The 269,473-nt window shown below is 38.4% G+C and overlaps 3 protein-coding genes, 4 long non-coding RNA genes and 1 other non-coding gene across 16 annotated transcripts; 2 read left to right on the forward strand and 6 right to left on the reverse strand.

Moving 5' to 3' along the window:
* Window positions 1-359: 359 nt before the first annotated feature.
* TOMM7 (translocase of outer mitochondrial membrane 7) lies at window positions 360-8,838 on the reverse strand. Its single transcript, XM_038557082.1, has 3 exons — window positions 8,653-8,838; window positions 4,785-4,833; window positions 360-581 (listed from the first exon to the last, which is right to left on the reverse strand). Exons 1-3 carry the CDS (start codon window positions 8,753-8,755, stop codon window positions 566-568), a joined length of 168 nt encoding a protein of 55 aa, XP_038413010.1. The 5' UTR covers window positions 8,756-8,838; the 3' UTR covers window positions 360-565.
* A 2,917-nt stretch (window positions 8,839-11,755) lies between these two features.
* On the reverse strand, window positions 11,756-35,700 carry LOC111098797. Its single transcript, XR_005369202.1, has 3 exons — window positions 35,201-35,700; window positions 27,859-28,090; window positions 11,756-11,813 (listed from the first exon to the last, which is right to left on the reverse strand). It is a non-coding gene; the product is annotated as an uncharacterized LOC111098797 (long non-coding RNA).
* On the forward strand, window positions 32,978-36,428 carry LOC100688793. Its single transcript, XR_005369201.1, has 3 exons — window positions 32,978-33,114; window positions 35,225-35,258; window positions 35,841-36,428. It is a non-coding gene; the product is annotated as an uncharacterized LOC100688793 (long non-coding RNA).
* Window positions 35,317-35,388, forward strand: LOC119867751. Its single transcript, XR_005369838.1, has one exon. It is a non-coding gene; the product is annotated as a small nucleolar RNA SNORD93 (small nucleolar RNA).
* A 9,479-nt stretch (window positions 36,429-45,907) lies between the features above and the next one.
* LOC111098798 lies at window positions 45,908-51,050 on the reverse strand. 3 transcript variants are annotated; one of them, XR_005369536.1, is made up of 3 exons: window positions 50,897-51,050; window positions 48,449-48,705; window positions 45,908-48,232 (listed from the first exon to the last, which is right to left on the reverse strand). It is a non-coding gene; the product is annotated as an uncharacterized LOC111098798 (long non-coding RNA). The 3 variants fall into 3 exon arrangements; XR_005369535.1 differs by having other exon boundaries at window positions 45,908-47,896; window positions 48,019-48,705; XR_005369534.1 differs by having other exon boundaries at window positions 45,908-46,909; window positions 47,737-48,705.
* Window positions 51,051-71,006: 19,956 nt separating this feature from the next.
* On the reverse strand, window positions 71,007-196,322 carry FAM126A (family with sequence similarity 126 member A). 6 transcript variants are annotated; one of them, XR_005369537.1, is made up of 14 exons: window positions 196,101-196,320; window positions 147,300-147,378; window positions 140,497-140,598; window positions 134,966-135,145; window positions 134,004-134,084; window positions 133,301-133,416; window positions 132,827-132,922; window positions 121,881-121,997; window positions 118,463-118,550; window positions 117,595-117,754; window positions 101,590-102,117; window positions 100,582-100,721; window positions 97,207-97,290; window positions 71,080-71,137 (listed from the first exon to the last, which is right to left on the reverse strand). XR_005369537.1 is itself a non-coding variant. In XM_038557083.1 (12 exons), exons 2-12 carry the CDS (start codon window positions 147,348-147,350, stop codon window positions 100,582-100,584), a joined length of 1,659 nt encoding a protein of 552 aa, XP_038413011.1. In that variant the 5' UTR covers window positions 147,351-147,378; window positions 196,101-196,321; the 3' UTR covers window positions 97,301-100,581. The 6 variants fall into 6 exon arrangements, 3 of the variants coding, with proteins under 3 accessions (XP_038413011.1, XP_038413012.1, XP_038413013.1); XR_005369538.1 differs by lacking the exon at window positions 196,101-196,320 and adding an exon at window positions 149,877-149,896; XR_005369539.1 differs by lacking the exon at window positions 100,582-100,721 and having other exon boundaries at window positions 71,007-71,137.
* A 27,734-nt stretch (window positions 196,323-224,056) lies between these two features.
* Window positions 224,057-243,013, reverse strand: LOC111098683. 2 transcript variants are annotated; one of them, XR_005369203.1, is made up of 5 exons: window positions 242,961-243,013; window positions 240,972-241,085; window positions 234,873-234,980; window positions 224,339-224,382; window positions 224,057-224,097 (listed from the first exon to the last, which is right to left on the reverse strand). It is a non-coding gene; the product is annotated as an uncharacterized LOC111098683 (long non-coding RNA). The 2 variants fall into 2 exon arrangements; XR_005369204.1 differs by lacking the exons at window positions 224,057-224,097; window positions 224,339-224,382 and adding an exon at window positions 225,278-226,146.
* On the reverse strand, window positions 229,564-229,792 carry LOC119863900 (COP9 signalosome complex subunit 9). The gene has a single exon (XM_038556387.1). The coding sequence runs from the start codon at window positions 229,760-229,762 to the stop codon at window positions 229,589-229,591; it is 174 nt and encodes a 57-aa protein (XP_038412315.1). The 5' UTR covers window positions 229,763-229,792; the 3' UTR covers window positions 229,564-229,588.
* Window positions 243,014-269,473: the final 26,460 nt, after the last annotated feature.

Raw genomic sequence — 269,473 nt, forward strand, 5'->3', positions numbered from 1 at the left:
GACAAATAAATCAGACCCACAACTCCCCAAAGCCATTCCCATCTCTACCAACAGAGCCAGAGAATCCATTTCTTTCAGTTAACAACTTTACTCCAGGGACATGCAGGAAGTAAGGGCCAGCTCACCAAACTGAGAACCGTCTATATTCTTACTACCTTAGAAAATCCCAGAGGTTATTAATTCAATGCAAAAGGAAAATGGAATCTACATGTTAAGTGAATGGCCAGGAATTAACTTGAAAGTTCTATTTTTTAGGGTAGCATCTAGGCATATATATAAATTCACTGTTTTGAAAAAGACAAAAGGCTAAATTTTTACCTAATAGTCCATTATGTTTCATTCAAAAAGGACTCAAGACATAACATTGTTAAAAACATTTATTTTGATACAGTCTATGATAAATAAGTCAGTAGAAGTTCCACTCTTGCCACAGATTCATCTGAGAAGAGCCCTGTGCCATTCAACCTGGTGAATGTCTGAACGGTGTCCCATCTCTTATCCCAGCCAGAGCGCACACCTTCCATGTTGTTCCTGTCCATTGATTGCTTCCAAATCCAGGTGACCTTTATCCCCAAAGTAAGCTAAAATGTTTGTGAAGAGGAGAAATAAATTAAACCCCAAAGTAAAAGCTTAAACGGTTTAAGAATTAGAAGATTATATACATTTACATTTGTGTTTACTCATCTATCAAATTCAGAGATACTAGGCAAGGATTGATCTCATTGAGCAAATAAAGAAAGATATATACTTAAATACAGGTTTGTTACTTTTGAGTGTGATTACCTATTATAAACACAAAGGAAAATGTAAGTTGAGGTCTGTCAAAAGATAAATGATTAATGATTTTCATTAACATGAAGGACTGATGAATCCACAATATAAAACTCCATCATTATTAAATACCACATCAGTAAAGCTGAAAATAACATTTACTGAATGCTTCTATGGGTCAGTACTGTATAGGAAGTTCCCAACTCTTCTAACCTTTATTTTAACTACAGGGAAACCATGGCTTTGAGATGGTTACCTATCTTAAGTGGCAGAGTGGGATGTAACCCAGGTGCTTTTTTTTTTTTTTAAGTAGGGTCCACACCCAGCATGGAGCCCAATAAGGGGCTTGAACTCATGACCCTGAGATCAGGGTCCTGAGATTAGATCAAGAGTGGGATGCTTAACCGACTGAGGCACCCAGGCACCCCTGACCCAGGTGCTCTTAACCATTACAACAAACATCCCAGGAGCAATTACTAGCCTTAATTTCAGCCTCAAATAAATCTTACTTCAAACATTCTGGCCAAATTCCTAAACCATATCCTAACTAACACGACTCTGGAGGAAGACTAGAGGTGTTTTATTTCTAAGTCTTGCTGATTAAAAATGTGGTTGCTAGTAATATGACATGTAAAATAAAACTGCATTACAAAATAACTTGAATATTCTATGAAGTTTTTTTTTTAAGTATTTCCCTTTGCCTAGGAAAAAGCCAAACACTCATCTATTTCTAATTCTCAAAAGTATATTAAAATCTTCCATTAAACCTCAAATATTTGTGCATATGGTTGATATAAAAATGAACTTTTCATCTATGAAAGTCTCCTTCTCAGTGGTAATGAGCATTCAAAATAAAGAAAACAGATCTTCCTTGGCCTTACATAGACAATGGGAACAATGATTCTCTTAGTTAACCTCAGTGTTCATGTATTTTGTCTAAATAATGTTTTACTAATTACTCCTCCATGTTTGTTAAAGTATTGCATTTTGTGTATGGAGTCATTTCAACCAACATTTGCTGACCACATAGAAGGTGCCATCTGGGTGAAAGAGGACAGACACTAAGACCAATGTGGTTCTAACTCCTAGGAACCCAACAATTTAGCAAGGGAAGCAGACAAGTAAATCATGAGCTAATATTTAGATAAGTATTATACAAATAAATTTATGCACAAACAACAAACTTGACATTAATGAATAATAAATTCTATATTAATAAAACATTTATATTAATAGTAATCCTAGCAGATATGTCCTAGCAGTTTTGTCCCTTTCAGGGTCCAGTACAGGTAAGCCAGGAAGGCCTCTCTAGTCAGTTTCCACAACACAAGCAGCATGGTATATGAAATTCTAAAACTGAACAACCCTTTCCAGGCACTCTATCAATTCTCCCCTAAATCTCAAATACCACTGGAAGAAAACTAGAAGATGCCCCTAATGACGGAAAAGAATGAAAAAGCACACCAGAGAGGACAGAGCACTACTAATAAGGTGTATGGTGAAGAAATGAAAACGCAGGGGGTGGCTTCTCCATCCAGAATGCAACTTTGAAGGGTCAACTCTTCGTGGGATAACTGAAGCCAAAAAAAGGTACAATAAAAAGTCACATTCTAGTCCTACCTCTGGATCCTCAGCCACCTGGGGCACAAAAATGCTATTTCCCATCTTGCAGATCCTATCTAAAAGTCCTACCAAAAGATGCAATGTGATATTAATTCCTGTCCAAAAAAACACCAAGAGGTCAGAGGCAATTAATTAAGTTAATCCAACTCTTTCTTGTTGGCAGCTACTTTAGGTGCTTACAGGACAAAATGTAATGTAAATCAACAACAAGCATAAGTAAGGCAGAGAATGATGCACACAAACAAGTATTCAGAGAGTTTTCAGCTAGAAGGGGGAAAAGATTTAAGGAAGTGATGACATTTGAGATTGGGCTTTTCTAGACATAGGTTTTCACCAACCTATGGAAACAAGAGAAAGAGCATTCCAGGTTAAGGGAGCACAAGCATTGGGATAAAGGCATGAAAATACGTGGTTTATTCTGCGGCAGCATGCAGTATATGGTAGCTGGAACAAGTTCTCACAGAAGAAAGAAGTGAGGTAAAGAAGATGACACAGAAAAGATTAAAAATTAGCAGTTAATTGTTCACTTGCCAAATACTCATAACACTTTATATACAATATTTTTATTCAATCCTCATGAATACTTTATGAAGTGAATATTATACCCAACTTACAAAAAAGGAAACTTCACTCCAGAAAGGCTAATGGCCTCTTGGGAAAAGGTATTAGATGATAATTTCCAGTACCTGGAAAATGTTCACATTACTTGACCAGGTAGTCCCTTCTCTGATGTTTCCTAAGGTAAGAAATCCCTATGAAAAGAACTGCTCTCAGGTCATCTGGCTAGTAAATAGCAGATACATTACCTCAAGTCCCCATTTTACAGTTCAAAAGGGAGAGGCTAAGAAAAAGAAACATAGTGGAGATCTCTGAAAGCAGTTTTAAGAAGCCACACCACAAATGGTTAAAGGGAGAGGAAAGTGAAGAAAAGCAGCAGCAAATTACTAAAGAATGTTATCAGGGAAAAAGAGAGTAACTACAGAAATGAACAAATTGAGGGGCTCCTGGCTGGCTCAGTCATTACAGCATGTGATTCTTAATCTCAGGGTTTTAAGTTCAAGCCCCACATTGGGTGTAGATATTACTTAAAAACAAAATCTTAGAAATGGACAAGTCGAGGGCACATACACTAGAAACTTATAAGAAAAACCCCTTCCTCTGATAAAGGAGAGGTCAGTTAGACAGAGCGGGTGAAGGAAAATTCCTATCAGATGCCACCACGATAAGAAAAGAGGTAAGATTATCTGGGAAAGCCCACAGGACCCAGTGGAAAGAGTGTAGACTTTGGAGACAGATATACTTCACCACCTATCAATTAGGTGACCTGCTCTGAAGTACTGAAGTGACAACTAGAGATACTGTATATAAAGCACCTAAAACAGTTAACTATGAAAAGTACCTGTTATAAGTATTACTATTACTTTCTGCCCATTCTAGAAAAAAAAAGTGGCTTAGAGTAGGAATCTGAAGAAACAGAAAACCTAGAAGAGCCAATGCAAAGTCTATTAGGGCAATCCAAAAGAAAGATCTGTAAGACAGAGGGTCAAGATGAAATCACATAGCACCTGTACAGGTCCTGGTCACCAACGTGACATAAATATCAGTCTTTCCTACAAAGCAAACCTGCCTGTTTCTGATTATATATATGTATGTACATATAGACACATACACATACAGCTTTCACAAGTATACATATATACATACACTTGTGAGTACATGAATATGTATGGTGTGTGTGTAAAATTTTCACAAGTGCTTATCCAACACTGTCAAGACTGTTTCTGAGAAAGAAATCTGACAATGCATTTTCAGAGTCATAAATGTTTATATACTTTGACTTACTATACCCATGAGAATTTATAAGGAAATAAATCAAAACCTATAAAATCTATCTAAATATCCATTGTACTGTTATGTAAACTGAAAAACTGAAAAACCTAAGTGATCAACAAAAGTTAAAAACATGGGATACCAACTGTAGTTTTAGGTGAAGAAAACAAAATCCTACATATTCTTGTTAGAATGATCTAAAAGACTGTACTTACCTGAATGAGAAAACAGAACTATGGATAATTAAAGAGTTCATTCACCTCTCAAAATGGTAGGATGATTAGTTTTTTCTTGTAAATATGTTTCATTACAGTTACAATGTGGTAGAGTAAGTACAAAGTAGGAAGGAGATAGAAAGCAATTAACCTAATAACAAAAGCTAAACTGTTCTGCAAACTGCTGCAGTTTCCCAACAGCCCAAAACTATACTGACTAGTACAGCCCCATTACAATGCCTACAACTATGATTCTTGCTTCCCAGTGATCTAATAATTGAACTAATTTACTAAGTACTAATAAATGAATATTTGCCCTGAAATATTTCTTTGTAAGAGCAGTACCTCAAAACAGTCGGTTCGGGCATTCCAGGGTCTGCACCTCTCTTGAATCCTGGGGTAGAGGGGGAAGGAGAGAGAAACAGAATAAATTATAACTTAAAAACCCTAGCAGACATAACATTTATAATCGTTTCTCTTCAACCTACAGTAGCTAGAATGATCTACTAAATCTAAATTTACCTGTGTGCTACAGAACAGTCTTGTTTTGTTTTGTTTTTAAGATTTTATTTATTTATTCATGAGCAGCACACAGAGAAAGCCATAGACACAGGCAGAGGGAGAAGCAGGCTCTGCAGGGAGCCCGACGTGGGACTCGATCCCAGGACCCCAGGATCACACCCTGGGCCGAAGGCAGATACTCAGCCGCTGAGCCACCCAGACATCCCTAGTCTTGAATTTTAACTAGAGTATGAGATTATGTCCAGGACTAATCAGTAGGGAGGACGAATAACCTTATTCTTATATAATTGTGTATATATTAGCACCATAGCCCAGAGCATACACTTTCATTCTTAGTCATTACCCAGAAAAAAGATGACACAGCTACCAAACTATACTGGATATAAAAACTACAAAGAGCAAAAAAGACTTTTTTAAAACTACACTTTTAATAAACAATTGAGGATACCTTATTTTATACCCCACAAACCCCTTTTTATAAAGCAACAAACGTTGGAAGAAAAAAAGAGTGGGAAAAAAAACCAAATTATTGTTTAAAAACCTAATTAAGCCAACACATTTATTACAAGTATGATCATATAAACCTTTTGCCATTTAAAATATATTTACTAATTAACTGGATAACATATGCTAATTTGCTGACTGATCAAAATTAGAGTGCATCAAGAACTGTGGGGGTATGAATTTTTACCCCATTTTCAAGACAACAAATTAGCCTGCCAGTTTCACAGATGCTGGTAGAAGACACAAAATCCTGAGTCAGAAACAAGGGAGAGTTTATTACTCCCAGCAGTAACTATAGTTAAAATGTCATCATTTTTCGATAAAACTTGAGTTTAAGGAACCAGTCTGTTGTAATGGGCAGTGACCACTGTCTCCCCATTGCTCTAAAGGAGATACTATTTTCCTTTTTTTTTTTTTTGAGATACTATTTTCCAAGGCTGTTCACTCCACAAACATCCTTAAGAATATGGAACAAAGGGTGGTAAGAACCTCTGCCTCTTTTCTACAAGATTTGTAGAAATTCAAGACACCATGAAAAATTATCTTCCAGCAGGTGATTCACTAAAATCTTTGTGTTGGTCAGTTTCCAACAGATTCTTTATCATGTCACTGTCTGTTCTACTTTACAGCACTTTATGCGCGTGTACTCCCTGAAGCCCTAAAAGTTATATATAAATCTAAATTACACAAGAAATTCAATCTGCAGTTTTTAAGTTTTTGTGAGAGTGTAGATGGAGAAGAAAAAGAAACTACCTGGGAACTAGGTTAGAAATTAAATTAAATTTCTAGGATGTGAGAAGAAAAAGACAATGATTAACAAGGAAAAAGTACTGAAAAGACAGTTCTAACATTATGGTCAACTGGAGTGGAAGCTAGGTTGAAAATCACGGTAATGGCAGTCCTAAGAACGAGAATACAGCCAGTGTGCACAAAAAGAAAAATAAACTCTAGGGTAGGAAAACCAAACAAACAAACAAACAAACATTCTCTTCAGACCAAAACCCTTGATACACAGAATGTAGCAATCAGCTAGTTTTCTGGCGTAGAAAAGCAATCACAAAAAAAGGGAGAAAGATGGAAAGGTATAGGTCAAGACTTATAGAGCAGCAAAGAAACCAGGGGAACCAAGAAGGCAAGAGCAGGCTATAAAAGGAGCCACACACACAAACAAAGGAAGAGGAGGAGGAACAAAGAAAGGGAAGAATCAGAGTGCCCATATCTTTCTTAGCTAAAAGGAGAGCTGGTCCTAGTGCTTGACAATGAAGCTGGCCCTTCTACCATCAAGTAAACACTTGAGGGGTGGGGGAGGAGATGGGGGAACACAGCCTGCAAGAAGAGCAGGCTATCATAATTACCTGGTCCAATCCTGGACACTTATACAAAGTCGCTAAGATCTTGGAGGTTAATGCTTTAAAAGGGGGAGAGGGGTTGAAATGGATGGGAAAAAAAGGATCTTTTTTAAGTCCTCATAGAAGTCCCCAGATAATCCGATGGTTTGCGAATTTCATGGGGAAACTGAGCCACAGCCACCTGGAAAACATCCGGCATAATCAAAGGCTCCATCAAGATTAAGAGCGACTGTGCTTTACCTGGAACAACGCAGGACACCTAAGACAAATAGGAAGGACTCTTTTAAAGAGTGTGAAATTGAGTCTTAACAAAATTTCAAACTTTGTGCCAACTGACAGCTGGGGCTTTTTCCTTACCACTACTGTTGTACACCTGAAACTAACATAACATTGTGTCTCCTACACTTTGATGGTTCAAGAAATTAAAAATTGCCCATGGCTAGAAATAGGATAAAATCCCAATGTGCAGCCCTATAGGTGAAAATATTTGCCTGGGCCGTCCATTTCTGTTAGGAAGACCGTTAGGTTTGAGGTAGGTGTTAAGGAGAGTAACTACCATGACTTCAAGTGCCTTAACCTCAGATGCGAGGCCTTTTGGCCAAGCGTCTGCGATTTCATATCGTTGGAGCCTTCGCTGTATCCCTGGGGGTTGCAGCTTTCTAGAAGTTTGCTGTGGCCGAACCAAGAAAGAAGGCATATGCAGATTTCTACAGAAATTATGATTCCATGAAAGATTCTGAGGAGATGAAGAAGGCCGATATCTTTCAGAGTGCAAAGTGAATTTGGAATATAAAGAATGTCTTTGGATTGCGTTTCATTGAAGCTTGTCACTGACTGTCCGGGGTCCCTGAGCTAAGAAACACGAACACTGGGTTATGGAATAGTTTCTCTTAATAAACAACTAAAAAATAAAAAAATAAATAAAAAACTTTTCAAAAAAATTTTAAAAAAAAGAAAATATTTGCCTGGCACTTAACAAATCTTTGCGGTACAGCATAGTGGTTAAGAGTATGGTCGGGGTGCCCTGGGTGGCTCATCCCTGGCTTTGGCGCCACCTTCGACCCAGGGCGTGACCCTGGAGACCCGGGATCGGGATCGAGTCCCACGTCGGGCTCCCCGCAGTCTGCTTCTCCCTCTGCCTGTGTCTCTGCCTCTCTCTTTGTGTCTCTCATGAATAAATAAATAAAATCTTAAAGAAAAAAAAAAAAAGGGGTATGGGCCCTGGTGCCCCGTTACTTGAGTTCATAGCTCCCCAGTGAACAGCTCTGTGGCCTTCAGCAAGCAACGAAATTTCTCTGACTCGATTTTCTCACCTATAAAATGGGATCTATGACAAAAATCATCCAAACTGTTCGCCGTACAGCTTCTCAGCTGGCAGAGAGAAATCCAACTCAGACCGTCGCACTCAGGCTCCAAGGCAGCAGCACACCCCCGAGGTCTACAGGCCTCTTTCCACTTAGGACCGACCACCTGAAGAGGGGAGGACAAACGGCCCGACGCCCACCCCCCACCCCCAGTAACCGAGGGAATGAGCCGCTTTCAAACACATCGAGGTCGTCTACGTCTCCCACCTATCCTCACAGGTAGAGATCACCTCCGTTTTACACGTGGAAAAACGGAATGGGAAGGATTACGTGACTTGTCAAAGACCGTTAAGAAACAGTAAAGAACAGAACAGGGGCTCGAACTCCGGTTAGAGCGACCCCCCTGACTAGACAAGCATCCAAGGCCGTGCGCCGCGTGGTCCGGCCTCCCTCTCCCGCCCTGGAAGCCAAAACATGAAGGCGAGGCCTCCACACGCCCTTTCCTCCCGGCTTCTCCCAGGTTCTCCTACTGACCCAGGTAAATCACGAGAGGAATAAAGCCCCAGCGGATGGCAAACTGGCCGCCCTTAAAGAGCTGCTGCAGCCTTTGCTTGGCCTCTTTGCTCAGCTTCACCATGGCGACGGCAAGGGCGGCGCAGCGACAACTCTCTACCCCAGCGGCAGCGTAGGGAACGCCGAACAAGGAAAGAGATGCGCACGCGCCAAACACGGCATTTACGGCAGGAGTCGTGAGCGTCGCCGGCAAAGGTCGTAATTCACTGCCCGACCTGACCCGCCTCAGGCGCCACCTGCGGACGGCGCATGCGTGGCTCATCCCAACCCACCCTCCGTCCCGCGTCTGCTGAAAGTCTGAATTTTACTTTCCTTACGTTTTAGGAATTCGCCTGTTTTGGCTGATTGTGGGATACTGGAGGCAGTGCTCTTGAGCCTCCTTCAGCCTGGAATGCCCTTTCTCTTCCCACAGTATTACCTATTTTTTTTAAGGTGCACCTCCAGGTGTTCCTCGCTTGATGCAGGAGGAACATTAAATTCAAAAGGAGTGTGGGTTTTGTTGGTTTGTTTTGTTTTGTTTTGTTTTGTTTCCGGCCTCTTAGTCTGACTTGCTGTGTAATCTTGGACAAGCTACTTAACCTCTCTCAGTATCGGTTTCTTCAAGTGAAGGCTGAGCTGCAAGGGAGGTTATGATCCATGTTTTCTTGGACTCCTCCAGTGTTTGGTTGTTTTTCTTATTTAACATCATATATTACTTGCCAAACTTTTTTAAAGATTTCATTTATTTATTCATGAGAGACACACACAGAGAGGGGCAGGCTCTGTGCGGGGGGCCTGATGAGGATGTACCCCTAGGAAGTCTGTTACTGAGGGATAGGACCTGGCCATTGGGTTGCCGTTGAAGTTTCCCAAGTGATTCTCATGTGTAGCCAGAGTTCTCAGCTTGTGATTCAGTAACTGCCTGACCACTGTTGTTATTTGAGCTTTTGACCCTATCCTAGGACTTCTTGATCTCTAAGGGTGTAGGAGATTTCTAAGGCCTTGTCCCTGAAGGCTTTCCTGGATTATCCCCAAGATCCATTATGACATTTCAGTGCCCAGTGGCACTGAAAATTTCACGTGGCTTTATGGCTATTCCTGTACTTGGCTCATCTTCATGATAATAACCTGTGAATTCTACGCCTGTCACTGTGTTAAGTGTTTCAAACACAACAGTTCATTTTAATCCTTGAAAGAATTTAAGATTGCATTGCATTAAACTTGCTTCACTAATTACTGTAAAGAGAAATATATGTAATATATATATATATATATATATATATTATATATATATTAGTCCCCATCTTACAGATAAGGAAACTGTCATCTTTTTATCCAAATGCCTGATACATAGTAAGGATACATTTCTTTCAGTTAGGCTAAACAAAACCAAAGTCATTTGCCTTCATCAAACATTCATTGAGCCTTACTGTATGCTAGGAACTAGAGATAGAAGATTTTTGTTTAAAGGCATTGCCCTTAAAAGAAAAAAAGAAAGCAGAAAGAAAGAAAGAAAGAAAGAAAGAAAGAAAGAAAGAAAGAAAGGAAAGAAAGAAAGGAAAGAAAGAAAGAAAGAAAGAAAGAAAGAAAGAAAGAAAGAAAGAAAGAAAGAAAGAAAGAAAGAAAGAAAGAAAGAAGAAAGAAAGAAAGAAAAAGAAAGAAAAAGAAAGGCAGGCATTGCCCTTAAGAATTTAATGTTTGGGTGGAAAAGACCGGAGTAAATAGATGATTGCAATGCAAAGTGAATGTGCTAAGTTTTATAATAAAATGATACACAACATATGATGGGAAGGCAGATGAATTTTAGGAAGGGAGAGCTAGCATTGTGAACTGAGAGGATCAGAAAAAACTTCATAGAGAGGATGGAACCTAGCTGACCTTGATGAGTTTACAGGTCCAGAAATTTCAATTTTATCTATTGAAGTAAAGACTGACTCCTTATCTGCAGCTTTGGCCTCTCTAGTTTTCCCTCCAAATTCAATATCCTATTTCAGTACTAAATCATTAAAAGGATGTATTTAAAAACACACACAAGAGATTTCTCTCCTATGATAATAATCGTCATATATTTGTTACTATGTGCATAGAGAGAAAAATAGAGAAATATACTTCAAACTCTTTGTAGTAGTAATTATCGTTTCAGGGGACAGGGGAAGGAATTATTGGAAATCTTCAGTTTCCATGTATATATCTCTGTATGTGTTGTTTTTCATAATGTGTGCATACAACTCTTATCAAAAGAAAAAACGATAGAGGTGGATTTTAAAACAAAATAAAACCCTCCAAGGACCCCCCGATTGCCTTTAGGATAAAAGATTAAAGATCCATTGCACAACCTACATAGTCTTTGAAAGCCTCATATTATTTCTCATCTCCGCTGTTACCCCTGCCAGACATGTTTTCCCACACCCTCTTCTTTTGTAAGAGCCAGTTAAGTATCTCCTCCAAGATGTAATCTCCTTTGACTTGCTCCTGCTCCTGTCTAGGGCAAGTTGAGCACTCTGTTTTCTCTGTGCTGCCACTTTTGAGTTGATTTATTATTTAAATGCCTATCTCCCCAAGTAGATTACAGGCAGAAACTCTATCTCGTTAATCTTATATCCCCAATGACTGTATTTATAAACACTCGTAGAATTGGTGTATGAATTTCATCAGGAACTAACAGCCTTAATCATGCTGCTTAATCAACCACAGAGCTTGGGATGCCTGGGTGGCTCAGCGTTTGAGTGTCTACCTTTGGCTCAGGGTGTGATCCCAGAGTCCCAGGATTGAGTCCCACATCAGGCTTCCTGTATGCAGCCTGCTTCTCCCTCTGCCTGTGTCTCTGCCTCTCTCTCTCTCTCTCTCTCGAATAAATAAATAAATAAATAAATAAATAAATAAATAAATAAATAATAAAAACCAAACCACAGAGCGTGTACCTAAATGCTTATTTGTAAATTTACAATTAAGGATATCTTTAGCAAAAGAACTGGCATTCTCCTTCCTAGTGAGCATGAATACTTAGACAATCAATTAGAAATGATAAATTGGGCACCTGGGTGGCTCAGTTGGTTAAGCATCTGAATCTTGATCTCAGCTCAGGTTTCAATCTCAGGGTCATGAGTTCAAGCCCCACGTTGGGCTCCATGCTGGGTGTGTGCCTGCATTAAAAAAAAAAAAAAGATAATTAATACTTACTAGGAACTTACTATATGCATACACTGCGCTAAATGCACACATGCTTTAACTCATTGAATCCTCACAGCTTTGTGAAGCAGGGTCTGTATTTTCATTCTCATTTTATAAACGAGGAAATTGAGGCAGAGGGAAGTAAATCTTCCCAAGTTTAGGAGTGCCTGGGTGGCTTGGTTGGTTAAGCATCTGCCTTCAGCTGAGGTCATGGCCCCAGAGTCCTGGGATTGAGACCCACCTAGGGCTCCTTGATCAGTGGGGAGCCTGCTTCTCCCTCTCCCTGCTGGTCCCCCTGTTTGTGCTCACTGTCTCTCTCTGTTAAATAAATAAAATCTTTTAAAACTTTCCCCAATTTCAGATAGCCAGTAAGCAGAAGTAGAGTCTAAACCCAGATGCTCTTAATCTGGAGGTCGAATGTTAGCCACAACACTAGATTGCTTTATAGAAGAGGCATAAACACAATACTAGAAGAAAAGCCACTGCATATTTGCAAAGAATATTTTCCTCAAGCTGTGACAGATGAAAGAAGTCTTTCCATTGTACTGGAGGAACACATATGATTAGACCAAAACCTAAAGGGATGATGAATAACCTAAAGGGGTGCTGACTAGCTGAACCAGATCAGATCCTCTAAGTAAGATTTGAACTCAAGACAGAAAGAAATAACAATTTGACTGAAGCTGGTAAAACAGAGAGAATAGATGACATGGGGAGTGGAAGGCATGGGTAGGCAGAAACTGTAAAGAATATTGGATTATAATGATATCACAGCCCTCAGAGTAAGAATAACATGATTTCTGGGGAGAGGGAAAAAGATAATGCCACCTAGAGTTTGTCGTATGCTCAACAACCTTCTATTCCCAGCTTTGTTTCAAAGCCTGGCTATGTCATGGTTCCTGTTCTGTGATGTAGAGGAAAGTGGAACGAATCAATCACATTATAACCCTTGTGGCCTCAGCTAATTATAAAATAACAGAAGAGAGGTGAAGGCATAAAGGTCAGAAAATAAGAGGGGGAAACTGTCAGGTTTTCACCAGCACTATCCAAAGAAAAGATGCTGCTGACTCTTTTCTTTGGGGCAAAACAAACAAAAAAAACCTCTAGAAAGTATTAGATGGTTGAGCTTTTTTTTTGGTTCCAAGGAAGGAGAAACATATGGAAATACGGGTCGTCAAAAAATATCTGACAGCACAGCCAGGGTTCCTGGAAAAACTGGACCATTCCTTTGACTATCCATTTCCACATTGGTAAAATGGTAAGAGTAACTACCACTATGGACTGAACCATATCCCTCCAAAATTCAGATGTTGAAGCCTCAACCCTAGTGAAGGGGTTTGGAGATAAGGCCTCTAAGGAGGTAATTAAAGTTAAATGAGGTCGTAAGTATGGGGTCCTTGTCTGATAGGGCTGATGTCCTTCTAAGAGAAAAGATCCAAGAGCTCTCTCTCCACATGCAAGCATCAAGGAAAGGCCCTGTGAGGACACAGGGAGAAGGAGGCTTTTGGTAAGTCAGGAAGAGAAGCCCTGCCTGCTGATGATACCTTGATCTGGGATGTTGAGCCTCCAGAACTGTGAGAAAATAAATTTTTGTTGTTTAAACCACCCAGTCTGTGGTGTTGTTATGGCAGCCTGAGTGGACTACAACACTACCTAACAGGTTGTGTGTGAGAAAAATTAAATTGGATAGTATCAATGTATTAATGAGGGGATCCCTGGGTGGCTCAGCGGTTTGGCACCTGCCTTTGGCCCAGGGCGCGATCCTGGAGTCCCGGGATCAGGTCACACGTCAGGGTCCTGGCATGGAGCCTGCTTCTCCCTCCTCCTTTGTCTCTGCCTCTCTCTCTCTCTCTCTCTCTCTCTCTCTCTCTATGTCTATCATAAATAAATAAATAAATCTTTTAAAAAAATGTATTAATGAGGTACCATGTATTGGGTACCTCCCTGTGCCAGGCACTTCAGAGGCCTCTTTTCTAGTCTCCCAAAACACATGCTCTTTGTACCACCTCACATTGCCGGGTACATGGTTGGCTTGCTGAATTTCAAATCTGAATATCCTAGTCTTATTCACATCACAGTTATAAGCCGTAATTGTTTTCTATGCATTTTTCCATGTATTTTTCTGGCATATTGAGTACAGACAAATGTGGATAATTGTGTGTGGAGAAACAAGAAAATAAGGTACAGCTTTCCACTTAAAGATTTTATGATCTAGTCAGACAAATAAATTAACAAGTTACTTGTCCACATGGCTAATCTTTGGAAAAATAATGACATTAAGTCAGGACTACACATACAGACCCAGGCACAACAGCTCTGCACTTGAATCGTGGCTCTGTCACTGGGCTGTGTGATCACCGTCGTGTCTCTTATCTCCTCTGCAAAAGAGGGTGACAATAGCACCCACCTTAATCAGTTAAGGTAAAGATAATGTGAGAGACAATAGGGCTGCAACATAGAGTCTAGTGAACATTTAATTAAAAACTAAGTTGTTACTGTTTATTTGCTGTTTGCTTCCTCATTCTTACTGGCTTCAGATTCAAAAATTGATCTTTTCCAGAAGTTTTTTCTCTAGTTCTAAGGATACCTATGAGGAGCCTCCTGAGAACTGGCTGCCCCTACTACACAGGCAGCCATAAAATGGGCAAGGGCCAGACTGATGCAACAGGCAATAGAATATAAGCTCCTGGAGGAAGATCTTTTACACTCATCTCCATTAAATCTTCATACAGTGTTTTGCAACGGGGGGAAGCTAACAAACATCTGTTGCTATGAAGTAAAGAATGTAGGTTAGAAGTTACACAGCTCTGAGATCCAACCTGCCAGGATTTTTTTTTTAAGATTTATTTATTTATTTATTATTTATTATTTATTTATTTATTTATTTATTTATTTATTTATTTATGATAGACACAGAGAGAGAGAGAGGCAGAGACACAGGAGGAGGGAGAAGCAGGCTCCATGCCGGGAGCCCGACGTGGAACTCGATCCTGGGACTCCAGGATCGCGCCCTGGGCCAAAGACAGGCGCTAAACCGCTGAGCCACCCAGGGATCCCCCAATCTGCCAGGATTTGAACCCAGGGATCCCCCAACCTGCCAGGATTTGAACCCAGCTCTGTCATTTACTCAAAATGAGAACCCCAAGAAGTAGTTGATAACATATCAGAAAAGCTAATTAATTCACCATGGTTACCAGGGAACTAGGGCCTGTTTTCCACATCACAGCCAAATACATGAGCCAAAAAGAAAAACAATTTTTTATCATGTATCTTGTTTTCCAGAAATGTTGTATTTAAAAATATATCAATATTTGGGGCATCTGGGTGGCTCAGTTGATTAAGTGACCAACTCTTGATTTCAGTTCAGGTCATGATCTCAGGGTTGTGAGATGGAGCCCCACAGCCCAGCCGGCTTCCCGCTCAGCAGGGAGTCTACTTGAGATTCTCTCTCTCCCTCTCCCTCTGCCCACCCCGCCGCATGCACATGCATAGGCACACGCACACTCTCTCCCTAAAATAAATAAATAAATCTTTTAAAAATCCAGAATTAAAAAAATTTTTTAAGCATCAACTGGTCCATCAACCTAGTGTAACACTCTGCCAGGAAAAGGGAATTTCAGAAAACTCACATACTTAGCCACTGTCCACAAGGAGTTGGTAATCCTATTTGGGGACAGAGTACACATACCCTAGAGAAGGCGAGAGAGTATGGGTTAAGAGCAAAATGTATAGAACAGACAAGACATTGTTATAGGAATTTGGAAGACAGAGAAATCCCAGAGGGCTGGACTGTGGGGGCACGATGTGATTCAGAAGTGAGCCTGAGCTGATTTCTGATGGCTGGGGAGCAGGAAGAGAAGAATAAAGAAATACCAGAAAAGTGTATGATTATGAGGAGAGAAAATGAAACACAGTAGGTAAAACAGAAAGCTCCAGGCAGGAAATAATGAGACCAAGTTATAAAAAGAACCTAAATGTCAAGTTAAAAAATTTGGATGTTAGCCAGAGAGTAACTGAAAAGCCACTAAGTATTTTAGAGGGGGAAAAATTATAAGGTAAAACCAATTTATTTTTAGGGTTTATTTTTTTTTAATTTCCTCTATTCTGTTGCAAAGGAAATAAAATCACATAGTCTAAATTTAAAAGGTACAAATTTCAAGGTACAAAAGGTCTTCCTCTCACTTCTGTCTGCCCATTTTAATCCCTGGAGGCAAATCAATGTTACCAATTTTGTACACATCCTTCCAGAGAAATCTGTTATATGGAGGCAAAGACACAGAGCTCCTCCCCTCACCTTTTTTGTAGATGGGATGCATATACACTTATTTACCTTGTGTTTTTCATTTAAAAATGTAACTTAGAGATTATTTTGTATGAATACACAAAAAGATTTCTCATTTCCTTTTTAAAAATAGATGAATTCATACCAAAGAACACAGAATTCAAATACTCTCCACCTCTTTGACATCTTGCTACCCAGTTTCTCCTGGAGGCAACTCAATGTATCTCATTTCACATATATCCTTTAAGACATATTCTAAGTATTTGGAAACAGATAAATACATATACATCCTTCCCCTCTTTTACATCTTGGAAACAAAGAACTACATCTACATCTTCCCATCCTCTTTTAAAATAAATAGGATACATACTATACATTCACTATCTCAGACATTTAAAACTGTTTCTTAGAAACCCAAATTAAGTATTTATATGAATGAATAGAATTGCCCCAATGTCAATTTACAGTTATGTTATAAAGCTGTCATTTATGGTTATGTATAATGCTATCATTGGGGAAGCTGGGTGAAGAGGGTTTCTGGCACACAGGAATTCTCTGTTCAATTTTTGAAACTTTTTGTAGTCTTAAAATATGTCAGAATAATAAGTATTAAGAATATTCGTGAGATACATTCATTAGACTACTCCTTTCTGTCTGTGGACGCCGCCAAGTAAGCATCAGCTCCCCTCCCACCACCATCATGCCTAAATCAGAGTCTCCCAAAGAGCTTGAACAGCTGCAGAAGATCTTCATCGGAGGTTTGAGCTTTCAAACAACCAATGAGAGTCTAAGTGCCATTATGAGCACTGAGGAATGCTCTGTGGTAATGAGAAATCCAACCAAGCACTCCAGAGCCTTTGGGTTTGTCACGTATGCCACCATGGAGGAAGTGAATGCAGCCATGAATGCAAGGCCACACAATGTGGAAGAAAGAGTTGTGGAACCAAAGAGGGGTGTTTTAAGAAAAGATTCTCAAAGACCTGGTGCCCACTTAACTGTGACAGAGATTTTTGTTGGTGGCATGAAAGAAGACACTGAAGGACATCATCTAAGAAATTATTTTGAACAGTATGGGAAAATGGAAGTGATTGAGATCATGACTGACCCAGACAGAGGCAAAAAGAGAGGTTTTGCTTTTGTAACATTTGATGACCAAGACTGTAGACAAGAACGTCATTCAAAAATACCTGAATGGCTCATTCAGTTGAGTGTCTGACTTGGTTTTGGCTCAGGTCAGGATTTCAGGGTCATGAGGTTAAGCCCCCTGTGGGCCTCTGCCATGAGCATAGAGCCTGCTTAAGATTCTCTCTCCCTTTCCTTCTGCCTCTCCCCCTCCCCACTCATGTGCATGCTCTCTCCCTTTCAAAACAAAAACAAAAAACACCATACTGTGAATGGTCACAACTGTGAAGTAAGGAAAACCCTATCTGAGCAAGGGATGTCTAGTACTTCACCCATCCAAAAAGGTCGAGTGGCTGTGGAAATTTTGGTGGTGGCTGTGGAGGTGGTTTTGGTGGGAAGGCCAACTTTGGTGGTGGAGGACACTATAGTGGGCAAGGTAGCTTTGGTGGCAGTCAAGGTGGTGGTGGATACAGTGGCAGTGGGGGAAGATTATCACGGATTTGGTAATGATGGAAGCAACTTTGGAGCTGCTGGAAGCTATACTGATTTTAGCAATTACAACAATCAAACTTCAAATTTTGGACCCATGAAAGGAGGGAATTCTGGAGGCAGAAGCTCTGCCCCTATGGTGGTAAAAGCTAATACTTTGCCAAACCACGAAACCAAGGCAGCTACAGCAGTTCCAGCAGCAGCAGCAGCAGCAGTAGCAATGGCAGTGGCAGGTGGTTCTCATTACTGCCAGGGAAGCAAAACTTAGCAAGAGAGGAGGGCCTGAGAAGTGACAGGGAAGCTACATGTTACAACAGATTTGTGACCTTAGCCAAGCACAGTGGTGGCAGAGCCTCGATGCCACACAGAAGACTTATTTCAGATAATAGTCATGTATATGGGCAAAAAACTTGAGGACTGGATTTGTGACTAATTGTATAACGGGTTATTTTAGTTTCTGCTCTGTGGAAAGTGGAAAGCATTCCAACAAAGGGTTTTAAGGTAGATTTTTTTTTTTTTTGCAAGCATGCTATTGATTGCTAAATGCAATAGTCTGATCATGCTGATAAATAAATAAATCTTTTTTTTAAAAAAAGAACATTTCTTAGTGATCATTCCATGTCAGTACAGAAATACCTTCCCTTTTTATAAATGCATAATAGTACTTTTAATAATTTATTTTACTTGCCCCAGGGAGGCAAAATATCCAGATTTCCTTAAAATTACTAAAAATTAATAGCATCCGAGTGTATACAGTCTTTGACTCCACAGTTAAAAGTGATCGATGTATCAAACTATGTAACCATGATAAAGATTCCATAGGAAATGCCCAGCCAGACGAGCACCCAGCTCTCATCCTAGTCCTGATGCTTACTAGTTATTTGACCTTGAGCAGGTCCCTTAATCCTCCAATCCTGGCTCTCTTATCTGGACGTTGGGATTACCTGCCCTAGTTACCTCCCAATTATCTTGAGGGTGAGATGAGATGATAGATGGAACCTTACTTAAGTTGAATCCACCATGCAAACAAAAGGTTTAGTAAATATGACTATTACTGATAGCCTATATCATAATCCTCTGTCTATAATCAGAAGTAGGAGCTCTCTCATGGCAAATTCAATCTCAGTTTCAGTGTTAAAAAGAGCTGCATCCTATAACCCACGTTATTTTTCTTTTTCTTCTTTTTTTTAAATACTCATCTCAAGCCCAGAGGAGAACTGCAGCAAGCCAACAATGGTGGGAAAGGGTATAATGGAGAAAAACCAGCGCTCAAAAGCCATTCAGAACAAAAGAAGCAATCTGGTTGCCTAGCAATACCAAACGGTACACTGGAGTTACTGTCTTAGTGAGGACACTTGCTAAGAACTGTGCAGGGTCTGCAATTTTACCCTACTTACAAGTTTGCATGTTAGTCTCCCATGGATGCTGGCAAAAGTTATGAGACCCTTGGGTCAGAGACCAAAGTTCTATTTATTATACATGGAAAAAAAAAATAGCCAGAGTTTTGTATTGGTTTTCAGGGGTTCCCTATGCCTCCATAATGATGACACAACAGATCCATCCAGGTTGCCTGCACATGTAGAGCATTGTGTTATGGGAGAGGAACACTGAGCTGGAGAATTCACTGTTGTTTGTTTATTTAAGATTTTATTTATTTATTTATTTTATTATATTTATTTATTTATTTATTTTTAATGATAGTTACAGAGAGAGAGAGAGGGAGGCAGAGACACAGGCAGAGGGAGAAGCAGGCTCCATGCACCGGGAGCCCGACATGGGATTCGATCCCGGGTCTCCGGGATCATGCCCTGGGCCAAAGGCAGGCGCCAAACCGCTGTGCCACCCAGGGATCCCTTTATTTATTCATAAGAGAGAGACACACACACACACACACACAGACTGAGGCAGAGACACAGGCAGAGGGAGAAGCAGGCTCCATGCAGGGAGCCCAACTCCCAGGATCAGGCCCTGGGCTGAAGGGAGGCACTAAGCCGCTGAGCCACCCGGGCTGCCCAATTCACTGTTTTTATAGGAGCAGAAGTAAGCCCGGTTTTTGCCTAGGAGGAGGCATTACCGCCTCCCTCAAGGCTGCTTGCCATAAACATAGCCCTGAGTAATGGCTTGGGTAAAGTACCATCAGTCTCTTGCATTCTTGGCATATTCAGAACATGCAGGGTTGCACATTGCCTATGGTAGACTGTCTCTCCCAACATCACTTTGAATGTAGGAGGGGAACTTTAGTCAAGGTTGATTCAAAAATGAGGCTAAACTAGGTCAAAAGGAAGGATATTCCAGAAGTCCAAAAGTAAAAAGCTGGAAAGAGCAGGTGAGTCAAGAGCTGACTTTGGAGCCAAAGAGACTGAAGACAGAGGTGTGGGATTTATCTATGGGAGAAGCAAAAGAAAAGATAAAGCTGTGAGGGAGATAATATGGAGAGATTATGTGACCAGAAAAGCAGTCAGATAAAATGTCCAATCAAGAGATGAGGATAAGATGGCAGAGGCAGGCAGGTGGTGCAGAAAAGTCAGGCAGGAGGAGAACCAGGGCTGTGCGAAATTAGAGTCAGAGCACACTCACACTCAGAGGTCCAGGGAAACCTTCCGGACTCCAGCCCCAGGTCAGGTGAGGAACCCCTCCTGCATACTCCCTTAGCACCCTCCACCCCTCAGCTGCCACTCTTACTGGACTGTAGCTCCTCCTGGAACAGGATGTGGGTGTGCTTCTCCTCATAAGCAGCTTCTGCAGTGGCACCTCTCCACTCAGTGTATGCACTTTGAAATAATGAGTTAGTGGGACGCCTGGGTGGCTCAGCGGTTAAGCATCTGCCTTTGGCTCAGGGTATGATCCCAGAGTCCCAGGATCAAGTCCACATCACATTTCCTGCATGGAGCCTGCTTCTGCCTATGTCTCTCCCTCTGTTTCTCTCCCTCTCCCTCTGTGTCTCTCATGAATAAATAAATAAAATCTTTTTTTAAAAAATGAGTTAGTTGGAAGGTAGTCAATTTCTGGAAGCATTAACATAATGCTTCCATAGTGTCAGATTCTGCAGAACAATCAATGTAACATGAGGACTAAGAACAAAGCCATTGCTTTTGGAAATGGGTGAGTCACAGGTCATGATTCTGGAAGGCAGATTTGTCAAATTAAGGGTGTGCAAACCACATCTCCAGTGTTGGGGGGCAGGAAAAGCCAAGGCAATATGCTGTTATTCCCCATGTCCCACTCCCCCACCCCTTTGCCTTGTAATGTGACTATAGATAGTGAGGTGGAGGTATTCACACTGCCTCAAAGAGAAGCAGGATTGCTATGGCTGAAGTGAAAAGACATGGAAACTATTTCATCCCTAAAATATATTTCCATAAGTGGCCTTATAAATTAAATTTTCAGGGGTGGGTAGTGGGGGGGTGGGGTGCAAGGTACAGAGCTAACACCAAAGCAATGGAGTCTGGGAGCGAGAAAAGGAGGAAGAGGCCCCTGCTTCCAGGACACTTGGGGGGAGGCGGGCATAGGAGTAGGAAAGGAAGTGAGATATGGGGGCCTGGAACCCTGATGTGGAGAGAAGAGGGCCTGCTCTAAGGCCCCAGGTTCGAGGAGTCAGATCAGGAGATCACCATGTTCCCATTTTATCACCTCTGGGCCTTTGCATTTACACTCCCTCTGCCTGCTTTCCCATGGCTCAGTCCCTCCCCACCTTCAGATCTCCTCACGAATATCAGCCTCTCATAGTGGACCATCCTATCTAAAGTAGGACCTCCTTTCCCCCCCCCCCCCCCCCCGTTTCTCTCTGTTCCAGTTCCCTGATTTTACTTACTTGCCTAACGCATATAGTACACATCAGGGGATACAGAGTTCCTACGATTTTCTTTTCCTAACAAAAATGATAAAAGAAACAAAAATGTTAAAACTTCTACAATATCACTTACACATTTTGCTCTCTTCTGAGGAATTTTGCAAGCTTAATACAAGGTAATGTTTCTGCTGGAAGACAGAACTTCCCCTTTCAGAACCCCCAAATGAAGAAAGAAAAGTTGAAATTAGATGTCACTGCACAGTAACTTTGGTTTTAAAAGACAAAGTTGGGGGATGCCTGGGTGGCTCAGTGGTTGACCACCTTTGGCTCAGGGCATGATCCTGGGATCCTGGGATCGAGTCCCACATCAGGCTCCCCTTAGGGAGCCTGTTTCTCCCTCTGCCTATGTCTCTGCCTCTCTCTGTGTGTCTCTCATGAATAAATAAACCTTAAAAAAAATCTTAAAAAATAAAAAAGACAGGATTGGGTCACCTCAACCTTTTGGAAACAGTGGCCAGGTCACATCCACAGATCTTCTCCACAGAGGACCCTCTGTTTGCCTCTTCTAAGACAGGGGTCTGATGGAGAGCAGGGATTCTCCATCATTCAGACTTTTGAAACCAAAGTAACCTCAGCAGAGGGCAAAGAATCGGTGTGGTTAACATCTAACATCTTATTGAATAACCATGACTCTAATTTCTAATGGAAATATTTCACAGTAGCAAGTATGCATATCTCTCAGAAAACAAAATAACCATTTTTTTAGCTGCAGAAAATGTTATGTATCTTTCTCCCAGAGAGAATCCCTCTCTTACTGCCTTTTAAAAAGAACCAATTAATGAATAATATAAAACTCTGGCAAGGAGAAGGGGTGCTCTCTCTATCTCTGGCCACATGAACCTAAACACCATGCTGACATCTAAAGATCAGCCTATGCCCTTGGGAGCACATGGATGGAAAAGTCAATTTAATCATTCTTTTCTTTGCTGTGGGGTGAGAACCTTCTGTCCACAGGGGCTTACAGGACCCCTGCGGTTTTCCCAGCAGAAGAAAATCCTCTTACATCTCAGTAGTTGCTGAACCATTCCAAACTTTCACATGGGAACGCGTCCCTGGTGCCCTGGGACACCCCTGAACAGAACCAGAAAATACCCAAACAGATGGAGCCCTAACTCTACACTTGGGTGGGATCAGACAGTGGTCAACCCTCCCCCCCCCCGCACCCCCGCTACATGTGGGGCTGACTTCTATACCTTGTGGGCTAATCATGAACTCCTACTTCCTTTTTAAAAATATTTATTTATTTGGTGGGGGGAGGGGGAGGCAGAGGAAAGAGAGTCTTAAGCAGACACCACACACTGAATGTAGAGCTTGCACGTGGAGCCCCCAGTAGGGCTCAATCTCACAACTCTGAAGTCATGACCTGAGCTGAAACCAAGAATCTGACTCTGAACAGCCTGTGCCACCCACATGCCCCTACGAACTCCTACTTTAAAGATGACATCCAAGTCATCTGGAGCAAAGTCCTGCAGAGGGATGTGTCATGCCCTGAGGAGGCAGAGACAGGAAAGCCAGCAGACAGCAGATAAAGAAGTGATTAAAGGATTCATCACGATTCAAATTTGGTTCAAATTCAAAGTGAATGCTTTGGGTTCTGAGCCTATTATCAAAAAGGAAGCTCATTTCCATAAGCAGCAACTCTTGCCACTAATGGGGTGACCTGGGGCATATTTGGAACAAGAGCCTCCAGCTAGTCAAGCAACAGCTAGGATGTTCAGAGGGCACAGTGGTCAGTGCCACAGAGCCCTGAGGAGAGCTTGCTCTGCCAGGACCGAGTCTCTGTTTAGCCAGACGCAGAAGTCCACAAACCATTAGGAGAACCGGAGGAGGAAAGAAGGCATGGGTGGGAAAATGACTGCTGATAATCAGTGAGAGCTGCGCATTGTCACCTGCCTTCCATCCCTGACACACATGCAGAGATGCACACAGAGGACACTCTAAGCACCCTGCCCCCACTCTCCTCCCAGTAGGAGAGAACAGTGCTCACTCCCTGTGAGGAAATGTTAGCAGTTAGTTGGACAGTTAGGTAATCAGGGCCAGGGTCCACAGGAAAAAAAATACGGAGTCAGAACAGCTCAGATAAAAGAACATTAACATCCTGTTTTGCAGCTTAGACAGGTCCGCGCTAGAATTATGTTTTGCAGCCTTTGCAGAAATGAATTCTGCAAAACATCCTAAAATAAGACAGTTAACCACAAGGCATTTGTGTCTATCACTGACAAGGGGCAGTTAAGACATAAGACCCCAGATGTCAGCAAAAAAGACCATCAGCACGTAGACATTAACCTACTAGGCAGACAGATACGTGATCAAAGCCCTGATTGGCATGACTCAGCCACCCTGGTTGCTTAAGATAGTTCCTCAAAGGAGCTCATAAAAACCCCTAAACTGAGAAATTCCACCAGCAACCCTCTCGGGTCCCCTCTCTCTTTGGGAGCTCAATAAACTTTGCTTTGCTGCCCACCACTCTCTGTCTGGTCTACCTCTTCATTCTTTGAAGCAGTGTGACCAAGGATGGTGGGCACCAAAGGCAGAAAATTCCTGCAACAGAAAGAGTAGGACTCCTGAGTATCAAGGTGTGAGACTTCCTCTGACCCCTGGCTGCCCAGTCAACCAGGAAACCCCAGGGAAGAGTAGTTTGGAAATTAAAAAAAAAAAAAAACTCATTAACCTCTTAAACCTAGTTCTCACCTTCCTAGACCATAGGAGAGTCCTAAACAGGGCTAAATAATCTTGAGGGTGACATCGATCTTACCAGAGGGAGTATGAAAGGGTGGTAATATTTTTTTGAAGTATTTGCTGTTATTTAACTGACTGCTTTTCCTACTAGAATGTAAAGTCCAAGAAGACCGAAGCTTTCTCTGTCTTTTTTATTGTTTTATCTCCAGATCCTTATGCAATGGAGAGGCACTTAATTACCATTTGTTGGATGAATGAATAAATGAATGTGTCAGGAAACAAAAAGAGAAAAACACAATATACTCCAAAAATTTTAAAGTCCATGTTCTTCATTGATGAAGAATGGTACGTATATGGGTCTGGGCATGGAGATGGGGATAGAGACACAGAAAGGACTAGAGAAGGATCTAACTGTCCACATTCCCAAGGCTTGGGAGACCCTGAAGTAAATAATCTGGAAAGGGACTTAAAGTTTTAGTAGAGAAAGGCAGTCAAGAGACAGGTAGGTAGCTACACAAGTAAATGCTACAAAGAAAGCAATGGGGCAGGTGTGAGGGTGGTCAGGGTGGCCAGGGCAGGTGACCAGGAAATCATCCAGGGAAGGTTCCTAAGGCCTAAGAGCAAGTGTGTGACATGAGTGATGGGGCCCCAGGTTTCAGCTGCAAACCCCAGAGAAGAGCCAGGACTGGAAGAGTCACATCTCAGGGTCACTGTCCGCGGACAGCCTCCACTGCAACAAAGATAAGCCGGGGGACAGATTGTTAGGGTCAGCCTGTCTCCCCTCTGGTGCACTGAGCACCTCCCAGGGACCCCCCCCCCCCACCAGATGCCATGGAGAAGGGAAGGGGAGCCGAAACCTGAAAGGCTGAGCCCTTTACAAAAATAGACTGAAGGTTTACCTCAAAGCCCTGTTTAAATTATTGAATCTGAATAAATGTACTTGACTCTCTAAACATGAAGCCCCTCAGGCACCTCATGCCCCATCTAGCAGAACACAGATACATTTGTGATGCCACTGCCCCCACCAAAAGGGCTACATTTGGTGAGGCGAGAAGAAAGGACACAGGGCGGTCACAAGAGAAGGTGGACAGATCCTGTCACTTGCCTTTGAGGTGGAGCAGTTAGGGTTGCATAGATGGTTAGTCACATCAAGGGTTAGGAATGAGACACCCATATTGCGTGTCTCTCTGGAGAGAACAAAAGGATCATTCATTGTTTCACTATAATTTTTTTTAAAGCTTAAAGCATGATTTAGGAGAAGCCATTTGTAGTATTGCTGCATTCAATTACCCAGCACAAATTTGGAGGAGCCAGGCAGCTATTTCTGGACTTCCAAATGTGGGTCATAAATACATGTTCATCAAAATGGACAATGCAATCAAGCAGCTTCACATATTTATCAACATTTCTATGAAAGGCATTTATTAGCCTGCACGAGGTTCAGGCAGCCCGGGTTTTATATAGACATTTATATACAGTCACCATCCCTACCCTCTTGAAATGTAAGCTTGGCAGTGTTGATTTGAAAAATCACATAAATATACAACTAAACAAAACTCATCTGCAATCATTCTCTGTCCCACATGCTCATGTTCTGTGGCTGTTCCTCACCGACCACTCGGGAGTTCTGTGCATGCTGTCCTCACTACCTAAAACTCCATTCAGATTAAAGCAGAAACATGGAACATGGTGTTGAGGCTATACATGTTCTTTTAGGACTGAAAATTGGGGAAATTGCTTTTCTTGTGCAAAAGGAAGAGGCTCAGACTGTTGAATACCTACATGATTTCCATTTTTCTGTCACTTCGTTTCTACAAAAGCACCCCACTTTTGCTCAGGGTGGTAATATACCCAACTTTCTTTTCTATTTTTTTTTATTTTTTTTTTATTTTTAAAGATTTTTATTTATTCACTCAAAGAGATGCAGAGAGAGAGAGAGAGAGAGAGAGAGGGAGAGGCAGAGACACAAGCAGAGGGAGAAGCAGGCTCCATGCAGGGAGCCCGATGTGGGACTCGATCCAGGGTCTCCAGGATCATGCCCTGGGCTGCAGACGACGCTAAACCACTGCGCCACCCGGGCTGCCCTTCTTTTTTCTTTTTAATGCATTTCCTATTATCATTTGCAGCTGGAGGAGGGCATGCGACACATTTCCAGCCAATGAGATATAAGTGGAAGTCACCAAACAAGGCTTCTGGGAGTGCTTTTTATTTTTTTAAATTTATTTTATAAATTTTCTTTATTTTCATTTATTTTATTTATTTATTCATGAGAGACAGAGAGAGAGAGAGGGGGGCAGAGAGATAGACAGAGGGAGAACTGGGCTCCTTGCAGGGAGCCTGGCGTGGGACTGGATCCCGGACCCTGGGATCACACCCTGAACTGAAGACAGCCGCTCAACCTCTGAGCCACCCAGGCATCCCTGGGAAAGTGCTTTTTAAAAGAGCTACTTCTAAAAAAAAAATAAATAAATAAAAAATAAAAGAGCTACTTCTGTTGGCATTTGCCTTTACCCTCAGGCCCTTCCAGTCATCTTGCCTGGAATATGAATGAAATGCTAGATGTGCAGGAGCCATCTTGTAACCACAAGGAGTCATTCAGAGGGCTGGAGCTATATCCTAAGGATGGCTAAACAGAAAGATCGAAAGAAACTGGGTCCCTTTGCAATGGTTCTGAATTGTTATGTGAGGAAAATAAGATTGCCATTCAGTTGAGCCCTGGTATATTTATTTAGTATATATAGCCATGTACAATCCCTGATTGATTCTCAGAGTTATGCAGGTGAGGCTCTCTATAAGTTAGGGGGTCATTGTGACTAGAGCTCACTTTTTGATAGTATTTTCCTTTTTTGAGCACTGGCAGTTGTCTGAGGAATTTGGAGCTATGTTAGCATGGGAGGGTGGCGTTTTGCCCCCCCTCCCATCTTGATTCCATGGGGCGCTTTGCCCCAGTCCAATCTTGAGCATTTAACAACCATTTAGTGAGGGTCTGAGATGTGCCACACATGGTGCCGGGCATTGGTAAGAACAAGTCTCTGCATTTACAGAGTAGTGAGATTGAGCCCTGCATGGGACTCTGCGCTGACCATGGAGCCTGCTTAAGATTCTCTCTCTCCCTCTCCTTTGCCCCCCTTTTCCCACTCACTCTCTCCTTCAAGCAAACAAACAAATAAATCTGTACATCTAGATGAAGTCATTGCCTAGATAGGAGTAGATCAGGAGAGTTGAGATCTGAGGACTGAGCCCTGGAGAATTCTCCAGAGTAAAGGTGGACAAATTAAAAGGATCCAGTCACAGAGCCTGCGAAGAAGCAGCTATGAGGCTGGGGAAAACAAACAAACAAAAACAAAGTGTGGTGACCTGGAAGCCGAATGAGAAGTATTTCAAGAAGAGGGTGCTCACTCTTGCAACTGACAAAGCAACTAAGGTCAAGACTAAAAGCACTGTGGCCCTTGGAAAAAGTTGTATCCATAGAGTGATGGATTGGTGTATTAGTTATCTAGTGCTGCATAAGAAAGTAGCACAAACATTAGCAGTGTAAAGCAATACGCATGTATTATCTCACAGCATCAGTGGGCAGAATTTGGGTGTAGCTTACTGGATGCCTCTGGCTCCTGGTCTCCCATAGGGTTGCCATCAAGATGTTGGATAGAGCTGGAGTCTTCCTGAGGTATGATGTGGGAGGCTTCACTTTCAAACTTGCTCATGTGGCTGTTGGCAGGCCTCAGATCCTTGTTGGCTAATAGCTTAAGATGTCTATTCCTTGCCAAGTGGGTCTCTCCATAAAGCAGCTCACAACATGGCAGCCTGCTTCCCCTAGAGCAAGGAATCTAAGAGAGAAAAGGCAAGAAACAGCAGCCCACGATGGCAGCTTCAGTGTCTTATAATCTCTGAAGGGACATCCCACCAGTTTTTAAAAAGACTTTATTTTCCAGAGCAACTGTACATTCACAGGAAAATTGAGCAGAAAGCAGAGAGACTTCCCATATCCTCAGGACACTACCAATATTCCTCACCGGTGTGGAACATTTGTTCCAGTGATGAACCAACACTGATGCATCATCATTCACCTCAGTCCATAGTTTACATTAGGGTTCACTCTGTGTTGCAGATTTTATGGACTCTGACAAATATGTAATAAAATGTATCTGCCCTTATACCACACAGAATAGTTTCACTGCCCTAAGAATCCCTGGTCCTCCACCTATTCATCCTCTCTCACCCAAACCTCTGGCAACCATTGATCTTTCCACTGCTTCCATAATTTTGCCTTTTCCAAAAGGGATTATACACTAAGTAGGCTTTTCAGATTGGCTTCTTTCACTTAATAGCATGCATTTCAGTTTCTTCCATGTCTTATCATGGCTTGATAGCTAATTTTTTTTAGTGCAGAATAATATTCCTCTGTCTAGCTGTACCACAATTTATTTAGCCATTCACCTATTGAAAGGCATCTGTTACTTCCAGGCTTTGGCATTATGAACAAAGTTATGATAAACATCAGTGTGCAGGGGGTTTTTGTGGCTATAGCTTTCAACTCCTTTGAGTAAATACCGAGGATCATGATTGCATTATGTGGTTCTTACCATGTTTTGTTTATATTTATGTTAGTTGTATAAGGAACTGCCAAACTGTCTTCCAAAATGGCTGTGCTGTTTTGCATTCCCACCAGTAGTAAATGAGAATTCCTCACGTTCTACATTCTCAACAATATTCAGTATTGTCCCTGTCTGGAATTTAGCTATCCAGTGGATATATAATGACATCTCATTGTTTTAATTTGCAATTCCCTAATGACATATGATGTGGAGCATCTTCCCCCATGCCAACCCCTAACTTATGCTGTACTCTATTCATTGGAAGAAATTCACTAGGTCCAGCCCACACCGAAGGGGAGAGGACTCTACAAGGCACGGAGAGCAGGTCATTGGGGACCATCTCACAGGCTGACCAGCATTAAGTAGATCGAGCAACGAATGGAGGAGTGGAATTAAAGACAAATATAGACAACACTTTTGAGAAGTTTTGCTATAAAGAGAAACAAAGAACTGAGGGGTTAGTTGTAGGAGTATGTAGAGTTAAAGAATGTTTTTGTTTTCTTTGTTTTACAACAAACCAGATCATTCTTATCAATAAAGGTAATACAAAAATAATAATAAAAAGATAAAAAAATAAAGGTAATACATTGGATATATTGATATGTAACCAAATGAAATTCTATGTTATACCCTTATTCGTATACTTCCTAGAAATATTGTGAACAATGCTCAAGTTTGTAAATAACAAACCTGAAAGAGGATTTTTTTTTTAAATAGTCTGTTTTGTACCCACGTGGGGATCAGAAACAAGCACATCCACATCCCAGTGCTTCCAGAACACTTCCAAGTACACCTTCAGATTGCCAAAATCAGCCACACAAGTTTATTTAGGCAGATGAAACCAACAGACTTCAGTGTGGGCAGGCATTCTCTCTTGGCTTGAAAACAAGCCTCCAGCTGCTTGGAAAAGGCAGGCTGCTGGGCAGAGAGACCTGCGTGTGGCAAATGGCCCAATGACCAATTAAACTGTTACCCGGCTGGAGTGATCATGTAAATCATAAATAATATCTGCCGTTCCTTTATTTTCTCACTCTCCACTACAACAAAACAAAGAAATGTGCCCTCAACACAGAGACAAAAGTAAATGAACGGGCCAATTAATTTGTGAAAGCAAATGCCCTAGATCTGTGTCTGATGTCAGTTCATTGAAAACAAGTGAGTCTCAGGATCTCCTGGGTATAGGGATCAGGTAACTGTAGGGCTTGAGGAAGGTGAAAAATGTACTTTCTTCCCCTTCCACATCCAGAACCAACACAGATATAAAACACAGAATGGAAATTGAAGTGTTCGCTTTATTGCAGATAAGATTGTGTCTTCGGAGTTTAGTCTGTTCTACTCCCATCCCAATCCAGACCTTGAGTCACAATTGCCTTACACAGATCCTGGGCAGTGAGGGAAGAAAAAGAACACAAACTCTCAGTTTATAGCCTTCAATGGATTTGCTTTTCTTTGAGGAAGATAAACCACTAGATGTTACCCACTATGATGTACTTAGGTGCCAAAAATTTTGAGTAAAATGCAGGATCATGCTATCATACGGTTAACAAGAAATGCTACATTTCATTTTGTTAGGACTATCAGAAAAGCACAGAGGTAAAGGTAATGACACTTACAATGTACCCAGTGGACTGTATACTGAACCAAGAAAACCCTCAGTGGCTTCCAAGTGGTCACTTCTTACCCCCTGTTCCCCCTCCCTGATGAGAAGAATCAGCCTTTTCTATTGAGAGGAGGTGGCAGGTGGAAAATGAAAGCCAACATGCCTTCCCTGGTTTGCATGCTCTCAAAATTAACGTTACCATTGGATTTTATCGAATTTCCTTTTCTGAAAGGGAATGAAGCAGTGGGGCAGAGGCTTGAGGCATTATCCAGATAAAGGATGGGTGGGTGATAAGGTTTCCCTCTAGCAGCAGCAAAACTAGCCAGAGAAATGCCCCACACCTCCGGAGGCCCAGGATGCCTTCTCTATCAAGTATGTGTAAAAAGCAGGCCAAATACATGCCAAGGAAGGAAATCCAGCAGGTTTTATCAAGTCCTTATAGGGCACCAAGCCCCCAGGCCATGTACTGGGAATGCAGGGATAAATAAATTCACAGTCAAGGTGACCCAGGAAAGTTACAGCCTGGGGTAAGATCCCATCACTGCCACCGTGAATACTCAATTACTTTTGGGGATAAATGGTATCTTTTCCTGGAGTCATTTCCCCCTTAGCCAAACACATTCCAGGCAGTATGCTTGTTGTGCCCAAGATTGCGAATCCGAGAAACCACCAAGGAGCCGACACCGATGCAAGAGCACGAGGGTTTATTAGCAAGCTCGAGCTTGGGTCCAAATACACCCGACACGGCGGAGCAGGGACTTGGACCCCGAAGTGGGTTACAGCTGGGGTTTTTATAGGCTGGTCTAGGGGATTCTCAGAAGGGGCGGAGGAATTTCTCAAGTTCTGTTTACATTCTGATATGGGGCTTTCAAGGGCATTGAGCTCTGTTCTCATTCTAATATGGGACTTTCTACCACGGGGGTGGGCTCTGCTGTCTTTCTGATATGGGATTCTCTGCCGAGGACATTGAGGACATTCTGCAGTTTTCCCCGTAAAGTTCAGCTCTTACTCACAGGGGCCTAAGATCGCTGTACTTGTGCTAATGCTAAACCTGAGGTGGAATGGCCTTGATTTTTCTCGGCCTCCACAATGCTATGTCCTAGGGACCCGGTAGAGAAGAAAACAAAATCCTAATGGAGCTCGTATTTCAACTTCACGACAACTCTGCTTTTGGAGAACACCCTAAGGCTGGCTTTACTCCACCAGAGAAAATTCTGGCTCATCTATACAGTCCCTTCTACTCTAGGATTCCTTAAATCTCTTGGCCTCTGATTTTTACCTCTCCTATGTATGATGCGCCGCCCCCTTCCTGCTGGCATTGCTGGACTCACTCTCTGTACCCCTCCTCCAAGGAGCCTTCCCAGACCCCTTAGCAGGCTTGGCTCAGTGGTTCCTGCTGTGCCCCTGGCTCAGTGTGTGGGCTTTTGTCAGCAGGTAAAAGTCTGTTTATGTTCCTTCAGGGCAGGCGCAGTTTCTCACTCCACTTTACACCCCTGGCTCCACTCATTGCCTGGCACAGTCAGCACTCAGAAAACACTTGTCACACTAAGCAGTCCCTCCAGGGCCACCTGGCTGTCTCAGTCAGTTAAACCTCTGCCTTAGGCTCAGGTCTTAAATCTCAGGGTCCTCAGATTGATCCCCCAGCGCAGCGAGGAGTCTGCTTCTCCCTTTGCTCCTCCCCTTCCCCCATGCTTTCTCTCTCCCTCCCCCTTTCAGATAAGTAAATAAAAAATTTTTAAAAAATAAAACAGAGGGGGGCAGCCCCGGGGGCGCAGCGGTTTGGTGCCACCTGCAGCCGGGGTGTGATCCTGGAGTCCCTGGATCGAGTCCCACGTCGGGCTCCCTGCGTGGAGCCTGCTTCTCCCTCTGCCTGTGTCTCTGCCTCTGTGTGTGTGTGTGTCTCATGAATAAATAAATAAATAAAATCTTAAATAAAAATATAAAGTAGGGACGCCTGGGCGGCTCAGTGGTTGAGCATCTGCCTTCGCCTCAGGGCATGATCCCAGAGTCCCGGGATCAAGTCCCAGGATCGAGTCCCACATCAGGCTCTCCTCGCAGGGCGCCTGCTTCTCCCTCTGCCTGTGTCTCTGCCTCTCTCTGTGTCTCTCATGAGTAAATAAATAAAATCTTAAAAAATAATAAAATGAAGTAGTCAGTCCCTCCAACCAAGCTAATCTCAAGTGTCCCAGTTTCGAGGCCCCAGTTTCCAGGAAGCCCCGCATCTCAACATCCCAAAGCCGACTAAGGCTGCAGGTGTCACCCGGGGCTGGGGGCTTCAGGGCGGGGCGGCGGTGCTCGGGCGCCTGCGGACCGCGCAGCGGGAAGGCGGGGCCGCGGGGGGCGGGGCGGGGGCGGCGCCGCGGGGCGGGGGCGGGGGCGGGGGCGGGGTGGGGACAGACCCCCGCGGTGTGGGGCGCCCGGAGCCTCAGCTAAGCCGCCGCCAGGGAGGGCACCGGACGCCGCTCGCAGAGGCGTCGGGCGGCGCGGGGCCGCGGGCTGCCGCCAGGGGGCGAGCGAGAGCCCCCGGGGCGGGTCCCGGCCGGGAGGGGCGCTCGGGGACCTCGCGGGAGGTCGCCCCCGGCCGCCGGGCCGCCCGGGCCTCTTTTAACCTTGGTCCCTCCCGCGCGCTCGCTCTTCCGCCCCGGCGCGCGACCCGGTAAGTGTCTCCCGAGCGGCTCGACGCCGGGACGGGCCACGTGGCCGGGGTCTCGGGGGGCACCCACCGGGGGAGCCCCGGCGCGCGCCCCAGCCTCAGCTCGGGGCCCCCGAGCCCCGCAGAGGAGCCCCGCAGAGGAGCCGGGGAGCCCCGGACCCCGGGAAGCAGCCGCCCCGCCCCGCCCCTGCAGGTGGCCCCGACGCCCGAGGCCCGCGGGCCCCAGGGAGCTTCAACCTCCTACTTCAACGAAAAGGGGGAGCGGAGGGGGGCGCGGAGCCGGGCTCCCACCTGCCGAGGCGACCCCGACCCGGCGGGTGTGGACAGAGCGAGGTGGTGGGTCGCAGCGCTGGAAGGTTCGGTGCGGAGCCGGCAGCAGGCGGGGCGTTCCCCGGGCACCTGGCGGGCACCCCGCGGGCACCGCCGCCCACACCAACGCCTTTTAAAGATTTATTTGTTTATTTATTCATGATAGAGATATATATAGAGAGAGAGAGGCAGAGACCCAGGCAGAGGGAGGAGCAGGCTCCATGCAGGGAGCCCGACGCGGGACTGGATCCCGGGTCCCCAGGATCACGCCCTGGGCTGAAGGCGGCGCTAAAGGGCTGAGCCACCCAGGGATCCCCTACTTGGGCTTTTTTAAAAGTTCCGGGGTGAGTCTCGGCGGGAGCCGCAGGCTGCTGGGAGCCCTCGGGAGGGAGCCTGCAGCACCCACCCCCATCCCCCACCTTTTCCGGAGGTGCCTTGTGCAGCTCAGGACCCTCGCTTCCAGCATTTTCAGGGCGTGAGGCTCGTCTTGGTTTGTGTCCTGGGGAAAGAAATCTGAACCATTGGGGTTCTGATCTGTGTCCGCGGAGACGCTGGCACACCTTGCCGCAGAAAGGGTTATTCTCCGAATTTAGTAAAACTTGCAAAGATCTACACTGAGAGTGGAATGAAGGACTCGTCGTCGGTATCTCCTAGGCATCACGTGGTGATCTCCTCTTGAGATGTGAGGCTGGGGGGCTTTATAGGTTTGGCCTACCGTTATTGGAGACCTTTTCACTTGCTAGAAAATACCTAATTTTACTGATTAGGACACTGAGTGGGACATCCATTTTATCATGCTTTTAAAGAGGAAAAAAGGGCAGCCCCGATGGCCCAGCGGTTTGGCGCCGCCTTCACCCCGGGGTGTGATCCTGGAGACCCAGGATCCTGCTTCTCCCTCTGCCTCTCTCTCTCTCTCTCTCTCTCTCCCATAAATAAACAAACAAACAAATAAATAAAATCTTAAAAAAAAAAAAAAAAAGGAAAAAAAAGTAGCGTTGCAAGCTGTGCTGTAGGCACCCCTTTAGCAGCCGTGTGTTTGAGCCCAAAGCCCAGGGCCAATTTTCCCTGCTTGGAGTCCCTCAATCTGGTGACTCCCACTATGACACCGGGAAGCACGACGGTCAGGCTGTTTTACAACTGCTTTATGTGTGGGGGATCCCTCTGGGGCCCAACTGTTTCAACATTTCCCTCTGAGACCGAAACATGGGCGGAGAGAGCCAGACAGCATGACAAGGAAGCCGCAGCTTGAGCCAGAGTCTATTTAAGGATTGTGGAAACTGAACAGGAGCGGGGACTGTTCTCAACTTGCTAGCTCTGCTCTGGGTAAACAAGTTCCAGGCTTCCTTTGGTTTTTAAATCTGTTTAGAGTTTGTGACAGTGTTTCCTAGGTACAAACTGTTGCCAATAGTAGTCACTTTTTTTCTAAAATTGCTACTATTCCAAAAAAAAAAAAAAATGCTACTATTCCATGCTAACGTAACAAAGAGATCAAGTTGGAAAGATCCTGGCTGGGGACATTATATTCTATGGAATCCCAGAGGATAGGAGCTTAATTCACTGCTCATTTTACTCCCGGCTGAAAGTTACCAAGGAGATTTCCCGAGTGAGGACGTTTTGGAGAAGTAGCCTTTTTACAGGAACTCTATTCACAGGGAGCTTTTTATTCATCGGGGGTAGCTACTAGATAATTACAATAAAAGACACTACAAAAAAAAAAAAAAAAAAGACACTCTACAAAACAAACAAAAACCCAAACCATAAAAAGCGACATAATTCTTACCGTTGTTCTTCTCACCTTCCTCAGGCTCAGTCCAGTTCAAGATGCTGATGAAGTTCAGGTATGGACCAAATGGAGGGAATTTTGCCTTGAATTATTAAAGAGCTGAATGGAATTCTTGGCCGAGGATGAGAAATCTAATCTGATTGGATATGCTTCTCTGATGGCGTTGAAGGATTTACCTGAGGCCAATGTGATAGGAATTGATTACTTGGTCACGTCCCTCCTCCCTTTAGGAAGTATGTTTTAAATAGGAAGGAGGAAAGCCTCTAGAAAACAGGTAATACTTAATTATGCCAAGAAAAGGTTATTTTTTTAAATGGATTTTTAAGTAATTGACACTTAATCTTTCGAAGGATCTTTTCCAATGGTGGCCATTTTGCATTGGAGTCTTCCAGAAGGCTGAGGTGAACTGTTAGCTTTGGTAAGATAGGATTTGGTTAAACATTCACCTTTATGTCAGAATGTTGCTAAATCTGAGCTGTGAGCCCTGAGTTGACAATACATAGTATGTTAGGGAATTCTGTTTACTTAACTTGCATCGCTTTTATAAACATGGTCTAGAAACTTGTTTATTTTCTTAACAGCACATCTTATTCGGTACTTGCTGATCTAACCCCCTGCTGTGTTACTTCTTTTACAGGGCTGGTGCTTGAAAGACAATTGGGGTGCTTGAAAGAAGCTTTTCAAGTAGAAAAAGTGTATTTGAACATGTAATTGATACATAGAAGCTTTTGCTTTCCTTGTCCCTCTTGTGGTAGTAGCAGGGGTGAATTTTGTGATGACAATTATCTCTAAAAACCTATCCCTACCTGCTCCCATAGATAATTTTGTAGAATATAGTTTATTATTTAATGTAGTCTTTCTACCAACCAACCAGCCCCAGCCTGAAGCTTGGCATAGGAACCAGACAAGCTATTCTACAACTGAAATCTTATTCTTTTGATTTGTCCTGAAGATATGTTTCAAAGTATCCTTTTAAAAATTTGGTTTTATATGCTTACAGATTTTTCCATAATAGATCATTTTAATGATTAAATGTGATCCTTTTGACAGGGGACAGATCAATGGATTCTCAAAGATTAGCAAGGGGTTGGTTACAAAGGGGCATGAGGGAGCTTTGAGGAAATGTTCCATATCTTGTCTATGGTAGTGATGGCATTTGTCAAATTTGGGGGTGAGTTTTGCCACATGTAAATTACACTTCAATAAATTGTGACTTTTAAAACTTTCCTGGTATTTTAATAACCTTTCCAATGAAATCTCTGGCAAGACAGTTTTGGATCAGCACTTGAATGATTTCCTGAGATGTTAAAATGGCAAAAACATCAAAATCATTTTGGGGATATAAGTCACCTAAATGACTTGTGCATGTAATAAATACCTGAGAAACAGGATCAAAGGTTTATGTTAGCTACCCATCAAGGTTATAAAATTTCTCTTTATGAATCTTTCAGGCACTAACATATTCCTTGTTGTCTCTTTTTAGTTTTAAAGGGTTTTTTTTTTTTTAAAGATTTTATTTATTCATGAGAGACACAGAAGCAGAGACATAGGCAGAGGGAGAAGCAGGCTCCCCCCAGGGAGGGAGTGTGGGACGTGATGCCGGGGACCCCCGGATCACGCCTTCAGCTGAAGGCCAACACTCAACCACTGAGCCACACAACTGTCCCTTCCTTGTTTTAACAGCTGCATCTTAAAAGTCAGCAGTCAGGCACTTCGCCGAATCTCTGGACAGTCCCTTCTAGTGGCCACAGGGTGGCAGAGTAAGGAGTGTGAAATTTCTATTATGTTTCTATGCCCTGTAGCCTTGATTGGCACTACTTTGGGTTTCTTCTAGCTTTGTTTCCACACTGTCAGTGTCCCATTCTAAGAAAATTGAGAATCGCCTTGACTGACACTGACTAGCCCGGGAATGTGGGAAATGAAGTGAGGCTTTAGCTGCTGAGTAATTGGGCTTGGGTTGGATCTCAAAGTGTGATGCATAAGCCACATGGTTTACTCCTGAAGAGTCTAAACTCTCCCTTTTCCTCAAGGGATATTCAAGGATGCTTTTGAAAGGAAGGATGGGCCAAGTATTGGTTGTGAGTCATTGTTCTTCACTGTAGGTAATAAGTAGTTGTAACCACAGAGCCTGTGGAGACCTGCCCCCTCCCCCCCACCATGTGTACTAAGGGCTGTGATGCCATCTCGCCTGCAGGCCAAGCAGTACCCTTTAGATGCCTGTGTGCTTCCAGGTTTGATACATTCTCTGCTGTCTCCCATCCCCTTCCCTCTATGATAGCAATACAGTTGCCCAACACCTTGGTTAAATAAGTCTAGCATACAGCAAGGAAGATGAGATTAGGAGTTGGAGCCCGTCCCACAGTTCTGCAGAGTCAGCTTGCCCTCCTTGGCACAGCACATGCCTGCATGCTGAGCAGAGCTAAGGCGAGAGTGGGACTATGCCAATAGGACTATTCAACTACCAGCCATTTTGTGCTCAAGTACCCTGAGAAGTGAAGAAACTTTGGAGTTGAGTGAAAAGTTCTCAAAGGGTCTATTAATTCCAAGGAGGAAGTTGGGCTTGAAGAGAATCTTTAATCCTATAAAAGAAAAAGTAATAGGGATATAACTTTATGCTAATGCTAATGTAACTGAACATAATTCCAGTCACTATCTTCCCCAGATGTGACATGCCCAGTATCATGGGAATGCTGTTGCTTATGTTGGTTCAGGTAGATTGAGTCATATAATTGGATTTCAAGAATGGACATATCCCGTTTTTGACGTAGGCACTCTACAGTATTCTTAAGCTCTGACTACAAGTAGTTTCTTGTTCTTAAAAGCAAGCAAATCTCTGTAGTTCAAGTGAATATTCCAAACTAAGTATTTTTGAGGTTTCTAAAACCTTAAATATTTTCATAATCTGGCAAATAGTCACTGTTTCTCTTGTGTGTGAAATCCTGTGATAGATGATTCCTGCCTTTATGGTGTTTGCACAATGTGACTTCTACATATCACTATGTAAGATGAAGCCAGTTAGAATATGCCCCAGTCAACTTCTGTTATAAGGAATAACTTCGTATCTGAGTCAATATCTGAAAGATCCAATTGTTAGGACGAACTCTGAAGAGGCTGTTATATCTATTTTTACACAACACACATCACTACCACATTCCTGGAATGATTTAGGGCTTCTAAACAAACAGTAAACAATACAATAATTAGAAGAGGGGAATAAAAGCCCAGCAAGAAGAGAGCAGGATTATAAAACCAAGCCATTAGACCTCATGCATTAGGCTCCTGCCAATTTGGCTCTGAGCCTCCTAGGAGCTGGAGAAAAGAGCCAATTGGCAAATTTGTCATTAGGCACTTGAATATAAACTTAAAATGGAGGAGGAAGTGGGGCCATTTGCATTCTAAGCTCCTTGGAACCAAAATGAAAAGATGTTTTTCTTCCCTTCAAGATCTCAAGTACCTTGAAGGGAAAAGTAGAACAGAAAAGGTGTCTGCATAACTAGACAAGGATTTAGAGATCAAGGAGACTAATGAATTTGACTCAGAATAATGAGGTCTGTCACTGGTGACCCCAGCTCATTGTCAAACCGAAGGGATAACACCTCTTGAGGAAAAAAAAAGCCATGTTGAGATTGTGTAAACAGACAGCTAGATATGTGTTGGAAAGGCTTATTTTTATTTTGTACTCATAAAGTTTGCCTTTCCAAAATCTACTGCATATTCATGAGCAAGAGTCCTGATTCCAATCTTACAAAATTCTGATTTAGCGCAGACTATGGAACCGTGACTAGGGGGCCCCCTCGTGGAGCTTATCTGCACTGCAAGGGGCTAATTCCTTGTACTCTTCCTCCGTTGCCATTTGCATTTCCAGAAGGACTGCTCCACATCAATCTATTTCAGAGATAAAGAGATAAAATCCAGTCAAATCAGTTTGATATATGTTACAATGATCTGTTTCTAAGAGCAGAGCAGAACAGTGCAGTTGATGGATCAGAGCCTAATACCATTGATTTTCCAGCTGGACAAATGCCCTGGCATGTTACCTCCATGCAGAATGGAGCACACGGTATCATTTATAGACCTTCTGTGATAGAGAAATATGTGGAACTTTGGGACTCATCATAGGGTCCAAACTGCACTCTTAAATGCAGTAGGCACTGACCACATGTCACTTAAGCACTTGAAACCTGGCTATGCCAAACTGACATGCTCTCAGGCATAAAAAACCATCAGCTTTGGAAGAATTCATATAAACAAAGAATGCAAAAAAAAATCTCAATTTTATATTGACTATAAGTTAGATTATAATATTTTGTATACTGGGTTAAATAAGAAAATTATGGAAATGCTATTTGCATCATATTTCTGTCAGGTAGTCCTAGTCTAAAGAATCAAAATATTCATGGGGACATGCAGTTAGTGTTTCCAGAGTCCCATGGAGAAAAAGGTGTTGCCATCCTACTATAGGACCTGGAAGAAAGGCAGTAGTAAAATTAGCACTCCCAATACAGAATTTACAGGTAAGCAGCTCTTCTTTCCAGGCAGGGAGCAGGAGTATGGAGTCCATGCCACCTAGAAGACTTGACGTAATTCTACCCTCAAGCTGCTAGCACTTCTAGGCATCATAAATAAAAGGCTTAAGGATGTGTTTATTAAATACTCTTTTGTCCTAAGACTATGTGCAAGTACTTGTGTGTTCATTAGAATAATAAAGGGCCCAAGGACTTGGTGTACTACATCTTGTCAAAATATAGCCTCCTTAGTGAAGAATCCATATGAAGAACAGTGCTGATTCCCTGACCTCTTTAGTCTCGGGTGTGTGTGTGTGTGTGTGTGTGTGTGTGTCCATGGCAATGTGTCTTTCATGTTTGATGAAAAGGGAAAGATTGAGGGAAGTGACACCATAACTATTACCAGAACTTACATAAAATACAATTTTTTAAAGAATATCTTATGTTAGGCAAAATGTTCCACAAAATTCTCCCTTTCCCTCATTTCACTTAGGTCTAAAAAGCTGGTCTGTGTAAAATCCCCTTTGGTAGTTTCCTTACTATTACTAATAATGACTTTTTATCATTTTGTCTTTTTAAAAAATTATTTATTTAAATTCAGTTTAGTTAACATATAGTGTATTATTAGTTACTGGGGTGAATTTAGTGATTCATCAGTTGCATACAACACCCACTGCTCATTACATCATGTGTCCTCCTTAATGCCCATCACCCGGTTACCCCATCCCTCCACCACCTCCCCTCCAGCAACCCTCAGTTTGTTTCCTAGGGTTCACCATTTCTTAGGTTTGCCTCCCTCTCTGTTTTTACCTTATTTTTCCTTCCCTTCCCCTAATTTCATGTTTTGTTTCTTAAATTCCACATATGATTGAAATAATATATTTGTCTTTCTCTGACTTATACCTAGCATAATACCCTCTAGTTCCATCCACATTGTTGCAAATGGCAAGATTTCATTCTTTTTGATCACTGAGTAATATTCCATTATAAATATATACCACATTGTCTTTTTTTTAAAAGATTTGTTTATTTATTCATGAAAGACACAGAAGGAGGCAGAGACATAGGCAGAGGGAGAAGCAGGCTCCTAGCAAGGAGCCCGATGTGGGACTCAATCCCTGAGCCCCAGGATCACACCCCGAGCCAAAGGCAAACGCTCAACCACTGAGCCACCCAGGAGTCCCAATATACCACATTGTCTTTATCCATTCATCAGTCGATGGACATTTGGACTCTCACCATAGTTTGGCTATTGTTGATAATGCTGCTACAAACATTGGGTGCACATGCCCCTTCAAATCAGCATTTTTGTATCCTTTGTGTAAATATGTAGTAGTGCATTTGCTGGGTCATAGGGCAGTTCTATTTTCAACTTCTTGAGGACCTTCCATACTGTTTTCCAGAGTGGCTGCACCAGTTTGCATTCCCACCAATAGTACAAGAGGGTTTCCCTTTCCCTGAATCCTCACCAACACCTGTTGTTTCCTGAGTTGTTAATTTTAGCCGTTCTGACTGGTGTGAGGTGGTACCTCATTGTGGTTTTGGTTTATATTTCCCTGATGCCAAGTGATGTGGAGCATTTTTTCATGTGTCTGCTGGCTGTTTGTAGGTGTTCCTTGGAGAAATGTCTGTTCATGTCTTCTGCCCATTTCTTGATTGGATTTTTTGGGTTTTTGGATGTTGAGTTTGATAAGTTCTTTATAGATTTTGGATATTAGCCCTTTATCTAATAAGACATTTGCAAATCTATTCTGTAGGTTCCTTTTTAGTTTTGTTCCCTTTGCTGTACAAAAACTTTTTATCCTGATGAAGTACCAATAGTTCATTTTTGCCTTTGTTTCCCTTGCCTCTGGAGATGTGTCTCACAAGAAGTTGCTACGGCCAAGGTCACAGAAGTTACTGCCTGTGTTCTCCTCTAGGATTTTGATGGATTCCTGTCTCCTGAAAGACATTTAGGTCTTTCATCCATTTTTTAGTTTATTTTTGTGTGTGGTATAAGGAAATGGTCCAGTTTCATTCTTTCGCATGTTGCCGTTCAATTTTCCCAACACCATTTGTTAAAGAGACTTTTTTTCTCTCTTGGATATTGTTTCCTGATTTGTCAAAGATCAGCTGACCATAGAGTTGAGGTTCGTCATTTTGTCTTTTAACAGAAAGTAGTGGGTTCTTCCCTTAGTTTTCACATTTCTCTTAAGCAGTGATTCTTTAGAGGGGTTGGGGTAGGAGACAATTTTGTCCTCCTTGGGGACCTTTGTATTGTCTGAACATCCTTTGATTCTCACAATTGGGTGCTGAGGGATATTACTGGCATCTTGTGAGCAGAGGCCAGAGATGCTGCAAAATATCCTATAATGCACAGGACAGCCCCCACAAAAAAAGAATTATCTAAACTAAAATGCTAATAGTGCAGAGGTTGAGAAAATATCTTAGAAAATGACATGCCCAACAATGCCAACCTAAGGTGCTACTGATTATGCTCAGGCCAATCCCAAAATGTGACTTTCCCATGAACAGAAAGGTTCTCTGGACTTTGAGGCCTGCAGGAGTTTGTTCACTAGCTTCATTGTTTTCACTTCTTTGTGAACTTATTTATCACAGCACTTACGAAATAGTAATTATTTTAAGCAAGGAACTATATGTATATGGATTTTCTTCTAAGCCTCTCAAAATATAGTTTTAGCATTGATTTTAAGTGGCCAGAAACTCAAAATTTGCTCATCACAAACTTGTGGTTTTCTTTCTTTTCTTAAGATTTATTTATTTTACAGAGACAGTGTATGTGTATACACAAGTTGGAGGGGGTGGGTGAGGAGAGAGTCTTAAGCTGATTCCATGTGCTGAGCTCTGAGCTGGACATGGGGCTCGATCACACAACCCATGAGATCATGGCCTAAGGCAAAACCAAGAGTCAGACATCCAACCACCTTCGCTACCCAAGTGCCCCCCAAATTGTGGTTTTCTTAACCAGAGGTGGTTGAACTGGAAGTCTTAGCTTGATCACCAAGGCAGAACTTGCCCCAAATCTGCTGAGGGATTGTCGGGTCCCTAGCCAGGCCATAAGAGTCCAAAAACCACCCCAAAATTGTTATAATGATCTATTTCTGTGATAAATAGCTTCAGGCTTCTCAAGGAGCCCTTAGCACATCACAAGAACATTCTCAATCCACCTGTAAGACAAAAACTCATATCCAAGGAATCGAGACCAAACATCACTGACCATGCTCCACCCTCTCTAATTTTAACATTGACCAAAAGATTCTAATTTTATAATTCAAGGAACAATTAAAACCTGAGAACATTGAATTACTCTGTTGGCAAAGTAAAACAATCCCCTTTAAGTCTGAATCTGGGTTCAGCTAATGGGCACCCCATGAGCGAGAGCCCTCTCAAACTACCCATCACTGCAAAGATGCATTGAGTGCAGTTGCTATGAGACGTAGCAGCAGGACAAAGCAGGTGCCCAGTAGCAATGTGGAATTATCACTGCACACAATGTGAGATGGGGCCAGTGTTACTGGAGCTCTGAGCAGTCAGGAGTGCTGCCTACCTCTCAGATTAAAGTGCCCTTCTTTGCTATCTTCTGAGCATAGCCATTTGTAATCTTATACTTTCTCGCATTAAAAAATATATATGGCATGTGCCCCATGGTTACAAACAGTATGGAGATGGAGACCAGCACTCCAAACTGCTGAGGCCATGGGGCTAGTATGACGAGGACAAAGTGGATGAGGTCCATGAGGTAGTTCACGGGGCCCTGCACACCGTTCATAGCCCCTCGCTCTGCTTCTGGAATGTTCTCCTGAAGAAGCTGGGTCACAGTGAGGTCAAAGGACCAGAGACCTACAGGCCAGCAGTGTTGGGGGAGAATATAAACAGATATCAGAGACCTCAGTGAGAATCTCAGCTCCGGAACTGAATGGCATTGTCACGTTGGGTAAATGAAGCTTTCCGTGGCTCAGTTTCCTCATCTGGGAAATGGGAAGATTTAGAGCACTATCTCACTGGAGGATTAGATGAGACAGTGTTGTGAGGTGTATAGCCTGACCATCTCTGCGTGGTAGTTACCGTCATAATTTGTAGTATTATAAGTATTTCTTGAATTACCATCACTACCTAGCAATATAGCTTCACTCGGGGGGGGGGGGTACTTATGCCTCCACTCCAGGGAGCAACATCTTGAGCTTCTAATCTAGTTCCAATTCCAGACTCCCTCTCTTTGCTCCTGGTTTGGCACAGCAGGAATTAGCCTCTCTTTTCCTTGTATCCCTTTCAACCACATAAAGAAGCCCTATTTGGTTACTTCAGAAGCAGCCTCAGGACCTGCTATAGAGGCATCAAAGAGGGCAGAAGCCAGCCATGGTGACGACAGTGCTGTCCTTGAGCGGCTGCACCGGGGCCTCTCGTGCCTGCCTCCACAGGCGCTGCTCCCAGCTTCTGTCTGCCCAGTTGGTTTTCTGGTCAGCTGGCCTTCTAGATTCTCCCTGAGATCCAGCGTTGGCTCTGCAGAGGCCTCCTGGTTGCCTGTCCTGATCCCTGGACTTAGCTCTGAACTTCAGAATTATGTGGATTGATAGGCTTGTGTCCTCTGGGATCTGCCTTTGCAAAGCACCGGCCAGGCCTTCCACCTCCTGTGCTGCCCCTGCCACCCTGCTGTAACCTCCACCTGGGGGCCCTGACTAGTCCCCCATCCTCTGAGCTGTGTTGACCAGCATGGTCTCTCAGTCCCTAGGGATGTGGCCTGCCAAAGGCCTTGCCCTGTGCTAGACTCTGACTTGGAACTTGCCTGTCAAACCCTCAACAAGCAGAGCTTAGGAAGCATCTGTAAAATGCCCCCTTGACACAATGGAAGTGCCCAGAAGTGAGGGCCAGTTATTCACTGACAGAATTATTTCTACATTGAGGGCATAAAGAGTTACAGTTCTTAGATTTTTTTAAAGATTTATTTATCTTAGAAAGAGCGAGACCATGAGCAGGAGGGGCAGAGGGAGAGTGATAGAGAATCTCCCGCAAACCCCGTACTGGGCTCTAGCACTCAGTGTGGGGCTGCACCTCACGACCCTGAGATCATGACCTGAACCAAAACCAAGAGTCGGATCCTCACCGTGCACCACCCGGTGCCCTCACGGTTCTTAGATCTTAAAAAGCAAAGTGAGGGATCCCTGGGTGGCGCAGCAGTTTAGCGCCTGCCTTTGGCCCGGGGCACAATCCTGGAGACCCGGGATCAAATCCCATGTCGGGCTCCCGGTGCCTGGAGCCTGCTTCTCCCTCTGCCTGTGTCTCTGCCTCTCTCTCTCTCTCTCTCTCTCTCTCTCTCTGTGTGACTATCATAAATAAATAAAAATTAAAAAAAAAAGAATGTTTAGTGTAAAAAAAAAAAAAAAAGCAAAGTGACTTTTGGGCAATGTGCCAAATCTTCTTGTAGCCAGAGTTCTATAACTTAGTTTCCGTCAGAATGGAAACAAATTATTTACTCAACAAATGCCTAGGATGAGCCTGGCCTGGGGATACCTGGTGAAACGCCAAGGCTGGCCACAGGCCCCTCATCCTGGTGAGAGAACCAGTCACCAGATCCGACCATGCTGACCGTGCCAAGCAACACATAAGACATCCTTTTGGGCACTGGTGCTTTTAATGTGTGCAGTTTCAATGGCACAGTCCCTGGGCCATTTGGAATTCTGCCAGGAATAAAGATAAAGGGCACCTGTTGGCAGTGAGTGTGCAGGAGCCACGCAGCATCCATTTTGCTTGGCACTGTGGTTCTATGTCACCGCCCAGCCCACACCCCGCCCTTACACAACAATGTTCGTGAAAGCACCAGAAGTACAGCCAACATAGGATAATGGAGATGAGGGTTAATATTCGTTCTTAACAAGTAGCTCCTATGCTTGTGACTTCCCTGACAGGACCTCTCGTTCTGTCCCCATCTTACAGAAAAGGAAATGGTGACCCAGGGAACTTAGGTGAAGCCAATATCATCAGGCAGCCTGGCTCCAGGTCCCGAGCTGTCTCCTTCACGAGTGTCAAGAGTGTTCTGTGTCTCTGGAATCCTCATCCAGGATCAGCAAAAAGAACTATTGCAGGGGATCCCTGGGTGGCGCAGCGGTTTGGCGCCTGCCTTTGGCCCAGGGCGCGATCCTGGAGACCCGGGATCGAATCCCACGTCGGGCTCCCGGTGCATGGAGCCTGCTTCTCCCTCTGCCTGTGTCTCTGCCTCTCTCTCTCTGTGACTACCATAAATAAATAAAAATTGAAAAAAAATTAAAAAAAAAAAAAAAAGAACTATTGCAGTAGAGAAAAGCTGGAAGCCTGTCATGCTAAATGCTTCTCTGGATTATAGACACTGCCGATGACACTCCACATTCTCCAAAGGCGATCATTTCCTTTGTGTCAAGAAGAGTCAAGGGGACCCCCCACCACCACCTTTTGAACTAAATAGTTTATTATCATCATGTGAACTGCATATATCTTACATGGTCAATCTGCTCTCAGTTGTTCATGCAACTAAAGGCCGGAAGTACACACCAAATACCTTAATAAAAAATAATCTACCTCTCAGGTACCTCACTTAAAATATTTCAGAAGTTGATGAAAGAACAGGTTTCTAAGTCAGTCATTTAGAATTGGGAACACAGTTTCTCTCTCACACACACACACTTCATCAGAGGAATGAGGTTGCCAGGCCAGCCCATGGTTCCATAACCTCTTGAATCTGATCTACAGAATCCTCATTTCCTCTCTCCCAATGTTCCAAAGCTTTTGTGGGCCAAGGCGTTCTGGGTCTCATGGCAGAAATAAGGAAAACATCCCTCCACTCCTGTTATCTCCCCCCACTGTGGCTCTAGTGGTGAGAAGGTAAAGCTCTGAGCTCCTGGAGCTTGGGGACTTTGCTGAAGCCCAGGACCTAGTGCAGCAGGGGAGGTACACAGAAGAGGCCTGCAGGAAGACTTGTTGAATGAATGAAGAAGATAGATTTGGTTGTTAAGCCACACCTTCCACTACCCACTACCACACTTTCCACCCTCTCCATTTCTGACCTTGGCTTGGGGAATCCACGGGTGATGAGCTGTGACCTCAGGGAGGGGCTTTGAAGGTGGTGACTTTGGATTTCGGGAAGGGGGTAAGGCTTGGCTGGAAAACTTGATCTCAGGGATTCCATGTCTAAGTGAGGCCCAGGTTCTGCCCAGGTTGGGAATCTGCAGGTCTAATCACAGGGGTCAATAAGCTGTTAAGTGATTTTTATTGCCATCACCATTGATCCCAATATGTCACTGTTGCATTCACAAAGCAACTGATCAAACTTGAAAAAAACAACAATAAAACCCCCTTACTAAATCAGGTGAGTTCTGGGGTGCCTGGGTGGCTCAGTCAGTTAGCATCTGCCTTCAGCTCAGGTCATAATACCAGGGTCCTGGGATGGAGCCCTGCCTCATGCTCCCTGCTCAGTGAGGGGAGTGGGGAGCCTGCTTCTCCCTGTCCTCCCCACTCTTGCTCTCTGTCACTTTCTGTTAAATAAATAAATAAATTCTTTAAAAAATAAATCAAGTAAGTTCTCATTGGCATATATGAATGACACATGGTTAGTGGCAAAGTTCCAAGTCCAAGTTCTTGGGGCCGACAAGCTTGTAGACCTTCAAAGTTAGGCACCTTGTCCTGAGAAAAGATTTCCCTCCCCTCCCCTAAGCATCCAAGGAAGGTTTTGGCGCTACTGAGCTGTCCTCTTTCCTGTCTTTCCATCCCAGTTCCACAGAGAAAGAATCCAGGTCAAACTACTCCTTTAACATAGATGCCATCTATAGCATTGACATGCCTGATACCTAGGAAATAACTATTCTCACTTCTCCAAATTTCCATGTCTTCACATTTTAGCCTTTGTACAACTGTCTAGCCTAGAACACTCTTTCTTCATGTCACCTGCTCAATTTGTTCTTCGGGGATCTCTTAATTGAGTCTCAAGTTAGGAAGACCAACTCTAACTCCCAAGACCAGGCTTGGTGTCCCTCCTCTGTATTCTCAATTTTCTCCCCCTACCTCCACAACATAGGTCCTCTTGCTTTGTATTGTTGACTGTTGTTGACTGTTCACTCAATGACCTTCCATCCCAATTGTATGCTCCATGGGGCTAAGAGTGTGTGATTAAACCACTCTTGTATCCCCAGTGTGTAGGGCAGTTCTTTTCATGTAACATGTTCTAGGTGAATGAACGACAGAGAGTTAACAATGGTACAATGGTGAGACCATCAAATGCTTCTAAGGTTATCTAACACTATTATAGTCTGCAGAATCCCATGTCTCACCTGACCCACTACTCACCTATCTTGCCAGGACCACACCTGAGAATAACAAGATGATGAAGATGTAAGACTCAGGATGCCTGGGGTCCTGCTTGCCTTCACACAGAACTGTGTTATTGGTCCAGTGGATGGAAAAGCAATCTGGGAGGATAGGCTGGTTCACGTTTCTTTCAAAGACATAAACATGGACCTGGTCCTCTTTTAGCAACTCATGGTTTGAAGAAGAGGTTTTGCTTAATGAAAGGGAGAAAACAGCCAGATCAAATGGACTTCCAGGAGCAAAGACAGAAAACACACAGAGCGTCAGACAACCTACACGGAGACAGCTGGATATGATTCCTGTGGCGACCAAGCCAGAATGTTCCCTGAGCCTGGTGAAGAGCATTGTGCCCATCAGGCAGAGAGAGCTGATAGGGCCCTGAGGATGCTAAGCAGGGAGCCTCCGATACCTTGGGTAGAGGTGTAGCTAGTGGTCATGTAGAGGAAGGCCAAACCCAAGCCCACCAGGAAGACAGTCTGCCTGTATGTAGGACACTTCCCACCCCTCATGGCACATGCGCAGCAGCCTTCAGGGGTTTCGGAGGCAGCAAGGAAGCACAGGTTGTGGCCTGTTGTCCTTCAAGGTTAGACTGGCTATCCTTTAACCCTCCCGAAGTTTTGAGCTTGTTGATGAATCCATCGGTGGTTTCCCCAGAGTCCATTTCACCTGAAATAAAATCCAATAAGCACTATGTCAGTGCCCTGCTCCAATGCCCTCAGCCCAGCCCTGCCCTTATGTGCTTCCTTGGTGGGCAACTTCCCTATGGGTGACAATGGCTTCCTAGCCCAAGCGCCGTGTCTTTCTGAGAGTCTCTCTCCAGCTCCACGAACAGAGGGCAGGCTGTACTGGATGTGCCTGGACATCACACCTCTGGGAACAGCACTTGGGAGAGAAATGTCCCAGTTTGCTTGGCTGTTGGTGGGACAGTTCTGAGGTAAATCCTACACAGTGTCTCACAGGGCCCTAGCAAGACTGAGCCCCAGTCGCAGTAACCTGCGTGCCAATATGCTCTATTTTGGCTCTTCACCCTTCCTGGCCTCATTTCCCACCCCCCTCCATTCTTTCTAGGATCACCTTCCAAGGAGATTACTTTTCATCCCAAATCCTCTCAAGAATTGCTTTGGAGAGAACCGGAATTAAGACACACAGTGAGGTCGGGAAGGCGGCCACTGACAGGAGAGAAAATACAGCAGAGCACGAAAGACAAATTTTCATGGCTTGAAACATGGTAATGAAGTCTTAAAAATAGTGATGGATGTTTCCTTTGTTTAGGTTTCTGAAGAAACAGATACTTGTGAAAAGAAAATGATAATAGCTTTTGGCCTTCCAGGATGGAACAGGCAATGGTTGTAAGCAGATTTAAAAAACAAAGAACCCTTTGTGGGAGCCGTTTAGCATAGATGAAGGCAAGCTCTGGGGGAAAAAAATGACAGGAGTCAGGAGGGCTGTGAAGGAAGGAGAGGGGGTCAGGCTATCAGAACTATGAGGAGGGGAAAGCTCTTGGTTGTAGAAAATAATTTATTGCCAGCACAGCTTAAAAAAAAGCTAATAACAATAACAACACCAATGAAAAACCAGCTAACACAGACTTGTTTCACCACCTGCAGGGAAAAATGGGGTTTTGCAGAGGCGATCTTTCCACCACAGCAAGCCCGCAATCGGTCCTGCCGCTGTTACTCTTACTGTACAGACAGTGAGACACAGTGTCTGAGTAAAATGGCTCGGCCTGGTTACATGGCTAAAAGGGACAGAGGGGAAGATACAGCACAATTTATTTATCTGTCTCTAACTACTTACTAACTACTTACCTACCTGCCCATCCATCATTTAATGCGTCTATCTCACTCTATAAAATACATATATTTTATTCATGCAATGAGATCTGGTGTGCTTCACTTGCAAAGCAACTTGAGAGAAAAGATAATTAATTATAAGAAGTCCAGAAAAAGAAACTGATCTCAGAAGCAAGGCCTCAGCTCTGTTATGCCAGGCAAATGGGCAGGCCCCCCTTCCTCCCATCTTCACCTTAATGCTAAGGAATCTCTGATTTAAAGACCACTACAGAGGGGCACCTGGTGGCTTAGTCAGTTGAGCATCTGACTGTTGATCTCAGCTCAAGTCTTGATCTTGGGTTCATGAATTCAAGCCTCAAATTGGGCTCCATGCTGGATGGGAACCTACTTTAAAAAAAAAAAAACGGGGTGCCTGGGTGGCTCACTTAGTTATGCGCCTGCCTTCAGCTCAACTCATGATCCCAGGGTCCTGGGATCGAGACATGCCTTGGGCTCCCTGCTCAGCAGAGAGTCTGCTTCTCTCTCTCTCCCTCTGCCTGCCTCTCCCCCACTTGTGCTCTCTCTCTGTCAAATAAATAAATAAAATCTTTTAAAACAAACAAACAAAACCCACTGCTGATAGCAGAGACGGTCAATTCATCACATTGTCTTGACCAAAGAGCAGCCCACACTCTCTGAGATGGTTGTCTTTCTAACTTAGCGTCTTTAAGAAGGAGGATTATGAGTGAGAAAGGAAGAAGAAATTTGCCCCCAGAATCATGAAATAGGTTGTACAGGTTAATTACTGCACAGTTCCATGAGAGCGCTACTCACATGGCAGTCTCTCTAAATAAAGACCCTGGAATGAGGCAGTGTACAACCTGTGTAACTGCACGTGACAACCCCACCAGTGAGATCAACCATATGACCAATGGCATAGTTGGAACCTTCTTATTTTTTCACTGTTTCTAGGCACGTTTGCAGACAGAATGTGGAGATTATAATCAGACACGAGCTCTGGAAAGAAGAAATGAAATACATAAAGGAGGACAAAAGAACAATAGCTGTCTCTGAGTTTACCTTACCTTGAATGTTCTTAGCCTCCTATTGCCTTCCTTGGAAGTGCCCCCTGTTTGTTGCTGGGGTTTTACAGCCAATTGGGGAACTAGCTGATAAACTCTGGACAGAAATAGAAACTCCACAAGAAGTGAAACCAAGTTCCATCCAAGAATGAAACCACAACCGATCACATGAGATGCCCATGTCATCACCTGGCCCACGGACAGGGGAGCAAATATATTGATGATCTGGACGGCTGGGTTCATCCCTGTAAGCGAGAAGGGAACATTGCAACTCAGTGGCTAAGTCCTTCCTCCCAGTGAATTTAACATGGTGCATTTGCTAGGTTTGCTAGCCGTGCACTGGGTAAACTGTGGTGAAAACAGAAATTATCCCTTTCAGTCTAACTATGGATTCTTCATTGGATTTCAACCTAAAAAAAAAAGACTTCAAGGTCAGCTCTGTCGAACTTGAACAATTAACAGATGAGTAAACTGAAAACAAGGTTGCTTGGAGCTAATTACTCTAACTCCTGTCTCCTGCCTTCTCTTTTCTGTCACATCCCACTATCTTAACAACAACGATATTAACTAGTCATGATGTTATTATGACTGACATTATGACTGTCAACAAGGGGGAGGAGGACATAGGACAAAAATAGTTGAAAACTTCCTAATTCTAGGCGCCGAGTTCTAAGCCTTCTGCCTACAACCAGCTCATGTCCTCCTCACAACAACTCTAAGAGAACCACCGGGGCTCCATTTTACAAATTAAGAAGTAGAGGCACGAAGAGGTGAACATATTTGCTCAGGGTCACAGAGAAGGTAAGTAAGTGGTGGAGCCAAGGTTCAGGTCCGGGTGGTCTGACTCCAAAGCTTACTCTCTTAGCTATTTCACCATTGCTGAGGAACATGTTTGCAGGATCACTTTTAAAAATCATAGTGAGGGACACTTGGGTGGCTCTGTGGTTGAATGTCTACCTTTGGCTCAGGTTGTGATCCCGGAGTTCCGGGATCAGGTCCTACATCGGGCTCCCTGCAGGGAGCCAGATTCTCCCTCTGCCTGTGTCTCTGCCTCTCTCTGTGTGTCTCTCTCATGAATAAATAAATAAAATCTTAAAAAAATAAATCATAGTGAGCCTCAAAACAGATTCTGTGCTTACTTTTAGATTTCTTTAAGGGTAATTAAGAGAGGCTAGGAAGATTTTCTTTTACCCAGAAACAGAGGACACTCTCAACACCATGTCACCCGGCTTTTATCCACATAGCTGTTTTATTTTGGGTGGTGTTATTTAAGCCACAGTACATCCAAATAAGTGTAGTTTAGAAGAAGACATGATTATAAGGGGCTTCTACTCTTTGTAAGGAGTGTATTTTAATAGACTTCTCCGTGATAGCTTCCTTTATCTTGGCTACCAACTCACCAACATTTTCTAGCAGAGAATACCAATTCCGCAAATATAGGGTTGGACAAGATCTCCAGTTTTTAAGTTGGCAATTTGAATATATCACGATGTGAAGGATCCAAGTTAGAAACGGAAGAAAAAAAACAAAGAAGATGCCAGATCCTTCCGTTTAGCTCCATTGTTGAAAAAAATTCTTCCTCTCGCTATCAGTGATAAGTGATAATCAAGTCACATTTGCGGATGCATTTTTTGTTGGGGGAAGCAGCACCTTATCACTGGCCAGAAGTAAGACATCTTTTAATTCACTTATGTTGCAGGACTAAAATTGCCATGGAACTTCCATAACATATTTTGAGGGGCTTCTCTCCTCAAGGTACAGTTTATATATCTTTTTGATAATAACAATGTCATCCATTTCTGCCTGAGTGCAGATGTAGTGTTAAGTGCTTTACAAATCCCATTTCTCACAGAATTCTTCTCCACACTGAGTGGGCCTCAGTCTGGGGTGTGGGTATGAGGCCTATTTTCTCCCATTCTACAGATGAGGAAAGTAGAGTCTGGAGAAGTTAAGTCAATTGCAGCCAGTAAGACAGTAAGAATTTGAATTCAGCTGGATTCAAATCCAGGGCTGTTGGGCTCTGGATGTCTTTCTCTGAAAGGCCACTTTACTGCCCATCTCAGAGCCCTGACTCAGCACTTCTGTTCCCTGAGCCAGACCTGCTTCTCAACTGAACAGAGGACCAGGATGCCCCCGTGTGACCCAGGTCACCAGCCAGCTGGCCTCTGTCATCCCTGGTGAGGCTCACAATCCAGTCCTTCTGAGGGGTGATGACCCGGGCTGCACTGGCCAGCCTCGCCAAGACCTCCAGGGGTGTCACAGCCACGTAGCAGGCCCCTACGGGGGGTGAGGGTGGGAGGCCAAGTTTGGAATCCCCAAAACAGACCTTCTCAGTGCCTTGTGGCACATACCACACTTACTAATCTGACAGGTCAAGGAACATCCACAAAGCACGCAGAGACCTTTGACAGAAAGACGTTTGATGCAGGTTCAAAGCCAAACGCGACTGTGTTGAGTCTTCCCATTTCCTTCTTCCCAGCCCATCAGTTTTGGACCTGAGGCGAATTTGTGCCTTGTAGACACGACCCCTGCTGTTCTGGCTGCCACCGTGTCTGTGGGATTGGGGCTCTGATTCACAAACTAGGGGCGAGGAGACCCTGCCTCAAGGTTAACCAGATCCCAAACGGTGAGATGACTCCCTGAGGGGCGCGAGGCTTGTCTCTGGCATTCTCCGGTAGGGCCCAGGAGGGAGGGACATGCGGCACACGCTGGCCAGCCACCCGGCTCCCTCCTGCAGGACACAGCCTCGGCGCGGGCCATGGCAGGCATTCTGAGTGGAGAGCCAGGCATGAGCAACTGCGAATGGCCACGATATTCACTCTTGGTCTTAAGAGACAGGTCACGGCTACGTTATCATTTAATGCCGAGTAATCAATCACATTTGACCAAATCCCTGGGCCCGCTAGAGTTCTCCTTTTCATCAGCAATCAAGGGCTTGAGTAGGAGGCAAAGAGGAGGCTCACATGCTCTCTAAAGGCAAAGCCTCTGCAACCAAAAGAAAACAAACCACCAAACCTGAGCTTTACAAGTAAGTGAAAACATACTTTGAGAGAAGAATTCTATGAAAAGCAAGATACTTGGTAAGTCAGAGAATTTAAAGTGTTTCCACTGACACATCACACTCTTCTGGACGTGACCTGTGACTGAAGTTATCAGTATAGTCAAAGGACCAACTTTAAATAAGTTAGCTTTTCCAATGGCACAGCTTCAGAGAATGTCTTTCCAAGCCACCTAAGCAGGAATAAAATGTTGACTAGTAATCAAAATAAGAAAAATTTGAAATCCTACATTCTTACTTGGTAAAAGAGGGTTAAAAAGATATTAAAGCCAAAAGTGGGCCACCTGGGTGACTCAGCAGTTGAGCATTGTTATCCCGGGGTCCTGGGATTGAGTTCCAGGTTGGGTTCCCCGCAGAAAGCCTGCTTCTCCCTCTGCCTGTGTCTCTGCCTCTCTCTTTATGTCTCTCATGAATAAATAAATAAAATATTTTTTTAATGCACAAAAGCTAAAAATAGATCTACATTTGAATGACTAAGTCTCCAGGTATTAGTTCCTAATTTAGAGAGATTACTTGGTACCAAAGATATCTTTTACGCATAGAAACTGTCTTTAATAAAAAATAGCACAAGTATATTATACATAGGTAATATTAGAGTATTAAAAAGAAAGCATGTTTTCAGGAGTTTAATATTAAAAATCTATGATGGGCAAGTATCCAAAAACTACAATAAAACATTTTGCACATAATACCAGAAAATGGTACAAAGCAGTATAACCCTTTCCTAGTTTTTAAAAGTTATGCTCTCTATTAAGTTCATATCATATTTTATTTCACTAAATAGACAACAAAAAAAGCTACTGAGATCATAACTTACCTCATAATTATGCATCATGGTTAAGAGTATTACCTTTGTTTCTTGGTTTCCTGTCAATCCAATCACCAATTAAGACCCCAAATATTAATATAGAGCCAGCCACCATTAAGCCAAACATTGCTGTTAGGAGAATATTGTATCCATATAATTCTATCAGGAACACAGAAATGGCAAAGTGCCACATTCCATCTCTCTGCAAGGCGATGAAGCAAAGCATGTTTTAACTATTGACCTAAAAGATGGAACAAACTTAAAATACAGAAAGATATATTTCTCCCAAAGGATGTAATATGCAGGATGTAAAATCAGAATGTCAAAATTTTACTTTTATGCAGTACAGCTGTAACATTTTAAAAATGCAATGTAGTTATACTTTAAAAAGCTGGACAGAATATATTTTAAAACCTAAAAACCTCAAGAGCCAAGAATCCCATGAGAAATATCAAATAAATACTTCTAAGGACGTGAAAGCCCTAAGAGGTAAGCCCAGGTCCCCCTGAGACATCTGCTGATTCAGAGGAATTAGCTGTAAAACAGAACTGCAGTTTGGGTGGTATTAGAAAGTCAGATGATAGAAGTCCATGCTTACCAAAGATGAGACAAAGACAAAATAGTTCCTGCTTTAAGCTGAGATCCCATATAACTCTACCCTAAGGGTAAGACAGGGTAAATCACAGTACTCCGACCCTTGCCTGGACTTGAAGTCTAGCCTTACATCATCTGCACTGTCCAGGAAATCACAAGCCTTGAATTTGGATTAAACTGGTCTCAAATGGTGAGTGCCTACCACGTATCTGGTAAAAGCCAATTAAATTCCTCTCTAAAAAAAGATACTATCATCTTAGGCTTCAAAATACTCCTACAATAATTTTTAAATACAATGCCTAGCACATGATCAAATATAAACAGTTATACAAAGAAATGAAATATCACAAGCATGATCTACATAAATAACAGACAATAGAAACATCTACTGAGACTTCGAACATTTAAATGAACAGACATAGGCCATAAAAAACAATGATTATTTTTTTAAAGAAATTAATGCCGAGTCTGACAATCTGAGCAGGAGATTGGAAACCATAAAAAAAATGATATAGCCAGTTTGAAAAAGAACTACATAGAAATTCCAGGACAAAAAATATAAAAATAGAAATTAAAATTAAAAATCCAATTGGTATGTTCTATAGCAGATTATAACTAAAGAAAAATCAGTTAACTAGATATATGGAAAGAAAAATCCACACTAGAACACAGAAAGACAAATGAAGGGAAAATGGTAAGAACAGAAGATGAAAAAGAAGAAAAAAACATAATGAGCCAAATAGAAAACACAAAATAACATGATATGTTTAGACTAAATATGTAACTTGTTATCATTAAATATAAATGAATTTAAATGTTCCAGTTAAAGAATAAAGATGAACAAACTGGATTTTAAAATACAACTAGAGAGGCCCATGGGTGGCACAGTCAATTGAGTATCTGACTCTTGTTTTCAGCTCAGGTCATGATCTCAGGGTCATGGGATGAGCCCGGCATTGAGCTCTGTGCTCAGTGCAAAGTCTACTTAGGACACTCTCTCTTTCCTCCCTAAAATAAATAAAAATAAATCTTTAAAAATAAAATAAAATACAACTAGATGCTACTTACAAGAGACATATTAAAACAATAAAAAATCAAAAAAATAAAAAATAAAAAAAATAAAACAATAAAAAATCAGATTGAAAGATGGGTAATGATATACCATGCCAACAGTAAGCAAAAAGAATTTTGTCATTAAATTAGTATCAGACCAAGTAGAGTTTAAAGGGAAAAAAGAAAGTGTTGCTTACAATAAAAAGGATTACTTGATAATGACAAAGATTTAATCCATTAGGAAGATATAAAAATTCCAGTTTTGTATGTACTTAATAACAAGGACTCAAAATATAGGACTCAAAAATGTGTAAAAATTAAAAGAAGAAAAATATAAGCATTGTGGGAGATTTTAACTCACAACCTCTTGGTTACTGATAGAACAAGAAAATATATATAGTGTGTGTGTGTGTGTGTGTATTCTATTCGAAGCTTATATAAAAAACACTGTACTCAGTAATATCAGAATATACATACTTTATAAGCACATGAAACATTTGTAGGAAATGGCCAGATAATGGATTGCATTGCAAATCTTAATTTTAAATGTTGAACCACACAGAGGATAATCTCTGATCTCAAGGCAATTAAGCTAAAAGACAATAAGAAAAAAAAAAAACAGAGATTCCTCATCTGTTTGTAAATTTTAAAATATATTTAAAAATAATCCATTGGTCAAGCCAGCAATCACAAAGGACATTATAAAATGTTTTTAACAAAGCATATCAAAGTTTGTCAGATGCAGCTGAAATACTGTTAAAACAGAAATTATAGTCTTAAATACAGATATTAGGAAAGAAAGGCTGAATTTAATGAGCTAAGTATCTATATTAAGATGTTAAAGAAAGAACAGCAAATAAAAACCAAAGAAAATAGGAGGAAAAAAAAAGGAAAAAAAAAAGAAAATAGAAGAAAAGTAATAATAAAGAGCAGAAATTAATGATCTAGAAAAATGAAGGTACAATAAAAAGGCTTAAGCCAAAATTTGGCTCCTTGGCAAAACTAATTTAAAGATACCTTGTGGTTTATTATACAGTGAAATACTATATGGCAATGAAACGCACCAACCCAGGGCTAATTGTTTTTTTTTTTTTTTTTTTTTAAGATTTTTATTTACTTATTCATGAGAGACAGGGAGAGAGAGGGAGAGAGAGGCACAGAGCAGAGAGAGAAGCAGGCTCCATGCAGGGAGCCCAACACGGGACTCGATCCCGGGACTCCAGGATCACACCCTGGGCTGAAGGCAGGCGCTAAACCACTGAGCCACCCAGGGATCCTCCCAGGGCTAATTGTAACAACATGGATATTACAAAATAATGTTGAACAAAAGAGGACATAATAGAGCATATACGGTAGGACTACATTTACAGAATGCTCCAACCAAATTTGAACTAAACAAAACTACACAGAAGAGCAAGGAAAAGTGAGGCTCATGGTGACTTCTTATTGGTGAGGAAGGAGTGAGATTGAGAAGGGCTCCAGGAAGGACTTCTTAGGTGCTGGCTACACCCTTTTGACTTGAGTGGTGACTTCATGTACTCACTTTATAATTCCTCATACAAACATGTTTTACGTACTTTTCTATGTGCCACAGTTGGTAATTCAAAACACTTTTTAACAAAAATATACAGGCATCTTGTATCAGATATTTTGAGACATCCTAATTGCCTATTACGGCTCTCTTAACCATTCAAAATTCATTAATCTCAATTTGGTCTTACCCACATTGAAAGGCACAGCTTACATAAATCAAAAATCTTGGACTTTGAGGTAGATCAAAGTTGCTCCTAAAACACACATCTCCAAATGATAAACATCATTAAGTAGCTAGCTAGCTATTGATTGATTGATTGATTGATTGATTGAAAATCTGGCCATTAACTCAGAGAAGTTAAAGTTTGGTGTGAATTCATTTTGTGAGTATAGCCCAGTGCTAACCAAAAATACAGGCAACAGAAAAGGTGGTTTTACTAAACACCTTCGGGGATTCTCAGGGCTCCTGTTATGCTTTTCAAAACAATCTTCATTCCCCTGAGTGACCACTAGGGAAATATTTGCCCATCTCCCTCTTCTCAAGTCTAGAGATGGAGGCAGAGAAGGAAGCAAGACTTGACACTACAATTCAGGCTTTAAAACAAGCAGCCCAGAGGGTAAGGGAGGAACATGGAAATGACAGCAGCTCCAGCTGGGGAGGCAGAGCGGTGGTTTTGAATAGAAGTCACTCCTGAGCAACATCTGAGGGCCAAGTGGGAGTTGAGCTCATAAGGAGGTTTGAGAGTGGAGATAGCTTTCCAAGTTGGGCAAAAGCCAGGAGAAAAGAGAAAGCATAACTGCAAACAAGAAAATGCAAAAAAAAAAAAAAATGCAGAGGTTGGGGTGCAAAGCACAAAAGCTAGATTAGGAAGTAGGGAGAATGAAGCAGTCCAAAAGACGTTCCCTCTTTCTTAAAAGGAACAGGGAGGAGAGGCGAATCATCAACTGTGCCTGTCTGTGGATTCTCAGCTGCAGGCGGCCTCATCTCTGGCCTGTTAAACACACCCACTATGCTCTCAGGGCTGGGGCCTGGAACCCTCTCCGCTCCCCTTCTGCCCATCTTGGCCGTCATTCCTCACTCTGGCCTCTCTGACACTCTCACCAAAATGGCACCTGATCCCATCTGTGCTAGCCACTGACAGCTCCGGTCTTTGTGGTCTCTTCCTGCAACTTCCAGTGCATCTTCTTTGTTTTAGAGAACTCTGTTGAGCTCCCACCAACCCTCTACCTCCCTGCATTGCTGAATTTACTACAGATGCTACCACCAGTTCAGATCTACCTTTGCAACTGTCACCCAGAATATCAGGGATTCCACGTCTATTCCTGCCTGCATACCTGCCCTCTTTTAGGTTCTCATGCATTCAAAATCTATTTATTTATTGGTCATTCATTCATGAGAGACACACAGAGAGAGGCAGAGACAAAAGCAGAGGGAGAAGCAGGCTCCATGCAGGGAGCCTGATGTGGGACTCGATCCTGGGACTCCAGGATCACACCCTGGACCAAAGGCAGGCACTCAACCGCTGAGCCACCCAGGCATCCTGCATTCAAAATTTAATGAGCATCTACTATCTTTCAGGTATTTTACCAGGCACTGAGGACAACATGGTAAAAAAGTTCGAGTTCTTACTCTTCTGTTCTTTAGGGATAACAGACAAGAGACAATGAATTATAACTCACTATGATGAGCTTCATGTTAGCTGGGGCTGGGTGCCATAGAGTTACCCCACAAACCAGTCAAGGAGGAACCATGGTAGGTCACTTAAGAGGCCTCCTGGAGCTGAAAGGGCAGCATAAGGCACTGAAGAAGGATGTTAAAGCTGAACACACCATCTCCTGACCCAGGAGCACTACCCAGTCACCCACTCCAAAGCTGGAGACTAGTACTCTGGTCCTTCACAGCTCAGAGCCCACTAGTCCTGTGGTCAGCGCCCAAGGCTCCAGGATTTTGCTGTCCATATCACACCCCAGCACAGTGACAGGAACTGTACTGAAGAGCAAGGTCTTTGGCTGGCAGCACAGCCTATTCAGCCGGTCCCACTGGCCCCCAGCTGGTAGCAAGAACTTAGTAGGAGCTGACCTCTCACATCAGAAATTCTCTGGAATGTTCGCAGATCTTCCATCTGGCCCAGCCAGGAGACAGAGTCTGTGCAGTGGTTTATTACTCATGCTGGGCTCATCTCACTTCAGAACCACAAGTGGGTCCTCTGGCTGCCCCACCCTCATACAACATTTCTCCTATGCATTTCTTTCCCATTCTCCTTTTTCCTGCAATCCTTCCCACCCTCCCTCTGAGCTGGTGATCTTGCTTCCTGTGTCACTAAAGATACAAAAGCAGTGGAAGAGGACTTCCTTGAGTTCCCATCACCACACCTGCCCCCACTTGTGCTCTACCTTCCTTCCTGTTTCTATGAGTGCCTGTCTGCTCCCAGAAAAGTCAATTCCTCACCATACCTCTCTATTCTCCTCTCTGGGACATCAACCCTTCTTTAAAAAATAATATATCCTTGTCATATTAAGATTAAATTAAAAGGAAATGCTTCATATAAAAAGACTGGGGCAAATCAATTAAAATATTTATCCTGACAGTTAAATCTAAGTTTGGAGGTAGAACAGTCACATGGCTTCTATCAGAGACAGAACAGCTCCAAGGGGTGATTGCAGGGAGATGGCAAGCCACAGGTTACAGGTGCAGCCCCAAGAAGATCCTTGAGTCAGGGAGACTTTACCCTTGATAGTAAAGAAGGGTGCTCTTGGACTTGCTCCAAGCCAGCCACTCAGCAGAACCTCCGTGTAGCAGTCGATGTCACAGTCACGTGGCAGAGAATACCCAGAAACAGGGGACAGCCAGCTATGATAGACTTGAGTACAATGCCAGCCATCAATATCAAATGCTAAATCATCAGACAAATGGGCCATTGTAGTGGTGAGGGACTTCTGGACACTAAAAGACCTTTCAAACCCAGGTCATGCAATTCTGTGCCTTCCAAGGATGCATGATGATTGATCCCAGTGATGTTAGGTGGCTATTACTAGTCTGGGAATTTATTCCAACGCATTTACGGTGAGTGTGCCCATCCCTCCTAAAAGAAAGCTTACTCTCGTACAACAGGATAGTGAAGGGGACAAGAGGAAACTCTAGTTATGGCTGTTATTTACTATGGTCAATAAATGGGCTTCCATTAACCCAGATGTCAAAAGTCTCCTATTATATTGGCTTCACAAAGACTGGGGAGAAAGTAGAAATTGGAAAAGTTGCTAAAAACTTCCCGTTTTCTCTTTCTTTCTTAAATCTGGTAACTCAGACTCAGTTGAGACTTTTTATAACAGTCAGGTATATCCTTCTTCCCTTCTAAATGAGAAAACACTTGGCCCACCAGTACAGGCCCTCACATGCAGAGGATCAACTCTGGCTAATAATATAATGAGTAGTAGATCTTCTATTCTGCTGCAGAGTGTCTATCACAATGAGAACAGCCTTTAAAAGTAATGTGTACATTGAAATTGATTATCAAACTTGAAAATGAAACAAAAGATTGTTTTCATGCATGGTTAAAATGCTTCTATCACATTGGGCTGAAGAGACCATGTGCAGAAAGATAAGAAGCCTGAAGTCTCTTCTTAGACACCAGTCATCTTTCTCTTAAGCAGCAACATGATAGAGGAAAGAGAGTTGTAGTTTTACTTTCATCTGAAATCACTTCTACTCAGACGAGGCTATCTCCCCTCTAGAGGAAAAGGCCATCTGTTCAACAAACAGAAAATCGTCACCATATTCCCTTTTTCTTGTTTATAGAACATCAGTTTGGTCCAGGGAGACAGTGCATCCATAGCCAAGGGGATGAATCACAACGGATGAAGTCACTCGCTCTGATGTCATTTCCCAGACTCCCTGTAGCTAGGATTGGTTTCTGATTGTTCCAGCCACTGACATGTAAGCTGAAGTTTCTGGGGGGCTTCTGGGAAAGATTCTGCATTCTGATAAAAGAGGCAAGTGCAAGAGGAGAGCTTGCATTTGCTGTTCCCTATTCCCATCCCCTTGCTTTGGAATGTGGCTGTGAGGCCTAGAGCTGCCGCAGCTGCCTCACCATCATGACGTGACTGTGTCAGAAACCAGCTGGCTCAGGGTCACAAGGCAGATGGGCAGCTGGGATCCTGCTGGCATCACTGAGTTGCTGGACCAACCCTGAAGGGATAACCCCTGGACTTCTAATGTAGCAAGGAAACAATGTTCTTAAAGTTTAACCCTTTGTCAGTTGTCTTCTACGAGCAGTCGGAAACATTTCCAACTGATATACAGATCTTTCATTAGGGGTTCAATGACTGCCCATATATCCGGTATCAAAATTTCACTACTGCTAATATTTACCACGTTCACTTTATCTCTTAATATATCATCAATATATATTGAAAATAAGTTGTTATAACATCATAATACTTTATCCCTTCAGCACAGATCTAAAAATAAGCAGTTTCCTTCATGACCACAATGCCATTATCCCTCCTAAAAACATTGCCAGTTCTGAGATTTGATATTATCTGCAAGTTGATCCATATTCAATTTCTGCCATTTTCTTCTTGTACTTGAAGAAAACTTCCGTTTAAATGGTACAAGTGGGGGTACCTGGCTGGTTCGGTCAATTAAGCATCTGACTCTTGGTTTCAGCTTAGGTCATGATCTCAGGGTTGCGAGATGGAGCCCTGCATAGAGCTCTAGGCTCAGCATGGAGCCTGCTTGAGATTCTCTCTCTCCCCTTCCCACGGCCCCTCCCCCCCACTCACTCAAATGCTCGCTTGCTCTCTCTCTAAAATAAATAACCAAATCTTTTTAAAAAATAAATGGTACAAATGGAAATTGGGATTTTGTTTTACTTTTCCTTTTCTTTAAATAAAAAAGATTCACTGCTTCCTCTTCTAGTAAAAACATAGTTTCATTATCCAGCCCATTATGGCTTCTGAGCCCAGGAGAGCCCCTAAGACGATATGAATAAAGCTTTGGAGAGGATAACTAATCACCTAAAAACCTCAGCCAAAAGTGTTGCCCGAATTCCCATTTGGAAACGTATTCAGAATTGAGCTCTTGGTGAACAAATGCTCTTCTCAGTGAGGCAAAGGCCTCGGACATGTAGTGTGGAGTACAACATCCTCTCTGTGAGGCAAGCCTCTCTAGTTTGGGGACCTGACTTTAGTTCCCCCTCTCCAAATGACCCCACACATCCACTCCACAGTTTACATGTAATTGTAAAAAAATGGACAGGAGAGGACATTTTTTTTTTTTTTTTACCCACAATGGTGGTAATTATAACACTAATTGTGCGTTTGAAATATCAACACTCTTTATAAACATGATTAGGAAAAAATGAGACGGACCCAGACTCTGGAAGAGAGAGACAGGAAAACAAAGCTAATTGTTTTGTGACATTTAAATTAGTGAAATCAATTTGGATTTTTGTAGAACACATTATGTAAAAGGACAAATGTTGCTTGATTATCTTTGCTTATTTTCTTAACCTCTCATTTTAAGTGAAACCACCATGACTCAGAGGCACTAGGCAATTTCAGATTGATGTGACTGTTCCAGTATCGCCCCCCCCAACCCCACCCAGTGGCGATGCACCCCCTTTCTGTGGCAGAGTTCACTAAAGGAACATCTAACCAGAACTTACCTAAACGACTCTTCTCTTTCTTCATCCATCTGGTGCTTGAGGTTTTAGTCTGTTTTCCTTCATCTCTAGAATTTTCAATGTCATTTAATTCTCCCACCATTCTTATGTGCTGGGAGAAAAAGATTTCAAATCTTTTTAAACCAGTATAGTATGGTCATAAACTGGAAGAACTTGATGTGTTTTAATTTCTTCCCAGTTGGATTCTTCTAAAACCATTAATATTTCATTTATTTCAATGACAAAATTAATGTGTAATCTATTATCAGGGCTTTATTTATTGCATGTGAATAAAGTCAGAGCAATTGCTGTTGACAGAGGTGTATTATTAATGCTCAAAACCAGTTTGGGGGGAGGGGAACGTTTAGCCAGTTCTAATTAGAGACTCACAAATTTATCACACACCAAAACTGGTTAAAGCTACCTTTGACTACATTGTATGTACCATCGTTTAACTCAGGAACAATGGTGTAAATAATGTGTCCTCCTTTAACAGATGATTTTTCCAACTTTCGTTTTTTAAAAAGGCAAATTTACAAAGCTTGGTATAACAGATACAAATCATAAATAAATGCTTTGATGCATTTTCACAATCACGTATCTGCAAGAGCAAGTGCTTGCTTCTTCTAATGACTATTTTACCTGTAAACAGTTAAAAAAAAAAAAAGGAATTTCTAAAACTTAAGCATTCTGTTTACCAAACGGAGACAGCAGGAAGGTTTGGCTCTTTCATTAGACTTGCAGAGTCCTTCTAGAATGGTGAATCACAAAGCAGTGCATGGAAGAGCTTGTGAATCCCCACGGAACGGCTACTGTGGACCACTTTGTGCAGAAAGTGCTGGAGGTGCAAATGTTCCATGTGGGCTGTCAAAAGAGAGGTGAGCAGTTTCCGTCACCTCTGACCTCCCAGTACGATATGCTCTGGCGGGGACCCTTCTGGGCCTGTAGGCCACCGTGCTGGGAGAAATAGACATACCACCTCTCTTACCTCAGCTTGGACAAGGATAAGAGCTATCCAAAGCATCCCTGTGGACCCATGCAGGAGCCTGGCACAAGATGCCTTAACATTCGTTAAGATTCTTAAAGAAGGAATTTTTATTTTGCACTTTGAAGTAGGTCTTAAACCATTTAGAGGCCAACACAAGCTGACCCCCTGCAGAGTGAAGTGACAACCGGTCTGCAGATCACCTCCATGCTAGAGAGTGCCCCTCAGGGCCATGGTTCTCCAGGCCTTCCTCCCTCCAGGCTTTGAGGCGTTGATGCCCATCTGTGGTGCCTCATTCCCTCAGCAAACTGCACAGATGAAATCCTCCTGATGGTTAATGCCAAGCACAATTTGGGGATTGGTCCTCCTAGGCTGATTGACCTTCTTTCCTACAGCAATGCCAACCTAACCAAAAGGATTCCATTTTTTAATGAGAATTTTAGGAATCAGTCTTTTCTTTCAGGTGGAGAAGGGTAGGATTGGGGAGTTTCCGGTTCTTTGGTTCATAACATAATGGGTAACATTAGTAGCAGCTGTGGCCCCAAAAAATCGTTTTTTGTGTGTTTTCAGTTCCAAGACCTTAGAGCATTGGGTAGCCTTAAGGATCTGATTCAATTCATAATGATCTAAAATATTTCTTTCAGATAAGCTCTCAGATTTTTGAGCCTGCCTCCACGTTAAGTCCGTATATCTTGTTTGCAGTTGATGGCAGACAGTTGAGAAATCAAAGATAACAAAGCTTTTACTTTACAAATGTTCTACCAAAGAAAGCCAAAAACATATCATAAAACATTCAATCTGACACATCCAGATAAATTATTTAAATTTTGCTGCGAAGCTTCAGCCTAAAATAAATGGCTTTGCCTGTAGAAATATGTATGGTACCACACATTTGTCAAAACTCTCCACCCCTCTGAAAATGCTGTAGTCCTGGTAACTGGAAAGCTCAGCAGAGCTGAGAGCTCTGCAGGCTGGCAGGGTGTGACATAGACCCCATGAGGGCAGGGCTCGTGCCCACTTTATTCACCACCCTATCCTAGGTCCCAGGCTCAGGCCCAGGCCCAGGCCCAGAGCAGCCACTTGAGAATCGAGCCCATTTGCTATGTTTACAAGTATAATATGATAGCAATATACATACGTACTATATGCATCAGTGTATTCATATGTATTTAAACAAGGATGCCTGTGACTTACCTCAAGCTGTCCATGATGAATTAGAAATGCCTTGGTTACCAGTAGGGAAATAAGGAAATAATCCTCAAATTTTGGAATTGGGGGAGGGGAAGAGAGGAGGAGGGGTGAGGGAAAAATGGTTCCTTATTTAGCATGAGACAACCAGCTTCCTAAATAGTACCTTTCTCTACATAAACCATAAAAATCATTTCAAAATTCACCACTTTCTGGCTTTTCATGCCTTTAAGGAACAAAATTGACACAAACAGTCAATATTTTCAAAAAGAGCCAAGAGATTATTCACTGACCCCCCAGGAAGCCAGCCCTTCTCTCTTTTAAAAGATGTTTTCTATTGCTGCCGTTTTAAGTAAGAGGAGTTAGCAATTGAGAAATTGTTGTGAGGCTTATACATGACAGTAGATGAGATTTTACTCTCCAAAGGAGAATATTTTTCCCCTCACTACACACTGATAGAATCATGCACTTGATGTAGGAACCCAGCAGCAATTGAAACCTCAAATTGAAAGGCTCAGAGGAGCACAAAGGAGGAAGCAACGGGGAGCCAGATCACACAGAAGGTCCCTCCAAAGGCAAGCACATTCTAGTTCTGACCAGTTAGATCTTCCAACCTGGATGCACTCCTGGATGCACAACCTGGATGCAGACACCAGCAGCCGGCGTTTCTTCAAGCACGGAAAATGCCAACACCTGTGCCCCAGCACAAACTCAAGCCAAACAGTCTGGGTTCTGGTCCAGGCTCCTCCACTCAACAGCCAGGTGACTGCAGTCCGGTTCACTGATTTCTTCAAGCCTCAATTTCTCACCTCTAAAATGGGCCTAATAATAGTCCTTCCCTCAGAGTAGTGATAAAGATTTTAAAAAGAATGATAATGAAAGAAGACTCATGGAGGAGTATCTGGGGTAGAATTCGTGTTCAAAAGAGCATAGCTCTTGTCATGTGTTATTAGCAGGATTTGCATTCTTCCAGTGTTATCTTCATTATTATTATATTCAAGGAGTTTGGCCTGACCTGAGGTAGAGGTGTAGAGCGGCAGTCATCCTGAGGGAGAAGTAATGAGAAGTTTTGAGGAAACTAAAATTAAATCCACACTCTCTCCTTCCTGCCCCACCCCCTCCTGTCAGATTATCAACCCTGAAATTTTGGGATTAATCTAGGCTTTTCACTGGGATTAAGGTAATGCCCTGAGTCCCTCTGAGCGAGACCCACAGTGGTAGAAACAAAGCTGTCAGGGTGACATGCAGTACAACAAGACTAGTTTTACTCTTTGGAATTAAGTCTTAGGTAATTACTCTCTAAATAGTTTCTCCTTAGAAAAATTCAAAAATAAGGAAAGACAAGCTTTCCTTTGACCAATATCCTCTACAGAAAAATTCAAGAATAAGGAAAGACAAGCTTTCCTTTGACTAATATCCTCTACTGCTAGGGCCGCCCAGAGGTAAGTACTGTGATCAGGGCGGAACGCATCCTTCAGATTTTGTCCATAGAAAATACACTATTCCTTTTGGTTCACATAAAAGGACTCACACTCTAGGTCCCATTTGGCAACTGCTTTTTTCATTCAATAATGTCTAGGGATGTTTCCAGATTGGCATATATAAATGGTTCTGACCTTTTCACTCTTCTCAGGGTGTGTCTATTCCTAATAACTGAATGGGGGGCCTTAATAGGTCCCATGACAGCCCATCTCTTGCCCGCTTCTGTCTGTCCTTTGTGGGCAACATGATCCTAGCTTGAGAGTCTGGAGATTTGTTCTTTGGTTCTAGTACTTCTAACTAGAAGTGAGACCTTGAGATCATCATTAAGGCCCTCGGGATAGATACTTTCAGGCCCCTTATCTAGCAAATGAGAGAATTGAATTACATGGGTTCTAATTTCTGGTACAACTACAGTCATCAGGGTTTGGGGTACTGGGACAGAAAAAATATTTCTTTCAGTATTAGAATGAGGAAGGTTGTGGGAGTGGGAAGAAGCTGATGAGTTCTGAAGACGTTCTTCCTGCAAACAGGTATCTGCTTTCCACAAAGTTAGAGCCATTCTTAAACTAACATCTGGTTTCCCTCATTCTTTGAATGCACACATAGCAGGGATGTGGGCTTTGTTTGATATCACAGGAGTCAAGATATTTTTAAGTAGTCACGCACACACCCAAATTACTCCGGTAGAATTTGGTTGAAAGTATTTGCATCTAGGCTGCTTATTGGGGATGGAATTAGGATGTGAGAGAGCAGGTTTGGGGAAGTGAGTACTAAAAGGGAGAGATTCTGAGTGCCCTAAAAAGGTTTGTTCGTTTAGTCAATAAGTAATGAACAACCATATCCAGGGGTGAGAGTAAAACAAAGAACCAAGACTGTCAGAACTGTGTGCTTCCAGAATCTTAGCCAGCGTTCCTCACCTGAAGGGTGTCTGTGTTATGGGGTGATTCTCTTGCTCTCCAGTCCATCACCAAGATATTTTTCCTGCTGGATTGTTCAGATGTGACCTTAAGAACTGCTTGTCAGCAAGTCTTTTTAATAAGGTTCCCTTCAACCCAACCATCAATGTTTAAATCAGTAAAGAAGAGAGGGGTGGTTGACAATGACCATTTTATTACTATCTGTGTTTCTGGAATGTATAAAGAAATTATCATTTTTAACACCAAAAGGAAATATTATTTCACTAGAAAACAGAAAACTGGGACCTATTATGGCCTGGATGAGCAGTGATAAAATTTGGAGTGTGTGAGGAGGTTGTATTGAGGGCTGCAGTGTTCGATGAGCAGGAGAGAAAGACTCAGCAAACCATCACCTACCTTTTCCCCTATATCCTCTGAACTGCAGTAGGTTGTGAAGACTTGGGCGTCCTTAGTATGACCTGCCCCATACTCTCTGATGCTGAGCCCTTGGAAGCTAGTTCCCACTCCCCCACCCCTCCAATATTCTGTTGGACCAGCTCACATCCCCAGCTGCATCCCCACTCCCTAGATGTACTCCCAGAACTCCAAGACTGGGGTCTCCAGAACTTACTTCTCACTTTATTTCCAGGATCAGCCTTGTCTACTGAGTCAGAGAGACAAAGCACAGAAGCTGTCAACCCTATCTGGTTCTCTAGTTGACTAAGGAATTTCATTTCATAGCCTCCAGCCCGTAGACTCCCTGCGTCAAATAGAGTTACTGTTAAGTGGGCATTGGAATGAACCCTTGTTTTTGTTTTTGTTTTTGTTTTCACAGAAGGCTAAACATAAATTCACAAAAAGCAAGGCAAACCTTCCCTTCCTTCAACGCCACCTCCCCACCATCCCCCAGTCTCCCCACACTATTCAGAGGTTTAGAGCCTGCAGAGTTCAAGGCCCATCTTAGGTAAAGCTCTAAGGTAGCCCCTTTGGATGATGTTTTGTAGCTCCTTTTCCCTTGCAGTGACCTCCCTCTGTGCCGTCCCAGGGCCCCTGGATGTAGAGGACCCCTCTCAGCCTCACCTCCACCACAGTGCCCCTTTCTAGGGTCTGGGATGGCTCACACACATGCATCCTCATCCCCCAGCCCTGGGAATGCAGGCCAACCACGCCCTCCCATAGGAGTCCCATTGTATAAGAGGGTCCCTGGAGGCAACACTGTTTTTTAAAATTTTGTCTTTAATCATATATTTCAAACACTAACAGGTGAAAGGGAGTTGAAGTTTTCTGGTCGTGAAGCACCTCAAATCTTCCCACTTGCCCTGCAAATAATGGTAATTCATTATTCTTTAAGTTTTCCTGATGTCTCTTTTCATCCTCAAAACTTGAGGACTAAAACCAGGGACTGAAATTGTTAGATGCCTATAGTTCACCAAGAGAGCATGGACTGCAAGCTATAAATTATCTTTTATGTAAACTGAAAACAAGTTTAGTTATCAGCAAATTAAAACACGATTATATGGGGGCACCTGGGTGGCTCAGTCAGCTAAGCATCAGACTCTTGATTTCAGCTCAAGTCATGATCTCAGGTCATGAGATCAAGCCCCACATCAGGCTCTGAGCTCAGAGGGGGTCTGCTTGAGATTCTCTTTCTCCTTCTCCTGCTGCCCCTCCTTCCACTGGCACTCATGCACTCTCTTTTTCTGTCTCTCTCTCTCAATAAAATATATTTTTTAATGGATTATGTGGACACTTTGGCAAAAAATACTCAGGACTTTGAAAAGCAATGAATAAAACCACTATGTCTGTGTTAAACTGAAATTCCCAAAAATATTTCACAAGTACAACATGCACTCCTTTTCTGATAAACCATTCTATTCATGTTAATATCATGTCAGAAAAAGTTCTAACTGGCTTGATCTTGATATTTCCCTCGCAAGTGAAACTATTTATTATTGAAAATAAATTTCATTTTAGATAGTTAAAAATGCACATTTATGTTGTATGAGTGCATGTGTACACTTAATAATTTCTTTAGAATTATAATTCATTTCCACTGTCACTAAGAAGGGCATTTTAGGTGTGATGGAAAGATGAATATGTGAAAGTAAATAAATGGTCTAATGTGACTACTTCCTCATTTTTATTCATTTGCAACCATTTCCACACTACCAGCCTCTGTTAAAATTTAGTTCTATTTGAGGCATTTATATGTAAATGATACCTTGCCAAGACATCTCCAGAGGTGTGTGTGTGGGGGGGGAATTACAGAAATGTAAGAGCTCTGCAAACAGTCCCACTAAGTGCTGAAGCCCACCAAGTCATCCCTCTGGAAGCCCAGACCCCTGAATCCCACAGATGTGTGGGCCACCTCAGGTCAAAGGCTTTCCTTATGCCTTTAACCCTCCCTATGAACTGCTATGCCTTTCTGTCTTAAACACTATGTGACTTTCAGGCATTCTTATTACTTTCTTTTTTCCCCTCACATAAACTTTGCTTTGCCTCGACAGTGAGACAAACAACCCTGGAAGCATCATTTCCAAATTTCAAGTCCTCATATTGCTGCTGCTGAGGAATCCATTCATTGCGTCTTACTAGTCATCATGATTTCATATTCCACCCTTTAGATCTCTTGCACACACTGCTATTTCTGGAAACAGTAACATGCAGGAGATGGCATAGGGCAAAGATAGCACTGAACACCGGCACGGTAGAGAGGCTGTTTTTATTATTTTGATTTCCTTATGTTGCACACTCTGTGATATCCAGCTAGATGAGCTCTGTGGTTAATATTGTATTTGAAATGAAAAAGGTTCCAAGTTCTTCAAAATTTGTATTCTCAGAGGCTGTCTTCTTGGATTTCTACATCTTAAAAGCAATCTTCTGACAACTAAGATCATATTTAAATCGGCTTTGCAAATTCCAGCAAGAAACTGAGTCCACATCATCACTTGAGGCTCTATTCTGTCGACTTCCCTTGCTTCCCCCTAGCCAAAAAGATAAACCATTTAAAAATTTGTAAAGTTAAAAAAAATTATTTAACTATTCAACATAAAGCTACCCAGGCTTCCTGGGAATTATATTATAGAAGGAGAAAGGGACAAAAAGATATGATGCCAAGAACTGGAAGAGAAAAGTTCATAAATTAAATATAACTCTAAAGCAACAGAACAAAGCAAAAACTAATGGGCAGACTGCAATTCTGGTTTGGTTATTTTTGAACTAAGCTAGAATTTACTTGTTCAAAATGATCCCTCCAGAACTGCTTTAAGGGCACACAGCTCCCAGCTGTATGGATTTCTTTCATATAACAATTAAGCACCAAGGCTAAAGCATATGGCTATCTAACAAAATGCACAGCCCAGGAAGAGAAATGGGCTTTAGTTTCAGTTTACCTGCAGACTCCTGACTTGAAGCCTCTGAAAGTATCTGCACCTTCGTTTTACCTTTTGTACAATTCTATTTGGTTATTGCATACTTAAAAAAATAAAAAAACAACTTCCTTTGAACATTCCCTGGCAGAGAGGAGAAAGACCTTGTTCTGTTCCCATCTCCCATTCTGAGCTTCTCTACCATCTGTAGTTTTTTCGTTCCCAAAGAGGAGTCTTCTCTGACATTTTGGAAGTTCACAGTGCAAATCTACCCTTTATTAGCTCTATCTGGCAAGCGACTTGAGCTCTCTAAGCCACATGTATTCAACAAATATTGAGTTACTATATGCCAAATACTTTTCTAAAGGGAGAGCAAGACAAAGCACCCTCTTACTAAGCTCCCATTCTAATGAAAGGAGAAATAGTGAGCGCATGGATAAAGAAGCAGTTAATGGAATGTCAAGTGGCACCAAGAGCTGTTAAGACAAGTAAAGCAGGATGATGGGAAAAGAGTGAAGAAGGGGGGCAATTTTAGAGAAAGCCATCAGAAACGGGCTCTGTTGGGTATGAGATTAGGTCAGAGTCAAAAGCAGTAAGAAAGGGCATCATATCTTGGGGAGAGAACAACTGCAGACAGGAACAAAGCTTTGGAGAAGGGCAAAGAGCTAGTGTGGCTGGAGTGAGGTCCGTGTGGCAGAGCAGGAGTTGGGGGGAGCAGTGAGGGGGTGTGGGCAGGGCATATATGTGCCCATGAGCCACTGTGGACCTTTAGATTTTATTCAGTATCAGGACATAGTTGGAGAGTTTTAGCAGAAGAGTGACATGGCCTGATTTCATGTTATGTAAAATGGCTCCGATGGATTTTGTGGAGAATGGACTACATGGGAATAACTATGAAAGCAGAAAGACCAGAAAGGTTATAGTAATGGCTACAGCAAGGGATGATGGTAGCTCACTAATCTATAACACAAGGACAATGGTAGCAACACCTGCATGGGAGAATGACATCGGATAATACATGTAAGTGACTCACCATAGCATCAATATATAGCAACAACTCAACGTTAGCATTATTGTTGTTATCATCAGGATTATTTTGGGGTGATTCCCCTACCCCAACTGGTAGCTAATTTTCTAATCTTTGGCACATCCTTTGCATGAAGGATTTCAAATATTCTTTTTATCCCCTCTAAACATGTCGTCCTGTGTCCTAGAGCAGCTCTGCATACAGGAGGGTATATGTGTTTGGTCAAAGTTCAAAACGCTTTGTCAAGGCTATTTTTATTCATTGTGGTTGCCAGTCCTGCCATTTATGGTAGCAGATAAGCAGACTGGTGGAGAGTTCTGGACAGTATTGTTTTCCATGGAGCATCTGATAATGAGGGGGCAATTTCTGGATGTCACAACAACAGAGGGACTGTGCTGGCACTTAGTGGGTGAGGTCCAGCAAAGCTAAATAGGAAAGCCCTACACAATAAATGATTTCCTACCCAAACTGCCCATGCTGTTGCTCTGGGAAACACTTAGGTGGCAGGAGAGTCTCCATGCAAATTGTAGCAGCCCAATTCCAGGGAAGTTTGCAATGGGGGAAGAGAAGCCTGAGGATGCTGGTGTAGAGGAAAGAGCATTGGGTTGAGAAGCAGATCTTAGTCTCAACTACAACAATACAAGTCATGTGGATTTAAATTTTTCATTCATTGTTAAGACTCAGCTTCCCTATCCATAAAGTGGGAGAATTTTCCTTGACTACTTCCTTGGAAGGTTAAGGAAATTCAATAAGATAATAATGCCCATGTATGCATTTATTAAATTATAAATCATCATGAGGCTGAACAACCTATCTCTATACACACACAAGTTGTTAATGAGATAGAAAATACAGTCTCTGCCCTAGAGAATTTATAATTCAATCATCATTAAAAAAGAGCTGCAAGTTCCCATTAGAGAAGAAAGTAGGAAATGTGTTTTCAAAACCACAGGCCCAGTTTTTACAAGTCAAGCATTTTATATTTAATTAAACTTTGCAAATGCCAATTCTTCCCCCACCCCAACTAAGCTTATTTTCTCAGGTATGTCTATTGTACTAAAACATATGAAATAAAAGACACTAAAAAGGCTATGTGACCTTTTAAAAACAAAGTCACAAGCAACATTGTTTATGACACCTACTCTCTTTTAAAAATGGGAAACGAACTAGGGGTGGTAGAAGGGGAGGAGGGCAGGGGGTGGGAGTGATTGGGTGACGGGTACTGGGGGTTATTCTGTATGTTGGTAAATTGAACACCAATAAAAAAAATTTTTTTTAATAATTAAAAAAAATAAAAATGGGAAAGGAAACAACCCAATGGTCAATTAAGGTTTGTTTTTTTTTTTCCCTGTTTTGTTTTAATCATGATTGTCTCCTTTATGGCAAAATAATCTCATTGGAGGAAATTCTGATCCGCTAGGGTAAGTTTGAACTGATCTTTTATCAAATTTTATTTTTATAGTCAGAAAACATCTACTTCTATACATTCATTCATTACTCATTCATTCATTAATAGATTGTGATTATTATCTACTATAGAGGAGCTTTGTACAAACTTTGTCCTTAAAGGGCACTCCTAACCCAAATAAACAACAAAATGGGAATAGGAGGTATAGTGGCAACAGATATTAAAAGTTAGAGTTTGCATACTACTTTGAAAGGGATAGATTTCCTTAGTAAAATAAATTATTAATAACAAAAAAAGAACTGTTTTTCAGTGTACTGAGATTAAAAGTTTGGCAAACTAGGTATATTATATAAGATTAATCACTATGGTAGACACTGACTGTTTATCCTATATTCACTTCCCTTTCTCTGCTAACAAACACCAATTTATTCAGGTAGCAGGCAGAGACTCCTCTATTTCAATGTAGATGGATTTCTATACCATTTCCATAATGTGAATCTTAATTTGTGTAACGCAGTTGCTACCTGTGGACAATGATTGCTATGAAAGTAGAGATGAGAGCCAGTTTTAGTCAATGAGATATAAATAGACATCTGTTAGGTGAGCTTCCAGAATAGCTTTTGACCCACTGTATTAAAAAAACAAAGCCTAATTAGAGATGTATATTGCAATGCCAAGAGCAATCACTAAAAATAGCAATAACATAAAGGGGAAGAGCCTAAATATCAGCAGATAAATTAAAATGGAATACTAAAAAAACTTTTTAAAAAGTTAGAGTGTAGGAACAGAAGAATAAGAAACAAGGGTTACAAAAGATGAATTATTAAATGATAGAAATAAATCTAACCATATCAATAATTACACTAGGTTTATGATCTAAACACATCATGTAAAGGGAAAAGATTGTGAGAGTGAATAAGAAAGCAAGATTTGGAGTGCCTGGGTAGCTCAGTTGGTTGGGTACCTGCCTTTGGATCAGGTCATGATCTCAGAGTCCTGGGATGGAACCCCACTTTGGGCTCTCTGCTCAGCGGAGAGCCTGCTCCTCCCTCTCCCTCTCCCTCTGTGCTCTCTGTCCCTCAAATAAATAAATAAATAACTTTTTTTTTTAAAAGCAAGACTCAATTATATGCTCCCTACAAAAGGCATACTCTAAACAAAAAGATACAAATAGGTTTTGAAAGAAAACAGAATTTTTAAGAAATACAGTGTATTCTAAAACAATGTTTAAGAGACCCAGACTAAGAAAAAAAAAGAAAAGAAAACAAACAAAAACAGAGGAAACTGATAGAAAACAAATAGAATGGCAGGCTTAAGCCTTAACATATCAATAATTACATTAAATGCAAATGCTGTAATATGCCAATTAGAGGACAAAGATTGGCAGAATGAATAAAAGAACATGATTATCTATCTGCTGTCTACAGTGGGTGCAGAACACTGGATAAAGGTCATAAATGTTGTTAAGCATCCTACAATGCACAGGACAACTTTTAGCTCTTCCACAAAGAATTATTGGAGCCAAAATTTTAGTAGTTCTGAGGTGAGAAACTCTGTATCAAGACACTTTGCTATTGGCAAAGGTATAGTAAATAGACTAATGGAAGAGAATACAGTCTAGAAATAGAACCATTAGGTTGGCAGATTTTCTTTAAGTACCAAAGTAATTCAATGGAAAAAGGAAAATCTTTTCAACAAATGGTACCTGGAGTAATTGTATAGCTATATGGAGAAAAATAAACATGAATTCTTTCTTCAAATCACATATAAAATTAGGTGAAACTGTATCACAGAATATAAACATAAAACCTAAATCTATAAAACTCCTAGATGAAAACAAAGGAAAAAAATCTTTTTTTTATCTCAGGATAAACAATATTTCTTAGATATAAATACTAAAATATGGATCGTAAAGGGAATAAAATAAATTGTACTTCAACAACCAAAGAAGATATATCAATGGCCATTAAGCACATAAAAAGATGCTCAATATCATTAGTCATTAGGGAACCGTAAATCAAAACCATAGTAAGATACCACTTCACATAAACTAGGATGGCTAGAGTTTTTTTAAAAACAGGCAATAACAACAACAAAAAGCAGGCTATAACAAGTGTTGGTAAGAAGGTGAAGTACTAGCAACTCTCATAAACTACTGGAGCGTGTATAAAATGGTGTAGCCATGTAGAAAACAGTTTGGTGATTTCTCAAAAGGTTAATCATAGAGTTACCATACAACCCAACAATACCTCTCAGCTGTGCTCTAAATGTTAGCATATCTCCCCTGTACCCCCCTACCCCATTCATATGTTGAAATCTTTTTTTTTAATAATAAATTTATTTTTTATTGGTGTTCAATTTGCCACATATGTTGAAATCTTAATGCCTGATGTGATAGTGTTAGGAGGTGGGGCCTTTGAAATGTGGTTAGGTCATAAAGGTGAAGCTCTTATGCATAGTAGTAGTGTTCTTGTAAAAGAGATGCTATAGGGCTCCCCAGACCCTTCCACCATATGAAGACACAATGAGAAGTCTCCAACCCTGAAGAATCCCTCATCTAACTATGCTGGTATCCTGATCTCAGACTTCCAGCTACCAGGACTGTGAGAAATAATTTTCTATTGTTTATTAACCACCCAGTCTGTGGTATTTTGTTAAAGCAGCCCAAACAGACTAAGACACACTCCTGTGCATATACCCAAGAGAAAGGAAAACATATGTCCACATAAACACTTGCATTCAAATATTCATATCTGCTTTATTTGTAATATACAAAAACTGCAAACAACTCAAATGTCCATCAACAGGTGAATAGCTAAACAAATTGTGATATATCCATCCACTGGACCACTATTTAGCTATCTTAACTACAAAAAAAGGATAAACTATTCATTCCCACCATAACATGGGTGAATCCCAAGACAATTATACTGAATAAAAGAACAAGTATGTACTTTATGATTCCATTTATAATTCTAGAAAATGGAAACTAATCTTTACTGACAGAAAGCAGATCAGTGACTGCCTCCTGATGGAATTAGAGGGAGAGATAAACACTTGATTTTCTTTAATTTTTAAATAATTTCTATACCTAAACTCACAACCCTGAGATCAAGAGTCCCATGCTGTACCCACTGAGCCAGCCAGGCACCCTGGGAGGGATACATTTTAAAGAGGTACAAAAAAACTTGTTTAGTTTTTTTTTTTTTTAAGGGGGAAAAAAAAGGTGTAGTAACAATATTTAAGCTTATATAGAAATAAAATAATGTGAATGCAATGGAATTGATTAAAAGAAGAAATATGATTTGACTAAGCTTCCTTTTAAAAAAGGATAAGTATCTCACATCCCTATGTTTATTGCAGCATCATTTATAATAGCCAATATGAAGCAACCCAAGCATCCATCAACAGATGAATGGATTGGGGCACCTGGGTGGCATAGTCAGTTAAGCACTCTAATCTTGGTTTCAGCTCAGGTCATGATCTCAGATTCATGAGATGGAGCCCCCCATTGGGCTCTGTGCTCAATGGGGAGTCTTCTTATGATTCTCTTTCCTTCTTCTGCCCTTCCCCTCTGTTCTCTCTCTCTCTGTCAAAACAAAACAAAAAAAAAAGATGGATAAAGATGTTGTATATAGCGACACCTGGGTGGCTCAGCGGTTGAGCGCCTGCCTTTGGCTCCGGGCGTAATCCCGGGATCCAGGATCAAGTCCCACATTGTGCTCCCCAGAGGGAGCCTGCTTCTCCTTCTGCTTATGTCTCTGCTTCTCTCTGTGTGCCTCTCATGTATAAATAAATAAATCTTAAAAAAATATGTTATATATATATATATATATATATATATATATATATATATATATACACACACAATGGAATATTACTTAGCTATAAAAAGACTAAGATCTTGCCGTTTGGAACAACATGGATGGACCTAGAGGGTATCATGCTAAGTGAAATAAGTCAAACAAAGAAGATAAATACTACATGATTTTACTTATGTGTAGAGCAAACAGCAGAAATAGACCTATAAATACAGAAAACAAAGTGATGGTTGCCAGAGGGAAGAGGGGTGAAGGGATGAGCGAAATGGGTGAAGGGGAGTGGGAGATCCAGGCTTCTCGTAATAGAATAAGTCATACAGAGAGAAGGTACAATATAGGGAATATAGTCAATAGTATTTTAATAACATTATATGGTGATAGATGGTAGTTACACTTATGGTGAGCAGAGCATAATGTGTAGAATTGTTGAATCATTATGTTGTACCCCTGTAACTAATATAACATTGTATGTCAACTTTACTTCAATTTAAAAAAGATAAATATCTGGATTAAAAAGAAATCCAATAAATCTGATGCGTTTAAAAGGCATCTTAAAAACACAAATACACAGAGGAACTAAAAATTAGGATGGCTTAAATTGAAAATGAAGAAAATTGAATTTTTTGATACAAGAAAAGTAGGGATTACTATCATGATAGTGAATAGAGCAGAGATCTTACCAAAAGCATTATGAAGTAAACAAGATCCCTATATGATTGTATAAGGTATATTTAAAAGAGAGGGAATGGAAAAGAGAGGCAAACCAAGAAACAGAGTCTTTATTACTATAGAAAACAAACTGAGGGGTGCTGGAGGGGAAGTGGTGAGGGGATTGGGTTAAATGGGTGGTGGGCATTAAGGAGTGCACCTGTGATGAGCACGGGGTGTTATATGTGAAAATCACCAAATTTTACGCCTGAAACAATATTACAGTCTATGTTAAGTAACTGGAATTAGATAAAAACTTGAAAAATAAAATAAAAAGAGAAAATCTAACATTGATATTATATATCCCAAACAATATAGCCACAAAAATATAATCTAGACAGTGCCTGAAATGCAAAAAGAAATAAAAATTAAAACATACTTTAAAGGGATCCCTGGGTGGCGCAGCGGTTTGGCGCCTGCCTTTGGCCCGGGGCGTGATCCTGGAGACCCGGGATCGAATCCCACATCGGGCTCCCGGTGCATGGAGCCTGCTTCTCCCTCTGCCTGTGTCTCTGCCTCTCTGTCTCTCTCTGTGTGACTATCATGAATAAATAAATAAAATCTTTAAAAAAAAAAAAAAACATACTTTAAAACCTCAATATTTGATTATCAGAAAGAATATGACAAAATACACACATAGACAAATGTTTTCTTAAAAATTAAAAGTTGAATAAAATGATACATTATGTAGTAATAACCCAGTTCATTTAAAAAAAACAATGATAAGGCGAGAAAACATTTTCTTTTAGTTATTGTGGGTTTTTCACAAAAAGTAACCACATTTTGGGGAACAATGACATAACTAGGAAATGCACAAAGGCAGAAATTCAGCAAACCACATACTCAGATCACAACAAAATGATCTACAACAACATTAGAATTTAAAAGTGTCCAGATAGGGCAGCCCAGGTGGCTCAGCAGTTTAGCGCCGCCTTCAGCCCAGGGCCTGATCCTGGAGACCCGGGATGAGTCCCATGTCGGGCTCCCTGCATGGAGCCTGCTTCTCCCTCTGCCTGTGTTCTCTGCCTCTCTCTATTTGTGTGTCTCTCATGAATAAATGAATAAAATCTTTTTTAAAAAATCTAAAAAAAAAAAAAAAAAGTCCAGATAGAAGGGATACCTGGGTTGCTCAGTCGAGCAAGTAACTCTTAATCTCCGGGTTGTGAGTTTGAGCTCCACATGGGGTGTAGAGGTTACTCAAACATAAAATCTTTTTTTTAAAAAGTGCCCAAATAGAAATATATTTCTATATGTTTTCCTAATGCTTGGCTAAATTACAAAGTAACACAATATGCAAATGCACTAAGTCAAAATTTATGGTATATTACAAAAGCAGAACATTATGGAATATTGTATTGTTCTAGAGGTTTCTAGTACTAAGAAATAAAAAGAGAAATATCAACTGGGTTTGTACTTTAGTTTGAGAAATAAAACAAACTAAATAGCAAGCCAAGAGAAAGTAGGAAAGGAGAAGTAATAAGAATAAGAATAAACATATTCTGAGGAGAAGAAAAACTAAAATTAATAACACCAATCATTGATTCTACCAAAAAAATTTAATAAAAGAACCCATTAACACAAGCAATGAGAAGAGAAAAAGAAAATGCCAGTCAGTAGAATTAACTGCTGCATTAATAACTATTTGTTGAAGAACAAACTAAGAGACAGCAAATACAAAAGTGAGTTAAAACAGGAGAAATATAATTTATATGTACAATATATATAATGTGAACATAAATAATTGTTGATTCAAGGAATCAGTATTTCTAATATTTGAAATTTTTATTATAAATTTTAGAAGAAAAATTAGGAGAATATAATTTTCTTATACCCTAACAAGATTTTTATTACTACTTAGGAATAGACAGCTACCAGAATACTATAAATACAATATTAAAACTGATAAAATAAAAGCAAGGAAATAAATAACATGGTAAGAGCAATAAAAATAGGTAATGTAAAAGTTCCAAATCCTAAAGAAAACTTAGTAATTGAAATTGAAAAAGAATTTGTCTTTGGAGCCTCATAGTGCTTATTTCTGGAATGCAAAGTGAAACAGAGCAGGCTTCTTCATGTTTTCAAGAGGAAAAGGGTATAAGTCATATTGTAAAAGAAAATATTTCATAAAAGTCATCATGTTTAATTTCTTCTCATAAGAATTTAATAATATCATTAAAGGAAATTTGCCAAAAAGAAAAAAATTACCATAATATTCTAAGTCTTTATTTCATATAAATCTTTCTAATCTTTTCCCAAATGCAGATATATTTTTACATGGCATTATGTATTCTGGCTTTTCACATAGGATATCAAATATGTTTAATTTCTACATGTTTTTTAATAAAAATGAAATATATTAGTTATGGAGATCTTCTTTATTCTGATTAACAATTTCACTAATAGAATGGATTTATTTACAGGAAAATACAAAACTCTAATAGAGGGGGAAAAGATAAATTTATGAAGACATATGACTTGTTCCTGTCTAAGAAAGCTAAGTAAAATATTAACATGTTTACTAAATTAGGTTAAATTAAATACCAGTTATACTCTCCAGCCCACTCTCTTGAAAAATTAATAGTGAAATTTATCTGGAGAAAATAGTAAACAAATCTATCATGTAGTTCCATTATTATTTGATAATGATGATGATGATTAATAATCATAGTAGTAGTAATAACAATATTATCATTATAATCTTAATGCTGGCATCCTTTTTTTCCAGAATAACACTGGTAGTCAGTGATTCGATTCAACTGTTTTCATCTCCACTGACTCCTTAGTAAAGAGGAGAAAATTCACATACCACTGTAAACAAAGAGGCAGTGTAGGGCAGAAATAATTCAAGAAGAGGGATAAGAGATTTTTTAATACATCAAAATTTAAAAAGAATTCCAAATAGGCTAGCATTAAACATTGAATGTATTTTTATTTTTTAAATTTCTAAAATTTGGGCAGCCCTGGTGGCTCAGCGGTTTGGTGCCGCCTTGAGTCCAGGGCCTGATCCTGGAGACAGGGAACTAGTTCCGCATCGGGCTCCCTGCATGGAGCCTGCTTCTCCCTCTGCCTGTATCTCTGCCTCTGTGTGTGTGTGTGTGTGTGTGTGTGTGTGTGTGTGTGTGTGTCTTATGAATAAATAAATAAAATCTTTAAAAAAAAAGTTTAAAAAAATAAATTTCTAAAATTTAAATTCGATTAATTAACAAAGAATGTATTATTAGTTTCAGAAGTAGTGTTCAGTAGTGATTCAGCAGTCTTATATATTACCCAGTGCTCATTATTTTTAAATATGGGGGGGGGTGGAATGGACTGGTGTATTTATCTCAGCTATAGAAGGCCAGTACATGATAAAATGGGGGCCATTTTCAGATTTATACATAAAATATAAAACTTTGTAAAGTATACAATATTAAAGCAAAGTCAAAGAAGAGAAATGTGTAATAAACTATTGATAAAAGTTTACTATCCAAATTATTGAACGGCAATTTCAAATATATAAGATTAGTATCTCATTCTTCCTGATTTACAGTCAATATGGACAAACCATTTACACATACAAACTTGCAGACATCAACTTACCAAAATAAAAAATGCACAGTCTTGCTGTGCTTCTTTATTAAGGAAATGGACATTCTAGGGTATAATTGCACATCTATTAAAAATCAAAAGTAAGGGACCCCTGGGTGGCTCAGTGATTGAGCATCTGCCTCTGGCTTGGGTCATGATCCTAGGGTCCTAGGATCAAGTCCTGCATTGGGCTCTTGGCAGGGAGCCTGCTTCTCCCCCTGCCTATGTCTCTGCATCTCCAGAATAAATAAATAAAATCTTTTAAAAAAATTAAAAGTAGATTAGAGGCACCTGGGTGGTACAGTTGGTTAAGTGCCTGACCCTTAGTTTTGGCCCAGGTCTGATCTCAGGGTGGTGAGATGCAGCCCCAGGTTGGGCTCCACACTCAGCATGGAGTCTGCTTGAGTTTCTTTCTCCCTCTCCCCTCTCTATACCCCCACTGCTCTCTCTTTCTCTCTCTCTCTCTCTCACTGAAATAAATAAATAAATCTTTTTAAAAAATTAAAAGTGAACCAAAGCCTAAGGTGGGGAGCACTGGTTGATGGAAGTGGGGTTGGAGGGTAGGGGAAAAATGTATAGTTGCTAATGCCTAGATGTCATGCATAATTTGTAGAAATACAATTTAAAAGAATTTTTTTAATCATTCAGAAAATCTACCTAGCAATAAGCCATGAAAGAACTAATGTCTTTAAGATGGTAATTCCATTTAGGGGACTATATAGGTAATAATTTGAACCAGTATGTTCAAAGTATTGCTATAACCCTGAACAAGTCATTTAATTCTTGGTTTTGTTTAACTATATATGATGCGTTGGTCTAAAGCAATGGTTCTTACATTTAGTCTGCAAATCAATCACCTGGCCAAGTCTGGTCTAAGCTCCCATCAAAGAACAAGTGTATCTAGGAGAGGTGAGGAAACTTCCCTCTTCTCCTTATTCAGTTTAGGTAAGACATGACTGGGTTTGTAAAAATAAATTTTTATTATGAAACAAAGGTAAAAAAGTAACGACAAAAAAAGTATCACCACCTGGTGACATCCAGACAGAGACTGGCTAAGGCTGGCTCATTACTTAGGTCTGTCTAGGTGACCTCAATACAGAAGCTCTTAGCCCTTCCGTCTAAATCCTTGAATCTAGGGGATCTGTTAGGAGAGTTAACTATCTGAAAAACATTTTTGAGGGCTTTCTAGGTGTCAGATACTTCATTGAAGCAAATGCTTTCCTGGGGCTTATTTAAACAAATCATCATGAGGAAGTAATTGTGTGTGCAAAACATTTTGAAGGACACATAGGTAGATCCAGAGTGACATGCTTATGAAAATGCAGATTCCCATGCTCCACTCCCAACCCCTCTCATCTGCTGAACCAGATTCTCTGTGGATGAGGATGGAAAATCTGCCCAAAAGATTCTTACACGGGCAGTTTGAATGCTACCTTTAAAATAAAAGTTGGACTTAAAAGAGTTTTAAAATCTTTTTTGCCCCCAATTTTTGAGTCTAAAAGAAATGTTTTTAAGATTTTATTTATTCATGATAGACACAGAGAGAGAGGCAGAGACACAGACAGAGGGAGAAGCAGGCTCCCACCAAGGAGCCTGATCCAGGACTCGGTCCCGACCCTAGGATCATGCCTTGAGTCAAAGGCAGACACTCAACCGCTGAGCCACCCAGGTATCCCTGAGTCTAAAATTTTGTTTTTAATAATTTAAAACTTAGAAATAGCTTTAGATGAAAAATGGGGAAATGAGTAAGGCATACTACTGTACAGTGGAATAGCACAAAGGTCTATTTGACAAATTTCTTTTGGAGGATTTAGTTAGATTTTATTAAATAATGAAAGCTTTAATGACCATTGCTGTAACTTTTTGCTCTAAGTTCCATTTATGCTCAATTTAAGTAGCTTTCCTTGGTTAGATATTCTGGTACAGCACTGTTATAAAACATATACTCCAATATTCTAGCACACAGACATAACTTAGCTTTTCTTTTGCTTATTATTTTGGTTTTATTATATCTCTATTGTGGTCTTCCTGGCACTATGTTGAGGGTATGCTGGGTAATTCAATGCATGTCTTTAATCTATGTCTTGTGTTAATGGCATTTACTCCCTCTCCATTTGTCACCACATCAGTAATTCTCTAACCTGCCACTAGCAACCTTCCCACCCTCAAATACATCCTGCATTCCCACCAGCATAGAATCTACATGCTTGGAGTGGTAAAGAATTAACCTTACCCAAAGAGAGGTCTGCATTTTTCCCTGAAGTCCTGGGAGGTGATCTCTAAGCCCTTAAAATGACCTGCTTAATAAGAGGGTCTTTGTTTACCCATGGACCTTGAATCACACTGGATAGTCCAACAATGTGGTTAATAGTGGAAGCTTCAGGCCCCTGACTTCCAGAGGGACTGTGTGCATGCCAAAGGCAGTGCGCCTCAAAGACTGATACCACACAGTGAGAGAAAACAGACCTTACTAAAATAATCTAGCCATATACACACCATCACCACCACCAATGTTACCCATAAACAACAACAAAAACAAGCCCCAGAGGGAGGAGAGGGAAATCAGAATCCATAGCCACAAAACATTACCTAAAATGTTCAATTTTCAAAAAAAATATTGAGACATGCAAAGAAACAGGAAAGTACGGGCAATACACGGGAAGTTTTTTAAAGAAACTGCCTGTGAGAAAGACCAGACGTCAGATTAACAAACAAAGATTTCAAAGTATTCCTTATAAATATACTCAGAGAATTCAAGGTAATGATGCATAAAGAAATTAAAAGAACTTATGATGACAATGTCCCATCAAATACAGAATATCAATAAATAGAAATTATAAATAAGAACCAAGTGGAAATTTTGGAATTGAAAAGCAGAATAACTGAGATGAAGAGTCATTAAAGAAACTCAGTGATAGATTTGAATTGGCAAAAAAAAAAAAAATCAGTAGATTCATAGAGATTATACAATCAGAAAACAGAAAAATAGAATGAAAAAATTAAGAATCTCAGAAAAAATATGAGACACCTTTAAGGACACTTCCAAGTAATAAGAGTACCAGAAAGAGAGAAAGAAGAGTGAAGCAGAAAAAATTTTGAAGAAATAATGGCTAAAAATGTACTAAATACTAAAATGTACTAAAAATGTTCACTTACATATCCAAGAAACTCAATAAACTCCAAGTGGGATAAGTGCAGAGATACAATCTGGCATATGCAGTTCTTGCCTCCTTTGTCTATGATTGATTGACCATATAAACATGGGTTTATTTCTGGGCTTTCTATTCTGTTCCAGTGATCTGTGTGTCTATTTTTGTGCCACTGTCATACTGTTTTGATTACAATAGCTTTGTAATAAAACTTGAACTCTGAAATTGTGATATTTCCAACTTTTTCGTTTTTAAAGATCATTTTGCTTATTCAGGGTCTTTTGTAGTTCCTTACAAATTTTTGGAATATTTGTTTTAGTTCTGTGGAAAAGGCTGTTGGTATTATAAAAGGGATTGCATTAAATCTATAGATTGCTTGGGGTAGTATGGATATTTTAACAGTGTTTGTTCTTCTGATCTATGAGCATGGAATACCTTTCCATTTCTTTATGTTCAATTTCTTTCATCAGAGTTTTATAGTTTTCAGGGTACAGATCTTTCACCTCTTTAGTTTATTTCTAGGTACTTTATTATTTTTGCCGCAATTGTAAATAGGACTGTTTTCTTAATTTCTCTGCTATTTCATTATTAGTGTATGGAAATGCAACAGATTTCTGTACATTGATTTTGCATCCTGCAACCTTACTGAATTAATTGATCAGTTCTAGTAGTTTTGGTGGAGTCTTTGGGGTTTTCTATATTAGACTCATGTCACCCACAAATAGTGAAGTTTTACTTCTTCCTTACCTTTGGATGACTTTTATTTCTTTTTGTTGTCTGATTCCTATGGCAGGACTTCCAATTCTCTGTTGAAGATAAGTGGTGAGAGGGGGACTTCCTTGTCTTGTTCCTGACCTTAGGGGAAAAGATCTCAGTTTTTCCCCATTGAGTAGGATGTTCACTGTGAGTTTTCCATACAAGGCCTTTACTATATTCAGATTTGTTCCTGTAAACCTACTTTATTGAAGATTTTTATCATGAATGGATGTTGTACTTTGTCAAATGCTTTTTCTACATTGAAAGTGATCATATGGTTTTTATCCTTTCTCTTATTAATGTGACATATCATGTCAATTTGTGAAGATTGAACCACTCTTGCAACCCAGGAATAAATGCTATTTGATTGTGGTGAGTGATTTTTTAAAATTTATTGTTGGATTTGGTTTGCTAATATTTTGTTGGGGATTTTTGCATCTATGTTCATCAGGGATATTGGCTTGTAGTTCTCTTTTTCTCTCTGTGGTGTCTTTATCTGGTTTAAGTATCAGGGTTAATGCTGGCCTCATAGAATGAATCTAGAAGTTTTCCTACCTGTTCTATTTTTTGGAAAAGTTTAAGGATGGATATTAACTCTTTTTAAAATATTTGGTAGAATTCCCCTGTGAAGCCATCTGGTCCTGGACTTTTGTTTGTCGGAAGTTTTTTGATTACTGATTTAATTTTATTGCTAATAGTCAGTCTGTTCAAATTTTCTATTTCTTCCTGCTTCAGTTTTGATAGTTTATACATTTACAGGAATTTATCCATTTCCTCTAGGTTGTCCAAATTGTTGGCATATAATTTTCATAATATTCTCTTATAATTCTTTGTATCTCTGTGGTATTGATTATTTCTCCTCTTTCATTTGTGACTTTGTTTGAGTTCTCTCTCTTTTATGAGTCTGGCTAGAAGTTTATCAATTTTGTTGATCTTTCAAAGAACAAACTCCTGGTTTCACTGATCTGTTTTATTATTATTTTTTAAGTTTCCAAATCATTTATTTCTGCTCTCATCTTTATTTCCTTCCTTCTGCTGGTTTTGGATTTTGTTTGTTGTTCTTTATCTAGTTCCTTTAGGTGTAAAGTTAGGTTTTTTGAAAAATTTCTTGCTTCTTGAGGTAGGCCTGTATTGCTGTAAACTTCCTGTTAGAATTACTTTTGCTACATCCCAAAGATTTTGGAATGTTGTGTTTTCATTTTCATTTGTCTCCGTTTGTTTCTTAACTTATTTTCTTGGTTGATCCATTGATTGTTTAGTAGCATGTTATTTAACTTCCATGTGTTTGTGCTCTTTTTATGTTGTCTCTTGTAGTAGATTTCAAGTTCATAGTGTTGTGGGGTCAGAAAAGATGCATGGTATGATTTCAATCTTTTTGAATTTCTTAAGACTTGTTTTGTGACCTAATAAATGATCTATTCTGGAGACTGTTTTGTGTGCAGTTGGAAATAATGTTTATTCTTCTGTTTTAGGATGTAACGTCTGGACTATTTTTGTTGAATACATCTCATCCAGTGTGTCATTCAAAGTCATTGTTTCCTTGTTGATTTTCTATTTACATGGTCTGTCCATTTGGTGTAAGTGGGGTATTAAAGTCCCCTACTATTATTGTATTACTATTGATTATTTCCTTTATGTGTTTTATAAGCTGTTTTATGTATTTGGGTGCCTTCATGTTAGGTACATAAATATTTATAATTGTTATGCCTTCTTGTTGCTTTGTTCCCTTTGTTATTATATGGTGTCCTTCTTGTCTCATGTTACAGTCTTTATTTTAAAGTCTAGTTTGTCTGATATAAGTATTCCTATCCTGGTGTTCTTTTCACAACCATTTGCATAATAAATGTTTCTCCATCCCTTCACTTTCAATCTGCATGTGTCTTTATGCCTGAAACTAGTCTCTTGTAAGTAGCATATATCTTTTTTAAAAGTCCATTCCATTACCCTATGTCTTTTGATTGGAGCATTTAGTCCATTTACACTCAAAGCAATTATTGATAAGTGTGTATTTGTTGATATTTTTATTTGTGCTTTGTGGGTCTTGGATTCCTTTTGCTTTATTTTTTGCGTATCTATTGTTGGTTTTGGTAGGCTTGTATATAACATCTTCTGCATATAGCAGTCTATATTAAGTTGATGGTTGCTTAAGTTGGAACCCATTCTTTACTTCTCTTGTGTCCATGTGTCATGCTTTACATCTTTTTTATTTTGTGAGTTCCTTGACTGATTTTTACAGATAGATTTATTCTTACTGATTTTGTGCTTTCTACTTTTATTTTTACTTGTGGTCTTTCCTTTCCACTCAGAGTTCCCATTAACATTTTTTGTAGGGCTGGTTTAGTGGTCATAAATTCCTTTAAATTTTGTCTGCAAAATTGTTTATCTCTCCTATTCTGAATGATAGCCATGCTGGATAGAGTATTCTTGGCTGCAGATTCTTTTTCTTCATATATATCTTTGAATATATCATCCACTCCCTTCTGACCTGCAAAGTTTCTGCTGAAAAGTTCACTGATAGCCTTATGAGGTTTCCCTTGAATATAAAGGTCTTCTTTTCTCTTGCTGCTTTTAAAATTCTCTCTTCATCCCACTCTTTTGACATTTAAATTACTATGTCTCTTAGTGTGGACCTCCTTGGGTTGATTTTGTTAGGGACTCTCTGTGCATCCTGGATCTGAATTTGTTTTTTTCCCCAGATTTGGCAAGTTTTCAGCTATTATTTCTTCAAATAAATTGCCCTTTTTTCTCTCTCTTCTTCTTCTGGGATCCCTATAGTGTGAATGTTATTACACTTGATGGAGTCACAGAGTTCCCCAACTCTATTGTCATTTTGCATAATTTTCTTTCTCTCACCTGCTCAACCTGATTACTTTCCATGACTCTGTCCTCCAGATCACTGGTTCATTCTTCTGTTTCCTCAAGTTTACTACTTATTTCTTCTAGTGTATTTTTTATTTCAATTATTATGCTCTTCATCTCTGATTGGTTCTTTTTTTATCTCTTTGTTAAAGGTCTCACTGATGTCTTCCACTCTTTTCTCAAACCAGTGAGTATCTTTAAGATTATTACATTAAATCCTCTACCAGTTATGCACAGAGAGTCCCCTTTATTTCTGGAGGAGTCACCCAGAGATCTCTGTCCTTCTGGGACACTCTGACATGAGTAACTAATACCCTCTCATATGCCCCCAGGCATATTTTTCAAACTCCTGTTTCTATGCTCTTTCTCCACAGGCTGTTTTGCTTTCTGTTTAAGGACAGGGACTGTATGCTATTGCCTTCCAGGCACTCCCAGGACAGAACTCACTGATTTTTAAAGTTCCAGGCTGCTGGTTGTAAAAACTCAACAAAACTTGGTCCCTCTGGTTTTCAAAGCCAAATGTTACAAGGATTCATCTTCCCCATTTGACCTCTCAGGTCTGTTTCTCTCCCCTCTCAGCAGCCTGTCCATTTAGCTCTCTACCGCATCTCTAATCCTCCTATCCTCTTCAATGCGGCTTCTTCTCTACATTGAGTTGTGAAATTTGTTCTGTCAGTCTTCAGGGCATTTTCTGGGCTACTTACACTGATGTGATTGTTATCTAGTTCTGTCTGTGAGACAAGGTAGCTTAGGATCCTCTGGAAATCAAATTTCTGTTGTTTTAAGCCACAATTTTTGGTAATTTGTCACAGCAGCTCTAGGAAATTAATACACCAACCTTGAATTACTAGGGCAAATTCTTGTTGATCATCAGCCTCGTCATTATATCCATTATTGAAAGTGTACTATTGAATACGTCTGAAACTAACATAACACAGTATGTTACTTATACTTGAAATAAGAAAAAAAGAAATATGGTATTGAAGGCACCACTATTACTGAATTGTCTATTTCTCCCTTTAATTCTGACAGTTTTTACTTCATGTATTCTGGGGTTTTGTTTTTAGTGCATATGTTTAAAATTGTTATAACTTTGTGACACATTGATACTTTTACCAATATAAAATGACTTCTTTATCTCTCATAACATTTTGTTATCTTAATATCTAATGGTTTGATATTAGCATAACCATTTTGGCTTTCTTATGGTTTCTATTTGCATTGTAAATCTTTTTGGATTATTTTATTTTGAACCTCTGTCTTTGAATCTAAAGCATATCTCCTGTAGTCACCATATAGTTGATTTTTTTTAATCAAGTCTAACAATCTCCCTCTTTTGTTTAGAATGGGTTAATACATTCTCCAATCTGCTTAAGCATATATATTGAGGTCTTAATTTTAGACTTTGTATTTTTTAGTTGTAGAATTTTAAATTGATTTTTAAAAAACAGATTCTGGTTCTCATGAAATTCTCCATCTTGACTCATTAATCAAAGCTATTTTTAAGTCCATCTTTGATAAGCCTCATAAGCAGGCCATCTGTGGATCCAGTTTTATTGCCTGTTTTTCCTTGTGGTTCTGCTCTTTGGTATTCTCCATAATTTTTACTTAATACTTGGTATTGTACATAATACACTGTACAATCTCTGGATGTTACCTTCCTACAGAAAGGGATCACCATATGCCCTGCTAGGAAAATAGTGTAGGCAGATCACATTAATCCAATCTATAATTCAGTGGATGTGAAACTAGGGTTGCAATTTTATAAGGTTTAATTTACTCGGATTCTCTCCTGTGCTTAAGGTGTAACTCTCAGAGTTCTTAAATGAGATTCTGGAATATGTTCTAGAGCTTCTCTTGATAGGTTCTAAAATTCCTGAAATACAGTTTTTGCCTCTTCAATACCATAATGCAGTATACATTTAAAAAATATCTTTGCTTTGGGTTTCAAGTTTCTCCCTTTTTGTTTTTTAAACTCCTGCTCTGAACAATCCAAGAATTCAGGCAAATACTCAAGGGGAAAATCAGCAGAGCGTCAGATTCATTTCCTTGAACCTTCCTGCTTTATTGAGATCTTAGTCTCCCAAATGCTGGTTGGCACAGTTGCCATAGTTTGTTTGCCTCTCTGATTCTTAGCAGTAACTTTCTTCTTGGCCTTTCTACTCAGATTTGTGTCAAAAGCTGATAATTCCATAAAGGAAGAAATAGCTGCAGTATGTTTGCTCACTTCTCTGATTACTGTGTTGCAAATCTCCAGGACAACTCACAAATTCAATGATTCCGGAGGACTCACAGGCCTCAGCATACTCATGAGTATGGTTTATTATAGCAAAGCAATACAAAGCAAAATCAGCAGCAGGGAAAATGTGCATGGAGTGAAATCCAGAGGAAGCCAGGCATCAACTTCTAAGAATCCTTTACCTGTGGAATCACACACGGGATGTGATTATAATCACCATAATGCAGTATACATTTAAAAAATATCTTTGCTTTGGGTTTCAAGTTTCTCCCTTTTTGTTTTTTAAACTCCTGCTCTGAACAATCCAAGAATTCAGGCAAATACTCAAGGGGAAAATCAGCAGAGCGTCAGATTCATTTCCTTGAACCTTCCTGCTTTATTGAGATCTTAGTCTCCCAAATGCTGGTTGGCACAGTTGCCATAGTTTGTTTGCCTCTCTGATTCTTAGCAGTAACTTTCTTCTTGGCCTTTCTACTCAGATTTGTGTCAAAAGCTGATAATTCCATAAAGGAAGAAATAGCTGCAGTATGTTTGCTCACTTCTCTGATTACTGTGTTGCAAATCTCCAGGACAACTCACAAATTCAATGATTCCGGAGGACTCACAGGCCTCAGCATACTCATGAGTATGGTTTATTATAGCAAAGCAATACAAAGCAAAATCAGCAGCAGGGAAAATGTGCATGGAGTGAAATCCAGAGGAAGCCAGGCATCAACTTCTAAGAATCCTTTACCTGTGGAATCACACACGGGATGTGATTCATTTCTCCAATATTGAATTGTGACAACATATGTGAAATGTTGTCTGCCACAGACACTGATTAGATTGATTGCCCAAGGTTTGTATTGGAAGCTGGTCATAAGCACCTTCTGCCTAACATGTATCATAATTACAGACTCCCAGAAGGAAAGTAGGTGTTCAGCATAAACTATGCTGTTTGTATAAATAGTTTATACATAGTAAGCTATCTTATCAGTTAAGGAATGGTAGGAAAATTCTCATAATCCAAGTTTCCAGATGCCAGCCAAAGTCCACCATTATAAGCAGGGCTTTCTAAGGATAGTGCCTCAGGCCTGCTGTGTTAATTCTTTTCTGCACACCTTCTCTCTGGGATTTTGGCTTATAAAAGTCCTCTTTGCCTAAAAGTTCTTTGATGGCTTAAAACACTGGTTTTAAATAATATTATCTATGTCACTAGTTGTTATCATTGAGTGGTGGTGTGCTGTACAAGTGTCTGGTTACTTTTTCTTCTCTGCTGGACATTTAATTTGAAAAATTGTAGAATGATGAAGTTTTTTTTCCACCATAGAGTATTCATTTGTTTATTATTGAGCACCTATAGGATTACTTTAATCTAGTTTCAGGAACAAGGGATGATAAGTCCTTGTGTATGTGTGTAGAGGAGGTGGTAAATGTACTTTCAAGTAACTTTTACTTCTCTGGTGGATCTTTATGGGGTCTGGTACCCAACCATGGGAACCCAGGCTCTCTGCCATGACTTGGCAGGCACTAGTATCCAAGTTTTATCTTCCTATCTTGCCAGAGATAGTAAAAAACACTGTTTATCCCCTTAAGTACTTCTTCTGGAATCAGCCAACAACTCCAGGTAAGAAGGGCCCTAAGCTGGGATTGCTTTTGAGATTTTTATATTTTAAAAAGATGGTTTTCAGATTACCTAGTTGTCCATGGAAATTTTGATGTTAACTACATAGTTTGCCATTACTGGAGATAGAACTCCTCCTCTACCTTATTTCTTACACTATAAAATAAGCTCCTTAGATGCAACATTTTGAGGAAAATCATGATAAATAGGGTGTTTAGCATTGCACACAGAAGCACAGCATATAGGGAAGGCTAATCTAAATCCAGATTCACATTGTCCAGTCTATGAGGAAGAAGAACAGCTGCTTCTTTGGAGAAAAGAGCATCAACCTGGCACTAACCAACTATTTGTTCACCTTAAGGAATGACACCTAAGGATTGGTCCCTCCTGCCTGCAGACTGGGCTCTTAGCAGTCACAGTAATTAGGGTAGTCCTGACGAAAGGAGGGCAATATTGTTGAAGTCCATGTAAAGCCCCAATCTTTCCAGGATAGCCACTTTGTTCATAAGCTGGTTGAACAAGGATTGGGATATCAAAAAAGATCTGCCAACATCTTCAGAATCAACTTGACCATCTGATTATTTAGTATCTCCTTCACAATAGGGCCTTTGTTCAGTATTTATGTGGAAAACAATTATTCTTATAATCTGAGACAATTTTGAGAAGTTCAACCATACATTTAGTTCCCAAATTTTATCATTCATGTTCCTATCTTACTACTTCATGTCCTTCATCAACTATGTCATAAGATGGTGGAGTCCTAGAAATCTCACCTTCTGTGCAAAGCAGACAAGAAGTACTACTTAGATTTATTTCTCTAGTGACTTCTTGAGTTTCTTTCCTTACTGTTCTCCATACCATCACTGAGTGGGGTTGTAGTACTACTGTCTACTTCTAGCTAATACCAGCATACTCTGCAGTACTGCTTGTATAATCAGGCTCAGTTTTTTCCTCCTCAGTTAACTGGGAAATATAGTATTCTTCCTACTATAAATATAGTTCATGGGTTTGCTTGCTTGCTCATTTGTTTTCTCCTTCTTTCAGACATCCAGCCTCATTAAATTCAACTTGATGGATGTAATTGGATATGGAAACAAGATTCTACACTAGAGTAGAATTGAAACAGAAGAGGAAGTGGTGACATGTTGTTTCTCAGGGTTATATTTTAAAAGATTTGGAGAAGAAATGTTAGTAAAAATTATAGCATGAGGGCGGGGGCAGGATAGAAGGAAAAGCATCTCAGCTAAATAAAAAGAGTAAAAGTTTTAAGATAAATGTGCTACAAACCTTCATTAGGCAGTAATGGACCTGGGATACAAAAGTTAAATATATTTGTAGCTTCCATAAAAGGAAGCAAATGAAACAAGAAGTGAGGATTTACAGTATTGAGGTTAAGTCTTTCCTACTTTACTTCCTGAATAGCATAGATACAAAGAAAAGAATAGAAGAAACAAATAAATTTCAAATGCTAACCCAGAAAAATCTTCAGGCTATTCATTACTTTAAATATTGAAAAATTATATATTGTAATCTGCCTCTCAAAAAACCTTTATGCAGATACACTGTAAAGAACCAAAGTAGTCAGGTTTTAAACTTTCACCTTTATCTCTGTGTGGATGTATGTTGGAGAATCAAAGGAGTTTCCCAGAATTCTCTTGAAGAAGAGGAGCAACACAGATCTCCTATTTGTCATGCATTTCCTGGATTGAATTCACATTCTATTTAGCAAAACAAATCTTTATTTACTATTATGTAGTAGATATACTAAATTAACACACAGGGCAATAGTCCAGTGTGGAAGAGAGTATGGAAAGATAATCACAATACATTGCAATGAGGATTATGTTAGAGCACTTACCAAGTAGGAACCAAGAATGTTATAGGAGTCAAGAAGCTTTAGAAGAAATCTTTGAGTTTTTTAGTAGAACCAGAAGAAGTCACTAAGAGACATTATCAATATGCTGTATTTATAATATTGACTTACAATCTTTGAATAGGAAGAGAGAAACAGACCTGAAATCATTAGTATCAATATGACTTAGATAAAACTTGAGCTCACTTGTGTCAACATGATTTAGTTGTTTATTCCAGAAAATCTTTGCCTAGGACAGATAGGATTGTAAACAAAGCAAACAAAAAACCAAACAGAAACTGTCCCTAATTTTTTGTTTGCATAAAGAAATTCTGATAGGATGGAGACAATAATTTGCTTACCTGGGCAAACAGCTGGTTTATCAAACAATAGTTTATCAAGATTTTTCAAGTCCCTTGCTTACTGTGTCCACCAATCCAAAGTTAATTTCATTAACTTTGTCAAATCTGAGAAGTTTCCTCTCTTGACAGACCTACTTAAACCATCTGAGCTCAGATCCCAAACCTCTAATATCTAATTTTCTAGTTCTGAGATACTGCTAAGCACATCAAAGCAGTGTACTCTCCTATTGTAAGTTTTCATACTTCGTTTTGCTTTTATTAATAAGATCTCTTCAAGAAGTTTGTCCTTTCTGAAACAACTTAAATGTCCATTGATATGGATGAATGGATTAGGAAAATGTATATAGCTGACTCTTGAACAACAGGGGTTAAGGGTGGTGACCCTCCATGCAGTTGAAAATCCCCATACCAACTTTTGAATCCCCCCAAATTTAGCCTGTTGTTGACCACAAGTCTTACCAAAACATAAAAATCAATTAATACATAGTTTGTATGTTATATGTATTATATACCATATTGTTACAATGAAGTAAGCTAGAGAAAATATTAAGGAAATCATAAGAAAAAATACATTTACAGTACCATATTTATGGACAAAAATCTGCATAAAGGAGACCCATGCAGTTCAAACCTCTGTTGTTCAAAAAGAAAAAAAAAGAAAAAAAAAAAGAAAAACCTGTGTTGTTCAAGGGTCAATTGTACATATACAATGGAATAGTATTCAGCCATATGAAAGAAGGGAATTTTGCCATTTGCAGTAACATGGATGGATCCTGAGGGTATTATGCTAAGTGAAATTAAGTCAGAAGGTGGGGATGAAAAAGGGTGGGCAAAGTGGGTAAAGAGGGCCAAAAGGTACAAACTGCAGGGATAAAATAAATAAACTCTGTGGATATAATGTACAGTATGATGACTATACTTAATAATACTCTACTGCACACTTGAAAATTGCTAACATTGAGTAAATCTTATCACAAGAGAAAAAATATTGTAACTATGTATGGTGATGGATGTTAACTAGACTTTTGGTGACCATCTCTCAATATACACAAGTATTTAACCATTATGTTACAGGTGAAACTAATTTAACATTATATGTCAATTATACCTCAATTTAAAACTTAATCGATTATTTTTTTTAAAAGAAGTTTGTCTTTTCTAACTACAAACCACTACCAGACATACAAAAATAATCAATTCATTGCTATCAGCTACTAGGCCAAATGTTAAGTTTGTATGAGAATTAACTGATGAACTTGTTAGAAATATAGGTTTCCATACTTCATGCTTCACAGTGATTCTGATTTAGGAGGATTAGCACAAGGTCCAGGAATCTCTATTTTTAAAAGCGCCAGTTTTTTCTTAATGTAGGCTATACTTTGATCATGCTTAGAAAAATAATGCTTTTCTCTCTGCATACCAGCAAACATATGTTTGTGTACATGTGTATATTATATATTATACATATATACACATACATTATATACATATTACATGTTATATATACTATATATGTATATAGAAACATACAAAATAACACTCATATTAAATGTTCTGCATACTTTTTATGAAAATGGGCTCATACACATACATACACATATATATGACATTTTTTCAGGGAACATTATATAGTCTTTCTGAATCATCACATACAGATTTGCATTGTTTTTAATAGCTACATCTTATTCCACTATATGCCTGTACCATAATTTATTCTCCTCTATTAATGGCCATTTAGATTCCCTTTTTTGTTTCGTTTGTTTTTTGCTATTATAATGCTGCAATGAATACCTTTATGCATTTATGCTAAAATTTCTATAGAATATAAAGAATGGAAGGACATAGAAGAGTAGTATTGCTAGGTCAGAGGGTATGTGCACCTTAAAATTTGATAGATCTTGCTGAATTGCTCACCAACTTAGCTGCACTAATTGTCCTGCCAATTATCTTGGAGACTAATGTTTTCCCCACACTTATATAATACTAGTATCAATCTCTTTCATCTTTATCTACCTGGCAGGTAAATAAATAAATAAATAAAATCTTAACTTGCTTTTTACCATGTTTTTAATAGAATAAACAGCATTCAGTTTACCACTGAAATACAATTATCTAAAGTTCTACAAAATATATAACTCATCTGAATTAGCCCGTGCTTCTGGTATAATAAATAATCCATCAATCGCTCATGACCCATGGAGCTCATTTTCTTTTGGATAGACACCAATGGACCTATTGTACTTCCTATCTCTGAGCAAGGTAAAACATAAAGCCAGAAATGAGATGTCTTTGTCCTATGGCTTACTCCCAAAAGTTCTCAATGGCTCAACTCACCTAAGTCTTCCTCCTTTACTTTCTTCCTCCACATCATGACTTTTGCAAAAATTTATGATGACATTTTTTAATGAGTAAAATGATCTGGAAAAAATATTTTTTCAGTTTTTATTTTCAATAAAACAAAAGGCAACACTGCTGTATAAAGTATTGCATATGGACAACATTTACACAAATATACAAAACTTCAAAAAGCTAAACTCCAGTTTATTTCCATAGCCTTAAAAAGGTAGGGAGCACATAAAAATATGCAAAGTCATAGTTTATTCTTCAGGAATGTAAACTCTAGGAATACAATTAGAAACAAGTATATTTACTATGAAAAGATTAGTATCACTATATGATTAGAAGAGGTACACAAAAAACTCCACATTAGAGGAAGAAGCAAAGGTATGCAAAATAAGATCTTGAGTTTACTAATAGAAACTTCATATCAAGACACAAGTATTCTAGAACTCTACTATTAAAAAAACACACAAAAACATCTTCCAAAATGTTCACTGCTAGTCTCTTTAGATATGCACAAGTTACAAAGTACAGAAGACAACATATTTATGTTCTGATAAAGAATTTAACAAAATTAAACATAAATGTGAATAACTCAAAGCACTGAGTATAATTTTACTAAGCAACTAATCTAAAAGTATAAATTCATGCTAATTAAAGAAATAGTGAGTTTTTATTTTTCATCCAAAGGTTGGGTTGATACTATTTTACATTAATTTCTATCTACAATGCTTAATTTATATACCCATCAAATTATTATCCTTCTTTTAAATGGCTTTTTTAAAAACATTTTTTCAGTCACATTATTTACCATATAGATTCCTTGATGTGCTTCCCTTTAATAAAGTGTAAATTTATTGTGCCTATACTCAAATGTTAAACAGCCTTATTTTAAATATTTGTTTAAAATTATGTTTCAGAGTACATTTTTTCTCTTATAATTTAAATGTAAAAGTTTTAACATTTTAATTTTTTCTTCCAAAATAGGCATAATCCCTTAAAACTGAGATCGTTTTTATCTATTTTGGTTTAAAAAATATATTTCCCTTTAATTCAACTTGTTTTTATGTAAGTAAGTAATGTTTGCTAAGCAGTTGATTCATAATTGAAAATGGCCATGAAATATTGCTTTTTCAAAACAAATTGTCATCATTTAAGGACTGAGGATTTCTACCCCTCAAGTCTACAGAGCTGCCTTAAAAAGTTCCATGGTGGTGTACAAGGGATTCCAGGGTGCTCAACTGTCCTGGATCCTCTTGAAAATTCTACTTTCTCTCCCTACTTCATTCCAAAGGCAAATGCTGGGGCCCAGCTTCACTAGAATATCCCAGTAGTTGGGTATTTGAAGAGTAAGAGGTTGGGTAATTTCAAGAACCTCTAATGGCTTAAACTGTGGAATGGAACTACAATTTCGAAGTATGGGGTGTAAGGACCCATGCTGGGGCAGAATTCTTCTTGTGGTAAAGGGTATTATTCTGGATATGTAGGAGATCTGCGACCAAATGGCTACATCTAGGATTTTCATAAGAAAACAACCTACAAACATGACTTCAACTCAATATGGAAAGATGAATGGGAAGAGAGTAAAGGGATTAGCATTATCCAATATTAATAATTGCTATAAAAAATTTCAAATGTATAATCTTCACTTGAAACAGTATCAAAGGTACTATAAAATAATTTTACTGTTAACGTAGCATTGCATCCCAGAAAATCAACTGTTACAAATTATTTGAAGCAAAAATTCAGATCCACTCCACTAAGTAAGCCTTCAGAGTCTTTAAAAGAATATACACATGCAGATTTGTTCTGCATTGTATAAAAGGGTGGTACCCTTTGCATTAAAATTGTAGGCATCTGTAGCTGATTCCATTTATAGTTAACAAGAAAAATATAAAATGTTACATTTTATTGTAAAAATAAATGAAAGTCATTTAAAATTTAGAATTAAAGGATCTAATAAGTATCATGGACACTATTAAAAAATTCATTGGCTGTTAAAAACAATGAAGATTACGATATTTAGTACCTAACATACTTGATCTAGGATTGTGAGACACTGAGAATTCTAAATATTAGGTAATTTGTACTTTGATACTCTCTTCTCAAACTTTAACGTGCATAAAAATCACTTGATGATCTTGTTAAAAAGCAGACTATGATTCAATAGATCGAAAGAGGCTCTGAAATTCTACATTTTTAACAAGATGCCTAGTGATGCCAACTACATACTGGTCCTCAGATCATAGGAGCAGCAATGATCTAGAATAATACCAAAATGAAGATCATTACAGCAGTTGATCATTAAAATCTGATCTCTCATTTGTGCTAGCTGTTTCCTCAATCTTATTCTACAAGTTTCCTAAGCACTTTAACTTGCTTAAAATGTCAATCTTCTAAATTAGTTCTTAAGACTATCAATACTATTAGTAGCTACATGCTTAGGGGAAATTCTTTGTTAAAGGATTACAAAAAGACAATAGGAAATTCACAGTGACATTTTAAAATATTTTAAATTGTACACAGGATTCCTGTTAAATCAATACAGTATCAACTTTCACTGTCTAGTTGTCTTTTTTTTTTTTAAACTATTACAATATATACCAATAGATCTTATTCCATCTCTATTACTGGAACTAAAAACCTCAAATTCATTTATATTAAAAACCATATTCTATTCAGAATTAATGAATAAAAACTAGTTCATGCTTTTTTAAGAACTAGATTTAAAATGGTAGCCAAAGCAGTTACGGTCAAAATTACATTCATGGTGTATGATTTAGTACTCCTCAGGACATACAAATTTTTTACATTTGAGCTCTGCACAAGCAGGCACAAAATGAAAACTAGTATGTTCTGTGTGACCACAGCTAGGGACTGGGAATAAGGAAACTACTGTGTACTAACAGTGAAAACGACAAAGAGGGGACGTCCTAGGTCTTCCTTCCTAATCAACTTACTCTCATCCTCATTCTTGCTTTCTCTCTCTCTCCCTCTGACTTATTAGTTAAGTATACTTAATTTACAGAGAACCTCAACCATAGCCAAAATGACCACCACTAGCAAACACCAAACTTTTATGTCTATCTAGAGGTCACATGTTCTCCATAGTACATACTGGTTTGTTTAGCTTCTGCCATTTTGCCTTTTTAATTTTTATTTTGGTTGGGGGCAACTACATTGATTATTCTTTCTATCATAACAATATTTAAAATAGGCTTGTTCACAAACAAAACTTTTTTTTCACATTTTATAATTTTAATTTTAAGAACACAAATACAAATAACCTAAATTACTTAATATATAATTGTCCTTTGTCCATATTTCTCTATATTTTCTATTATGACATTTTATAAACAAAAAATTTACCTAATATCCTTCATTTTCCGACAAACAATTCAGTATTATATGGTTGACATTGGTATCTTGAGAGCTGTGTTGCACGATTTTCAATGATTTCCAGGAAGTTGTCAATGATGTGTGCTTTGAATTATAGGAAAACAACCTACCTAGGATTTCCAAAGTGAAGGAGCAGGGAAAGTCAGCTTTATAGCTTATTACATTTTAGAATTGAAGGGGATTTTCACCTGCTAAATCCAGATCAAATACTTCAAAACTACACATCTACTAGCAATCTGACTTTTAATATAAAAATGTTCCAAAGATAACAACAGAAATTCCTCTACCTAGCCCTTGGAATTATAAAATTAGTCTAAGTACTGAGTTAGTAGGCATTTTCCAGTGCTTCATATAAATAATTCCACTAATCTGAAGGATAATCTGATTATAAGCATTTTTATCAGGCACTTTTCATAAACATCATTTTTGTTTTTTTCATGTGCCTGTTTTTCAGACTGCTATGCTTCACATCAGCTGTTGATTTCTCAGAGCTGTACCTTTGCCTCCTTCTTTCAAAAACAGTTCCCATACATGGAGATTCCCTTTGACTCTAAAGGCCAAACACACAACTACCAAAGTAGGAGTTATTAAAAAATAAGAACTCACAACCTCTCATGAAATGTAACCAATCTGACCAGACAATTTGCCAAAATGTACTGTTACGCTGACAATCTTAGGGCAACAAAAACAAATAAGAAAGGAAAAAAAAAAAAAATCAAATCAAGAGGGGAAAATATACCCAAGAAATAACAAAACCATATTTCAACTTACTGCAACCTACACATTATTCCCTTCATAATCAAGGTAGCCTTCAGAACTTAAGACATCAGGGCTCTTGTCTGGAATAAGGATGACAGACCCTAGGCTCTTTCAATAAAGAAGGAAAGTCGTATCTCTAGATCCACTGGTCAGGTGGGAAAACTATTACAAATTAATCTGTGGACAGAGTAATGCTAATACTAGGAGGTCTCTGCTGACCTGATTGATGCTTCATTGGAAGTTCAGTCCTTTCAGAAACGTAAATAAGCTTTTCTTCTTGGAGACTACAAGCAGAAAACCTATTGGCATCTGTCCCAGGCCCACAGCCAACCGCAGATGATGGATTATGTGGGACTGTGACACCACTGACTTGTTCAAAGGATTTACTAAACACAGTTGCAGCAGTCTTAGCCAAACCATGGCTACAAGGTTTAGGGAGAGATTGGCTGGTAGTTAATGTCAGTCTCTTCAAAGAGAGAAGCTCAAGATTCTCACTCTGGGCTCTTTGAGTTTGTTTTCGGGCAAAGTGATCTTTGCAAGACTCCCCTGTAGTTTCTTTTTCTTTTCCTCCAGTTTTGCTTCCTGCTGAGCGTCTCTGAGTCTTTCCTACACTTGTCTTGTTACTAGAATTGTTACTACTGTTTGATAAACCAGACTGGCTAGTACTAGATGCAGCCCTGGAATAAAATCCCTCGTCAACTTCAGATATCTCCATCAGTTCTTCTTGACCTGTTAATTCCGTATTTCCTAGACAAAGAAATAACAAAGATTAATTAATATCAAGTATTTTAAGTAATTCTTGTTTCATGATTAATACCAAATCAATTATAAACTTTAGCATAATTACATAAAGTAACAGATTATAGACCAAAATTAGATAAATCAAAACATTCTATAAAACATAAAAAACAGTTCATTGTAATTAAATAAGAGTAATTTAGGGTGTATTAAACAAAAAGCATGCCATAAACCACCCCCACCCCGGCCCGTGTTTTTAGAAAGAGTTCTCTTACATGCAAAAGATCAGAAATAATTAGGAAAAATACCACACAGTTAAACTAGGGGTAAACTCTTCCCCGGTAGCAAAACAGTATAAAATCAAAGCTCTTACCAAGGAACTTTAAAAAACAAATGGTGTTAAAATATTTTAAAGATTTTTTTTTAAAGGTTGCATTCTACATTCTAGATTATTTTACTTAGATTTAAAAAAAAATAGACCATAACTATCATGAGCTCAATCTTGTTAAAATTCTATAAACATTATCCTTCAAATCAAAAATGGCAAAAATACAAAGATAAAAAATAATTTCAGATCTCAAAACATAAGCAGAAAATTATTTTGGAAGTAATTTTCTGCCTTAGTTTTCACAACAATTTACTCAGAGAAAATATAGGTACAACCATTCCAAAGAGCATTAGATCATTGAGAAATTGTGGTGCATAATTCATGCATTTTGATTATTAGATGACATGCATAATTTTGTGATTGTGCAACTGTTGCTTAAGACATGCAGCAGTGGTCCTTTGCCATGAGATACCTTGGAGGGCAGCTAGAAAGTGCTCTGCTAAAACTGCACTCTGCCAGGTGAGTTTATTCCATCCTCCATCATTTTTCTTACAGATTTTTGCCTCCTGATCTCTGGCAAGCCTTTGCTCTCAGTTCTAGGATCTGTGGCTGTTTCCTGCACACCCTGTATATGTTGAGCATCAATGTCTCCTAGTGTTCTGCCTTTTTCCCCATTCCCGGTTCTCTCTCCGGCCACATTTGTGACACTAATCTCAGGAATGACAAGGATGCCCAATTCAGTAGTATCATTACTGTTGTCAGGTTGCTCTAGAATTGAAGATGATAAGACAAAATGATGGCTGAAAACAAAACAAAATAAAAATGCAAAACAAGAAAAACAAAAGACCCAAAACAAAAACTGGATGACTGAATGTTATGGATTAAGTCAAATATCTGCACTGTAGAAATTTCTATAATTTACATTACTTTGACAGTATTGGAGACAAGTAGGGTCACATTCTATAATTTTAAATGATAGTGAAAAAACTCACAGAGCATCAATTCATGTTCTGCACTTTTTTCACACACATATTTGACACAGACCATGAAACAGAAATTTTTTAATAAATCAAAATAGAATTTCTATTGTTTTAAAGATAACATCGTGACCATTGAACTTAGGTCAAGCCTTGGGCAAATGTTCCAGGATGTACAGCCAAAACTCTAGCTCTTGTCAACATTAGGAACCAAAACACTTAGGAATTCCCCTCACATATTTAAAATTCTATTTTTTATTAGATTACACGGAGATTGACTTAATAAACTACAATATTGGGAAAATGATTATTCATTCATAATATCATGGTTAGCAATGCTGCAAGTACAGTTTTTGTCTAACACACCAATCATTGTGTGTATTGGCAAATATTAATGCAGCTGTGACACAATTAATTAGTCTACTCCTTCAGATTCATACTCATACCATAAATTTAGGCCAGCTTGTAATAGTTCATTACTAAACTGGAGAAAAATTAAAATGGACTTGGAAAAATAAAAAAGGACCAACTTCGCTGTTAGTCCTTTATTCTGAAAACAGCCATTGTAATCAAAACAAAAGAATGAAAGTCCTAAATAGTTATTACTTGTAGGTATTTTTTCTGTATCTTAAACCACAAAGCATGGTTTTATTTAAAGTTGTCAAAGAAATATCTGTAATAAATGGGAAAAAAAAACATGAACATATCTACCTTGGGTCAGTAATGAAAATTAAAGTTCAAAACAACATAAGACTACGTAAAACAGTATATATCTTAAAAAATGTAGAACACAAATCTGCTTGAGAGACATTACCTACTACTTTCAAATGTTTCTCATGATAGGATTATCATCACTCACGGTGCTAAAGCATGTGTAACAGTAACAGGTTGTAAAAGAATGGAGGTCAGAGCCACACACTCCTAAGGATCTCAAGCTTTGCTACACATTAGTATCACCTGGTAATCTTTAAGAACTACTGATACCTGGCTCTCACCCTAGACATTCTGATTTAATTAGTATGAGGTATGACCCACACACTGGGATTTTTAAAAGTTCCCAGTGACTAATGTGCAGCAAATTTTGGGAACCACTGCTCTATTCAAATTCTTTCAAATTTTGAAAACTTAATGGAAAAGTTATTATGAATGCCCTGGATATTCTATACCCAGCAGCAATATGCACTTCAGGAGGCCCTCAAAGCTGCATGTTGCCCTGGACTGGTGGGCCAATGTGCTGGTATAATAATTTTCCATTTACTAGTGCTTCATAAACCTTTGACTGAAGGTTCTTGAAATGAAATGTTTACTTCCTAAACAGGCCAAAGCATGTTGGTGAGGTAGTATCACCTCTAATAAAGGTTAAATGAGATTAAAAAGTTCCAACAAGGCCTACTTCCCCTTGCTAATAGCTGTCTTCAAAGTGAGGGCAAGTAAATATCTAACTGAGATAAATGCCAGAGGCCACTGGAACTGAGAGTAAAATCACCATGGCATTGTTGGGTGACAAGCAAGACTTGTCCATTTACCTTACAGAAGCAAATTTCACAAAAGATCTACTAAAGGAACCATCTTGCTCCCCCCAAAAATAAGCTGAAGAAATTATCCAGACATAGCAAAGCCAATGAACATAAAAAATAAGCATAGGTGGCCTAATAGAAAACAACACTACTTACACTGAATGGTACTAAACAGTTTTTTTGAAAGCATTCATATATATTCTTCAATTATATTCTCTGAATTAGGCAATGACTCCCATTTACAGACAAGGAAACCGAAGTTTAGAAAGAGCTAATAACTATTCAGTGGGTAGGCTAAACAGTAAAATCTCTTGACTTCAAATGTCCATTCTAACATATTACAAAATCTAACTCTTCAATTCATTAAAGTCCATTTGAGTTAAATATACTCTGACATCCCTCAATTAGGTTTAACTTATTTGCTTAGATTCCTGGTCTTCTCATAGAGAGCAAATAATTTATTTTGGCTGAATAGAGAGCAAGAGCAGATAGAAGTGGGCAAGAAAACCTAAACAGGTCAATAACTCTCAAGGTTAGTTTTTCATTTTTTTAAATTTGGCTTATTTCTAAAAAGACATCAGTGAAAATCATCAATTTAAAATGGTGCTGCAATGATGAAAATTTTGTGAGAAAAACTAGAAAATGACAAGAGGAATAATATATAAAGCAGTACTAGGCAATGGGTTTGCCAGCCACATGTCTGGGATACTGGTCAAGATCTGTAGCTCCAAAAACGATATTAAAATTTTTTAAACTATTAAAATAAATGGCAAGTAGAAAATGAGATTATGTTTTTCCACAAGTACAAATTTTTGATTAATTTATGTAATGTTATCACTCAAAACGGTAAAAGTGGCAAATTTTAATCTGCTTATTAAGGTAATTTTGTCAAAAGAAAAGCATGTAATTCTGTATAGAGCTAGAAAGAACAAATATAATTCTCAGGAAAATTATGAAATAAAGATAACTATATGACTCAAACATTTGTTACATGATATTGTTCTCTATTATTTTTCCAACTTCTTCCCCTGTATGTGACCCAATCTCCCTGCACACATCTTCTTACTGGTCTTGCTATTCCAACTAGGCCTGGGATGTTCTTCCCTACATAGCTACCTACATGGCTCACCTCCTTTCAGATTTTTCTCAGAAATTTCCTTCTCAATGAAACCTTACCTGATCATCCTATCGAGTTTCAATATCCTCCATATTTCATATACTCTATTCCTTACCTTGTTTCTTCTAAGCGCTTAATTATTCTCTAAACTACAATTATTTCTCTATCTTGTCCGCTAGACATAAGTTCCACAAGGGCAGGGATTTTCTGGTCACTCTTGCATACCTAATACCTGAAAAAAGTAGCTTGTATATAGTAGGTGCCCAATAAATATTTGTCTGATAAATTAAATGAATCTCCTGTTACATGGTGAAATTATTAAAATAAATGAAGGTGAGAAGACATGAGAAAGGTAATCTAGGGGGAAGCCCTGGTGGCTCAGTGGTTTAGCACCGCCTTCAGCCCGGGGTGTGGTCCTGGAGACCTGGGATCCAGTCCCACATCAGGCTCCCTGCATGGAGCCCGCTTCTCCCTCTGTCTGTGTCTCTGCCTCTCTCTCCTTCTGTGTCTCTCATGAATAAATAAATAAATAATCTTTAAAAAAAAAAAAAAAAAGAAAGGTAATCTAGGAAGTGTGCTACTTGACTAGGTAAAAAGGGAAATATACTATACAGCTTATACTAATAACAAGTTTTAGATGGCAGAGAAAGTAAAGTCTCTTTGTTTTGGAAAAGTAAAGTAGCCACCTCCAAATTCAGGTTTAGTAAAATGCTTAATAATGCTATATATATTTAAATCTACAGTTATTTTATTATGCTATCCTCTGGATAACATAGCTAAGGAGAAGAAGTGAATCTTTGTTTAAAAAAATTACAAGAGATGTTGTAAGGGAATATAAATGTATAAGAAAATAGAATCTGTTCAAAAGCCTCAAACTTAAATCTATGCAAAAGGTGTCATAGTTGTTTTATACCTATAAAAAACAATACTTACATTTGACTTCAAATAATTCGAAAAGTTCAAAAAAGATCCAAAGAGAAACGTCTCAGAGAATATTTTATTTGTATGACCTTTATAAACAGGTAAACTTCTCTCCACACAGAGAAATTAGGAGAGTTAAAGAATACTTTTAATAGACTTTTCCAAATTGGTTCTCAAAGGCACTCAAATCATTTCTCCCTATAAAACTTCTTCTGGCTTTGAGAAAAAAAAAAAAGGTAAAACAAATTGCAAATATCATTAAAACTGATCATGAAAAGTTGTGATTTCCTTCATATGTAATTTTATAATCCCAAATATCTATTCCATCACTCATGAAACTCCTTATTTTAGCTATTCTTGCTTTTTTTTTTCTTTTTATGGCTACCTTATTTGCTAAAAGTGACAACTTAGTAAAGGAATAATTTATTTATTCATAGAATTTACACAGCTCTGTATTCAGACTACTCTGTAAATCTAAAGGAATCTGGTTTATGACCCAAGGCACTTACTTACAAATTCCCTTGTGAAATTAATAAAATAAGCGAAAGCTTTAAAAAAATTAATCTAATCCTTAAATGTCTGCATCATACAATACTGACATTATGAAAAGTATTTTAGAGTAACTCTAAAAGAAAGTGATACACATTCTTTTACAATTTATAAGATATAAATATTTTAAATGTCATAATATACCTGAACAACTCCATACTTTTAATCCAATCAGTTTATGTTTATAATTTATCCTATTCAGTGGAAGAAAAATCCTATCTATATTCATTAAGCTATTCATTGCAGTGTTCTCTATAATAGCAAAAAGTTAGAAACAAATTATTTGGCATAATAAGGAAATGATTAAGTAAACGATGGAATATCAACTCAATGTGGTACTATGTAGCCTTTAAAACAATTGGACTTATTAGGAGAATTTAGGAAAATGTTTGACAATGTTAACTGAACAAAAATAGAACATCAGAACGTTTTAAATAGAACACAACTATGAAAAAGACATATACATATGGGAAAAACCTTTAAAATGATAATTATTTAACTACTGGGATTATAAGTGAGTACCCCTCTACCCAGTTTACTACCATGTTACACCGTTTTTCAAAAAAAGAAGGAATGAATTGCTCAATCTCTATTATAAATTTATCATTCATTCACTCATTCAGGCATTCAGCTCCTATTTATTGTGCACCTATTATATGCCAGACATTGTTTTAGGCGCTGGGGATACAATGGCCAACTAGACAAAGACCCTGCCCTCACAGAGCTTACACTGCAGTATGGGAATTAAGGAAACAACAGAATTTTAGATAGTGGAAAATGAGGTAAAGGAATAAGTATATTGGGAAAGAGTAGGAAGCGTGGTAAGAAGGAAAGTCTACTTTAGATTGGTGGTCTGGGGACACCTTCTTGAGGAATGGACATTTGAGCTGCGATTTGAATGATGATAAATCACTGGCTATTCAAGGATGTGGAAGAAGACAGTTCAAGCTGCCACCTACTCATCATTTAAATTTTAGCTCAGTTACTCAAACTGGGAGGACAAAGCCCCTAAAACAGAAATTCCTCAGTGTGTTGAAGAGTTAGAAAGGTGAGAGAGGTCTTCCAGTGGGGTCAAAGTAATAGGCAAGATATCATATGACTAGGGCCACCTATGCCAAAGCACGGATCTTGGATTTCATTCTGATTGCAATGGGCAGCCATTGACAGGAACATAGATAGACTGTGTGTATTTTATTAGCATTTATCAACAGAAAACATATGTGTGTAAGATAATATTGAGCATGAAGTGTGTCCTGGGTTAGAAAAAACAACAACATTATAACAATCTACAACCTGGGCCAGGAATTTGTAAAGCAGCTTAGAGGCAATCAAAGCTGCCACAGAAACACAAAGTAAGGACCCTGAAGTTAAAGGGCTGTACTCTGAGCAAGGATGTTAACAAACACTAAGACTTAGATATACAGGTCCTGAAGCCAGAAGTAGACTTTCCAGGCAAGAAAAGAGCAGCCTGGGGCACAAAGAAAAACACAATAAAACATACTGGGTTAGGAGCTATTCCCAATTTTCTTAAGTAAAGATCAGTCAAGTCTTTAGCTTTTGTTGTGTATATAACAAATGATACAGTTCTTATTGAGGTGGGTGTAGTCACTTTCAATAACTTCTTTTGTCATCTTTATTTTTATTTTTTTTTTAATTTTGTCATCTTTATTAAGTCTCAGGTTAAAAAAAAATCCCTTTGAGATCTGCAACATATGGATGCTGTTGGACCAGGTGAATCCTTCCTGATGATTAAAGATCCTCATGGCCAGATAGACCAAAAGCAGGTAAGCAAGATCTCTTACAAAAATACCTACAAAAGCTTATTTCTTCCTCTGTGTGCAATGTCTAACAAATGCTCCTAAAAAGGTAGTGCTCAAGGTAGGTGCTCAATGACAAGGTACATTAAATAATAAATTCCTTAACTATAGCAAAAACTCCTCTCCTCCTCATGAAGCCTCCTTAATAAAAAATGTAGAACACAATAATTTACAAATAAGTGTTTTTGCCTCATAAGACCAATAATTCTGAAATATTTTGCTTCTCTGTGTAGAAAAGTATTTTATTTAATCTAGAAATAAACTAAGATTTTTTGTTGTTTTCTTCTAAAGTTGGCTAACCCAGGATTCTGAGACTTTCCTCTTTAATGTTTATATGTGTTAATTGGACAACGTGATATTTTAGCTCTGGTTAACAGGTCCTTTTTCTTTGACTCATCTAATATTTCCTAATATTTTATTTTGTCCTACATGAGTATCAAGTTCCATATCAAGACTGCCAGTTTAAAAAAAAAAAAAGACTGCCAGTTAAAATTCATGTGATGCTAACTTTGGTCAAAAGGAAACGCTTATTTTTGGTTCAAATGTTTTATCATCTATATTGGGAAAGGAAAATTTGTTCCTCAAATAGCATTTTAGAATCTGAAAATAATGAAGCTTCTCAAAATGATACTAAAAACATTTAAACCCTTTTATAAAACTGCCAGATAACTTTTTCTAAATCTTCTTAACAAGTAAGACAACTTTTTTTTTTTGAGTAAGACAACTTTTAAAATAAAAACATTAGCATTATACATTTCTATTTGTAGGTGTGAAATTCCAATAGCCAATCCTTAAAAGTTTGCCACATTTGAGTTTAAAATTATTTCTGTGTTTTTTCTTTAAAAAAAAAAAGATTTTTATTTATTTATTCATGAGAGACACAGAAAGAAAGGCAGAGACACAGGCAGAGGAAAGAGAAGTAGGATCCATGCAAGAAGCCGGATGTAGGGACTCGATCCTGGGAATCTGGGATCACACCCTGAGCCAAAAGCAGATACTCAACCGCTGAGCCACCAGGCATCCCGATTTCTGTGTTTTTTCAAAATGCTTTAGTAACTATTAGCAATTTTGTTTCTCAAATAAATGCTTTTCTTATAAAGTCATAAAATCAGATTCACAAAATAAATGTTTCATTTCAAGATTTATGACATTCATCTGTGGAATCTAGGAAAAGACTACCTCAAGGGTTTTGAAATATTTACATATAATTATTTTTAAAAATATTTAACTGAAATATACCTCTTATAATTATTCATATTTATTCAACAGTTGGAAAGTTAATGTTCTGTTTCATCAATATGTTATTATGCAATAAACGTATTAACATTTTCTAAATCAATAATCAATAATTTCTAAATCAATATTTTCCAACATGAACTGCATCTTTTTCTCCTGTTCTTTTTCTTTTCTCATCTAATAAGTTAGTACTAAACTATTCAGCAAATTAATCACATTTTTCATTATTTTTAAAAAACATAATCACAGGTCTCATTGAACTCTGTTATAATCATTTAAATTTATTTAAATATCTTGGCATCCATTCAATAGAAACTTAATATTAAAAATGCAATAAAACTGCTATAATAACATGAAACTTCCCTTTCTTTAATCTATGTAAATTGTATTTTGATTTTTCACTGAAACATTTCATATAATTAATTAAATACTCTAAAATTCCCAGGGTACTTATTTTGTATTATTATGCTGAAGATGTAAAAAATATACATAGTTCTCATTTTTATTTCTTTTTCACTACTTAACACTTTGTACTCTTGGATCTCCTAAGTCAAAATAATGAAATATAATATTATAAAAATAAACCATTTAACATATGCCAGGACCGGACCAAAAGTAGGGCAAAATTCAAAGGATCTAGTTTATAAATATTGTTCTTATTATTGATGCTTACCTGCTGCAAACAGGTAAATATGAGAAATCCAATCTATTGGATTCAATCTATTCTATTTTCACATTAATTTGGGATTAAGTGAGATAACAGGTATTAAAACAACCTTCCAAAAAGTCCTGATTATAATGGTAATATAAATGTTAGATTAGGGTACTATATTTCAGGTCTACAAAAATTACAAAAAAAATTATTAAATTGAATGTTACTGTTATATAACACATGTATACTTCTGTGTCTGATACTAACTCAGACTAAATGTTCATCTCAAACTGAGAAAATCCAAACTATAAATTTCAAAAACATCATTTTATGAGAAAGATCAATCGCAGGATCATTCACTCGCTAATAAAAACTTATCAAGAATACAGTTATGGTACAGCTCATAAAACAAAGTAAATAGTTCTTAATGAGTTAACAATCAGACTTTATGTAATGCTTTCAAGCATACCAAATGCTTTTCACTTACTTGCCTCATTATCTCACAAATAAATGCACAGGTAGAAAGAATGGTGGGCAGTAATAAAGAATTGAGATTTCATTAGATAAGCCTTTTTATTAGATAACCAGTTGGCAAAAATTACAAGCACTCATTATTTGCAACCATAATTTAATTAGGGGGCTTTTACAGAACAAAGGGGTGGCATTTCAACAAGTATTTTAAAAGAAAGGAGAAAAGTTGATTACCTTGTTCCAAATATAGGTAATTCTTTATAAAGTGGAAGAAGAAGAATGAGTCATAATAGTGGCAGTAGTAGGGAGACAGACCAAAAAAAAAAAAGCAATTAAATTTGCTCTGGAAGAGGAGAGGGAATGGAAAAACTACAAAGAAATAAACAAGTATAGATTGTATAGTAGAATCTTGAAGTAGTAAAGAATCATTCAGGGATTTAAGAAAAAGTGCTATAGCTGAAATGGTAAATGATGAAGATCGCTTTTAGAAGTAACATTTAAGAATGACTATAGAACTGAAGCATAATTGTAGAGAAATATTTTCTGTTTTCCTTTTAGCTAGTTCTATTTATTTTTTAAAGGAAATAAATATTTAATACAATTGCCTTTTGGTTATTTTAAAAATTAATAAATTATCTAATTATTTTATCTTCTTTTTCTTATCGGAATTTTCACTTTGATTCTTGCTATGGTCATAATCTATTCATTCCTCCCTTACCTTAATGCTTTTCAAATGTTTATTCTATTATTAACCTTTCCTAGGTGCATCTTACCTTCAAATTATACCTTCTAAATAGCCCTCAATCTCTAGATGGTCTGAAAATCTAGGTTTAAAATATAGACACAAATGTGGGACGCCTGGGTGGCTTAGTGGCTGGGTGTCTGCCTTTAGCTCAGGGCATGATCCTGAGTCCTGAGATCGAGTCCTACGTCAGGTTCCCTGGGGAAGCCTGTTTCTCCTTTCTGCCTATGTCTCTGCCTCTGTGTGTCTCTCATAAATAAATAAATAAAATCTTTAAATAAAAAAATTAAAAATATACACTAAATGAAACAGTGTGCTTAAAATAATTAACAATATGTAGATAAAACTACTAATTCTGAAATTATGATCCTTAGAAATTAAAAGCAGCAGTTCTACATTGTAATTTCACTTTCCGAACATAATACATATTGGCATGGAATTATAAAGTCATTAAACTTTTCTCAGAAATTTATATACAAAGTTTAAAAAGTTTGAAAACACAAGCCATGTCAGTACAATATTAAGATAATCAAGTAAGAAGGAAAATTAGGCAAACATACTAATTGTCAAATAGTCTTTAAATTAATATCTCAATAGAAACCAACCTTTCTTTAAAAGCTACCCTTTTTTAGTTGATATGAGGATACACTTTCTAGTCAAAATTAAAATTACAGGACCTTACAAATATAACTTTCTGGTGCAGGGTGTTGATATTGGAGGAGGACATATGTGTGTATGGGAGGGGTATGGTCTGAGGGTCCATTCAATTTTGCTGTGAACCTAAATCTGCTCTAAAAAATAAAGCCTACTCTTACTATCAAATAATAAATACAGGCCCAAGCAAATAAAACTGGTCAAAATACAATTCTAGAAATCTGGGTTGTTATTCAATAGTAACAAGACCATGACAAGGATTAAATGTTCTGAAATGTGTGGAAGTGTTAAAGCTATTAATTTTTTACCTTCTAAAAGAATGCTTTCTGTTAAAATATAAGCTTTGGATAATTCTTAAAGAATGGTGGATCTGCAATAAATTCTAGAAGAGCTCAGAAAAAAACTTTTTTAAATATTTTATTTATTTATTCATGAGAGAGAGAGAGAGAAAGGCAGAGATACAGGCAGAGGGAGAAGCAGGCTCCATGCAGGGAGCCCGACGTGGGACTCGATCCAGGGTCTCCAGGAAGACGGCCTGGTCCAAAGATAGCGCTAAACCGCTGAGCCACCCAGGCTGCCCAGAAAAAGAATTTTAATGTAAGAAATTAAAACTGTTCCAAATTAATTTTAAAATCACTAAAATATCGATTGGCTATTACTGTAAGGAAAATTAGTTTTTCTGTTGCAAATAAGACAAAAGAATATATGTGATTAATTGTTCCAATTTAACATGTTTGTTAGCATGTATAATTTTGGGTGACTCAAATATGCAAACATACTAATATGTTCATATGGCTTAATTATTTATATTCTTTACTAATAAAAAGAAATGGAGGGACGCCTGGGTCGCTCAGTGGTTGAGCGTCGGCCTTTGGCTCAGGGCGTGATCCCGGAATTCCAGGATCGAGGCCCATGTTGTGCTTCCTGCATGGAGCTGGCTTCTCCCTCTGCCTGTGTCTCTGCCTCTCTCTCTCTGTGTCTCTCATGAATAAATAAATAAAATCTTAAAAAAAAGAAATGGAAAGAAAGTAAACAAAAAAAGAAAGTTCTGCTCTGCTGCTTCCACAGGAGAACCTCATTTAGTCCTCTCCCTCATTTCCCCAGACAGGGTGGAAGAAGGAAAAAAAAAGAGACAGGCTATAAATAAAGACATGACTGTGGTAGCAACCTAAAAGTCCATCAATGGATGGATGAAGAAAATGTGCCATATATATATATAATGAAATATTATTCTGCCATAAAAGAGAAGAAAATCCTGTCATTTACAATAATATAGATGGACCTTGAGTGCATTATGCTAAGGGAAATGAATCCGATTAAGACAAATACCACATGATCTCACTTACATGTAGAACACAAACAAACAAACCATGCTCACAGATACAGGCAACACATTCACATTGATGGTTGTTAGAGGCAGGTGAGAGGCAGGCAGAGTGTGGTGAGCAAAATGGGTACAGATAGTCAGCAGGAATAAACCTCCAGTTATAAAATAAGTAAGTCCTGGGGATGTTAGGATATAAGGTGACTATAGTTAATACTATATTGTATATTTGAAAGTTGCTAAGAGAGTAGATCTTAAAAGTTCTCATCACACACACAAAAATATGTATAACTACGTGTAGCAATGGATATTAATTAGACCTGGTAGGCTCCAGAGTAGTAATCTTTTTTGCAATATATACATATGTTAAATCATTATGTTGTACACCAAAAACTAATAGATGTCAATTATATCTCAATTTTTTAAAAAGACATAAATACAAGAAAAAAGAAAAAGGAAAGAGACCCAAGGAAAGAAAAAAGGACCAACTGCTTTCTTCTTTCCTGGTACTGGTGATAACAAAGAGAAAGGGGGGGAAAAGGGGAATATTCCTTAAAGTTCATGTTTCTTGTCCCTTCTCCTTCCTCAGTTCTCATCATCACTGTCTTAAAGTTGCATATTCCATGTTTCTATTGTATGATATAGTTCTGGGTCTGAGAAGAAATCCTTCTGGGAGGGTTGAGGTAGTAAGGGAGTGGTAGCAATACAGGTGGAATGGCAAACAATGCAGAGGTTTATCAAATAAAGAAACTCTAAATGTGTTTTCACACAGTTCTAAATTAAACTTACATCCTATGATTCAGAAACATTATGGGATTAAAGGCTTTTGTAGGTCACCCCGAAATCTACAAACCCCTTAACATTGTTTCTACAAAAAATAATGTATAAATTAAATTGTTAAAATTTATATAATTAACATATAAATGGAATAAATATAATTTATATATAAACAAACTTAAAAATCCATTTATAACTTGAGAATTCTCTATATATTTAACAGCTATCATAAAGTTACCTATCTTCCCCACAAGAAGCCAGTGTCAATTAGAGAGCTCAGAATAATAAGGTTCTCAAAGTAGGAATCAGGATCACAAAAGTGGAAAACAGTAGTTTTTAATTCAACAGGACAGGATAACAATGAAAAATACTACTCTGGCAAGGAAAACCAAGACTACTGTCAAAAGGGAGAATGCAACCTATCTGTAGAGATAAATAAGTGTCTTAGAGTAGGCATATTTTGGTCATTGGATAAAGGGAATTCACACTATACAAGAGTGGTAAACAAGATAAGCCATATTCTACATCTGCTCCATGAACCTGACTTGCTTTTTTTTATAGTTCATTCGCTTCTAAATTCTCATCTGTGACTTTTTTGTCACCATAAATAGAGTTGCCTAAGTGTGAGAGTTTTGAAGGTTGGACTGAATGTAGGGGGCAGTTGATAAGGAAGATTACTTTAATGAGGCCATAGCCTTAAGACACAGGACCAATCCCTCAAATTGTAGCCAAAATGGACCCTGGAAGATATGTAAGACTCTAATAGATACAACATATTCAAGTAGTTTTTTTCTCTTTATTTTGGCAATTTATTCCTATAAAATATTTCTAGAAAATTGCTTCTTTTTACTACAGGGTAAAGATCTTACTCTGTTAAATGTATGCATGGACACATACACACACCTCTGTAACATACACATGCACAAATACAATCAAACTTCAATATTTCATATTATTAACTGCAGAACCTATATATTTTTTTCTCATTTCCCATACATTCACTACGGAGCAAGAAGGGAATGCGGAAAAGGAATTAAAATTCATTCTCGCATCTTCTGTAGTAGTTTAGGAACAATTATAGCTACAGTGACCCATATGATCTGGTTCATTGTCTTTGTGCCATTTTCACCTCTTTCGGACAAAACATAAAATTGATCTCTAAGATGCCACCATACTAAGTAAATGACTTTCTACCTGTAATCTAGTCCCGTTCAGTAGTGTAAATTTCACTGAAGAAACTGAAGTATGTTTAGCCTCTATATGTTTTATATCATAGCATCATTTGCCTTGCTAATAATGGCAAATATTACCACCTCTTTCATGTCATCTTAAAGAAATTTCAACAATTGGCACACTCCTTTAAAAAATAAAAAAGACTGAAAATGATTTATTGGTTAAGCTGGAATTTTCCATCGTCACTCCCTGTGACATACTGTCTCCCAGATTTCCTAAGTAGGAACAATATTATCATCAACTTTCTTTTTCACCATGAATAATATTCATCTCACTTTTGCATTTTCTCTGCAGAGAACCACAGAGACAACTGAAATAAAACATACCAAAAGGAGCTACATTTTCACCACAGTTTAAGTAAGAAGAAAAAAGAGTAATATATATGTTTGCTTGGGGCAAAGAAGTGGCTTTTTGCTTCTTGTCCTATGATTACCTTCTGAGGGAGGTAATAGTAATCTTCTTACACTGATTCTTGCCATTACAATAACTTGTAGGTAGGAGGGGAGTCAATAGAAAGAATAAGAAATTAAATTAAAAATAATAAGTTATAAGAAAAGATAGAGAAGTGGGAAAGCATTGAGAAGGCCATGATAAATAAAATTAATTCCCATAGAATTTTTAAGTAATAAAATGAAGCAGTCAAGGAGGAATATTAAAACAAACAGTCCTGGAAGAAAATTAACATCCAAGAAATAATAAGGCTTAGCTAGAGTTGTATCAATTTGATGGCATTGACTTGACCAGGAAGTACAAAAGAAAATGTCAAAGTCCCTATTAGTTGTTTGACTTCAATATGCAAGTTTACTTGTGAAAAAGTTCTTGAGAAATAAGAAACACTAAACAATATTTGCAAATGCTTTTGAATAGAAATCCATGTGTGAATAATTTTAACATGCATTTTCCTACTTTCCTATTCTATTGAAATAAGATTTAAAAACCAATACAATGTTTAAATAAATTTTCATTCGTATATGTAACATAAGGGACTGTATTTGTCTTACTGTTTATCACTTGTGGATAATAATTTAGGAATTAAAGGTGATCCAACAGCTCTTTCTTCCGTGCCACTACAATATTATTTACTAAAGTTAGAAGTTATAGCATTGCAAGTAAAGACAAAAATGTGACAGAATCAACAATCCTCTAATTTGAAGACTTTTTTACTTCTTACCATGTCTTTTCCACCTATGACCTCTTATTGACATGCTGGTTACTGCATTTCTTGATATTCGAGAGGAAGTTGGTGTGATTTCAACTTGAATACACCTTGTACCCTCCTTACTAGATTTCATGGCACCATGAGGCAGTGAAGCCTTTATGGCATTAGCAACCTAAGGAAAAAAAAATATGGTTTAAGATTGGCATTAACAGATATGTTACAGCCTTACAGAACACAAAGTGCCAAATTTTAACAAGTTTTTAAGAAGAATTCTTTCTCCAAGGTATTTCCTAAGATGATATATAAATCTTCTAGAATAGAGTAAGAGCTCAGAAACTAGAGTTAAAAATAATACGTAAATGGGGTGCGTGGGTGGCTCAGTCAGTTAAGCTCTGCCTTAGGCTCAGGACATGATCTCAGGATCCTGGGATCAAGCCCCATATTGGGCTCCCTGCTCAGTGGGAAGCCTGCTTCTCCCTCTCCTCCCCATTTGTGCTCTCTCTCACTGTCTCTGTCTGTTAAATAAATAAATAAAATATTTTAAAAATAATAATAATATGTAAATGATGAAATTTAAAATTCCAAAACATCGAAATTATATTTCCACATGCCTAATGCTAATTAATAAATGCAGCTCTAGTATGTTAAGGAGAACATTCTTTTAAGTTTAAAAGACTATTACTGGTATCTAAGCAGTTAGCTTAATGAAATTCTCAAATTATATATACCTTTTCAAGCATAAAATTTTCCTAATATAACAGAAGCATGAATCACTGAGTTTAATGACATTAATGCATTATGAATGGCTATTTCTCAATTTATAGTTCTAAATTGAGAAATTTTAAATTATCAAATTTACATAAACAAATGAGGCACCTACCAGCAATGGCTCTGGATATAATTCTAGCTGAGCTCTGTATATAATATCATCCAATGCTTTTTGAGCTAGATCCCATTCTCCATTATAACTGTAAAATTAAATAAAGTATAATTATTTTTAATTAATTCTATAAATTTGAACAAAATATGAGAACTGTTTACTGAATAAACTTAGCATTCTACCCTCCTTAAAACATATGATTAGCACACTGCTTAGCATTCTACCCTCCTAAGAAACATATTTTTATGTCTTTGAATTTCTTTCAATTGTATCTGAAAGCCTATTAATAGCAAAGAAAATTTTATAGATATATATTTCTTCTCTAATGAACATGTCTATTTATAGACCAGGTATCAAAAGTGAGGCAATCTCAAAGCATTTTACACTTTCAAAGCAAGTTAGAGCATAATAAGTTATATACCTTAGAATAATGTTCAGAACACTTTATGGTCAAATTATTCTGTAACTCCTACAGTTTTTAATGAGAATCTACAACTACTGTGGCTTAGAGTATCTTAAGTAGCTACTTCTTTGCATTCTGATGGTCATTTAGAAGTGTACATGATGTATCTTGCAAATGTCAGAGAGATATTGGGGGATAAAGTGTGTATGTATATTAATTTTCAAAGATATGGCCAAACTCTAAAATGAATTATATCGAGAGTGCAAGTGAGGACTAGAAAATGGAAAGAGCATTGCTCCCACCCTGAAAATAAAATAAAGTCAGATAATCTATAAAATCATAGCTTTCCATGAATTCAGCAAGGAGGTAAAAATCAGGGCATCCAAGTAGCCTGAAACCTAAGGACAGAGAGATGCCTCTAAGAAGAGACAGACCACAATGCACGAATAAGACTTCAGCTAAATTTTTAAACAAACTGCTAAAAGCCCAGTATGGGCCAGCACGAGTGTATAGAATCTCTAGAAATAGATACAAGAGGAGTTCACGCCCACTTATAAGTTCTTTTTCACAAACCACCTCTAGGCCCTCATAAGAAAAACTGGGGGCAAGGCAAGGGACCAGAAAAAGCTGCTCTTGGTAGTGTGGCCCTGAAGGAGAGAGTAAGCCACCTGAGCAAGAAAAGCCTGAAGACCCAGCCAGACCTTTTTCTCACGTGAAACAAAAGTTTTAAAGCCTTTGGGGAAAGAGCAACCAACAAACCCTTTCACCCCAAGGGAAGGGGTGAAGACTGACTATGGCTGTGAAAGAAAGAAAAAAAAAAAAAAAAAAACTCTATCTGTGGGAAAGGATCAGGAAACTGTCCTCAGTTGAGACCACTAGAGATCTCTTACCGCTGGAGGAGGGAAGGACCACTGAAGAGCTACCCCCTCCCGCCAACCACAGGTGCAGGGACTTAGGTCCTGCTTACGACTGAGACTGGACCAGGACAACAGAGAACGCGTCTCCCTCCAAATGTCCACCCAGGCCAGGACACATTCAGAAACAAGCAACTGCACTCTGTTGCTGAAGGAGGGACAAGAACATGGAGAAAGACTGTTTCTTTGGTGCAGACACACAGGGAAAGCTAAAAGCTGAGGATGGAGTAAGAATACTGAGAAAAACCCTCCAGGAATCCAGCTCACACCCTAACTGCCAGGTACCACAAGAAGAATCTGAGGTAGGTGGTACCATGAAGGTAAACAAGCAACAATAAAATCCAACCTCAGCTCACTCTTGCCTATAATAATGCTGCCAAAAGCCTATAAGAAAAGAGACATGTCATTTCTGGGCATAAATGATATTTACCTCAGTCACTACTGTTCTATCCATGAAAAAAAATGATAATCAAATATTACAAGGCACACAAAAAGCAAGAAAACAACCTCCTGGCAAGAGACAAAGAACAATAGAAACAAATTCATTAATGATTCAGATTTTACAGTAGGCAGGGAAATTAAAATAACTATAATTAATATATTAAAGGCTCTAGTGGAAAAGATGGAAAACATGTAGGAACAGATGGTGATTTCAGCAGAGAGATGGGAACCATAAGAAAGAGTCAAATAAAAAGACTAGAAATAAAGCACAGTAACAGAAATGAAGGAAGAATCCTTCCAATGGCTCATTAATAGACTCAACATCATCAAGAAAAGAATTAATGAATATGAAGATAGGTCAAGAGAAATTACTAAATCTGAAACACAAAGCAATAAAGACAGAAAATAAAACAGATCAGAGCATCCAAGAGCTGTGGAACAATATTAATGGTCTAACACAAGGGTCAATAAACTTTTTCTTTAAGGGCTAGATAATAAATATTTTAGGCTTGTGGGCCATACAATCCCTATTGCAACTATTCATCTCTGTCACTGTAGCACAAAATCAGCCATGGCAATATGTAAACAAACAGATGTAAATGTCTTTTAATAAAGCTTTTAAGGAAACAGGCAGCAAGCCATATTTAGTTCAAAGGATCATAAATTCGACCTTCAGTTAAGATGCTTATAATCTACTATAAAAAATTAATATATCAAATGAATATAATGCAAAGTGTAAGATGTGTAGTAGAAGATAGGGTTCAAAGAAAAACACTACTAAGTATTAAGTAAGACTGAGCACTAATATTAGAAATTAATAATAAGTTAATAATAAACTATCGGTGATCAAGGAAGTTCTCTAAGATGTTTTTTAAGAGTTAAAATTTCTGGAAATGGAAAAGATCTTCATTGGGAAAAAAAGCTTTTTGAAAATTATAGGAAAAAAAAAAGAGTAATAAAGAATCTGTGAGTATGTAAGGGTGTTGCTAATTTTCATTCTGAACTTGAGTTAAAGAGAGATGGAATGTTTGAGTTGGTTACAAATTCTCCAGAACATTAACAAATATGTTTTTGTTTTTGTCTTTTTGTTTTTGTTTTTTTTTCTTTTTTTAAAGAAATAGTTTTTTTTAAGAACTATGTTTTAAGTAATAAAACTATTAAGATCTTGATTCATATTCGGGTGCCTGGGTGGCTCAGTCAAGCATCTTGACTTCAGCTCAGGTCATGATCTCAGGTTCCTGGGATCCAGCCCTGGTCAGGTTACTCACTCATCAGGCAATCTGTTTATTCCTCTCCCTCTGCCCCTCCCCCTGCTTTTGCTCTCTCTTGTACCTCTCTCAAATGAATAAAATCTTAAAAAAAAAAAGACCACCTGGTGGCTCAGCAGTTGAGTTCTGCCTTCTGCTCAGAGCATGATCCTGGAGTCCCAGGATCAAGTCCCACATCAGGCTCCCTGCATGGAGCCTGCTTCTCCCTCTGCCTATGTCTCTGCCTCTCTCTGTGTGTCTCTCATGAATAAATAAATGAAATCTTAAAAAAAAATCTTGATTCAAAAGATATGCTGATTGTTTATCCAATGAGATTATAATGTAATAACAATAAAACAACAGACTGATTTTTCAGAGATCAAAGATTTATTTCTCATATTAAATAAACTTACAAGGCAAAATAAATCCCTGTTAACATTTGCACCATGAATCCTGAAGAAACTGGTATCCTGCTACTTATACCTTTGTATTTTCTTACATGTTGTCGGGGATAGCCACAAACACAGATTCTAGAAAAAAACAAAATAAATATATTGGTAAAATTTAGGTAATTTATTTTTTACATGTATAAGCCAACAATGTACTAGATATGCTCCCATAACAAACCTAACAGCTATGAAACAAATAATCTTCCCAAACAGAACATTTGTCTATAACATTTTCTTGAGTAAGAGAAACCAGGGGAAAAAATGTATAAAGCTAGAGGTATAGTATTATATAGTAAGTAAACCAGATTCTCAGAGTTGGTTCACTAATCTCATACAGTTCAATAACTAATAATTTTTAGTTACCATAAAACCTGAAATACATGAAAGTTGGTATTTTTATCATAAATAGATCTATGGTATGATCTTCTATTGCTAACAAAGTTCTTGACACATATTGCAACCTCCAAGAGAACACTCTAAAAGTAGATTCAAGCCCCATATACCTTAATACATTTCAGACAGATTGAAATTTTTAATGTTGAAAAACCATAAGAGAAGTAAAACATAAGCAAATCATTATATATCCTTTGCAAGTTTAAACATGACAGCAAAGGTAGAGTCCTAAAGAAAGACCAAATTTTTACTTTTTTTTTTTTAAAAAAGAAACTACCATGAACACAACTGAAATTTAAAGCATTTATTATAGTGAAGAATATTTAAGAAGTTATTAACATTAAGGTGTATTTACTATAGTGAATAGGAAGCTACCTAAAAGTCCAATACAGAGGATGAATTATATAAATAATTCAGGGAATACGATGAAATAATTAAACTTGATGTTTTGAAAACCTATTTAAATTGCAGGGGGGAGAAAAACTGTAAGAATAATACATGAAACCCACTCCCATTCTGTAATAAACAAATAGGTGAATGTTGTTTGTCACTACAAAAAGATCATATAAAATCAGAGTGAGCTCTGAGTTCTGAGACTATAGACTTATTTTCCTCCTTATATATATATTTTCTAAATTTTCTATTATCAACATGCACTACTTTTAAAATACTAAGTTTCTAATTTTAATAAAACTGGAAAAAAGCTGTTTTTTCATAATATGTTGTGGGTAATATAATAAGCCTTCACCTAATATAGTACAGTCAATAGACTGAATCTAAGCTTTCATTTAAACATACCCGAGTATACTACAGACCATTTCAAAATGGTCCCTTGAGAATATTGTCAATTCAAAGTAACTTTAAAGTAAACATAAAAATTCACTTGATGTTGAAAGGATCTTAGAATTCTTTTTAGAAACAAGAGTAGAAAGGAGCAGGGATATTTATGGACTGAATATTTGTGTTCCCTCCCAAGTTCATTTCCTGAAGCCCTAATACCCCAATATGATGGTATTTGGTTGTAGAACACTAAATGAGGTCACAAGGATGGGAGCCTCCATGATGGGTTTAGTGCCCTTTTAAAAAAAGAGTACGAGAGACTAGAACTCATTCTCTGTCATGTGAAGGACACAGTGAGGAAGGCAGTTTCCTGTAAGCCAGGAAGAAGGCCTTCACCAGGAACTGAATCTGCTGGTTACTTGACCTTAGATTGCTCAGCCAGAAGTGTAAGAAATGAACATCTACTGTTTAAGCCACCTAGCCTATGGTATTTTGTTAAAGGAACCAGAGTCCACTAAAATAAAAACTGAAAAAAAATTAACTGTACATGAAATAAAATCAACTTGAATTTAGATTTTATAAAAACATATTCAAAATAGACTAGAAACTCCTCTTATTATCTAAAAAAGTAAATGCAGAAAATTTTATTTTCTCACACCTTACATACCCTTATGATAGGGATGGTAGTAAATAACTAAGAACCAATATATAAAAGATTGGATTTTTTCAATTAATTCATTTATTCATTCAGTAAATATTTTTAAAGATTTATTTTGTGTCAGACACTAGGAATATAGATGAAAGATGTAGTTCCGTCAGGGATGCACAATTTAATCATGGAGACTGTGTAGTAAACAAATATCTGTAATGAATAAGTTACAGAGGTAGCAAAAGGAGACAGTGGTAAACTCTAGTGGAAGAAGCAGAGGGTCAGAGAAGGCTTCCCAGAATGAGCCTTGAAGAAAAAGTGGCATTTTCCTGGTGAAAATATAGGAATAGGCAAAAACAGAGTAGGATAAAAGAGCATGACACCAAGGAGACTGGGACAATAATAGTAGGAGGGAATGCTCAGACACTAGAAAATAACAGAGAAGCTAACTAGGGTTCAGTATCTTATAACTTGCAAGGTTTTATCATGCAGGCAATGGAAAGCAACTAAAGGTTTTTTGTTTTGTTATTTTAACAAGGGAGTGACATGATCAGACTGGTCTTTTCAAAATATCACTCAGGCTATGTTGGAACAGTGCACTGAAACTGGAGTGGAGTGTCAAAATACCCCGCGAGTGTGATGAAGATGACCTGAACCAAAGAAATAATTGTGGGAAGAAGGAGAAAGGGTGGGATTGGAGTCCCACCTAGGAAGTATAATTATAGCTTAAGACTGAAAAAACAAGAGGAGTGTATAATTATTCCCACATTTAGTTTGGATAGCTGGCTGGATGGTAGTGGGATTAAATGAACTTGGACGAATAAGAATACTGTTTTGGAAGATGCTAAGTTTCAGATATGTTGATTTGTAGGTATATGGTATAGATGTCACTTTTGTCTACCATGACCTCTCCCCCTGCCACTAATGTCTTATTTTATTTTTAAAAAATATTTTATTTATTTATTCGTGAGAGAGAGAGAGAGAGAGAGAGAGACAGAGACACAGGCAGAGGGAGAAGCAGGCTCCATACAGGGAGCCCGATGTGGGACTCGATCCCAGGACTCCAGGATCATGCTCTGGGCCTAAGGCAGGTGCTAAACCGCTGAGCCACCCTAATGTCTTATTTTAATAGCACCTCTACTCCTCTTACCTTTAGGAACTAGTCTTTCCCTATATCGTCAAGTATAATTATGTGATTGTGGTATAAATAAAATAACAAAATCACCTGCGACAAGGTCAGTACCCTAACATCTATTTTTCCCTTCTTCCCTTTAATAACATATATAAGGTACCCTCTCCTCCATGCTCCTCAATTAATTTTAACTAGAACAGTGGCCACCCACAAGAGACCACATTTCCTGGCCCTCCTCGCATCTAAGTGTGACCATGTAATTAGTTCTGGACAACAGTGTGCTGGCTGAAATGGTGCGACTTCTAGGTTGCACCCTTAAAGAGCAGTTGCATGCCTTCCACTCTCTCTTTCTCCCTTCTTGCAGGATGGAAGGCAGATGTAAAAACAGTGATCCATCACCATTCCGACAAGAGTAACATCCTACGGAATGGCGGAATCTCAAGAAAGAAGGAGACTGAACACCTTAGAAACATCTGCCAACTTGGACTTTTATGGGAAAGAAAAATAAATATCATTTAAGTTACCCTTATTTATCTTTAACAGCCAAACCAATATTTAAACTGATAAGTACTCTTCTAATAACACTAACAAACATGACCTCAGAGGGGTTTGTAGAAGCCTCAGGCTGGCAACGCCAGTCTTTTGTTGCCTGGTTTTTCACAGTAAAAACAGGAAAGGAGTGCTTTCTTCTGAGTTCATTAAAGGTAGACAATAATGTAAGCTTTTAGCTCCTTGTGGTCACCATTTTTATCACATGAAGGAAGCCTACCTACAGAAAGAAAAAAAAAACAATGCCAACAGAAGAAGATGAGATGAGAGAGATGAGAGAGTATATCCAGATAACAACTGAGCCTCTAAATCTACTTGATCTTTTTTTTTTTAAAGATTTTATTTATTTATTCATGAGAGACACAGAGAGAGAGGCAGAGACACAGGCAGAGGGAGAAGCAGGCTCCATGCAGGAAGCCCGACGTGGGACCCGATCCTGAAATCCAGGGATCATGCCCTGAGCCAAAGGCAGATGCTCAACTGATGAGCCACCCAGGCGTCCCTAAATCTACTTGATCTTGAGGCCAGTTCCATCCCTACTCTTCCCAGGTACAAAGAGCCAAAAATTTTTCTCTCTGGTATAATCTAGTTTTATATAGATTATCAGTTAGTTGCAGCAGAAAGAGTTCTAACTTTTACAAGGTATCTGTAGGACATCTTGATAGAGATGGCTACTGGATTGGATATACGGGTTTAGAAATAAGGAAATAAGTATAAGATTCAGGAGGCACAATATGAACAAAAAAATGTTATTGCAGTTAATACACAATTTTTTTTTAAAGAACAACTTTGCCCTAGGTCTAGAATGGTCAATCAACTTTTAAATTTACTTTAGGTAAGAACTAGAGAAACATTTCTCTCAAATATTAACACACTTGCAAGATTAACAAAAGAAACAAGATTCCAGGTTCTCTCATTTCCTCTACTAGCTGCCCATGAGGAAATCTGTTAGAGATTATACTAAAACATTTATTCAGAAATGCAAAGGATTAGTCTTAGTCCATTCAGACAGCTGTAACAAAATATAAAAAATGCGGTGGCCCTCTCTTCAGGGTTACAGACTTTTCATTATATCCTCAATGGCAGAAGGAACAAGGGAACTTTGTACCATCTCTTGGCTATGAGAACACCTCCTAATACCATCACATTAGGCATTAATATTTTAACATATGAATTTTGGGAAGATACAAACTTTTAGACCATAGCAGTTAATTTTTTATAACTACAAAAACTACACATTTGTGGCAACTGACTGCAGGAATTTTGCATTTATCAATGTAAGACTTTTAAAAAGCAAAAACCAAATTATTTCCTTTAATCTTAGTTGTATTTAATGGATCATAAATCTGAAGGGGGAAGAGATCATCTATTTTTCATTCATTTAACAAACAGTTCCTAGGTTTCTACCATATGCCAGGCACTTTTCTAAACTCTGAGAACACCATAAAGAACAAGACATCAAAGGTTCCTGACTTCGTGAAGTTCCAGCAGTTGATAGACTATATACCCAATGAAGAAACCAGGTAATTATAGTGTTATAAGAAGTGCTAAAAGAAAATAAATTGAGGTAAGAAGGTGCTACTTTAGAAAGATGGCCATGGAAGGTCTCTCCAAGGAAGTGACATTTGAGCTGAGACACAAAATAATCCAGTCCTATCCAGCTGCATCATTAATAGTACCTCTTAACCCTCCTTTCTCCATTCCTTTTAATCAAGAATTCTCTGATTTACTCTTTAGTTCTCTGATCTATTTAAGGATATTCTTTTCTCGGGATCCCTGGGTGGCGCAGCGGTTTGGCGCCTGCCTTTGGCCCAGGGCGCGATCCTGGAGACCCAGGATCGAATCCCACGTCGGGCTCCTGGTGCATGGAGCCTGCTTCTCCCTCTGCCAGTGTCTCTGCACCTCTCTCTCTCTCTCTCTCTGTGACTATCATAAATAAATAAAAATTAAAAAAAAAAGGATATTCTTTTCTCAGAGATCCTTTATTCAATTTAAATAAAATGCAGAACAAAATAAAAATATCAATGCCCTATGAATGCCTGACTCCTCTGTTTCAAAAGAGTATCCTAAAATTGTTTTCTTTTACAAATTCAAAACATAGGGACTCAACCCTACACAAAAGCACCTGAGTGATATAACTCCTATTTCTGTATTAAATTTACTCTTCAGTCACATATAGATGTTTCCCAAATTCATAGACCACATTAAAATAAAAATCCTTTTGGAAGGCATATTTTGTAAATACATTTCTTTTTTTTTTTAAGATTTTATTTATTCATTCATGAGAGACACACACACAGAGAGAGAGAGAGAGAGAGAGGCAGAGACATAGGCAGAGGGAGAAGCAGGCCCCATGCAGGGAGCCCAATGCGGGACTCGATCCCGGGACCCCAGGATCACACCCCAGCCGAAGGCAGGCGCTAAACCTCTGAGCCACCTGGGGATCCCCAGTAAATATATTTCTGGTAGGAAGTTCTAAGTATCCATTTTTAGTGAGGAAAACTGTTGCCATGACACTGTTGAAAGACACTGTCTCATTCCAGCCTGAAAGTAAACTTTTGAGATTGTTGTCAAAATATTTTGAGTTATAAACCACAAAATAATCGGAAGGCACAATTCCAGTGAGGCTAACTGGAGGGAGTATTTATTCATGAATATGCCAGAATCTAAACTAGAAAAGAAAATAGATTAACTACTAACAGATCATCAGACCGGGTAGTAAAAATTAGCTGAATAAAGGGAAAAATATTTTTCTAATTTTTAATTTGAGAAATATTTATAACTTGGTCCAGTTCTACTTCCTCTCCAGCTGGGTAACAGATATAGATATGAAATAAAACAAAACAATTTTAAATCCTCTTCCTTTTCTGCTCTGCTTTTTAAGTAGTGGGGAAAGGGAAATAAGAAGTTCAGGTGAAGAGAAAACAGGGAAGTAGGGAAAAAAAAGAAAACAGAAGAACTGTTGCACAGTATTGGACACTATTCTGTTCCCATGCTTCTGCTTTTTGGAATGAGGAGCTTAATAAAGTCTGAATCTCCTATCACTTTCCTCAAGAGAATATCACACACAAAATTGTGCTCAAGTTGGAAGAGAAAAGATTGTTTTAATTGGGTTGTAAAGGATGGAGAATATTTAAATAGGTTAAAAAAGTTTATAAATAAAATAAGAAGTGAAAAGTCAACTATAGGTTCTTTCAAGAAGGAATGATCTAGTATAAGATATGCTCTAGAACTGTTGATAGTAGTAGCAAACAGGCAAGAAAAAAGAGATGCTAAGCATCCATAGTGAACATGTATGCTCATAATTACTGTATAATATATAATAGCTGTCATTTACTAAATGATGATAAGGTGGCATTACTGTGTTAAGTGTGTATGTATATAAATATAAAAATATATATTGATATATATTATGTGGGCATATTATATACACACACACACACATACACACACATATATATAGCTTTATCAGGAGAATTAATCCACAGAGTGGTTTAATTGCTCAAAGGTATTCTTAATAGAAGAAATCTGTTTATATGGTCAGGAAGGCTGATTTAGTAGTGAGGAGACAGGCAGGGTTTTACTGTAGATATATAAGAACAAATACACTGATCAAGAATTCATAGGAGTATACATCCTAGTCAGTCAACTAGGTGACTCACAGGTAAAGAAAATCAGGAGACTCCCTTTGACAGTGGGAAAGAATTTAACTTACTAGCTTAGTATAGTTTCATCTTTAAAATTTATATTCTACATCAAAAGGCAAGATAAGCCATTTGTTAAACAGCCTTGTGTTACAAAAGAAGTCAACAGTAAAAAAAGAAAATTATTTCCCACAGTTTAGAGGACTTCAGTATATACCAACAAAGCTTACTTGCAGTATTGGTGGTTACATTTCTTTTAGGAGGGCCATATATAATGTTTAGTATTAGGGAAAACAAAAATTTATTGACTGAAACTCATTCAGTCTAGTTCTTTTGACTCTTCTCAGGTCTCTTCTTTGAGTGTCCGTACATGCCATACAGCAGGAAAACAGGCTATCGAGCTGGCCATAAGCCTGAATCAGGAAAGCAAAGCTTACAGCAACCAAACAGATTTTTGCTGAGTAGAATGGATTTGTATGTATGGTGAAGGGTAGGAAGTGTCTAAGATTGTTTTAATTACTTCCACAATTCATTATAATCCGAAAGTTAAAGAAAGAATGGGATACATTGTCACTGAATCTAGCTCAAATATTCCATGACATATTTCTGGATATATATATATCCTTCCTCCTAGATGACCCACTCAATCATTTTGGCATAGTCATCAACAACTAAACTGAGCAGCAAATTCAAACAATTGCCATGTGGCCAAAAAGCTGGATTAGCCATAAAACAGTGTGATGACTTTATTCTGTAGGAAAATCTAAACTAGGACTAAGATCATCAGGAAGCTCTTGTTCTTTAAATATCATAACCATTTATAACTTATTGTCATCACAGTTCTGTAATCAATTTTCTTTCAATAGATATGGAGGAGGCTTTGCTTGATTAGATACAAGTGTTTTCTAATTCTTTTCTATTAGTCTTAAAATTGTACAAAATATCTTAATTAGAATATTTGATAAATGATTAAGAAAATCAGGAATTAAGAGAAATAACTAGATTTTAAGATACTGAGAACACAGTAATAGGGAATCAAAAAAAAGCAAACTAAAAAAAAGATATGAATGACAAATTTGAGAGTTCCTCTTCTATCACCTTCTGTAGCTTAAGAGTTAGCATTACTTAAATAGCTCATGTCTTTTGAATTAGTTAGATCTCTTTCCTCCCTCATTTTCTTAAAACTGATGAACATTGGGACACCTGGGTGGCTCAGTGGTTGAGCAATCCCTGAGTCCCGGGATCGAGTCCTAGATCGGGCTCCCCATAGGGAGCCTGCTTCTCCCTCTGCCTATGTCTCTGCCTCTCTCTCTGTCTCTCTCGTGAATAAATAAATAAAATCTAAAAAAAAAAAAAAAAAAAAAAAAAACAGAAAAACAACTGGTGAACATCTATACAAAATTTCTTTTTTTCAATTTTTCTTTGGCATAGAATTAATCTAATGTCTCTACTAAAATCTTCTTTGGCCAAAACCCTATAAGCTAGTTTTTAATCTGTATTTCTCTTTGTTTTTAAAACCAGGTAATACTTGTGTTTTTGAAGGCTTATCCAGTTCTCTCATTAGTTAAAACTGGCATGTTAACAATTTTCTACCAAGAATGTAAAAGTAATTGTATTAGAGAGCAGTTCATAGGAGTTACACAGGACAGAAACCAGTGACACATGTTCTTTCCTAACTTTTGTATCAGTAGTTTCAAGAAAATATCAATAGTTGTTCTTATTTAGGAGGTTATATTAGGACATCTATCTATATTAGAACATTAGAACTTCAAATGTATTAGAACATTATTCCTGGGTCCTACCACGTAAGACACTACTTTAGAGCAGAACCTGGGCTTTGTAGTACATTTTAAATTCTACAGGTAAAAGTTGCTGCATCAAGTTACCCCTTAAATAAATGTTTCTGAAGGACTTGACTGGTCTTCACATTCATTTTAGTCCATTAACAACGTTTTCCCTAGACCACAGTGAAATACAAAACAAGAAAAGCTAAACATCCCATTTTTAACATATAAATTGTTGTCCCTCTCTTCTACTCCCCGCCACCAACCTCTTTTGGTGTTAAAATGGTCTCCCTTTTGTTAAATAATGTTCATGATAGATATTTATAACATAATGACTTGACAAATAAAAGGGTGGCAATGTTATGTAGATACCCCACCCAGTCTAATTTTTTTTTGAAATTTTATAGATCCGTGAAATTCAAAACTCTGGACACCTCTGCCTTTAAAGGATTTAAAATGAGAAACATGTTAGAAAGACTCAGCAAATAGGAATATCAGCAAATTGGTGCCTTCCAAGGTCTAGGAAATATAACTAAATTCCAATTCAGGAGTCATCTGAAAGATTCCCCACTTCTCTATCTCTCTAACAAGTCTTCTGCCTTGTTACTTCCCTTCTCCCTCTAGTCCTGCATGGTTTTCTATCCTATTAGGTATCAATTTCTGCTTTTCTGTTTGTTTTGATTTGATTTCTAAGTATTGCTCTAGACACCCTCCCTCTTACCAACTTTCCAAAGTTGCATCTTCTAGGGGTGCCTGGATGGCTCAGTGGTTGAGCATCTGTCTTCGCCTCAGATTGTGATCCAAGGATCCTGGGATCAAGTCCTGCATCAGGTCCCTGTGGGGAAGCCTGCTTCTCCCTCTGCCTATGTCTCTGCCTCTTTCTCTGTGTCTCTCATGAATAAATAAATAAAATCTTTTAAAAAAACAAAATTGCATCTTCTAAATAAGTTCCCCAAAACTAAATTAGTCTAAAAACTCCTTAATTCCATTTTTCCCTTATTTACTTGAGTTACCAAAGGCATTTTCTGTCTTCTGTTTTGTTTTCTTTTTTAAAAAGTAATATGTTCACCATAGAAAATTTAAAGAATGATAAAAAATCATACAGGAGAAAATGAAATAAACCACAATTCCACTAATTAGATATAAGTATTATTAATATTCTGGTCATACTCAGTCAATGCTGGAATCATACCATATATACTATCATTAAATACCCATTTAAAATACAATTTTTAAACGTTTGCATAGTATACTTAGGAACTATCATAATTTATTTAAGCAACCTCTTGGCCCAATTTTTCTTTTCTTTTTTTTTTAGCAAACAGAGCCTAAAAACCAGTATCTCTTACTTGTTCTTGGTACCAGATTAGAGCACAATAAAAATAAATAAAAACAAAGTAACAAAACAAAAACCAAACACATGCCAAAAATCAAAAGGTCCTAACAGTTCCATCCTTTTAATTATACGGCATGATTCTTTTCTGATTAAATATTCAACTAATCTCCCTCCTCCTGTGTCTCTGCTTCTCTCTCTCTCATGCATAAATAAATAAATCTTTAAAAAAGAAAGGATCCCTGGGTGGCTCAGCGGTTTAGCGCCTTGCCTTTGGCCCGGGGCACGATCCTGGAGTCCCGGGATCGAGTCCCGCGTTGGGATCCCGGCATGGAGCCTGCTTCTCCCTCCTCCTGTGTCTCTGCTTCTCTCTCTCTCTCATGAATAAATAAATAAATCTTTAAAAAAATTAAAAAAAAATAAATATTCCACTAAAATGTTATTCACCTTTACCCTCTTCATTATGTTTTTTGGAGCTGTCATTTACTGGGAGCTTTCTGTATGTTGGCTAGGCTGAGATTTATATTAACTTCTTGAATGTTTTAAACAAAGGATTAAACAAAACAAAAATAACTTAGGTATGTAACAAACTAGGAATCCTAGATTCATATATTTCAATATTAAAAAAATTTGAATTTTTATTTACCTTGAACAAATTTGACACAATGATTGAAGAGAAACACTGGGCATGTAGGTTAAGGCAGCATTGTAACACAACAAAAGGAATGTTAACACTTCAAACCTGAAGACAAATGAAAACAATATTTACAAGCCTTTAGAATTCTAAGAAGTCAACCATAATTAGGCAGACATTATGGAAAGATACTATGTTATAGAATAGACCCATACAATATAACCATATCAATAACAATACAAAACTAAAAAGAAAAAAAAGACTTCTCAAGTCAGTCATCTGAAACTTATTTTAAAAATGTATTTTAAAAATACATCTGAATCGAAGTATAAAGAAGCAAGACAATGTGTTTTTCTCTTGTATTAAATGACCAAATATTTGTTAAATTGTCACATAGAGTTTATTAAACATTACTTATAAATCTATTAAAACAATTTTCTTAAATATCAGTGTAGTGGGATAGTAAGTTATATCTCCATGGTATACCTATTCTGTGCTGTCAGCATCTCCCTTTGGGGGTGAGGTCCACTGTACACAACTTTTGACAAACCATGCTGGGATAGTGCACTCTCAGTCAGAGCCATGGACCCAATGCTGGAAGGCTAAAGACATTTGAATAAAAAAAAAGCCATTCTGTTGAAAATATGTTAATATATACACCACTAAGAATGATCTCCATGAACATCATTTCTTAAGAATATTGTGACTCCCTACTAAATTTTCTGCTCAAAGGCTTAAAAATAATTAAAAACTAAACCACAAATAGAAATAAAAATAGTTTAACTTCAAAACTTTTATACCAATACAGATGATATATAGAATTGTTGAATATATTACATTGTATGTAAGCTACACTTGAATTAAAATAAGGACTTAATAAAAAATTCAACTCCAGAAATACATAATTGCCACATATAAAAATATTAGACTACTTTTATCCATCAGAAGAGAAAAATATTTCAAAATCAATATTTCAATAGATCTCTTAAACAATCAGATTTTAAAGTTTTATGATTCTGATTCCTCATTTCACTTTGGGAATAGTAAATACTTTTTCTGGCGTTTTTTACTTTTTAAGATACCAATAAATTAATCAATTTGGGGGGAGGAGCCTCAATAACCAGACTCTCATTTATAGGACCTACAAATCTTAGAACCAAAAAATTTACTTTGATAAAATGTCACTTACTTCATGATATACAGATGGTTTGGATAAAGATGGAATCGTAAAACTCAATACTTTGCTATGTCCCTGTTTGTCAACTATTTCCTATAAAAGTGAAAAAAAAATCTTAAAATATTTATTTCTTATGCATAAGCTTAAAAACTAATTTTAAACTGTTAGTCTAAAAAGAAACCTGAAAAAAAATAAATAAATAAATAAATAAAAAGAAACCTGAAAGGAAAGGAATTTTAAAGTTAGCTAAAAATCATAAACTATGGTAATCAATTATGAATTATTTATAAACACTAAGAGTTAATCTTCCTCTTTAAGATATAGTAATACAGGATGGCTGAAATAGAGATGTGTAGTATGTTAATAATCACTGATTTTTCTCATGTAAAAAGTTACATTTCCTAAACCAATTAACATAATTATGAAATATGTCAAGACAAGGCCTTAAATTTCTTTTCCTTTTTAAAAATAACAAACCTTAAATATCTAGAATACCTACTAATCGATACACAAAGAGAAGAGTAATGAAAACTATATTTAAATCAGTAGTATGAACTCATGAGACAGTCCAGATTTTATGAAATTTTGGTGTTACCTATTTCACTAGATCTTTTCTCCCAAGCGTTTTATGAAGGTCATTAAAAGACAATTTACAGACAATAGATTTTAAATTTGAAAAATTTAAAATTCAACACTAATTATTTTTAGATACCACCATAAAAGAACTGAAATGGTCTGATTTTTAGTTTTTAATCAATCCAAAAAATTTTATTTACATAATTATATGTATGCCCATATAGCTTTCAACCTCCATAGAGTTATTTTTGAGAGAATGAACTATGAATCATTTGATGTATGAAAACAAATATTAGCTTTACTAAACTGAAAAGTAGTTGATACTATGTATTCATTTTTGCCTAAAAGGTTATATATTTGCTTTTTGCAAACATTTGTTAAGTGCATTAAATACAAACCAAATTGTAAACCCCTAGAAGAAGAGCTTCAATACATCCACTGCTATGCACATTTCTGCTGGCTGAGACTGCAAGGTAGCACCAAATCAATTCTGGAAGAAACTGCAGTGTAAATCGAAGCAACTGTTCTTCTCCACTGCGATAGAATTCAAACAGCTGGTGACAGACAGGTTCTAGCAACTGGAAAAAAGGCAGTGTTAATTCAAGGATTAAATTATATTTGAATGACATCGACATATGAAATATAAATCGTTTTCCCTGATTGGTAATTACTGAAATATATAAATGTTTTCATGTTTTTGAAAGCAAAACTATTTACTGCTTAAGCTATTTAGCAAACCTTTGCAAGTTTACTTCCAGTGGAAGGCCAAACAGTTCAAAATAAATGTATTTGGAAGTACTTGTAAACTTTAAAATAATCTATAATTCTAAAGTGATATTGTTATTTATACCATATCTTTTTAACTTATTAAAATAGTTAGGTTGTAAGAAGTTTCTTCCTTAATATCCTATCTTCCTGATAAAACATGTCAATTTATACATGATTAGGTATAGAGTTGGAGAAATTGAAATGGGAACCCTAGGTAGTTATCATCATATCACCCTCCTGAGCTTATAATTAGGCAGCATCCAACAGCAATGTATGTGGAATAGCTGAATAATTACAGCACCCCTAAATCTAGATCCCTATCGTAACCATGGTTGATTGCCCCTGGGAAATCTAAACATTGCTGTCATTTTATTTGAAACACAATTTGGAGTTATCTCTAACCTTTTCTCTCCCACCACATGCCAGCATTACCCAGCTAACAGAGCTGACTGAATCTATATCATAGACCTTTTTTTTAAATCAGAAAGTTAACATAAGAGACTCTTATTTATAAATACCATCTTACCAAAAAAAAAAAAATACCATCTTAAAGCATATACAATGATCACTCACATGTCATAGATATGTGAAGAGATTTACAAGGTACTGAATTTTCAAAACATTAGACTATTGTATTTTCCATGAACTATAATTCATTCACTTAACCAACTTAGGCAATAGATTTAAATCAATTTACTAAACAAATTTTCTATTTCCAGTAATTGTAATGAATAGAAACTAACATACAGTGGATATTTTTATTTCAAATATGCTAAATATGTAAATATTGGGTACAATTAAAGTCAGTATTACTTACACAAGATGTAGTGAAAGTTACACTTCAATAAACATTAAGTCAAACTAGTCTTTCCTGTTGAAAAATTATCTAACTTCTGACAGTTAAGGAATATTTTTCTCTCACTCCCAAAGTGGTTGTCAAGAGGCAACAGGCGTCTACTGTGGCACAGCAAGGGTAACAGGAAAGTGGAGGGTTGGAAGCAAAGTAACCCCATTCCTATGTCACAAGAGACATTTTTAAGGTAGGAATTTGGAATAATTGGGTTCAGGGTGGTAGGAAAAAAGAAAAACTGGAAGGGAAATGTTTGGCTTTCAAGGTAGGGTTTTTTAAATTTCTTCGTGGACCAACATCAGCAATCTTGTATTGTTGTGTAAGATCCCTCATCTTTAAATACCTGGGAAAACTTTGGTTAAATCAATTGATATTTTCTAACAAGTATTTGGGAAATTATGAAATCATATGTTGAAAATTTATTCAAAAAAATTTATTCAAGTCTGCATGAACACACAATTTTAATCAAAACACTTTCAAAAGGTCTTATAACCAATTAAAATCCAAAATTAAATGAGCTTTTGTTTTATGAAAGCAGAACCAAATGAAGACAGCTTCAAAGGGGTGGAGAAATCATTATGTTACAGTGAGGTTAGATGAAATTATGCATGTCAAACCAAGACAGAGGGAAATGCATTATCTGTGCAGTATTTTAATACATGCAAAATACTTTCAAAGTACCTGAACCTGTTCAATTCCCACAACATTGTAGGTAAAATATCATTATCCATACTTTCTACATATGGAAATTGAGACAAAGAGACTATCTACTATAACCAAAATTATGCAGCTCACAAAGGTCAGAACTGGGAGCTAACACTTTTTGACTCCTTTACAAACATACCTGAAAAATATCAGGAAAGATATAGAATGTAAGAAAAACAGGCAGTATTTGACTTACCTAACTTGAATATATTTGAGACAAGTAAATGGAACATTAGAATATGATGTATTAACAGTATTTGGTTTGAATTTTTGTACGTATTTTCTCATGGACATATTGTTATATTTGGTGGGTAGATTTTACAGTACTACTAAGAGAGCTGCACTTCAAGTATATTTTCAGGTATTAAATGGGCTTTTTATGGGTCTAATGAGAACCTAAAAATCATGTACCTTCTTTCCATTCTAAAATACATTATGGATTCTAAAACAAGTTAAGTTACAAATAAACTTTTATAAAAATCCATTTGCAGATAAGAAGACTATCCTCAGAGAGATTTCTAATAGTAATAGAAATGTGACATTAAAATGCCTTTCAATGACTAAAGCAGGGATAGAAGTTGGGGAAAAGTTAAGAAAATCTTGCAAATTAATTTTTTTTTTTTTTTTACATTGAGCTATTCCTGAAGAACATAGGTAGGAAAAAGATTTTTAAAAAGTTGGAAGGATACCACCATTCAGGTGTTAGTAGGCCCTGAGTGGTCGCTCCATACTTTGGGCTCCTTATGCCCAGAACACCAAAGAGACACTATGTGGCTCTTTCACAAAACAACTGATTTCATAACACACTTGAGGTCTGTTAGCCTCTAATCATATGCCTGTCTTAAAGTTACAGTCAATTAAAAGGACCACTCAGGCAAACCGCATTGTACCCATAAACTGCCTCTATAATTTCTTGAACATACTACACATTTTCTATCACAGGGTCTTTGCAGTTACAACTACTCCCTCTCCTGGAAAACTCTTGCCCCTAGTTTTATTTTTTCTCCCTAATTCATTCAGAGCTGATTCAACCAATACCTCCTGAACCTCAACACAAACTTCCTCCTACTCCACTTTATTTTTCTTCATGGTTTTATCACTACCCAACACTGTATTATACATTTAAGTATTTGCTTAATGTCTATTTTACCTACCAGAATACAAGTTCTAATCCAAAAGATCAAGAATTAGGACTATATTGTTCACTGCTACATTTCTAAGTGATTTCTGGCACATTATATGGGTTCAATAAATACTTATTAAATAAAATAAACTGAATAGTAAAAAAGTTCTATTAATAAAATCCAAATACTAAATTTGCTAAACTTTAAAAAACACCCAAAACAATGTCCCAAATTTCAAAAATGCCAAAAGACAATGAATAATATCAACATTTTAGGAATATCTCCAAATTAAGATACAAAATATTCTAAAGAGAAAAAGGGAGGTTATGATATTAGATTACACCATTATATTTTAGAAGCACTTCTAAATATATTTTTTAAGATTGAGTTGTGTTTTAAGATATAGAATACACCATCTTTACCACATGAATCAAGTTAAAAACATAAAACAAACTTACATGCAAAACTTCCTAAACCAGTGTTTCTAAAAGTGTGGTCCATGAACCAAAGACTATCCACAAATGTCACCAGTGCCCAACAATGTAAATACAGAAATTGCGAGGAAACATTTAGAAACTTTTACATCCAAGTAGGTGATCAGCACCCTTACTGAACAGGATATAGTATAGATCAGTAGGGGTTTATCAAATTTGTGTGGTACTTCACATATGATGTGAGTTGCACATTCATCATGTATATTAGCTACATATATAGGTCTGTGACAGATTGAAACTTTTTAAAAAACTGGTCCTTCACCACAAATATTTTGAGAACTGCTACTCTGAACCATGAGAACTGTATTCATTTTGAATAAAAGAAATGCTATGAACCAAGCTAGTCTATTAGAAACAAGATTTAATTAAAAAAATAATAAAACATATATCTATTCTTATTCTATTTGGTGAAATAATTCTCAAACATGAAAACTGTAAAATACCTTCCACCCAATAATTAAAAACTAAAACCCTTCAAGAAAATAAGCTACCTATACGTACTACACAAATTTAACATTGGGGAGAAGGAAGGAAGAAGCAAAATATGATTGTTTTATTCGGTTATTCCAAATAAAGTTTTGGGCTTATCAATTTCATCCCTACTCTTTTCTTCAGCCTGTAAAAGTCATGATGCACTTTATAGCATCATCAGTAGAAGATGGGTTTTTCCAGAACCCCTTTCCAAATAAATAAAATAAATAAAATAGACTGTAGTTTTAAGAGCTTCATCCAAAGGACACATAGATCCACATGGGACCAGACTCAAGATTATGTTATTTTACCACTGAATAATAACATTAGTGGTGTTAGACCTGCCATGTGATCTACCAAACTTGGGTACAAAAAGAACTACATACCTCATATCCCTCCCCTCTACTCCATCTCTTTCCATTCTCAATAGCTCCCTCCTAGGCTATTGTCCTAGCATCTGTTGCTTTCAATTTTTCTATTCTCCAATCTATCCTCCACATAGTCAACTTCCTGAAACAATAATCTGATCAAGTCATGCCTTTAGTGCAAAAAAAGTCTAAACTGCTTATGATGGAATTCCAGGCTCACCATGGTTACAGCCTAAACCAATCTTTCCAGCTTTAGTTCAGTACCACTCTTATTCTCTTGTTAACTATTGCATTAGCCTATTTTTTCCCCAAATGCCATGCCTTTTTTCCCATGCTATCTCCAATCCTTTTCTATTTCTACTATGAATGGTGGGATTTGTAAGCACCAGGATCTGGAGTATAGGTCATTTTATCACCTTCAAACTACATTTTCTTTCTAAAGAAGGAAAAAAGATGGGGGCAAGAGAAAAGAAGGAAGGACAGAGAAACACCAGCTGAGCCAAACTGGTTGCCATCCTTAAATGTTTTGCATTTTCTCAGCCCTCTATATACTAATCCAACAGTTTGGAATGTCCCTTCACCTTGCATACCTGGAATTGTGTATATCTATCTAGGCATTGCCTTGAAAACATGTATTTACTTATTTTCTCCCTCTTTCTTCTTTCAGAATAAAGACCATGTGTTATTTATCTTTGATTTTCTATTGCTTAGCATTGAAGCTAGCTCATAATGAGCAAACAAATATTTGTTGAATCTGTCAATACATATAATTATCTTGACTTTCTAGGCTACCTCTAACAAGATAGATAAACAGGCAAATAGGTAGAGGAAGAGGAGGAACATGTTCAGAGATGGCTTTTAGAATATGGTAGTAATCTTATCTCTTGGCCTAGGAGATGGTACAGTGAAGTTCATGTTACTATAGTTCTTTTCTTTTTCAACTCTACCAGTTTTTGAAGATATAGTATTTTACTCTTATCCTCTCCAACCCATTTCTCAAATGTAATCAGATAAAAATCCATAATATATATTAAAGTTCCTTAAACATATCTTTTCTTACTTTTCCATATATATGTTATATTTCATAATAAAAAATTTAAAATCAATCAATTGAATACTACTAGTACAATAAACTGTAAAAGTACTTACCTCACTTTGTGGTTCCTGGATAACTTTATACAGAGATGAAACTAAAGAACTCTTGTCTTTCAAATTTGTAGCATAATTTGATAAAGATGTTTCTGGTAGTGTCTAAACAAATTTTAAAAAATAGGTTTTATTTTTATGAAATGTCCAGAATACCCAAACCCATAAACAGAAAGTAGATCAGTTGTTGCCAGAGATAGGGGGAGGGGTAATTAGGAGTAACTAACTGGTATGGAGTTTCCTTTTGGTGTGATGGAATTAGATGCTGATGTTAGTTGCACAACATTATTACTATACCAAAAACCACTATATTTTCACCCTAAAACAATGAATTTTATGTTATGTGAATCATGTCTCAACAAAAAATATATTTAATTTTCTTATCATCAACCGGGATAGAAATTAACATTATCATTTCATCTTTGATCACAATTTGGGGTTAGAAATGAAAATACAAAGCATGTGTAAATCCAAAGATATATTTCTTTGTAGCATTATATAAGTTACAAATCTCATTAGTGATATTGATCCTACTTCTTAATAAACATGTTATATAAGAATCTAATAATGTTTCAAACCTTAAAGCCACAGATCATCTATCAAAGTAACTACTGAGTTACATATAGTAACTATTAATTTAGGAGTAAGGGGCAAATTTTAGACCTTTCAGAACTAGAGAAAAAGCCACACTATCAACAAACTAGTTTTCCTTTTCTTTTTTTTCAAACTAGTTTTCCTAATGCCATTAAAACATGGACAACCAATTACAGCTTGCCAGCACCACCCATTCAGAAAAGACACCATGACCAGAGAGGAATGGGAAGAAATAAAATTTTAGTCAGACAGTTTTGGGTAAAAGTAATTGTGAAATCTGAAAACAAAAACAAAAACAAAACACTTCATTATAACAAATGAAAAAACTTACCCTTCTAGAGTATACCCCTTTCTTAATATCTGTCTCCAAGTCATTATTTTTTCTTATGTAAATTACTTCAATCAATTAACAAATACTAATCCTGCAGTACATATAATATCTCAAAATATTCCTAACAGTCATTCCAAGATGTACACTATTTTCTTACATGTCCCACCTCCTAGTATTTCATAATTTAAAACAGTTATGGTTAGTGCATGTAAGTGTACATGTCCATAAACAGACATAGAAAATTAAACAGCATAAATGTTTATACCATTGATATGTGATTCATTTTTACTTTACCATGAGCTCCTTAAGGGAAAGAACTATTTTATCATCCATCTCTCCATCCGTGGCACTCAGCACAAGGCCTCATATTCAAACCTTTGCTGAAGGGATTTATTATAGGTGAACAGAATAAGAAATAAACATTGCTACCATTTACACTTCAGTAGATTCTTTAAAAATAGGTCACATTTCATCTTAAGATATATAAGCGAATAGATTCTTTTTTTAAGTCAATAAAATAGTTTTGTTTACCAGAATGCTAAGTAAATGTGAACTACCTGGAAACCTTCCACCATTCTCCAAAGTAAAAAAAAAAAAAAAAAAAAAGTTTCACAGCAACTACTTACATAAAGAGATTAGGGCATTCTTCAATATTTCAAAACCATGTAACAAAAGATCTCCAGGCAACATTTAATTTCCGTTATTTGATCAAGAGTAACCTAATACTAGGGGAATTTATATAAAAGGGAATAATGGTCAAATAAACAACAGATTTTTAAGTCCCTGAATGGAAGTGAATCTGACTTATATGTATAAAATACACTATCACAAAAAAAATACACTATTACATGTGTGTCTAACTATAAAATTTAAAACTAAATGAATTGAAATATAAATCTTAAAAAATGATTAGTGAATAAAAAATATTATAATATTACATATACTACCTAGGCCATAACATTCATAAAAAAGGTGAATTACAATTTTTAGTTTATGTACCAATTAACCTTCATGAGGTAAAATTCTTTCTTTCTTTTTTTTTTTGTAAAATACTTTCTGTGAAACAACTAAAGGCAAAAGGATAGCTCTTCTCTGAAAAGATAAACCCCAGAAAATACCCTGGGTCTAGGAATATACTGCTAAATGAGAGGAAAGGTCTTCTAAAAATTAGTGCACAATTCTGTCATTATTTCATTTTGTAAATGTGAGAAAAGCTACTTTCGTCTATAGAAGGGGAGGAAATATAATTGCTGTGTTTATGAACAATGCTTTGAAAAACTTAAAATCTAATAGAGACTGAAGGATTTAAATACTATTACAACAAACCTTTACATTTTCTTGCACTGTACTAGTTCAAAGCTACTAGCCTGAAATATCAGCTAAGTTTTCTCACTTTTCAGAAGGCAGAACTGGAGACAAAAAAATAAAATAAAATAATGGGAAATTAGTCTTGGCAAAATTTGAAGAAGACAGATGCTTCATACTAAAGTATCATTTGGCAGATGGCTTTTTAAAATGTAAGGAGGTGATATGGGTTGGGTGGAAGAGAATTAATGAAGACAGACAGATGGATGGAGAACCAATAAATAAAACAACTCTGTTCAGCAACATTATACACAAGATTAGATTTTAAGATTCAGTGACTACAGGAAAATTTAAAAAGTTAGGAGTCTAGAAATCTGCTAGATAAATATATACATAGCATTAAGAAAAGCACAATACAATCTGAAAGATAATACTTTATAAATAAATCTTTGAAAAGATTACAATGGAAGGGTGCCTGGGAGACTCATTCAGTTGAGTGGCCAGCTCTTGGTTTTGGCTCAGGTCATGATCTCAAGTCTTGGGATTAAGCCCTTCATCCAGCTCTGCACTCCAGGTGGAGTCTGCTTGAGAAATTCTCTCTCTCCCTCTCCTTCCCTCTCTGCCCCACACCCCACTTATGTATGTGCATGCTCTCTTTCTCTCTCTCTCAAATGAATAAACACATAAAACCTTGGGGTGCCTGGATAGCTCAATTGGTTGAGCATCTGACTCTTGGTTTTGGCCCAGGTCATGATCTCAGGGGTCCTGAGGTCTAGCCCTGCACCAGGATCCCTGCTCAGCAGGGAGTCTGTTTCTCTTCCTCTCCTTTTGTACCTCCCCCCCCAACAAAACCCATTCACTCATTCTCTCTCTCTCACATAAATATATATTTTTGAAAAATCTAAAAAAAAAAAAAAAAAGAAACAACTACTCATGAAATTCTTGAAATAATGAGTCTCAAGTCTAATCACTTTGTTGGTATATAAAAGAAATACTAATGAGGGCCCATAGCTAGAGTAGATATTGAATAGTTTTTCCAAAGAGGAAAAAAAAATTTGCACAAAGCAAACTGTGTTGTCTGTGCGCTTAGAAGTGTGGTGAATAAAGTTATAGGGTTGAGGGTTCAGACTTCGGCCATGGAACAATATAAAACTAAAATCATCCTCATAGACCAGCCACTTCACTTTTTCTGGTTAGGATACTGAAACCTAAAAAAGTTAATGTGATTTTTCCAACATCATGAAACTACCTAGCAGAATAATTATAATTACATCAAAGTGTTTCTGACTTCTCAGCCCTATATGCTTGTACTATACCTTTGTCAATCTGATGATCTTAGCCTTAATAGCACAATAGTTATCAAATTAAACAACCAGGGATGCCTGGGTGGCTTAGCAGTTGAGAGTCTGCCTTTGGCCCAGGGTGTCATTCTGGAGTCCTGGGATCAAGTCCCACATTGGGCTCCCTGCATAGAGCCTGCCTCTGCCTATGTCTCTGCCTCTCTCTGTGTGTGTCTCTCATGAATAAATAAATAAAATCTTAAAAAAAAAAAAAAAAAGCCAAAGAGAGGCTTCCCCCCCATCTCTCTCTCTCTCTCCCTCTATAGAGAGAGAGATCTATATCTATATATATATATCTATATATATTATATATATATTTGTGTATATATATATAAATGAATCCAAACTTCCTTTCTTAAATATTTTAACCAAAACATGTAACATATATATATATATGTGGTTTTACATGTATAGCTTTATCATATACATATTTAGAACCATTAGTTCATATTGATTGTTCCAATTCCAGATTAACACCTTAGCATTCTTTCTTGTTTTTTCCTGTCCATGTTTCTAATTTCTTTCTCAGACACAGAGTAACCTAACTCTCATTATCCTCCATATATTTACTTACTTACTCAAAGTAACCAACTTACCAATGTAATCACTCTGGCTGAGTCTTCTACCTATTACCTCTGCAACCCTCTGCCCAACTATCCACTTCCTCAAACACTGGGGCAAACTATTGCCCATATTACTGCACTGCCCCATTACCCTTCACTGCAACACTTGCTAGGGTCACATATCCAAGCCAGGAGAAAGGGAATAAATAAATGGACAGGAAAGTAAGGGAATAAGTCATGATTTTCAATTATTTGCCTTAATAGTTGAACCCTCCCCGATACCCCATCCTTCAACATGCCCCCTTTCCTCAACTCCCATACTAAAACATGGCTAACTGGCTGGCTATGTTTGTTTTGCAAATTTGTATTCACTATTAAACATAACAATGCCCTAGAAGTAGTACTCAACTCTTACACTTGACAGTTTCCATCAACTTGTCAAAAAAAATCACGATGGGGCACCTGGGAGGCTCAGCCAGTTAAGAGTCTGTCTTTGGCTCAGGTCATGATCTCAGGGTCCTGGGATTAAGCTCCACGTCCGGCTGTTTGCTCAGAGGAGAGTCTGTTTCTCCCTCTGCCTCTCCCTGCACTCATGCATGTACACACATGTGGCTATCCCTCTCTTTCACAAATAATTATTTTTTTAAAAAATCATGATATAATGAACCATGTTAAACACTTCTGAAGCAAAAAAAAAAAAAAAAAAAAAGCTTGAAAACACTCTAAACACTCATAAAAATAACATATGCGGAAGGTTTAATCAAATTATTCAAACATGTAGAAGGTGAGACACCTGGGTGGCTCAGTGGTTAAGTGTCTGCCTTTGACCCGGGGCGTGATCCTGGAATCCTGGGCTCGAGTCCCACATCAGGTTCCCTGCATGGAGCCTGCTTCTCTCTATGTCTCTGCCTCTCTGTGTATCTCTCATGAATGAATAAATTAAATATTAAATATGTAGAAGGCACTATATACAGTGTACTTTTATAAGATTCTATATCACTTTATGATAACTTAGGGGATCCATAGAAGGATAATCAACTCATGACTATAATAACTGACAAAGTGAAAATCTGCCCAGCCATTTGTTAGAATGAGGTAATAATGGCTGATAAGGCCAGCTGCAAAATTAACAGGAAACATTACTTTTCTCAAGGACACACTGCAGCTGAAGCTTCATAACAACCTCCCTTTTTGAGTGACTAACTGTATTCTTACTCACTGAGAAGCCTTGTTATCTAAAATCATAAATATCAAAAACTTTGCTGTACGAACATACATCAGTAAGAATGAAACATCTCACTCTTGCCTGGAGGATCTAAGTCACCTTGACGCCAAGAAGCAGGCTTGATTTCCAACCAAGCCAGAGCTTCAGATAAGAAGCCAGAACTTCTGAACACAACATTCCACATAGATGTTAACTTTGTAGTTTCCAAGTCAACATGACCCTGGGTCCACTTTGAAGTCCACACCAGATTTATACACAGCCCTGCTTTGTTTTGAGCTCATCAAAATACTACTTCATTTACATTTCATCTAAACTTCACTTTTCCTCCAAATCCTGTAATTTTGTCTTGTCCTCTGTTTGGCAAGATGCCCATACAGTGCCTGTTGTACAGTCTCCCTCTTGGAAACAAGCCAATAAGTCTGACTTTGACAGACTATACATTTGTCCCTGAACATTGTGGGCTAACTAGGCTGGACAGTGACAGTTACAGCCCAAACCCTCATTCCTATGGTTCATCAACATGAAGTTCACATAATTATGTGTAAGAAGACCCAGAGGACCAGGAGCAAGCAATTAACTAGTTAAAGAATACAGTTTTAGGGTTGCCTGGGTAGCTCAGTTTGTTAAGGGTTCAACTAACTGCTGGTATTTGCTCAGATCATGATCTCAGGGTTGAAAGACAGAGCCCCATGTCAGGCTCTGCACTGGGTGTGGAGCCTGCTGAAGATTCCCTCTTTTTCTCCTTCTCCCTCTGCTGCTCCCCTCCCCCCCAAAAAAGAACACAATTTTATCTATTATAGAGAAAAATTCGTAAGAAAACAAAAATCAGCCAGCTAGAGAAGGATCCATTGGTAGAAAGGTGGGCAGATACCTTCCCATCTTCTCATTGTTGATCATACCCACTCTCATTGCCCTCCAAATTGGGAGACACATTTCAATCACAAATCTTTGATGGTTGGAGAGGGTAACATTAACGTTCAGAAACTTTAACCATTCTTTGTGGTGTTGCTATGAAAAGGAGAAAACAAACTCTTTTAACCACTTGGGATAAAAAAGGAATTGATTTTCTGGAAAAAATTACTATGTGTAAATACTTCCTTATTAAGATTTGTTGGCCCATATTTTTGCTTCCGTAGATTCTTAGCCTTTCAGTCATAAAAAAATAAAAATTATAAGAAGTAAAATAATATTTAAAAAGAGCCACTGAGATTTAAGCCCCAAACAAGGGTGCCTGGGTGACTCAGTAGTTGAGCATCTGCCTTTGGCTTGGGTCAAGATCCCAGGGTCCTGGGATAAGTCCCGCATTACACTCTCCACAGGAAGCCTGCTTCTCCGTCTGCCTATGTCTCTGCCTCTCTGGGTCTCTCATGAATGAATAAATACAATCTTTAAAAAAAAAAAAAAAACTTCTTTGGTATATAATTATTATATTGAAACAATAATATTACCTTAAACTCTGACAACCATTCCTCCACAGCCCCTTTTTCTGAAGTGAACATCTTTCCACATCTGTTCTAGACCTTCGACCTGGAAGTTAACATAGAAAAATGCTAAAATTTTAAATACATTTTATAGTCAGATTACAATGAATAGAACTAATCCTCTAAAATGTAGTTACTTCTTATTTGTGAAATTAAAGCAGTTTCAAGCATAAATTACTAAGCTCATTTCAAAACAATGTACACAAACAAGCATTCAAACACAAATATTTGAATAAAAGTATAAATATCACAACGTAATGAAATTGGCTCTGCAATTTTCATTTAGCTTTCAGGAATGCCAGCTGCAAAACATACTGAACACTTTCCCCTAGTTTCAATGAAATAGTTCCAAAATATTATGCGTTTTAAGAAAATTGCAGAAAATATTTTAAAACTGTAAAAATATAAAAAGACATGCTAAAAAATGACTTCATAGAAAGCATTTAAGTAATTCAATTTGCTTATATTTTGATTCTTTATAATATATTTAGACCAGCGATTTGGTTCCCTGAAAGCTTAATACTCATAAAACAAGAGTAAAAGTGATAATATTCAGGATAATGATCATATTCAACAATAGTTATTCAGAAGACTGGGATTTAGTTAAATAAAAATAAGAAAAAAAAAGAAGCTAAAGAAAATACAAAACAAATTTATCTCAAGCAAAATTTTTGTGAAAGTACAATGTGGTTTTCTTCACCATTTGTATGAGAGTAAACCTAGAAACTGCCTCTTGAAGAAAAATCTTAGCTCTATCTGAATTTCCTAACCTCCTAATTCAGGCACAAATCCTGTATTAGGCTTCTTAATTTCCATCAGCATTATCAGGTAGTAGAAATAAAAGCATAATTGCCAGAAACTGAATCCTGATTCTATTACTTATTTGTAGTATTACCTTACTTTTTTCATCTGTGAAATACAGATAGCCACAGTACCTACTTTCAAGGGGTTATTGTGAGGATTAAAATAAAAAATGCAAATAAAAGCACTTATTACAGTAATAAATAATACAAATTAAAGCACTTATTACAGTGGCAATAAAGTTTTAATACTATGAAATATTACTATTGAAGAATATCAACTAATATAGCCTCCTCTCAGCTACCTATCAAAGTGTACAGAGAGGCCTTTTTTTTTACTGTGAAAGTTTTATTTAATCATTTTTGTTTACAACTTACAGATATGCCTTAATGAACAACACAGGTTCTTGCCAAAGAATATATTCTAAGGTTTCTATTATCCAATTCTCATTAAAAACATGGTTAAAAAATAAATAAATAAAACTATGGTTAAGAAAAATACGTATAAACACACACACACATATATTCATCCATTAATTAAGAATTGAGAGATATGCATGTTACTTTTTTAGAATTAAAAATAGCCCACTTATTTTTTATTCCAAATTTTATCCTTAGGTCAAGTCAAACTATCAAAAACCACATATTTGTATCATTCTACTGATTTTATAGAATTGTCCATTCAGATAAACTGGGCTTTGCAATGGTGTCCTAAATGTTACCCTGCTAGATCATATGTTATCACCTTTAAAATCCAAAAGAGGAAAAAAAAAAAAAAATCCAAAAGAGGAGAAAATTCACATCTTCAGTTTTTACCACCAGCAAGAACTCTTCTTTAGAATAACTGGTTTGTGGGGCACCTGAGTGGCTCAGTTAAGTGTCTGTCTGCCTTTGGCTCAGGTCATGATTCCAGGGTCCTGGGATTGAGCCCCACGACAGGCTCCCTGCTTGGCAGAAGTCTGTTTCTCCTTTTCACTCTGTGTGTATGCTAGCTCTCTCTCTCTCTGTCTCTCTCTCTCTAATAAATAAATAAAATCTTTAAAAAAATAGAATAATTAGTTTGCTTTTACATATGGATACTGTGACTCTCATAACTGACTATCTTTGCTTTGATTTTAATAAGATGGGAGTCACAGTTTCTGCCTATACATAAAAAAGCAGGCCTGAATTAATTCTTTCTCTTGTTTCACTTTTTTTCTGCCTGGGTCTACTTTTTCTTTAAAAGGTTTTATTTATTTATTTGAGAGAGAGAGAGAGAGAGCATGAGTGGAGGGTGAGGGTAAGGGCAGAGAGAGAGGGAAAGGGACAAGCAGACTCCCAGGGAGGGCGGGGCCTGATGACTTTGAGATCATGACCTTAGCTGAAGTCAGGCACTTAACCAACTGAGCCACCCCGGTACCCCAGGATCTACTTATTTTTATCTTGTTATATTATACTTATTTGTGAAACAAAATGGAACGAAGTAAATATAAATGCAAATAAGTGTTCTTTTTTTAAATTTATGCATTGTTTATCTAGTAGGACAGAAAATTATCACAAATAAAACCATTCTACATCAAATTACAGAGAATTGGGGAGATAAAATTTAAAATAACTCCCTACTTAAAATTAAGACTAATTTTTTAAAGGTTAAAAGGAATCAAGAGGGATTTGCAAAGGATCAAAGATAGTCAAAGCAATCTTGAAGAACAACAGAGCTATAGGACTTGAACTTCTAAATATCAGGGTTTACTAGAAAACTTACCAACATCATAGTAGTTAAGCCAGTGTGGTATTATCAGAAGGGCCAGGAAAAAAAAAAAACAACAACAGTAATGAAACAGAGTAGCCAGAAACAGACTTACATATATATGTCACCTGATTTATAACAAAAGTGACACTGTAATTCAGTAGGAAAAGCACAGCCTTTAAATTAAATGAGGCTTAAGTCAATGGACAGTAACATGGGGTAGAAAGTGGGAAGAGAACCATGGCCTACTAGTTCACACTTTATGCAAAAATCAGTTTCATGGATCTATAGATTTAAGTGAAAAAAGGTAAAACAAAGCATTTGGAAGGAAACATAAAAGAATACTTTCAAAAAAAAAGAATACTTTCATAAACTTGGAGTATGCAAAGGTTTCTTAAAAAAGAGGCACAAAAGCACTAATCATAAGGCAGTTAAAAAAATAAATTGGACTTCATTAAAAGTAAGTAAGAACTTCTGCCTGTCAACGGATGAATAAAGAAAATATAGCACACAACAGGATATTATTCAGTCCTAAAAAGAAGGCAGTTCTGCCATTTGTGACAACACAGATGAACCTGGAGGACATTATGCTAAGTGAAATAAACCAGACACAGAAAGACAAATGCTGGGGCAGCCCAGGTGGCTCAGCGGTTTAGCACCGCCTTCAGCCCAGGGCGTGATCCTAGAGACCCAGGGTCGAGTCCCACGTCGGGCTCCCTGCATGGAGCCTGCTTCTCCCTCTGCCTGTGTTTCTGCCTCTCTGTCTCTCATGAATAAATAAAATATTTAATAAAAATGAAATTTAAAAAAAGGAGTAAACTTTCAGTCATCTGATGAGTAAGTTCTGGAGATCCAATGTACATATAGTATAGTAACTACAGTTAAAAACGTATACTTGAAATTTACTAAGAGTAGATATCTCAATTAAGTGTTCTCACCACACACACACACACACACACACACAAAGATAACTATGTAAGGTGATGGATATATTAATCAGTTTGATTGTGGCATATCAAAACATCATTTATACCTTAAATATATAGAACTTTTGTCAATCATACATCAATAAAACTGGGGTGGGGAGGAAGAACTACTATTTATTAAAAGTTACCACTAAGAATAAAAAGGTAAAGCCACAGGGTAGGATAAAGATATTTGCATTTCACATATCTGACAAGAGCTTCATATCCAAAACATATACAGAACTCAAATTAGTAGGGAAAAGGCAAACAACTCCAATAGGAAAAACAAGCACGTCACTTACCCAAATGGAAACCTAACATATGAAAGGTGTTCAGCTTCATTAATTAAAACCCACAATAAAATATCACACACACACACACACACACACACACACACACACATTTCAAAGTATGGCTAGAATGAATGACAAATAATACCAAGTGTTGAAAAAGGTATGGAGCAAACAGAATACGCATACAAGCTGGTGTGGATATAAATAAGTACAATATCTTGGAAAACCTTTAGGCAATATCTTCTAAACTTAAAACACATTCATCTTCCATAGACCCAGCAATTCCACCCATAAAAAATATACCATATAGAAACATGGATATATGTTTTCTGAAAGATGTGCTTAGGAATTTTCATAGCAGCAGTTTTTGTAAATAGTTAAAAAGTAGAAACAGGGATGGCTGGGTGGCTCAGCGGTTGAGCATCTGCCTTGGGCTCAGGACGTGATCCTGGAGTCCCAGGATCGAGTCCCGCATCCAGCTCCACACATGAAGTGAACTATAATTATAATAGTGTCACAATGTTGTGGAAAAGAAGGCAGACAAAAGAAAATATACTCTATAATTATATTTGCATACACTTCAAGAACAGGCAAAACTAATCAATTGTTAAAAGTTAGGGTAACAAGGGACACCTGGGTGGCTCAGCGGTTTAGCATCAGCCTTCAGATCAGGGTGTGATCCTGGAGTCCTGGGATCCAGTCCCACATCAGGCTCCCTGCGTAGAGCCTGCTTCTCCCTCTGCCTGTGTCTCTGCCTCTCTCTCTCTGTGCCTCTCATGAATAAATAAATAAATCTTAAAAAAAAAAAAAAAAAAAAAGCTAGGATAACGGTTGCCCTTAAGGGAATACTTTTTTGGTTCTAGTAATGTTATGCTTCTTGATGTAGGGGCTGGTTACACAGGTGTGTTCATTTGGTGAAAATTCAACAAGCCCCACACTAATTTGTGCATTTTTCTGTGTGTATATTATACACGAGTAACACCAGACAGTTCAAGCCTCTTATCTTCCACTTGACAGAGATCAAATGGGAGCCCCCAATTGCATAGCTGAGTTAATCTGAATACTGACTTGTTTAGCATGTGCTCAAGCTCAAGTAAAATTGTCCTCTTTGCCTTCTTCTGCACTGCTCAAAAGAAAGGCTTCAAAATTCCTCCCCACCCTTGAAACTTTCACAGCCTCACCACCACTATGTGTTTCAGGTCTACCAAGACAAAAGTTATCATTCCCTTCACCCCTGGATCCTCGTTTATGTTGGCCACCACAAGAAACTACAGCTCCCAGGTTACACTCAGCCCTCACACACTAATCTTAACTCTTGCACATTCTCGGTTTTACCGCCATCTCCCATCCCACCCTAATTCTGGAAGGAAGTTTTTTCGCTGTGCCTTCTGAAACTGACAATCTGTTGGCAGCAAAATCCTCTATGTCCTTAACAATTCTCTGAATGTCTCTTTCTTCTTTTTCTAGTATGAAACCCAGGTCTCTTCTCTGAAGACACTGCTTTCCCTGTGGTCATCTCAGATGACTGCTTTTCCTCACATAGCCTTGGAAGAAACCACTAGGTCTGTCTTCCTTCCTCCTTATTATCATTTCAGATCATTCTTTCTCTCTCCTTTCAAACCATCCACCAGACGTTTCTTTGAAACTCATGTAGTTTTCGTCTATCAATCAATTCCCCTACCATCTTCCCCTTCATTTCTAAATGACCTTAGCTCTGGCTCACTGTCTGTCTTTCAAGCTACTCCTATTTAAATTCTTGGTGACTGGGGCACCAGGGTGGTGCAGTCGGTTAACTGTCTGACTCCTGGTTTCAACTGGGGTCATGATCCCACGGTTGTGACATCAAGTTCCTAGCCGGGCCCTGTGCTCAGCTAGAAGTCTGGTGGTTTCTTTCTCCTCCCTCTGCCACTCCTGTTTGTGCTCTCTCTTTCTCTCAGTCTTTAAATAAATAATAGGATCCCAGATTTATTTAATAATATCTAAATAATATTTAGCCCTGGTGAATAAAATCTTTAAAATATATATATCTAAAATTGTACATAAAATTATTTTTAAAAATCACTGAAGCTCTGAAATCGCTTTTTATTTATGTAGGTTAATATCTATTGATATTTACTATATTCAAAAACAAAACAGGGATCCCTGGGTGGCTCAGCGGTTGAGCACCTGCCTTCAGCCCAGGGTGTGATCCTGGAGTCCTAGGATCAAGTCCCGCATTGGGCTCCCTGCATGAAGCCTGCTTCTCCCTCTACCTATGTCTCTGCCTCTGTGTGTGCATGTCTCTCATGAATGAATAATAAAATCTTAAAAAAAAAAAAAAAAAGAAAAATTTAAAACACAAGACTTATAAGCATATATCCATTTAGTCATCATTTACATAGCCTCTGGAAACCAACACTATATACTCATTAATGGGAGTGAAAAAGACAAAAGCCCATTTTATTATGAAAATAGTTTTAAGCTTGTAGACTATATGAAAGGTTCTTAGGGACCCTCAAGAGGTCCTCATATGATACTTTGAGAACCACTGCCCTAGCCTTTGTTATTATCCCCTCTGACTTCTTCTATCTTTCCAGCACATCCTCCATGCAGACCCCAAAACCTTTTGACCATTCCAGGACCTAATGTTGCTTCCCAATATTCTCCTCACCATTTCAAATTCTTTAGTCAATTCTAATCATCATTTTTAATGTACTCCCTCAACTACTTTGCCCTTAATTGTTTATACACCCCTGGTAAAATCCGACTCTCCACCTGGTCCACTTCAGTACCCATGCAGCTTAACAAGGTAGAAAAAAACAATTAAAACAACACTTACAAATTATGACCACAAACTTTAAGCAAGCCCTCAATGCTGCGTGCCAATCATGCAGTTGCTTCACAATCTGTTCACTTTCCCCTGCTCATTCTACCTGGTGCTCAAAACTCTAAAACCTTCTTCCCATTCTTAATCTCAGCTGATAATCTTAATTTCTATTTCACTGAACAATCAGAAGAGAACTTCCACAAATTCCCAAATGTCTACCTATCTAGAAGCATCTGTATCTTTCTGCTCTATCTTCCCTTCTATTAATTACAAATGAATTGTCCATAATCCTGAGGCCAATCCTTTGAATTATGAACTGCAACCATCCTCTCTTGCCCACCTAACAAAATTGTTTTAACAAGTCTCTGTCTCTCCCTAATTAAATTTCTCTCTAACATTCACTCCCCCCAAAAAATTCTTAACCTCATTTCCTCTTCAGCTAGTTTCATATTTCTCTGTTCCTGTTTTACATTAAAACTCCTCAAAAGAGTTGTATGCTTATTTCTAATTCCTACCTGACCTTAGTTTTTTTAATTGTTTTTTTTTTAAATTGTTAAAAATCAACTTTGAGGTATAATTTATATACACTAAAATGTACACATTGAAAGTGTTCAGTTCTATGTAGCCATCCTTTCCAGTCAACCTTCCAACCCCCTAACCCAGGCAACTACTGATTTGATTTCTATCACTATAGATTACTTCAGCATGCATAAGAGCTTCTACATACAAATGGAATCATATATTATGTACATGTGTTTCTGGCTTCATCTTCTTATCATAATGTTTTTGAGATTTATTCATGCCATTGAGTGTATCTATAGCTTGGTCTTATGCAGACTTGTTCTTTCTTATTTTACCTATTTACTGGTTGATGGGCATACAGATTACTTCCAGTTTGGGGCTATTATGAATCAAGGCTTTAAACATTCATGTGATAGACTGTATTTTCTGAAGATGATCACAATATAATCTCCTTACAAGATAACTTGCACATACCTTTCATCAAGAAGTGGAATCAATGTAACTTCCTTTTGAATGTAAGTAAGCTTGGTATTATGACTAGGTCATACAAGTTTCCACCTGATTCTCTGTGGGACCATCATTCTTGAAACCTATCCACTGTATTATGAAAATGCCCAAGGACTAACACGGTGATGCCACCTGTAGGTGTTCTCCACAGACAATCTTACTGAGTCCTAGCTAAGAGTCAGCATCAACCAGCAGACTTAAGAGTGAGTTTTCAGATAATTCCAGCCCCCAATTAGCTCTAGCCTTTGAGCACTCTTAGCTAAGACCACAGACATTGGAGAAAGGGAAAAGTCATCTTCACCTGTCTTTTCTCAAATTCTTAACTACAGAATCCAAGACCATGATAAAACAGCTTTATTTATGCTACTAAATCTGGGATGGTTATGCAGCAATAGTAACTGGAACAATTTGTATACAAATCTTGTGGGCACATTTTATTTATCTTGGTAAAACATCTATGAATAGAACTGGTAGAACATATAGTAATGTGAGTTTCCTTGATGAGTAGTTTATCAATATATTTTTTTGTTTATCAATATTTTTGATCAAATTTGAGAAAATCCATCCATTATATCTTCAAAAATGCTTCCTATCATCATCACTCTCCTCTTCCAGGACTCCAATTACACACATGCAAAACTAATATTTTTCCACTGATCCTAGAGGCTCTATTCATTTTCTTTCAATCTTTTTTTTTTTTTTTTGTATTTCTAAGATTGGATAATTTCTACTGACATTTCCTCTTTATTCTGTTTTCTCCAATCTGCTGTTAAGTTCATACAGGAAATCTTACCTTTAGAAAGAAAGAAAAATTTCCTTTTTTTTTCTTTTTTTAAGAAATGCAGACTGCACAGGCAGCTAAGTTCATACAGGAAATCTTTCCTGTAGAAAGAAAGAAAAATTTCCTTTTTTTTCTTTTTTTAAGAAATGCAGACTGCCACAGGCAGCACCTCATTTGGATGTGTCTGGAGTCTTGGAAACTTGACTACCCTATGTTCTACAAATAGACCTTGAGAGCTTATTTGGAGGTTCTAGCAGGGGAGCACAGCTACCTGTATACCTTTGACAGAAGAATGGTCCTCTCCTATCTGGGATGGTCACCCTCTTCAATACAGCACACAGCTTTGTGAGGGATGCACATGGAGCAGTGAGGGAGGAAGAGGATGGCCTAGCCAGACAGATCAGCCAAATCAAGCCTAGTGATCAATGGGGTGACAGATGTCACAACCAGATCACCCTCATATCCATCCATACAAGAAAATTTTCATTTATTTATTCCTCAGACCTAGGATTTGCATTTCACTTTCTTATTACACTTTCCTTTTTTTTCTGATATTCCCTATTAATTCATTTCCTTTAACTCTTTAAATATTATTTTAATTTTTGAGCATATTTATAATAGTTGCTTTATTTTTTTAAGATTTTATTTATTTATTTGAGAGATAGACCGAGACAGAGTATGAGCAGAGTGGAGGAGGCAGAGGCAAGGGGAGAAGCAGATTCCCCACTGAGTAGAGAGCCTGATGCAAGGCTCAATTCCAGGACCCCAAGATCATGACCTGAGCTGAATGAAGGCAGATGCTTAACTGACTGAGCCACTCAGGCACCCCTATACTGGCTGTTTTAAAACCTTTCTCTGGGGCAGCCCTGGTGGCGCAGCGGTTTAGCGCCGCCTGCAGCCAAGGGCGTGATCCTGGAGACCCTGGATCGAGTCCCACGTCAGGCTCTCTGCGTGGAGCCTGCTTCTCCCTCTGCCTGTGTTTCTGCCTCTCTCTCTCTCTGCATCTCTATAAATAAATAAAATCTTAAAATAAAAATAAATAAAACCTTTCTCTGCTAAGTCCAGTTTTCTAATAATCTTAGAGTTGATATCTATTGACTGTTCATTTTGCTTGAGTGTCATTTTCCTTCTTTTTTGAATGACTATGAACTTTGATCATATACTGGACATTATGGATGATAAGTTTCAGAGATTCTGGTTTCTGTTATAATCTTCTAAAGAGTATTGACTTTTGTTCTAGTAATCAATTATTACTGGCTAATCACTTTGAATTACTGTAGGCTGACACAGACTTAGGTGTCAGTAAAAATTTCCCTAAGTAATTGACACTTTGGCTGAGATTTAACTAAGTATGAGTTTAAAAGGACCCGATGAGAAGGTACGATATGGTGTATGGTGTACCAGGTAAGCTGAATTTTATAGGAAAAGGCCCTGGAAAAAGAATCATTGGGTTTTTCAAGGAAAAGAAAAAAATCCATGTGGCTAGAGTGCAGAGAGTGATGGGAGACCCAAATGTCCCAGATAAAGGTGGCTCTTTCATCCTGGAAGGAGAGACATGTAGACAAAGCAACAACTAATCAACAATCACTAGGCAAGAAACAAACTGTTGCTGTAGAGATTTAACAGGCAGTCTGTTTTTACAACATAGGGGAATAATATACCAAGTAGAGATTGTACTGTGCTTTTAAAAGCAGGAACTAAATCTGGTTTTGCCCACATTCTATTCTCAGCACCTAATCCGGTACCTATCAGATGGGATATATTCCAGAAAGATCTCTTCAGTTAATAAATAGCCCCTATTTACATACATCGCAAGCTCTTTTTAAAAACCAATCTATCATATTTTATACATATATTATAGTTAATGTCAATATAATAAAGCTGACACATATTGGTTAGGCAAGTTCAGCAAGTTTTCAAAATTGCTCAGATTCCTTGACTCCAATCTGAACCAAGAATTTGAAAGCTAATTCCAAAGTGAATAAATAGAGATTTTTACTCTATTCTCTACAAAGAGGTGACAGTGTTAAGGAAGAAGAGAATCAATTTTTTAAAAAGTTAATAATTACTAATGAAAAGTAATTAAGCTGGGTTCATTTTTTTTTTCTTTAAGATTGTATCTATCTATTTGAGAGACACAGAGAGAATGAGAGAAAGAGCGAGTATGAATGGGGTGAGGTAGAGGAAGAAGCAGACTCCTGCTGAGCAGGGAGCCTGATGCAGGACTTGATCCCAGAACTCCAGGATCATGACCCAAGTTGAAGGCAGGCGCTCAACCAACTGAGCCACCCAGGCACCCAAGCTGGGTTCTTTTTTAAAGACAGATTTATTTATTTATTTATTTATTTATTTATTTATTTATTTATTTATTTATTTATGAGAGAAAGAGAGAGCATGTTGGGGGGCGGGAGGGGCAAAAGAAGAGAGAGAGAGATTGTTAAATAGACTCTGTGCTCAGCACAGAATGGGACTTGATCTCATGACCCTGAGATCACGACCTGAGCCAAAACCAAGAGTCCTCCACTCAACTGGCTGCCAATCAAGTGTCCCAAGCTGGGTTCTAATTGGGGGGAATCCCTGGATGGCTCAGCAGTTTAGTGCCTGCCTTTCGCCCAGAGTGTGGTCCTGGAGTCCTGGGATCGAGTCCCACATCCAGCTCCCTGCATGGAGGCTGCCTCTCTCTCTGCCTGTGTCTCTGCCTCTCTCTCTGTGTGTCTCTCATGAATAAATAAATAAAATCTTTTTAAAAAATCCTAATTGTATCTGCCTTACTTGCTATTCATATCTATTTACCCTCCTTTCAATATAGAAGATATTCATAAAATATCCTTCAAATTCCACTCTACCATATCATACTTACCTCAACATCCACAAAAGGGTATCATCCAGGTGACACATAAATTAATACAAAGAAAACTGACCTCACCAAGATGAGAGGTGAATATGATAAAAACTAGGGACTCAAGAAAATATTACACTAAAATTTAGAAATCTTCAAATCAGGGTAGTAATCACTATCTCTTTCTTTTAATTCCTCTGTTGTCATATTCTAAACCAAATTATTAAGGATATATACAGAAAATACTTTCTATAACTAATGTCTGCAAACAATCACTAAGACTATTTTTCTATGAATTTATAATGGCATGTTCCCTTAGAAGGTCAGAGAATTAAACTTATTTTGAAATACTCATAGATTTATAAAAAGTTGTAAAAAAATAGTACGGAAATAATGTTACCAAAAGTGGAGTAGAGAATTTCAGAGCTCTATCTCTCCACAAAAACAACTAATAAGCTGCCAAAAATTGTCAAATCAACTCTGGTAGAACTCTCTAATCTAGTCAAAAACCTGTAAGACTGATGAAAGATTGGTCAAGAAAGAAGCTGCTGCATTGTGATAAGCAAGCACTGAGACATTTTAAACTGCTCATCTACAATCCCAAACTTCTCAGATCAGCAGTGGTCATGAAGACAGAGAAGCCTAAATTCTTGGTGCAGGTTGCTAATGACACACAGAAAGTAATACAGACCTTATTCTCAAAGAACTGCAACTGCTTTAACATGTATGATGGCTCCTTTAAGGACTGTTGCAAAGGGCTGCCTTTGTTTTGCCCAATATGTGGTGATATGACCTGGGCTACAGCAGTTTCCTGGGTGGCAAATGGGTGGCTCAGCGGTGGCTGCCTTTAGCTCAGGGCATGATCCCGGAGTCCCAGGATCGAGTCCCACATTGGGCTTTCTGCATGCAGCCTGCTTCTGCCTGTGTCTCTGCCTCTTTCTTTCTCTGTGTCTCTCATGAATAAATGAATAAAATCTTTAATAAAATAAAATAAAGGCAAAGGCAATGGGCCACAGCAGCCTGGAACTAGGGATAACAGTCAAGACAAGAACTGAAAAGCTGTTGGAAAGGAAGCTGTTGGGAAAGGAGATACATGGGTGAACAGAGCTTTTAAATGCTCCTGCTTCACTGATAAATATTACCAACATCTAAAGTATTAAGACTAATCCATCTCAAGCTCTTCCAAAAATAGAAGAGGAAATACTTCCTAACTCTAAGAAGTCAGAATTACTCTGATAACAAAACCATACAAAGATATTATAAGAGAACTATAGACCAATATCCCTTATGAATATAGATGCAAAAATCCTCAAGAAAACATTAACCAACTGAATCAAGCAGCATTTTAAGAAGATGAAACATCACAATCAAGTATGATTTATTCCAGGAATGCAAGGGTGATTCAACATTACAAAAATCAATCAATACACTATATTAATATAAGGAAGGAAAGAAAATACAAGATCAATTAATGCAGAAAAAGAAAAGCACTTGACAAAATCTAACACCTTTTCATGAAAAAAAAAAAGTACTCAAGGGGCATTTGGGTGGCTCAGTCAGTTAAGCATCTGCCTTTGGCTCAGGTGATGATACCAGGGTCTGCACCTGGAGTGGAATGACATGCCTCTTCCCCATTCCTGGTGGCCCATGGGGAGGGCAGGAGTAACCCGGCCCACGTGGCTGTGGGGGGTGGAGTGCGGGGGCTCACGCGTGGAGCCCTAAAGGGCGCTTCCCCCCACCCCCCCAGCTGTTGTTGTCCACTGAGGTGAGGGACTCAGCTGGCGGCCATCGGGGCAGGGCCGGCAAGCCCAGCCTCAGCCCTGGCTCACGGGCTGCCAGAGGAGGCCGGGTCGGGTTATTTTTACTACTAGGGAAAGTTTTATAAAGGGGAATTTATTGTAGCTGAGTGAGACGGTTCTTAATAAATGTTCATCTGAAGTCCGTAAAAAAACAAACAAACAAAAAAAAGGCCCCACATCAGGCTCTCTGCTCAGCGGGGAGCCAACTTCTCCCTCTCCCTCTGCCTGCCACTCTCCCTTCTTGTGCTCTCTCTTTTTCTCTCTGTCAAATAAATAAATAAAATCTTTAATTTAATCTTTAAAAAAGAATAAAATACTTGAGAATTAATTTAACAAAAGGAACTCAGACTTGTACGCTGAAAACTACAAAATATTATTGGAAGAAATTAAAAATTACCTAAATAAATGGAAAATATTCATGTTTGTGAATTGGAAGACTTAACATGGTTATGATAGCAATACTTCCCCAAATGGTTTACAGATTTGATGTAATTCCTCTCAAAATCCCAAATGCCTTTTTGCAGAAATTGACATGCTGATCCTACAATTCATACGGAATTTCAATAAACTAATAGTCAAAACAATGTTGAAAAAGAAAAACAAAATTGGAGAACCTACATATCCCAATTTCAAAATGTACTACAAAGCTAGAGTTAACCAAACCACCATGGTACTGGCGTAGGGTAGACATACAGATCAATGGAGTAGAATTGAGACTTCAGTTGATTTTCAACAAGGGTACCAACACCATGCAATGGAGAGGAAATAGTCTCTTCAACAAAGGTACTAGAACTACTGAATATATACATGAAAAAAAATGAAATTGCACCCTTACTTCATACCAAATTAAAAAAAAACTAACTCAAAATGAGTGAAGACCTAAATATAAAGCTAAAACTGTAGAATTCTTAGAAGAAAACATAGGGGTTAATTTTCATTATCTTGTTTTTGGCAATAATTTCTTATATATGACACTAAAAAGTAAGAGCAACCAAAGAAAAGGAATAGACTTCATCAACACTTATCAAGAAAGTGAAAAGACAACTCCAAGAATAGGAGAAAATATTTGCAATAATGTAGCAGATAAAGATCTAGTGTCCAGAATATATAAAGAACTCTTTCAACTCAACAACAACAAAAAAAAAAGACAGACCCAAATTTAAAAATGGAAAAAGGCCTGAAGAGCCTTTTCTCTAAATAGAATGTACAAATGGCCAACAAGCATAAGAAAAGATGTATACCATCTTTAGTCTTTGGGGAAATGCAAATCAAAATCACAAAATACCACTTTCTACTCATGAGGACACTGTAATAATTTTTTGAGGTATAATTGACATGTAACATTATATTAGTGTCAGGTATACAACATAATGACTCAATATTTATACTTATTATGAAATGACCACCACAATAAGTCTAGTAACATCCATCACCATAGTTACAAATATAGAAAATTTTTTCTATAATAAGACCTTTTAAGATCAACTCTCTTAGAAACTTTCAAATATGCAATAACAACTTTACTCTCATAAAGAAAATAACAGGGCAACCTGAGTGGCTCAGCGGTTTAGCGCCACCTTCAGCCCAGGGCCTGGTCCTGGGGTCCTGGGATGGAGTCCCACATCGGGCTCCCTGCATGGAGTCTGCTTCTCCCTCTGCCTGTGTCTCTGCCTCTCTCTCTCAATCTCTGTCTCTCTTTCTCTCTCTCTTTATGTATGTCTCTCATGAACAAATAAACAAAATCTTAAAAATAAATAAAATAACAAGTGTCGGCAAGCATGTAGAGAAATTATGACCTTTTACATTGCCAAAGGGAAGGTAAAAAGGTTTAGCCACTATGGAAAACAGTTTAGTAATTCTCAAAAATTCAAACATAGAATTACCATATGACCTAGCAATTCCACTCCTAGGAAAATACTCCAAAGAACTGAAAGTTGATATTCAGGGGTGCCTGGGTGGCTCAGTTGGTTGAGTGGCCAACTGTTGGTTTCAGCTCAGGTCATGATCTCTGGTCCTGGCATAGAGCCATCAGGTTCCCCACTGAGCGGGGAATTGGCTTGGGGATTTCTCTCTTCCTTTGCACCACCTCCTGCTCACTGTCTCCCTCTCTGTTTCTAAATAGATAAATAAATCTTTAAAAAAGAAAAGACAGAATGAATGGAGGAAAAAAAGAAAGAAGAAAGAAAGAAAGAAAGAAAGAAAGAAAGAAAGAAAGAAAGAAAGAAAGAGAAAGAAAAAAGAGAGAGAGAGAGAGAGAAACAAGAGAAGAAAACGAAAGCCAGAATCCGATCGAAAACAAGAAAGCAACAATGCCGAAACGGCCGCCCAGGAGGGCATGCCAGCCGGCATTCAGTCCTGCCTTGGTTCCTGGAATGCCGTCCGTCCTCCGTCCGGGGCTCGTGAACAGCGCGAGGTATGAGAGGAGGAAGGAAGATGTTAAAACAAAAACTTGCACACCAATGTTCATAGCAGCACCATTCACAATAAACAAAAGGCGTTACATTATCCATGAATAGATGAACTGATAAACAAAATGTGGCATATCTCTCCAAAGGAATATTTTCAGTCACAAAAAGGAAGATTGATACATGAACAACATGAATATACCTCAAAAAAACTATGCTAAATAGGATAATTTAAACCCAAAAATCACATATTATATGATTCCATTCATATGAAATATTCAGAATAGGTAACTCCATAAAGATAGCAGATTAGTGGTTGTCAGGGTCTATGCAGAAGGAGAGTACAGAGAGGCTTAATGGGTATGGGGTTTCCTTTGGGGATGATAAAAATGTTTTGGTATTAGAGGCAATGGTTGAACAACACTGTAAATATACTAAATACCTCTGAATTGTACAATGTAAAATGGTTAATTTTATGTGAATTTTACCCCATTAGAAAAGTAGTACAGAGGGCAGCCCGGGTGGTAGAGTGGTTTAGCACAGCCTACAGCCTGGCGCGTGACCCTGGAGTCCCGGGATGGAGTCCCACATCGGGCTTCCTGCATGGAGCCTGCTTCTCCCTCTGCCTGTGTCTCTGCCTCTCTCTCTCTGAATAAATAAATAAATCTTTAAAAAAAAAAAAAGAAGAAAGAAAGAAAGAAGGAAGGAAGGAAGGAAGGAAGGAAGGAAGGAAGGAAGGAAGGAAGGAAGGAAGGAGGGAAGAAAGAGGAAGAAAAAAAGAAAGAAGAAAGAAAGAAAGAAAGAAAGAAAGAAAAAAAGAAAGAAAGAAAGAAAGAAAGAAAAGAAAGAAAAGTAGTACAGAGCGGTACATGTACTCTTTATTCAGTTTCCCTCAATGGTTACATTTTAGGTAAATATAATACCAAACCAGGAAATTGACATTGCTACAAAAAGAATGTTTCACTCTGTGCCATTTTATCATATATGTAGATTGTTGCAACCCTCCAGTGCAATCAAGATATAAAACTCCATTACCACAAAGATCTACCTAGTGCTACCCCCCCTTATAGTCACACCTACCTTCTTCACCTCCATCATCCCTAATTCCTGGCAAGCCCTAATCTGTTCTCCATCTCTATCATTTTGTTTGAGACTGTTATATAAATAAAATCATATATTACATGATTTTCTGAGATGGTCTTTTTTTCACTCAGCATAAGGTCCTCAAGATCTAGCCAAGTTGTTAGATGTATCAGTACTTTGTTCCTTTTTATTGCAATTTAGTACTCTATGGCATAAATATACCATAGTTTATTTAACCATTCACCTACTGAAGGACATTTGGATCGTTTCCAGTTTTTTACTATTACTGCTGCCATGATTGTATTCTCATACAGGTTTTTGTGCAAATAATAGTTTTCATTTCTCTGACATAAATGTCCAGGAGTGTGATTGTTGGTTCATGTGATAGTTGTATATTTAGTTTTTTGAGATACTGCCCAACTATTTTCCAGATATACTCTCTTCCAGCCTATAGATGTTCAAGTTAATTCAATTTCTCAACATCTTTGCCAGCATGTGGTAGCCACTACTTTTCATTTTACCGGTTCTAATGGGTGTATGGTTATATCACACTGCAGTCCTAATTTGCACTTCTCTAATGACTAGTTGATGTTCAATGTCTGCATAATGTAGAAATATATTAGCCACTATGTAGGGCAGATCTGAAATGAAAGTTAGTATAGACATTTCTGATTTTTAAAGGTAAATTTGTCAAATAAAGAATAATGTAGCCTATTATCTGCCACAAATGTAATTTGAACATGCTTTCCAAAAATGGGATTAAGATCACTTCAAAGATATTCATTACTTCTGATGACATTCTATATCATTCTTATTTTAAAATATATAGAAGAACACATAAAGCTTTGATTTCAATACTTTCATAATATTTGATTATACAAGGGCTTCTCAGATGGGTACATTATTGCCAAAGGGCACATTATTTTCCATTTTACCTTACTCTCTGCACTAAATTGAGGTGACAAAGAAACAAATTTATAAAGGAGATATACTAGTTCTTCTCCAGTTATTGCTGTAACTTAAAAAAAGAAAATCATTATAGTGCTGATTTACAAACACGAATGAAAATTCAAATCATGTTGGCTTGTCATTAGTTGGCTTTTTCTTTAAGAACAGAAATGTTTCAAAGCATTTTAGTTGTCTTTAAAGTGAATCAAAGGGATCCCTGGGTGGCGCAGCGGTTTGGCGCCTGCCTTTGGCCCAGGGCGCGATCCTGGAGACCCGGGATCGAATCCCACGTCGGGCTCCCAGTGCATGGAGCCTGCTTCTCCCTCTGCCTGTGTCTCTGCCTCTCTCTCTCTCTCTCTCTCTCTGTGACTATCATAAATAAATAAAAATTTAAAAATAAATAAATAAATAGAGTCAAAAATCTTCAGTACAGTGTAGACATATCTTAAATTAAATTTATAATCTCATAGAAATATTAAACTATGCCAAAAAATGCTAATAAGTGGAAAACTCAAATGGCATTTACATAATTTTAGATTACCAAACCAAGATAGTTCAAAGCAAATCTAAATACGGTAAAACTTACCAAAAATCCTTGCAAATGATAAATTTTTAAAATCTTATAAAAGGAAAAGTACCTTAAGAAAAATATAAAATGTATAAACATTAAAAATGTGACCTGAAACACCCCAAAAATAAATAATACAGTTAAGAAATAAGCAGTAGATATTTCTCCCAAGGAGACATACATATGGCTAACAGACACCTGAAAAAATGCTGAACATCACTCATCATCAGGGAAATACAAATCAAAACCACAATGAGATACCACCTCACACCAGTCAGAATGGCTAAAATTAACAACAAAGGAAACAACAGATGTTGGTGAGGATGCAGAGAAAGGGAGCCCTCTTACACTGTTGGTGGGAATGCAAACCAGTGCAGCCACTCTGGAAAACAGTATGGAGGTTCCTCAAAAAGTTAAAAAGTGAACTACCCTACAACCCAGCAATTGCACTACTAGGTATTTATCTAAAGAATATAAAAACACTGATTTGAAGGGGCACATGCACCCCAATGTTTATAGCAGCACTATCAACAATACCCAAATTAAGGAAAGAACCCAAATGTTCACTGACTAATGAAGGGATAAAGATACACACACACACACACACACACACACACACACACACACACAATGGAACATTATCCAGCCATCAGAAAAAAATGAAATCTTGCTATTGGCAACAACATGGATGGGACTAAAGTGTATTATGCTAAGCGAAGTAAATAAGTAGTCAGGGAAAGACAAATACCATATGATTTCAGTCATATGTGAAATTTAAGGAACAAAACAGATAAACATAGGAGAAGGGAAGAAAAAATGAAGTAAGATAAAAACAGAGAGGGAAGCAAACCATAAGAGACTCTTAAGTATAGAGAATAAAATGAAGGAGGAGCCTGGGTGGTACAGTCAGTTAAGCATCTGACTCTTGGTTTTGGCTCAGGTTGTGATCTCAGAGTCTTGAGACAGAGACTGCATCAGGCTCCACGTTCAGCATGGAGTCTGCTTGAGATTCTCTCTCCCTCTCCTCCTGCTCGTGCTCTGACTCTCTCAAAGAAATAAACAAATATTATTTTTAAAAAAGAGAGAACAAACTGAGGGTTTGCTGGGGGAAAGAGAGGGCAGTGGGAGGATGGGCTAAATGAGTGATGGGCACTAGGAGGGCACTTGTGACGAGCATTGGGTGTTGCACGTAAGTAATGAATCACTAAATTCTACTCCTGAAACCAGTACTACACTCTATGTTAATTAACTTGAATCGAAATAAAATCTTGGAAGAAAAAACAGAAATTAAAAAAATCAAAAAATTACTTAAATGTGACCTGAAATATCAATGCATTCTATGGGAAACAGAACAAAAGAATTTTATAACAGGGACTCAGGGCCAAAGTCCCAGGATGGAGTCCTACATCGGGCTCCCCATGGGGAGCCTGCTTCTCCCTCTAACCTATGTCTCTGCCTCTATCTGTGTGTCTCTCATGAATAAATAAATAGAATCTTTTAAAAATAAAAAGAAGGTGAAAAACCAACAGTGTTTTCCAGTTGATAGAAGCTTTTCTTTGTCCTTGCCATACATTGTAATGTTATTTTTTTTTTAAATCTTCTCTTCATCGGCCCTGGGCTCAAAGATGAGTAACAGTTATGACTAAAGTTACCACTAAAGACTAGGTAGAGGGCAGCCCCAGTGGCGCAGCGGTTTAGCACCGCCTGCAGCCCAGGGTGTGGGGACCCAGGATCAAGTCCCACATCGGGCTCCTTGCATGGAGCCTGCTTCTCCCTCTGCCTGTGTCTCAGCCTCTCTCTCTCTGTCTCTCATTAATAAATAAATAAAATCTTTAAAAAAAAAAAAAAAAAAGACTAGGTAGAGCAAAAAGCAAAGTGACCACAAAATAGGAACTATGATTTAAAAAACTGTTTCTTTCTACAAACACTCAGCAAGAGGCTCTCTATAGTTGCTAACCTACCTCCACATTTCATATCTAATATGTAACATATTAACATTTATGGCAGTCTTGATTATGTAACTTTGCAGCTTTATAAACCTGATTAGATGTCCCAAGTAATACTCAAAATATACTCTCATATTTTAAAAATCTTTATTCTTCTCAAAGGCAAAAGAACAAAACATGGATTGTTTTTGCTACGTAACTAACTTCCTATCTTTCTCAAATATATCTTGTAATAGAATATTTAAAATTATATTAGAAAGCTTGCTAGGATTCTATGTAGTATTTCATAAGCTGACAGTTTGTGTGAAATTAATTTTTTAATATTTTCAATATATAATAAGACCTTTCTAAACCTAGTGTCTGTTCTTCAGTTACCACATTATATTCTTATTTTAACCCTAACAACAATTCCTAAATTCCTCAAGCTTTCTAGAAAGCATACATAAGAGCATTATCATCAGAGACAAATACTCATTATAATTTCTTCATTATTATCCAATTAGGGAAGAACATAAAAAGAAAAATATAGAAAAGGCAACAAATAACAACTGTAGTCAGACGGCAGAGAAAAGGGAACCCTTGTGCACTGTTAGTAGGATTATAAATTGGTGCAGCCAATATGGAAAACAGTATGGAAATTCCTCAAAAAACTAAACACAGAAATACCATACAATCCAATAATTCTACTTCTGGGCATTTATCCAAAGAAAATGAAAATACTAATTTGAAAAGATATATGTACCACTATGTTTATTGCAGTATTATTTATAATAGCCAAAATATGGAAGCAATCCATGCATCCATCAAAAGATGAATGTATAAAGACGTGGTATACATATATACAATGGAATATAACTCAGCTATTAAAAGAATGAAATCTTGCCATTTGTGACAACAAATGGACAAGGTCCACAGATGGACCTAAAAAAATAGTATTATGTTAAGTGAAATTATGTTAAGTGAAATAAATCAGAGAGGGATCCCTGGGTGGCGCAGCGGTTTAGCGCCTGCCTTTGGCCCAGGGCGCGATCCTGGAGACCCAGGATCGAATCCCACGTCGGGCTCCCGGTGCATGGAGCCTGCTTCTCCTTCTGCCTGTGTCTCTGCCTCTCTCTCTCTCTCTCTGACTATCATAAATAAACAAAAATTTAAAAAAATATTTAAAAATAAATAAATAAACAAATAAATCAGAGAGAGACAAATATCATATGATTTCATTTATATGTGGAATCTAAAAAACCAAACAAGCAAACAAAACAAAATTTTAAAAGAAACAGATAAATAAGAGAACAAATTAGTGGTTGCCAGAGGGGAGTGGGTGGAGGGGATATGTAAAATAGGTGGAGGAGATTAAGAGATACAAACTTCCAGTTATAAAATAAATAAGTTATGGGAATGAAAAGTATAGCACAGGGAACACAGTCAATAATATTGTAATAACTTTAGGATGACAGAGGATAATTATACTTATCATGGTGAGTATTTTGTAATGTATATAATTGTTGAATCAGTATGTTATATATCTAAAACTAATATATGTCAACTATGCTTCAATTAAAATATATATATTTACAATATATATATTTACAACTATGCTTCAATTAAAATATTTATATATTTACATTGTAAATATATATATATAAAAATTTCCTTAGTTTTACTGTTATTTTACATCATCCCCTTTATCACGAAGTATTAACCATAATTTACTACCAAATCATTTATAATCATTTGTTTCTTATGTCATTATGAAAATCAAGTTCCTATAAATCTGTAGAACAACCAAATTTTTATAAATGCATTGTGAAACATCATGAAGTTTTAAACTTTTGTCTTATGAAATGGAGCCATAACAGTAAATTAAGTGCCACCAGAAGAGTATCAAGAAGCTTAGCCGAATTTCAGGAAAACAGAGCAGAAGGAAATGCTTAGATTACAGAATAAAATTACATTACAGAATAAAATTAATTTACTCTCAGGGATTTTTCTGCTTAGAAACTAACCAGTCAACTGGAATATCCTATGAAAGAACAGGGTATCTATGCTGCTGCTTAAAAAGAAGTTGCTCATTGCCTCACAATCTACCTGTGTCCTCAAGTGAATAAAAGCTTATCCCCCAAAGCACAGGGAGAAGAAACATAATTTATAGGACGCAGTATGGGAAGTCATTCCAAAGACCTATAACTTAGGCCTATTTTCCCCACAAATCACAAAACAAGTGTCTGGTTATCAAAAATTGAGCAGAGGTTTTTAACTATGGGAAACATGTTTTGATTAAAGCACCTGTGTCTACTCCAAGAACAAATAAATCATATTGGGATATCAATGTGCTCTAGCAACCAGGCAAGTATATCTCTGTTGGAAAAGTTAAGACAATTAAAAGAAATATAACAATCTCTCTTCTCATTTATGATTCCCATCTTCCTATTCTTCTCAAATCCTCCAGGACTTCAGGAGAATATTTTATCTAGGGAAAGGATATATGATTTGAACTGAAATAATAAAAGTTTTAAAAAAAAACTATTTGTCAACAATCATTTTGATAATCTGGACTGACCCTATGAGTTGCTCTAACCAAAAGAATGCAATGAACAAAATACTGTAAAACTTCTGAGGCTAGGCCTTAAGAAATCCGCCACTTGCACGCATTTGGAATCAGGCTAATACTATAACAAGCCCAAACTACCATGGGAGTCTACATTAAAAAGAACAGAGGCGACTGCAAAGCCACCAATTGAGAGTTTGCACTAAGTATCAGCCATGTGACTGAGCCATTTTAGACATTCCAGCCAAGTCAAGTCTCCAGATGACTGCAGCTTCAGCTGACAACATGGAGCAGAAGCCCAAACAAGCTAAATTTAGGTCAACCTAAGATTTGTGAGACATAAAAAATATTTGCTGTTTGAACTCACTAAGTTTGGGGATGGTTCATTAAGCAGCAATGGATAACCAAAACACTGTCTTAATCAAACATTTAGGACAGACTTTTTTAGTGCAAGGCATTGTGCTAACTCTATCAGAGAATATTAGGCTGATCAAAACATGGTCCCTGCCATCAAGGAATTAGATTTTTCTCTGAAATTAGGCTTTTATGATAGTAAAACCTACCATAAATAGACATAACCTTCAATAAATGTGATTATATTCTGCATATGTATACTTTTTTACCTGATCCTATTGTTAATAATGGCAGATATTTTGCACTGGTTGGCTAGAATTCCAACAAAACTCACTGACTAATAATAATCACCCCATCATTAGTCCTATGCTTAATCAATGAAACCAATGTATCATAGTAACCATCACAGTTGCCACTATCTTTATTTATTTATTTATTTATTATTTATTTATTTATTTATTTATTTATTTAAAGATTTTATTTATTTATTCATGAGTGACACAGAGAGAGAGAGGCAGAGACATAGGCAGAGGAAGAAGCAGGCTCCCTCTGGGGAGCCTAATGTAGGACTCAATCCCAGGACTCCGGGATCACACCCTGAGCCAAAGACGTCCACTGAGCCACCCGGGCATCCCTCACAGTTTCCACTATATTAATAAAAGTTACTTTTATTCATTAGGTATAAACAATCTCATTTTGCACATATCCTGATGCCGGCATCTCAAAACTTTCCTGAGATGTCAATGACTCCACTGAAACTTTCAGTTAAGAAAAATGAAGTTTCATCTGATTTTGTGTAGTGTAGGACATTTGCAAATTTTGAGATGACAAAATATAAATTTTTAAGTCAAATGATATACTAAGGGATCCAGGTTGGCAGAATAATTAACAACTCCTATTCCTGGGAACTTCAATATAAAATAGGCTCCTGAGAGAAAACATACAATTTCCCAAATTCTTTAAAACAATGATAGATCTTTCATCTGTCTAGAAATTTGTAAATAAAATTCTCATGAAAATTAGGGGATAGGGGTGCCTCAGTCAGTTAAGCATCTCCCTTTGGCTCAGGTCATGATCGCAGGGTCCTGCTCAGCAAAGAATCTGCTTCTCTCTCTCTCTCTGACCATTCCCCCTGTTCATGCTCTCGCTCTCATTCTCTCTCAAATAAATGAATAAAAAAATCTTTAAAGAAAGAAAATTAGGGGATAATCTAAAAGATTTTTTAAGTCCCTGCTCATCCCACATCCATATATAAAAATAAATTACTCAAAATAAAGTTTAGCAAAATGTTATTACATTGTTAGACATTTTCAGATAATGTACTATCTTAATGTTAGATAGGGATATATATAGAAGACCACAAAACCCATATGTCCAATACCCATATTGCAAAGCATAGGAAGCATAGGATTAATATAGGTTGCTTTCATAGTGTTGCTATTTTCCAAGGAGATGATTTTCATTATTTCATGGCAAAATTCAGAGTATAATTCTATGTAAAATGCCTTTAAACTAAATAATCCTGATTACTGGAACTCATAAACTCTTATCATTCTACAAAAGGTGGGTGGAAAGATAAAGACTACAGAAGTGCTAACTGTACAATAAAACCACCAGAAATACATTTTCACTGTCAGGAAGCCACAGGTCATAAAACCCATCACAGACCACAGTATAAAACAGAACACTTAAGAATAATGTTGAACCACTAAGGCATGTGTTATGTTAATGTCAAAAAAAAGTGCTCATCTCAGTGATGGGGTTCCCAGAGATCTCATCATCTTGCCTGCTCTTACCTAAAAGAAATCTAATTTGCCAATAAATTGCTGTTAAACAATATAAATAACATAGTCAAGGCTATTTGGATGCTCTTTTTAAAAAAGAGAATCTTTATTTATTCATGATAGTCACAGAGAGAGAGAGAGAGACAGAGAGAGAAGCAGAGCGAGAAGCAGGCTCCATGCACTGGGAGCCCGATGTGGGATTCGATCCCGGGTCTCCAGGATCGCGCCCTGGGCCAAAGGCAGGCGCCAAACCGCTGCGCCACCCAGGGATCCCTAAAAAAGAGAATCTTAAAAAAAAAAAAAAAAAGAGAATCTTGCAGAAATCCAAGGGTAAGAAATGCAACACCAACACAAAAGGGGCTTAAGGAAATTGAACCTAGGGATCCCTGGGTGGCGCAGTGGTTTAGCGCCTGCCTTTGGCCCAGGGCGCGATCCTGGAGACCCAGGATCGAATCCACGTCAGGCTCCCTACATGGAGCCTGCTTCTCCCTCTGCCTGTGTCTCTGCCTCTCTCATTCTGTGATGACTATCATAAATAAATAAAATTTAAAAAAAAAAAAAAGGAAATTGAACCTAAAAGCTAGAAACTATAACTTAAATCTTTATCTTCTAAAGGCAGTATATTTTCATTTCTCTGATTTTCTCAGTGCCATTCTTTATTTGCTGAATGTCTTCCTAACTTACTCACCCTGCCTATGTTCCATTATGGCTATTCTAGTTCTAACTATCTTGATCTTTCTGCTCCAGGCACACACTCTCCTTTGCACTAAATCTGTATTTCTCAGTTTCCAAAATTTGAATTTTTTTTTAACAAATCTCTGATTGCACCAGATTCCTACTTTGATCCTGACTACAACTCACTAGCAAGCCTGGAGATTGGCCATCCATGGGACAGATATCTCCCCTGGGTCCAATGGGTTGAGATCAATGATATAGACTCATGTAAATACAGGTTTATTTAGAAAGGGCTGTACATAGGTAAAAATGGTAAATATATCCAGTATCTACTATAAATATAATATCCCAGGAGAAACCTAACAAACTGAATATGAGGCACAGTATTTTAATCAGGGAAACCTCAAATTTTTTAACTTTGCTCAGCAATCAAGTCTCACAGAAAGAGCTCATTTTATGCTTAGAATCAGCTAAACTCCAAGATCTTTTTCATATTGATCTAATCAGTTCTTAAAAATCTAAGTTACAATTGGCCTTTTAAAACTGGCTCACGGGATCCCTGGGTGGCGCAGCGGTTTGGCGCCTGCCTTTGGCCCAGGGCGCGATCCTGGAGACCCGGGATCGAATCCCACGTCGGGCTCCCGGTGCATGGAGCCTGCTTCTCCCTCTGCCTATGTCTCTGCCTCTCTCTCTTTCTCTCTCTGTGACTATCATAGATAAATAAAAATTTAAAAAAAAATAAATATTAAAAAAAAAAAAGACAAAAATACTTATTGAGGGATGCCTGGGTGGCTCAGCAGTTGAGCGTCTGCCTTTGGATCAGGATGGGATCACTGAGTCCCACATCGGGTTTCCGGCGTGGAGCCCGCTTCTCCCTCTGCCTGTGTCTCTGTCTCTCTCTTTCTATGTCTCTCATGAGTAAATAAATAAAATCTTTAAAAATATATTTATAAAAAAAATAAAAATAAATAAATAAATAAAACTGGCTCACACATAACAGGTTCATAAACATTTGCCCAATGAATGAATAAATGAACAAACCTTTGAATCTTTACTAGTTTGGGCCTTGAATTCCATTGTGAGTTTTTAATATAACATTTACTTTATTAATTAGCCCTTTGTGATAGTTCACATTATGGTATTCAATAAGTCATCCTGAATGCAAGGAATGTTATACTAAAGAAAAAGTAAGAAATCAGAGCTAAAGACCCATTGTAAAGCTATCTATGTATTAAGTAATTATGAGTGCAATAACAATAAATGACTTTTTCCAAAGTAGACATAGGCCAAACATAGGAAAAGCCATTTCTAATGTTTAGTATAAAGAAGGAATAGGCGTCTAGGATAAGAAAGGTTCCAAATGGGCCACGCAAATAGAAATCTATGAAATAGAAAACAGAAATATCAAAGAGAAAAGCAATAAAAGTGTGTGAGAATCTGATGAGTGTTCAGGAAGACAAAACAGAAAACAATTTTATTCCAATGGAATGAAATCATTGAAAGCGTGGGCTTTCACTGGGACCTAATGGAGAGAAAAATAAAAGCAATGATGTAGGCAGTATATTTACAAAGGTAAGGCGACAAAAGTTATTTTTTGCTTGTTGTAAATGGAGATAATACCATTAAATTTAAATTTTCAAGTCTGACTTACCCATCAGCAAGCTAGGATGTAATTTTACAACACGACGATTTACCTCCATTGTTTCACTCTGCCCTTATGTTTATATTCCAACATGCAAACTATTATGTATTATCTATATTACTTACAGAATATATTCTTTTATATTATAAGGATAATTAATGTGGCTCTTTGATGGGTATATACACACTTCACGCCATTGGCTTTACCAGAGAAAATGACATTGAACTTAAAGAGCTTTTCAGTTTCTTTTAAACTAACAACCTACTTTAAATACTACTCGATGTGGAAATCAAACTCACAAGTTATAAATTTCATTAAAATATATATCACAGGGGCGGGGGTCCCTGGGTGGCTCAGCAGTTGGGCACCTGCCTTCGGCCCAGGGCACAATCCTAGAGTCCCGGGATCAAGTCCTGCATCGGGCTCCCGCATGCAGCCTGCTTCTCCCTCTGCTGTATCTCTGCATCTCTCTCTGTGTCTCTCATGAATAAATAAAATATTTTTAAAAATATGTATCACAAATTGAATGATTTTAAACTTAATATTGGATAGAACTCAATAAGAGCAATTATTGGGGATGCCTGGATGGCTCAGCAGTTGAGCGTCTGCCTTTGGCTCAGGGCATGATCCCGGAGTCCCAGGATCGAGTCCCACATCGTGCTTCCTGCATGGAGCCTGCTTCTCCCTCTGCCTGTGTCTCTGCCGCCCTCTCTCCCGTGTCTCTCATGAAAAAATAAAATCTTGGGGAACCCTGGGTGGCGCAGCGGTTTGGCGCCTGCCTTTGGCCCAGGGCGCGATCCTGGAGACCCGGGATCGAATCCCACGTCGGGCTCCCGGTGCATGGAGCCTGCTTCTCCCTCTGCCTGTGTCTCTGCCCCTCTCTCTCTCTCTCTCTCTCTCTGTGACTATCATAAATAAATAAAATTAAAAAAAAAAAAAAAGAAAAAAGAAAATCTTAAAAAAAAAAAAAAAAGCAATTATTGGCTGAAATAAGATTTTCCAAAATGTTTGTAGCATCTTTAACAAAATATATAGTATGTACTAAATGACTCAAGTATTATCTAAGTAAGTCAAAATCTATGAAACTCTGAAAGGCAGAGACATAGGAAGAGGGAGAAGCAGGATTCCCAGAAGGAGCCTAATGTGGGACTCGATCAGAGACCCTGGGATCGTGCCCTGAACCAAAGGCAGACGTTCAACTGCCAAGGCACCCAGGCGTCCCTGAAAATTCTTTACTCTTAAAAAGTATTGTGAATCCCAAATAGCTTTTTTCTATGGTGGTTATATTTACATATTTACTGATATCGCATTTTAAATGTTTAATGACAAAACTTTAACACCTGTAACAATAACATTTTTTAACATAACACATTTTTATTAAAAATAACAATCTTCAGTGAATAAATCATGGGAATAAAAAGCATGGCATAAGGAATACAGTCAATGATATCATAATAGCAATGTAAGGGACAGATGGTAGCTATACTTGCAGTGAACATAGCATAGTATATAACTTGTCAAATTACTAAGGTTAAACACCTGAAACTAATGCTACATTGTGTGTCAACTATACTCAAAAAATAATCAGAAATAAATAAATATAACAATTTTCCTACAAACAAAAGAAGTTATTGAGAAGAGTGGTTTTGCTTCACATTTGTATAAATTTCTTTATATTTCTATAAATGTCTTGCCTTAATAGGACTCAGCTGGATCCTCATAACTGCACCTGCCTTCAACTTGATATGATAATCAATTTTGATTTTTTTCACCACCCCCCCAAAAAAAAACAGACTGATTCTCCAAAACTTGATCCTTTTTACCTAATATACTCTGAACCTTTTCTCCCCCCATGTGTAGTAAACTAAACTGCATTTATGGCCTTCAACAAACCACCCCTTCTACTCTTTACACTTTCATGCAGTCCTCTCCCACATTGATACTGGGCTTGGCAATGTGACCTGTTTTAGCCAAAGGACTTTAACGAGCATGATGCCAGCAGAGGCTTAATAAGTGCTTGCACCTAGAGCATGTCCTCTAGAAATACTTTCTCTTAGAAGGAAGCCACCATGCTATAAAAGCTCAGGGGCAGGGATGCCTGGGTGGCTCAGTGGTTGAGTATCTGCCTTTGGCTCAGGGTATGATCCCAGGGTCCTGGGATCAAGTGCCACATCAGACTCCCTACAGGGACCCTGCTTCTCCCTCTGCCTATGACTGTGCCTCTCTCTGTGTGTCTCTTATGAATAAATCAATAAAATCTTTAAAAAGAAAAAAAGCTCAGACATATAGGAGAAGCCACATGGAGAAAGATCTCGGAAGATGAGAAGCCGCCTTGGGGATTTCAGCCTCATGCAAGCTCCCAGATGAACGCAGCTGCACAAGTGATTGCAGCTAGACTGATCTCAACTATAGAGAGGCAGAACTGCCCAGCTGAACCTAGTCAACCCATAAAATCATGAGAACAATAAATCTGTGTTATTTTTAAGCTACTAAATTTGGGGGTAATTTGTCACACAGCCACAGATAATTAATATACCACAGAACACATATAGAGAAATTGGTCTCTTTTGAAAAAAAAAAAAAAAGCAAACTTCTGAATTTTACAATTTTAACTGAATCTGTTAGGGGTTATTTCCCATTTTTGAAAATTTTTTGAGTCCTTTAAAATGGTTGTCTCCAATTTTTGCTATTTAAACAATGCTGTGATAAATTTTCTTATATCTCTGCAAGTACTTCCAGAGGATAAACTGAAGAGGCTGGATCAAAGGTTACTTGTGATTGAAATTTAATTGCCCTCATTTCCCTATACCCTAACCAATTGTAGATATTATTAATCTTCTTAATTATTGCCAATTTTATGGGCCAAAAAAACCACACTGCAGACTTCCATTTGCATCTATTTGAAAATCTTTTCAAATGCTTATTGATTATTTCTATTTCTTCATCTGTGAATTGCCTACTCATATTTTGTCTATTTTTTTCCTTTAAATATATTTGTAGGTAAGGAGTTAAGATGGCAGAGGAATAAAGGACCCAATTTTGTCTGGTCCCTGGAAATTCAGCTAGATAGTTATCAAATCATTCTGAACACTTGTGAAATCAATCAGCGATCTAAGAAAAGAACTGCTGCAATTCTACAAATAGAAAAGTGACCACTTTTTGCAAGGTAGGAGGAGGTATAGAGACATGAATCTGGAGAAATATATTGGAAGATAAACCCCAGGGAGAAGAAGCTTGCATAAGGAGGCTACCAGAAAGTACTATAAACAGCAGAGCACAAAACTGGAACTTTTAGAAGTCTGCTACAGTTGGGGATGTCCCTGGCCTAAAGGTGCTCAGGTAGCAAAGTGTGACAGTCTCCCAGGCAGGACAACATGGTCGTGGGGTCCTTGGGGTCACAAAAAGAAGAAGGGTGTCTAACTACAGCAGAGTTCCCAAGCATCAGGGCGAGGAAGCCAGCTGAAAACTGTGAGACTAGTAGGGTGACCGCTCTCCGAGCAGGGGCCCAGCAAACAGCAGCCCAGCAAACAGCAGAAGACCAGGGAGATCCCTCTCCCTCCCCAGGGAGAAATGGTGTGCATCAGTGCCACAGGAGTCTACAGTTTAGAGACTGGAAACTGGGTAGGTGACTAGCTAAAAACATTCAGTCACAGGCTAGATGAACACAGTTTGGTGGGAAACCAGGGAGACATGAGTGATTGACTGCTTTTCTGTGAGGGCTCACTGAACACTGTGGGGCACAAACTTTCAGCTCTGGGCTAGAGATCAGGGACTGCCATTTTAATTCCCCCTATCGGTGCTAAAAGCCTTCAGGGAGCAAAACAGTTCCACATAGTGCAATCCAGAGCTGTTTACACTGAGCCCAGCCCCCTGGCAAGGGGGGTAACAATTCCACCAGGGCAGACACCTGAGAATCAGTGCAACAGGGCCCCTCCCCCAGGAGACCAGCATGTTGGCTAAGACCAAATTTACCAATCATAGAGAACTGGAAAACTTCAGGTCTTGGGGAAAACAGTATTTAGCATTCATGGGGGTTTTGTTTTTGTTTTTGTTTTGTTTTACTATTCTTTCATCTTTCAGGGGGTTTTTTCAGCTATTTTCTTATTTTATCAATTTTTTTCTAATTTTATTTTTATATATACATCACACATATATATAATATATATATAGTTTCCTTTCATTGTATTTTCTTTAATTTTTGTATATATATGTTTCTTTCCTATTTTAGGATCTAGTTTACTATTTTCTGTTTTTTTACTTCTTGTTTGATTTTTTCTTGTTTCTGTTTTCTTCTGGTTTGTTTTGTTTGTATTTTTCTGGTATTGTTTTTGTTATTTTTGTCTTTTCTCTCTCTTTCATCTATTCTCTAGACATAATGACAAGACAGAGAAACTCACCCCAAAAGAATGAACAAGAGGCAGTACTCACTGCCAGGGATTCAATCAATATGGCTATAAGTAAGATGTCAGAACTAGAATTCAAAATAATTATAAAGATACTACCGGGATTGAAAAAAAGCATAGAAGACAGTAAAGAATGCCTTACTATAGAAAAAAGGAACTAAAATCTAATCAGGCCATGGATGTCTGGGTGGCTCAGTCAGTTGGACATCTGCCCTCGGTTTGGGTCATGATCCTAGGGTCCTGATGGAGCTACACATCAGGCTCCCTGCTCAGGAAAAGGTTTGCTTACCTTTCTCCCTCTGACCTCCCCCACCCCACCAACTCCTGTTCTCTCGGTCTCTTTCTCTCTCTCTCCTCTCTCTAATAAATAAAATATTTTTTTAAAAATCTAATCAGGCTGAAATTAAAGATGCTATCACTGTGATGCAGTCAAAAATGGAGGCTCTAACTGCTAGGATAAACAAGGCAGAAGAGAGAGCAGTAATATATAAGACAAAATGATGGAAAATAAGGAAGCTGAGAAAAAGAGAGAAAATTAACTACTGAATCAAGACTTCAAGAAATCAGTGATGCCATAAAAAAATATATATATTTGAATAATAAGGGTCTGAGAAGAGGAAGAGAGAAGGGGGCAGAAGATTTACTTGAACAAATTATAGCTGAGAATTTCCCTAATCTGGGGAAGGAAACAGGCACTCAAATCCAGGAAGCACAGAGTACCCCCACTCAAAATCAATAAAAATAGGTCAACATCCTGAAATATAATAGTGAATCTTGCAAATTTCGGAGATAAAGAGAAAACCCTGAAAGCAGCTCAGGACAAGAGGTCCTTAACCTAAAAGGGTAGAAATATAAGGCTGGCAGCCAACCTGTCCACAGAGACCTGGTAGGCCAGAAATGACTGGCATGATATATTCAATGTGCTAAATGGGAAAAATATACTGCCAAGAATACTTTATCCAGCAAGGCTGTCATTCAGAATAGAAGGAGAGATAAAGAGTTCCCAGGACAAACAAAAACTAGGAATCTGTGAACACTACACCAGCCCTGAAAGAAATATTAAAGGGGATCCTTTGAGCAAAGAAAGAGCCCAAAAATAACAAAGACCAGAAAGGAACAGAGATAATATACAGAAAAAGTGACTTTACAGATACTACAAAGCCACTAAATTTGTATCTTTTTTAATAGTTAATGTAAATGGGCTAAATGCTCCAATCAAAAAATACATAGTATCAGATTGGATTTAAAAAAAAAAAAAAAAGAAAAAGAAAAAGACTCATCTATATGCTGGACCTAAAGACACACACAGAGTGAAAGTGGTGGGGGTGGAGAACCATGTATTATGCTAACAGACATCAAAAGAAAGCTAGTGTAGCAATCTCCATATTAGACAAATTAGATTTTAAACTGAAGACTGTAATAAGAGATGAAGAAGGACACTATATTATAATGAAAGGGTCTATCCAACAAGAAGATCTAACAATTGTAAATACTTATGCCCCTAACACAGGAGCACCCATTTATATAGAAACCAATTAATAACAAAATTAAATAAGCATATTGATAATAATACAATAATAGTAGGAGACTTTAACACCCCACTCATAGCAATGGACAGACCATCTAAGCAAAAGATCAACAAGGAAATAATGGCTTTGAATGACACACTGGACCAGATGGACCTCACAGATATATTCAAAGCATTTCATCCTAAAGCAACAGAATACAGATTCTCGAGTGCACATGGAACATTCTCTAGAATAGATCACACACTGGGTCACAAATCAGGTCTCAAACAGTATCAAAAGATTGAGATTATGCCATGCATATTTTAGGCCACAATGCTTTAAAACTTGAATTCAATCACAAGAGAAAATTTGGAAAGAACACAAATACATGGAGGTTAAAGTACATCCTACTAAAAAATGAATGGGTCAACCAGGAAAGTAAAGAAAAATTTTAGAAGTACAAGGAAATAAATGAAAATGAAAAACATGACAGAACCTTTGGGATGCAGCAAAAGTGGTCCTAAGAGGGAAGTATATCGCAATACAGGCCTTTCTCAAGAAACAAGAAGTCTCAAATACATAACCTAAACTTACACACCTAAGGAGCTAGGAGAAAAACAGCAATTAAAATCTAAATCCAGCAGAAGGGAAATAATAAAGATCAGAATGGAAATCAATGATAAAGAACTCAAAAGAGCAGAACAAATCAATGAAACTAGAAGCTGGTTCTTTGAAGAATTAATAAGATCATTAAACCCCTAGCCAGACTTTTCAAAAAGAAAAGAAAAAGGATCCGAATAAGTAAAATCACAAATGAGAGAGATCACAACCAACACCTAAGAAATTCAATCATAAGAGAATATTATGAGCCATTATATGCCAACATATTAGTCAATCTGGAAGAAATGGATGCATTCTTGGAAATGTATAAACTACCAAAAATGAAACAGGAAGATACAGAAAAAAATCTGCACAGACCCATAACCAGCAAAGAAATTGAAGTAGTAATCAAAAATCTTCCAACAAACAAGATCCCAGGGTCAGATGGCCTCCCAGCAGAATTCTACCAAACATTTAAAGAAGAATTAATACCTATTCTTTTGAAGCTGCTTTAAAATTAGAAATGGAGGGATAAGTTCCAAATTCATTCTATGAGACCAGCATTAACTTGGTCCCCAAACCAAAGACCCCACAAAGGGTGGCTCAGTGGTTAAGTGTCTGCCTTTGGCTCAGGTCGTGATCCCAGGTCCAGGGATCGAGTCCAGCATTGGGCTCCCTGCAGGGAGCCTGCTTCTCCCTCTGCCTATGTCTCTGTCTCTGCTTCTCTCTCTCTCTCTCTTTTTCTTTCTGTGCCTCACATGAATAAATAAATAAATCCTTTTAAAAAATGCTGAAAATAATTGAGGCAACTCAGTATGATTGTGTAATGATCTGAGGGTACAGCAACTATCAAAACAATAGGCATGAGCCAAAGGATATAGTGCTTTATCCCTGCTGATTATCCCATGCTGATCATACACGGGCAAAATAATGTTGCTAAGATTATGTACAAGCAATTAGTTCAAATTAACATTATATTAAAAAGTATTTTACTCAGTCCTCCTCTTCCAGTTTCTACTTTGAAAAAGCAACCAGGTCTATTGGCAGATGCTCTTGAACACTTAAGAACACAAATACCCCATAAACACCTTCTCCTTGCCAAACCAAACTAATTCAATTGAACTAAAGAATCAGCCAGCTGCTTGCCATTGCCTGTACTGTAGAAGGAGCTGAAAAGAGATGAATAGTTATTACTTTCTCTATTGAGCCATCCAAATTTCTCTCTCCCATATCTTGCCAGGGGTGGGATGTAAAAAGTGTTAAGGTTTTAGCATTGAGCACTGCAAATTGTTCCTTGGGGATAGGTAAATTAAGAATATTTGGGATTTTGCTACATCCAAACAGACAAGTCACCCATATTAGTTTGCTATCGTTGCTGTAAAAAAGTACCACGGACTGTGGCCTAAATAACAGAAATTTATTTCCTCACATTTGTGGAGACTAGAAGTCCAACCTCAAGATGTCATCAGGATTGGTTCCTACTGAGAGTCATAAAGAAAGGATCTGTTGTTCCAGGCCTTTCTCCTTGGCTTATAGCCATCTTTTCCCGGTGTTTCCACATCATCTTCAGTCTGTACAAGTCATGTCCCAATTTCCCCTTAAAAGGACACCAGTTAGAGATGCCTGGGTGGCTCAGCAGTTGAGCATTTTTCTGCCTTTGGATCAGGGTGTGATCCGGGAGTTCCAGGATCAGAGTCTCACATCAGGCTCCCTGTGGGAAGCCTGCTTCTCCCTCTGCCTATGTCTCTGCCTTCTCTCTGTGTCGCTCGTGAATAAACAAATAAAATCTTTAAAAAAAAAAAAAAAAAAGGACACCAGTTATATAAGATTGGGGTCCACCATGATCACCTCATTTTAACTTACCCCTATAAAGACCCCATCTCCAATTATGGTTACATTCTGAAGTCCTGGGTATTAGGACTTCAATGTATAAAAAGGGGGACAGGAGACATGATTCAGCCCATTCTGCACTTTATTCAACTGCAATAAACTAGGGTTGAAGCAAGTAATCTCACTCTCTCTTCTTATACTAGAGGTGTTTAAATATCATCCATTTATTCATAAACTATTGAGTGTCTACAATGTTCTGGATGCTAGGTTTACAAAGCTGAATATAACATAGTCCCTGACTTGAGGGATTCACAGTCCACTAGATTAGTCCACTAAATCTAAAACACAGCAACAGTGAGTATCTTTTAATCCCTTTTGAAACAAAGCAAGGCAAATCAGTGTATAAGCAAATAATAAAAACAAATGTTATGAGGAAATGGGGGGGAATGTAAAAGAAAGCCCAATGTAAATTTTATCTTGCAGTCAATTTGATATCATTTGCCCCTTTTTCCTCACTCTTTCCCCAAAATAATAGCATACAGAAATACACTTTCCAAAGCACAGTGCTACTTTAATTTCTTTAAAGCTTTTTGCATTCTAAGTGGCCGTTTTCCCTGCTCTAATTTGGGGACAAAAGAAAAGAGAAATGTTAAGAGAACCAAATCCCAGTTGACTTGTGGGTTGAGTTGATGTCTTAGAGTGAGTCACTGCCCTTTCATAAATTGGAATGAAATTCTCAACCATTAATAAAATCGGCCAATGGAGGCTCAGATGTTCAACTTGGAAATGACACAGGCAAAGGGAGGGTACAATGAGAAAACACAAGTAAACACAGTTAATGAAGGTAATGTAGAACATAATGTGGAAAACTAGTTAATGAAGGTACTAGTAGAACTATAATAATAAAGGTAACAGATCTTGACTGTGCTACAAAATTCCATTTGATTCTTCTCAGTCAGAAACTCAGTGGATATTAAAATACTTGTTTATCTTGGTTTAAAAATTATAGGAAACAAAGCAGCAATAAATAGTTCAGTATGATCATGCTGATTCATATTAGCTGGGGTAACAATCCATTTGTTTTAGCAGAGGCTGAATTACACATTTTTAAAAAATAAAGTTTTCAATAATATTTTATATCAGTATAACAAAATATAACTTAGATGTTGCTTTGCAATTGAATACGAAACTAAAAGTAGTACAACAAAAATTTCTATCTTGGTTCCTCCCCCAGGTATTTGAAAGTCCTGTAAGAATGTTTAGAATCTCTAACGTAGTTTAAGCATTTCTTTTTCAATTATGCATTGTTTCTGAACAAAGGGTTTATAACAGAAAACTAAATGACTGTTTGGACCCTTTCACCAATAACCAATTCCTGACTGATGGAATCCAAGTGCAATAAATCACATTATATTACTATGAACTCTGGAACTTTACAATCTGTCGACATGAAAAGTATCTGCCCTGATTACATGAGTGACCAGCTCAACACCATTTCCATAAAGAGGCTGGCCTTCCAGAGGTGCTACCTAAAACATACACCTATGTAGCATATCTGAAGTTCTCATAGTGAAAAGAACAAGTTTTACTCTTACTTTTCTTGATGTCAATTTTCTTGGCCTGTCCTTCCTCTCCCCTCAACCTGTTATAATGGATTTTTCAAAAAAAAATTTCATCTTCCCAAAAAGAGGACTTGTTAAAAATTGTTACATATATGATAGAGAGGCTTATTGAAAGGAATCCTTTTATAAAACATTGCCAATACAAATTGCAGTTAACATAAATTACAGTGAACATAGCTAAAATTTCTCTTCCACTCCTCTCTATTAGACAGTAATCATACCTTATAGTCCTTTTGCACCCTTCCCCCTACTGTTTTAACAAAGCTCAATAAATAGAAAAAGCAACATGGCACAATAGAGTCCAAAAAACTCACGCTCACCTTCCAGCAAATTACTTAAACTTTCTAATCTCAATTTCCTCCACTGTGAAAAGTAGTGATAAGATCTACATCACAGGAATGTTTTAGGGATTAAAAATAATATAAATAAAGCACTGGCACACCATTGATGCTCAATAAGAATAGCTCTAATTTTCACTAACAAAATATTTACCAAGTGGACAATTGAGAATGCATTTCAGAAGCTTACAGTTCCTGAAAGGGGAGATTGCAGGGCTGGGGATAAGAAGGAGGCTTCATTAGATTCTAATGCTCTCCAGCTACTTCTATCCTTATTTATTCTTCACCAATTAATTTTCTGATTTAGTAGCATAAGCTATTGCCACCTCCATTTATTTCACCACCAGTTTATTCCTTAACCTCCTTTACAGTATGTATTTGGTTCTCATCACATACTTTCCATCCCCTTAGAAATGACAAATCTATTGGGTTTTTCTTTTTTTCTTGATATTCTTTCTCTTTAACCTTGCCACAAGCATCTTCCCTTCCAAAACTCTAAAAAGACTTTACTGTCCTCAATATTCTGGTCTATCACCCATGTAACTAACCACTCTGACTTTCTGTACTTCTTGACCAGTCCATTCGGGATGCACATTTGTACCTTCCCTATTTAGTTTGACACTTCTCCCTCCTACCTACTTCCACCTTCCTCTCTATTCCCTTATCAGGACCTACTTGAAGGTTCATAATCTCCCAAAATAGTCTCTCCCTCTTCTACGCTACTGAAGCGTGCACTGCTTGGGGGCTATGTTGCCACTCCATCCACCACAGTAATGTCTATGGATTAACAAATCACAGGAACATTGAGTTTTAGTTTAAAAGGGAATATATATACCTGGCAAGTTTAAAGAGACCAGATTGGCAACTTTTTATATGCCCATGGGCAGAAGTGGGGAGTACAGGATGTGTATGTTGATTAGAATTAATACCCTAAATTAATTAAATGTTCCTTATATTTGAAAGGGAGGGGAAAACAGGGAAGCTCAAAAAGATTAAAATAGAGTTCATAAGGGGCACCTGGGTGGCTCAATCACTTAAGCATCTGCCTTCAGCTCAGGTCATAATCCCAGGATCCTGGAGCCCCATGTCAGGCTCCCTGCTCAATGGGGAATCTGCTTGTCCCCTCTGCCCCGCCCCACGGCTCATGGTCTTGCTCTCTCTTTCTCAATAAATAAATAGAATCTTAAAGAAACAGAGTTTATAACTGCTTGCCCAATTTAAGCACTTTTAAGGATTACATTATTCTCTCAAATTTCCAAGCCTAAACATCATTCTGTAAGAGAGTAAATGTAAATCTTCCAATAGCTGAAGCTTCAAATAATTTTCATAGTACAGTTAAGAACTCATATACAATGTTTTCATTAAGTCAAGTACAAATAACTGAATGAATCCTTATGCATTTATATGAGAAAGCAACTAATGTTCAGCAGCTAATCAAAAGACTCTTTGTTCAGGAAAACACACACCAAACAAATATCACTTAACATTTACTACTAAAAGGCTACCCTGATGCAAGCCTCAACAATGACAAATATTTAAACTAAAATGGAAAAGTACTATGTCCACAATTTCTTGATCTTTTATCTGTGTTGCACTTAATATTCTTTACAAGGTACAAACAGAATTCAGGAATGCAAATTGATCTTGAACCCCCAATAAATTAAACTGTAAATTATATAAAACACATTATATATTTATCACCCCATTCCCATTCCAGGATCTTCTATCATAACCATACTTGGATCTATTTGTTAAAATAGCATAAGATATGATATCACATAGAACAGACTAGTAATAATTATGAGTTACCAAAACCTGAAACTAATTAGGCAAAAAGAAAAACAATAGGACACTCAAAAATGACTAAATTTATTTCTCAACAATCAAGAATAAGCAAAGAGTATGATTAGGAAAAAAATTAGGTTACTGATTTAAAAATATGAGATATGGCATCAGATAGCAATTCAGCTTAAATTCTACCACTAACTAGTTGTTGATTTTTTTTTTTAAGATTTTATTTATTTATTCATGAGAGACCCAGAACGAGAGGCAGAGACATAGGCAAAGGGAGAAGCAGGATCCTGGCAGGGAGCCCAATGCAGGACTCAATCCCAGGACCCAGGGATCACGACCTGAGCCAAAGGCAGTTGCTCAACCATGGAGCCACCCAGGTGCCTCTAGTTGGTGATCTTGAACAAGTATTTTAACCTCTTTGAGTCTCAGTTTATCTGTAGAGTAAGGATAATAATACTTACATGGCATAAAGTTGTACACAGATGAAATTAATTATGAATGAAATATAAATAATTATAAATGAAATTAATTATGCAAAGTACTTGGAAAGCAGCACATACGAAAATCTCAATAAATTGTATTCAATCCAAAAGCCTAGACATCTTTATAGCTAAACTATTCCAGATCTTAAGGACAATATTAATTGCTAGAGCAATTAATTAATTTCCAAAGATGGAAAGCTTCTCTCTTTTTAAAGATTATTTATATATTTGAAAGAGAGAGAGCATGCATGGAGGGAGGGGGTAGAGGGAGAGGGAAAGAATCTCCAGCAGACTCTCTGCTGAGTGGGGAGCCCAACATGGGGCTCAATCTCATGACCCTGAGATCCTGACTTGAGCTGAAATCAGGAGTCAGACACTTAACCCACTGAGTCACCCAGATGGCACTCCCTTTTATTTTGCAAAGCTAGTATATTCACAAACCGACACCTGAAAGAGAGAATATAAGAGGAATACTAAAGACAATGTTACAAAGCAATCAAATCTAGCACTACTTTACAAGGTATGCTATTATCAAGTTGCCTTTACCCCAAAGACAGCAATTGTTTGGTGAAATCTACTAGGAAGTCCTCTAACATAATTCATCAACCAACAGATAAAAGAAGAAAAACTATATGATCATTTCAATGTACATCACGACGCTATGTGATCAAATTTAATATCTTTTTCCAATTAAATCTCAATTCCAAAAAGGAATAAAGGAAGACTATTTCCTTAACATAAAAAAAAAGTTGTCAGAATACACAACTGTGAAACCCTGAAGGTATTCTCACTCAAATGAGAAATGAATCAAAGATGCTTCATTATTCACTAATACAACTTAATATTACTCTATATGTTTAATGAAAAAATGAAATAATTATTGACAAGAAGACAAAATTATCATCATTTATAAATGCTATTAACTGTCCTACTACAAAATGCAATAAAACCTAAGAATTAAGGGGCACCTGGGTGGTTTAGTCCGTTGAGCATTGGACTCTTGACTTCAGCTCAGGTCATGAACTCAGGGTTGTCAGACTGAGCCCCAGCCTGGCTCCCAGCTTAGCAAAGAGTCTACTTGAGATTCTCTTCCTCTCCCTCTGCCTCTCATCCCCATGCTGGCACATGCTTGCTCTCTCTCTCAAATAAATAAATTTAAACAATCTTAAAAAAAACTATAATAATTAAAAAGTTCATGAAATGACCGGTTAGAAAACAGTTTACCTAAATCACCAACTTTTTTTGAGTGCCTTTGGGAAAATACAATCTTCTTAAAATACAATGAAAAAAAGATTCCATTCACAATAGCAAGTTTTGATACCAAAAATTTACTTTAAAAATAGGTAGAACCACATGAAGAAAACTATAAAACACTGAGTCATTTAAAAATGACTTGGGGGTGCCTGGCTGGCTCAGTCAGTCAGTAGAACTCAGTCTCATTGGGGGCTGAGTTCACTGAATAAAAAAATTTTTAAGGGATCCCTGGGTGGCGCAGCGGTTTGGCGCCTGCCTTTGGCCCAGGGCGCGATCCTGGAGACCCGGGATCGAATCCCACGTCGGGCTCCCGGTGCATGGAGCCTGCTTCTCCCTCTGCCTGTGTCTCTGCCTCTCTCTCTCTCTCTCTGTGTGACTATCATAAATAATTTTTTTAAAAAAATTTTTAAATATTTTTTTTAAAAATGACTTGAATAAATTATGAAAATATTGTAAAGATATAACAGCTATCTCAAAAAAATTACTTTGAAATTCTATTGGGGTTTTTTTGAGAGGTTAATAAATTGAATTAAAGGTAATCAGAAAAAAGAAATATATGAGACATGCTAAAAATGTTTTGAGAAAGATAATAGGAATTCACACAATCATATAGTAAGATACATTAAGAAGTTACAATAAACTGTAATTACTGGAGCAAAAAATAAACAGTCCCATGAAGCAGAATAGAAAGCCTATAAAAAAATCATATGTATATATGTATAAACCATGATTTAGTATATAATAGAGATGACATATAAAACCTCTGGGAAAAGGGGTGCCTGGGTGGCTCAAATGGTTGAGCGTCTGCCTTTGGTGCTGGTGGCGATCCCCAGGTCTTGGGATGGAGCCCCACATAAGGGTTCCCTGCTCAGAGCCAGCTTCTCCCTCTCTCTTTGCCTGTCACTCTGCCTGCTTGTGCGGTCTCTCTCTGTCAAATAAATAAATAAATAAATACATACATACATACATACATACTTAAAAAAAAAAAAAACCTCTGGTAAAAGAGAATTGCTCACTAGTGTTATAATTGACTTACCTCGCTACACCAAACACACTCCAAGTATACTAAAGCTGTACATGTTTTTAAAAACTATGAAAGTAATACAAAAAAACAGAGGTAAATAGTTACGTAATTTGGGAATGTAGGAAGGCCTTTCTAAGCAGGCAGATACATAAAAGAAAAATTTGATATATTTAATTACACCAAAAATGTTAAAAAATCTACTTAAAAGAAAAACCCACACCAAAAACAAAATTTAGGATGTAAATGACAAACTGGAGAAATTACCTGCAATTTAACTTGGCAAAGATCTAATAGTTTTACATAGAAATAATTCTCATAAAAAAAGAAATAATTCTCATAACTCAGTTTTTTGAATCTCCAATATCATAATACACAAAAGACACTAATGATTCACAAAAGAAATAAAAATATTTAATGTCATTAATAATCAATGAAATTTAAAAATATAGAAGATACAATTTTTCATGTCACAATGGCAGTTTCTGGGCAGCCCAGGTGGCTCAGTGGTTTAGCGCCGCCTTCAGTCCAGGGCCTAACCCTGGAGACCCAGGATTGAGTCCCACGTCGGGCTCCCTGGATGGAGCCTGCTTCTCCCTCTGCCTGTGTCTCTGCCTCTCTCTCTGTGTGTGTCTCTCATGAATAAATAAATAAAATCTTTAAAAAAAAAAAAAAAAGAAGCAAAATGCTACAGTATTCATTCAAAATTATTGGAAAGAGCTTAAATTTTCAACACCTGAAATAAATGATAGTAAATCCATATACTGAAATATTAATCATAGATTTAAAATGCTTTTCCATAAAAGAATATTTTATTGACTCAGATAGGCATTTACGTATTTAAAAGTAGAAAATAAGCTAGTAACAAAGCAACATGTACAAAAAACAAAAACAGTACATACAGTATGGTTTCTTTTTGCTAAAAAAAAAAGTAAATATTCATTATAAACAACCCGTAAAGATATTCACCGAAGTGTTAGTAATTATCCCTGGGTAGAGGCATTAGAAGTGTTATTTATCATTTATGCATTCCTAAATTTTCCAAATTTCCGTTATTTTATCTTACATCAGTAATTAAGAAAATAGAGAATGTTTACAAAATTGCTGTCTCTATAGTAACAATAGTATCTAAAATCATACTAGCATTGATCTTCCCACTCTTTTAGACTACACCAAAATTAAGGATGCCTACTGTCTAAGATCATACTTTGATATTCTAATCCCAATGAAAGAAATTTTCAGAACTTTAGAAATCAGACAAAAGTTTTCACTCCACCTTTCTTTGTGATCAAATACAATGTCCAATATTATTGAGAATTAACCATTCTGGGGGTGCCTGGGTGGCTCAGTTGGCTAAGCACCTGCCTTCTGCTCAGGTTATAATCCCAAGGTCCTGGAACCTAGCCCCATTGTGAGCTTGCTTTTCCTTCTTCTTCTGCCACTCCCCCTACTTGTGGATCCATGCTCGCTCGCTCGCTCTCTCTCTCTCTCTCTCAAATAAATAAAATCTTAAAAAAAAAAAAAAGTAGCCATTCTGCTTTCAGCTCCCTGACAAAGTTAAAAATCAAGTGTGAGGAATAAGCCCTGAACATCAGAACCAGTAGAGCTCAACTTTTAAATACATCCAAATCCTGAGCCAGACATTAAAAAGAAGAAAGAAAAGAAAAGAAAAGAAAAGAAAAGAAAGAAAAGAAAAGAAAAGAAAAGAGAGAAGAGAAGAGAAGGGAAGGGAAGGGAAGAAAAGAAAAGAAAGAAAGACAGAAAAAGAAAGAAAGATAAGAAAGAGAAAAGAAAAAAAAAAGAAAAGAAACGAAAGAGAGAAGAGAGAGAAGGGAAGGGAAAGGGAATAGAAAAGAAAAGAAAAGAAAAGAAAAGAAAAGAAAAAGAAAATGAAAAGAAAAGAAAAGAAAAAGAAAAGGAAAAGAAAAAGAAAAGAAAAGAAAAGAAAAGAAAAGAAACGAAAAGAAAGAAAAGAAAGAAAAGAAACCTCCCCTCCCTCCCCCTCCCCTCCCCCCCCTCTCATCTACTTACTTTCACGTGGAAGGTAAATGAAAGCTGAAGTGTAGGACACTATACCTTTCTCAGGATAGAAAGTATGGGTCCTTTGACAACTTCTAATCACAACTCTTCTTAGTCCCATTTGGGAGACAGAGGAATGATTTAATCCTACAATGTATTTAAAGGGCATATATCCAAAGGGCAAACAAATAGGATTTCTTCTGTGCAAAAAGATTATTTTCAAATGTTAAATATTCTCTTTCCTCAGAGCAGATATGCAGCCTAACTCCAAAAGGACCAAAAAAACTCTGGCAGTACTTGGGTCTCAACAACAAGCAATAGTCAAACTGTTATTTCCATCTGCTCCCATCCAAAAAATGACAAAGCATTACATGGTGGTGCCAGAGGTCCCAGCCTCCATTTAAGGAGTCTTCCAGAATAGCATCCATTTCCACAATACTAAGATGCTCTCTAATTTCTTTTGAGTACTTCAAAAAATCAATCTTGATACTACATGATAACTTAGATGCTGACAACAAAGAAATGCGCTATCTTTAACATCATATTCTTTGTTGCTTCCAAATTGTCTTCCTTTGTTATTTGTCAAAGCTCTGAATTTCATCCATCTCCTGAGAAACTCAGTTCTGGTAAATACCTCATTTTTCCTAAGTCTCTTACTTCTCACTTTCTTTATTCATGTAAAGAAACAAACATAACATTCCTTCAACCTATATCCCTCTTCAGTGGTTTTCAACCTTGCCAGCATGTTGGAATTACCCAGGGAACTTTAATATACCTGTGCAACTAATCTATAGTGACAAAAAAACAGATCAGCAGTTTCCTGAGGATGAGATGGAGAAATTACAAAGGGACACAGGAAACTTTTGCAGGTGATTGATACTGTTCGTTATTTTGATTGTGGTTATAGTTTCATAAATGAAAACTTATATCAAACATTAAATTGCACGCTTTAAGTATGTGTAGTTTATTACACGCCAATTATATTACAACAAAGCTGTTGAAATAAATACTAATGCCTGGGTTACACTTCAACCCCAAGTTAGGATGAGCTTTCCCCTGGAAATCAACATTCTTAAAAGCTCCCTAGATGACTGTAAATGTGCAGCTAAGAATGAGAACCACTGCTCTATAGCTATCATTCTCTCCCTTCTTCAGTTTCCTTGAAATGCCTCACTCAAGCAGGTCTACTTTATCACCATCCACTCTTTCTCAATCTTCCAAAGACTGGCTTCTGAACCACTGAACTACTGTGAACTACTTAGTTAAAACTGTACTTGTTAAAGTCACCTATGGAATCCTGACCAATTCACTGGTCCCTGGAGTCCTCTCCTTACTTGCCACCTCTTCACAGCATTCAAAATTGTTGACCCATTCTACCTCTAGTTGAAATTCTCTCCATCTTTAGCATCTTTCCTAATGTTCCTTCTAACTACTACTCTTCTATTTCACATTACTCTTCTAGCCACTTCTGCTTTTTATCAGTCTGCTTTTTATCTCGCCGCTGCTTTGATGATATTAAAAGCTTTCCCTGAATCATTTCAATATAACCAAATCAATACAGCTTCAATTCAATCCCCAATCTGCCCTATAATCCCAATTTCTTTTATAAATTCCACATCCATGGATCCAAACATCTAATGACGTCTCCACCTGAATGCTCCACAGCTTCCTCAATTTCAAAAAACCCAAAATAGAATTTATCATCTTCCTTCCATTTTCCCTCACTTCCAATTTCAGAACCAATTCAAATCCTCAGGGTCCCAATTCCTCCTTCTTTCTTTCCAAACGTGACAAGACCGATCAGGTTCTACCTCACTCTGCCAGGGTGAGGGTCTAAAACAAAAATTCATTAAATGGCTTCTTACTCATCACCTTCAATGCAATACCCATAGCCAAGACACCATGCCCTGGTCTGAAGCACTACCATTATTCTCATCTTCCACCTTTCCTTACCAACCCCTGCATTTAAGTCACATTAATGTCAATGCTATTGACTTTGGACATGAAACTGACAATGACTTCTCTAAACTGCCATAGTTTCTCATGCCTCCTTGCCTTCTCACGTATTATATTTTCCTCTTGGAAAGTTACTGACCTCCTGCACTGGGCTAAATTATATATTTCAAAACCGTACTGTGTGCTCCTCACTCTACCTACATCCAAACTGAGTTACCATCTCCTACTCTCCCTTACTACACTAGGCATATCTCTATTCACATGTATCAGATGATATTATAATTTTTACTTATCTGTCTTGTACATCAGAGTAAGTTCCTTGATGACAAGAGTTATGACATTCATTTCTGCCCTAGAACCTATTCAGCCAGGCTGAATAGGGCAGTGCAAAATAAAATTTATTTGATATAATTTCAATTATTTACAAAGTGTAAACTTGATACCCCCCCAAATGGTCCTGATATTAGCATTTTTCAAAGTTTTTAAATGTTCATTTAAAACATTATAAATGTCTACAAAATAAATAGCATGCAACAGGATCCTGAATAAAACAGCTGACTATAAGATATGTTTAAACTCTGTCAAAACAACACCAGTCTAAGAAATGCAACCAGGAATCAGATTTCATAAAATAAAAACACAAAAAAGAATGCATCGCAGGAATAACATACTGACCTAACCGACACCTTATCTGGATGTCTATATCTAAGTACTGTTCATGTTGATAACTAAGAGGTTTTATAATCCCTCTATGGTATAATAATTGTAGTAAATTAAAAAAAAAAGAATAAAATAAGCCAAATTCAGAATTTTTAAATCTAAATATGTGATGGTTTTCCCCTGAGCCACTTTCTTTAAATGAGTTATTTGAATAACTGACTTTAAAGCTACTACTGGGGGATGCCTGGGTGGCTCAGGGGTTGAGTGCCTGCCTTTGGCCCAGGGTGTGATCCTGGAGTCCCAGGATCGAGTCCCACGTCGGGCTACCTGCATGGAGCGTTTCTCCCTCTGCCTATGTCTCTGCCTCTCTCATTCTGTGTCTCTCATGAATAAAATAAGTAATCTCTTAAAATAAATAAATAAATAACTAAAGCTACTACTGGGGCAGCCTGGGTGGCTCAGCGGTTTAGCGCCACCTTCGGCTTGGGGCGTGATCCTGGAGCCCCGGGATCAAGTCCCACGTCGGCTCCCTGCATGGAGCCTGCTTCTCCCTCTGCCTGTGTCTCTGCCTCTCTCTCTCTCTCTCTCTCTCTCCCCCTCTGTGTGTGTGTCTCTCATGAATAAATAAATAAATCTTTAAAAAAATAAGTAGAGCATACTTTAAATAAATAAATAAATAAATAAATAAATAAATAAATAAATAAATAAATAAAGCAAGCAAGCTACTACTGGCCAAGCAGATCCTAATATTCTTTTTCTTTCTTGCCTTTCCCTACACTTAGAAAGAAGAAAGAAAGAAAGAAAGAAAGAAAGAAAGAAAGAAAGAAAGAAAGAAAGAAAGAAAGAAAGAAAGAAAGAAAGAAAGAAAGAAAGAAAGAAAGAAAGAAAGAAAGAAAGAAAGAAAGAAAGAAAGGAAAAATGGTGTTTGGCACCAATATTCATCTTGGAAACCTTGAAGCGTATTAACGCTAAGACAGGAGGTTTAGAAATTGGAGGGAGGTCTAATCTGGGGGTGTTAGGAGAACGTCCTTATGGAGAACAATCCTACTGGGTCTATCACATTGGCTCAAGGTTACACTGATCCTTAGGACTTTATGCAGATAAGATTTTAAAAGCGGAAAAATCTTAAACTGTCAAATGCCACACGAACCCAAGAGGCGGCATATCGGCTCCAAAAAACTACTGTGCGACCCAAAGGACCTAGAATTTGCAAAAGGACGGCTTGGTCCTGCCGCCTGTCGCACGGTCTCGGAAATTCGGAGCTGCGGGTGGAACAAACTGCCCCTACCTGAAGAGCGGAGACTCTGCCAGCCGGGCGTGGAACAGCGTGGTGTCCCGGAGCCCCTCTCCCGGGCTGTACGAGACCACTAAGGGCAAAACCCAGACCTTTCAGGGATGCCTCAACTTAGGGCTGCACCGCACAGTCGCGCACGCGGAAGGGCGGATACGCGGTTCTGCTGAAGCGTGCAAACTTGGGGGGTGGGGGGGGGGGGGTCTTTCGATCGCAACCATTTTCAGACAAAACCCCGACGGATTCTCGAGGAGGCTGAACATCAGCCTCGGAAGAGGCATAACTCCTAGAGGCGGGGGGCGGGGAGGGGGAGCAAGTGCTCAAGAAGGGGGGGCTCTCCAGGGCAATGGCCGAGGAAGGCATGCTGGCTGCTTTCTCGACCTCGGCGCCCTGCGAGGGACACCGGGCTAGCGCTGCTTTCCAAGAGCGGGGGTGGGCGACGGTGACCATTTTGGCCACTAGACGGAAAGCGGCGAGCCCTCCCCGAAGTGGGAGAGGCCAGGCCAGAGCATCAGCTGCGGCGGGATGGGGCGGGGGGGAGGGGCGCGGGGCGCGGGGCCCCCTCAGAGCGGCGGCGGGTCCGGCCGAGGCGGCTGCACCCCGGGCGCGCCCGGAGTCTGGGCTGCTCCTCGCTGGGGCAAGAGAAAAGACCCGGGTCCACGAGCACAAAGCTGCCGCCGCCCCGGCGGTACACGGGCTGCGCCCAACTTCGGGGCGAGCAGCCGCCGGCCGCAGCCCACTCACCCCGCCCGGCCGCTCCGGCCCCTCAGACGCTCCCCAGCGCCCGGCGCCTTCTCGCGCCCACCCGCGGCGCCTCGTGAGGGAACCGTTACCCCCAACGAAGGCGCCGCCCCGGGGACCAGGTCTCGGTCCCCTCCCCGCCGCCGCCGCCGCCGCCGCCGCCGCCGCCGCCTCGCCCCGGCTCCTCCCTGACAAAAAAAGTTACCGGTCGCCGGCCGCCCCGGGGCCCCCGCGTGGGTACAGCGCGGCCCGACTCACCAGAGCGGCTCCCCGAGCTCCACCTCAGAACCTCGACTAGTGTGCCTCGCGGCGACAGCGACCGCGGCTGCTCTGCTTCCTCCCGAGTAGCAGCACCACCTGCCCCCCTTCCTGCTAACAGAACGCGTCCCGGCGAGCCATCTTCCCCCTCCGCTCACTGACTGACAACCCAGCCCCGAGAGCCGCCGCTGCCGCCAGCCGCTCTGACAGGCACCGCTAGGGACCCGTCCCCGGGCAGCCAACCACCACCGCCCCACTCCGGTGCGGCCTATCGCCGTGCTCCGGGGCGGGACCCGAGCAACTTCTTCACCAATAGGAATCTCCCTCTGCTACGCCTGGGGCGGAGCCATGAGGTGGGCGGGAGGGCGGCTTCGGTGGGCGTGGCCCGGTCACGGGGCGTGGTCGGGCGCCAAAGGAAAAGTGATTGACCGTAGGATTTGCATCAGGGCCAGGGAGAGTCCTCGGCTAGCGTCTCTCAGACCCGGGGCCCGGGGCCCGTAGGATTTACCGCTCCCTCAGAAGGGTGTAAGCCTTAACCACAATCACGGAAGATGAACCAACTGATACTTTAATTTCTTGGGCAGGAGGATTTACTTCTCCAGTAATTCGAGTCGCAAAAATTTATTAGAATCTTATCAAATACCAGGAGGGGGGGGAAATGTACATTTTTCCAAAATGGTCATTAAAAACTCTTCCCACCTTATTATACATTGCTTTTGGCCTTGGTCTAGAAAAGGTCAAACACAGTCCCCCAGCTTTCTTTCCATGGGCTGTTTTTATTTTCTCCGCATTTTCTCCCTACTCTTCTTCTTCCAAACACATACTGAATATTTTTTGTGGCTACAAGAAGGTGAGCATATCTGAACCAGCTCCTACATACATAGTCCCTCTGTTTTTGACTTTTGTCAATTCCTCCTACCACATCCCTTTCAAGTGCAGTCAGGATTAATTAGAAGAGAAATGGACATCAATCTGGAAGGCAGGAAGTCGTCCCAGGTTTACACCAGAAAGGGGAAGGACTTCTAAAGTACCAAATAATTTTTTTAAACATCCCAAACACATGAATAACAAGCACATAAATAAGAAAATACTTGATATCAAACAGGCACCAAGCAAACAATCTCAGGTAACCATCAGGGCAGTCAGCATCTCCTTTCCAAGAGGATAGCCAAATTGATGGGTGAATAACAAAATACAGTGAGAGGGCAATAGCGCTAGGTTCAGTGAGCAAGGGAAACCCAGAGGAAGAAATTATTGTGTTTAGGAAGGCAAAGATTTTCACAAGGAAGGTAATGTTTGAGTTGGATATTAAAAGGTAAATAGGAGTTTGCCAGAGAAGAAAGTCAAAGGGCATTTCAGTAAAAAGAAACATCATATTCAAAGGTATGGAGTTGTAAAAGCACACTGAGTGATCGGGGAACATTGAGAAAGTAGGTGGGACTGAAGGTGAGTAGCAGCCAAAAATTAAAGTAGAGCAAAAGGTTGAGATGAAATTGTAAAAGGCCACATGAGCTACACTAAGGTATTTAGAAGAGCACTGTTCAACAGAGCTTTCTGCAATGATAGAAACATCCCGTATTTGTATTGTCCAATATAATAGCCACTAGTTACATAATATGACATAGCTAAGGAACTCTTTTTTAAGAAAGGCAGACTGCCACCTACAGCGCCTCATTTGAACGTGTCTGGAGTCTTAGAAGCTTAACTACCCTACCTTCTCCTACAAATGGATCTTGAGAGCTTGTTTGTAGGTTCTAGCAGGAGAGCACAGCTATTGGAAGAAGGATCTTCCTCTATCACGGCAAGTTGTCCTCTTCGACCTACGTTCAGCTTTGGGAGGGGAACACATGGAATGGTGAGGGAGGAAGGAGACACCCACCCAGCCAGACAGATCAACCAAATCAATCCTGGCAATCATTAGGATGACAGATGTCACAGCCAGATTGTTCTGACATCAGGAACTGACTTGTTGGGCAGCCCGGGTGATGCAGTCGTTTAGTGCCGCCTTCAGCCCAGGGCCAGATCCTGGAGACCTGGGATCAAGTCCCATGTCAGGCTCTCTGCATGGAGCCTGCTTCTCCCTCTGCCTGTGTCTCTGCCTTTCTCTCTCTGTGTCTCTCATGAATAAATAAATAAATAAAATATTTTTTTTTAAAAGGAACTGACTTGTTTATCTGGGTTTTAATCACTTCCGTATTGGACATCTCAGGTTTACACTTATTCTGCAGGCAATGAGGGACCAACAAGAACTTTCAATCATGTGGACAACTCAATCAGGTTTCTCCCAAAGGGTGAGAATCCTGAAGACAAGGTATAGAATGTCTGTTCTCTTGAAGGGGAATCTTGACAGATCAGAGCAAGGTGCTGGAAAAATAATTCAGGTCAATTGGGCCAGAGCCCGACCAGGGAAAGTGTTTGCCCAAAGGAATAGGGACAGGAAGATCCAGAAAGTATGTTATACTCTGACATCTTAAAGAATACAAGAGGTCAAAACCTGAGAAACTGAATTTTTCCATCAAGTCCTGGCGGAATAGGGAGTAGAAGAGTGAGGGAACAGAGGGGGAAAAGGAAGCTGAAGGGTCACCTAGAGTATATAAAACAGGAAGAGAGCAAGAATGAGCAGAGTAAAAGCATACAATTAGTTTTACTGGCCATTGGCCATGTGAGCCACTGAGGCGTTGGCCTGATTTAAAGAGCCAATGAGTCTGGAATCAAAAAGGCATAGTAGGACCAGGCAAGGCTCCAGGAGAAATCAAGACCTGAACCACACCTGTGGAAGCGAGGATGGAAGGGAGGCAGAGGTATCTCTGACTTCCTATACACTGTGCAAGGCCTTCAGCTTGTCAAAGATACAAAGTAATGCTAGAAGCTTACAGTGTAAGTAGCTGAGTAACACAGAAAAAAAGTGGGATTAATCTATTTAACACAACAGAAGAGATGACACAAAGCAGTGCATGACTGATGCATTGCTGAGATGATTTTCAAGGCAATCACTGCTGTTACGAGTTCAGAAGAGAAGCAAGACCTCTCATTGATCGGGGAAGGCTTCATAGAAGAGGTAAAAACCGTGCTGGATCTCAAAAAACGGTTAGGAATTTGAATCAGAAAAAAAAAAAAAATGTGTGAGGAGGAAACTTTTGGAATGCCTGAAAAAGGAATAGAAGAGGGGAAGAAAGCACAAGCAACGTACCCAGGGCCCGTGCCTGGCAAGCTAAGTGGGGTGGGGGGTGGGGGAGGAGTTGGAAATTTGCCTTGAAGGCAAATGCAAATGTTCAGAGTCTGTCTTCTTGCCTAGTGGCTTCCTGTCTGCTCCTTAGAATTTTCCTTAGGATGCCTTTCAAAAAAAATGCCTGAACCACACCCACACCAAATAAATCAGAAAACTGGAGGGAGGGGCCTAGAAATAGGGTTTATTTTAAAAGCTTTCCAAGTGATTCTAATATAAAGCCAGAGTTAAGAACAGGAGAATGACATCAAAATATTTTACTAATGCTAAATCAGGACTGTGCATAAAATGGGCTGACTAGAGAGAGAGAGACAGAAGGCTGCCTATGTATGTATCTTTACATATTTGTTTCCTTTCTGCAAAAAGACAGGAAGCAGTTTTTTGCTTGACTTCACTTCCTGTTTTATCACCGTGGTGAGATAATATAGAAGACAATTTAAGTCTTCCTTCTAAGTCAGAATAAAACCAAAACACAAATTTATGTTTGTAATCCACTCTGCATCACAATTTGTACATATAAAAATAATTCCCAACAATAACAGTCTGCAGTTAACTATTACACATAACCATTTATATTTTAGCAGCAAAGTGCCAGGAAAATGCCTGAGAACATTCTGTTTCAAAAGGGAAATGTTTTTAACCCGCTTCCCTGAAAAATATTCCAGACCTTCCCTACCCATCTTTGCTAATCTCTAATATCTGTAGACACAATTCTCTATTAACTATTAAAATGTATTTACCTCTTGCAAATAAGCTTATTAAAATGCCAGGTAAGGGGCACCTGGGTGGTTCAGTTGGTTAAGTGTCTGCCTTCGGCTCAGATCATTATCCCAGGGTCTTGGGATTGAGCCCCACATTAGGCTTCCTACTTGGCGAAGAGCCTGCTTTTCCCTCTCCTGCCTGCCACTTCCCCTGCTTGTGCGCGCACTCTCTTTCTCTGTCAAATAAATAAATAAACCTTTAAAAAGTAATAAAAAGAATAAAATGCCAGTTGAACATTATAAAGCATGAACATTTCCCCCATAATATTAAATTTAAGGAACTTTAAGAAAGATTTAGCTCAAATATATTTCTATTAGAGTCAGCTGGGAAACAGCTAGGTAACATGACTATTTTTTTCCATCTTTATTGTTATATAATTGACATATAAAGTTGTCTAAGTTCAAGATGTACTACATGATGATTTAATATACATATATTGTGAAATGGTTACCACAATAAGGTTAGTTAACACATCTTTGACCTCACTGGTTTCCTTTTTTTTTTTCTTTTTTTTTTGTGGTGAGAACATCTGAGATCTACTCTTTCAGCAACTTTCAAGACTACAGTACAGTATTATTAACTATAGTCACCATGCTATACATTATAGCCTCAGTTCTTATTCACCTTACAGTTGGAAGTTTGTACCCTTTGACCAACATATCCCCATTTCCCCCAACCTCTAACCTTTGACAACCACCAATCTATTCTCTGTTTCCATGTAACATGACTATTTTAAACAAAAGGGTCAGGAGAATTTTGTCTTGAAAAAAAAAAACATGAAAAATATGTTACTTTAGTGGTATATTTTTAAAAAATTTTTTTTTAACTCAATACAAGAAGAATGTGCCTAAGGTCATTCTGTCTGCTGTGACAGATTATGCTTCTAAAACAACTACTCCAGCCAGCACCCCTAGCTAAGGCAGCAGGTTGAGGCATGGTCTGTGCCTTACAATCTCCTTCATAAAACCATAGAACCTGCGGCAGCCAGGCCTAAAAGGTGACCTGATAAGAACACTCCACTCAAACAGGGATGGTGGTGACTGTCTATACCCATTCTCTTTCAAGAATTTGAACTGGAAGTGTGAAGAGAAAATCACATAGTGGGAGCAGAAATTTTATTAGAAAGACACCCTAGAAGCCCTAAGAAAGGCAAGTTATGAATAAAGTGAAGCCATTAGGCAGAAAAGAGACATAGAAGATGAAGTAATTGGTAACAAGGGACAGTAGAAGTAGAGACAGAGTAGAATGAGTCACTGTATAAAGACAGAGATCAATGAAGTCCTGCTGTCAAGGGGATGAGATAACCCATTCCTACAGCTGCACTGAATCAAACCAATTCCCATCTGTGTTCAACATCTGTGAGGTCCCAGCTGTTCCCAGAGTCCTTAAGATTCCCATCAGCATCACTTAAAATATTCTAAGTAAATTATTGTACCTTTTAGTCCTGTATAAGCCAAAAAGTAGACTCCCAGAATTGTGGACCATGTGAAAGAAGCCAGGTCAATTGCATTTTACAAAGAGAACTTTATCCTCAAGGTTGGTTACGAAGTTTTCTAGAAAAAACATCCCAGGAAAAAAAAAAAACATCCTCCACATCTTAAAAAAAAGATTCATAAATTAAAATTAAAATTGCAATGTCTTTATAACAAATATTTTGAAAGGAAAAAGTCTTTTTTCTCTTATCTCTTACTAGTGGAGCCAATGTAGCTCCTATTTATGAGAAAGCCATAGAGGCAGGCAGGGTGGAAAACCTAATGACTAACTGCTATACTGAAGTGATATGGAATTGAAAAATGTCCACATATATCTCCCAAGACATTTTATTAACCAATGTCTTCTAGAAGAATTATTTTTGGGAGAGTCTTGTTATGTAGCTTTTATCAATTGAAAAAAATATTTTATGACAAGGGAAAAAGATGATTAAAAAACTGCATATATGACACGATCACAATCTTCAAATGTTCAGGTCAGGAGAATATATCAGCAACATAGAAGCATGGAGAAATCATGGGTGAATTTTATTTTCTTCTTCATACATATTTTCAATTTACCAAATGTTCTACAATAAAACAGGTACAGTTTTATGACCAAAAAAAAAAGGAAGTGCATATTATTTTTTTTAATGAACAGACACCAGACAGTATACTGCCTATTGTTAATTCTACCTAAGTAAACCTCAGGTAAACATTCTTCCCTTTACTTGTAGCCAATGCATTATTCAAAATTCTCTAAAGTGCTGTCATAAATTCTGCAGAGAAACTCTTATTACTGCTGACAAGCAAAAGACTTCACTAGTATTTAGTATAAAAGCACAGACTTGTATGTAGATTTTTCTCTTCTAAATGGAGACCCAGAGAACAGAAAACACAGAAAAAAAAATCTATAGATATCTGTGAGAAACAGTGACACTCCCCACTTCCTCTCCACTGTCTCACCCCAGAGGAAGTGGAACTGTGTTTTGTCATCTGTGGGTCTCCCACAATAGTAAAATTGCTTGGCCCACGGAGGAACTTCAGAAACACAAAGTTAAAGGAGAACGTGAAATTTGGCAGTTTTCTCTCCAGTCTCAGTTTGGTTTATGAATCATTTTCAGATCCCATAGGCCAAATGGAAACACAATTTCTCCCCTTTCTGACCACTCACTGTATTCATCAGATGCAAACTCTTTCAGCTATATTCAGTGTAACACTTAATTGTGTATCACCTGTGTATTTCCACAATTGTTTCTCCTGTGTTAACCTCATACCCAGAGAGTAGAGACAGCAATTGGGCCACATGTTTCGTTGGTTTCCTTGCCAAGAGGTACCCCTGAAGCAATTCAACAAGCACAAGTACTGGTTGAAGGGTAAATGAACCTGGGAACTGAAAGCCCAGTTACAAGGACAGCGATGAAAAGGAATGGCAGAAAGAGGCACAGACCCAAAGAGTCTGGCCAGTGCATTTACTTTGGTCTGTAACTCTTGAGTTTAGAGAGTTCAGTGTATGAGTAATACTTCCATTTTTCAATTTTGTTCTCATCTACTTAGTCATCATCACCACACCCTGATATTTATGCCAAAAAAAAAAAAAATCCAGTGAGCGAATTCAACATCATCACTGATGTTCAGTAAGGACAAGCCCAGCACCTGTTTCTTCTACCATGTTGAATCGACTCAGCCTGCCATCAGGCTGGTCTTTCTTGATACCTGCTATGCTAGTCCAGAACCTTGTCTGGACTTCTCTGCTCACCCGAGGCAAGTCCTCAACACAGGCTTGGAATACATGTTCAGGCCCAATTATCAATACTATGTTATTTAAAGGGTGTTGTCTCCAAACAAAGAACAAACAAACAAACAAAACCCTCTGGCCGAACCATTGTACTAATCCCTAAAAATCACTTTTTTTAATGTATGTCTTTTTGTGGATAAATATTGTTTTTTTTTTAAGATTTTATTTATTTGAGAAAGAGAGTAAGAGCACACAGAGGCAGAGGGAGAAGCAGACTCCCTGCTGAGCAGGGAGCCCAACTCAGGGCTCGATTCCATGACCCCGAGATCATGACCTGAGCTGAAGGCAGACACTTAATGACTAAGCCACCCAGGCAGCCCCCCTAAAGTTACCCTTAAGAATTTTTTTTTAAAGATTTTATTTATTTATTCATGAGAGACACACAGAGAGAGGCAGAGACATAGGCAGCAGGAGAGGAAAGCTCCATGCAGGAAGCTCAACATGGGACTCCATCCCAGGACTCCAGGATCATGCCTGGCAGGCAATCAACCGCTGAGCCACCCACGCATCCCAATAATTTTTTTTCAAATTTGAATTTCACCAGGAAGAGAAGTCATATCAGTCATCAGAAAATTAGCAAAAGTTAATTGATCATGTCCCCAAGAAGGACAGCAGAGCTGTAGGAAAGAAAATAGAGAGGGCAGAAGAAAGGATGTAGATATAGACTGAGCCTGGGACAATACCTAGGAAGGTCTCTCACTTTGGAGACCATGAGCAGTAAGACAGTACCAGGAGCTGAAAACAATCAGAAGAACTATTGAAGGAAATAAGATATCCTGAAAGGATCAAGGAGGAGCAGGCTCTGTTAACTTGGATCAGTTCTCCAGCACTGCAACTGTATTTTTTTTTAAATTGAAGTGTAGATACACGTAGAAAAATAGATAAAACAGAAATATGATTACATCAGCAGATTGTCACAGGTGAACCCTGCAACCACTGAGCCAGGTCAAGATAAAGAACATTGACAACCATCTAGAAGCTCCACTGGGCCTGCTTTCAGTTACCACTCCCTCCCTCTTTTCCAAAGCAACCTCAGCTTTGACTCCCATTGTTTTCATGTATCCATACCTATTACATTTTATATAAATGGAATAAAAGAAAATATATGCTTTGAGTCTTTTATCTCTCCATATTTTTTTCTCTCCATATTATGTTTGTGGAGCCCATCCATATTTCTTGTTGTGATTATATTCTTTTTCATTTGTGTGTTATTCTCCCATATAAATATGCTATAAAGTATCTGACAATTCTATAGCTGGTGACATTTGGGTTGTTTTCAGAGGAGGTCAATTAACTACAAAAAATGCTTCTGGGAACAGTCATGTATATGACTCTCAGTATAGGCATGTTCATTTTTGTGGTCTATATTCAAGAATGCAATCATTGGGTCTAGGGTCAGCATATGCTGTTCTTTGCATAATGTCAAGCCATTTTCCAAAGTAATTGTATCATTTACACACCCATAAGTGAAATACAAGAGTTCCAGTTGCTCCACATCCTTGTCAATATCTGTATTACCAGTCTTTTAAATTCTAGCCAACCTGGTGGGCTTGTAAATATATCTCACTGTGGTTTTAATTTGCCTTTCCCTAATGACTAATTCAGACCTTTCCATGCTCTACAATTCTCAAGTATCTCTGCATATTTGTTTCTTTACAAATCACTGCTCACCACATTTTGATTCAGATTGAACACTCTTTTTTTAATTGAAATATAATTGACATATAACATTGTATAAGTTAAGATGTATATCATCAAATATATACTTGATATATTTCCATATTGTAATTTGATGACTATTGTAGCTACAGTTTGTACTTCCATCATGTCACATACTTATCATTTCTTTTTTGATCCAGACTTTTAGCAAGTTTGATGATTATAATAGAATATTGTTGTCTAGGGGATCCCTGGGTGGCTCAGCGGTTTAGCGCCTGCCTTTGGCCGGGGGCACGATCCTGGGGTCCCAGGATCGAGTCCCACGTCGGGCTCCCTGGATGGAGCCTGCTTCTCCCTCCTCCTGTGTCTCTGCCTCTCTCTCTCTCTCTCTATCATGAATAAATAAATAAATAAATCTTTAAAAAGATAAAAGAATATTGTTGTCTATATTCACCACACTGTGCATCAGATCTCCAGGACCTATTTATCTACTAATTACAAGGTCAATAATTAGTTATTAGGTCCCTACTGTGAACCAAAGACTATATGTGTTAATTACCTAGATGTGCCTGGCCTGAAAGTGCCAGTGAGAGATTCTGGATGAGGTGACTTCTGGTCATCCTGCTGTTTAGCTCCAGTATATTGTCACTCACATTATTGAGGTAACACTTCTGGGAGAAGAATGTACCAACAGAGGCTGGAGCAGTGGGACAGGAAAAAAGTTAAGTACAAAGAGTGAAAAACAGCTGAGTTTTCAAATTTTATATCTTGAAAATAGTTGATGGTAGTTTCTCTAGCTAAATAACTTAACCTATTAGCAATAAAATACGATGATGATTAATACCAGTTCAGATAATCCTAGTTCTTATAAGCAAGGAAAAAGTGAACTTTGACAGGTGTTTGGTCATTGTAAAATAAAAATCTCCCAGAAAGATCTTTATTTGAATGACTCATAGAACAGGTGTTCTGAAACTGTGGGTGAACCTCTAGTAATATGGAGTTCTATGAGAGCCAAATTCTACCTGGCAGAGGTTTTGGGTTTTCCCCTATTTTCCTATTGGCAACAGGAGCTGATGAGAAGCTCTCTTCTGTTTTATAAAGAGGCTATGAGGGGCACCTGGGTGGCTCTATTGGTTATGTGCCTGACTCTTGATATTGGCTCAGGTCTTGATCTTAGGTCATGAATTCAAGCCCCATGATGGGCTTCATGCTGGTTATGGAGCCTACTTAAGAAAGGAGGGGAGCTTGTACTGAGAATTTCAAACCTCTGCATCTCAACCAAGAGGTGGTAGCTAGATTATCTTCCCCCTGCTGCCTCTGTCACAGGTTGACTGGAGTCTATGAATACCTCATCATGGACTCTCTCTAAATATGGAGAATCTCTAAATGTGGAAGCAGTGGCCAGGAATGAGAATACGGGGAGAGTATTTGAGAAAGGGTAACATGTTAACACACTAACAACTCTGGGCAGTTAGACATGGTTTTATTTAGCAGATCTCCTTTTGAAATCTCACTGACAGGGAAACCCTAAAAGACACAAGGGCTTTGATGATCAAAGGGCAGTCGGAAATGCTGGGCCACCTTCAAGGAGGCCATACTCAAGTTGTGGGTGGAAGGGGAAAGACTAGCTTCTGGCTAATCTGGGAACTAGCTCATGACAACAGGAAAGAAATGAACCTTGGATGGAGTGGCCACCAGGAGACTTTAAGACAAAGATCAACCATTTCCCAATTTTCCCTAAGGCTGACCCTAAAGTATTGAAACCTAAAGTGCCCTGCATTCTCTGGGAGGCTAATGCCACAACTGAACCTAATAATAGATGCAGGATTTCAACCATGTTAATTATCCATTCAGACTGTCACACAACACACCTATGGTACATTTGGAAGGATCAAGTTGACCTCTCCTGGTGAGCCAATTTTTTCTTATCCATTCAGCTTGCCCAAGGAGATGTATCTGGGCATGAATATAGTCATATTTTCATTTCTGTACATTGTGCGCCTTATTCAAATGAATAGCCCAGGGGTACCTGCATGACTCAGTCGGTTAAGTGTCTGCCTTTGGCTCAAGTCATGATCTTGGCGTCCTGAGATGGAGCCCACCTGGGGCTCCCAGCTTAGCAGGGCATCTGCTTCTCCCTCCCCCTGTTCTTGTGCTCTCAACTTGTTCTCTCTCTCTCCCCCCCTTCCCTCTCGTACTTCCCCCCAAATAAATAAAATCTTAAAAAAAATGAATAGCCCAGTGTTGGTAGCATATGTCTGCCTGGAGAGGAAATTTTCATCTGTATTTTTCCTTCTCTAAAAGACACAGGAGATGTGAGAAATTGAATTTTGAGGCAGAAGTAAAACAACGAGTGGACACAGAGGGTCTGAAATACGCGGAGTGGTAGAGTGGAAAACACACATCACAAAGCTAGAAGTCACGATTGGGCTGAAACCTTACATTGATCTTGTAAGATGTGTGACTTTGTTTTTTTTGTTGTTGTTTTTAAAGATTTCATTTTTTTTATTTTTATTTATTTATGATAGTCACACACAGAGAGAGAGAGAGAGAGAGGCAGAGACACAGGCAGAGGGAGAAGCAGGCTCCATGCACCGGGAGCCCGACGTGGGATTCGATCCCGGGGTCTCCAGGATCGCGCCCTGGGCCAAAGGCAGGCGCTAAACCGCTGCGCCACCCAGGTATCCCAGATGTGTGACTTTGAATAAGCTTTGTGGTTCTCAGTTTTCTCATCTATAAAATGAGGGGACTGACCTCTGATCCAAAATTAAAATTTCCTCTTTATTGACATATTGGATTCTTGTTCAAAGTTTTTACCCAGATGTTAGAAGTGTGGCAAAGAGTCCTGGTTATTCTCCATTTCCTCCCCAGAGCCTTTCTCTGGGTGCCCAAGTGATCTTACTATTCATACTACATACAGCTCCTGGACTCCTTTGCTCTCTGATTCTCATTCTGACCTGTGGAAGATACTTTGGGAGAACTGGAGACCGAAAGAGAGAAGAGAGGGAAAGAGAGAGAGAGAGAGAGAGAGAGAGAGAACTGTTTCTTTCCTACCTCCTTTCTGTTTGGGTGTCCTATATTCACAAGTCCAGCTTCTATGGGGCAGTCCATCCTCCAGCAAACACCTTTCCTTTCCTTGTCTCATCAGACCTATTAATGGTAATAGCTTCTCACTGTTGCTAGTCCCTGGGTACTTCAACTTCCTTGCTGGCTCCCTTATCCATGCCCTCATCTCTGTAAATACTCCCTTTACTAAAACCTCTTCTAATGAATGGGGAATTCAGTTTCCAATCAGATTGCCAGTTTATGCAAAAGGGAAGCGATGAATTACAGAACTTCACAAGTCCCCCATCTCCCCAACTTCATACTATTATTCTTTTTTCCAGAGAATGATGGAATCTGATGGATGTATTTACTGAGAGGAGGGAAAGTTATCCAGAGTGAAGAAATTTCCCTCTTTTTGCTACTTATACTACTATTTACCAAGTGGACTTCATCAGTGCAGCAACTCACAACAGTATGCGGCTACACACTTCACACAAAAGAAATCCAGGTTTCGAAATAGTTAAGGTATTTAGCTAATATAAATGCCAAATTGTGCAATCCAAGTTCCAAAGACCATTTTCCTCCCTCTCCACACCTCCTCCTCCAAGAATTATTGGACAAGACTTTGAAACATGACAAGATTAAGCAGGCAGTTTCCAAGTTTTCCCTTTCATTTTGCATCCAGGATAAACACGATTCATGACTTTAATTTTTTTTTTTTTTCATGACTTTAATTTTTATACATTTTGGTTTCAGTAAGGAGTTGGCAGTTTTTCAGAAGGGCCATGCCAAGTTTCACTTATTCACTGAAATATACATTTTTTTTTTTTCCTTCCTTCCTGGTTATAACCTTCTTCCCTATGTCTTCTTCCTTTCTCCCCTAGTCATTGTGGATCACAGCCACTATATCAGGCAGGAATGAAGGGGTTTGGGAATTGGATTATCTATTATACCTATCTCAAATTTAACTAGAAATGTCTGTGAGGTCTGAAAACTAGATGTGTTGAAGATGCAGAAGATTGGCAGGGAGGTGGGGAATTTGCCATTGTGGAGCTTTTGAGCACCAGAGAGCTTTGATGTGGAAGGAGGAATGAAAAAAAAAACTTTTTTAAAAAATTTAACTTAATTTATTTACTCATGAGAGACACACAGAGAGAGGTAAAGACACAGGCAGAGGAAGAAGCAGGCTCCTCGCAGGGACCCTGATGTGGGACTTGATCCCAAGGACTAGGATCACGCCCTAAGCAGAAGGCAGACTCTCAACCGCTAAGCCACCCAGGCATCCCAAAAAAAAAAAAAAAAAAACACTTTTAAAAGCAGAAATAGCTTGGATCAGACTTCCCTGAAATGTGTGCCATGGAACCCTAATACTGTACCTCCTCTGGCGGTAGAGGTGGGAGGGCATTATGGTCAAATAAGTTTGGGACATAACGTGAAAAATGTGGCACCTGATTGGAAAGCCCCAAAGCACATTAAAGGCATAGAGAACTTCTGTAGTCAAGGATTGTGTTTCATGGTTCAATTCCCACATTTCTCCTCAAATTTTTTAGTCATGGAAACTTTTTAAATAATACCTATTTATTCTTTTATGGAAATATGAAGGAACAAACTTTGAGAAAGATGGTGTGTCACAGTGCGAGCAGAAACCCAGGTAATAAAAAGAGAACATGATTTCTTTTTAAAGATTTATTTATTTTAGAAAGAGTGTGCATGAGTAGGGGGAAGGGCAGAAAAAGAGAGAGAGGAAACAGATTCACTGCTGATCCCAGGACCCTGAGATCATGACTTAAGCTAAAAGAGTCAGATGCTTAACTGACTAAGCCACTCAGGCACCCCTGAGAGAATATGATTTCTATCTTCACCACCTCCTACCTTCTGAGCAATGTGGCTCTTGCCCTGGGATCCAAAATCAGACTGCTGTTTTTTTCCATCCCAATGAACATTCTAGCTGAAAATGGTCTGTAGTACCAGACTGGCAAATGTTAGGCATTCTGCAAATGTTTGTTGAATGAATTAATAATTGAATGAAATAAGAAAATCCCTGTGGAGCCCTTAGCATAATGCCCAACACAGACTAAGTAGCAATAAAAGCTGTTATTACAATTCATCATGATCTTTGGTTTAAAGGAAACAGAAAAACTCAAAACTCGTTATTGGCCACCTCCAAAATAACTTCAAGACTTAGACAGTCTCTGTCCCCAGGTAATATACATTTTCTGAAAGGGAACTAATTGATTATGCCACAATAAAATAACCTTCCACAGAGAGAAGACTTACACAGAAAATGTATCAGAATCACAGGCAAAAATGCTGTTTGCTGGGGCACCTGGGTGGCTCTGTCTACTGAGCATCTGCCTTTGGCTCAGGTCATGATTTCAGAATCCTGGGATTGAGCCCTATGTTGGGCTCCCTGCTCAGCAGGGAGTCTGCTTCTCCCCCTCCCTCTACCCCTCTCCCCACTTGTGTTTTTTCTCTCTCTCTCAAATAAATAAATAAATAAAATATTTTTTTAAAAATTGTTTGCTTACAGTCACAAGCAATAAATGGCATGTTTCTACAAGGAAGAAATGAACTGGGCAAAGAAAAAATTCAGTTCCATGATCCTAAAAGGAAGAGCTAATATGTTACTTGAGAGTTTTGCTTTTTAGTTTCTAATATCCTTATCATGGTTGCAGTTATTGACAGTAAAAATATAAAACATAAAGAAGTGAAGTAATTCATTTCTGATCCTTTCTGGACTTAAAAACCAGAATGGAGACTCTAACAAACTGCAATTACTAAGATTATTTGGATCAACATCCTCAGAAGGAATTTCTCTTATCTAAGAATTGCAAGTGTTTCCTAATTTAGTAATGTACTAAAATATGTTTCTTACAACTACTAACTAGTAACATAGAATCTTTTGAAAGAAAATTGGTTTTCCTATCCATAGTATATCACAAAAGCATTAGGAATAAGAACATGTTTTTATTGAGCACTTTCTGTGATTTAAAGCACAGAAATAGATTTATGTATTTACTATCTCATTAATGAAAGATAAAATGGTCACTTATTTGGAAAAGGAAATGTAGTCGTTAAATAAAAACAATAATTTCAAATACATTAATTTTCATTTTGTTGAGTTTTAGGAATGGATCTGACATTAAGCAGTTCCACATGGCCAAAATAACAGAAACTCTCATCTGGTGTAGCTTAAACAAGGAAAATTTACACAATCTTGCATTCGCATACCAGGAGGCAAGGAGAAAGAGAAAGCCCCTGGTTTGGCTGATTCAGCAGCTCAATGTTATGAAAGGCTTGGGCTCTATCCCTCTCTCTGCTATCTACAACACTGCCTCTTTACTCATGGTTCTGTCCTCATGGTAAGAAGATGGCTGCCAGCAACCAATAATTGTTCATTATTCATCTGCAACAGAACAAAGTAAATCCTCCAACCAAGGAATATGAATCATTGCCTTTGGTCAGAATGGACCAACTCACTATACCCACCCATCCCCAGAACAGAAGAATGGCATTGATTGTGCTCAACCAGTGATTCTCAAACTATAGTTACCAGATCAGCAGTTGAAGCTTCCAGAACCTGGAACTCTGTTAGAAATACAAATTCTTGTGCTTTACTCCAGCTTTACTCAATCAGAAATGCTGGGGTTGGGATCCAGAACCTGGAACTCTGTTAGAAATACAAATTCTTGTGCTTTACTCCAGCTTTACTGAATCAGAAATGCTGGGGTTGGGATCCAGCAATCTGAGTTTTGACAAACCTTCCACATATTATAAAACACATTTTCCATGTATTTCATGTCCACTGTCCTAAACTATGTAGAATCCACTCCTAGGGTTGGGAAAGGGGTGGACACCTGGACCAAATTGGGATTATGCTAGGAAGGAAGAAGAGGAAGATATGCCTTTTGAGATACTAACAGGATTCATATCTGGGTTTTTTAAAAAAGTATCTCAAATATTCTCTTGTATTTCCAATATTCTGTTCCATAGGGTTTGCAAAATGCAGTCATCATTAAAATAATTCACTTTCTTGAAATCTTCTTGTGAATGTACTATGTCTTGGAAAGAGCAAGACTCTATCAGGACCCCAAAGATCAGAGTTCCAATTCTAGTTTTGCCTCTGATGAACTTTATGTCTTTTAGAAATTCACTTAGACTCTCAGAACCCCAGCTTTTACTTCCTTAAGGTATTGGAATAAAGGGTCTTTAAATTCCTGAAAATGAAAACAATTAAAGCTAGAATTTATTGAGCACTTTTGTGCCATGCACTGTAATGATTTTATTTAGCACACTTACCATTTAGTACTAAGAATAGCCCCTATGGAGTATATGACTTGCCCAGACTCAGTGGCCTGTTGAGTAAAGAATCTGGGATTTAGATCTATCTGTTCCCACAGTCCATTTATCAAGCCACTACTCTACCCTGGCCCACTCTCCCCCACTCCCATGAAACTAACTCTGTAATTCTGTAATTCATTTGGTTTCATATGGTTTAACTCATTAAGCTTTTTAGGACAGATAGGGTTTAGTATAATGAAAAGAATGTGGACTTTGAATTCAGGCTATAATTTGAATGTTGGCTTCACCACTCTCCTGATATATGACTTTGGGAAAATTACTTAGCTTCTCTGAAACTTTAATTTTTTAATCTATAAAGTAACATTTTGCATGACATTTGTAAGAATTAAAGGAAATAATACATATAATAGTGCTTAGCACTGTGCCTGGATTATAATAGGTATTCAATAAATGTTTATTTTCTCCCCTGAGGACCATTCATTCATTCTTTAATTCATTTATTTCCCCAAATATTTTTCATTCACAAGTGACCTTATTAAGTAACACCAGGAATGGAAAAATTCTGTCTGTGACTTTTTGACTAAAACTTTTCTAAATGTAAAAACCCAGATAAAGGAACTTGTCAAGGACCTTCCATCAGCACCCTCGGATTCATATTCTCCTGACAATCTCTTCCCAGAGTTTTTTCAAGTGGGCTATGCAGGTCCACATTTGGATTTAAAAAAACATTTCAAATTTCAGAACTATTTTTCTTAACCTGTGTCAATCTCAAAATAGAACATCTCTTTGCAATAAAGAGCCCACTCTCTCCTTTCACAGTCACCCTCCCCTTGCAATGGAGGGGTAACAGCCCCCACAGACAGAGTTTAGGGGAAGTTATTTGGCTCATGACAACAAAGGCCATGAATCCCAGGGAAAGAATGCTCCCCTCAAAGCAACTACATTAAGAAGTGAAGAATTTTGAGATGCCTGGGTAGCTCAGCAGTTGAGCGGCTGCCTTTGACTCAGGCCCTGTTGTTCTCAAGGTCCCCAGATCAAGTCCCACATTTGGATTCCTGCATGGAGCCTGCTTCTTTCTCCCTCTGCTTATGTCTCTGCCTCTCTCTGTGTGTTCTCTCATGAAAAAATAAATAAAATCTTTAAAAAAAAAAAAAAGAAGTGAAGAATTTTACTCTCTGGGCTCAGAAGGGTATGTGTTGTAAATACTTTATGATTCATTCTCTCTTTTTTTAAAGATTTTATTTATTTATTCATGAGAGACACACAGAGAGAGGCAGACACATAGGCAGAGGGAGAAAGAAGCAGGCTCCATGCAGGGAGCCATGTGGGACTTGATCTGGGGACCCTGAGAAAACGCCCCGAGCAAAAGGCAGCCACTCAACCGCTGAGCCACCCAGGCATCCCATGATTCATTCTCATGAGGTTTAAAGGGTTCTTCAGGACAAATTGTTTTATGGTTCTATCATCACATCATTTTTAATGGTGAAAAGTAATAGAATTAGGAAATTTAGCTCTTTCAAATACTTGAAAAGTAAGAAGCACCTATGTTTGCTTCATATTCTAATGCTATAGTTCATTGTGAGCTGCTTAATTTTGTCATCTTGAAAATAACAGAACTTTGGAATAAATTTACAGTAAATGGCTTCCGATTTTATTTAATGCTTGTATTTTCCTGCAACATTATTCAAGCTTGTATTTTCCTGCAACATTATTCAAGCAGCATTATTCAAACTCTGCTTGAATGGCCTGTGTTTCCAAGACCATGACCAATACCCCTTATAGTCATATTTTGAAGCAAATGTTTGAAATCAGACAATTCACCCAGAGAATAACTCCCTAAAATGCTTTCATTGTAACCATGAGGCAGGAATAGATCATGAAGATGAATGTATGTTATTATCCCTCTGCCTGATAAAGAAAACACAAAATGATAAAAGTTTGTTTTATGGCCCCTCTTTAACACAATGCCAGGAAAGCCTATGGCCATTTATCTTGTGTCTTCATGAACAGAGAAGAATATAAAATTGAGAAAATATCCAAAAATGCCATTATCAGTAGTCATTCTTAATGATTCAGCTCTATAATTGTGTCAGGTTTCCCTATAAAACTTTTATATATAATATACATATATCCTTATATATGTATATTTATATATAATTTCTCAAATATTACAATATGGATGTATGTTTTTAATTACTAGACACCAGAGGTAAGCTAATAACCAAGCACTATGAGACTGTGGGGTAACCCCCAGGCACTGTTGTTTTTTTCTTTTTTTAAAGCTCCTCAGGTGATTACAGCATGCAAGCAGAATTGAAAACCACTCAAAAGGTTCTACCAACACACATGAACATGAACACATATATTGTCTTAACTTCAATGGGAACACCTAATACTAGTAATACAATTTCACAGTAAGACAAGTTCAAGGGCTCTGCTGTTTCTTCCCTGCCTGCTTCCTCTCCCCATTATCCCTTTTTAACTTCCTCTTGAGTAGAATATCCAAGACTGGTTGCCAGTGAGAGAGAGAGAGTTTAGTTGAAAACCTCTGTTCTTTTTCCAAATATTTCCTTGAGATTAAATAAAGAAGACTGAACAAGCAGAAGTTACAGAACAGAAATGGAGTGCCTACAGCCCCCTCTGCTCTCCTACCCTCTTCTCCATCATTATTGGAACTCCAGGGCTCCCAGGGCACCATTTTAAAATCTGCCTGTAAGATGTTAGAGAACCTAGTTGTCTCACTTAGTGGCTTCCAGAAGGCTTATTTCAAATGTTATAGGAAGGGCCCCAGAACAATACACTGAATTGTACAATAGGCAGCTTCATTCAGGCAGTCCCCAATTGACCTCTACTTGCCTCTGGTCATGTTATGAAATACCAATTAAGCATGGATATTTAAACTGCTTTCCTCCAATTCCTGATACGAACAGTTCTAAGTGGGGCCTTTTCTAATGGGTGGTGAAACGAAGCAAACCATACTGTATGCTCTGCTCCATACCATCCTCCTGCCTCTAAATTGGGTCTCAGAGAACTTCCCAAGGGATCTGGAAAGGATTACAAGTCACAAAAGGGCAACATATAGCCTAAAGGGGATGTATAGAACATATAGCCGAAAGGGGATGTATAGAACAAGGGAGGATAGTTTGGCCTACTTTGGTTTGGTGATTTGAGGAAGTAGTTGTGGGTATGTGGCATATGAATCTTGGTCTTTTTAAAAAACAAAACAAGGGACGCCTGGGTGGCTCAGTCAGTTAAGCGACCAATCCTTGGTTTCAGCTCGGGTCATGAACTCTTGGTGGTAAGATCGAGTCCCACATTAGGCTCCATGGTCAGTGTGTAGTCTGCATCAGATTCTCTCTCCCTCTGGCCCTCCCCTTACTCTCCCTCAAATAAATAAATAAAATATTTAAAAAGTAAAAATAAAAGTATAAAACAAACAAATGAAGAAAGCTTCATTAACAACACATCCTCTCTCTGCCCACCTCTGACTGTCTGCCATTAGTCTATGTATCCACCAAGCCACCCATCCAGAGCTTGGGACCTGGACTAATCTTTTGATTCATCATACAAAAAAGTATTTGGTCAAAGGTGCTACCTGAAAGTTATAGGGTGCATAAATATTCTATGCCTGCCAACAACCTAATGGTGATTCTCAAAACCTATGTTTAGAAGGTTAACCAACTTGGCCAAGGTCGTGGAGTAGTGGAAATGGGATTCAATTTCATTCCTGTCTGACTCCAGAGCTTACAGGCTCTCCACTACACTTTCCTGTCCTTAGGACAGGGCCTTTTCTTTTCTTTAATATTTTATTTATTTATTCTTGAGAGACCTAGAGAGAGGCAGAGACATAGGCAGAGAAAGAAGCAGGCTCCATGCAGAGACCCCAATGTGGGACTCGATCCCAGGACTCCAGGATCATGCCCTGGGCCAAAGGCAGACGCTGAACCACTGAGTCACCCAGGCATCCCAGGAAAGGGCTTTTAACTAGAGGATGAGTAAAGGATAGGCAATTTAGAGAATGGGTGAATTCAGAACCAGATCAAGTCTGTTTTTAGTAGAAGTCTCTAGGGAAACATGGGCCCCAGCCAAAAGGGAGCTAGGGAAGAAGAACAAGGAGGAGGGCACAGGAAACAAGCATTACCTACTCCAAAAAGTTGACCACCATGCAACAGATTCTAATATTTGGGTATCACTAGGTGTTGTGTGGAAACTAAATATGTACAGCTCTTACATTTTTTTGTTGTGTTACATTTTCATCTGATAGAAGATCTACATTAAAATTCTGCATTTATTCAATTCTTCATCTTGTTTTTGAAGCAGTTAGTAAGGAAATGAAGATTATCTATTTTGTCATAGGTGGTCAAACACTGAAGCAGTTAGTAAGGAAATGAAGATTATCTATTTTGTCATAGGTGGTCAAACACTGTGAAACTTTGCATGTTGGTTAAGGTGTCAAAGTAATGATTCATTTCACAAAGATCACAAATGTGATTGACTTTCAGCTTTGTCTGTTCTGGTCTACATTAGAAATAGGTAAAGGGGATCAAGGGGAACCTGGGTGGCTCAGTGGTTGAGTGTCTGCCTTTGGCTCAGGTTGTAACCCCAGGGTCCTGGGATCCAGTCCTGCATCAGGAGGCCTGCCTCACCCTCTGCCTGTGTCTCTGCCTCTGTGTGTGTGTGTGTGTGTGTGTGTGTGTGTCATGAATAAATAAACAAAATCATTTTAAAAAGGGGGGGATCAAAAGGTTCAAACCTCCAGTTACAAAATAAATAAGCTCATTATAATGTACAGTATGGTGACTATGGCTAATAATAATGTATATTTGAAAGTACCTGAGAGAGTAGACTTTATTTTTTCTTTAATTTTTATTTATTTATGATAGTCACAGAGAGAGAGAGAGAGAGAGAGAGAGAGAGGCAGAGACAGAAGCAGGCTCCATGCACCGGGAGCCTGACGTGGGATTCGATCCCGGGTCTCCAGGATCGCGCCCTGGGCCAAAGGCAGGCGCCAAACCACTGCGCCACCCAGGGATCCCCAAGAGAGTAGACTTTAAAAGTTTTCAACACAAGGGAAAAAGCTGTAGCTCTGTGGTAATGAATGTTAACTAGACTTACTGTGGTGATCATTTCACAATATATACAAATACCAAGCCATTATGCTATATACCTGAAACTAATATAATGTCAATTATATCTCAATTAAAAAAAAAAAAGAGAGACCCACAAATAACTCATCAATTCAGTAGTTCATTTACAATTTGTCACCGAGTTCCTCCTAGCTCCTATGCATGAGGATACAAAGATAGATAGACGAAATGAGCTGGTGTTTTAACTAGGTTAAACTATGTATCTCAACTAAAAACTAGCTCCAATGATCCTAATTCAAACAACCAACCATTAAAAAGAATGTATAAGACAATCAAGGAGGGACACCTGAGTGGCTCGGCTGTTGGGCATCTGCCTTTGCCTCGAAGCGTAATCCTGGAGTACCACATCAGGCTCCCTGCATGGAGCCTGCTTCTGCCTCTGCCTGTGTCTCTGCCTCTCTCTCTCTCTCTCTCTCTCTCTCTCTGTCTCTCATGAATAAATAAATAAAATCTTTAAAAAAAAAAGACAATCAGGGAAATAGGGACACTGACTACAGATTTCATGATGTTAAGAAATTTATTGCTTACTTCTTTTGATGTAATAACAGTATTGTGGGGTTTTTAAAAAAGAATATTTATCTTTTATAGCTCCATACAAAAATATCTACAGATGAAATGATATGATGTCAGAGATTTGATACAAAATAATTTAGTAGTAGAAAGAAGGAATGGAGAAAAATAGGTGGGTAAAGATGAAACAAGACTGGCTGTGAATTAATATTTGGAGAAGCTGGGTGAAGAGAATAGGGAGTTTCATTACACTATCCCCTATTCTTTTTTTTCTGTTTAAAATTTTCCATTAAAAAGTTTTATTTTTCTGGGGCACCTGGGTGGCTCAGTTTAAGCAGCTGCCTTCAGCTCAGGTCATGATCCCAAGATGCTGGGATGGAGCCCCATGTCAGGCTCCCTGCTCACTGGGGAGTCTGTTTCTCCCTCTGCCCCTCCACTCACTTTCTCTTTTTCTCTCTCTCTCTCGAATAAATAAATAAAATTTTTTAAGTTTTATTTTACTGTATATAGATCTAATCAGTGTGACATTGTAAATTTCAAGGGCTGGGAGTCAGAAAGATCAACATGCAAATACTGGTTCATCACTAACCAGTTAGGGAATCTGGGGCAAGATTCTTAAGCTCACAGAGTTGCTTCTCCATCTTTTAAATAACTAACATGTTACCTCACAGTGCTACCGAGAATTAAAAGAAATAATACTGGGGCGCATGGGTGGCTCAGTTGGTTGAGCATCTGCCTTCAGCTCAGGTCATGATCCTGGAGTCCCAAGATCAAGCCTCTCACATCAGGCTGTCTGCTCAAAGGAGAGTCTGTTTCTTCCTCTTCCCCTCATCCCACTCATCTTCTCTCACACTCTCTCTCTCAAATAAATAAAATGAAAGAAAGAAAGAAAACCTCAGGGTGCCTGGGTGGCTCAGTTGATTAAGCATCTGACTCCTGATTTCAGTTCACCTCATGAGCACAGGATCATGAGATAGAGCCCTGTATCAGGCTCTGCCCTGGGCGTTGAGCTCGCTTGAGATTCTCTCTTTCCCTCTCCCTCTGCCCCTCTCCTGCCACCCCCAATCATCCACATGCCTTCTCTCTCTCTCTCTCTCTCTCTCTCTCTCTCTCTCGAAAAAAAATAAAATAAATAAAATAAAATAAATAAAATAAAATAAAATTTAAAAGAAATAATATCTCTAAAGCACCTAGCACCGTGCCTGACATATACTAGACACTTGGTAGCTATTATTATAATTATAGAAAATACTGAAGACATATGCATTTCAAAGAAACTTGGAACAACATGTTCTGAGATTTCAAAAGAAATCTCAAAGCAGAATGAAATGAACCAACAAAGAAAAAAGTGGTAGCCTTTCACAGAGAGCCAGAGGTTAGAACTTATCTTCCTAGGCAACAAGACAATTATTCGAAACACAAAAGGAACAACTTTCTATTTATCTCATTTCTAAGGTAACCATTGTATCACTAGTGAAATAGTTCAGGAGTAAATTGCACATGGTTTGCAAGGTCTCAGATTCCATTCTGTTTTCATATGTATTTGAACGAGAAGGAGCAAAGAAATATGTCCTTGACTGGCAAAGAGGAGAATAAAATCCAGAATATATTTTTTACATCTTTTTCTAATTTGTTTATACTGCTTTCAGATTTCCAATATGAAAATGGATTTTTATTAGACAACTATGTTTAGAATTTGCTTTCTTCTATAATAACTTAACCCAGCTATTGGCTTCACAATCTCACCATTCAAACCAGAGCTCTGATAGATACACTGAATTCCGTTTTCTCCCTCCTCTCCCCCACACACTTGGAACTAATTCACAAGTCCAACAGCTTCCTCTCTCAGATATCTTTTGAAAGTGCCCCTCCAATCTATAATTTCATTGTCAGAGGCCAGGTCTTCAGCATCTCACAATCATGTTTTTGCAGCAGCTGTAAAACTAGTTTCTCTATTTCTAGTTTCTTCTTTTTGTTTTTTTTTTAAAGATTTTATTTATATATTTATTTGAGAATTTATGTATTTATTTGTGTTTTTATTTCTTTTGGGTAAAGACCTAGAAGATAAGCTAGGTTGTGTAGTAAGTACATGTTTAATTTTATAAGAAACTGTCACATAGTTTTTTCAAAGTGGCTGCACCATTTTATATTCCACCCACAATATATGAGAGATCCAGTGGCACAAGATCCTTGGCAGCAGTAAGTAGACTGTAGTAATATCTCACTGTGATTTTAATTTGCATTTCCCTAATGACTAAAAATATTTTCAGTGTTTATTTGCCACCCGCATCTCTTGCTTTGTAAAATGTCTGTTCAAATATATTGCTGATTTTTTTAAATGTATTGTCTGTTTTTTTTATTATTGAGTTGTCCAAATTCTTTGCATATTAAAGGAATCAGTCTTTTATTAGATAGTGTTTATAAATGCTTTTTCCAGTGGCTTCTTTTTTACTTTCTTAGCAGTGTCTATTGAGGAATAAGAGTTTTAAATTTTGATCACACCTAGTGTATCAATTCTTTCTTTTCTGGTCTGTACTTTTTGGATGCTATTTGAGAACTATTTGCCTAACTCAAGTTCACAAAGATTTTCACACGTTTTCTTCTAGAGATTTTATAGTTTAAGTTTTATACTTAGATCTATGATCTATTCTGAGTTACATTTTTAAAAGGCTGAGAGATATGGGTCAAGGTTCCTATTTTTATACATATACATCCAGCATATATTTTCCCAGCAGCATGTGTTTAAAGTCTATCCTTTCTCTATTCAACTACCTCAGCACATTTGTCAAAAATCAATTGACCATATATGAGTTGTTCTATATCTAGATTCTATTTTAGGAGTTAGACAACTTTTCCTGTAAAGGGACGGATAAATACTTTAGGCTTTGCAGGCCATACAGTCTCTATTACAACCATTCAACTCTATCATTACAGCACAACATGTAAAGAAATGAGGCTGGCTATATTTCTTTGTTTTTTTTTAAAGGTCTAGTCACTATATGAGTTCTCTTTTTTTTTTTTTTAAGATTTTATTTATTTATCTGAGAGAAAGAGAGAGAAGAGAGAACAAGCAGAAGAGGGACACAGGGAGAAGCAGACTCCCCCCAAGCAGGGAGGCCATGTCAGGGCTCGATCCCAGCACCCCAGGATCATGACCTGAGCTGAAGGCAGATGCTTAACTGACTGAGCCACCCAGAAACCCTGAACCTGACTATATTTCAAAATAGGCAACGAGCTAGATTAGGGCTTGAGAGTATAGTTTGACAATTTTTGTCTAGTCTGTTTCATTAATCAGCATCTATCCTTTTATCAATACCACACTCTTTTTTTAATGATTATTTTTGCTTCCATTGCAATTATTTTTTTTTTAAGTTTTGTTCATTTATTTTAGAGAGAGAGAGAGAAAGAGAGAGTATGAGTGGTGGAAGGGTTAGAGGGAGAGAGAGAATCCCAAGCAAACCCGCACTGAGTGTGGAGCCTAATGTGGCACTTGATCTCAACACCCTGAGATCACAACCTGAGCTGAAATCAAGAGTAAAATGTTCAACAACTGAGCCACCCCAGTGCCCCGATACCACACTATCTCAATTACTGTGGCCTGTAAGGGTTTTTTCTGGGTTTTTGTTTTTTCTTTTTCTTTAAAATTTTTATTTAAATTCCAATTAGTTAATACACAGTATAATACTAGTTTCAGGTATAGAATGTCGTGATTCATCACTTACATACAACAGCCAGTTCTTTTTTTTTTTTTTTTTTTTTTTAATTTTTTTTTTAATTTTTATTTATTTATGATAGTCACACACATAGAGAGAGAGAGAGGCAGAGACATAAGCAGAGGGAGAAGCAGGCTCCATGCACTGGGAGCCCGACGTGGGATTCGATCCCAGGTCTCCAGGATCGCGCCCTGGGCCAAAGGCAGGTGCTAAACCACTGCGCCACCCAGGGATCCTCCCCACAACAGCCAGTTCTCAACACAACATGTACCCTCCTTAATATCCATCAATCATTTAACCCATCTCCCCACCCATCTCTTCCAGCAATCATCAGTTTGTTCTATATAGTTAACAGTCTGTTTTATGGTTTGCCTCTCTCTTTTTTTTTACCCCTATATTCATCTGATACATTTCTTAGATTCCACATATGAGTGAAATCACATAGTATTTGTCTTTCTTTCATTCATTTATTTCACTTAGCATAATACTCTTAGTCTCATCCATATCATTGCAAATGACAAAATTTCATTCTTTTTTATAGCTGAATAACATCCATTATATATTTTTTTTTCATCAGTCAATGGACACTTGGGCTCTTTCCATAATTTAGCTGTTGTTGATAAGGCTGCTATAAACATCAGGTTGCATATATCCCTTTGAACCATTATTTTTGTATACTTTGGGTAAATACCTAGTAGTACAATTGCTGGATCATAGGGTACTTCTATTTTTAAATTTTGAGGAACCTCCATACTGTTTTCCAGAGGGGCTGCACCAGTTTGCATCCCCTCCAACAGTGCAAGAGGGTTCCCCTTTCTCCACATCCTTGCCAAAATCTATTGTTTCCTGTGTTGTTAATTTAACCATTCTGATAGGTGTGAGGTGATATCTCATTATAGTTTTGATTTATATGTTCCTGATGATGAGTGATGTTGAGCATCTTTTCATGTATCTGTTAGCCATCTGGATGTCTTCTTTGGAAAAATGTCTGTTATGTCTTCTGCCCATTTTTTAATTGGATTATGGTAAGTTTTGAAATCAGGTAGTAGTGTGATTCCTCCAAATTTTTTCTTTTTTCAGAATTGTTTTGACTATTCCTTTGTTTTAGCCATTATTTTGCAGAATTGTTTGTCTATCCTTTGCTCTTCCATTTATGTTTAGGATTTACTTGCCTCTTTCTATAAAAGAAAAGGTTTGCCGAGGGTGCCTGGGCGACTCAATCAGTTAACTCAGTTAATTTCAGCTCAGGTCATGATCTCAGGGTTGTAAGATCAAGCCCTGCATCAGCCTCTGTGCTTGGCATGGAGCCTGCTTAAGATTCTCTCTCTCATTCTCCCTCTGCCCATCCCCTACCTTACTTCCTAAAAAAACAAAAAACAAAACAAAAACAAACAAACAAAAAAAAACAACACTGCTGGAATTTTTATTAGGATTGTGCTGGATCAATAATCAACTTGGGAATGATTATCATCTTAACAATCTTGAGTCTTTCAATCCATGAACACAGATACTTCTTTCTATAGAGATCTTTATTCTATCATCAATATTTTATAATTTTCGGCATACAAATCTTACCCATATTTTGTTAGATTTATACATAAGTATTTAATTATTTCAGTCCTATTGTTAAGTGATTTTTTATTTTAACTTCAATTGTTCATTGCTAATATATAGAAATATCATTGATTTTTGGGTATTGATCATATATTCTGCAAGCTTGCTAAATTCACTTATTAGTTCCAGTAGCCATTTTCTAGATTCTAGGGGTTTTTTTCTCTAGACAATCATATCATCTGTAAATAGAGACAGTTTTATTTCTTCCTTTTTAATCTCTTTGCATTTTTTTTCTCTTCCTTATTGCACTGGCTACTACCTCCAGTGAAGTATTAAATAGCAGTGGTAAGAGTATCCAGTTCTCCTTTGTCCCTGATCTTAAGGGAAAGCAGTCTTTCATCATTAAGTATGATGTCTGTGAAGTTTTTCATAGATGTTCTTATTAAATTGAGGAAGTTTCTTTCCATTTCTGCTTTACTTAGAATTTTCACCATGAATAAATACTGAATTTTGTTAAATGCTTTTTTGGCTTCTATTGAGATTATCAAACAGGTTTCCTTCTTTAGTCTATTGATATGATGAATTGCAGTGATTCAGTTTCAATATTGAGCCACCTTGCCTTCCCTTGCTCAGGATGTATTATATTTTTTGCCTAAGATTTGATTTGCTGGGCAGCCCTGGTGGCCCAGCAGTTTAGCGCCGCCTGCAGCCCAGGGTGTGATTCTGGAGATCTGGATCAAGTCCCACGTTGGGCTCCCTGCATGGAGCCTGCTTCTCCCTCTGCCTGTGTCTCTGCTTCTCACTCTCTGTGTCTGTCATGAATAAATAAAGAAAATCTTTTAAAAAAAATTTTTATTTTAAAGATTTTATTCGCTAATACTTTGTTGGGGATTTTTGGATCTATGTTTATGCAGGATATTGGTTGTTAGTTTTCATTTTCTTGCAATTTTTGTCTGGTTTCAGTATCCGGGCAATGCTGAGCTCACAAAATGAATTTCTTATGTCAACCTTCCCACTACAAATTAGACAGCTTTTCAATTTTCACCCACTTACTTGATGAGCATTTTAAAACAAAGCAGTCTCTTCAAGGTGACTTCCTATATGAAAAAGAGTGTGCATTAGCAAGACCTCTTTTAGGATATGGATGCCAAGCAATAAACTAGACATACTCATTGGTTTAGTAACTGGCTCCAGAACCCTAAGCCCTTTGTATTAAAGAAAAATTCTAAGCCTCAGCACAATTGTATATTAGTGTACCTCATTAATTTCTTACTGGTTTACTAGCTAAAACACATGTTAAATCAGATTGAGGCTGGGTCTATGTAATTGCTAATCTAATTCTTCTTTCCAAAGACAAAAACAAAAATCACTTTCATCAGAAAAAAATCTCCTTATGGGCAGGGTATATAATTTATTCACCTTTGCATTTGCAATGCTCATAAAAAGCTTGGAAAATCTTGGACATTAGCATAATTTATTTAATAAATTAATGAGTACTTTAAAAATGAAAATGAGGCTTTTGATTTTTTAGTTCAGCTTTTCCTTGTACAAAGCTCTTATTTTACAATAGAATACTGTTGGAAACATAATGTATGTCATAAACACTAAAATTTAAATCTTTCACTGCAACTAGAAGCATTTAATTTGCCTTCAGATTTTATAGGAGAAAAGCCAAATGTTATTAAATGTAAGTAATAGTTATTATTGAATTTTCTTTACATGAAGGCTGTAATAAACCTGAAGATTATGTTGAAAGCTTAACAAGCTCAACTTTCCAACTACACATATATTTTTTTATAATAATACACATATATTAGAAAGTATATTGTTGAGGGCACCTGAGTGGCTCAGTGTTTGAGCACCTGCATTTGGCTCAACCTAGGTCATGATCCTGGGGTCCTGGGATTGAGTCCCACATCAGGCTTCCCACAGGGAGCCACTTCTCCCTCTGCCTATGTCTCTGCCTCTCTCTCTCTCTCTGCATCTCTCATGAATAAATAAAATCTTAAAAAAAAAGAAATTACATTGTTGGTATACATATTCCCTCTGCAAAAATAATCTTTTATTTAGGACTTCAAAATCTCCACTAACTGGGATGCCTGAGTGGCTCAGTGTTTGAGTGTCTGCCTTCAGCACAGTGCGTGATCCCTGGGTCCTGGTATCTAGTCCCACATCAGGCTCCCACAAGGAACTTGCTTCTCTCTCTGCTTGTGTCTCTGCCTCTCTCTGTATGTCTCTCATGAATAAATAAATAAAATCTTAACAAAAAAAAATCTCCTTTAACTTTCAAAATAACCACAACTTTATACTTGTGACAGCTCTGTATGTAAGACAAAAAATCCACATGATGCTTTTTTAATATGTATATACATAATGCATCAAGACAAAAAAAAAAAAAAAGCTAACTCATCAGTTAGTTGGCCTACACTACAATGACATCTACTGGCACAAGCAGGACTCAGCACCCAGAGTTAATCTTCAAAATGACAGAGCAGTTTGGAATCTTCCCCTATGATTAGTGATAACCTGAATTATACCAGCCTGAATTTCTTAAGAGATCATAAGTTTTTGAGCTATCTCTAGCTCAACATGGCCTGAGATTGGGGGCTGGACAAAGAACCTGAAGAGAATGGAGCAGGGCATAAGAGAGAGGAGGATTAGAAGAGTTGCAGGGAGAACCTGACTGATATGGCAGCCATGTAGGAGAGGACACTTGGTCAGTTTTTCTTCTACATAACAGAAGCCTCCTTCTATGTTACAACGAATAGTTCTTCCTCTCTTGGAAAATCTCAGGATTGGAGAACTGTGACCATGGACCCTTCTCCACAAAAGCACTCAAGATGCTCTGGATCTAACTGTACCTTTTGCAAAAGAGAACATTAATAATTAGAATAAAGCATTTAAATGCAAAAAAATGTATGTTTGTCACATTAAAGATGCTCTAAAATGTGTTGAATGATCATGAACATAATCGTCCATAATCTAATCTTTTAAAAAGCCTGGAATCTGAGCAATACTCTAAGAGTTAATTAGCTTTAATAATAATAATAATAATAATAATAATAATAAAATAATAATAATAATAAAATGCTCTAAAATGAAGACTCTGTCTTTGTGGTTGATAAACTTCTCTTAAAATCTAACAATAAAAATAAGTCTCATATTTCAAAAAAAAATCACACACAATTTTACACACAATCACACAAAAGTCTCAATCTGATCTGTAAACTCTTGGTTAAGAAGGTGGCTCAGCGATTTGACACCTGCCTTTGGCCCAGAGCACGATACTGGAGTCCGGGGACCGAGTCCCGCAATGGGCTCCCTGCATGGAGTCTGCTTGTCCCTCTGCCTGTGTCTCTGCCTCTTTCTCTCTCTCTCTCTCTCTCCGTGTGTGTGTCTGTCATTAAAAAAAAAAAAAAAAAAAAAAAACAGATCAGAAGTTACCAAAGTGTTTTGAGACACTTTAAAATGCATGTAAACAAATTAAAACAACAGTGAGATGTCACTATGTACCTGTTGGAATGGCTGAAATCTGAAACATTAACAACATCAATTACAGCAAGTATGTAGAGCAACAGGAACTCTCATTGTTGGTGGGAATGTGAAATGTTACAGTTTGACATTCCTTATAAAACTAAACATATGTGTGACCAAGCACTCATACTCCTTGGTATTTACCCAAGTGAGTTGAAAACTTATGTCCGCAAAAAAATCCATGTGCAAATGTTGACAGCAGCTTTATTCACATTTGCCAAAACTCAAAAGCAAGCAACCAGGATGTTCTTTAGTAGATGAATGGATAAACAAACTATTATATATTCATACTTCAAAATATTATTCAGAAATAAAAATAAACGAGGTGATTGGCTGGCTCAGTCAGTAAAGCATGCAACTCTTTTCTTTTTTTTTAAGATTTTATTTATTCATGAGAGACACACAGAGAAAGGCAGAGACACAGGCAGAGGGAGAAGCAGGCTCCATGCAGGGAGCCTGATGCAGGATTTGATCCTAGATCTCCAGGATCATGCCCTGAGCGGAAGGCGGATGGATACTCAACAGCTGAGCCACCCAGGCATCCCAAGCTTGCAACTCTTGATCTCAGGGTTGTGAGTTTGAGCCCCATGTTGGGTGTAAAATAAAATCTTACAAAATAAAATAAATAAATAAATTGTCAAGTCACAAAAACATGGATAAGCCTTAAATGCATATTGCTAAGTGAAAGAAACTGATCTGAAAAGGCTACATACTTTATATTTCCAACTATATGACATTCTGGAAAAGGTAAAACTATGGAGACAGAAAAAGTTTAGTAGTTGCCAAGGGTTAATGGGGAGGGAAGAATGAATAGGTGTAGAACGAGGATCTTTAGGACAGTGAAACTATTCTGTATGATACTGTAATGGTGGTTACATGTCATTATACATTTGTTCAATCCATAGAATGTACAAAACAAAGAGTGAACCCTAATGTAAACTATGGACTTTAACAGTAATAGATTAATACTGGTTCATTAACTGTAATAAATGTGCCACACTAATGCAAGATATTAATAATAGGAGAAACTATGAGGAGGGGGGAGGTGGTAAGGAGGAAGGGAAGTATATAAGAACTCTCTACTTTCTGCTTGATTTTTTGAAACCTAAAACTGCTCTTAAAATAGCCTATTCCTATTAATTTTAAAAAGAAAAAAATAAACTTTTATTATATTGACATTGAAGGATCTCTTTATTACAGGAAAAAAAAAATGCATGTGGTCCCATAAGGAAGGAATTGAACAGGTTTATGTTCCCATGTTTTCCTCTGCTACAAGTTTAAATGACACATAATCTATGCCAGGAGTTTATTTTATGTGTTTGTGTAAGCAAGTCTCTCTAACAGAATGTTATTTTGCTATTATTTTGCTATTGCCCTAAGGAGAAAAAGACTTTTTACTTAATCCTTGGGTTGATGAAATTAAACATTTCATTTGGTGTGCTTTTCATTTTGATGCCCCTTAGGACTGGGAATTGCCTTTCTCAGAAAGTACTATAAATCAACCGTGAATTGCTGGAGTGATAAAGGGAAAAAGAATGATTCCATTATAGCTTCTGCCAAGAGCTCTCAGGCATATCTAGCAAGGCCCTGCCAAGAAATGCTTAATAGGCTGGTAGGGAGTTCTACTTCTTGAGTCCTTGTGAAAAACTGAAAATTGCTTTTGGCCTGTCAGTTCCATTCTAAAAAGGCTTAGGCTTTAAAATTGATTATCATTTTATCCCAGAAGGCAGAATGGTGGGCCAGCAAATCATGATTTCTATATGCCCTCATCTGAACTCCTAATACTTACCAAAGGGGAAATATTTTTCATTCGTTTCCATAAAACTCAAAGGGAAGTAGACATTTGGGCAACAGCTTGAGTAAGTTCAAGAAAGAACTTTATCTTCTGGCCTGAATTATTTGGAGTTTGGGTCCAAAAGTAAAAATTTCACAAAATAATAACTTTCTACCTTTAGGATTGAGTAGGCCTAACCTTAGCAAACAAAAAAAAGCAATTGTAAGATAAGATCATAGTTGTAACTGTTCATATTATTCACATTAAAAGATATTATTTTGGTCTCATGCTATTAAATGTGTCTAAGGAAAAGACCCTGTCCCAAATGAAGACATAAAACCAAAGGAAGTGAATCTCTGTACCCCCATGGAGGTACCTTGCACTCAGCTTGCTCGGGCATACCCTAATGCATATACAAAACTTAGTCTATTGGAGCTTCTGGGAGAGAAGCAGACTATGTGAGATGTGGGGAGCCTTAGAAAGTCTCCTACCAGACTAACCTCTGGTTAGAAATCCATTTATTTATCTTATTTCGTAAATTGTAGTTCTGGTTACTCACTATATATTGCAGTTATAGAGATCACAAATACTCTTGAGTGAATTCATTTGTCCAGATTTCCCTCTTCTGTAGCATCTGGCTAAGAATGGAGCCCTAAAGAAATCACATACTCTTTTCTTTTTTTATTGAAGTATCATTAACCTTCAATGTTATATTAGCTTTAGGTGTGCAATATATAACTCACCAATTCTTTTTATTTTATTTTTGCATCACTTTTTCTTTTAACTGAAAGACAAAAGTTGGTCACATTCAGAGATTAGCAGGCCTCATGCAGATATTTAAAACCATCCTTCTCTTTCTTGGTAACCACCTCCTAATTTTAAGTAATGTCCACAAGTTCTTTAGAGCCATCTGGAATTGTCCTCTGCGGAGCTCCACCACAGCAGTACAGTGCAGTACAGGGCAGGCATGAGCACACGTGCTCCTGGATGGCGTCTCACTGGATGTCATCATCATCAAACAGATCTTCAAAATCATTGAAAAAGTCTGCGTGAACTGCCTTCTCGTTGGCTGCCAAGTCCATCAGGAGCCCTGTGCTACCTCCTGCCTCGTCCAGGTCCACGTAGGGCCCGGGGCCCTCGGGGAACATCTCGTCCGCCGCCGGCTTCATCTCGCCGCCAGCGCCCTCCTAATTCAACAATTCTATACATTACCCAATGCTCACCACGAAATGTGTAGTCACCATACAACATTATTACAATGTTATTGGCTTTATTTCCTTTGGTTTACTTTTCATCTCTGTAACTTATCTATTTTATAACTGGAAGTTTGTACTTCTTAATCCCTTTTATTTATTTTGTCCATTCCTCACCCCTCTGACAATCACCAGTTTATTCTCTGTATTTAAGAGCCTGTGTTTGTTCATTTGTTTTGTTTTTTAGATTCCACATATAAGTGAAATCATGGCATTTTTATTTCTCTGACTTATTTCACTTAACGTAATATCCTCTAGGACCATCCATGTTGTGCAAATGGCAATATCTCATTCTTTTTTATGATTAGTTATATTCTATTTTGTGTGTGTGTGTGTGTGTATGCCATACCTTTATCCATTCATCTATTCATGAACACTTGAGTTACTCCTATACCTTGGCTATTGTAAATGATGCTGCATTAAACATAGGGGTGCATATAACTTCTTCAATTAGTGTTTTCCTTTACTTTGAGTAATCATCTCTTATATATCTATTGAAGAGAGAGGAGGAATAATTTTGGAAGAAGAAAGAATTGGGACCCTCAGAAGATTGCCCAATCTACCATAGCAGTAGCCATTCTCCTTCAAGATTTTTATTATAAGTAGCAACGGCAAGGAGGCATGCATCTTTGCCTCCTACTTAATATCCAGATTCCTTTGCTGAGATATTCAGAAGACAAAATACTTAGTGGATAACTGTTATCTTTCCTAACATTCCCTCTTCCTTTAGTTCTTAAAACCACATTTTAAGTGTGGCACTCCTTTGGCCAGACGTTAATTTCAAATACTACACTCAGATCTAGTTATCTTTAGGGCAGAAGAGTCTGAGCAACTATACTCAAAGCAGCATCAACCTGATTTTACTAATCCCTTGTTATCAACCAGACCTATCAAAATAGGAAGAAATGAGTATAGAGGAAGAAGAAATGTTGTAGACATAATGTTACAAGCAGGTCTTATTCTTAAAACCCATTTATTAACACAAGCATATATAGGCACAGAGAGTCTAGAATTTTGGCTCAGATCATACAGATATTTAACGAGCAGAGGCAGGATTCAAACCCAAACCCATCTGATTGAAACCCACATTATTTCTACATCCTCTCAATGAACCATTAAATTTCAGCCACTGTTTTAAGGGCTTTCTATCCATTAACTCATTTAATCTTCCCTGAGGCTCTGTGAAGATGATAGCAATATTAACCCTATTTACACATGAAGATAATAAGGCAGTAGCAGCAGAAATAATTTGCAACTAGTAAACAGTAAAGCTTGGGGTTGATTCCAGGTAACCTTGAAAATACAATACTGCTTCTCTTAAACTGTAGTTCAAGAATTGTCTTCTTATGCATAGATCAATGGAACAGAATAGGGAACCCAGAAATTGATCCACAGCTATATGGTCAACTAATCTTTGCAAAGCAGGAAAGGATACCCAATGCAGGGGGAAAAAAAAGTCTCTTCAACAAATAATGTTGAGCAAACTGGACAGCAACATGCAAAAGAATGAAACTGGACCACCTTCTTACTCCAGACACAAAAATAAATTAAGATTAAGGATCTAAATGTGAGACCTGACCTGAAACCATAAAATCTTAGAGGAAAGCATATAAAAAAGTTTATAAATTTAAAGATTACATACATGCTTAATAGTATTATTACAGATGACCAAAAATTAGTACTGTCATTAAAGCTCAAGATATTCCAAGGAATCTTTTTTTCTTATGAAATCACACAACTTCCTTTGAGCTCATTGAAGGGATTTTTTTCCTCCTGGATACCCTTTACTGGTGGATCTTCCCCAGATCTTTCTTCCACATAATCCCTTACTTCGTCACAACATTTGGAAACTAGCATTCTTTCCGGGGTCACTTCTATCTTGAGCTGGTCAACTTCCATCCATGGATTCTAACATCCATGGAATAATTGAATCACTATATTGTTCACCTGAAACTAATATTACGGTGTGTGTTAACTAATTGGAATTTATTATTTTTTAAAAAAGATTTCACTTATTTATTCATGAGAGACACAGAGAGGTAGAGACACAGGCAGAGGGAGAAGCAGACTTGTTGCTGAGCAGGGAGCCTGATGCAGTACTCAATCCCAGGACTCTGGGATTATGACCTGAGGGTTTAGCCACTGAGCCATCCAGGTGCCCCAACTAACTGGAATTTAAATAAAAACAAACAAACAAAAAAAGGAGTTTCTCCTTACAAATGAATTTTGAATTCCTCCTAAGTTTCAGTCAGTTTCAGCCATTATAAAACATCTGTCTTCCTACTGCCTTTCCCCACTCTGGTTCTTCATCTTTAGCAGATGATGTCATGAGCTTAATGAAAGCAACACTCCATAGTCATTAAGCGGGCTCAGTAGAGTCAGCAGATAGGATACAGAGCCTATCTCCCAGCTGTGTGAAATTGGGCAAGCCCTATAACCTCCCAAATTCTTAGTTCTGTTGTCTGTAAAATGAGATATATTCAACACTATCTCATGTAATTATTGTGAAATTTAAAAAATGCATCCGTGTATAAATATTCTCAGCCCAGTGGCTGGCACCATTCAATAAATGGTACATATCATCATCATCATCATCATCACTGTTGTAATTATATCAATCTGTGTTACTATTATACTGGGAACACAAAACATGATGATGAGGATGCTTGCTAATTTTATCATATATTTGTGTGCTTTTCCAAAGGAAAGTACTCAGATTTCCAATCCTGTGAAAAATGACTCATTGTTCTTTCTCAAAAACATTTGAAGCAAAGAGTGGGAATTTGGAACAATAGTATGCTTTATGTTAAAACACCATGTACCAACGAATGGCAGTTATTTCTCACAAGTGCAAACTCAGAAATTTGAATCCAATTTATTGCATTAATCCATGGGGCAGGGATGAGAGAGGAGCCTTAGCTATTAAGGAGGATCTTCTCCAACACATAAGAACAGTGACTCATCAGAGTAGCCTTGCTCACACAGATCCACCGTTATGAATCTTTGGCATAGGATCCTATAACAGGCATTGTAGATCCAAGTGCTTTTTCTTCCCGTCTCCATCACTACTAGAATGTCAAATTTGTCCAAGTATCAGATAGCAATATGCTCAGGGAAGGTTGACTCTGTCTCCAGGAATGAATCATAAGCAGCCAAAGCCAATCATGGTATTTCCATTTCCCTTCATTTACATTGGCTTAAGGATGAGAGTATGACACAACAGGGGGGTCAATTAATTTTAAGGAAAAATCAGCTGGGAGATAGTAAAAAGTTGTTCTTCCCTGATAAAAGAGAAAGTCATATGAGAAGAAAACCCTTTCCTTTTGCTAGTGTTGTCAGATGAGGGCAGAACATTTTGAATAGTGGCAGCTATCATGTGACCATGAGAAGAAAGCCAAGAGAAATGCAGCCTAACTGACCAAGAGCTCAAGTATCCTTAAGCTTCTGAGACCTTCCACTTCTAAATTTCTTTTCATGTTAGATAAAAGACTCCTATTGTTAGTCAGATAATCTGTTACTTACCCATCTTCTAATTAATTCAAGCCATAATCCATTTGGTTCTAAGCTAAAACCATTTCATGGGAATTAAGAGAATTCCAAAGCTCTCTATGTAAAGGATATGAGGCAATAACCAGTACCCAATCACATCATATTGTCATATAACCCCAAATTCCCTCATACATTAAGATGAAAAAAGAGTGAAAAGAAGATGAGCTTTAGAGTGAGACAGGTATGGGTGTGCCTGGGTGGCTGAGTCAGGTAGGTGTCTGCTTTCAGCTCAAGTCATGATCCCAGGGTCCTGGGGTCCAAGCTCCATATGGCTTCAGGCTCCCTGCTCAGCAGGGAGTCCACTTCTCCCTCTGCTTCTGCCCCGCTCATTCTCTCTCTCTCCTACTCTCTCTCAAATAAATAAATAAAACCCTTTTAAAAACTATAGAATGAGATAGGTATGAACTTGAATCTTGGCTCTGCCATTTACCAGCAGTGCAAATTTAAGGAAATTATTTAACAACTCCAAGCCTCATTTTTGAAATGTGTCATACGGAAAGAACAATACTTACCTGGTAGCATTTTGTGGTAAGGGTCATATAGAAATACAGAGAAAACATTCTGTTACTTAATCTCTCCGTTGAATATGCAGACCCTGGCACATGGAGGGCCTTAATTGGATGCCTGTGTAATTTATTATTTAAACTGGGGTTCATTCAGGCAATCAAGACTTACAGTCATCTTAGGCTTCACAAGTGCACTCTCTTTCTTGCCCCCAACTCCCTCTCTGTCTCTTTGTCTATCCGTCATCAATTTAGAAATAATCTTATTTAAACCCTTCATTTTTGCATGCAGGTATTTCCAGCTCCTCCTGCCACTTTCCTGGCCAAGAGAAACTCAGTGCTCTCTCCAGGATTTCAGTGACTTTCCACCTCGGGACCCCTCAGGTCCAGTCTCTAGTGGCCTCTGAAGCAGTTCCCACCACACATCACATTACCTCTTATGTCAAACCTGTCACCTTCTCTAGTTTCCACAACATCAAAATCAAAATCGCCCACATATAATATTCCAGATCAAGTATATTCCACCTAAGATTTCAGGGGAGACAGGGAGAGCTTACACTTAAGTAACCTAGGCACTTCATTCTTAAAAGACTCCTGGTTTGGGTTGCTACCATGGACTTCTGCTGGCTTTGCCTAATTCTGGCCTTTCTCTTGCTGCCTACTTTCTCCACTTTGTTGCCTTCATCTCCCCTTCCCTGTCCTTCCCCTTGTATGATAGAGCCTACCCCTAGCCCCAAATCTTTTTTTTTTTTTTAAGATTTTATTTATTCATGATAGACACAGAGGGGGCTGGGGGCAGAGGCACAGGCAGAGGGAGAAGCAGGCTCCATGCAGGGAGGGAGCCTGACGTGGGACTCGATCCCAGGTCTCCAGAATCAGGCCCTGGGCTGAAGGTGGCACTAAACCGCTGAGCCACCTGGGAGGCCCTCCAAATCTTAACCATAGCTCACATGCAAGCCCTCAGCAGGACTTACCTTCTCTCCCAAGTGTGGCAGACATACTCTGTCTGTAATAAACCTGTGGCCAGGGCTTAAGAAAAGCAACAGAGCCAGCATCCGTGGAAAAGCTTTACCATCTGAGGTCTGAAGGAGAGAGAATAGGGAGCAGTTACTAAAACCAGAGGGCCTATATCGGAAGGACTTCCTGACAGGAAGACCCAGCCAGCTTTAGCTTTGGTCACTTGAGATGGAAGGAGCGAGAGTAATAAATACCCTGACCTCACTGTCCTCCTCCCTATCTTCAGCCAGTGCCCTGCTTTTGCTGAATTTAACCAAAGCCAGAGAGAACAGGGGTCCTTTCTAGGGCAGTTCATCCAGGCTAGCCTCCCAGGGTGAGGAGGGTAGAAGAGAGTAGAAAGTAAATCAGTAGGGGGCATTCAAAGAAATCTGGCACAGTGGCTTACCCAGGGAGTGGGTGACAGAAATGGGACAAAGACCAGTGCCTCTGGCCTCAAGTCCCATCTTCCTTGGCCAAAAGCAGGGCAGAAATAATGGAGATGACAGGGTATCCAGGAAAAGAAAAATTTACTAATCGCAGATAGTGCTCCTTCTCCCTTCTTGTAAGCAGAGTCCAATATATAGTGAATACTCAATAAGATTTTACCAAATGAGGGAACTAAGTGAATTATGAAAGAAGTCTGACCACCTCACCTTCTGCAGGGATTTAGTGAGGCATGTTCACAGGCTCCACTGCCCTCCACACCCATGAACTTCCCTAAAACTGTCCCACCTGCTCTGAGCAGGCCAGCAGCCTTGGGCCACCAAGTCTCAGGCTACTCAGTTCTGACTCTCCAGCCAGCAGAACTAGATAAATGACCCCAGCATCTACCAAGCCCTGTTTATCCTCAGGTATACTATCACCCAAAAACCAGCCTCTGATCACCCAAAATACAGAACAACATTAGAGGCTGCAGCCAGCCCTGGTTCTAAGTTCTTTCTTTTTTTTTTTTTTAAGATTTTATTTATTTATTCATATGAGACAGAGAGAGAGAGAGAGAGTCAGAGACACAGGCAGAGGGAGGAGCAGGCTCCATGCAGGGAGCCTGATGTGGGACTCGATCCCGGGACTCCAAGACCACGCCCTGGGCCAAAGGCAGGAGCTAAACTGCTGAGCCACCCGGGGATCCCCCTGATTCTAAGTTCTGTATAAATTGTGTACCCAGATCCTGGTGAGCAGGAAAAACACTAGTTCAGAAGTTGGCTGAGCTGGGTCCCACTGCCTTCTCTGTCATTATGGTGTACATTCATTTATTCATTCAACATCCTCTACTGAGAACCTCTCCTGTATCCAGCATTGTACCATGTGCTGGGATTATGATGATTTTTAAGACCCTGTATCCATCTTCAAAGAGTTTATACTAACCAGCTGGTGGGCCCTAGACAACTCACTCAACTTTAGCCTTTCCATCTGAAAAATATGAATGAGAGCACCCACTCCTCTTCTCTTTATTTTTAATAGCATTATTTTATTTTTTTAAGTAGGTTCCACACCCAGCATGGAGCCTCATGTAGGGCTTGAACTCATGACCTGGACATCAAGACCTGAGCCGAGAACAAGAGTCAAATATTTAATGGACTGAGTCACCCAGGTGCCTCTAATAGCATCATTTTACAGATGGATTTCACAGGGTTGTTATAGAGCAAACTAAAATGACTTACAGGAAATTCCTGGAATAAAGGTAAAATTCTGTGCAAATACCCTCTACCATGCAAAAAGAATTAAAATGCTTTTTTTTCCCTTTGAGCAATTGCTTGAATGGGAAATATCCTTTAACTTGAGCATATTACAAAAAGCAAAAAAGTTATACGTATGTGATCATTATTCCCAGATTATAATTATCCCAGATTATTATTGTTATCCTCAAATGCTGGCAACAGAGAACTGAATCATTTTTGTTTTAAACATGTGACAACTATATTATAGAAAGCAATTTGGGAAACAAATACATTATATATTTGTATTATATACTCTTTCTATAAGGAGAGTGTTTAGTGATTCACTATATCATGCCTCCCTTTAATAAACAAGTATTTCAATCCTTTCTGTAGTTTGTTTTAGAGAAACAATTTCTAAAATTTCCAAATATTGGGAAGCCTGAGTGGCTTAGTCAGTTGAGCATCCAACTCTTGGTTTCAGCTCAGGTCATGATCTTGGGGTCATGAGATCCAGCCCCCACATTGGGCTTCCCACTCAGTGGGGAATCTGCTTGAGATTCTCTTTCCCTCTCCTTCTGCTGCTCCACCCACTTTCTCTCTCTCTCTCTCTCTCTCTCTCTCATAAATAAATAAATAAATAAATAAATAAATAAATAAATAAAATCTTTAAAAATTTTTTCCAAATATAAATTTTTTTAAAAGATTTTATTTATTTATTGATGAGAGACACAAAGAGAAGGCAGAGACATAGGCAGAGGGAGAAGCAGGCTCCATGCAGGGAGCCCAATGTGGGACTCCATCCTGGGACTCCAGGACCACGCCCTGAGCCGAAGGCAGACACTCAACTGCTGAGCTATCCAGGTGTCCCCCAAATATAAAATTATAACATTTGTTGAACAATCCAGACTCCATGGGAAACAAACAGAAAACAGCATAGTTGTTTTTTTTTTTTTTTTCTCCCCACTGCCCTTGCAAATCCTCTCTAATTGTTCCTTTCTGCCCTTTGGATAAAAGTTTTAGCATATCTCATAACTTTTCTAACCCCTCTCAGGCAATAAAGAGATGTTCCTTTTTTTTTTTCCAAGTCTTAAGTAACCCAGTTCAGTGAAATATCGAAACCCTCAACTCTCATCTATCTAATTGAAGATGTCTCTTGTCCCTCCTTTCTGCTCAGGTGGAATTAGAACTAGAACGCACAGGGGTGCTGCCTCAATTTCCTCTATCTCAGGTAATCCTTTCGCACATCTGCTGGCTGCAATTTAGCACCCCATATGGTACAGGTATGGGCCGGGGGTGCAGAGAAGGATAAGGGCAGGAATGGTCCCACGTGACCAATACAGTTGTATCTGGGTGTGCAACTTTCCAAATGCATGCTCTTTCTCTCTGGGATACCATTTTGGCCTCCTTGGTGAAGCTCCAGGCCTTATCCTTGTACCTTTCTTCCTCCAGAATCAGTGATCTCCACTTCCCTTGATGCCTTCTCCAGCTGCCTGCCTACACTTCAAGGGTCATTGGCAGCCTCTCCCTGCTATGGTTGCCTCGCTCTTGTTGGAAGGCCCTTTGGGGCACAGCCTCTTGCAAGACAAAAATGTAAACCACACCCAGGTTTAATCTTCAGGGTCCTTCCCTGACCCAGAGGAAATATGCAGGTGCTCTTGACCTGCTGAAGCACTTTTTACCCTGTCAGACCCAGGTGCAGCCTCTCAACTTCAGATTATTCAGCTGTGAGTCCAGCGTCAGTCTGTGTGTCCCTCTGACCCTAACATGCCAAGTGCTACATATGGCTCCACTGAAACTATTTCACTTAGCTCCAGGTGAAGCTTCAGTCTCTCCCCTCTGTGTTTTCCTTTCTTGGAGGCAAGAAAAAGAAATGCATAACATCCTGCACCCCTTTCCAAGCCCCCTTTAACTTTAATGCTTCTCATGCTCTGAAATAGTCTGGGAGTGGGTCATGAGCTGATGGCAGCAGAATAAGGCAATACTGAAGTAGCCTAGCCTTTGCTTTAGGGCATGAGAGCACTTGGTATCGTATTCTTTTTGGCCTTTGAAGCTTCTGCTGAAACTCCAAGATAACAGGAAAAGTTCACTTAATATCCAGTTCCCAAAGCATATTATAGTATTATTTAATAGTATTATATATATTAGTACATAATATATACTAGTATTATAGTATTAAATAATAGCTTATTTAAGCTTGAAAAATTAATATCTTCTCTCAGAGACTCTTAAATAGCCCTTCTGGGGGTGGTGCTCACTCCCATCTAGTTGAGGAAGATCACTGTTTTATACATGAAAAGCAATATTAAATTTCCTTGAGGTTCTCCTTGTGGCTTCATGCATCTTTGAATCTACCTAAATTCAGTGCCTGGAATTAAAGATCAGGAGAGACCTCTTCCCAGATATAACAAAATTTCTAAGATTGGTGAGCTGTACATGGTGGTTGAATTTGACAAGGTTTACAGCAAAAACTGACTCTTAGGCCCTCTACTGTTAGGGTCCCTTAGGTTCACAGGACTGTAAAGAATTTGTCTACGGGATTAGTTAAGACCTGAGCTTTGAGACATGGTTCCAATCACGTTTGCTTTGCTTTTCTTATGACTAGGAACATCTTGGCGTTGGGATGCTCATTTAAGGCCATGAAATAAGGCCAAGGTAACTGTATCATAGAGATACAGAGAGATCTGAACCTACAACTTTAGCCTCACTGGCCTTCTGTTCATGCCAACTGGGTTCCTATTGCAAAGACTAGTGAGAAATGCAGCGGGGTCCCTGGAACGCTGTTTCTCCCTTTGTCCCAGAATGGTTCTAAAATAGTCGCAGCTCTTCTCTTGACTGGATAATCAATCCAAGAGTCCAGATTCTCCCATAAAGTGTACATCAATAAGATTCTGAGTTTTTAAAGGGTTTTAAAGGCCCAGGGAGATATATGAGAGAGATAAAATCTTCTACTAAGGAGCTTGTAACTCTTAGAGTATCGCTCCACAGGGCATGATGCTATCAAAGTGTCTTGTTATCAAGGTGTCTCTGTTAGCCTAGGTGCCAGCTCAGTAATAGAATAGAAGCAGTAGATGCAGTGTTTCTTTCTCATTGGAAAAATCAGTTCATTTCCCAGATCTTAGCAAGTCCTGGTGGAGTTGGGGATTGTATTGAAATCTCCTCTAAGAAGTTCTATAGAACTCTACTCTGGATAGGATTTGAGAAGCTAAATGGTATGTATGACATGTTTTCCATTTCCTAAAAGCCCTAAAGAGCAAAAGCAACATTAATTCTGCAATTTATGGCTCCTGTTGGAATAGTGCTCCCAATCTTCCAGGGGCTGTCAACAAAGGGAAGAGGTGTTACCTCCTTCTGAAGTGCTTAATGAGCAGCGGGTCATTGTTCCAAAGTTGCTTATCCCGGGGCCTGGCCACAGAGAGAGGGCACAGGGAATCATGACAACACAAATGAGACTTCTTTAGATCAGAGATTAAGCGTGAGTGACAGATATGACAAGGATACCTATTGTCTAACCTACACGGACAGGTAATTTTGAGATCACTATTTTTCTTTCCTACTAGATAATTCTCATCATTCCTGGCTGCCCCCTTCCTAGTCCCCAAAATACACACGTATAAAAAGTTCGTGGCTCTTTACAAGTGAATATCAGCTTTCATGTCCTGTATACTCTAGATTCTTCTCTACTATGTTTGCCTAAGAAGATCATAGATCTGAAAGTGGAAACAAATCTGACTTTCTGAAATATTATTTTCAACCTGAGTCCTGACAAATACAAAGTGTCAGTGTAACAGCAGGACTTTGAAACATCCACATGCTCTTCTCTTTTGCTCTGACTAGTCATGAGTTTCTCTTTAACAAGCTAAAAGCATCCCTCTGGGTACCTGTTGTGGGAAGGATGGTAATTATGAATGAAAGGAATAACAGTCAGCTTCTGACATGTAAACTAGTATTTTGCAATAAGAAACTGTCAAGATGAAAGAGATTTTCTACATTTCTTTGGCTCCACTTAACATGTTAAAAACTAGACTGGGCAAACCAAATCATAGAACTTTTCCTCTGTTGCCTATAAAACCATACCAAGAAACTGGTAGAAACAGAATGGTGGTAGAAAAAGAATGTGATGAGAAGTAGAGTAAACCTTTTTCTGGTAGTCTAGGGGATCATGAGAAAGAAAAGAGGGTCAGAGGAAGGGAAAGGTGGACAGTGAGAAGCTCATGCTCCAAGGTGGTCATCTTACCAATGTGGGATTCTGGGAGAGCTACATTGAGTGACTTCATCTCAACATGAGGTCCCCCAGCATGTTGAGGAAATTCGGTAGCTGGGGTCCATGGGAGAAATGGAGAGGTCAGAGGGGAGAACCTAATTCATACTCCAAAGCAGACCTTGGTAACATGGACACATTGTTGAGAGCCAGCAGCCTACCTTGTGACCTGTTGTGGCAATGGGAGAGATGATCCCACAGTAGAAGTATTCAGGATTCAGCCTGGCCAGGAACTAGATGGAAGGAGACTTCAAAAGGTCTACAGCCAAAGAGAGCTGAAATGGGCCCAAGCCAACAAGAAGGGTAATTAGGCCTTTCTGCACCGGAAAAGAGACAACTTTAGCAGCTACTGAAGTTTTTAGCCAAAACTTGGATGAACTGACCAGTGCACAATCAAGAACCAAGACAAGGTCATAGGGATCCCTCTCCCTACCCATACTATAAGAATACAATAAGCTATACTCCTTCCCCATGTACTCTCATATAAAAGGCCCTAGAAACTCTTAGATAAAAGAGCAGTAAGGAGTAAAACTGTGGGAAATCTGAGAATTACCTAATGAGGTGGCTTAAATTACTGGATCAGAATTCACTTTAAACCAGATTAAATCACGTTTGTTTGGTTTTGTTTTATCTTTCCCACCACCTGCCAGGCCACAAGACCAACTCATTATAGACAAAATAAAGAAAATAAATCTCCTTTAAGTTTCCGTGTCATTCGTAATTTTGCAATCCTGTTTCAAAAACACTAAGATCAAATAATGTTAAGTTCACATCATATTGCATTTGACCGCATAATAATAATCATTCACTACTCAGAACTTTGTTGTAGATAAAGTCTTCTATTTATGAGAGGCTTTTGTGTAACATCTAATATTTTGATCTAATATGTGTATTAATGTGATTACATTATTTGCTCAGAATTTCCCTGCCCTCCCTCTTTTGCCACAGTTTACTGTAGGCAGAGCATTCCTCCCTACCTCTTTGACACTGGCCTTGGCCCTGTGACTTGCTTTAGACAATGGAATGTGGACAGAAAAGAGTGCCTGTCAGTTTTGAGCCAAGGAATTACAGTAATCACCTGTTTCCACTTTCCTCTCTTGCACTTCTGCCATCTGCCTTAAGAAAAGCCCTGAGTAGCCCACTGGTCCCACAAGAGAAACACATGGAGCATGTCTGAATTCAACTCAACTCTGAAAGAGAGCCACCCAGACTGCCTGAAGGCCATAAATATGAAATAAGTGACCTCGGGGTTACATTTTATACATCAGTATTGCAGGAGAAAACTAACTGATGCGTTAAGAAATTAGCATTTATTTATTTATTTTTAAAGATTTTGTTTATTGAGAGAACATAAGCAAGGGGATGGGCAGAGGGAGAGGGAAAAGCAAACTCCCCACTAAACAGGGAATCTCGACAGAGGGACCCAGGACCTTAGGATCATGACCTCAGCCAAAGACAGACACTTAACCAACTGAATCACCCAGGCCCCCCTTAGCATCCTTTTAAATACTAAGTGATGAACGTTATCCTAAACATTTACACACTATTCATACAACTGATAAACCAAATGACAGATGTAACAAGTTAAAATTTTCCAGATATTCAAACATTGATTATAAACTTATTTAATTATATTCTCTAAATAATTACTTAAAATCACAAATTTAATGTATCAAATTCTTATAAATGTTTCAAACAACTTAGAAATAAAACAGATGCACAGTATAATATTGACTACCAGGACTGCAGGATTTGCTTCTCAATTGGATTTGGAATCTGATCACACAGTCTAATGATTCTACTCCAAACCACTGGTTATCAAATTAAACCTCTACTATATAAATCTTCCTCAACTTATGATGTGGTTACATCTCAAAAATAGCATAAGTCAAAAATGCATTTAATACACCTAACTTAGTAAATATCATAGCTTAGCCTTGCCTACTTTAAACATACTCAGGGGCAGCCCCGGTGGCCCAGCAGTTTAGTGCCGCCTTCATCCCAGGGTGTGATCCTGAAGACCCGGGATCGAGTTCCACGTCAGGCTGCCTGCAAGGAGTCTGCTTCTCCCTCTGCCTGCCTGTCTCTCTCTCTCTCTGTCATGAATAAATAAATAAAATCTTTTAAAAAAATAAAATAAATAAACATACTCAAAATCTGACTCTTGGTTTCAGCTCAGGTCGTGATTTCAAGGTCGTGATCTTGGGGACATGAGATTGAGCCCTGTATCAGGTTCCACACTCAGGGTGGAGTCTGCTTCAGATTCTCTCTCTTCTGCTCCTGCCACTGGTGGTCTCTCCATCTTTCTCTCAAATAAATAAATAAACCCTAAAAAAAAAAAAAAGCGTACTCATGTTAGGAGTTAGTTAGACAGGTGGTCAGGGCCAGGGTCCCTAACAAGAAAATATGGAGTCAGAACAGCTCATATAAAACACCAACATCCTGTTTTGCAGCTTAGACAGGACCACACTAGCATTCTGTTTTGCAGCATTTGCAGAAATGACTTCTGTAAAACATCCTAAAATAAGATAGCTAACCACAAGGCATTTGTCCTTATCACGGACAAGGGGCAATTAAGACATAAGACACCAGGTGTCAGCCAAAAAGACCATCAGCATGTAGACATTAATCTAATAGGCAGACGGATATGTGATCAAAGCCCTGATTGGCATGACTCAGCACACCCTGGTTGCTTAAGATAGTTCCACAAAGGAGCTCATAAAAACCCCTAAACTGAGAAACTCCACAGGCAACCCTCTCAGTCCCCTCCCTCTCAGGGAGCTTTGTACTATTGCTCAATAAACCTTAACCTCGGGATCCCTGGGTGGCGCAGCGGTTTGGCGCCTGCCTTTGGCCTAGGGTGCGATCCTGGAGACCCGGGATTGATCCCACGTCGGGCTCCCGGTGCATGGAGCCTGCTTCTCCCTCTGCCTGTGTCTCTGCCCCTCTCTGTGTGTGTGTGACTATCATAAATAAATAAATAAACTTTAACCTTTGCTTTGCTGCCCACCACTCTTACTGTCTGCTCTATGTCTTCATTCTTCCAAACAGTGTGACCAAGAACCGCAGGCACTAAAGCCAGAGAAATCCTGTAATACTCAGAACAATTACATTAGCCTACAGTTGGGCAAACTCATCCAACACAAAGCCTATTTTATAATAAAGTATTGAATATCTCACGTACCATATTGACTACTGTGCTGAAAGTGAAAAACAGAATAGCTCTATGTGTACGGAATGGTTCTAAGTGTATCAGTTGTTTGCCTTTGTGATTGGGTGGCTACTGGGAGCTCCTTCTGCCCAGCATCACCAGAGAGCGTCATAGGGCATTGCTGGCTAAGGAAAAGATCAAAATTCAAAATTTGAAATACAGTTTTTACTGAAAGCATATCACTGTTACACCATCATAAAGGCAAAAAAATCATGTCTAACCATCATAAGTCAAGGACGATCTACAGTTAAAACTCACTTTTACTTTCAGTTAAATGCTCTATCTATAGATTTTAAGTTTTTGATTCATAGTTTCTTTCTATAAAATGATACATTCTTTCATGTTTTCTACGCTGGCAGTATCTGTAACCAATAGTCTTATCACTATGGTATAATAGTGTGGCCTAAAGCTGTAATTGGAGACTTCTGTTTCATGAGTATCTCCTTGCAATTAGCAGAATATCTAGATTGGGGTTTTGCAAACTTTATGTTAGATCATTTAGGAAATATTGTTAAAATACAGACTTTGGTATAGTAGGTCTGGAGTAGGACCTGAGGTTCTGCATTTCTAATTGGCTTGCAAGTGATGCTGATGTTCTTGGTCCTAGAACCATACTTTGCATTGCAAGGATGTAGAGTTTTCTTCTCCTGGGTAGTCAAGGATTAAGCCTACATAGTTAATTCTCTTCTTTGGGAGAATTTGGCTTCTTTATTTTCTTGGACTATGTTATCTTCCTGCATGCCTATTATATGTGCTGAATAAAGGTCAAATCTCTATTCTTCTGGTCACTCCATGTAGCTGCTGGTTTGGGCCAGTTTTTCTCTTTCTAGGAATATCTACCTCCTCTGATGTTCCCTCCATACATTCTTTCTTTGTATGTGAAAATTAATCATGGGAAACCTCACTAAAATAGAAGCAAGAGCAAAAAATAATAAAATAAAATAAAAATAGAATCAGGAGCTTAAGCAGCAGAGTTTTCATGCTCTACCACCAGTAGTTAATTGCAACTCCAGCAGGAAGAGATGTACCTTACAAGCCAATGCTACTTTATATCCCAGCAGGAGGAAAAAAGGCTTTCCCCTTTAGCCCAAGAGCCCAGCCAATGAGAGAGTCACAACTCAGCCAATGAAAAGCCACTATACTTCAAACTCCCAGTTTACTCTGATGGACTTGTGATTTATAACAGCCCTTCAACTTCCCTGTGTCTTCTGTAAAAGTATACTGCTTTGTTTGGCAGACTTACCTATAGTTCTCGCCATGGTTGCTTGTCCCAGACTGCAATTCTCTGCTTTTCCCAAATAAACCTATTTTTCTTGTAACTGGCAGTTTTATTTTTTAGGTTAACAGCAACATAAAAAAAAAGGAAACATATTTTATAAAGAGACTATCAAGAAGTCTGTTTGTGAAAAATTGTGAAAGACTTTGACATAGGCAAAAAATAAAAATTATTGTCTGTCCTGTCTACCACATTTCTCCAAGTTTCATTGTCTTTGAAATTGATGGAGTTCAGGACACACTTCCCCAAAATATGGCATCTTGACATGTGGAATATTTTAAGCTGAAGGAATTTGAGAAATGGCATGTGTAGAAAGGGCTTTCTGACCTTCTGAAGCAAGTCATAAAATATTCATGTAAGAGGTTGCCCCTCCCCCCATACGCTGAGGAAAAGAACATCCTTGATCTCAGAGACTCCAAGAGGAATCTGAACAAACAGGTCTTCCTGTTTACCACTGCTGACTATACTAAACTCATACTCTTTTTTTGTCCTCACATTTTTCTACCACTCTCCACTCTTCATCAAACCTAGCATTAAAACCCTAAGGTATAACCATTTCCTCAGGCCTTCATTTCCTTATGAAGGTTCTCTTGTCACATAGAATTTATAGTAAACAAACTCTTGTGAATGTCTTTTGTTACAGAGGTCTCAGCCAAAAACTTTGAATGATAGAAAAATAATATATTTATTCCTCAACTACAAACTATTTTGCAACTCTGGCAATTGCAGTGAACTAGTAATAGTACAAATAATTTTGTCCATGCAAATGCAAGTTAATAGTTGAAGGCAATTTACTAATACCTCTAGATAGGCCCATTTTGCATCTATCTGTAAATTCATTTCAGCTTTTCTTATTGCTTGTAATATGTAGTTCTTTGTGTTGTCCCTTGACCAAGTGGTAACATAGGGCTGGTTCTCTCGTTAATTAATGAGTTAAATAAACTCTTTCTCATAGGCATATGTATACCTATGTGAGAAAATCATATAGATAGAATGCCCTCTTTTAAAAAGTATCTTCTAGTGGGCAGCCCCGGTGGCCCAGTGGTTTAGCTCCACCTTTGGCCCAGGGCATGATCCTGGAGATCTGGGATCAAGTCCCACGTCAGGCTCCCTGCATGGAACCTGCTTCTCCAACTCTGCCTGTGTCTCTGCCTCTTTCTCTCTCTGTCTCTCATGAATAAATAAATAAAATCTATAAAAAATAAAATGTATCTTTTAGCAAGACATAGAAATTGAAAAGAAAAAACTACCTCCTGTCTTTACCAATTAGTTTCAATAAAAAGTAAAAATTGAACAAGTCTATTCAGCTTCACCATCTTTTTATTCACCTTTTTTTGACACTTACTTTAAACCTTTTGAGTATTATGATTAACTTGATAAAAATAATCATTTCATTTTTAGTTTTTCAACATTTAGTCAGTGGGCCATCTTTAATTTTGCTCTGCTGCCCTTTCAGCACTGGTGCTAATGTGTTTTTAAAGAATTCTTGTTTTCTGGCAATAGAAGGATATCTTCTGACGCATTTTCTTTTTCCTGTCACTAATCTTGGAAACTGCTGCAGTCCAAGGAATCCAGGCCCCTTCTAGTGGAGAAAGTATCAAAGACCCAAATCTGAGCATTTGTTGACAGAGGAAGAGTTGGTGAGTGACCAAACACTACTGCAGCTGGGGCATTTGACAAGACGCAGAGCTGGAAAATACACAGCTTTTTAAAGTCTTGAGTTCATACTGATTTGCCCAAGTCTATTAAGTTACTACATTCTACTTTTCTTATCTGCTCTGAGTCTTTCTACCATGTTTCTGCTAAGGAAAGGATGCTAAGGGCAGCCCGGTGGCTCAGCAGTTTAGTGCCACCTTCAGCCCAGGGCCTGATCCTGAAGACCCGGATCGAATCCCACGTCGGGTTCCCTACATGGGGCCTGCTTCTCCCTCTGCATGTGTCTCTGCCTCTCTCTCTCTCTCTCTCTCTCTCTCTCTCTGTATGTCTCTCATGAATAAATAAATAAAATAAAATCTTTAAACAACAACAAAAAAGGAAAGGATGCTAAACCCATAGAAAAATACAGAAACCAAGGTTTCCAGATGCAAAGAGGCAGACTTTGGGGGATGGCTGCAAAACAAAGGTTTGTATTTTAATTGTCGTTCATTTTCTTGCTCTATTCTTGTATAGAGAGTTACTTACATTACCAGAGAAGGGAAAAGGGTTTGGGAAAATTGCTTTAGAGACAGAATAAGGACAACATAGGAGCCATGAGCAAGAACTCAAATATTCTGTCTCAAACCATCTTCGTTCCTCTGGGTTCAAACTGGGTCCACAAACTAGATGAAGTATGATATTCATTTTAGCCTCCTCCTTGGCAATGAGAGAGAAGTCCACTTTCTTCAAGGACACTGTAACTGTGGCTTACAAACTCCTAGAGATTTCTCTAAAGTAGGAAATACAATTTTTTTACACCAATGTGGGTGGGAGAGGAGAAAGAGGGTTTCAGTTTGCCCATGAAAATCAGGTATTATTGATTCTAAAGAGTTTTCCTCTCACCAGCTAATTCCCCCACTGAGTTTCCTCCCAGTAAGTGCAGGTTTCATCAGAACAAATTGCATTCTACCCCACCCAGAGGGCAAGGAACCATGACTAATGTGAGTCTGTGGGATCTAAGCAGCAAATACAGCCACATCTGAGTTAGAGGGCTCAGCATCCTCTCAGTTCTCTTGGAAGGCAGCCAGAGGGTGGAGAGAGGCTCCAGCTCCGGTATCACGGATTGGTTTTGCCTTAGCACAGAGCTCACATAACCTGAGCTGACCTTTCTCTCAAAATCTAGATTGTTCCTTGAACAAAAACAGCCAAATCAAACAGTTAAGTGCTCACTCTCTCTCTTACACAGAGATGCTCACACATAAAAACACACGAATGCACATGCAAAATAGGTAAATGTTGTTGCATTACAATAAGATTCTTCCTAAGACTATATCACAGATTACCAGGTAAAGAATAAACTCAAATGAGTTTTACAAACTTTGCAGGAATACGATAGGGTCTAAAACTGATATTATATTTCACTCTTGAAAATGGCTTCTTCCTTGCTTGTCTGAAGCATATAGCAGTTAATGCCAAGAGAGTATGAAGCAACAAAATGCTAGGTTCATACTTGATCACAAGTTAATACTGCCCCCAAGGAAGAGGAGTTATCCTCCAATAATCACAAATGAATCAAATTTGGGAACATATTTAAATTACTGTCTCTGAGGTTAACAGGATACCTCACTGCCCTACTTTTTGAAAAGATACTGAAATTTGAACAGGTAAATTCACAAACTCCATTTCTCCAATTTCACCACATTCCAGTATTGGACAAAGTTCATGGACAAAGTTACATTTGTATGTCTACTATGTGGCAGACCCTATGTTAGGAGTAGAGATACAAAGGCAAGGAGGGAGGGGGGGTCCCTGGGTGGTTCAGTGCGTTGGGTGGCTTGGATCTCAGGATTGTGGGATCCAGCTCGAAATCAGGCTCCTTCCTCAGCATGGAGCCTGCTTGGGATATCCTTTTCCCTCCGCTCCCCTGCTCATGCTCTCTCTTTCTCTCTCTCTCTCCCTCTTTCTTTCTTTCTCTCTCTCTCTCTCAAGTAAAATGAAATTTTTAAAAAGATAAGGAGGGAAAAAAAAAAATCCCTGCCACCAAGATCTCTCTTGGTCCTGGTTTTACAAACTGTTCTCTGGCTCTTGCATTGAGGAGAAGCAGCATCAGTAGTGAAGGCAGCTAGAAAAGGAACAGTCCTTTTGTCTAAATAGACCTCAGTGAGGAATTAGCTGGTAAGCAAAAGAGGTTTCTGAGGAGCCAAAATTGATTTCACACATTCCAAATACTGAAAGTCATGGGTTGAATCCCTAGATATGGCTCCTCCTATCTATTCTTCCTTTACACACAAGTCTAGCAATGATAGTGATGAGAGAGCAGAAGGCAAGCTGAGGACAAAGCACAAGATGACACCCCACAACCTCTCCACCCCCACTCCCAGATGGGATATGTGTGACATTCCTCAGGCATTCCTGGCTGCCCTAAAACTAAGGGAAGGGAAAAACAAATGGTTAACTAATAGAGATCACAGTCCAACAAAACCTAAGTCTCCATCAGTTTACCAACGTCTTGGTGACTTACAAGAAAAAAGCATTCTTATCAATAGCCTAACTTTCAGAGACTCTTACCTCAATTTCCTGGTGCTCTAACATCATCTTTCCTTCATGAGTGATTGTGGGAAACAGAAGCATAAGAAAATGTAAACAAAGTTAGGTTTCTTTGCAACCTACAGCCCATTGACAAGGACTTGTAACAGAAAGAGTAGAACATTCCTTCAGAAAGCTCCTAATTGTCTTAATGTTATTGCCTTACTAGAAGAAAAACAACCTTAAATGGGCCAGGCCTCCAGTATCCTGTAAATCTTCTTTAGCACATGAAAGTCCTTTTGAACACCTCCCTTTTTTTCCGTCACCTCGCCCAAACCTCAAGTATATAATCAGCCACTCCTCACAACCCTGGTGCAGCAGCTCTTTCTGCCCACAGGTTCTGTCTCCAGGTTGTAATAAAATCACCTTTTTGCACCAAAGACATCTCAGGAATTCTTTCTTGGCTGTCTGCTCCGGACCTCACCAACATTCCAAACTACATCATTGGTATAGGAAAATACTGGCTCCTTTACAGAATAAATTGAGAACTTTCACAGATACTACTAGGAGACTCTGTAGAGGCAAGGTAGAGTGAAACTGAGCAGTCCTGGTTTACCCTCAACTGATTCTAGTGGTCATTATAACTTTGCTTTCAAAGTGTATTTGACGGGGCAGTCCCGGTGGCGCAGCGGTTTGGCGCTGCCTGCAGCCTGGGGTGTGATCCTGGAGACCCAGGATCGAGTCCCATGTCGGGCTCCCTGCATAGAGCCTGTTTCTCCCTCTGCCTGTGTCTCAGTCTCTCTCTCTCTCTCTCTCTCTGAATAAAATAAATAAATCTTAAAAATAAACCTCGCCTTCAAAAAAAAAAAGTGTATTTGCCCAACAACTCACAACTGATAAAAGGTCAAATAGTGCTACAGCCTTTTTTTTTTTTTTTTTTTTTTTTTTTTTTTTTTTATTGGTGTTCAATTTACTAACATACAGAATAACACCCAGTGCCCGTCACCCATTCACTCCCACCCCCCGCCCTCCTCCCCTTCTACCACCCCTAGTTCGTTTCCCAGAGTTAGCAGTCTTTATGTTCTGTCTCCCTTTCTGATATTTCCCACACATTTCTTCTCCCTTCCCTTATTTTCCCTTTCACTATTATTTATATTCCCCAAATGAATGAGAACATATAATGTTTGTCCTTCTCCGACTGACTTACTTCACTCAGCATAATACCCTCCAGTTCCATCCACGTTGAAGCAAATGGTGGGTATTTGTCATTTCTAATAGCTGAGTAATATTCCATTGTATACATAAACCACATCTTCTTTATCCATTCATCTTTCGTTGGACACCGAGGCTCCTTCCACAGTTTGGCTATCGTGGCCATTGCTGCTAGAAACATCGGGGTGCAGGTGTCCCGGCGTTTCATTGCATTTGTATCTTTGGGGTAAATCCCCAACAGTGCAATTGCTGGGTCGTAGGGCAGGTATATTTTTAACTGTTTGAGGAACCTCCACACAGTTTTCCATTTGATGGTTACCTGGACGTTTGGGTGGCTCAGCCGTTGGGCGTCTGCCTTCCGCTCAGGGCATGACCCCCAGGTCCCAGGATGGAGTCCTGCATCCAGCTCCCTGCAAGGAGCCTGCTTCTCCCTCCGGTTGTGTCTCGCCTCTCTCTGTGTTTCTCATAGCTAAATGAATAAAATCTTAAGAAAAAAAAAAAAAGTTGAAGTTTACCCTTGAAGGATTTGATGTTATGATTTTATAGCCTTTAGAGAAATTAACCCTAAAGATGTTATGGTTTTATTGCCCTATAGAATGTGAACCAGTTTTGTGTCTCCATTAGTAATGCCTTCTTTTTGCTAATCGTGCAGACATTTGTGTATGTATGTATGTGTGAAAGCATTAATGGAAATCAGCTCTTTTATCTATTTGTCTAATTCTGGTTCCTTCACTACAAAATTTAATTAAAATTAGACACATTCTGATAAACAGCTGTTTAAGAACTTTGCTTTTAAAGCTCTGCATTGTACCACACATTATCTGACATATTTACCTGCTTTTCCAGGACTGATAGAGGGATGTCTGGGTAGTTCAGGCAGTTAAGCATCTGACTCTTGCTTTTGGCTGAGGTCATGATCTCAGGGTCCTGGGATTGAGCCAGAATTGGGCTTTGCACTCATCTGGGAGTCTGCTTGAAATTCTCTCTCTCCATGTCATTTGCCTCTCCCTCCCTGCGCCTGCTTTCTCTCTCTCTCTCTCTCTCTCAAATAAATAAATCTTTAAAAAAAAAAATTGACAGAGGTTCATAGGTACTTAACCTATGTCATTTTCTTCTTAGCTCCCACCCTGACTATGAAGAAGGGAACCATCTTAACATTCACTTCAGAGTATTGCTTTCTTTCTTTTTTTTTTTTAATTTTTTTTTTATTTATTTATGATAGTCACAGAGAGAGAGAGAGAGAGAGAGGCAGAGACATAGGCAGAGGGAGAAGCATGCTCCATGCACCGAGAGCCCGATGTGGGATTCTATCCCGGGTCTCCAGGATCGCGCCCTGGGCCAAAGGCAGGCACTAACCCGCTGCGCCACCCAGGGATCCCCAGAGTATTGCTTTCTTGATAGTGTTGATGCCTTTGTGGTTGTGCTATTTCTGTTTCTTATTCATTTTCCTAGAATTAGTGGCAAAACTTAAAATAAGAGGAGCTTATGTTGAGGAGTTATGAGAATATTTTTCCTTTTTTTATTTCTGTTCTAAGATCTCTCATCCCTTTTATTTAAGCGTTGCTAGCAATTTGGTTTATAATTTGGTTTCCAGACAGATTTCCTATGTATTTTCAATATATTCCGCTATCTTGCCAAGTCAAGAGGTTCTTTTTGAACCACTTCTTCACAATAATGAAAGATTTCCTTTTTCATGATTTTAATTATTTATTCATGAGAGATATACAGAGAGTGGCAGAGACATAGGCAGAGGAAGAAGCAGGCTCCTTGCAGGGAGCCCGATGTGGGACTTGATTCCACAATTCCAGGATCACACCCTGAGCCAAAGGCAGACACTCAACCACTGAGCCACCCAGGCATCCCAATAATGAAAGATTTTCCCAACAAATTTTGAATGTTGGTACAGCATTGTAACACTTGAAGACTGAATTCATCCTTTGTGGGGATTTAGAAAATCATTGTATTTTTTCCAGTTGTTGTGCCTATTGCTGGAAATGCTTGTGGAATATGGGGAAAGATAGATGGAAGTGGAGGGGAAAAGAATAGAAAATAAGTTTAGAGAAGCTGGAAAGTGCTACCTAGAAGTCTGGTCTGCAAGATCCCAGTGAGAAGGGAGTTGGGGGACAGAATTCCCACTGACTTTATAGGGCCACTCTCCTGTGTGTTTGTAGGGTAGAGAGGAGGGCAATGAGGAAGAATGAAGATAAATCTAAGTGCAGGAGAACAACCATTATTGGGGCGGGGAATGTGCACTGGGAGAAAGAGACAGCAGATGCATATTCAGAACAAGCCAGACAAAGATGTTAAATCTCAGTAGTAAGGAATTCAGAAGCATGTGCTTCTTCTACCCACTTGACCTGAGTTCTGAGGCAGAATTAAATGCCTCAGGCAGAAATCCTTTCATAGAAGGATTCATTGTCATGTTGTCTTCTTAACTAAAACAACATTTCAATTACAAGCTATAGTTACAGTGAATTAGAGTGTGACCCACAGGCATAACAGTCAATTAAGCAATTATAAGAAATGTACCAATCTTCTTGTATTTCCTGTGTTCCAAATAATTCCTTGAGTGCATTTGAGATATTTTCTTTGATTCCTAAGTCTTTTTTATTAGAGCACCTATGTGTATATTTCATATTTTTTAAACTGAGGGTGTGACTATAGTTTTTTACCATCATATAGCTTGGAAGACTAAATATGTTTGGCACTTGAATTGAAAAAAAAAGAACAACTGTGTTCCTGGTCATGGCCACTTGAATAAACCTATTGGCATATGGGCTGAAGACCACCGCCTTGTCCCTTTCCCAACACATTCGAAAGAACGTTGACTCTTTAATAATACTTTCAATATCGAATCTTCTCTTTGAGATTTAGACCCAATATAAATGGTTTTGAAAGACATTTTCTAAACTTCTTGCCTAGATATTGATGTGGGAAACAATGGCAGAAGAAAAATTATTAAGTCTCCTAGCTACTTACAGCCCATTGACAAGTCCTTGAAACAGGCAGAGTGACCTTCCTGTAGGGATTCACCTGCCTTGATGTCAATAGTTTGCTAAGGACATAAGGCGATCTTAGCCCAATCCCCAGGATCCTGTAGTTTACTTTAATATAAAAAAATTCCTTTGGAAGCTTTCTTTATCTCTATCCCCCAAGATACGTGTTGGCAATCATCCTCCAAGCATATGGCTCACTGATAGACATCTGAAGGATCTCATGACTAAGGTTTTATTAGACGGTAATAAATGACTTTTTCCCAATAATAGCTAGCCGCCCCCCCCCCCACACACACACACCAAGGTCCTAGAAACCTTGCTTTCAAAATTCCTGAGAGATTTATACTCTCCCTGGCCCCTTCCCAACTTGAAAGTATGTAATTGGCCTCTCCTCATAACCCTGGTGCAGCTCCTTCTGCCTGTGGGTCCTGTTCCCATGCTTTAATGAAATTGCCTTTTTGCACCAAAGGATGTCTCAAGAATTCTTTCTTGGCCATTGGCTTCAATCCCTAGCATCTCTTCTACATCAGATATTAATTAATTTTTTGGTAATATAACATTGAGAGAGTTAAGGCAATCTAGCCACCCAGAAAACCTCAAATTTGAGATTGGAAAAAAGAATACTGCTTGGCAACTGAATTACTCAGTTAAGAGTTCAGAGCAGAGCCCCATTCACCTGGCCTGTCCTATCATGTTCAAGACTCTTTTTGATCAGCCGTAGGTATGACGAGAGAATAAAGAGATATGTAAGAAATGTGGGAAATAAGTACCCACTCCACCAAAGCAAAGATCTTTTTGCAGTTGACAAAGTAATAACACACAATGGTTTTGATTAATTACTATGTACCAAACACCATACTAGGTACTCTAATTCCCACAACAATCCTGCAAGACACAGATTGTCATCCCCATTTTCTAGCTGAAGAACCTCAGGTTCAGGGAGGTTAAGGAACATGCCTAGGATTGCACAGCTAGTAAGAAGTGAAAGCCAGGATGGAATCAGAATGGCTTGATGCTATTATGCCACTCTGCTTCCTAAAAGTTAAACAACAAAAAAGTTTTGCCTGAGATCAAGGATAGATCCAGGGTCTAATGGTCATATAATTGGCGGGAGAAAACTTCTTTAAGAAAAACAATACAAAAATATCTTTTGCAATTTTTATAAAAATATACAAGCATGTGAATATATTGTGAGGGCCCTTCCTATCATCTGGAAGGGGTCAGAGTAAATAACACTTAAGCTTCATTAACATCATAGATATAGCCCCTCTCTGTTGGGAATTCAACATTTCAGGTTAACTTTGCCTGATTAATAGCGAGAGAAGGTGCTTTTGTAATGCCACAGGATGTTTTGATAGCACCCTCCAATCCCCAAAGGTATTCACTGCTGTTGAAAACTTAGATGCTGCTGGGAAAGACAGTGTATTGACCAACACCTGACAGTACTTTTAGGAGGAATGGAAGTGAGAACTTTCCCTCTCAAGTTCAAAAGAATCAAAATTGTTTGATGAACTTAAACAGCCCAACCCAAATTAGGCAACAAGGTTCCCTAGGAGGTAATTTACCATGAGAACAGGGAAAGACAGATGAAGAGATGAGCTGGGAAAAGTGAATCCCATATCTGGATTCATTACTGAATGTACCCTAACACAGCCAGCGGGAGGCAGACTTGGGCCTGCGTGTACCATAAGCATTTGAAGGTGGTAAGGCTGGGTTATATTGCATAGATCCCATCTGACAATGAATTGTGCATTTCTCTTCTCCCCTGTACAATGAGGAACAACCATAGTCTGGGTTAGGATCTACAATATCCTTGGTGGCATAATTAGAGCCATAGCTCTGAGCCACAGCTGTTTGTCTTGGCCACGGTCAGCAGGCAGCACTGCTGAGGTTCAGCTCCAGCAACAGTAATGATGATACATATGATCACTGGGCGCCAGAAACATAACCTAGTCAAGGTATGTCTTCAAACTGCTGTGATTCCAGAAAACAGTATACCAGGTGTCTTAGCCAACCCTGCATCAGCAGCTCATTCTGGAGTTACAGCATCAGGGCAGTTCCATGGAATCCTCTAGTGTACCATGGAATCCATGGTACACTGACTTTTAGGCTTGCTTTAAAAAAAATTATAGGGCAGCCCCGGTGGCGCAGCGGTTTGGCGCCGCCTGCAGCGCGGGGTGTGATCCTGGAGACCAGGGATCGACTCCCACATCAGGCTCCTTGCATGGAGCCTGCTTCTCCTTCTGCCTGTGTCCCTGTCTCTCTCTGTGTCTCTCGTGAGTAAATAAATGTAATCTTTTTAAAAAATATATAGTTAGAATGACAAACATCTGGACATAAATCGGCACCCCTGGGGCTTCTTTCATATACTTAAGGAAGAAAACTCAAAAAGACTGGACCTCCCCCAGTCATGCATGGCACACTAAATTGTTAGTAAAAGGAAATGTGACTGGGAAGGATCATATAGGGACATGTTTTTCCAGGTCACTCTAAATCCTTCCCTTTTGCCTCTGCAGGATCCTTTTTCTCTTTGAGCTATGAATCAGTAATCTACTTTTGCTCATTTGTATTCTTTTCTTGGAGACTTCATTATGCATCTTCAATGATTTACATTCTCTTAAACTCAATTTGCCTAAAACTCACCTCAGCAGAAAATGCTTACAAAATTTTTTTAAAAAGTGAACAAAGGACATAAATAGGCAATCCATGATAGAAAAAACACAAATGGCCAATAAGCATATGAAAAGATATTCAATCTCATTAGGAATTTTTTAAATAGCACTGAAAAATATTCTTTCTGCCTGTCATATTGATAAGGATTTCCCCAAAACCTACGTTTCCACTGTCCTATTTCAAATCTAAAGCTCTTTTTAAAAAGGTGATCCCAATGTCTGCAAGCTTGTTACCAGCTTCCTTTGTCCACTTGGGACTCTTCTCTCCAGGTGAATGATCCCTCCACTCATCAAGTATCTTCACAAAAGGATCAAAGGAGGTCTTCTGACACTTTAGAAAAGCTAAGAAAACAGTATGGGTCCAACAAAATTAACCGATATTCTAAATGTTCATTCCTTCACTCTCTCCTGAGAGCAGTGGAAGAGCTGGATAAGAGCTGAAAAGACACTCTTACAAACACTCACCTGACTATTTTCACTTGCTACCATGATGTCTTTGATGCTTTCAGGTGTCTTGTAATCCTAATAGAATCTAAGCTTTTTAGGGAAGGTGGAAGAAGCCCAGGACTATGTTACATATCTTTGACTTCTGCTATAGTATTTCTCACACAGAAGATGTGAGATAAATGTTCATTCATTTCTTGATTACCTTCCACACAGCATAAAAATTTCAAAAATAAATTTAATTCAGAAAGGTGTAGAGATAGCATGGTTGTTAAGCACCTGAAGCCCAGCATTGGGCAGATTTAATTTCCTATCTGGATATTGCCATTTATTAGCTGCTTCTCGACTTTCCTAAGCTTTGTGTTCTTATCTGTAAAATGGGGAGATGGTAGTATGGTTCTTGACACAGAGTATGCACCCAATTAACATTATATTTGAGAAATTATCTTGTAAACAAGCTGTAATATGCAAACCTGTTAAGTCTTTAGATGCTTTTTTTTATAGCAGCAATGTCCACAATAGCCAAAATATGGAAAGAACCCAGATGTCCATTGATAGATGAATTGATAAAGAAGATGTGCTATATATATACAATGGAATATTACCCAGCCATCAAAAAAAAAAAAAAAAAAAGAAATCTTGCCATTTGCAACAACATGGATTGAACTAGAGCATATTATGCTAAGCAAAATAACTAAGATAAAGACAAATATATGATTCCCCCATGTGTGGAATTTAAGAACAATACAGATAAACATAGGGGAAGGGAGGGAAAAATAAAATAAGATGAAATCAGAGAGAAAGAAAAACCGTAAAAGACTCTTAACTATAGGAAACAAATTGAGGGTTGCTGGAGGGGGGTGGGTGGGGAAATGGATACTAGGGTGATGGGCATTAAGGAGGGTACTTGAAGTAATGAACACTAAGTATTATATGAGACTGATGAATCACTGATCTCTACCTCTGAAACTAGTAATACATTATATGTTAATTGGTTTTAAATTTTTTTTAAATGGGGATCCCGGGGTGGCGCAGTGGTTTAGCGCCTGCCTTTGGCCCAGGGCGCGATCCTGGAGACCCGGGATTGAGTCCCACGTCGGGCTCCCGGTGCATGGAGCCTGCTTCTCTCTCTGCCTACGTCTCTGCCTCCCTCTCTCTCTCTCTCTCTCTCTCTCTGTGTGTGACTATCATAAATAAATTTTTAAAAAATTTAAATTTTTAAAAAATGAATATGATTTTAAGTTGAAAAATAAAATACCAGGCAAAGCAGATGCCCACTTAAAGAGAAAAAAAATCTTCAGATACTCTTTGAAAGTACTGAGCAGTTCAAAAAAATTAATTAAAAAATAAAAATAAAAGTACTGAGCAGTTCAAATAACAGTGTTTTGCTCACATGTATACAAAATCTCCATGACCTCATAGTTGTTTTTTTTTAAAACAACTGAGGAATAATGGATGTGTAATAAATTGCACATATTTAAAGTATACAATTTGATAATTTATATGTAATAATACTAATACCAAATATATATATATCACATTATGAACACTTAGGTTGTTTCCATATCTTTGGCTATTGTGATTAATGCTTCAATGAATGTGGGAGTGCAGATGTGTCTTTGAAATCCTGATTCGTTTCCTTTGGATATATATGCAGAAGTGGGATTCCTGAATCATATGGTGGTTCTATTTTTAACTTTCTGAAGAACTTTCATACTGTTTTCTATAGTTGCTGTACATTTTCACCAGCAGTGCAAGAGGATTCCCTTTTCTCACATCCTTGCAACTTGTTATCACTTGTCTTTTTGATGATGGCCATTCTAACAGGTGTAATGTGATCCCTCACTGCAGTTTTGATTTGCATTTTCCTAATGTTTAGTTGAGCACCTTTTAATGTATCTATTAGCCACTTGTATGTCTTCTTTGGAAAAATGTCCATTCAGGTTCTCTACCCATTTAAAAATCTGATTGTTTTTTGCAATTGAGTTGTATGGTTATTACATATATAGTTTGAATATTATATAATTTGAATATTAATATCAACTAGTTTGTTTGAAAATATTTTCTCCCACTCTGTAGATTGTCTTTTCATTTTGTTAATTCTTTTGCTGTGCTGAAACGTTTTAGTTTTGTGTAGTCCCACTTACTTATTTTTGCCTTGATTGCTTGTGCTTTTGATGTCATATCCAAAAAAGTTATTGTCAAGACCAAAGTCATGGAATCTTTGACGAACATTTTCTTCTAGGAATTTTATAGTTTCCACGCTTATGTTTAATTCCCTAGTTCACCTTGAGTTAATTCTTATCAGTAGTGAAATTTAAGGGTCCAATTTCATTCTTCTGCATGAGATTATCCTGTTCTTTTTCAAGACACTTATTATAGCTCCCTTTTCAACTATTAGTTGACCTTACAGGTAAGGATTTATTTCTGGGCTCTCAATTCTATCCCATTGCTTTATGAGCATATTTCATGCCAGTACCATACTGTTTTGAGTATTACAGCTTTATAGGACAGTTCAAAATTGCTAAGTGTGGTCCCTCCAATTTTGTTCTTTCTCATCATTGCTTTGGTTATTCAGGGTCTTTTGTGACTCCATAAAATTTTTAGCATTCTTTTTTCCATTTCTGTGAAAAATGCCACTGGAATTTTGACAACAATTGCATGGATCTATAGATGGCTTTGGGCAGTAGGAATACTTAACAATATTAATTTTTCTAATCCATGAGTGTGGGATATCTTTCCATTTCTTTGTGAATTTTCCAATTTTCCTCTTGTTATTGATTTCTGTTTTCATATTATTGTGGTCAGAGAAGATACTTGGTATGATTTCAATCTTCTTAAGTTGCTAAGACTTGTTTTGTGACCTCCCATATGATCTATCCTGGAGAATGTTTTATGTGTGCTTGAAAAGAATGTATATTCTACTGTTGCTGGATGGAATGCTCTGTGTATGCTTTATATACTAGTAGGTCTATTTGTCTATTTGGTCTAATGTATAGTTTAAGTTCAACATTTTCTTTTTAATAGTCTATCTATTGTTGAAAGGAGGGTATTGAAGTCACTTAGTATCATTGTGGTTTTTTTGTTTTTTTGTTTTGTCTATTTTCCCCTTTAGATCTGTTATTATTTGCTTAATACATTAGGTGCTCTAATGTTGAGTGTATATGTATTTACAATCATTATATACTCTGGATTTATTTTCTCCTTTACCATTATATAATGACCTTCTTTGTCTCTTGTCACAGCTTTTGAGTAAAAATCTATTTTGTCTGATATAAGTACAGCTAACCCTGTACTCTTTTGGCTTCATCTGCACAGAATTTTTTTACAACCCTTTTCTTTGAGCTTAAGTGTGTCCTTAAAAATGAAGTGAATTGGGAAGCCCCGGTGGTGCAGTGGTTTAGCACCGCCTGCAGCCCAGGGCGTGATCCTGGAGACCCAGGATACAGTCCCACATCGGGCTCCCTGCATGGAGCCTGCTTCTCCCTCTGCCTGTGTCTCTGCCTCTCTCTCTCTAGCTGTGTCTCTATGAATAAATAAATAAAATCTTTAAAAAAAAAATGAAGTGAGTTTCTTGTAGGCAGTATATTGTCCAGTCTTGCTTTTTCATCCATTCAGTCACTTTATGCCTTCTGATTAGATAATTTAATCTACCTAAAGTTAATTATTCATACAGAAGACTTACTAAAGCCATTTTTCTCATTGTTGTCAGGCTATTTTGTAGTTCTCTTGTTCTTTGTAAAAAAGATTTATTTATTCACTTGAGGGGGGAGGGGCAGTGGAAGAGGGAGAGGGAATCCTAAGCAGACTTCCCCCTGAAATTGGAGCTTGATGTGGGACTCAATCCCAGGACCTGTCTCATGACCTGAGACAAAAATCAAGAGTTAGACACCCAACCGACCAAGCCACCCAGGTGCCCCTGTAATTCTCTTGTTCTTTTCTTCCTCTCTCACTTTCTTTGTGAATTGACAATTTTCCATAGTGGTATGCTTTGACTTCTTCTCTTCGTCTTTTGTATATTTATTGTAGGTTTCTACATTTTACCATGAGGCTATATAAAACATCTGATAGTATATTTATAGTATATTTTATACTGATAGCAACTTAACTCCAATTGCATACCAAAACTCTACCCTTTTAGCCTTTAATGTTTTTGATGTCACATATTTCTTATATTGTTTATTCATTAGCAAATTATTGTAGCTATAGTTATTTTTAATACTTTTATCCTTTAACCTTTTTATGAGGGTTAAATGGTAAACACATCACTGTATTATCCTATTAGAATATTCTGAATTTGACTACATACTTACCTTTACCTGCATGCTGTATATTTTCATATGTTACCAATTAGCAATTAGCATCCTTTCATTTCATCTTGAAAAATTCCTTGCAGCATTTCTTGCAAGGCAAGTCTAGTAATGATGAACTCCCTGTTTTTGTTTGTCTGAGAGTCTTTATGTCCTTCATTTCTAAAGGATGACTTTGCTGGATAAAGTATTCTTGGATGGCAGGTTTTTTTCTTTCAGCTCTTTGAATATATCATCCTACTTGCTATTTTAAGATTGCTGCTAAGAAATCTGCTGATAGACTTATGGGGGTTCCCTTGTAAGAGACAAGTTTCTTTTTTCCTGCCACTTTCAAGATAGTCTCTTTTTTTTTAAAATTTTTGACAATTTTATTACACTGTGTCTTGGAGATCTTTTTGAATTGAATTCTTAGGGGGACCTAAAAAGCTTTATGACCTTGGGTGACCAAATCTGATATAATAAGTACAGCTAACCCTGTATTCTTTTGGCTTCATCTGCACAAAATTTTTTTACAACCCTTTTCTTTGAGCTTATGTGTGTCCTTAAAAATGAAGTGAGTTTCTTGTAGGCAGTATATTGTCCAGTCTTGCTTTTTCATCCATTCAGCCACTTTATGCCTTTTGATTAGATAATCTAATCTACTTAAATTTAGATTAAATTAAATTACTTTAAATCTACTTAAATTTAGATTAAATTTCTGCTGAGAAATCTGATGATAGACTCATGGGAGTCCCCTTGTAAGAGACAAGTTTCTTTTTCCCTGCCACTTTTAAGATAGTCTCTTTATTTTTGATTTTTGACACTTTTATTACACTGCATCTTGGAGATCTTTTTGGGTTTTGTTTTGTTTTGTTTTGTTTTTTAAAGATTTTATTTATTTATTCATGAGAGGCAGAGAGAGAGAGAGGCAGAGGCACAGGCACAGGCAGAGGGAGAAGCAGGCTCTACACAGGGAGCCCGATGCGGACCCGATCCCAGGACTCCAGGATCACGCCCTGGGCCGAAGGCAGGCGCTAAACCGCTGAGCCACCCAGGGATCTTGGAGATCTTTTTGAATTCTTAGGGGGACCTATAAAGCTTCATGCCTTGGGTGACCAAATCTCTCCCCAGATTTGAGAAGTTCTTAGCCATCAATTCTTTAAATAAGCCTTCTCCCCCACAACCCCTCTTCTCCTCTCTTCTCTATTTGTGACTGCAGTAATTCACAGACCACTTCTTTTGATAGTATTCTATAGTTCATGTACATTTTGTTCCATCTTTTCCATTCTTTTTTCTTTGTTCTCCTCTTACTGGATAATTTCAAAGGTCTTGTCTTCCACTTCATAGATTCTTTCTTCTGTTTGATCCATTCTGTTGTTGATGTTCTCTGTTGTTGTTGCTACAGTTTTTCCAACTTCATTCATTGTATTCTTCACCTCTAATACTTCTGTTTGGTTCTTTTTTATGATTTCTATCTGTTTGGTAAACTTCATTTTGTTCATGTATTGTTTTCTTAATTTCATTGAATTATCTCTGTGTTTTCTGTTGGCTCATTGAGCTTCCTTAAAAAATTATTTTGAGGGACACCTGGGTGGCTTAGTGGTTGAGCATCTTCTTTCAGCTCAGAGTGTGATCCCAGGGTCCAGGGATGGAGTCCTGCATTGGGCTCCCTGCAGGGAGCCTGGTTCTTCCTCTGCCTATGTCTCTGCCCTCTCTCTGTGTCTCTCATGAATAAATAAATATATTTTTTTTAAAAGTTATTTTGGGGATGCCTGGGTGGCTCAGTGGTTGAGCATCTGCCTTTGGCTCAGGTCGTGATCCCAGAGTCCCGGGATTGAGTCCCACATTGGGCTTCCTGCATGGATCCTGTTTCTCCCTCTGCCTATGTCTCTGCCTCTCTCTCTCTCTCTCCTCCCTCTGTGTCTCTCATGAATAAATAAAATGTTTAAAAAAATAAATTAAAAAAATTAAAAAGTTATTTTGAACTCTTTATCAGGTAAATCACAGATCTTCATGTTTTGGGGGTTGGTTACTGAAAAATTGTTGTGAGGGGCACTTGGGTGGCTCCATTGGTTAAACGTCCAACTATTGATTTTGGCTCAGGTCTTCATCTCAGGGTCGTGTGTCCAAGCCCCACATTGGTCTCCACACTAAGCATGGAGCCTACTTTTTTAAAAAGGTGGGTGGGCACTCCAGGTGGCTCAGCAGTTTAGCACCGCCTTCAGCCCAGGGCCTGATCCTGGAGACCCGGGATCAAGTCCTACGTCGGGCTCCCTGCATGGAGCCTGCTTCTCCTTCTCCCTCTGCCTCTCTCTCTTTGTGTGTGTGTGTGTGTCTCTCATGAATAAATAAAATATTTAAAAAATAAAAATAAAAATTATAAAAAATAAAAAAGGTGCGTGCCTAAGTGGCTCAGTCAGTTGAGCATCCAGCTCTTGATTTTGGCTCTGTTCTTAGGTTGAAATTGAGCCTTGCATCAAGCTCCATACTTAGCACTGGGTCTGCTTGGGATTCTCTCCCTCTGCCTCTCTCCCTGTGCTCACACACTCTCTCTCAAATAAATAATCTTTAAAAAATAAAATTTTTAAAAAAATGTTGTGATCTTTGGTGATGTCATGTTTCCTTGATTTTTCATGTTTCTTGAAGTTTTGTGTTGCTATCTTTACATCTGAAGTGGCAGTCCCCTTCCCCCTGTCTTTACTGACTGACTGGAAGAGCCGTACCTGCTAGGCCCTGCTAGGGATACTGAGGCTGCTAGGGATACTAGGGATACTGAGGCTGTCTCAGACCTTCTATGAATATGCTTGCTTCATGTCTATTGCTCCCTCTTGTGGCAGAATTCTTAAATTCATATGCCTTGTCTTGGTCAAGTGTTGACAGCCTCCCTTATGTTTTCCCAAAGGAAGCACTAAATTCTCAAATTTGTGGTCTCTCCCAGGCTTACAGATCTGGGCTTTCTGTATGTGCTCACTAGCTGTCTGCAAAAGCTTTCTCTCACTACTATCGGGAGTGTGCTCAGGGACCTGGCCATGGGGTATAAGTGTATGTAGGTGAGGCACAGAGAGTGCTGGGGGTACCTGTGAGCCAACTGTGGGGGATCTGCAAACAAGACATCCCCAGTGGTTCATGGGAAAGCCTCCCAATGGAGTCCATGTCAGGGTTAAAGGATCTGTGTCCCTTACAGTCATCCCGATTCCTGCTTGCTATTCTCCCAGCTACTCACCACTTCTACCCTCTCACCACCACCACCGACCACCCTCATGCAGCTCCTGACTCAGTACTCTGGATTGGGATTAGGGATAAATGAGGCTTTTTGGCAGCATCCTACACAGATGGAAAAGCTAGGTGTTCACTCACATACTTTTAATTTCCCCTGTGGGGGAAAATCAGGAGCTGAGATGGGTTTTCTTAGTACTGAGCTGCACTACCTTGTAGGACAGTTGATGCAAATAGAGTCAAACTGTTCCTCTTAACCTCACCAACGCATTCAGTCTTGAATTTTGTTTGGGCTCCAAAGTGTGTTAGATCTTATCTGCTTGACCCTTGGACTTCCACAAAGGCTCTCTCATCTGCTTGAATCGATGTTCTCCAGGAGTTCCTGACTGTGGATAAGGGAGGCAGAAGCCAGTTCAAGGGCTACTTCAGTTTTCACAGCCTGGACTGAGGGCTGTATGGCTATTACCTAACCCACAAGTAGGCAAGTTCCTTCCCAGATCCCTTGGGGTATGGTGCTGGTAACAGAACCAAAGCCAAACAAGGCTGTAGCTAAGTCTTCAGAGGTATGGGACTACAGTATGTAGGTCAGCTGTCTAGTTGCAGGCCTGTCCTCCCAAAACAGCTCTCCTAATTCTTGGACTGCATAGGAGTTTTACAATCTCCTAACTGAATCCTGCAGCTTTCACAAAGGCACTTTTGTTCATGAATGGATATCAAATTGTCGTTGTTGAGGAGGGAATATAAGTAAGGGAAGTCTTATTCAGCCATCTTGCTGACATCGCCATTAGAGCTTCCTCAAATTTTTCTTCATGCCCCTTTGTAATCCTTCCCTTTTGTCCCTCCCCGACCCCAACCCATAGCCCAGGCAACCACTGATCCGCTTTCTATCAATACAGACTAGTTTGCATTGTCTAGAATTATATAAACAGACTCATACAATGCATTTTTTTTTTTGCCTGCCTTCTTCTACTGAGCAAAATTATTTTGATATTCATCCATTTTTTGCATGTATCCAAATTTGTTCCTTTTTATTGGTGCAAAGTATTCCAATGTATGGATATATCACTCTTTTTTTTTTAATATCTTCACAGTTGAACATGGAATTGTTTCCAGTTTCAGGGTTTATACATAAGTCTTCTATAAATATTTTATTTATTTATTTATTTATTTATTTATTTATTTATTTATTTATTTATTTATGATAGTCACAGAGAGAGAGAGAGGCGCAGAGACACAGGCAGAGGGAGAAGCAGGCTCCATGCACTGGGAGCCCGATGTGGGATTCGATCCCGGGTCTCCAGGATCGCGCCCTGGGCCAAAGGCAGGCGCCAAACCGCTGCGCCACCCAGGGATCCCTATAAATATTTTTAAATAAATCTTTATAGGGCATATGCTTTCACTTCTCTGGTGTAAATACCTATAGGTTGAATGAGTGATTTATCTAGTGGGCATATGCTTACTTTTTAAAAAAAAACTCCCAAGCACTTTATTAATTAGCTTCCTTTGGTTCAGGTGTTCAACTTTGACCCAATAAGCTGTACCAAGTGTAAGTAAGGTCCCGTAGAACAAGTGCATCTTTAGGCTGCATACTATAAGTAGATGGAGAATTGAGTAATTCATGGAAAATAAGAATGGGCTAACCCGATGCCTCAAAAGACAGAATACTGTGGCAAAGTTGGTTAGGTTCAAGCAATAGGTACAGCAAAGTCTTTGCCGAACACTTCATATGCAAATATATTGTAGATTTTCTCTAAGAACAGCTATCTTATTTCCCAAAGTTGTAATCACAGGGATCCTATTTTAGGGGGAGGTAGGGATGGTTCATAGCATTAGTATTCTGAGGAACACATTTTGGCAATTCTGGATTAAATAAGAATAGTGAAATTATTAACTCGGTGAAGTAATATTATTTGTCTCAGGGTAGCACCAACTTAAGCATTTTTGTAATTTTTATATCAGTTCTGTGTGGCAGGTTATATTCTTACAAATAAAGAGACTGAGGCATAAGAGAAGTTGAGCAATTTGCCCAAAGTTGAATGAGTAAAGAGTGGGGGTGCTTGACTGGCATCAAAGTTTCATGCTTAACCTCTGTGTACTATACTGAAGTCTATTAAGTGTGCAATAGCATTATGTCTTAAAAAACAACATACATACCTTATTTTAAAATATTTTTATTGGGGTACCTGGTTGGTTCAGCTGGTTAAGTAGCTGACTCTTGGATTTCCTCTCAGGGTCCTGGGATTGAGCTCTGTATGACTGTGCTCTGTGGGGAGTCTGCTTGGGATTCTCTCTCACCCTCTCCTGCTGCCCCTTCCCCCAACTTATGCATATGATCTCTCATTCTCTCTCAAAAATAAATAAATCTTTTTTAAAAATTAAAAATATAATTTTATTGCTAAAAATCGGTAATCATCATCTGAACTCTCAACCAGCCAAAATCTTTTTCTGGTGGAGGGTCTTGCCTCAATGTTGATGGTTGATGACTGGTCAGGGTGGTGGCTACTAAAGGCTGTGTAATTTCTTAAAATAAGACAACAATGAAGTTTGCTGCCTCAATGGACTCTTCCTTTCACAGCTGATTTCTCTGTAGCATGTGATGCTCTTTTAAAAAATTTTTTAAAAGATTTTATTTATTTGACAGAGAGAAAAAACACAAGCAGGAGAGGGGAGGGGCAGAGAGAGAGGGAGAAGCAGATTCCCTGCTGAGCATGGAGCTCCATCCCAGGACCCTGAGATCATGACCTGAGCCAAAGGCAGACACTTAACTGGCTGAGCCATCTAGGCACCTCTAAAATAATGTTTTAAGATATTTCAGTATAGTTCCTAGAAGATTTTATTTATTCATGAGAGACACAGAGAGAGGCAGAGACATAGGCAGAGGCAGAAGTAGGCTCCTCACAGGGAGCCCGATGTGGGACTCGATTCCTGGACCAGGATCACGCCCTGAGCCAAAGGCAAACACTCAACCACTGAGCCACCCAGGTGTCCCAGCATAGTTCCTGGAAAGGAAAGTGCTCTACAATGAATAAGTTACTTAGTAGCTCATTGTTCAGAAATACTTTCTAAAACATGAGTTACAAATGCTTTTTTTAAAAATAAATTTATTTTTTATTGGTGTTCAATTTACCAACATACAGAATAACACCCAGTGCTCATCGCGTCAAGTGCCCCCCTCAGTGCCCGTCACCCATTCACCCCCACCCCCCGCCCTCCTCCCCTTCCACCACCCCTAGTTCGTTTCCCAGAGTTAGGAGTCTTCATGTTCTGTCTCCCTTTCTGATATTTCCCACACATTTCTTCTCCCTTCCCTTATATTCCCTTTCACTATTATTTATATTCCCCAAATGAATGAGAACATATAATGTTTGTCCTTCTCCGATTGACTTACTTCACTCAGCTACAAATGCTCTTAATGACATCTAAAATGATGAATACTTTCCAGAACATTTTCAATTTACTTTGCTCAAATTCATCAGAGGAATCACTATCTATGGCAGCTATAGCCTTATTAATTGTATTTCTCAAATAATAAGACTTAAAAGTCACAATTACTCTTTGATCCACAGGCTGCAGAATGGATGTGGTATTAGCAGGCATGAAAACATTAACCTTGTTTTACAGCTCCATCAGAGCTCTTGAGTGACCAGGAGTATTGTCAGTGAGAAATCATATTTTGAAGGGAATCTTTTTTTCTGAGCAGATCTCAAAGGTGAACCTAAAATATTAAGTAAGCCATGTTGTAAACAGATGTCTCATCTCCCAGGCTTTGTTGTTCCATGTATAGTGCACAAGCTGAGTAAATCTAGCATAATTCTTGAGGGCTCTAGGATTTTCGGAATGGTAAATGAGCATTGGCTTCAACTTAAAGTCACCGGCTTCATTAGCCCCTAACAAGAGAGTAACTCTGTCCTTTGAAACTTTAAAACCAGGCATTGATTTTTCTTCTTTAGCTATAAAAATCCCAAATAGCATCTTCTTTCAATAGAAGGCTGTTTCACCTACACGAAAAATCTGTTGTTTGATGTAGCCACCTTCATTAATTATCTTAGCTAGATCTTCTAAATAACTTGCTACAGCTTCTACATCATCACTACTTCATCTTACACTTTTGTGTTATGGACATGGCTTCTTTCCTTAACCTCACAAACCAATCTGTTAGCATAAAATTCCTGAAGCTCATTCAACCTTCACAGAATTGAAGAGAGTTAGGAGCTTGCTCTGGATTAGGCTTTGGCTTAAGGGAATGCTGTGGCTTGTTTGATTTTCTATCCATACTACTAGAACTTTCTCCATATAAGCAGTAAATCTGTTTCACTTTCTTACCATTTGTGTGTTCACTGGAGTAACACTTTTAATTCCCTTTAAGAATTTTCTTTCACATTCCTAAGTTGGCCAATAGTTTGGTACACAAGACCTAGGTTTGGGCCAATCTCAAGCTTTCAACATGCCTTCCTCACTAAGCTTAATCATTTCTAGCTTTTGATTTAAAGTGAAAGACCTGTGACTTCTTCCTCTCACTTGAACACTTAGAAGTCATTATAGGGTTATTAATTGGCCTAATTCCCATTCTGATGTGTCTCAGGGAATATGGAGGTCTAAAAAGAGAGAGACAGGGAAACAGCTGATTGGTGGAATAGTCAGAACACACACATTTATTAAGTTCACCATCTTATATAAAGGTGGTTTGTGGTAACCCAAAACAATTAGAATGGTAACGTCAAAGATCACTGATCAAGAGCACCATAAGAAATATAGAATGATGAAAAATATGAAATACTGTTACAATTACCAAAATGTGGCACACGGACACAAAATGAGCAAATGCTGTTGGAAAAATTGTGCTGATAGACTTGCTCAGTACAAGTGTTGCCACAAACCTTTAAATTGTAAAAAAAAAAAAAAAAAAAAAGGCAATAACTGTGAAGTATAATGAAGAATAAAATGAGGTATATTCTGCAGTATGTGAAAGAAATGTTTCAAGTAGGATGATTGCTGTTCCTTGTTTCTTTTGCCTTGTTACAGAATAGTATTCCATTTCATCTCTCACATTTCTACCTTTGAATCATGGATCCTTAGTGTCTCCCAAGGGCTTCTCCACTTCCTTTCAATTTTTAACAGAAATTTGTTTTTAAGATTTTTAAAATTCATTTATTCATGAGAGAGAGAAACAGAGAGAGGCAGAGACA

This window comes from Canis lupus, chromosome 14 (genome assembly GCF_011100685.1).
Source record: "Canis lupus familiaris isolate Mischka breed German Shepherd chromosome 14, alternate assembly UU_Cfam_GSD_1.0, whole genome shotgun sequence".
Classification (NCBI taxonomy): Eukaryota; Metazoa; Chordata; class Mammalia; order Carnivora; family Canidae; genus Canis; species Canis lupus.

Excerpts from the sequence above, each read along its gene's own strand:
- TOMM7 (XM_038557082.1), bottom strand. The coding sequence starts at position 8,755 with ATGGTGAAGCTGAGCAAAGAGGCCAAGCAAAGGCTGCAGCAGCTCTTT. Across the intron at positions 4,834-8,652 it reads TCCTCTCGTGATTTACCTGG|GATTCAAGAGAGGTGCAGAC; the intron begins GTCAGTAGGAGA and ends CCTCTACCCCAG.
- FAM126A (XM_038557083.1), bottom strand. The coding sequence starts at position 147,350 with ATGTTCACTTCAGAAAAAGGGGCTGTGGAGGAATGGTTGTCAGAGTTT. Across the intron at positions 121,998-132,826 it reads TTGTGTCAAATTTGTTCAAG|AATCTGTGTTTGTGGCTATC; the intron begins GTAAATAAAAAT and ends GTTTTTTTCTAG. Across the intron at positions 102,118-117,594 it reads TCATAGGTGGAAAAGACATG|GAAATACGGAATTAACAGGT; the intron begins GTAAGAAGTAAA and ends TTCTTTGTCTAG.
- LOC119863900 (XM_038556387.1), bottom strand. The coding sequence starts at position 229,762 with ATGAAGCCGGCGGCGGACGAGATGTTCCCCGAGGGCCCCGGGCCCTAC.